Below are 288358 nucleotides of genomic sequence, written 5' to 3' on the forward strand. Positions count from 1 at the left end.
GCACCTTCCCGCACCTTCCCTTCCCTTCCCTTCCTGCACCTTCCCTTCCCACACCTCCTGCACCTTCCCTTCCCACACCTTCCCTTCCCTTCCCTTCCCTTCCCACACCTTCCCGCACCTTCCCTTCCCGTACCTTCTCTTCCCACATCTTCCCTTCCATTCCTACACCTTCCCTTCCCTTCCCGTACCTTACCTTCCCTTCCCGCACCTTCCCTTCCCGCACCTTCCCTTTCCTTCCTTTCCCTTCCCTTCCCTTCCCATCCCTTCCCTTCCCTTTCCTTCCCTTCCCTTCCCTTCCCTTCCCTTCCCTTCCCTTCCCTTCCCTTCCCTTCCCGCACCTTCCCTTCCCTTCCCTTCCCTTCCCTTCCCTTCCCTTCTCTTCCCTTCCCGCACCTTCCCGCACCTTCCCTTCCCTTCCTTTCCCTTCCTTTCCCGCACCTTCCCTTCCCGCACCTTCCCTTCCCTTCCCTTCCCGCACCTTCCCTTACCTTCCTTTCCCTTCCCTTCCCGCACCTTTGCTTCCCTTCTCGCACCTTTCCTTCCCGCACATTCTCTTCCCTTCCTGCACCTTTTCTTCCTGCACCTTCCCTTCCCTTCCATTCCTTTCCCTTCCCTTCCCGCACCTTCCCTTTCCGCAACTTCCCTACCCGCACCTTCCCTTCCCGCACCTTCCCTTCCCGCACCTTCCCTTCCCTTCCCTTCCCGCACTTTCTCGCACCTTCCCGCACCTTCCGTTCCCTTCCTGAACCTTCCCGCAACTTCTCGTACCTTCCCGAACCTTCCCGCACCTTCTCGCACCTTTCCGCACCTTCCCTTCCCTTCCCGCACCTTCCCTTCCTTTCGCGCACCTTCCCTTCCTTCCCGCAACTTCTATTCCCTTCCCTCCCCTTCCCGCACCTTCCCTTCCCTCCTCTTCCCTTTCCTTCCCTTTCCTTCCGTTCCCGCACCTTCTATTTCCTTCTCTTCCCTTCCCGCACCTTCACTTTCCTCCCCTTCCCTTCCCTTCCCATCCCTTCCCTTCCCTTCCCGCACTTTCCCTTCCCTTCCCTTCCCTTCCCGCACCTTTCCGCACCTTCCCGCACATTCCCTTCCCTTCCTGCACCTTCTCTTCCCGCACCTTCCCTTCTCGCACCTTCTCTTCCCGCACCTTTCCGCACCTTCCCGCACCTTCCCTTCCCTTCCCGCACCTTCCCTTCCCTTCCCTTCCCAAACCTTCCCTTCCCTTCCCGCACCTTCCCTTCCCACAACTTCCCTTCCCTTCCCTTCCCTTCCCTTCCCTTCCCTTCCCTTCCCTTCCCGCACCTTCCCGCACCTTCCCGCACCTTCCCGCACCTTCCCGCACCTTCCCTTCCCAAACCTTCCCTTCCCTTCCCGCACCTTCCCTTCCCACAACTTCCCTTCCCTTCCCTTCCTTTCCCTTCCCTTCCCTTCCCTTCCCTTCCCTTCCCTTCCCTTCCCTTCCCTTCCCTTCCCTTCCCTTCCCTTCCCTTCCCTTCCCTTCCCTTCCCTTCCCTTCCCTTCCCGCACCTTCCCTTCCCTTCCTTTCCCTTCCCTTCTCTTCCCTTCTCATACCTTCCTTTCCCTTCTTTTCCCGCATCTTCCCTTCCCGCACCTTCCCTTCCCTTTCCGCACCTTCCCTTCCCTTCCCTTCTCTTCCCGCACCTTCCCTTCCCTTCCCTTCTCTTCCCTTCCCGCACCTTCCCGCACCTTCCCTTTCCTTCCCTTCCCTTCCCGCACCTTCCATTGCCGGACCTTCCCGCACCTTCCCTTCCCTTCCTTTCCCTTCCTTTCCCGCACCTTCCCTTCCCGCACCTTCCCTTCCCGCACCTTCCCTTCACTTGCCGCACCTTCCCTTCCCGCACCTTCCCTTCCCGCACCTTCCCTTCCTGCACTTTCGCTTCCCGCACCTTCCCTTCCTGCACCTTCCCTTCCCGCACCTTCCCTTCCCTTCCCTTCCCGCACCTTCCCTTTCCTTCCCTTCCCTTCCCTTCCCGCACCTTCCCTTCCCTTCCCTTCCCTTCCCTTCCCTTCCCTTCCCTTCCCTTCCCGCACCTTCCCGCACCTTCTCGCACCTTCTCGCACCTTCTCTTCCCGCACCTTCCCTTCCTATCCCTTTCCTTCCCTTCCCTTCCCTTCCCTTCCCTTCCCTTCCCTTCCCGCACCTTCCCTTCCCGCACCTTCCCTTCCCGCATCTTCCCTTCCCTTCCCGCACATTCCCTTCCCTTCCCTTCCCGCACCTTCCCTTCCCGCACCTTCCCTTCCCTTCCCTTCCCTTCCCTTCCCTTCCCTTCCCTTCCCTTCCCTTCCCTTCCCTTCCCTTCCCGCACCTTCCCTTCCCTTCCCTTCCCTTCCCTTCCCGCACCTTTCCTTCCCTTCCCGCACCTTCCCTTCCCTTCCCGCACCTTCCCTTCCCTTCCCTTCCCTTTCATTCCCTTCCCGCACCTTCCCTTCCCTTCCCTTCCCTTCCTTTCCCTTCCCTTCCCTTCCCTTACCGCACCTTCCCTTCCCTTCCCTTCCCTTCCCTTCCCTTCCCTTCCCTTCCCTTCCCTTCCCTTCCCTTCCCTTCCCTTCCCTTCCCTTCCCTTCCCTTCCCGCACCTTCCCTTCCCTTCCCTTCCCTTCCCTTCCCTTCCCTTCCTTTCCCACAACTTCTCTTCCCGCACCTTCCCTTCCCTTCCTGCACCTTCTCTTTCCTTCCCGCACCTTCACTTCCCGCAACTTCGCTTCCCTTCCCGCACCTTCTCTCACCTTCCCTTCCCGCACCTTCCCGCACCTTCCCGCACCTTCCCCCACCTTCCCTTCCCGCACCGTCCCGCACCTTCCTTTACTGCACATTCCATTCCCGCACCTTCCCTTCCCTTCCCTTCCCTTTCCTTCCCACACCTTCCATTCCCGCACCTTCCATTCCCTTCCCGCACCTTCCCTTTCCTTCCCTTCCGTTCCCTTCCCGCACCTTCCCTTCCTTTCCCTTCCTTTCCCTTCCCACACCTTCGCTTCCCTTCCCACACCTTCCCTTCCCTTCCCGCACCTTCCCGCACCTTCCCGCACCTTCTCGCACCTTCCCTTCCCGCACCTTCCCTTCCCGTACCTTCCATTCCCGGACCTTCCCTTCCCTTCCCTTCCCTTCCCTTCCCTTCCCTTCCCTTCCCTTCCCTTCCCTTCCCTTCCCTTCCCTTGCCTTCCCACAACTTCTCTTCCCTTCCCTTCCCGCACCTTCCCTTCCCGCACCTTTCCCTTCCCTTCCCTTCCTTTACCTTCCCTTCCCACACCTTCCCTTCCTTTCCCTTCCCTTTCATTCCCTTCCCGAACCTTCCCTTCTAATCCCTTCCCTTCCCTTCCCTTCCCTTCCCTTCCCACACCTTCCATTCCCGTATCTTCCCTTCCCACACCTTCCCTTCCCACACTTTCCCTTTCCACACCTTCCCTTCCCTTCTCACACCTTCCCGCACCTTCTCACACCTTCCATTCCCTTCCCTTCCCTTCCCTTCGCTTCCCTTCCCTTCCCTTCCCTTCCCTTCCCTTCCCTTCCCTTCCCTTCCCTTCCCTTCCCTTCCCTTCCCGCACCTTCCCTTCCCGCACCTTCCCTTCCCTTCCCTTCCCTTCCCTTCCATTCCCTTCCCTTCCCTTCCCTTCCCTTCCCGTACCTTCCCTTAACTTCCCTTCCCTTCCCTTCCTATCCCTTCCCTTCCCATCCTTCCCTTCACTTATCTTACCTTCCTTTCCCTTCCCTTCCCTTCTCTTACCTTCCCTTCCCTTCCCGCACCTTCCCTTCCCTTCCCTTCCCTTCTCGCACCTTCCCATCCCTTACCTTCCCGCAACTTCCCTTCCCGCACCTTCCCTTCCCTTCCCTTCCCTTCCTGCACCTTCCCTTCTCTTCCTTTCCCACACCTTCCCTTCCCTTCCCTTCCCTCACCTTCCCTTCCCGCACGTTCAATTCCCACACCTTCACTTCCCTTCCCTTCCCTTCCCTTCCCTTTCCTTCCCGCAGCTTTCCTTCAGTTTCCTCTCTTTCCCTTCCCTTCCCTTCCCTTCCCTTCCCGTACCTTCCCTTCCCTTCCCTTCCCGTACCTTCCTTTCCCTTCCCTTCCCTTCCTGCACCTTCCCTTCCCTTCTCGCAACTTCCCTTCCCTTCCCTTCCCGCACCTTCCCTTCTCGCACCTTCCCTCACCTTCCCTTCCTACACCTTCCCTTCCCTTCCCTTCCCGTATCTTCCCTTCCCGCATCTTCCCTTCCTTTCCCTTCCCGCACCTTCCCGCACCTTCCCGCACCTTCCCTTCCCTTCCCTTCCCTTCCTTTCCCTTCCCGCACCTTCCCTTCCCTTCCCTTCCCGCACCTTCCCTTCCCTTCCCTTCCCGCACATTCCCGCACCTTCCCGCACCTTCCGTTCCCTTCCCGCACCTTCTCGCACCTTCCCGCACCTTCCCGCACCTTCCCTTCCCTTCCCGCACATTCCCTTCCCTTCCCGCACCTTCTCTTCCCTTCCCTTCCCTTCCCACACCTTCCCACCCCCTTCCCTTCCCTTCTCTTCCCTTCCCTTCTCTTTCCGCACCTTCCCTTACCTTCCCTTCCCTTCTCTTCCCTTCCCTTCCCTTCCCTTCCCTTCCCTTCCCTTCCCTTCCCTTCCCTTCCCTTCCCTTCCCTTCTCTTCCCTTCCCGCACCTTCCCTTCCCTTCCCTTCCCTTCCCTTCCCTTCCCTTCCCTTCCCTTCCCTTCCCTTCCCTTCCCTTCCCTTCCCGCACCTTCCTTTCCCTTCCCTTCCCTTCCTTTTCCACACCTTCCCTTCCCTTCCCGTACCTTCCCTTCCCTTCTCGCACCTTCCCTTCCCGCACCTTCCCTTCCCTTCCCTTCCCGCATCTTCCCTTCCCGCACCTTCCCTTCCCACACCTTCCCTTCCCTTCCCTTTCCTTCCCTTCTCGAACCTTCCTTTCCCTTCCCTTCCCTTCCCTTCCCTTCCCTTCCCTTCCCTTCCCTTCCCTTCCCTTCCCTTCCCTTCACGCACCTTCCCTTCCCTTCCCTTCCCTTCCCTTCCCTTCCCTTCCCTTCCCTTCCCTTCCCTTCCCTTCCCTTCCCTTCCCTTCCCGCAACTTCGCGCACCTTCCCGCACCTTCCCGCACCTTCCCACACCTTCCTGCACCATCCCTTCCCTTCCTGGAATTTTCTTTTCCCTTCCCTTCCCTTCCTTTACCGCACCTTCCCTTTCCTTCCCGCACCTTCTCGCACCTTCCCTTCCCGCCCCTTGCCTTCTCGCACCTTCCCGCACCTTCCCTTCCCTTCCCACACCTTCTCTTCCCACATCTTCCCTTCCCTTCCCTTTCCACACCTTTCCTTCCCTTCCCGTACCTTCCTTTCCCTTCTCGCACCTTCCCTTCCCGCACCTTCCCTTCCCTTCCCTTCCCAAACCTTCCCTTCCCTTCCCGCACCTTCCCTTCCCACAACTTCCCTTCCCTTCCCTTCCCTTCCCTTCCCTTCCCGCACCTTCCCTTCACACACCTTCCTTTCCCTTCCTTTCCCTTCCTGCACCTTTCCTTCCCGCACCTTCCCTTCCCGCACCTTCTCACACCTTCCCGAACCTTCCCGCACCTTCCCGCACCTTCCCGCACCTTCCCTTCCCTTACCGCACCTTCCCTTCCAGCACCTTCCCTTCCCACACCTTCTCTTCCCGCACCTTTGCTTCCCTTCCCGCACCTTCCCTTCCCTTCCTGCACCTTTCCTTCCCTTCCCTTCCCTTCCCGCACCTTCCCTTCCCTTCCCTTCCCGCACCTTCCCTTCCCGCACCTTCCCGTCCCTTCCCTTCCCTTCCCTTCCCTTCCCTTCCCTTCCCTTCCCTTCCCTTCCCTTCCCTTCCCTTCCCTTCCCTTCCCTTCCCTTCCCTTCCCTTCCCTTCCCTTCCCGCACCTTCCCTTCCCTTCCCTTCCCTTCCCTTCCCTTCCCTTCCCTTCCCTTCCCTTCCCTTCCCTTATCTTCCCTTCCCTTCCCGCACCTTCCCTTCCCTTTCCTTCCCTTCCCGCACCTTCTCGAACCTTCCTTTCCCTTCCCTTCCCGCACCTTCCCTTCCCGCACCTTCCCTTCCCTTCCCTTCCCTTCCCTTCCCTTCCCTTCCCTTCCCTTCTCTTCCCGCAACTTCGCGCACCTTCCCGCACCTTCCCGCACCTTCCGACACCTTCCTGCACCATCCCTTCCCTTCCTGGAATTTTCTTTTCCCTTCCCTTCCCTTCCTTTCCCGCACCTTCCCTTCCCTTCCCGCACCTTCTCGCACCTTCCCTTCCCTTCCCTTCCCTTCCCGCACCTTCCCGCACCTTCCCTTCCCGCATCTTCCCTTCCCTTCTCGCACCTTCCCTTCCCTTCCCTTCCCTTCCCGCACCTTCCCTTCCCGCACCTTCCCGCACCTTCCCTTCCCTTCCCGCACCTTCCCTTACCACACCTTCCCGCACCTTCCCTTCCCTGCACCTTCCCTTCCTGCACTTTCGCTTCCCTTCCCTTCCCGCACCTTCCCTTCCCGCAACTTCGATTCCCTTCCCGCACCTTCTCTCTCCTTCCCTTCCCGCACCTTCCCGCACCTTCCCCCACCTTCCCCCACCTTCCCTTCCCGCACCGTCCCGCACCTTCCTTTCCTGCACATTCCATTCCCGCACCTTCCCTTCCCTTCCCTTCCCTTCCCTTCCCTTCCTGCACCTTCCCTTCCCTTTCCTTTTCTTCCCTTCCCTTCCCGCACCTTCCCACACCTTCCCTTCTCGCACCGCACCTTCCCTTCCCTTCTCGCACCTTCCCTTCCCTTCCCTTCCCTTCCCTTCCCTTCCATTCCCTTCCCTTCCCTTCCCTTCCCTTCCCTTCCCTTCCCGCACCTTCCCGCACCTTCCCTTCCCGCACCTTCCCTTCCCTTCCCGCACCTTCCCTTCCCTTCCCGCACCTTCCCTTCCCGCACCTTCCCTTCCCTTCCCGCACCTTCCCTTCCCTTCCATTCCCGCACCTTCCCGCACCTTCCCGCACATTCCGTTCCCTTCCCGCACCTTCCCGCACCTTCCCGCACCTTCCCGCACCTTCCCTTCCCTTCGTGCACCTTCCCTTCCCTTCCCGCACCTTCCCTTCCCTTCCCGCACCTTATCTTCCCTTCCCTTCCATTCCCACACCTTCCCACCCCCTTCCCTTCCCTTCTCTTCCCTTCCCTTCTCTTTCCTTCCCTTCCCTTCCCGCACCTTCCCTTCCCTTCCCTTCCCTTCCCTTCCCTTCCCTTCCCTTCCCTTCCCTTCCCTTCCCTTCTCTTCCCCTCCCTTCCCTTCCCTTCCCTTCCCTTCCCTTCCCTTCCCTTCCCTTTCCACACCTTCCCTTCCCTTCCCGTACCTTCCCTTCCCTTCTCGCACCTTCCCTTCCCGCACCTTCCCTTCCCTTCCCTTCTCGCATCTTCCCTTCCCGCACCTTCCCTTCCCACACCTTCCCTTCCCTTCCCTTCCCTTCCCTTCCCTTCCCTTCCCTTCCCTTCCCGCACCTTCCCTTCCCTTCCCTTCCCTTCCCTTCCCTTCCCTTCTCGAACCTTCCTTTCCCTTCCCTTCCCTTCCCTTCCCTTCCCGCACCTTCCCTTCCCTTCCCTTCCCTTCCCTTCCCTTCCCTTCCCTTCCCTTCCCTTCCCTTCCCTTCCCTTCTCTTCCCGCAACTTCGCGCACCTTCCCGCACCTTCCCGCACCTTCCGACACCTTCCTGCACCATCCCTTCCCTTCCTGGAATTTTCTTTTCCCTTCCCTTCCCTTCCTTTCCCGCACCTTCCCTTCCCTTCCCGCACCTTCTCGCACCTTCCCTTCCCGCACCTTGCCTTCCCGCACCTTCCCGCACCTTCCCTTCCCTTCCCGCACCTTCTCTTCCCACATCTTCCCTTCCCTTCCCTTTCCACACCTTCCCTTCCCTTCCCGTACCTTCCTTTCCCTTCTCGCACCTTCCCTTCCCGCACCTTCCCTTCCCTTCCCTTCCCAAACCTTCCCTTCCCTTCCCGCACCTTCCCTTCCCACAACTTCCCTTCCCTTCCCTTCACTTCCCTTCCCTTCCCGCACCTTCCCTTCACACACCTTCCTTTCCCTTCCCTTCCCTTCCCGCACCTTCCCGCACCTTCCCGAACCTTCCCGAACCTTCCCGCACCTTCCCGCACCTTCCCGCACCTTCCCTTCCCTTACCGCACCTTCCCTTCCCGCACCTTCCCTTCCCACACCTTCTCTTCCCCCACCTTTGCTTGCCTTCCCGCACCTTACCTTCCCTTCCCGCACCTTTCCTTCCCTTCCCTTCCCTTCCCGCACCTTCCCTTCCCTTCCCTTCTCGCACCTTCCCTTCTCGCACCTTCCCTTCCCGCACCATCCCTTCACGCACATTCCCTTCCCTTCCCGAACCTTCCCTTACCGCACCTTCCCTTCCTGCACCTTCCCTTCCCTTCCCATCCCTTCCCTTCCCTTCCCTTCCCTTCCCTTCCATTCCCTTCCCGCACCTTCCCGCACCATCCCTTTCCTTCCCGCACCTTCCCGCACCTTCCCTTCCCGCACCTTCCCGCACCTTCCCTTCCCTTCCTTTCCCTTCCTTTCCCGCACCTTCCCTTCCCGCACCTTCCCTTCCCGCACCTTCCCTTCCCTTCCCGCACCTTCCCTTCCCGCACCTTTCCTTCCCGCATCTTCCCTTCCCGCACCTTCACTTCCCTTCCCGCACCTTCCCTTCCCTTCCCGCACCTTCCCTTCCCTTTTCTTCCCGAATCTTTCCTTGTCTTCCCTTCCCGAACCTTCTTTTCCCTTGCCTTCCCTTCCCGCACCTTCCCTTCCCTTCCCGCACCTTCCCTTCGCTTCCCTTCCCTTCTCTTAACGCACCTTCCCGAACCTTCCCTTCCCGCACCTTCCCTTCGCTTCCCTTCCCTTCTCTTAACGCACCTTCCCGAACCTTCCCTTCCCGCACCTTCCCTTCCCGCACCTTCCCGCACCTTCCCTTCCCTTCCTAAACCTTCCCTTCCCTTCCCTTCCCTTCCCTTCCCTTCCCTTCCCTTCCCTTCCCTTCCCTTCCCTTCCCTTCCCTTTCCTTCCCTTCCCTTCCCTTCCCTTCCCTTCCCTTCCTTTCCCTTCCTGCACCTTCCCTTCCCTTCCCTTCCCTTCCCTTCCCTTCCCTTCCCGCAATTTCCCTTCCCTTCCCTTCCCTTCCCGCACCTTCCCGCACCTTTTCTTCCCTTCCCTTCCCTTCCCGCACCTTCCCGCACCTTCCTTTCCCTTCCCTTCCCTTCCCTTCCCGCACCTTCCCGCACCTTCCCTTCCCGCACCTTCCCTTCCCTTCCCTTCCCGCACCTTCCCTTCTCGCACCTTCCCTTCCCGCACCTTCCCTTCCCTTCCCTTCCCTTCCCTTCCCTTCCTTTCCTTTCCCACACCTTCCCTTCCCGCACCTTCCCTTCCCTTCCCGCACCTTCTCTTCCCTTCCCGCACCTTCCCTTCCCGCAACTTCGCTTCCCTTCCCGCACCTTCTCTCTCCTTCCCTTCCCGCACCTTCTCGCACCTTCCCCCACCTTCCCCCACCTTCCCTTCCCGCACCGTCCCGCACCTTCCTTTCCTGCACATTCCATTCCCGCACCTTCTCTTCCCTTCCCTTCCCTTTCCTTCCCACACCTTCCATTCCCGCATCTTCCCTTCCTTTCCCGCACCTTCCCTTCTCGCACCTTCCCGCACCTTCCCGTCCCTTCCCGCACCTTCCCTTTCCGCACCTTCCCTTCCTGCAACTTTCCTTCCCACACATTCTCGCACCTTCCCGCACATTCTCTTCCTTCCCGCACCTTCCCCCACCTTCCTGCACCTTCCCTTCCCACATCTTCCCGCACATTTCCATCCTGCACCTTCCCACACATTCTCTTCCCGCACTTTTTCTTCCTTTCCCTAACTTTCCCTTCCCTTCCCACAACTTCCCTTCCCGCACCTTCCTTTCCGTTCTCTTCCCTTTCCACACCTTCCCGCACCTTTCCTTCCCTTCTCGCACCTTCCCTTACCTTCCCGCATGTTCCCTTCTCTTCCCTTCCTGCACCTACCCTTCCCTTCTCACACCTTTCCTTCCCTTCCCTTCCCTTCCCTTCCCTTCCCTTCCCTTCCCTTCCCTTCCCTTCCCGCACCTTCCCGCACCTTCCCTTCCCTTGCCTTCCCTTCCCTTCTCGCACCTTCCCTTCCCTTCCCTTCCCTTCCCTTCCCTTCCCTTCCCTTCCCTTCCCTTCCCGCACCTTCCCTTCCCTTCCCTTCCCTTCCCTTCCCTTCCCGCACCTTCCCGCACCTTCCCGCACCTTCCCTTCCCTTCCTTTCCCTTCCCTTCCCTTCCCTTCCCTTCCCTTCCCTTCCCTTCCCTTCCCTTCCCTTCCCTTCCCTTCCCGCACCTTCCCTTCCCTTCCCTTCCCTTCCCTTCCCTTCCCGCACCTTCCCTTCCCGCACCTTCCCTTCCCGCACCTTCCCTTCCCTTCCCTTCCCCTCCCTTTCCTTCCCTTCCCGCACCTTCTCGCACCTTCCCGCACCTTTCGTTCCCTTCCCGTACCTTCTCGCACCTTCCCGAACCTTCTCGCACCTTCCCTTCCCTTCCCGCACCTTCCCGCACCTTCCCGCACCTTTCTTTCCCTTCCCGCACCTTCCCGCACCTTCCCTTCCCTTTTCACACCTTTCCACCACCTTCCCTTCCCTTCCCTTCCCTTCCCTTCCCGCACCTTCCCTTCCCGCACCTTCCCTTCCCTTCCCGCACCTTCCCTTCCCTTCCCTTCCCTTCCCTTCCCTTCCCTTCCCTTCCCTTCCCTTCCCTTCCCTTCCCTTCCCTTCTCTTCCCTTGCCTTCCCTTCCCTTCCCTTCCCTTCCCTTCCCTTCCCTTCCCGCACCTTCACTTCCCTTTCCGCACCTTCCCTTCCCTTCCCGCACCTTCCCTTCCCAGAACTTCCCGCACCTTCCCGCACCTTCCCTTCCCACAACTTCCCTTCCCTTCCCTTCCCTTCCCTTACCTTCCCGCACCTTCCCTTCCCTTCCCTTCCTTTCCCTTCCCTTCCCTTCCCGCACCTTCCCTTCCCGCACCTTCCCTTCCCGCACCTTCACGCACCTTCCCGCACCTTCCCGCAACTTCCCGCACCTTTCCTTCCCGCATCTTCCCTTCCCGAACCTTCCCTTCCAACATTTTCCCTTCCTGCACCTTCCCTTCCCACATCTTCCCGCAACTTCCTTTCCCGCACCTTCCCTTCCATTCCTTTCCCTTCCCTTCCCTTCCCGCACCTTCCTTTCCCTTCCCTTCCCTTCTCGCACCTTCCCTTCCCTTTCTTTGCATTCCCTTCCCGTACCTTCCCTTCCCTTCCCTTCCCTTCCCTTCCCTTCCCTTCCCTTCCCTTTCCTTCCGTTCCCTTCCCTTCCCTTCCCTTCCCTTCCCTTCCCTTCCATTCCCTTCCCTTCCCTTCCCTTCCCTTCCCTCACCCTTCCCTTCCCTTCCCGCACCTTCCCTTCCCTTCCTTTCCCTTCCCTTCTCTTCCCTTCTCATACCTTCCTTTCCCTTCTTTTCCCGCATCTTCCCTTCCCGCACCTTCCCTTCCCTTTCCGCACCTTCCCTTCCCTTCCCTTCTCTTCCCGCACCTTCCCTTCCCTTCACTTCTCTTCCCTTCCCGCACCTTCCCGCACCTTCCCTTTCCTTCCCTTCCCTTCCCGCACCTTCCATTGCCGGACCTTCCCGCACCTTCCCTTCCCTTCCTTTCCCTTCCTTTCCCGCACCTTCCCTTCCCGCACCTTCCCTTCCCGCACCTTCCCTTCACTTGCCGCACCTTCCCTTCCCGCACCTTCCCTTCCCGCACCTTCCCTTCCTGCACTTTCGCTTCCCGCACCTTCCCTTCCTGCACCTTCCCTTCCCGCACCTTCCCTTCCCTTCCCTTCCCGCACCTTCCCTTTCCTTCCCTTCCCTTCCCTTCCCGCACCTTCCCTTCCCTTCCCTTCCCTTCCCTTCCCTTCCCTTCCCTTCCCTTCCCGCACCTTCCCGCACCTTCTCGCACCTTCTCGCACCTTCTCTTCCCGCACCTTCCCTTCCTATCCCTTTCCTTCCCTTCCCTTCCCTTCCCTTCCCTTCCCTTCCCTTCCCGCACCTTCCCTTCCCGCACCTTCCCTTCCCGCATCTTCCCTTCCCTTTCCGCACATTCCCTTCCCTTCCCTTCCCGCCCTTCCCTTCCCGCACCTTCCCTTCCCGCACCTTCCCTTCCCTTCCCTTCCCTTCCCTTCCCTTCCCTTCCCTTCCCTTCCCTTCCCTTCCCTTCCCGCACCTTCCCTTCCCTTCCCTTCCCTTCCCTTCCCGCACCTTTCCTTCCCTTCCCGCACCTTCCCTTCCCTTCCCGCACCTTCCCTTCCCTTCCCTTCCCTTTCATTCCCTTCCCTTCCCTTCCCTTACCGCACCTTCCCTTCCTTTCCCTTCCCTTCCCTTCCCTTCCCTTCCCTTCCCTTCCCTTCCCGCACCTTCCCTTCCCGCACCTTCCCTTCCCTTCCCTTCCCTTCCCTTCCCTTCCCGCACCTTCCCTTCCCTTCCCTTCCCTTCCCTTCCCTTCCCTTCCCTTCCCTTCCTTTCCCACAACTTCTCTTCCCGCACCTTCCCTTCCCTTCCTGCACCTTCTCTTTCCTTCCCGCACCTTCACTTCCCGCAACTTCGCTTCCCTTCCCGCACCTTCTCTCACCTTCCCTTCCCGCACCTTCCCGCACCTTCCCGCACCTTCCCCCACCTTCCCTTCCCGCACCGTCCCGCACCTTCCTTTACTGCACATTCCATTCTCGCACCTTCCCTTCCCTTCCCTTCCCTTTCCTTCCCACACCTTCCATTCCCGCACCTTCCATTCCCTTCCCGCACCTTCCCTTTCCTTCCCTTCCCTTCCCTTCCCTTCGCTTCCCTTCCCTTCCCGCACCTTCCCGTCCCGCACCTTCCCTTCCCGCACCTTCCCTTCCCTTCCCGCACCTTCCCTTCCGGCACCTTCTCTTCCCTTCCCTTCCCTTCCCGCACCTTCCCGCACCTTCCCTTCCCGCACCTTCCCGCACCTTCCCGCACCTTCCCTTCCCTTCCTTTCCCTTCACTTCCCGCACCTTCCTTTCCCGCACCTTCCCTTTCCTTCCCTTCCCTTCCCGCACCTTCCCTTCCCGCACCTTGACTTCTCTTCCCGCACCTTATCTTCCCTTTTCGCACCTTCTCTTCCCTTCCTTTCCCTTCCCTTCCCTTCCCGCACCTTCCCGCACCTTCCCGAACCTTCCCGCACCCTAACGCACCTTCCCGCACGTTCCCTTCCCGCACCTTCCTGCACCTTCCCTTCCCACACCTCCTGCAACTTCCCTTCCCACACCTTCCCTTCCCTTCCCTTCCCTTCCCTTCCCTTCCCTTCCCTTCCCTTCCCTTCCCTTCCCTTCCCTTCCCTTCCCTTCCCTTCCCTTCCCTTCCCTTCCCTTCCCTTCCCTTCCCTTCTCGCACCTTCCCTTCCCTTCCCTTCCCTTCTCGCACCTTCCCTTCCCTTCTCGCACCTTCCCTTCCCTTCCCTTCCCTTCCCGCACCTTCCCGCACCTTCCCGCACATTCCCTTCCCTTCCCTTCCCTTCCCGCACCTTCCCTTCCCTTCCCTTCCCTTCTCTTCCCGCACCTTCCCTTCCCGCACCTTCCGTTCCCGCACCTTCCCTTCTCGCACCTTCCCTTCCCGCATCTTTCATTCTCGCACCTTCCCTTCCCTTCCCGCACCTTCCCTTCCCGCACCTTCCCTTCCCTTCCCGCATCTTCCCGCACCTTCACGCACCTTCCCTTCCCTTCCCACACCTTCCCGCACCTTCCTGCACCTTCCCGCACGTTCCCGCACCTTCCCGCACCTTCCCACACCTTCCCTTCCCGCACCTTTCCTTCCCTTCCCGCACCTTCTCTTCCCTTCCCTTCCCTTCCCGCACCTTCCCTTCCTGCACCTTCCTTTCCCTTTCCGCACCTTCCCTTCCCTTCTCGCACCTTCCCGCACCTTCCCAAACCTTCCCTTCCCTTCCCGCACCTTCCCTTCCCGCACCTTCTCTTCCCGCAACTTCTCTTCCCGCACCTTTCCTTCCCTTCTCGCACCTTCCCTTCCCTTCTCGCACCTTCCCTTCCCTTCCCTTCCCGCACCTTCCCTTCCCTTTCCGCACCTTCCTTTCCGGTACCTTCTCTTCCCTTCCCTTCGCTTCCCGCACCTTCCCTTCCCGCACCTTCCCTTCCCTTCCCTTCCCTTCCCTTCCCTTCCCTTCCCTTCCCTTCCCGCACCTTTCCTTCCCTTCCCGCACCTTCCCTTCCCTTCCCGCACCTTCCCTTCCCTTCCCGCACCTTCCCTTCCCGCACCTTCCCTTCCCTTCCCGCACCTTCCCTTCCCTTCCCTTCCCTTCCCTTCCCTTCCCTTCCCTTCCCTTCTTTTCCCTTCCCTTCCCTTCCCTTCCCTTACCTTCCTTTCCCTTCTTTTCCCGCACCTTCCCTTCCCGCACCTTCCCTTCCCTTCCCTTCCCGCACCTTCCCTTCCCTTCCCTTCCCTTCCCTTCCCTTCCCGCACCTTCCCTTCCCTTCCCGCACCTTCCATTCCCTTCCCGCACCTTCCCTTTCCTTCCCTTCCCTTCCCTTCCCTTCCCTTACCTTCCCTTCCCTTCCCTTCCCTTCCCTTCCCTTCCCTTCCCTTCCCTTCCCTTCCCTTCCCGCACCTTCCCTTCCCTTCCCTTCCCTTCCCGCACCTTCCCTTCCCTTCCCTTCCCGCACCTTCCCTTCCCTTCCCTTCCCTTCCCTTCCCTTCCCTTCCCTTCCCTTCCATTTCCTTCCCTTCCCGCACCTTCCCTTCCCGCACCTTCCCTTCCCTTCCCGCACCTTCCCTTCCGGCACCTTCTCTTCCCTTCCCGCACCTTCCCGCACCTTCCTTTCCCTTCCCTTCCCTTCCCTTCCCTTCCCGCACCTTCCCTTCCCTTCCCTTCCCTTCCCGCACCTTCCCTTCCCTTCCCTTCCCGCACCTTCCCTTCCCTTCCCTTCCCGCACCTTCCCTTCCCTTCCCTTCCCTTCCCGCACCTTCCCTTCCCTTCCCTTCCCGCACCTTCCCTTCCCTTCCCTTCCCTTCCCTTCCCTTCCCTTCCCTTCCCTTCCCTTCCCTTCCCTTCCCTTCCCTTCCCTTCCCTTCCCTTCCATTTCCTTCCCTTCCCGCACCTTCCCTTCCCGCACCTTCCCTTCCCTTCCCGCACCTTCCCTTCCGGCACCTTCTCTTCCCTTCCCGCACCTTCCCGCACCTTCCTTTCCCTTCCCTTCCCTTCCCTTCCCTTCCCTTCCCTTCCCTTCCCTTCCCTTCCCTTCCCTTCCCTTCCCTTCCCTTCCCTTCCCTTCCCTTCCCTTCCCGCACCTTCCTTTCCGTTCCCTTCCCACACCTTCCCTTTCCTTCCCTTCCCTTCCCTTCCCTTCCCGCACCTTCTCTTCCCACACCTTCCCTTCTCTTCCCGCACCTTATCTTCCCTTCTCGCACCTTCTCTTCCCTTCACTTCCCTTCCCTTCCCTTCCCTTCCCTTCCCTTCCCTTCCCTTCCCGCACCTTCCCGAACCTTGCCGCACCCTCCCGCACCTTCCCGCACCTTCCCTTCCCTTCCCTTCTCGCACCTTCCCTTCCCACACCTCCTGCACCTTCCCTTCCCACACTTTCCCTTCCCTTCCCTTCCCTTCCCACACCTTCCCGCACCTTCCCTTCCCGCACCTTCTCTTCCCACATCTTCCCTTCCATTCATACACCTTCCCTTCCCTTCCCGTACCTTACCTTCCCTTCCCGCACCTTCCCTTCCCGCACCTTCCCTTTCCTTCCTTTCCCTTCCCTTCCCTTCCCGCACCTTCCCTTCCCTTCCCTTCCCTTCCCTTCCCTTCCCTTCCCTTCCCTTCCCTTCCCTTCCCTTCCCTTCCCTTCCCTTCCCTTCCCTTCCCTTCCCTTCCCTTCCCTTCCCTTCTCGCACCTTCCCTTCCCTTCCCTTCCCGCACCTTCCCGCACCTTCCCGCACCTTCCCGCACATTCCCTTCCCTTCCCGCACCTTCCCGCACCTTCCCTTGCCTTCCCTTCCCTTCCCTTCCCGCACCTTCCCTTCCCGCACCTTCCGTTCCCGCACCTTCCCTTCTCGCACCTTCCCTTCCCGCATCTTTCATTCTCGCACCTTCCCTTCCCTTCCCGCACCTTCCCTTCCCTTCACTTCCCTTCCCTTCCATTTCCTTCCCTTCTCGCACCTTCCCTTCCCGCACCTTCCCTTCCCTTCCCGCACCTTCCCTTCCGGCACCTTCTCTTCCCTTCCCGCACCTTCCCGCACCTTCCTTTCCCTTCCCTTCCCTTCCCTTCCCTTCCCTTCCCTTCCCTTCCCTTCCCTTCCCTTCCCTTCCCTTCCCTTCCCTTCCCTTCCCTTCCCTTCCCTTCCCGCACCTTCCCTTCCCTTCCCTTCCCTTCCCTTCCCTTCCCTTCCCTTCCCGCACCTTCCTTTCCCTTCCCTTCCCGCACCTTCCCTTTCCTTCCCTTCCCTTCCCTTCCCTTCCCGCACCTTCTATTCCCACACCTTCCCTTCTCTTCCCGCACCTTATCTTCCCTTCCCGCACCTTCTCTTCCCTTCACTTCCCTTCCCTTCCCTTCAATTCCCTTCCCTTCCCTTCCCTTCCCTACACTTCCCTTCCCTTCCCTTCCCTTCCCTTCCCTTCCCTTCTCGAACCTTGCCGCACCCTCCCGCACCTTCCCGCACCTTCCCTTCCCTTCCCTTCCTGCACCTTCCCTTCCCACACCTCCTGCACCTTCCCTTCCCACACCTTCCCTTCCCTTCCCTTCCCTTCCCTTCCCACACCTTCCCGCACCTTCCCTTCCCGCACCTTCTCTTCCCACATCTTCCCTTCCATTCCTACACCTTCCCTTCCCTTCCCGTACCTTACCTTCCCTTCCCGCACCTTCCCTTCCCGCACCTTCCGTTTCCTTCCTTTCCCTTCCCTTCCCTTCCCATCCCTTCCCTTCCCTTCCCTTCCTTCCCTTCCCTTCCCTTCCCTTCCCGCACTTTCCCTTCCCTTCCCTTCCCTTCCCTTCCCTTCCCTTCCCTTCCCTTCCCACACCTTCCCGCAACTTCCCGCACCTTCCCGCACCTTCCCTTCCCGTACCTTCCCTTTCCTTCCCGCACCTTCCCTTCCCGCACTTTCCCGCACCTACCCTTCCCTTCCCGCACCTTCCTTTTCCGCACCTTCCCTTCCTGCACCTTCCCTTCCCGCACCTTCCAGCACCTTCCCGCACCTTCTCTTCCCTTTCCGCACCTTTCCCCACCTTCCTGCACCTTCTCTTCCCTTGTCGCACCTTCCCTTTCCTTCCTGCACCTTTTCTTCCCTTCCCGCACCTTCCCTTCCCTTCCCTTCCCTTCCCTTCCCTTCCCTTCCCTTCCCTTCCCTTCCCTTCCCTTCCCTTCCCTTCCCTTCCCTTCCCTTCCCTTCCCACACCTTCCCTTCCCACACCTTCCCTTCCCTTCCCTTCCCGCACCTTCCCGCACCTTCCCGCACCTTCCCACACCTTCCCGCACCTTCCCGCACCTTCCCGCACCTTCCCTTCCCGCACCTTCCCGCACCTTCCCGCACCTTCCCGCACCTTCCCGCACCTTCCCTTCCCGCACCTTCCCTTCCCGCACCTTCCCTTCCCGCACCTTTCCTTCCCGCATCTTCCATTCCCGGATCTTCCCTTCACTTCCCGCACCTTCACTTCCTGCACCTTCCTTTCCCTTCCCGCACCTTCCCTTCCCTTCTCGCACCTTCCGGCACCTTCCCGCACCTTCCATTCCCTTCCCGCACCTTCCCTTCCCGCACCTTCTCTTCCCGCAACTTCTCTTCCCGCACCTTTCCTTCCCTTCTCGCATCTTCCCTTCCCTTCTCGCACCTTCCCTTCCCTTCCCTTCCCGCACCTTCCATTCACTTTCCGCACATTCCCTTCCGGTACCTTCTCTTCCCGCACCTTCCCTTCCCGCACCTTCCCTTCCCTTCCCGTACCTTCCCTTCCCTTCCCTTCCCTTCCCTTCCCTTCCCTTCCCTTCCCTTCCCTTCCCTTCCCTTCCCTTCCCTTCCCTTCCCTTCCCTTCCCTTCCCTTCCCTTCCCGCACCTTCCCTTCCCTTCCCTTCCCGCACCTTCCCTTCCCTTCCCTTCCCTTCCTTTCCCTTGCCGCACCTTCCCGCACCTTCCCTCACCTTCCCTCTCTTCCCTTCCCGCACCTTCCCTTCTCGCACCTTCCCTTCCCTTCCTTTCCCTTCCCGCACCTTCCCTTCCCGCACCTTCTCTTCCCGCACCTTCTCACACCTTCCCGCACCTTCCCTTCCCTTCCCTTCCCTTCCCTTCCCTTCCCTTCCCTTCCCTTCCCGCACCTTCCCTTCCCGCACCTTCCCTTCCCACACCTTCCCTTCCCATCCCGCACCTTCCCTTCCCGCACCTTTCCTTCTCTTCCCTTCCCGCACCTTCCCGCACCTTCCCTTCCCGCACCTTCCCGCACCTTCCCTTCCCGCACCTTCCCTTCTCGCACCTTCCCTTCCCTTCCCTTCCCTTGCCGCACCTTCTCTTCCCACATCTTCCCTTCCTTTCCCTTCCCACACCTTCCCGCACCTTCCCGTACCTTCCCTTCCCTTCTCGCACCTTCCCTTCCCGCACCTTCCCTTTCCTTCCTTTCCCTTCCTTTCCCTTCCCTTTCCTTCCCGCACCTTCCCTTCCCTTCCCGCACCTTCCCTTCCCGCACCTTCCCGTACCTTCCCTTCCCTTCTCTTCCCGCACCTTTCCTTCCCGCACCTTCCCTTCCCTTAGCGCACCTTCCCGCACCTTCCCTTCCCTTCCTGCACCTTCCCACACCTTCCCGCACCTTCCAGCACCTTCCCTTAGCTTCCCTTCCCGCACTTTCCCTTCCCGCACCTTCTCGCACCTTCCCTTTCCGCAACTACCCTTTCCTTCCCTTCCCTTCCCTTACCTTCCCTTCCCTTCCCTTCACTTCCCGCACCTTCCCTTCTCTTCCCTTTCCTTCCCTTCCCTTACCTTCCCTTCCATTTCCTTCCCTTCCCTTCCATTGCCGCACCTTCCCTTCTCTTCCCTTCTCTTCCCTTCCCTTCCCTTCACTTCCCGCACCTTCCCTTCCCTTCCCTTTCCTTGACTTCCCTTACCTTCCCTTCCGTTTCCTTCCCTTCGCTTCCCTTCCCTTCCCTTCCCTTCCCTTCCCGCACCTTCCCTTCCCTTCCCGCACCTTCCCTTCCCGCACCTTCCCTTCCCGCACCTTCCCTTCACTTCCCTTCCCTTCACGCATCTTCCCTTCCCTTCCCGCACCTTCCCTTCCCTTCCCGCACCTTCCCTTCCCGCACCTTCCCTTCCCGCACCTTCCCTTCCCGCACCTTCTCCCACCTTCCCCCACCTCCCCACACCTTCCCTTCCCTTCCTGAACCTTCCCTTCCCTTCCCTTCTCGCACTTTCTCTTCCCTTCCCTTCCCTTCCCTTCCCTTCCCTTCCCTTCCCTTCCCTTCCCTTCCCGCACCTTCCCGTACCTTCCCTTCCCGCACCTTCCCTTCCCGCACCTTCCCGTACCTTCCCTTCCCTTCCCTTCCCGCACCTTCCCTTCCCGCACCTTCCCTTCCCTTAGCGCACCTTCCCGCACCTTCCCTTCCCTTCCTGCACCTTCCCACACCTTCCCGCACCTTCCAGCACCTTCCCTTACCTTCCTTTCCCGCACCTTCCCTTCCCGCACCTTCTCGCACCTTCCCTTTCCGCAATTACCCTTTCTTCCCTTCCCTTCCCTTACCTTCCCTTCCCTTCCCTTCACTTCCCGCACCTTCCCTTCTCTTCCCTTTCCTTCCCTTCCCGCACCTTCCCTTCCGTTTCGTTCCCTTCCCTTCCATTGCCGCACCTTCCCTTCTCTTCCCTTCCCTTCCCTTCCCTTCCCTTCCCTTCCCTTCCCTTCCCTTCCCTTCCCTTCCCTTCCCTTCCCTTCCCTTCCCTTCCCTTCCCTTCCCTTCCCTTCCCTTCCCTTCGCTTCCCTTCCCTTCCCTTCCCTTCCCTTCCCGCACCTTTCCGCACCTTCCCTTCCCTTCCCGCACCTTCCCTTCCCTTCCCGCACCTTCCCTTCCCGCACCTTACCTTCCCGCACCTTCCCTTCACTTCCCTTCCCTTCACGCATCTTCCCTTCCCTTCCCGCACCTTCACTTCCCTTCCCGCACCTTCCCTTCCCGCACCTTCCCTTCCCACACCTTCCCCCACCTTCCTCCACCTCCCCACACCTTCCCTTCCCTTCCTGAACCTTCCGCACCTTCCCTTCCCGCACTTTCTCTTCCCTTCCCTTCCCTTCCCTTCCCTTCTCTTCCCTTCCCTTCCCTTCCCTTCCCTTCCCGCACCTTCCCTTCCCTTCCCGCACCTTCCCTTCCCTTCTCTTCCCTTACCGCACCTTCCCGCACCTTCCCGCACCTTCCCTTCCCTTCCCGCACCTTCCATTCCCTCACCTTCCCTTCCCTGCCCGCACCTTCCCTTCCCTTCCCTTCCCTTCCCTTCCCTTCCCTTCCCTTCCCTTCCCTTCCCTTCCCTTCCCTTCCCTTCCCTTCCCTTCCCTTCCCTTCCCTTCCCTTCCCTTCCCTTCCCTTCCCTTCCATTCCCGCACCTTCCCGCACCTTCCCTTCCCTTCCTTTCCCTTCCTTTCCCGCACCTTCCCTTCCCGCACCTTCCCTTCCCGCACCTTCCCTTCCCTTGCCACACCTTCCCTTCCCTTCCCTTCCCTTCCCTTCCCTTCCCTTCCCTTCCCTTCCCTTCCCTTCCCTTCCCTTCCCGCACCTTCCCTTCCCTTCCCGCACCTTCCCTTCCCTTCCCTTCCCGCACCTTCCCTTCTCGCACCTTCCCTTCCCTTCCTTTCCCTTCCCGCACCTTCCCTTCCCGCACCTTCCCTTCCCGCACATTCTCACACCTTCCCTTCCCTTCCCTTCCCTTCCCTTCCCTTCCCTTCCCTTCCCTTCCCTTCCCGCACCTTCCCTTCCCTTCCTGCCCCTTCCCTTCCCTTCCCTTCCTTTTCCTTCCCGCACCTTCCCTTCCAGCACCTTTCCTTCTCTTCCCTTCCCGCACCTTCCCGCAACTTCCCTTCCCGCACCTTCCCGCACCTTCATTTCCCGCACCTTCCCTTCTCGCACCTTCCCTTCCCTTCCCTTCCCTTCCCGCACCTTCTCTTCCCACATCTTCCCTTCCCTTCCCTTCCCACACCTTCCCGCACCTTCCCGTATCTTCCCTTCCCTTCTGGCACCTTCGCTTCCCGCACCTTCCCTTTCCTTCCTTTCCCTTCCTTTCCCTTCCCTTTCCTTCCCGCACCTTCCCTTCCCTTCCCGCACCTTCCCTTCCCGCACCTTCCCGTACCTTCCCTTCCCTTCCCTTCCCGCACCTTCCCTTCCTGCACCTTCCCTTCCCTTAGCGCACCTTCCCGCACCTTCCCTTCCCTTCCTGCACCTTCCCGCAACTTCCCGCACCTTCCAGCACCTTCCCTTACCTTCCCTTCCCGCACCTTCCCTTCCCACACCTTCCTGCACCTTCCCTTCCCACACCTTCCCTTCTCTTCCCTTCCCTTCCCTTCCCTTCACTTCCCTTCCCTTCCCTTACCGCACCTTCTCTTCCCTTCCCGCACCTTCCCGTACCTTCCCGCACCTTACTTTCCCTTCCCTTCCCTTCCCGCACCTTCCCACACCTTCCCGCACCTTCCCTTCCCTTCCCGCACCTTCCCTTCCCGCACCTTCCCTTCCCTTCCCGCACCTTCCCGCACCTTCCCGCACCTTCCCGCACCTTCCCGCACCTTCCCGCACCTTCCCTTCCCGTACCTTCCCTTCGCACACCTTCCAGCACCTTCCCTTCCCACACCTTCCCTTCTCGCACCTTCCCTTCCCTTCCCGCACCTTCCCTTCCCTTTCCTTCCCTTCCCTTCACTTCCCGCACCTTCCCGCACCTTCCCTTCCCTTCCCTTCCCTTCCCTTCCCTTCCCTTCCCTTCCCTTCCCTTCCCTTCCCTTCCCTTCCCTTCCCTTCCCTTCCTGCACCTTCCCTTCCCTTCCCTTCCCTTCCCTTCCCGCATCTTCCCTTCCCGCACCTTCCCTTCCTTTCCCTTCCCTTCCCTTCCCGCACCTTCCCTTCCCTTCCCTTCCCGCACCTTCCCTTCCCGCACCTTCTCGTATCTTCCCTTTCCGCAACTTCCCTTCCCTTCCCTTCCCTTCCCTTCTCGCACCTTCCCGAACCTTCCCTTCCCTTCCCGCACCTTCCCTTCTCTTCCCTTTCCTTCCCTTCCCTTGCCTTCCCTTCTCTTCCCTTCCCTTCCCTTCCCTTCCCTTCCCGCACCTTCCCTGCCCACACCGTCCTGCACCTTCCCTTCCCACACCTTCCCTTCCCTTCCCTTCCCTTCCCTTCCCTTCCCTTCCCTTCCCTTTCCTTCCCTTCCTTTCCCTTCCCGCACCTTCCCTTCCCTTCCCTTCCCTTCCCTTCCCTTCCCTTCCCTTCCCTTCCCTTCCCTTCCCTTCCCTTCCCGCACCTTCCCTTCCCTTCCCTTTCCTTCCCGCACCTTCCCTTCCGCACCTTCCCGCACCTTCCCTTCCCTTCCCTTCCCGCACCTTCCCGCACTTGCCCGCACTTTCCCGCACCTTCCCGCACCTTACTTTCCCTTCCCTTCCCGCACCTTCCCTTCCCGCACCTTCCCTTCCCGCACCTTCCCTTCCCGCACCTTTCCTTCTCGCATCTTCCATTCCCGGATCTTCCCTTCCCTTCCCGCACCTTCCCTTCCCGCACCTTCCCTTCCCTTCCCTTCACTTCCCGCACCTTCCCGCACCTTCCCGCACCTTCCTGCACCTTCCCGCACATTCCCGCACATTCTCACACCTTCCCTTCCCGCACCTTTCCTTCCCTTCCCGCACCTTCTCTTCCCTTCCCTTCCCTTCTCGCACCTTCCCTTCCTGCACCTTCCCTTCCCTTCCCGCACCTTCCCTTCCCTTCTCGCACCTTCCCGCACCTTCCCGCACCTTCCCTTCCCTTCCCGCACCTTCCCTTCCCGCACTTTCCCTTTCCGCAACTTCTCTTCCCGCACCTTTCCTTCCCTTCCCGCACCTTCCCTTCCCTTCTCGCACCTTCCCTTCCCTTCCCTTCCCGCACCTTCCCTTCCCTTTCCGCACCTTCCCTTCCGGTACTTTCTCTTCCCTTCCCTTCCCTTCCCTTCCCTCCCCTTCCCTTCCCTTCCCTTCCCTTCCCTTCCCTTCCCTTCCCTTCCCTTCCCTTCCCGCACCTTCCCTTCCCGCACCTTCCCTTCCCTTCCCTTCCCTTCCCTTCCCTTCCCTTCCCTTCCCTTCCCTTCCCTTCCCTTCCCTTCCTTTCCTTTCCCTTCCCTTCCCGCACGTTCCCTTCCCGCACCTTCCCTTCCCTTCCTTTCCCTTCCCGCACCTTCCCTTCCCTTCTTTCACTTTCCCTTCCCTTCCCTTCCCGCATCTTCCCTTCCCTTCCTTTCCCTTCCCTTCTCTTCCCGTATCTTCCCTTACCACAACTTCCCTTCCCTTCCCGCACCTTCCCGCACCTTCCCGCACCTTCCTGCAGCTTCCCGCACCTTCCCTTCCCGCACCTTCCCTTCCCTTCCCGCACCTTCTCTTCCCACACCTTCCCTTCCCTTCCCACACCTTCTCTTCCCTTCCCACACCTTCCCTTCCCTTTCCTTCCCTCACCTTCCCTTCCCGCACCTTCCCTTCCCACACCTTCACTTCCCTTTCCTTCCCTTCACGCACCTTCCCTTCCCTTCCCGCACCTTCCCTTCCCATACCTTTCTGCACCTTCCCTACCCACACCTTACCTTCTCTTCCCTTCCCTTCCCTTCCCTTCCCTTCCCTTCCCTTCCCTTCCCTTCCCTTCCCTTCTCTTCCCTTCCCGCACCTTCTCTTCCCTTCCCGCACCTTCCCGCACCTTCCCGCACCTTCCCGCACCTTCCCGCACCTTCCCTTCCCTTCCTTTCCCGCACCTTCCCTTCCCTTCCCGCACCTTCCCTTCCCTTCCCTTCCCACACCTTCCAGCACCTTCCCTTCCCACACCTTCCCTTCTCTTCCCTTCCCTTCCCTTCCCGCACCTTCCCTTCCCTTTCCTTCCCTTCCCGCACCTTCCCTTCCCGCACCTTCCCTTCCCTTCCCTTCCCTTCCCTTCCCTTCCCTTCCCTTCCCTTCCCTTCCCTTCCCTTCCCTTCCCTTCCCTTCCCTTCCCTTCCCTTCCCTTCCCTTCCCTTCCCTTCCCTTCCCTTCCCTTCCCTTCCCTTCCCTTCCCTTCCCTTCCCTTCTCTTCCCTTCCCTTCCCTTCCCTTTCCTTCCCTTCCCTTCCCTTCCCGCACCTTCCCTTCCCTTCGCTTCCCGCACCTTACCTTCCCACACCTTCCCTTCCCTTCCCTTCCCGCACCTTCCCTTCCCGCACCTTCCCGTACCTTCCCTTCCCTTCCCGCACCTTCCCGCACCTTCCCTTCCCGCACCTTCCCTTCCCTTAGCGCACCTTCCCGCACCTTCCCTTCCCTTCCTGCACCTTCCCGCACCTTCCAGCACCTTCCAGCACCTTCCCTTACCTTCCCTTCCCGCACCTTCCCTTCCCGCACCTTCTCGCACCTTCCCTTTCCGCAATTACCCTTTCCTTCCCTTCCCTTCCCTTACCTTCCCTTCCCTTCCCTTCACTTCTCGCACCTTCCCTTCTCTTCCCTTTCCTTCCCTTCCCTTACCTTCCCTTCCGTTTCCTTCCCTTCCCTTCCATTGCCACACCTTCCCTTCTCTTCCCGCACCTTCCCTTCCCTTCCCTTCCCTTCCCTTCCCTTCCCGCACCTTCCCTTCCCGCACCTTCCCTTCCCGCACCTTTCCTTCCCTTCCCTTCCCTTCCCGCACCTTCCCTTCCCTTCCCGCACCTTCCCTTCCCGCACCTTCCCTTCTCGCACCTTCCCTTCACTTCCCTTCCCTTCACACATCTTCCCTTCCCTTCCCGCACCTTCCCTTCCCTTCCCGCACCTTCCCTTCCCGCACCTTCCCTTCCCTTCCCGCCCCTTCCCTTCCCTTCCCTTCCTTTTCCTTCTCGCACCTTCCCTTCTCGCACCTTTCCTTCTCTTCCCTTCCCGCACCTTCCCGCACCTTCCCTTCCCGCACCTTCCCGCACCTTCCCTTCCCGCACCTTCCCTTCTCGCACCTTCCCTTCCCTTTCCTTCCCTTCCCGCACCTTCTCTTCCCACATCTTCCCTTCCCTTCCCTTCCCACACCTTCCCGCACCTTCCCGTACCTTCCCTTCCCGCACCTTCCCTTCCCGCACCTTCCCTTCCCTTAGCGCACCTTCCCGCACCTTCCCTTCCCTTCCTGCACCTTCTCGCACCTTCCCGCACCTTCCAGCACCTTCCCTTACCTTCCCTTCCCGCACCTTCCCTTCCCGCACCTTCTCGCAACTTCCCTTTCCGCAACTACCCTTTCCTTCCCTTCCCTTTCCTTACCTTCCCTTCCCTTCCCTTCCCTTCCCTCACCTTCCCTTCCCTTCCCTTCCCTTCCCTTCCCTTCCCTTCCCTTCCCGCACCTTCCCTTCCCTTCTCTTCCCTTACCGCACTTTCCCGCACCTTCCCGCACCTTCCCTTCCCGCAACTTCCATTCCCTCACCTTCTCTTCCCTGCCCGCACCTTCCCTTCCCTTCCCTTCCCTTCCCTTCTCGCACCTTCCATTCCCGCACCTTCCCGCACCTTCCCTTCCCTTCCTTTCCCTTCCTTTCCCGCACCTTCCCTTCCCGCACCTTCCCTTCCCGCACCTTCCCTTCCCTTGCCACACCTTCCCTTCCCTTCCCGCACCTTCCCTTCTCTTCCCTTCCCTTCCCTTCCCGCAACTTCCCTTCCCTTCCCTTCCCTTCCCTTCCGTTCCCTTCCCTTCCCTTCCCTTCCCGCACCTTCCCTTCCCTTCCCTTCCCGCACCTTCCCTTCTCGCACCTTCCCTTCCCTTCCTTTCCCTTCTCGCAACTTCCCTTCCCGCACCTTCCCTTCCCGCACCTTCTCACACCTTCCCTTCCCTTCCCTTCCCTTCCCTTCCCGCACCTTCCCTTCCCTTCCCTTCCCTTCCCTTCCCTTCACGCACCTTCCCTTCCCTTCACGCACCTTCCCTTCCCTTCCCTTCCCTTCCCTTCCCTTCCCTTCCCTTCCCTTCCCTTCCCTTCCCTTCCCTTCCCTTCCCTTCCCTTCCCTTCCTTTCCCTTACCTTCCCTTCCCTTCCCGCACCTTCCCTTCCCTTACTTTTCCGCACCTTCCCTTCCCGCACCTTCCATTTCCGCACCTTCCCTTCCCTTCCCTTCCCTTTCCTTCCCATCCCTTCCCTTCCCATTTCTTCCCTTCCCGCACCTTCCCGCACCTTCCCTTTCCTTCCCTTCCCTTCCCGCACCTTCCCTTCCCGCACCTTCCCGCACCTTCCCTTCCCTTCCTTTCCCTTCCTTTCCCGCACCTTCCCTTCCCGCACCTTCCCTTCTCGCACCTTCCCTTCCCTTGCCGCACCTTCCCTTGCCGCACCTTCCCTTCCCGCACCTTCCCTTCTCGCACCTTCCCTTCCCTTCCCGCACCTTCCCTTCCCTTTCCGCACCTTCCCTTCCCTTTTCTTCCCGAACCTTCCCATCTCTTCCCTTCCCGAACCTTCTTTTCCCTTCCCTTCCCTTCCCGCACCTTACCTTCCCTTCCCTTCCCTTCCCGCACCTTCCCTTCCCTTCCCTTCCCTTCCCTTCCCTTCCCTTCCCGCACCTTCCCTTCCCTTCCCTTCCCTTCCCTTCCCTTCCCTTCCCTTCCCTTCCCTTCCCTTCCCTTCCCTTCCCTTCCCTTCCCTTCCCTTCCCTTCCCTCACCTTCCCTTCCCGCACCTTTCCTTCCGTTCCCGCACCTTCCCTTCCCTTCCCTTCCATTCCCGTACCTTCCCTTCCCGCACCTTCCCTTCCCTTCCCGCAACTTCCCTTCCCTTCCGGTACCTTCCCTTCCCGCACCTTCCCTTCCCTTCCCATACCTTCCCTTCCCTTCCCTTCCCGCACCTTCCCTTTCCTTCCTTTCCCTTCCCTTCCCTTCCCTTCCCTTCCCTCCCGGCATCTTCTCGCACCTTCCATTCCCTTCCCGCACCTTCCCGCACCTTCCTTTCCCTTCCCGCACCTTCCCGCACCTTCCCGCACCTTCTCGCACCTTCCCTTCCCGCACCTTCCCTTCCCGCACCTTCCCTTCCCGCACCTTCCCTTCCCGCACCTTCCCGCACCTTCCCGCACCTTCTCGCACCTTCCCTTCCCTTCCCGCACCTTCCCGCACCTTCCCTTCCCTTCCCGCACCTTCTCCCACCTTCCCTTCCCGGACCTTCCCGAACCTTCCCTTCACGCACCTTCCATTCCCGCACCTTCCCTTCCCGCACCTTCCCTTTCCTTCCCACACCTTCCCTTCCCGCACCCTCCCTTTCCTTCCCGCACCTTCCCTTCCCGCACTTTCCCGCACCTTCCCTTCCCTTCCCGCACCTTCCTTTTCCGCACCTTCCCTTCCTGCACCTTCCCTTCCCGCACCTTCCAGCACCTTCCCGCACCTTCTCTTCCCTTTCCGCACCTTTCCCCACCTTCCTGCACCTTCTCTTCCCTTGCCGCACCTTCCCTTTCCTTCCTGCACCTTCCCTTCCCTTCCCACACCTTCCCATACCTTCCCTTCCCACACCTTCCCTTCCCTTCCCACACCTTCCCTTCCCACACCTTCCCTTCCCTTCCCTTCCCTTCCCTTCCCTTCCCTTCTCGCACCTTTCCTTCCTGCACCTTCCCACACCTTCTCCTCCCGCACCCACCCTTCCCTTCCCTCACCTTCCCTTCTGTTCCCAAATCTTCCCTTCCCACACCTTCCCTTCCCGCACCTTCCCTTCCCGCAACTTCCCGCACCTCTCGCACCTTCTCTTCTCGCACCTTCCCTTCCCGCACCTTCCCGCACCTTCCCGCACCTTCCTGCAACTTACCGCACCTTCCCTTCCTGCATCTTCCCGCACCTTCCCGCACATTCCCCTCCCTCTCCTTCCCGCACCTTCTCTTCCCGCACCTCCTCTTCCCTTCCTTTCCTTTCCCTTCCCTTCCCTTCCCTTCCCTTCCCTTCCCTTCCCTTCCCTTCCCTTCCCTTCCCTTCCCTTCCCTTCCCTTCCCTTCCCTTCCCGCACCTTCACGCACCTTCACGCACCTTCCCTTCCCTTCCCTTCCCTTCCCTTCCCTTCCCTTCCCTTCCCTTCCCTTACCTTACCTTCCCTTCCCTTCCCTTCCCTTCCCTTCCCTTCCTTTCCCTTCCCTTCCCTTCCCACACCTTCCATTCCCGCACCTTCCCTTCCCTTCCCGCACCTTCCCTTCCTGCACCGTCCCTTCCCTTCCCTTCCCGCACCTTCCCGAACCTTCCCGCACCTTCCCGATCCTTCCCGCAACTTCTCTTCCCGCACCTTCCCTTCCCGCACCTTCCCTTCCCGCACCTTCCCTTCCCGCACCTTCCCGCACCTTCCCGCACCTTCTCGCACCTTCCCTTCCCTTCCCGCACCTTCCCCACACCTTCCCTTCCCTTCCCGCACCTTCTCCCACCTTCCCTTCCCGCACCTTCCCGCACCTTCCCTTCCCGCACCTTCCATTCCCGCACCTTCCCTTCCCGCACCTTCCCTTTCCTTCCCACACCTTCCCTTCCCGCACCTTCCCTTTCCTTCCCGCACCTTCCCTTCCCGCACTTTCCCGCACCTTCCCTTCCCTTCCCGCACCTTCCTTTTCCGCACCTTCCCTTCCTGCACCTTCCCTTCCCGCACCTTCCAGCACCTTCCCGCACCTTCTCTTCCCTTTTCGCACCTTTCCCCACCTTCCTGCACCTTCTCTTCCCTTGCCGCACCTTCCCTTTCCTTCCTGCACCTTCCCTTCCCTTCCCTTCCCTTCCCACACCTTCCCTTCCTTTCCCTTCTCGCACCTTCCCTTCCCTTCCCTTCCCTTCCCGTACCTTCCCGCACCTTCTCGTCCCTTCCCTTCCCTTCCCTTCCCTTTCCGCATCTTCCCTTCCCTTCCCTTCCCTTCCCTTCCCTTCCCGCACCTTCCCTTCCCTTCCCTTCCCGCACCTTCCCTTCCCTTTCCTTTCCTTCCCTTCCCTTCCCTTCCCTTCCCTTCCCTTCCCTTCCCTTCCCGCACCTTCCCTTCCCTTCCCTTCCCTTCTCTTCCCTTCCCTTCCCTTTCCTTCCCTTTCCTTCCCTTCTCTTCCCGCACCTTCTCTTCCCTTCCCACACCTTCCCTTCCCGCAACTTCACTTCCCTTCCTGCACCTTCCTGCACCTTCCCTTCCCGCAACTTCGCTTCCCTTCCCGCACCTTCCTGCACCTTCCCTTCCCGCACCTTGCCGCACCTTTCCGCACTTTCCCCCACCTTCCCTTCCCTCACCTTCCCGCACCTTCCTTTCCCGCACATTCCATTCCCGCATCTTCCCTTCTCGCATCTTCCCTTTCCTTCCCACACCTTCCATTCCCGCACCTTCCCTTCCTTTCCCACACCTTCCCATCCCGCACCTTCCCGCACCTTCCCTTGCCTTCTCGCACCTTCCCTTTCTGCACCTTCCCTTCCTGCACCTTCCCTTCCCACACCTTCTCGCACCTTCCTGCACCTTCTCTTCCCTTCCCACACCTTCCCGCACCTTCCCTTCCCACATTTTCCCTTCCCTTCCCTTCCCTTCCCTTCCCTTCCCTTCCCTTCCCTTCCCTTCCTTTCCCTTCCCTTCCCTTCCCTTCCCTTCCCGCACCTTCCCGCACCTTCCCTTCCCTTTCCTTCCCTTCCCTTCCTTTCCCGCACCTTCCCTTCCCTTCCTGCACCTTCCCTTGCAGCAAATTCCCTTCACGTACGTTCCCTTCCCACACCTTCCCGCACCTTCCCTTGCCTTCCCGCACCTTCTCTTCCCTTCCCGCACATTTCCTTCCCTTCCCTTCTCGCACCTTCCCTTCCCTTTCCGCACTTTCCCTTCCCTTCCCGCACCTTCCCGCACCTTCCCGCACCTTCCCGCACCTTCTCTTCCCTTCTCTTTCCTTCCCTTCACTTCCCGCACCTTCCCTTCCCTTCCCGCACTTTCCCTTCCCTTCCCGCACCTTCCCGCATCTTCCCGCACCTTCCCGCACTTTCCCGCGCCTTCCCGCACCTTTCCTTCCCTTCACGCACCTTCCCTTCCCTTCCCTTTCCGCAACTTCCCTTCCCTTCGCTTCCCGCACCTTCCCTTCCCACACCTTCCCTTCCCACACCTTCCCTTCCCTTCCCTTCCCGCACCTTCCCTTCCCTTCCCTTCCCTTCCCACACCTTCTCGCAACTTCCCGCACCTTCCCGCACCTTCCCTTCCCGCACCTTCCCTTTCCTTCCCGCACCTTCCCTTCCCGCACTTTCCCGCACCTTCCCTTCCCTTCCCGCACCTTCCTTTTCCGCACCTTCCCTTCCTGCACCTTCCCTTCCCGCACCTTCCAGCACCTTCCCGCACCTTCTCTTCCCTTTCCGCACCTTTCTCCACCTTCCTGCACCTTCTCTTCCCTTGCCGCACCTTCCCTTTCCTTCCTGCACCTTTCCTTCCCTTCCCGCACCTTCCCTTCCCTTCCCTTCCCTTCCCTTCCCTTCACTTCCCTTCCCTTCCTTTCCCTTCCCGCATCTTCCCTTCCCTTCCCTTCCCTTCCCTTCCCTTCCCGTACCTTCCCCGCACCTTCTCGTCCCTTCCCTTCCCTTCCCTTCCCTTCCCGCATCTTCCCTTCCCTTCCCTTCCCTTCCCTTCCCTTCACGCACCTTCCCTTCCCTTCCCTTCCCTTCCCTTCCCTTCCCTTCCCTTCCCTTCCCTTCCCTTCCCTTCCCTTCCCTTCCCTTCCCTTCCCTTCCCTTCCCTTTCCTTCGCTTCCCTTCCCTTCCCTTCCCTTCCCTTCCCTTCCCGCACCTTCCCTTCTCTTCCCTTCCCTTCCCTTTCCTTCCCTTCTCTTCCCGCACCTTCTCTTCCCTTCCCGCACCTTCTCTTCCCGCAACTTCGCTTCCCTTCCCGCACCTTCCTGCACCTTCCCTTCCCGCACCTTGCCGCACCTTCCCGCACTTTCCCCCACCTTCCCTTCCCTCACCTTCCCACACCTTCCTTTCCCGCACATTCCATTCCCGCATCTTCCCTTCCCGCATCTTCCCTTTCCTTCCCACACCTTCCATTCCCGCACCTTCCCTTCCTTTCCCGCACCTTCCCTTCCCGCACCTTCCCGCACCTTCCCTTGCCTTCTCACACCTTCCCTTTCCGCACCTTCACTTCCTGCACCTTCCCTTCCCACACCTTCTCGCACCTTCCTGCACCTTCTCTTCCCTTCCCGCACCTTCCCGCACCTTCCCTTCCCACATTTTCCCTTCCCTTCCCTTCCCTTCCCTTCCCTTCCCTTCCCTTCCCTTCCCTTCCCTTCCCTTCCCTTCCCTTCCCTTCCTTTCCCTTCCCGCACCTTCCCTTCCCTTCCCGCACCTTCCCGCACCTTCCCTTCCCTTTCCTTCCCTTCCCTTCCTTTCCCACACCTTCCCTTCCCTTCCTGCACCTTCATTTGCAGCAAATTCCCTTCACATACGTTCCCTTCCCACACCTTCCCGCACCTTCCCTTGCCTTCCCGCACCTTCTCTTCCCTTCCCGCACCTTTCCTTCCCTTCCCTTCCCGCACCTTCCCTTCCCTTTCCGCACTTTCCATTCCCTTCCCGCACCTTCCCTTCCCTTCCCGCACCTTCCCGCACCTTCTCTACCCTTCTCTTCCCTTCCCTTCACTTCCCGCACCTTCCCTTCCCTTCCCGCACTTTCCCGTCCCTTCCCGCACCTTCCCGCATCTTCCCGCACCTTCCCGCACTTTCCCGCACCTTCCCGCACCTTTTCTTCCCTTCACGCACCTTCCCTTCCCTTGCCTTTCCGCAACTTCCCTTCCCTTCGCTTCCCGCACCTTCCCTTCCCACACCTTCCCTTCCCTTCCCTTCCCTTCCCTTCCCGCACCTTCCCTTACCACACCTTCCCGCACCTTCCCTTCCCGCACCTTCTCTTCCCGCACCTTCCCTTCCCTTTCCTTCTCTTCCATTTCCGCACCTTCCCTTCCCGCACCTTCCCTTCTCTTCCCTTCTCGCACCTTCCTTTCCCTTCCCTTCCCTTCCTTTCCCTTCTCACATCTTTCCTTCCCTTCCCTTCCCTTCCCTTCTCGCACCTTCCCTTCCCGCACCTTCCCTTCCCTTCCCTTCCCGCACCTTCCCTTCCCACACCTTCCCTTCCCACACCTTCCCTTCCCTTCCCTTCCCTTCTCTTCCCTTCCCTTCCCTTCCCTTCTCTTCCCTTCCCTTCCCTTCCCTTCCCTTACCTTCCCTTCCCTTCTGTTCCCTTCGCGCACCTTCCCTTCCCGCACCTTCCCGCACCTTCCCGCACCTTCTCGCACCTTCCTGCACCTTCCCGCACCTTCCCGCACCTTCCCTTCCCGCACCTTCACTTCCATTCTCGCACCTTCCCTTCCCGCACCTTCCCTTCCCGCACCTTCCCTTCCTTTCCCTTCCCTTACCTTCCCTTCCCTTCCCTTCCCTTCCCTTCCCTTCCCTTCCCTTCCCTTCCCTTCCCTTCCCGCACCTTCCCTTCCCGCACCTTCCCTTCCCGCACCTTCTGGCACCTTCCCTTCCCTTCCCGCACCTTCCCTTCCCTTCCCGCACCTTCCCTTCCCTTCCCGCACCTTCCCTTCCCTTCCCGCACCTTCCCGCACCTTCTCTTCCCGCACCTTCCCGCATCTTCCCTTCTCGCACCTTCCCTTCCCTTCCCGCACCTTCCCTTCCCGCACCTTCCCTTCCCTTCCCTTCCCTTCCCTTCCCTTCCCTTCCCTTCCCTTCCCGCACCTTCCCTTCCCTTCCCTTCCCTTCTCGCACCTTCCCTTCCCTTCCCGCAACTTCCCGCACCTTCCCGCACCTTCCCGCATCTTTCCGCACCTTCAAGCACCGTCCCTTCCCACACCTTCCCTTCTCTTCCCTTCTCTTCCCTTCTGATCCCTTCTCTTCCCTTCCCGCACCTGCCCGCACCTGCCCGCACTTGCCCGCACCTGCCCGCACCTGCCCGAACCTGCCCGCACCTTCCCTTCTTGCACCTTCCCTTCCCTCCCCTTCCCGCACCTTCCCTTCCCGCACCTTCCCTTCCCTTCCCGCACCTTCCCGTCCCTTCCCGCACGTTCCCTTACCTTCACTTCCCGCACCTTCCCTTCCCTGCCCGCACCTTCGCTTCCCTTACCACACCTTTCCTTCCATTCCCTTCCCGCACCTTCCATTCCCTTCCCGCACCTTCCATTCCCTTCCCGCACCTTCCTTTCCCTTCCCGCACCTTCCCTTCTCTTCCCTTCCCTTTCCTTCCCGCACCTTCCCTTCCCTTCCCGCACCTTCCCGCACCTTCCCGCACCTTCCCGCACCTTCCCGCACCTTCCCTACCCTTCTCTTTCCTTCCCTTCACTTCCCGCACCTTCCCGCACCTTCCCGCACTTTCCCTTCCCTTCCCACACCTTCCCGCATCTTCCCGCACCTTCCCGCACCTTCCCGCACCTTCCCTACCCTTCTCTTTCCTTCCCTTCACTTCCCGCACCTTTCCTTCCCTTCACGCACCTTCCCTTCCCTTCCCTTTCCGCAACTTCCCTTCCCTTCGCTTCCTGCACCTTCCCTTCCCACACCTTCCCTTCCCTTCCCTTCCCTTCCCTTCCCTTCCCTTCCCGCACTTTCCCTTCCCTTCCCTTCCCTTCCCTTCCCTTCCCTTCCCACACCTTCCCGCATCTTCCCGCACCTTCCCGCACCTTCCCTTCCCGCACCTTCCCTTTCCTTCCCGCACCTTCCCTTCCCGCACTTTCCCGCACCTTCCCTTCCCTTCCCGCACCTTCCTTTTCCGCACCTTCCCTTCCTGCACCTTCCCTTCCAGCACCTTCCAGCACCTTCCCGCACCTTCTCTTCCCTTTCCGCACCTTTCTCCACCTTCCTGCACCTTCTCTTCCCTTGTCGCACCTTCCCTTTCCTTCCTGCACCTTTCCTTCCCTTCCCGCACCTTCCCTTCCCTTCCCTTCCCTTCCCTTCCTTTCTCTTCCCGCATCTTCCCTTCCCTTCCCTTCCCTTCCCTTCCCGTACCTTCCCGCACCTTCTCGTCCCTTCCCTTCCCTTCCCTTCCCGCATCTTCCCTTCCCTTCCCTTCCCTTCCCTTCCCTTCCCTTCCCTTCCCGCACCTTCCCTTTCCTTCCCGCACCTTCCCTTCCCTTCCCTTCCCTTCCCTTCCCTTCTCTTTACTTCCATTCTCTTCCCGCACCTTCTCTTCCCTTCCCGCACCTTCTCTTCCCGCAACTTCGCTTCCCTTCCCGCACCTTCCTGCACCTTCCCTTCCCGCACCTTGCCGCACCTTCCCGCACTTTCCCCCACCTTCCCTTCCCTCACCTTCCCACACCTTCCTTTCCCGCACATTCCATTCCCGCATCTTCCCTTCCCGCATCTTCCCTTTCCTTCCCACACCTTCCATTCCCGCACCTTCCCTTCCTTTCCCGCACCTTCCCTTCCCGCACCTTCCCGCACATTCCCTTGCCTTCTCGCACCTTCCCTTTCCGCACCTTCCCTTCCTGCACCTTCCCTTCCCACACCTTCTCGCACCTTCCTGCACCTTCTCGCACCTTCCCGCACCTTCCCGCACCTTCCCTTCCCACATTTTCCCTTCCCTTCCCTTCCCTTCCCTTCCCTTCCCTTCCCTTCCCTTCCCTTCCCTTCCTTTCCCTTCCCGCACCTTCCCTTCCCTTCCCGCACATTCCCGCACCTTCCCTTCCCTTTCCTTCCCTTCCCTTCCTTTCCCACACCTTCCCTTCCCTTCCTGCACCTTCCCTTGCAGCAAATTCCCTTCACGTACGTTCCCTTCCCACACCTTCCCGCACCTTCCCTTGCCTTCCCGCACCTTCTCTTCCCTTCCTGCACCTTTCCTTCCCTTCCCTTCTCGCACCTTCCCTTCCCTTTCCGCACTTTCCCTTCCCTTCCCGCACCTTCCCTTCCCTTCCCGCACCTTCCCGCACCTTCTCTACCCTTCTCTTCCCTTCCCTTCACTTCCCGCACCTTCCCTTCCCTTCCCGCACTTTCCCTTCCCTTCCCGCACCTTCCCGCATCTTCCCGCACCTTCCCGCACTTTCCCGCACCTTCCCGCACCTTTCCTTCCCTTCACGCACCTTCCCTTCCCTTCCCTTTCCGCAACTTCCCTTCCCTTTGCTTCCCGCACCTTCCCTTCCCACACCTTCCCTTCCCTTCCCTTCCCTTCCCTTCCCTTCCCTTCCCTTACCACACCTTCCCTTCCCTTCCCTTACCACACCTTCCCGCACCTTCCCGCAACTTCCCGCACCTTCCCTTCCCGCACCTTCTCTTCCCGCACCTTCCCTTCCCTTTCCTTCTCTTCCATTTCCGCACCTTCCCTTCCCGCACCTTCCCTTCTCTTCCATTCTCGCACCTTCCTTTCCCTTCCCTTCCCTTCCCTTCCCACATCTTTCCTTCCCTTCCCTTCCCTTCCCTTCCCGCACCTTCCCTTCCCACACCTTCCCTTCCCACACCTTCCCTTCCCTTCCCTTCTCTTCCCTTCCCTTCCCTTCCCTTCTCTTCCCTTCCCTTCCCTTCCCTTACCTTCCCTTCCCTTCTGTTCCCTTCCCGCACCTTCCCTTCCCGCACCTTCCCGCACCTTCCCGCACCTTCTGGCACCTTCCTGCACCTTCCCGCACCTTCCCGCACCTTCCCTTCCCGCACCTTCACTTCCATTCCCGCACCTTCCCTTCCCTTCCCTTCCCGCACCTTACCTTCCCTTCCCTTCCTGCACCTTCCCTTCCCTTCCCTTCCCTTCCCTTCCCTTCCCTTCCCTTCCCACACCTTCCCTTCCCTTCCCTTCCCTTCCCGCACCTTCTCGCACCTTCCCTTACCTTCCCGCACCTTCCCTTCCCTTCCCGCACCTTCCCTTCCCTTCTCGCACCTTCCCTTCCCTTCCCGCACCTTCCCGCACCTTCTCTTCCCGCACCTTCCCGCATCTTCCCTTCTCGCACCTTCCCGCACCTTCCCTTCCCTTCCCTTCCCTTCCCTTCCCTTCCCTTCCCTTCCCTTCCCTTCCCTTCCCTTCCCTTCCCTTCCCTTCCCGCACCTTCCCTTCCCTTCCCTTCCCTTCCCTTCCCGCACCTTCCCTTCCCGCACCTTCCCTTCCCGCACCTTCCCTTCTCGCACCTTCCCTTCCCTTCCCGCACCTTCCCGCACCTTCCCGCACCTTCCCGCATCTTTCCGCACCTTCAAGCACCGTCCCTTCCCACACCTTCCCTTCTCTTCCCTTCTCTTCCCTTCCGATCCCTTCTCTTCCCTTCCCGCACCTGCCCGCACCTGCCCGCACCTGCCCGCACCTGCCCGCACCTGCCCGCACCTTCCCTTCTTGCACCTTCCCTTCCCTTCCCTTCCCGCACCTTCCCTTCCCTTCCCTTCCCTTCCCTTCCCTTCCCTTCCCTTCCCTTCCCGCACCTTCCCTTCCCTTCCCTTCCCTTCTCGCACCTTCCCTTCCCTTCCCGCACCTTCCCGCACCTTCCCGCACCTTCCCGCATCTTTCCGCACCTTCAAGCACCGTCCCTTCCCACACCTTCCCTTCTCTTCCCTTCTCTTCCCTTCCGATCCCTTCTCTTCCCTTCCCGCACCTGCCCGCACCTGCCCGCACCTGCCCGCACCTGCCCGAACCTGCCCGAACCTGCCCGCACCTTCCCTTCTTGCACCTTCCCTTCCCTTCCTGCACCTTCCCTTCCCGCACCTTCCCTTCCCTTCCGGCACCTTCCTGTCCCTTCCCGCACCTTCCCTTACCTTCACTTCCCGCACCTTCCCTTCCCTGCCCGCACCTTCGCTTCCCTTACCACACCTTTCCTTCCATTCCCTTCCCGCACCTTCCATTCCCTTCCAGCACCTTCCCTTCCCTTCCCGCACCTTCCCTTCCCTTCCAGCACCTTCCCTTCCCGCACCTTCCCTTCCCTTCCCTTCCCTTCCCTTCCCTTCCCTTCCCTTCCTTTCCCTTCCCTTCCCTTCCCTTCCCTTCCTTTCCCTTCCCTTCCCTTCTCTTCCCTTCCCTTCCCTTCTCTTCCCTTCCCTTCCCTTCCCTTCCCTTCCCTTCCCGCACCTTTCCTTCCTGCACCTTCCCTTCCCGCAACTTTCCTTCCTGCACCTTCCCGCACCTTCTCTTCCCGCACCCTCCCTTCCCTTCCCTCACCTTCCCTTCCCTTCCCACACCTTCCCTTCCCACACCTTCACTTCACACACCTTCCCTTCCCGCACCTTCCGGCACCTCCCGCACCTTCTCTTCCCGCATCTTCCCTTCCCGCACCTTCCCGCACCTTCCCGCACCTTCCTGCACCTTCCTGAACCTTCCCTTCCTGCACCTTCGCTTCCCTTCCCTTCCCTTCCCGCACCTTCCCTTCCTGCACCTTCACTTCCCTTCCCGCACCTTACCTTCTCTCACCTTCCCGCACCTTCTCTTCCCGCACCTCCTCTTCCTGCACCTTCCCTTCCCTTCCTTTCCATTCCCTTCCCTTCCGGCACCTTCCCTTCCCTTCCCTTCCCTTCCCTTCCCTTCCCTTCCCTTCCCTTCCTTTCCCTTCCCGCACCTTCTCCCACCTTCCCCCACCTTCCTCCACCTTCTCTTCCTGCACCTTCTCTTCCCACACCTTCTCTTGCCGCATCTTCCCTTCCCGCACTTTCCCGCACCTTCCCGCACCTTCCCTTCCCGCACCTTCCCGCACCTTCCCGCACCTTCCCGCACCTTCCCACACCTTCCCGCACCTTCCCATACCTTCCCTTCCCTTACCGCACCTTCCCTTCCCGCACCTTCCCTTCCCGCATCTTCCCTTCCCGCATCTTCCCTTCCCTTCCCTTCCCGCACCATCCCTTCCCTTCCCTTCCTTTCCCGCACCTTCCCTTCCCTTCTCGCACCTTCCCTTCCCTTCCCTTCCCGCACTTTCCCTTCCCTTCCCTTCCTGCACCTTCTCTTCCCTTCCTTTCCTTCCCTTCCCTTCCCTTCCCTTCCCTTTCCTTCTCTTCTCTTCCTGCTCCTTCTCTTCCCTTCCCGCACCTTCCCTTCCGGCAACTTCGCTTCCCTTCCCGTACCTTCCCACACCTTCCCTTCCCGCACCTTCCCGCACCTTCCCGCACCTTCCCGCACCTTCCCCCAACTTCCCTTCCCGCACATTCCCGCACCTTCCTTTCCCGCACATTCCATTCCCGCATCTTCCCTTCCCGCACCTTCCCTTTCCTTCCCACACCTTCCATTCCCGCACCTTCACTTCCTTTCCCGCACCTTCCCTTCCCGCACCTTTCCGCACCTTCTCGCACCTTCCCGCACCTTCTCGCACCATCTCTTCCCGCACCTTCCCTTCCCTTCCCGCACCTTCCCTTCCCTTCCCTTCCCTTCCCGCACTTTCCCTTCCCTTCACGCACCTTCCCTTCCCGCACCTTCCCGCACCTTCCCTTCCCTTTCCTTCCCTTCCCTTTCCTTCCCATTCCTTCCCTTCCCTTCCTTTCCCACACCTTCCCTTCCCGCACCTTCCCTTCCCTTCCCGCACCTTCTCACACCTTCCCGCACCTTCCCTTCCCGCAACTTCGCTTCCATTCCCGCACCTTCCCCCACCTTCCCTTCCCGCACCTTCCCGCACCTTCCTTTCCTGCACATTCCATTCCCGCACCTTCTCTTCCCGCACCTTCTCTTTCCTTCCCACACCTTCCATTCCCGCACCTTCCCTTCCTTTCCCGCACCTTCCCTTCCCGCACCTTCCCGCACTTTCCCGTCCCTTCCCGCACCTTCCCTTTCTGCACCTTCCCTTCCTGCAACTTCCCTTCCCACACCTTCTCGCACCTTCCCGCACCTTCTCTTCCTTCCCGCACCTTCCCCCACCTTCCTGCACCTTCCCTTCCCACACCTTCCCGCACATTTCCATCCTGCACCTTCCCACACATTCTCTTCCCGCACTTTTCCTTCCTTTCCCTCACTTTCCCTTCCCTTCCCACAACTTCCCTTCCCGCATCTTCCTTTCCCTTCTCTTCCCTTTCCACACCTTCCCGCACCTTCCCTTCCCTTCTCGCACCTTCCCTTCCCTTCCCACATGTTCCCTTCTCTTCCCTTCCTGCACCTACCCTTCCCTTCCTGCACCTTTCCTTCCCTTCCCGCACCTTCCTGCACCTTCCCGCACCTTCCCTTCCCTTCGCTTCCCGCACCTTCTCGCACCTTCCCGCACCTTCCCTTCCCTTCCCGCACCTTCCCGCACCTTCCCTTCCCTTCCCGCACCTTCTCCCACCTTCCCTTCCCGCACCTTCCCGCACCTTCCCTTCCCGCACCTTCCATTCCCGCACCTTCCCTTCCCGCACCTTCCCTTCCCTTCCCGCACCTTCCCTTCCCTTCCAGCACCTTCCCTTTCCTTCCCGCACCTTCCCTTCCCGCACTTTCCCGCACCTTCCCTTCCCTTCCCGCACCTTCCTTTTCCGCACCTTCCCTTCCTGCACCTTCCCTTCCCGCACCTTCCAGCACCTTCCCGCACCTTCTCTTCCCTTTCCGCACCTTTCCCCACCTTCCTGCACCTTCTCTTCCCTTGCCGCACCTTCCCTTTCCTTCCTGCACCTTCCCTTCCCGTACCTTCCCTTCCCTTCCCTTCCCTTCCCTTCCCTTCCCTTCCCTTCCCTTCCTTCCCTTCCCTTCCCTTCCCTTCCCTTCCCTTCCCTTCCCTTCCCGCACCTTCCCGTCCCTTCCCTTCCCGCACCTTCCCGCATCTTCCCTTCCCTTCCCTTCCCTTCCCTTCCCGCACCTTCCCGCACCTTCCCGCACTTTCCCGCACCTTCCCGCACCTTCCCTCCCTTCCCACACCTTTCCTTCCCTTCCCTTCCCGCACCTTCCCTTCCCACACCTTCCCTTCCCTTGCCTTTCAGCACTTTTCCTTCCCGCACCTTCCCTTTTCTTCCCGCACCTTTCCTTCCCTTCCATTCCCACACCTTCCCTTCCCTTCCCTTCCCTTCCCTTCCCTTCCCTTCCCTTCCCGCACCTTCCCTTCCCGCACCTTCCCTTACCGCACCTTCCCTTCGCTTCCCTTCCCTTCCCTTCCCTTCCCTTCCCTTCCCTTCCCTTCCCTTCCCTTCCCTTCCCTTCCCTTCCCTTCCCTTCCCTTCCCTTCCCGCACCTTCCCTTCCCTTCCCTTCCCGCACCTTCCCTTACCGCACCTTCCCTTCCCTTCCCTTCCCTTCCCTTCCCTTCCCTTCCATTCCCTTCCCTTCCCTTCCCTTCCCTTCCCTTCCCTTCCCTTCCCTTCCCTTCCCTTCCCTTCCCTTCCCTTCCCTTCCCTTCCCTTCCCGCACCTTCCCGCACCTTCCCTTCCCTCCCCTTCCCTTCCCTTCCCTTCCTTTCCCGCACCTTCCCGCACCTTCCCGCACCTTCCCGCACCTTCCCACACCTTCCCTTCCCGCACCTTCCTGCACCTTCCCGCACCTTCCCGCACCTTCCCGCACCTTCCCTTCCCGCACCTTCCCGCACCTTCCCACACCTTCCCTTCCCTTCCCTTCCCGTACCTTCCCTTCCCTTCCCGCACCTTCCCTTCCCTTGCCTCCCCTTTCCTTCCTTTTCCTTCCCTTCCCGCACCTTCCCTTTCCTTCTCTTCTCTTCCTCTTCTCTTCTCTTCTCTTCTCTTCTCTTCTCTTCTCTTCTCTTCTCTTCTCTTCTCTTCTCTTCTCTTCTCTTCTCTTCTTCTCTTCTCCTTTCTCTGCCACATTCTTCTGTAAACTAACATCTGAAATGACATAAGCACACGGAGCCTCTGGCTGTTCTCTTAGGCCTTATTATAAAAAGTCATGCAACCAGCATGAAAATTCTGTCCAAAATTGGTGCAGTGTGCCACTCCAGTGTCATTTAGTGCTGGAATTTGCATGAGCCAAGCATATCTAATTTACTTCTTATTGCCTGTTTAGTGGCTTAAAATGAAGGGCTTAGACACTTGGAAACGCAGGGAGAAAAAAACATTGGATTTATTTATTCATTTTCTCACAATTTTGTAATTTTGCTTACTGTTTCAAACTATTTTTACTGCTATTTAGAAACTGATTCATAGAATCATGGAGTCATACAACATCCTGAGTTTGAAGATTGTTAGACTCTAGATTTATATTACATAAAAAAACAAAAGCCACCTGAAAATATTCCATCAATAGAAAGAGGTGTTGGTTAGCAGTGTAACTGCCTAATGAATGTTAGCACTATTATCACTAGAACTCGTAGACCCATTTCTGTTTTTTCCCAGAAAATTTAAATGATCCTTCAGGGAACACACAGTTAATAACATTACAGAAATAAATGGCTCAATTGCTTCTACCTGACATCCTTATTAACCATATGAGTCTAATCAAATATGGAAGATTCTTGTAAATGAACTGGCACAGACTAACCTAAGGTCTTGTTTCAATATTGCAAACATAATGACTAGCAGCTGCCCAGAAACTCTAGAAAGAAAATTGTAAGAAACTGAAACCTTTTTCTAATTCTACATTTTTGTTGTGAAAATTCAGGCAACGTGCTTTTGTCTTTCTGTACTTAATCAAAAACAGATACAGAGGAGCCAAAGGCGGGGTGGGGGGGGAAGCAAAAGTGATACTATGGTTATAGTGTTTACAGGGGAATTAAGTAAGTTTCCTAAAACAAGAGACACTAAGTTACTGTGTTTTCATAAAATCATCTCATTATCATATTAAAAACTATTGAAGTGTAGGGCAAAAAAGATGATTAAGGGAGTGGAACATCTCCCTTATGAGGAAAGGCTGAGGGAGCTGGGTCTCTTTAGTTTGGAGAAGAGGAGACTGAGGGGTGATCTCATTAATGTTTATAAATATATAAAGGGTGAGTGCCACAAGGATGGAGTCAGGCTCTTCTTGGTGGCAAACAATGATAGGACAAGGGGTAATGGGATCAAGCTGGAACACAAGAGGTTCCACTTAAATTTGAGAAAAAACTTCTTCTCAGTAAGGGTGACAGAACACTGGAACAGGCTGCCCAGGGAGGTTGTGGAGTCTCCTTCTCTGGAGACATTCAAAACCTGCCTGGACATGTTCCTGCGCGACCTCACCTAGGCGTTTCTGCTCCAGCAGGGGGATTGGACTAGATGACCTTTTGAGGTCCCTTCCAATCCCAAACATACTGTGATACTGTGATACTGTGATACTTTTAGATTGGATTTATTCTTTATAGAAACATGGAATCAAAGATTCATTTTGGTTGGAAAAGACCAACTCAGTCCAAACATAACCTAACACTGTCACTAAATCATGTCCCTAAGAACCTTGTCTATATGCCTTTTAAACACCCCCAGGGATGGTGACTCAACTAGTTCCCTGAGCACCCTATTCCAATGCCTGACAACCCTTTCCATCAAGAAATTTTTTCCTACTATTGTGTCTAAATGACCCCTGGCACAACTTGAGGACGTTTCCTCTCATCCTATCGCTTGCTACTTCGGAGAAGAGACCAACAGCCTCCATGCTACAACCTCCTTTCAGGTAGTTGTAAAGAGTGACAAAGTCTGCCCTCAGTCTTTATTTCATCAGGTTAAACAGCCCCAGTAACTCCTCATAAGACTTATGCTCCAGACCCTTCACCAGCTTTGTTGCCCTTCTCTGATCTTGGTCCAACACCTCAATTCTTTCTTGTAGTGAGAGGCCCCAAACTGAACATAGTATTTGAGGTGGAGCCTCAACAATGCCAAGTACAAGGGGGACGATCACTCCCTTAGTCCTGCTGGTCAGACTATTTCTGATAATAATACAAGGTCAGGGCCATACTATTCCTGATACAAGCCAGGATTGGTTCACCCTCAAAAGTTAAGACAGTCTAGTGCTGGAAAACCTTCTAGAGAATTTCAGCAATATTAAGATGAAAACAGAACAAAACTAACCCCTGTAGTTACAGAACAGATTGGCTTAGCACTTAATAAATAAATAAGAAAGAGGAATACTATTTTGCAAAGCACATTCATGGTACAATTTCTGAGTTGAATTTAGAAGGCCTGTTTGCCCAGATCAAAAACTGCAACAGCATCATTTGGCAAACAGTTCTGCAACCTCCAAATAGGTGCTACTGTCACAAGTGTGTGGGACCTGGCATATTCAATATCACCCAAGAATACCTGACCTTTAGCTTCAATTCCAGATGCCATGCTTTTCCAATAAGTCCCTCCAGCCCCAACACCCAAGTGTAAAGGCACAGATAGAAGTGCAAAAGATCTGGAAGACGTGAGCCAACTCAAGCATTTGTATGAAGCATTTCACTCTGCTTCAGCAGGAGTCTAAAAGTTTCTGCAATGTACACCAAGCCACAGAAATGTCACTGTTGTTTCAAAATGTGAACAGATCAGGATAATGGCCATGCTACATAAGATTTTTGCTAGATAACCTCGCAGGCCACCTGGGACCCTCAGAGCAGTAGCCCACACAGCAGAGAACCAGACCCAGAAGGACCACAGGAAACATCTCCCCCAACCCTTGCCTGATCATACCAAACATCTGGTCCAAAAAATCAATCCCAGACTACTTAATGCAGAATTTGCACTGACATTGCATACACTAAAGTGTAGGACCACTGGGTCTCCCTGACAGATCTCACCACATTGCCAGTGAGAGACAACTGAGCATTTCATGCTCTTTTTTATGCTGCTGGGCCAATTACAAGGACCACCAGGAATGGTTTTATATGCCTGATGAACAGCCTTCCTTTACAAGCAAGATGCTGTCCCAGCTGCATTTGACTTCGAGGTTTGCAAGCTCATTGATAGGGCAATGGTAACTATAGGTCACCACAGTCACTGAAGTATGCCTCAGTTTTATTAAGAAAGGTATCTGGGACCAATCCAGTTATTCCATCAATGAAAGTAATTTTTCTTCTTGAAATACACCTTCTCTGATGCAAGACAGCCATTAGCTCTCCCCTTACACTCCCATTCAGTATGACCTCTCCTAGTGTACCCCTGGATTAGGGGTATTGGTTTAGGTATTCAGATATCTCAACTTTATTTGCTATTGCCATTACCAAACAATTTTTCCTGATTGATTTCTAGCTTATTAGAGAAATATAATAATTCCTCTTTCATTAGCTGCAAGGTGAGAACTTAGAAGTCTTTGTAGCAGTTAGACCCTGGCCAGTAGCTAAGTACCATGCAGCCACTTACTCACTTGTCCACTGTCCAACAAGACAGATAAGAATAGGAAGAGCAAAAGTGGGAAAACTTGAGGGTCAAGATAAAGAAAGCTTAATAAATGAAGGAAAGAGGAAGTTTTAAAAATTAAAAAAAAAAAAAAAAAAAAGGTTATGCAATCACTCAGCACCTCCTGCGAACAGACCAAAGGCCAGCCTGTCTCTGAGCAGGGACTACCTCCTGAAACTCCCTTCCTCTCAATTTTCATTTCTGAACACAATGTTATGTGGCAGGAAATATCTATTTCCTCAACCCGGGTCAATTGTGCAGGTCATATCTACTCCCAATGTTTTTCCCTCTCCCAGTTAAGTCCTGGGGGAGTGCAGAGGGGGAAAAAGTGAAACCCTTGGCACTATGCAAGCATTGTTCATCAACAAACAGAATTTCGCTGTGTCAACAACACAGTATTGTCACAAGTCCAAAACATAACACCAACAGGGCACTATGAAGATAATTAACTTAGTCCAAGCCAAACTCAATGCAGTTGTAAATGTTACCAGGAGCAGTTGGGCTTATGCAGTACTTCAGTAGGCAGCCAGTCTTACTCATGTGTTATTTATTGCTCTGCCTCTTGACCATGAGGACAGCAGAGTTTTAAAACAATAGTTCTCCAAATAACACCAAGTAGAAGAAACCACAAGGCATAACCTCAGTGAAGCCAAAATTCCTTTCTCTTCCACTGTCTCAAATATATCTCAAATACAAATAACATTGTGTCTAATTTCTGTGTTCAGTGATACCAAGAATAAGGACATTTTTACCTAATCAAACACCGTTGTCATCAGGGATACTCTCTGTAGCATTGCCATTCCTATGGAGTGTCTAATGACTTTTTGCACAGTCCTCAGTCAACAAGTCTCTCTTTCTTGGCTGAAAATTTGGGATCCACAAATTCTCTCCCTCACGTTACAGTATTTTTATATGGACAGGAATAGCAAAGAACTTTCCTGGTCATGAAATAGAGTGCAAGCTGACTTTCAGACAGAAAACGTATGACTACACCATGTTAAAAGAGCTCAATATTTTTGAGCAGCCAAAAATACCCTTACAACATGTAGTTGGAAGTTCCAAATGTGTGACTAATGAAATTATTTTTATTAATATTTAGTTTCTACAAAATTGTGTAGACCAGTCCAGCCACATCAGTCTGAGGCTCAGCTGTTACAAAACAAAGCTGCCAGAATATGTCTTAGCACTAGAATGAATACAGACACTTCAGAGAAAGGAAAGTATTGTGGGTGGAAAAAAAAAAAAAAAAAAAAAAAAAAAAAAAAAATCACAAAAATATCTAAGACTTAAAGCTTTCCGAAAGGGTCACTCTCTATATATGTGACTGTAATCTGGAAAAGAGAATTCTGGGAATGCATCAATCAATCTGCTCTCACAGGCTGTATAAACAAATACACAGCTACCATTTACATATAGCTATTCACACACATATGTGTACTCAGTGTATATATAAGTTGTATATTATTATCTTACACAAAGGTGACATCCACCTTTATTAGAATATAAAATATATTAGAGATCTGCAACCATTTTTCATCATGATTAAAGCTTCAGTGGGACCATACACATGACAAAATGAAGAAGAGTTTTAAAATTTACTCCAAAGTAATTATACCAAACGGTGTAACCAAAACTGAGGTTGGAAAAGAGTCTCCCATATTCTGAAAAGATTTCATGAAACTTTTTCAAGCTTCTTCAGATGTTGAACACCCTCAACAACAACCTGGATCCAGTTCCTGGATGACAACAAGAAGGAATGGTCAAAGTCCTGGAGGGAAAGGCTGCCAGTTCAGAAAACTTCAGTAAATTGGAAGAAAGGTCTGACAGAAACGGCATGAAACAAAGCCAGATAGAAGTCCCACACCTGGAATGGACCAGCTCCACACAGCTGGTCCAAGTAACTAGGGCAATTCTTTACAAGAACAGACCTGGTAGAGTGTTAGCTCAATTCCAGTTTGCAGTGCTACCGTAGAACAAGGAAGACTAGACAGATCCTACACTGCATTAGCAAAAGCACAGACAAGAACTTAAGGACAGTGATAACTTCCCTCTAATCAACACTGATGAGGCCATTTTTGACATACAGTTGTGGGTTCCCCTCTGCAACAAATGAGAGCTCAGTAGCTGGCTGCTAGGATTATTAGACAGCTGGAGCACAGTAGACATGAGAAGAGAAAGGGGAAACACTTCTGTCTGTTCATCCTGGAAAAGAAGTAGAAGGAAATTCTATTGCTGCCTTCAGGTACTTAGGGTTTGTTATAGAGAAGACAGTCAGATGCTTCTCAGGCATGCACAGAGAGAGGGTGAATGGCAATATTAACAAGCCACAACATGTGAAATTCCAATTAGATGGAAGGAAGACAACATTTCATAATGCTAACAGTCAAGCACGTATCTCCCAAAAAAAATTTTACAATATCTATCTTTAGAGATCTTTAAAAATAGCTAGACTATGTGCTAAGCAACCTGATCAATCTCTGAAGCCACTTCTCCTTGAAGTAGAACTAGGAATTAGATGTTCTCCAGAGGTCTCTTCCGTAATGATTTATTCTATGATTTTCTGTTTTGTCTGGAAGGAAAATTGCATTATTAGGGAGGAAAATCCACAGAAATTCAGCTCAACATAACCACAAACTGTATAGTGAAGAGCTTTATAGTCCTTAATAGGCAGTCTTATATTCCTCAATTTCTTGGGTTTATTTGTTTTTAAATAAATTATTCTGATACCAAGAATGCACTGCCTAGAAGCATTTTTCATCCAAATCAAAGAGAATAAAGAAATAATGTGATAATATTATGAAAGGATAGAGGTATTGCTCAATTAGCCTAACATAGGATACATACTAATACATACTCAAAATAAGCTTCGGGATCAATGGTAACCCATAGCCTTTCCAATGCTTCCCCTTCTGAGGGTGATCAGGATTTTCTGACAGGGTATTGCCCTTCTTTTTTTTTTTTTTTTTTGTTTTTGTTTTTGTTTTTGTTTTTCCAGAAATGTCACTTTCTGTATCTTGAAGAATGGAAGGAGGGGTTCTCATCATTGCCTCATGAGGTAGAATGTTACCAGCCAGTCCTTTTCTGCCCAACATATGAAAAAGCTGGGATATCTAAACCCAGGTCTCCTGGGAAGGTAAATGCAGCTGCATATGGATGAAATGCTCCATAACACCATTTATATAGCAAAAATATAACGTACTTAGCAGTTAAAGAATTGATTCATTATCCCAAACTAATGGCAATGTTTAAAGCAGCTTGATAACACATAAGATAGGATAATCATGGTATGAAGAATTTTCACATACTGTTATTGAACATTACTTAGTACATTCCACCTGAAACACATTCCAGTGAAAGCTCATTAGAGAAACTCTGACAAGATAGAACTCTGGAATGTGTATGTGTACATGACCTCAAAATCAGAACTTTATATTCAAAAGTGCAAGGACAAATGAACAAAATATATAGCATTGCATTTCATCAGTAACATTCTTATGGAAATTAGAACTTCAGAATTGAGCGAAAATCAGGAATTTACAAATATTTTCATATTTTATTATTTCAATATTTCAATATTTTAATAAATATACTGGCACAATAAAAGCCTAAAAGCAACTGGGTTTTACCACTTGTGAATTTTTCTTCTGTCTTTTATTTTTTCTTCCCCTATTTCTTCTTTTCTTTTTTTCCCATTCTGTCTTTTTAATCTCCCAAAAACATTTTGCCTGAAAGAATTATTACAAGAAGTTAATGAAAAACAAAACACTTACGCAGAAAGCTAACCACAATATAAAGACGCAACATGTAGTTTAATCCACTGCAGAATGAGATATTTATGTCTAAATTTTACCTTTCTTACTTTAACATTTAAATATACCTAACATAAACATCTCTTCTCCTTTCATACAGACTTCGTTTTGGATGCTAACAGAAATTTACTGAGTCAAAGAAAAAAAATGTTATATTCAAGGTGTTCATCACATACTTAGAGACTGATTACTACTGTGGTTTTCTCTCCAAGGAGGATAACTATTACTGTGACAGAAAAATTTTATTGGATGCAATTTGCCAAATGATTAGTCATCATTTGGTGAGTTTTCTGTACTTGAAATACTTCATATTTAACAAGACTAAAACCTTTCGCATGATGAAAGCAGAGGTATTTACTGAGCTAACATAAAAAACTTCATAACTAAAGGCAATGATAAAGAACACTTTTTTCAGAATTCTAAAGAAAGATAGGAAACAAAAACATAAATTTGGTAAGATTTGTAGGACAATTATAGAAGTGCTAACTGTAGAAAGTCAAGATCTGTATTTCATGTCCTTTTTTTCATTTGGATTGTTCAAAGTTGAGATGGTTCAATGAAATTATCTCCTGGTTTTTTTTATCTTTACAAATTGAAAGACTGGAACTAAATCCATAACTCATCTGTATTTAAGAAAAAGAAAGCAGTATTTTTTTCAGCAAGTGTCAACTGACAAAGGTTCTGTGAACTATAGCAACTTAGACCAAATGAAGGTCTGATCTGAGCAGTAAACTTAGAAACTGTTTCAAACCTGCCTATGTGAAATGACATGAAAGGCAATTTTGTCTTCTAGTAGGAAAACATGGTACAATGTTTGGGCAGATTACTAGCCACATATATTGATAAACAATTACCCTATTTCATGCAAGAAAATTACAATGAAAGCCAAAGCGGGGGAAAAAAAAAAAAAAAAAAAAAAAAAAGAATGTTTGCTAACTGCATCTGAAGAATACTTTCAATACTACTGCATAGAAAGTTAAAACATAAGTAATAAAATCACAGAACTCTACAGAAATTTAGTGAGTCACTGCATTATTGATGGTAGCCTTCTAAATTGGATAATAAATTGACTTAGTGGTGTTGCTGATGGCCAGGGCAAAGTGGTAAATTGATACAGATAGACCACGAAGGTGACAAGTGGATTGTCAGTGGGATATGTGCTATGCCTCATCTTGTTCATACAGTACTGTATATCACTGACCTTCAAAGGAATTTTTCACCAGGTTAGGGCTTGCTAGGTAGTTGGAATCCATTTTTATTTTTTTTTTTAAACTCAGGGGAAGTATCTATTAAAATCTGAAACTTGACCTATTTAATAAGACAATTTATAATTTTTTTTTTTTTTTCTGCCACCCTGGATCTATAGAAATATTATGGAAATAAACTGTCAAGAGAATTTTTACATTGAAAGTTTGCAATTTATGCAAAATTATTTAATAATTTAAAGATTATGTGATAACATTATTACAAAAAATATTTTCTCTATGTATTTTCTCAAATTTAAAAATTATTGGAAATGAAGAAGCTAAATTTGGCATCTGTACCACACTTCTCACCTGATGATAGTGTTGAAATAAACTGCTACATTATGTTATGCCTCACTTCGCTACTTAAACCAGATCCTGAGATGGTATTAAGTTGGTCAGTCAATGATTAGAGATTTGCCAAATAATAATCAAGCAGAAGAGAGTTCTATCATCACTAAAGTACAGTAAGAAGGGAGTAATATGTTCAGCCTTGGCAAAAAATTAGTAAGTACACTGGAGCATGGATAGTAGCCCAGGAACTGTGTTACAGGGAGCAACAGGAGGATATCTGGTAATGAGCGTTCAAGAAGGCTACAGGATGTGCACCTATGGCCAGAGGAGGCAGGACAGCTGTCCGAGGGAACAAGTACCACAATAAAATCTTTGTCATGCCATCCTTGTACTAAATCTATTTAGACAGATGGGGTTATCTGGAAGCAATGAGACCGATGTTTGATAGGATTATTTAATCCATATCTCTTGTGGTTGAAACTTCAGGAACAACAGGCTACTTAAAACACATTACTTATTTTTGGAGAATCAATGCACCTGGAATTTGTAATGTTCAGCAATCAGAGTATCTATGTCATTCGCATTGCCATAATTATTCATTTACTACCAACTGATACCAGTTTGGTTGTACTGTCTGGTACCTAATAGAATCATAGAATCACAGAATCTTTTCAGTTGGAAAAGACCCTCAAGGTCATCAAGTCCAACCATTAACAAACACTGTCAGGTCCATCGCTAAACCATGTCCCTAAGAACTTAATCTACACATCTTTTAAACACCTTCTGGGATGATGAATCCACCACTTCCCTGGTCAGCCTCTTCCAATACCCGACAATCCTCTCCATTAAGGAGTTTTTCCTGCTATCCAACCTAAACCCGGACACATTCCTGTGTAACCTCATTTAAGTGTCTGTGCTCCGGCAGGGGGATTGGACTAGATGATCTTTTGACCTCCCTTCCAATCCCTAACATTCTGTGATTCTGTAAACATCCCCTGGTGCAACCTGAGGCCATTTCCTGTTCTCCTGTTGCTTGCTACTTAGAAGAAACTAATTCCTCTTCACTACAACCTCCTTCGAGAAAGTTGTAGAGAGCAATAAGGTCTCCCCTCAACCTCCTTTTCTCCAGGCTGAACAGCCCCAGTTCCCTCAGCCAGTTCTCATAAGAACTGTGCTCCAGACCTTTCACCAGCTTTGTTGCCCTTCTCTGAACTTGCTCCAGCACCTCAATGTCTTTCTTGCAGTGAGGGGTCCAAAACTGAACACAGCATTCAAGGTGGGGTCTCACCACTGCCAAGTACGATGGCACAATCAATTCTCTAGTCTTTCTGGCCAGAATGAGAAGATAAGAAGTATCTCATTACTGCATTTCATCTTTTCTCCATGTATTCAAATCAGTAGTAACAATGTATATATAAGGAGACTCACAGAAGTCTTGTTCTAGCCAAAAATGGCTTTCATTGCCTTCATGTTTTTCCTTACCATGGAAACTACAATCCATTCCAAATATACAGCATGTTCCTTTGCATTTCTTAGGAAAACCACTGCAAGCTGTTTTGACATCTCTCAGTGTTCAGCTTCATATCTAAAATATGGAAGCACATATTTGAAAGTGCTACATATTACAGAAGAATTCTAGATATGTTTGTAAAACCCAGTTTTATTACCCACTTAGCATGAAATTGTGTCATTGACTAAAAACTAGTGCTAATTCTGCATCTACAAGTTATCTGATGGTAAATACAGTTTTAATTATTGCAGTCATCTCTCAGAACAGATATTTCCTCTACAGTTTTATATTTGTTTTTCTAGGGCTAGACCTCTTAAATAAGTTGACAATAATTTGTTCAGTTATAAAAGAGAGTCAGTCACTGGTGCCCATTTTGTATTCACATAAAACTTTAGTCTATTTGACCCTTAGTTTCCCCTATGTGGAAGTAGTTTTTCTTACAGCTTTTGTTGTTTTATTCACCCATAATTTATGTGCAGACGGAAGTTTCATTCCTTGACTCGGTCATTCTATATTAATAAATAGCTAACATTAGTACACCCCTAGAGTTGCATAGCCCTTTAGGCTTTATTTCAGAGGCAAAATAGCTCAGTTCCCAAGCAATTCTGCAGAAAAGATAACTGCTGTGGATAATTTGTGTGGTTATAAAAGCTGGTCAGACACGCATCATTTGCACAGATATTGCTACTGTGAATCTTACAACAATGTTGCAAAAATGGGAATAGTATCTATTCCTGCTTAATTTTATAAATGCAGAACAAAAATGGTAAATAATGAGAAACACAGAAATATTCATTTGTTGATCAAGTTCCTGTGACAGAGTCTGAAAGTGAATTTCTCTTAACAGGAATCCTGACTGAAATCAAAGTTCTGATTAAAAAATAAAATCTTTCAACTGTTCCAGACTATGCCTGTACCTTTGTAAGGCTGATAACGTTTGACAATGTTTTCTGCGTGACCAAAATTCTTCATTTTATTAGAGGAGATTCTGAAAGCCACAGCTAAACTGAATCTCATAATTAACCATTTTTTTAATGAGAAACTAGTGGAAATTTTACAAAATATGTATGCTCCAAATTCCATTCTACTTCCCAAATCCTTTCAGGATCTAAGCTGCAGACAAAAAACTAATATTTAGTATTCTGTCAGTACTAAATGTAATCACATACAAAAACCAGGACACATGCGCCCCTCATTAAAGAATTTGTATTTAAATTGAAAGGAAAATCAAATAAGATGTTTCTACAACTATGTATATTTTTACATGTTCATTTTGTATCAGTTTTCTTTTCAAACAGAAGGGCTGGTAGAACCCATAATCTCGTACAGTTTAGGGTTTCCAATAGACTGTGTAAGTTTACTATTAAATGTGTAACTTGGTATTGCTTTCCTAGGTTAACACATCAAAACCATTAAATTCTTGCTTTCCTTTCCTTTCTGGAGTTTCCCTAGGATGTTTTGGTTTTGGTTTGGTTTGTATTTTTTGTTGCTGTTGGGGCTTGGGGATGGTTTTTGTTTTGTTTCTTTTTTGCTTTGTTTTGGTTTTGTTTTGTTTGTTGGGGTTTTTGGTTTTTTGGGTTTTTTGAGGGGATTGGGGTAGGGCGGAGTATAGGGAGAAGGGAGGAGAGAAGGGAGTTGGTTCCTGTATCTGTCTGGACAAGTATCTGAAAAATATTTTTAAAAAAAAAGGCCGAAAATAAACTTTATGCCTTAAGTATTTTCATACAATGTAGGAACATATAATATCTGCTTAAAAACCAATAATTAAAAATCATCGTATCTCAGACGTACAGGTCTAGAAGGAACTTCAATAGATCACCTCAAACATTGGCTGAAACTGATTTGGAATAAAGTGCACAAAGACCACCCCCTGCAATTTGTCTAATCTGTTCTTTAAAGATGCTAGACAAGAGGATTCCATAAACTAGTCTTCAAGGACAGACTGTTCCAGGGATTTATCACAATTACTATTTTTTGTGGGTGTGTGTGTTTTTTTCCTAATAACCGAGGTAAATCTCCTTTCATTTAAATTAAGCCCATTTGTTCTTATCTTTCCAAGATAAGGAGAAAGATAAGGTTGCTGATACACATGTTCATTAGCCTGTCAAAGCACAGTAATGTCCTTCTTAAGTCTTGATTTTCTGACTTTAAAAAAAAAAAAAAAAAAAAGAAAAAAAAGTTCTTTCAGTCTTTCCATGTAAGCCATATTTTCAAAATCTCTGTCAATTTTTTTAATTTCATCTTACTTGTTGCTCTCAAATTTATGATAAAAGGTATTTCTAGAGAGCCAGAGTACAGAAAGCCAAAATCTCAGAAAAGGTCACATGTATGGAATAATCACCTCCAGGCCTTTCATTCAGCTTTGCTGTTAATACATTCCAGAATCACATTTACATTGTTGTAAAAATCAGTGTTAGAGTTCAGGCTTCCTCAGATCTTTTTTTTACTGACATTCTGCTGCACTCACGATTTTTTCCCTTTCCTAAAACGTGCTTTTGTGTGCTACTTTTCATTTGCCTTTACTGATTTCCTGTTGATTTTAGATGGTTTCTTCAAATTATGAAGATCATTTTAATTTTAATATTATCATCTGAGCTTGGCATCCCAGTTAGGTTTTATAAACATGCCCTACACTCCATCGAAAAAATCATTAATGAAAATAATTATTTTCATTTTCTATTGAGTACATATTTTCTTCCTATCTGAAACCTTGTGACATGATCCTTTCCACAGCAATCTTTTTTGATGTCAGAAGCAAAATTATGGCCTCACAGAGGTACAGCTGGAATAAATGAGCTCTTAGGAGGCAGATTTTATGCATATGTACATAGTTAAGCAGTGAAGTGTCAGGGAAAAATATGGCATTTACACAATATATAAAAAGCAGCCAATAATTTTTACTCAGCCTGAATTCTTGCTTAAACAACAGCAGCATAATTAGCCCATAGACTTAAAAAGCCCATTTCAGAAAGTCTTTTTAAAATTGAACTTCTTCATGTGTTAAAACTCACAGTAATTAGGAGTTGTAAAAGTCTACCATGTGGGATCAAAAGCAAAAAATTTAGATTTGCACCAATGTGAAAGTACTGCAGTGTATTTTATGCACCAGTAACCTTTCAATGAAACTTCATCTGAAGGTGTGTAAAACACATGCTAATCTCTTGGCATAACATTTATCTCTAGAAGACAGGAAGCAAAAGGGTATCCAGTCAAACGAAGAACACTTTCATGAGCATAGGTGGGAGAAGCTTTCCTTATGTATCTCCAACAATTTTAACATGGTGCACAGAGCCAAAGAAATTAATACTCACCAAAAATATTTCAGTCAAACCTGTTCCACCAAAAACCACAGATTTAAAAGCATGTAAATATTGCACATTCAAACTAGAAGCAGAAAGGGAAAAAAAAAAAAAAAAAGAAAAGGTATGTAGCTCTTAGAATTGAAGCTATGTCTAATTGTGCTTCCCAACTCTCCAGCACACCATCTGCTTGGAAAGTGAGTGTCCTGAGGAATCAGAGAGTCAGGAAGAGACCAGAAAAAAACAAATAAACAAACAAACAAACAACAAAAATCCAAATAAACAAACAAAACGCCTTACCTTTCTTTCAACCCCTCTGTTTGAAGCACTTTCTTCCCACTCAAAAGGTGGCATTTCCTTAATATTAGAAAGGAGTATAGTTTTATGGACGTATCAAAATGCCTTGTTAACTGTTGCTCTGTTTTGCTGACTGTATAAACTTGATTTGAAGTATGCAGGCACTTCTTTATCTGTGCTTTTCTGTCAAAACAAATGCCTGGATCATACCCCTTTTACCTATATAATACTGTTAAAGAAGCAAAAAATAGGCAGTGACCTTAATAGGTCAACTGGTGTTCCCAAGGAACTCCCCTGAGTTATAAGGCTGTTGTAATCTGCACTTCTCTGTTGAAAAGAATATTACCTGAAGTTTAAGGAAGAAACAATTAATGATGATCTACACTTTCCTGCAATAGTATATCTCTTATGACTAAAGACTCATTACCCTTCATAATTTGAGTCTTCTTATTCAATATTGCAAAATGTATGGTATGATTGCTTTTATCATTCTGACCATTTATTAAATCTCTCAATAAATGAGACAAATGTTGCGTTTGCTGAGAGGTATTTTAATAAAGTTTTGTGGAGTTGACAGCAGTTCTTTGAATGTTCTTGCATCTATTTTTTTATTCTTTCTTCTCTGTTTGCTTTTTCTTACCTATCTTTTAAGTTTTAATAAATAGACTTAGGGTCATATGTTACCATGGATTTTCCTTCCTTGCTGGATAAATACAACTCTTGACAACTCCCTAAAGTAGCTTCTCCTTCCTTATCTGCATATACTTTTGAAACTATAAGAAGATAAATAAATTGTACAGGATGAACCAGTGTGACTTTATATGCCCGCTTGTTATTAGGCACACTATTTGCTGACAAAATAAAGAGAATTCTTTGTTGTTTTGTTGTTTTCCTTTCTTGCCCTTTAGCTAAATTTTTACTATCAATATCTCATTAATATGAAGCAAGAATTCTATAACAAACCTTAAACTTTGCACAACTATATGTTAATAAACAAAATTCTTATGCACAAATACTGCAGATACCTCTGACATGCTTAAGGGTTTGCCAGTAAATCAGGAATAGAAAGAAATCAGGAATATCTCCAAATGAAGTGACTAGGGTTCTGAAACTCGATTAAGCATTGCAGTCTACAACTACCTGAAAGGAGGCTGTATCATGGAAGATGTTGGCCTGTTCTGCCAAGTAGTAAGTGATATGACAAGAGGAAGTGGCCACCAATGGAGGTTTAGATTGGATATTAGGAAAAAAACATTCACAGAAGGGGTTGTGAAGCACTGTAACAGGCTGTCTGAGGAAGTTGTGGAGGTGTTTAGATGAGGTTCTTGGGGACATGCTTTAGTACAAGCATTACATTAGGTAAGTCTGGACTCGATGATCCTGATGGTCTTTTCCAGCTGTAATGATTCTATGATTCTATGATTATAAGAAAATCTAGTAAATATTAATACAGTAAATACTTCCCATGAGTATTTCCCTTTACACATGTAAGCAGTTCCATGGAAATGAAAAAGCTTGCTTACTAATGACATTATTTAACCTGTTTTGGGGTATATATGATGAAAAATATTATTTACTTATTTTGAAATATTTACATTCATATCTGTAACAGATTATTATCTTAAGGAAATTTAGTTATAGGAACAGAATTTCATAAACATCCTCAAATAGATACCTAGAAATTCTATATTGCATGTCCCAATTATTTAATTAAAGTTAGTACTGTACATTAAGTCAAATAAGTAGAACATGTGCTTAAGTAAAAGTTATAATTTTTAATTAACTAAGAGAATGCACAGTAAGTATGTTTTATTTACAAGATATGTGAAGGTTGATTATGTATTGCACTGCCACTGTGGATCAGATTTTAAATGATGCCTGGTCATTTCAAAGAACATCTTTCTCAAACTGTCAGATAACTGGCTTCTGGTTTATTGTGGTTCATTTGTTTTGTTTTGTTTTGTTTTGTTTTTCTTGTTTTGTTTTGTTTTTTTCAAATCTCAGATATCTACCTTAGATATTTTCAAATCAGCGCAGAGCTGCTTCTACATTTCCTAGGTGTGGATCAGAACAAATCAGGTAAGCAGCCTTTTAGATCAAATTTTGTTTCCGAAAGAGATCATTAACCCATAAAGTAATAAACTCCTAAGTAAGGGCAAGTTTATTAAATCCTGTTGAGCAAATACTCTAGGTAATACATCAAACATCCATGTAACAAAGCTATCATCATGCACCACTAGGTTAGCCCCCTGTACATTGCCTGGCCAGTATTGTAACTTATCTGTAATTTGAAAAATTTACTGGTGGCTAATTCTCCATCAGACATCTCGTTCTTTACAAATTTATTAATCTCAAAGATAATCTGACCATATAATTTATGGATGTCTTCTCTGTTCACTTCAATACCAAAAGTTTACTATGTTGGTACTCCCAGATTCAAGAAAACCTTCAAAGAAAAGTGTATGAGGGATATCTTCTATCATCTTCTTCCTATTTCTCAACACAAGGCAAAAAGGTATTAAAAATATATTTGTTCACATGACAGAATTTTTTGTTCTTTACTACAATATAATTTCACATCCAGCTGATATTTCACCATATTTTAAACCTCTTTCTAATTAGCTAACTTTCTGCAGTTTTTATGAAATATTTCTTCTAATTTAAGAGTTTGGAATATTTGGAAGTTAGAAAAATATAGAAGAAGCTACATTCACCTTGGAGACAAATAGATTGGGTTTTCTTTGTCAGCAGCACTAATTTTGAGTATTTTTTTCTCCATTAACATTTATTAACTAACAGTTATTGCTAACTTTATGTTCATTTTTATTCCTATGATAACTATTCCACAAAGAACTGTGTAAATTACTAATGCAAAGAGTTCTTTGTAGAAAATTGGGATCCAGATTTTCTATGTTAAAAATGTTTAATTGAACTTTTATTTCTAACTATTGATATTATTAACTCAGTGGGCAAGGAGCACAACAGCATCAACAGTTCCATGGTTAAGCACATGTTTAGGAGGAAAGAGGGAGCTCCCGGAGCCAGGGAGCCAGAGAAAGGTCTTGGAGAAGAGGATAGGTGCCTGGGGACTGGAAGAAAGCCAGTATTACCCTAGTCTTCAAAATGGCAAGAAGAATGACCCAGGAAACTACAGACCAGTCAGAATCACCTCCTGTTGGAGTGAATAAAAGACCCTGCACTACGATTAAATGTGAATCACACTAGAGCCGTTTATTGCAGAAATAAGCCTCCTTATATATGCAACTATTCTTTGATCACGCATCCACACTCCAGTCTTGCATTCACTAACTGGATATCATCTATGTTCATGAACTGTCCATGTGCTGGAGTCTCACTGCTGATAGGTCCATTGACTTATGTCATGTTGAGGCCCTGTTATTGTGGAACTGCCTCCCTCCCACGGCAGGTCCTATTTTCAGCTTTCTGAGGTGGCCTTGAAATTCCTTTGGGGCTGGCTAGTTCAGTAACAAATCTCCATCTAATAGAAACCCATCCACAACCTCCATCCTTGGAAAGGTGATGGACCAACTCATTCTGGACATCATCTCCAAGCATGTGGAGGAAAATAAGGGTATCAGGTGTAGTCAGCATGGATTCACCAAGGGGAAATCATGTTTGACCAACCTGATAGCTTTCCACAACGGTGGGACTGGCTGTGTAGACAAGGAAAGAGCACTGGACATTGTCTACCTTGACTTCAGCAAAGCAATTTTCTCTAGTAGTGTAGTCAGACCTAACAGGGACGAATCAGCCTAGAAATTCACAAATTTTTAATTAAAAAGCTCTTTTTATTTAACTCTTACTTTAAGAATCATTATAACTGGCAGTCAATGTACACCAAATTTACCTGTCAACTCACGGCTAGCTATATTTTTTTCTCATTATGAATATATATTTTTAAATTATTGAAGTATTTATGCAAGCAAAATCTAGACTGTCTTGAAAGTGTTATGAGTTGCATGGCCTTTCATTCCTCCATAGTGATTAATAGTAATTAATAAGTATCTTGTTTAGGAAAGGTATTTACAAGGACAATGAACTGTAAAGGCCAAGAAAAGTTAATCAATACCAAGTTAATAATAGGTTGTTTGATTTCATTTGGAGCTTTCTCAGAGACAGGATTTGGTTTGGGTTTTAGTTTTCCAGTTGTCATCTAAGCCTAGATTACCCATATCTGCTCTGTTCTGTATTACTTTGCATTCTCAGAACCAGTGTTTGGCTAACAAGTTTGGGTATTCAAGCATGATACTGTCAATATTCATACAAGAGTGCCCACCTGTACGTACAAAGCTGTTTTGGAGTTCATTGATATACCAGGGATATTAACCTGAACTCAAATACTCTTTTATAGTACATCTCAATTTCTGAAATATTAGCCTTCACTACAAAGCCACAAGGAGTCTGCTTCACTTTTTCAGAGCTGACCTAATGTGCTACCCTGCTTCAGAGGTAGGAAACATATTGTGCCCTCGCTAAATCAAATAAACATTCCTCCTTCTTCGTCGAGGCAACTGAGACAGCAATATGGGGTTTTTTGCACATATGTACTCAGAAAAGATCAGTTCTCCATCCTAGCATGCATTTATGGTTAATTTAAAAGTCAGATAGGGTTACGCTGTCTGATCCTGGGAGAGTGCAAGTATGGCACACAGGAATCTTTATGCCCCCAACTTTAGCCTCCAAACCATTTCACGTGCACTCCTGAGCATGGGGCTAATGGCTAGGAATATTTTTTTTTTACTTTCTATCAATCAATTAATCTGTCATCTCGATGCAAAATATTCAGATGCAAATGTTGTTTTTGGTCAGACTGGTATTGAAGTCCTTTTAAAATCCATCATGTATGTGAAGTGATATTTATTTGTGTTAGTGAAGGTTTGGTCTGTCTAAATACTGTGGGGAAAAAAAGCAGAATTTCTACTAAATGTACCACACTTCATTATCACCTACTTATTTCTTACCTATTGAAAGGGTAGAGTTAATTTTAGATTAAGTATAGCACATTTGAACCATGAATAAAATGCTCTTTAAATAGCATTTGTTTTTTTCAGCCTTATCTGGGAGATAATTTAATACTGTGTGCCTATAGAAAAAAAAAAAATAAATAAAAACATCACAGAAGGATACTTCCTGCTGCAAAAGTAAATGAAAACATTTACCTTTTCATCATATGCAAAGGCAGAAAATTATTTAAACACTGTGGCTTTGAAAGCTCAGCTATGTCACTTCAAGGCACCTCTGCCAAAATCTTATTTTTTATCATATTTGTTTTCCAAGGTTTTGAACCCACCTAAAACTTTTCACTTCAAGGTTTGGTGAATTGCCTTAGACCCAGTCTCAGTCCATGTGGACTAATATTCTTAAAACAGCTGCAAGATAAAAGTATATCTTATATGCTATAAATAACGGGGGTTTTCCACACTGCAGGAACCTTTGGATGCTGCCTCAGTGACTATTTCAATGCATGTTACATTATTATTTCACCAGCAGGTACTGAACACATCCTTGTTTGGAGACATATACTGTCTTAATTATATCACACACTCAAGTGTTTCATTCTCCTTTGCAGACACTGTTACTCAGGCTGTAATTGGATTGCTGGCATACAGCTACAAACCCAATAAAGAACCCTCTTTTGGTACTGCCTAAATTGTTCTGCTGTTTCATATGGCCTGTTTTTTCTGAATAAGTAAGTAGAGAGAAAAGGCTTATTTGGAATAGATTTTTATCTCAGCTGAACTCCGTAAATTTTCATTAATGTGACTAAATTGGATCATTAAAGACTTTTGCTGTCTTTTGTATTTTGTCAAAATTTAATCAGGTGAAATATGCATGCATTGAAAGTTTCAGGAACATGCTGTCTCACATATATATAAGTGCAGGATCCTAACTGTGTTATCGACACTTCTGAATTTCTGAGTTGTGTTGTGTGTTGTGTGCCTTGTCTTTTTTTTTCCTTTTTTTTTTTTTTTTTTTTTTTTTAGTACTGGAGTTCATCCTTTCAGTTTCTTTAGCATTATATAATATGTACCATATTCTGCTACATTTGCTTTAGGAACTGAATAGAAGACAATATCTGGTAAACAGGATATAAAATAACACAAATTGTCACTCTTCTTAGCTAGGCTTTGGATATATTTGGACTTTTATGAAGTAGACTTTGTGAAAAATAAACCTAATCCTTTTTTTTTCCAATATGGAAAAAGCTTATCTGTCTTTTTTGTTCACAAACTCCCTTTCTGACGACTATATAGCATTGTCCACTAGAAAAGTTAATGAATCAAATGAAAATGTATGTTACTTGGAAGTATACTACACAGGACATTCCTAGAAGTGGATTAACAATGGGGGAAGAAAATCACCACTTGTGAGTATATTTATAAATACAGCTCAGGAGGCATGGGGTAAAATTGAAACAACTTTCTCTCTTTCTCCATCTCTCAATTAAGACATACTATCTCATCCTTATCTTTTCCCTAGCCTTCTTTAAAGAAAATATAAATTCCCAAGATCAGTTATAACAAGCTACATGCATTTAATTTGTAAAACTGGCAGGACTACATTACAGATAGCATGAATCTTATCCATGAATTTTCCTACATAGGGGAAAAACACCTTTAATAACCACCTCAATACACTCAAGCCATTAGATTCAATGTAGCTTTTGTAATATGTGTTCTTGACTAAATAATATAGAATAAAACACTGGAGTCAGCAATACCTACAGTAGTATCAGTGCATTACATTCCATACCTAATTACTAGTCAATGTGATACATGACAAATAGGGAATAATTTTGCTTAAAAACTAAGCAAGTGTTAAAAATACAACTTAGGTCATTTACCAGGCTACAGTTGCTAGCATGAAGCACTGCTAGTTCTGTATCTAGCACTGTGAATTCAAAACATTTGACAGTAAGAAGTCTTGTGCTTGTAATGTGAGTTACCAGTTTCACCCCTGTTGCTTCTCTGACCTCTGTTCTTTCACCTTTTCTCCAATCTTGTCATCACCTTGGCCCACTACAGTCAAACATAATATTGTTACGCCTGTAATTCCTGCTGATGTGGTATGAAGTGGCTCTAATTCAAAAGGGGCAAGAATATTTCTACATTGGTCACCAAAGGAAAAAGGTTTACCGGTGGAAGAGGAACAGAGCTTAATGTATTTTCTGTTAATTCAGGGCAGCCTTGAACCCCTAAGCTTAGAGACACCCCAAGGCTATGGCAGCTTGTATGAAATATGGGAAAGCTTCCAGGTACTTCTTACTGTGGAAATGCAAACTCTTCCATAAGTTGGATGACCTAGGGACATGATTTAGTACTAGGTTAATGGTTGGACTGAATGGTCTTAAAAGTCTTTTCTAACCAAAATTATTCTATGATTCTATGAAATATAAGTCAGCCTGAAACAGGGTATACTCTACCACATTTCTTTTTGCATCCTAAAGTAGAAGAGAGGAACTGAGAAGGGGTTTTGCTAAGGAGTGTAGGTATCTTACTTCTATACTTCCTCTTGTTCTCCTGAAAGTATAAGTACAATATGGTAATTGATTCTTGGTATTTTTTTGTCATTAAAAAAAATGTTATTTGATATAAACCGAAACTACACCACACACACTTGAGCTGAATATGTGACACAATATCTTCAGGTATGAGAATTCATTGAGTCTTTAATCTCTCTCCCATATCTTCCTGTCTTTTTCTGATACCACAAATAAACTCCTTATCTATCCTTTTCAATGAATGAAGGACAAAGTGACTCATCAAAATGCCACTTTTTGTGATTTTTACTGTTATCAATTGGTAAGTTTATATTCCATTTTCTTTGATTTAGATATACAGCCTTTGTTATGAAGATACATTATCATTCTTTGTCAGGCCTAAATGTTCTTTTTACCTACGGTTAGTCAAGAGCTTGATTTTCTTTTTCACATCTCACATATTCTTATGTTCCAGGCTGTTATGTATCTTTCTATTTTTCTCTTTTCTTTTGTGAAAATATGGTTGTGAAGGTGTAATAGAGCATAAAATGACTGAAGACTGTGAAAATTAAGTTCTCCATTTAAAGTGGTGCTTTTTAAATGGGAGTATTAACCTCTAATTTGTTGTCTTCACAGCAGAATAATTTTGTGATGAAACCCTGGTGTCCAGATTCAAAATAAGAGGGTCGAAAGAGGAAAAGGAAGAAAAGAGTGTATGAAGAGTGCTGATAGTAAGAAGCTGACGCTTTCCAGCATTCAAATACACAAGCTATTATGTTTAAATAGCAAGGCTACAAAAACACCCCTACACAACTTTCGAACAACATGCAAAGAAACAGTAACAAGTTAGGAAACAAATGTTTCTTAACATGGTACACCTGTCTTTGAAACATTGCCATGTATCTATTGTGACTGTCAAATAGAACACCTGAAACGACTTGTTGAAATCTGAAACTCTGAAAGTTTCTAATTAGAAATTGTAAGCTCAAGTCATTGCACATTTGGTCCACTTCTCATGCAGAAATTCAGGTCTAATCAGTTGTCAATGTGCTTCTCAGTTGCTTCTGGTTTACATGGTCATTTCATGACGTACACAATTTATCTATCTTTGCAGTTCTCACTGCTTAAGCAAGCAGTTACATTACTACTTAATGCTTCCAGATTCTCAAATCTCCCTTTTAAGCTCATCTCAACATGCCTCTATGTCTTCTTTGCTCTTCTAATTAAAAAAAAAAAAAAATCTTTTTCTGTGCATTGTAACTTTATGTGAGAACCATCATCAATTATTTTACTTCGATTATTTTCTAATTTGATTGAAGTTGACATCTAATCTGATGCTACATGCCAATAACTTTTAAAAGTACCCTCCATTAATATACAACTTAATTGATAAGAGACAAGTACAGACAGAATGTCCAAAGTTCTTTTATCACACAAAAACATTGATTAAGCAGGTTAAATTTGAATGCACTTAAGTGAAAATTAATCTATCATAATAACAGCAAAATTTTCAACATCAGGAAGCAGGGGTAGGAGTGAATTGAGTGAATTAAGTGAGAACCTGGATGGCTTCAGTTAGAAAATGACCTGTTCACATTTGCCAGGAGTTATTTACAACTTGGGTCATCCCTGTATTTTTCCATTGAAAGCACACCCAGGAATATCATCAATAGATTCATTTAGAAGAAAGAGAGGCAAAATGCCCACATTGTGCTGTCAACAAACTGTTAAAATAGAGTTCGACTGTCAAAAGAGTAGTATTTTAGTCTGTGCCTTGAAAGTGGGTATCTGACCTGCCACTGGAGAACTACAGATTTTTTTTTAGTATATCTTTGCTTACCACTTAATACAAATTCCTGCACAATCTATTATTATTCAAAGGAGTGATAAAGATGAAAGCAGGACCAAGGTATCTTTATCTTCCTGAAAACAAATGGTCAGCAGATTTAGTTTGGACATGTTCAGTTATTCAGTTGATACTCCAATTTACACAACACCTTTTTCAGCACTGTTTTTCACAGTTCATTTCTAGTATTCCTAATTTGTTTTTTATCTCCCTACTGCAATAACTTGGATGACAATTCACAATGGGATTACATAGGTATATATACTATAGATATACTAGTAGATTAATATATTAGCATCTTAGTGAATATATATATTAATTGTACAATAATTAAATATTAGATATATATACAATATCTACTATTAGATACATATACATTGGATAAATTAGATATATACCACAATTAGATATATGTTGCTATTTTAACTAGGATGACTGTCTTCTTCCATTTTTTTTTTCTGTTGTGTTTTTTGGTTTTGTTTGTTTCTGTTTTGGTTTGGTTTGTTTTTTCTGTTTGCTCTAAACGGAAGTCAAAATAAAGTGAGGAAGGAGAAGCATTACAATGTAATCTCAAACATTTTTTACCACCTAAAACCACAGAATCATAGAATCACAGAATATCTCAAGCTGAAAGAGACCCATAAGGATCCTCCTCACAGGACTGCTTCAAACTAATCCATATGACTAAAAGCATCATCCAGATGCTCCTTGAACTCTGACAAGCCCGGTGCCATAACCTTTTCCCTGGGGACCCTGTTTCAGTGAAGAACCTTTTCAAAATGTCCAATCTGAACTTTCTCTGATGCAGCTACACTCCATTTTCTCATGTCCTATTGCAGGTCACCAGAGAGAGATCAGCACCTCCCCTTCTACTTCCCCCTTGAGGAAGTTGTAGACTACTTTTTTTACATGAGTTATTATCTGAATGCATTTAAAAACCTCAAGCTGTTCTGAATTTTCTTCTATTGTTTTAGAAAACATGCTTGATGTTATAGCATAGCTTCAATTCTAATACATACATTACAAAGCCTTAGCAGGGTAACCACAGCTTTATATCACAACACCGGTACCAGTCCTGTGTACAGTAAAGGTTATCTAATCAAATTTATACAACAGATAAATATGGAGGGCTTTCCAGAAAACGCACTTCCTGTTTCTTTCCCTGAGAGTCATCCTAGCACAAAAATTCCATACCAAAAGAAAAAAAAAAAAAAAAAAGTTTTTTCTTTTTTAATTTCAGTATCTTAGCCAAGTAAGGTGAATTCAGAGATTATACTCTTATTACTTCACCCTTAAATGAAGACTGAACAAAAATGGATCAACACCTTAGGGAACAGATGAGGTCTTCAAGCATAACCAATGGAAGGTGAGAGATAGGCAAGCAAGCTGGTGAAACAGACATTCTCTTGGGTAATCACACAAAAGGTTAATCTTGGGACTCCAAAAAGAAAACCACAAGCTGCTGCTGCCCAAGATGAATAATCAGTACTATCTAGCTGAAGTCAATAACAACTCGTATCCTGTGTGGATCATCTCAGAAGGTGACCTGTAAAATATTCTTAGCCAAAATCCAGAAGACAGGCCAAAAAGGGCGGTATTTATATTAGTGCAGTGATTGTTGTATACTATTCATATAGCACAAAGGAGCTGGAAGTCCCTCAGCTGACAGTGACGTCTTACAAAAGGCCTTGAGCAGTCTAACCTGTCACATTAAGGTCAGAATTTTACCTTCTCAGAGCCTCAGTTGTGTAACGCTGAGGTTTACTGAGCTTACATATTGTGGATTGTATCCTAAGGACATAAGATGAAGCTTTGTGTAACTCTCCCTCCACTCACTCTCTACAAAAAAAACCAAACCAAAACAAAACAAAACAAAACAAACAAACAAAACAAACAAAAACAAAACAAAACAAAAAAACCCCACCAAAGATAAATACAATTCAGCCTTGGTTCACTGAGCAAACATGTAGATATACATACCTTAAACAGAAACACCCTTTGATGCACAACATCATCCACTGCAGCATGAATGAATGCTATGAATGCTATTACAGTTCTCATGCAGTGGATCCCTTACTGAAATAAGCACTCACTTCAAAGCCTGCTGGGAAAAATATTATTCCATGGAATTACAGGTTCTAACGCAAACACTACTTGAACGAAAAAGAAAGCAGGATCTTTCTTGACATCATTTTATATATCATAGCATCATGCTTCTTCATATTCACTAGAACTCACTACAAAGAAGAGGATAATGCCTTGAAATCCCTGCCTTCCACAAAACCCAATTTAGACCCCTTTAAAACAGTGAATATAGATTCACCCTCATAGCAGCAGTGACAGTTTTAGGATCTCTGCACAGTGTAATTTGAACCCTCTCCAAGCAGAATGTATATCACTGTTAGTAACAGCTCCACTGCGCTGAAACTTCTCAGACAATGTCTACTTTAATTGTATTTCAAAAGGGCAAACATCTATATACATCAGTTGACCATGTGTCCTTTTCAATGTTACATTACAAGTCATTGAGAAACTCTGAGCTATCTTAAAAGGAAGATTAATTTCTTATCTTATTTTCCAAATCTCAAGGGACGATTTGGCCCTGAAGTTTAAGGATTAAAGTAATTCAACTTGTGAACAAAAGCAGGAAATAAAACATAAATCTGCATCAGGTTATTGTTTGCTAATGTTTATATGTGCCTATACTTTGTCACCTTTGTCATCTATACTGACTGCAATTACAAAGAGGGAGATGGATGTCTCTTTAGCCCTTGTTTAAACAGAGTGCTTATGCAGGGCAGGACAACATAGTCAGCTGCAGACCCTGCGTAGAAACACTTTAGGTATGCAAATAAAACATTACATCAGACACTGTTCCAACATCCCTTATATAGTTTCTAAACTGGTGTTACTCCCTTGGCTCCGGAGAAAATATTCTTAATTTAATTGACTATAAGTGAAATTAAAATAAGGTCTATTCTGTTTCTTCAGATAGAAATACCCTTTAGTCACAAAATAATAAAGGAAGACTGCTATGAGCATTCTGTGAAAATCTATCTTCTGCTTCCTCAGGAATCTTGAGTTAAAGACCTAGAAATTGTACCTGTATTATTTTTAAATTTTCTTACTTTCAAAGGAATACATTTACTTGGAAATAATTTACATATTTGTCTCCATTCCTGTGAATGTACTATCTATTTGCCTATTACTTTTATGACGATTATCTAACACACTATCGGAAGTAAAGCCCACATAAAACATAATTGACATTTACCCGACCCCATGATGAAAGCTGTAATAACATCTGTTCATTTTGTGTCTTTCATTTTACCTCTTTCTCATAAGCTGGTAAAATTAAGATAGGCTTTGTACAACTCTCTGCAGCAACCAAGTCCCAAATCACTTACGAATGAGACCCTTATGTTAATTCTAGATATATTACACCAGCAGCAGCAAATGTAGCCCTAGAGTTTTATAGGTTAAAACCAAGCTCCAACTAGAAACTAACAAGCTGCTAGCACACTGCACACACTCACTGGTTACAATTATCATGAAACTGCACTGGAAAAGTGGATATCCCCATTCTGAAATGGCTTTAATTTCCAGATGGTCTTATTAAGATATAGCCTTGAGTATTGCAAATTATATGACTGCAGTCTTTGGAACCAATCCTCAGTTGGCAGTGAGTCTCATAGCTAGGATGTTGCACTTTATATGTAAATAATATTTAAATGAGGCCAAATCCTACATTTTTTCTTCCTACTTAAAGGAATATTAACCTTTGAAAGCATTTCTGCTTTCTACTCTCTCATGTGGGAAAATATATGCTGGCAGAATCTCCCAGACAATTCTTCCTGTAATGTCTGTGTGTCTACAGAGACACAGAGAGATAACATAGTTCATGTGCTATGTACTTAAATTAGCCACCTATAATATCATGCTTAGTTCCTATACAGTTTCAGAAAAAGCAGCACCAGATTTACCACTGAGAGGATTCTGTATTTCTTATGTCTCACAATATAAAGTTTCACATTTTTGTATTCTGGCAGTTTTGTCCTGTTATTGCCTCATAGCCCACAAACTTCATAGAAATGTTGTTTAAAGGAATTTCAAGAGGGAGGGTGGTGGGCAGAAAGAGTGTAATAACCATATTTCTGGGGGACATCACATCATCCAGACACATAGGTATAGGGAATCTTACAGTGAAAACAGGGAAAGAACTCTGCAGAGATCTATGGGAGGACCAGGTCAACCACAGCTGTTACAGGTGGCTCTGGCAGTCATCTTTAGCAATGGGTACAATGAAGATGTACCTGTAAGGACTCACCAGTGATCATTAGATACTCCAAAGCCAACTAAAACAGAAATACAACTCAGAAAAATTCTCATGGGTAAGTACAGTCTTACTGAAGGATCATGTAGCTCAGTCTTCTTGCTAATCACTGCCGTGTTATCTACAACTTCAAGTAGATCTAACAGGCCTCCCATTCTTTTGTGGTCACTGGGGTGTCCAGCTGCTCTGGCAAATACTCTGCACAACAGTTCCATTTTCTAGGAAATGCATGAAGCTTTTTGGAACTTAGTAGTGAGAAGTTTGGGGAAAAGCATCTTACACTGACAAGCTTGTAAGTAAAGTAAGATTCCTGGGATACTGTAGTGCTGTGGGAAATTGCTTAAACCCTCAGGGTTTATGCAGGGGATTTCTAACAAGTACTCACAGTAAACTTAAGGTACTTGAAAACACACTGGTCATGTCCACATATTGAATTCTGTGGTTTCCTACGCAGAGCAATGGCTCCACATATAATCAGCACTTATGCTTTTGAAAATCTAATTTCAGCAGTCTTGAATATTTGTTTCCCCTTTTAAATGGAATGATAAGGCTTAGAGCCATACCAGAGAATCCATAGCCAAATGTGATATAAACACCAGGAGCCTAGCCTGGCAGTTTGCTTCATCCCTGAAGGACTGCATTTTCTGTATTACCATTTTTACAGAGGGTTCAAGTTTTAATGAGCAGTATAATTTATCCAATGTTTAAACTATTACAGTAACAAATTTTAGGAGAGAGAAGCAAGACTTCATTTCTAACTTGTCCACTCTTAAGATAATTTTCTATCATAGATAGATGGCATTTCTTTCACTTTTTATGGTAGCTGTGCAAACCCATAGGGGAGAGGAGTGGCCTCAAAAAGATCACAGGCAGTATGAGAGCTCCACTCGGTAATACATGTAACTAATTTTTATCTTTGTTACTGTAAACAAACTACTTAGTACTGCCTGTAATACATAAAATTAAAAGCTATATATAAAAAGAGGATATGAAAAAGCCACCCACTACTGCAATAAAGGAAATGAGATCAATCACTGCATACACTGCCAAAGAAATATTTGCTTGTGGTAATTATAGCAAAATATAACTTATAGAAAAATATAATTTCTCTTGGCAGAGAATAAAAATATGAGAATAAAAATATGTAGCAGAGCACAGCAGATACAGGAATACAATTTCAAAGCCTTTAATAAGTTATCGAGCTACTCTCCCAGACTGATTACTCAAATCCTTCCTCAATCAATTTATTTATTTCATGGAATCATAGAATAATTTTAGTTGGAAGAGACCCTCAGGATCATTGAGTCCAGCCATAACCTAACTCTAGCATGAAGCCGTCTCTCTAAGAACTTAGTCTAAACACCTTTTAAACACCTTCAGAGATGGTGACTACACCACTTCCCTGGGCAGCCTGTTTCAATGACTGTCAACCTTCTCCATGAAAATTTTTTCCTGATATCCAATCTGAACCTTCCCTTGCACAAGTCCAGGTCATTTCCTGTTCTCCTGTCACTTGTTCCTCGGAAGAAGAGACTAAATTCCTCCTCACTACCACCTCCCTGAAGGTAGTTGTGAAGAGTGATAAGGCCTCCCCTCAGCCTCCTTTTCTCCAGGTTAAACAGCCCCAGTTGCCTCAACCTCTTCTCAAAAGACTTACGCTCCAGGCCCCTCAAAAGGTTCATCGCCCTCCTCTGAACCATCTCCAGCACCATCTCAAAGCCTGTCCTATAATGAAGGGCCCAAAACTGAACACGGTATTCAAGGTTGGGCCTCACCAGTGCTAAGTACAACGGAAAGATTACTTCTTGAGTTCTGCTGGTGACACTATTCCTGATACAAGCCAGGAGGCTGTTGGCCTTTTTGGCCACCAAGGCACACTGATGGCTCATGTTCAACTGCTTGTTGTTCAACATCCTCAGATCCTTTTCCTCCAGGTAGCTTTCCAGCCATTCTTCCCTGACCCTGTAGCATTGTATGTGGCTGTTGTGACCTAGTTGCAGGACCCGGCACTTGGCCTTGTTACGTCTCATACACTTGACCTCAACCCAATGATCCAGCCAGTCCAGATCCCTCTGCAGACCCTTCCTACCCTTCAGCAGATTAACACTCCTACCCAGTTTGGTGTCATCTGCGAACTTACTAAGGGTGCACTCAACCCCCTCATCCAGATTATTGACAAAGAGATTAAACAGAACTGGCCCCAATACTGAACCCTGGGGAACACCACTCATGACCATCCGCCAGCTGGATTTGACTCCATTCACCACAACTATTTGGGCCCGACCATCCAGCCAGTTCTTTATCCATGGAAAACTATACCCATCCAAGACATGAACTGCCAGTCTCTCCAAGACAATTACTATTCTATTTGGCCAAAACAAACAAACAAACAAACAAAGAGTAGATCATACTATATAGCAAATGCAAACTGAAGGAGGATTTTAGCAGTAAAGATGCTATACCACTTCAGAAAGTCTATGTTATTACACTAGTTCTCTGCAAACTAAATAATGATAGCTTATATGAATATGTTACTATGTTACCTGTTAATTTCCAGTTGTTTGATTTTTTGTATTTTAAAACTGCTTCCTTGAAGGGCTTCACAAAAACAGTACATCAATAAATGTCAACAGCTCATACGATATGGAGGTGATTTATTTCTCTACTTGGTCTAAAAAGATAATTGCATGGAAATTTGGTGAGTACAAATAATATCTGAAGGTAACCAGCTGAACCAGTGACATTATATACAATTCAAAGAGTAAAGAAAAGAGCCAAAGGCACAAATTTTATAGCTGGTCCTTGATAAAAAGTTGGTTTATATTTATGATTTGGATTTGTTGATATGGTCCTGGAGGTACAGTTAATAATTCCTCATAAAGCAAAAATAATTTTGGAAACATAAGTGGATGGAAAATCTGCTTACCTTTTTTCTTATTATTATTTTTATTTTTATCTTGTAACTGCCTAAAGTTTGTCCTAAGATTTTACAGCTCTGTATGCAGTCCATAGCATGTATGTCCTGTAACTTAATGTTGTGATTTGAAAGTGTGCAGAGCCTAATTCATAGTATTAATTACTGCTATTCTGAATGCTCTACAGAAATGATAGAAAGCCAAGTGTATGCTGAGAATAGACACAGTTTGTGTCTTTATCCTTTTTTCTTTCAGAACTGTTTGTAGGAAACTGTCTACATCTTTTTTTTTTTTTTTCTCTTCACTTTGCCTTTGCATCTATCATCACTTAGTTACTGTTGCTTGAAGTAACAATTAGTGTAGAAAGACTACTATGTAGAGGTAATGTTTACATTTCTTCTTGAACATTTTTCTCATCCATAAAGAGAGGGTGTGGGAGTGTCTCTTCCTAAAAGAACATTTGTGACATTCTTTCCCCTGTTGTCGATTGCGAAGATTTACCTCCCCAATGAATCTTGACAGTTAAGAAATTAAATATTGAGACAACTTGCTTTAAAGTCTAATGAAATCCCTGAAGATCAAGGTCAGGAACTTGAATGTGTTCACTGCCAGAACATCAAGGTAATAGGCTGTATAAGCAGGTTTAATTCTGAGTGTGAACCTGAAATTACTAAGAGTTGTTGCACCTGAGGGCATTGACTTTCCAAGATCATCAAATGCTGTGCCCCATTTGCCGATAGTCCAAAGTGCAAACTTACAAGTGAAGTGTTACAGGATTCAAAGAAAAAATATGGGGTTTAGCCTTAGAAACACAAAATATTTTTTCTTTCCATATAAGAATCTCAGAATTTGATTCCATGAATACAGGTCTGCTAAGGCTGGTGAGATTTTACTTGCACTTTTTACATACTTTTTACTATACAGGTTTGGGCTCCAAGGATAGAAAATATATTTTTACTTAAGGGAAAAAAAAAAAAAAAAAAAAAAAAAAGGTATTTTTACAGTGTTGTTTCTTTTGACAAATAATTCCTATGTTTCCATACAGTATGAAAGCAATACAATCGAAGTCTATAAACAAAAAATAAAATAAAGTTAGGGATTCAGCATTAAATAATGGAATTCCTTTCCATGCAGTCCTAAAAAAAGGAAATAGCAAAGTTCAACAAATGAACCATCACTAATATGGATTTGGCACTTACAGTAGGTGTTACAAGCACAACAAACCAAAAGACTTTGGAGTATTAAATCACGCAGATCACAGAATCATAGAATCATAGAATAGTTTGTGTTGGAAGGGACCTTCAAAAGTCATCTAGTCCAACCCCCCTGCAATGGGAAGGGACATCTTCAACTAGATCAGGTTGCTCAAAGCCACATCCAGTCTGGCCTCAAATGTTTTCAGGAATAGGGTATCTACCACCTCTTTGGGCAACTTGTTCCAGTATTTTGTCACCCTCATCACAAAAATTTTCTTCCTCATGTCTAGCCTCAGTCTCCCTCCTTTTAATTTAAAATCATTACTCTTTGTCCTGCTACAACAGGCCCTGCTAAAAAGTTCATCCCCATCCTTCTTACAGTCACCTTTTAAGCACTGAAAGGTTGCATTAAGGTCTCCACAAAGCCTCCTTTTCTCCAGGGTGAACAACCCTAACTATCTCAGCCTTTCCTCATAGAAGAGGTATTCCAGCCCTCTGATCATTTTTGTGGTCCTCCTCTAAACCCTCTCTAGCAGGTCCAAGTATTTCCCCTACTGAGGGCTCCAGAGCTGGACACCGTTCTCCAAGTAGGTCTCAACAACATGGAGTAGAGGGGCAGGATCACTTTCCTTGACCTGCTGGCCATACTTCTTTTGATGCAGCCCAAGATATAATTGGCATTCTGGGCTGCAAGTGTACGTTGCTGGGTCATGTCAAATTTTCATCCACCAGTACCTCCACATCCTTCTCTACAGGGCTGCTCTCAATCCCTTCGTTGCCCAGCATGTATTGACATTGGGGGTTGCCCCGATTCAGGTGCAGAACCTTACACCTGGCCTTGTTGAACCTCATGAAGTTTGCATGGGCCCACTTCTAGAGCTTGTCCAGGTCCCTCTGAATGGCATCCCATTTCTCAGGTGTGTCAACTGCACCACTTGGCTTGATGTCATCTGCAAATTTAGTGAAAGTGTACACCATCCCAAAGTGTATGTCATTGAAGAAGGTATTAATAATGGTCCCAGTATGGACCCCTGAATGAAACCATTAGTCACTGATGTCCATCCAGACATTGTGCCAGAGACCATTACTCTCTGGGTACACCCAGCCAGTTCCTCATCCACTGAACAGTCCACCCATCAAATCCATACCTCTCTAATTCAAAGAGAAGGATGTTGTGAGGGACTGTATCAAAGACTTTACAGAATTCCAGATAGATGACATTCATAGCCCTTCCTTTGACCACTGCTGTAGTTAATCCATTGTAGAATGCCACTTGGTTGGTCACTTAGGCCTTGCCCATGATGAAACCCTGGTGGCTGTCTCAAATCACCTCCTTGTCCTCCATGTGCCTTAGCATATTTTCTAGGAGGATCTGTTTCATAATCTTTCTATACACAGACGTGAGTCTGACAGATTGGTAGTTCCTAGAGTCCTCCTTCCTTTTTTTAAAAAAAAATGGGTGTGATGTTTTCCTTTTTCTAGTGATCGGGAACTTCGCCTGAATGCCATGACTTCTCAAATGTCATGGATATTATTAAAAGCTTTCAACACTGCTCTCATTTACTACAACCTCCAGATGGAATGTTAAGGAGGAAGAAGGCAAAAGTTGTCTAACTAAAAAAGATTGTGATTTACCTTTTGAGCACTGAAATTGTACAGCTATCCTACCTTATGTTCTTCCTATGGCAATGTTATATCAGCCTTTGTCTTCAGAATATTTTCATTCTATGGTCCTAATGCATATTTTGGTAGGGCATTATTCAGAGAAACTCTTAACTGAATTCAGTAGGACTAGGCTATTTATGAAGAAGAACCTTGTGTTTTATCCAAGCTGTTCCAAACCACTTTCTCTGTAGGAAAATTCTCTTATTTCCCCAATATTGTGCTTCTGGTTTCTTTTTCCTTGAATAATTTTTAATGTTCCAGCTAACCCTTTTACCCATGCGGTTCTCTCAAAACCTTCCACAAGATCTTAACTTTGTAGTCTTTCAGGGCTACTGCTGTATGATCATTCTTTGGAGTCTTTGGACTCCCTTCGTGAGTTACCAGGAAAGTTAAATATCCAAGAAATTTAAGACTGTAAACTGCTAACATACAGAGACATCAAGATAACTGAGGGAATATGAAACACTTCTGCAGGTCATAGTGGAATACAAAGCAGGGGTCCTGGGCTAATGCTGACTGAAGCAAGCAAGCTAGGACATCCACGTGGATGCAACATAGCAACATGCAGCCAGATGTACCAATTCACATCTGGAAATAATATAGCTACAACATATAGACCATTCAAGACTTTCTGCTACACTGAAATGGTCTTAGACACATAGCTGACACATTAGGTGTTTGAGTACAAAATCAGATAAAAAATGTCTGTGTTTGAAAAACTCTAAGTCCCAGATCCTCAGTATAGACACGTACAGCATGGAAATGCTTGACTTGCTCAAGTTGAAACTCCAGAGGCATTTCACAGCTTCCATACTTTGTGTAATTCCAGATACCTACCAAAATCCTTTTTGATATGGTGGATCTGCCAAATAGATATCTTCAGAACTTGTTTGATTCAGGCTTTTGAAAAGTAAATGGGACACCTAGTTACAGCACAAAGGAGGGAAATACAGGTAAACTGTGATGGATGTCAGAGATGAGCAAGAGATAAGCTGTGCAGGAAGAAAGAAGACAGATTAGAAAACAGAGGATGGCAGTGTAGCTCAGCATTGATTAAGTTTGCTAGAGGTGTTAGAAATGCACATGAAGTTTGGGGAAGACAGATAAAGCCTTTGAAATCATTTAACAGGAGTCTGGAAAGCAGAAAGAAAGAAGGTCTCAATGAAATGAAAGCAGTAAAGAGAAACAGGAGAATGTCTTTGCCCATCAATACACTAAAGAATTAATACAAATAGGAGAGGAAGTCTATCAATTTATATCTTTGTAATTTCAAGGAATCTCTGAAGTGATATTAGAGATCACTTTTACCCTTTATCCAGCAAAATGCAAACCTCTTCAGTAACCTCTACCTATCTGACAAGAGTGTGAAATTCCTTATTAAGTGCCAGAAACTTCCATAAATTATACTTGTATGGCACAACAACACAAGTCAGAAAATCTCTCCCTGAAGACTGGTAAAGAGAAAGACTAAAATTAAAATCAAAAACATAAAAGTAGGAAGAAAATGAATATATGCCAGTAACGGTAAGAATTTTCAGTACTCTGAGAGGATTTGTTCCCAGTGGGAGCTACCAGAGGAAAATGAAGACCATTTCTCGCACAGCTTGCCTAATCCTAAGGAAAGGTGTCCTAAACCTGTTTTTCTGTGCAGAAGTGTAACAAAAAATGGTTTGGTCTTGACCATTAACAACTTGGTAAAGTACAGCAGAATTTTTCCTATTCAGGTCAGTAAAGTTACCAACTCAAATCCACACCTACTCTGTTTTATTAATGTACTACTGAAAGAAAAGTCTGTATGTGGAGAATAATCTATGATTGTGTGGCAGCCTATTTAATATAATTTTGGATTCCTCCTACATACTTTTGAATATATTTTGCTGAAGTATTTAAAGTGCAGCATTAAAATATCTACATCAAAGTCATGTTGCATGGCTTTCTGTGTAGTTCCTAAAAGAAAAGGATGCCTAGATGGTGAACGTTTTTGTCATAAGTATACAACATAGTTCAGCGCAACCCTTCCAAAGGCAAAAAATTTACAAAATTGTGGGTCATATTTTTTGTATAGCACTATTTAATAGGAATTTCAGCTAATATTTAGGAGCTCTATTTTAAACTTTTCTTTAAATCTTTGTTAGACTGGAAGCAGACAAAGATAGTCTGCTGCTTATCAGCCTGACAGTCATCTGCATTGGTGAAAAATAAATTGCTGCAGTCATGGTGTTCAGCCTTACTGGAATCACCTTTGTACTAAGAACCAAAGAGCTTGAGCCCCTGCAGCTTCCTTTGTGTCCTTAATTTGAAGCACTGAGAACACAAGAAATAATGACTAGCTTTTTCAGAGTTGTAAGGAATGGGAGTACTAACAAGTAGAGACATATGTACTATCTAATTTCTAGAAATTAAGGTATTTCAGTCCTTCATTAGGGTGAAGTCTGTCATCTTTGCAGTGTGTTCAGCAGGAGACTGACTCCTAGGTGTTGTCCTATTTCCATATTTGATGAGAACACCAAGGATTTTGACTGCCATATTCAAAGTTTCAAGTATTTTCTGTGTTTGCATAGGTCTCTCCCTACTGTTGCTATGGTGCCAACAAAAGCCTGAATGCCACACACTATACATACTCATTCAACTCCACAAAGGGTCGGCGGGAAAAACACAATATATACTTGTAAGTACTCAAGATCACAATAAGACCAAAATCTGAAAAGCAGCTGCAGTGTTGTTTTGTTGACACACAGTGAAGCTGAAAGTGAAAAATAAACTTAATGGTCATAAAACCAAATTGATTTTCTTGCCACTGTTGATTTGAATAGGTTTAAATTATTTCTGCTTAAGACAATTATATGAAAAAGTTAGCTTAAGAAGTTCTTTGTCCAATTTTCTTGATGCAACAGATTTGTTGAGACCCCTGTTGTACTAAAATGAACAAAAAAAAAAAAAACAAAAAACAAAAAAAAAAAAACAAAAAAAAACAAAAAAAAACAACAAAAAAAAAGCCTTTGTATAGTGGCACAAATCTGAGAGAAAGTGGACACAAGGTCATAACATAATTACATGTTATTTATCATTATAAGGCAAATTGGATTTAAACAGATCTAGGTTGCTTACCCAAAATAGTTTTACACAATGGCATAATAGTTTGACATTTGTACAGAAAGCAAATATTTGTGCTCACAGAGAATGTGAGTGTTGTTTGTAGAACATTCATTAAAAAAAAAGAAAAGTAAAAAATCATGTCAACAAACATTTAACTTATTTAGCTGCACTTTCTTGCCAATCAGACAACTTTTAAAAATTTTTCTAATGTATCCCTTTTTTCCTCCCACATTGCTTCTCTGCCCTGTCCTGCTCCATGTGCATCTTTTAAATAGCATAGAGGAGTGACTAGTGATGATTTTGCACTGAAACAATCCATTTTGTCCCCCGAAAACATTCACTAGGATATGATTACCTACAATTCTTGGTACAGACCATGTGCAGAGAGGTGGAAGAACAGGGGAAAAGACCAGAATGCCCTTGAAACAGGTTCCTCCTATTGCCTCTAGAAGCAATTGAACTGAAACAGGTGTTTCTGTTGCTGTAAACGTTCCCAACTGCACACCTCATTGTACTGCAAAGCATGAGATAAGGAAGGAAAGACAGCATTGGTCTGCCACATTTCCATACACAAGATGAGGACATGACAGCTTCTTTCTAATGAACATAAGTAGTCTATGTTTCCTTCTTTTCTCCTGTGCTTTATGAAAGATGGGGCAGAATCTAGGATTAAATAAATAAATAATGAACTATCTCTTTTTTCTTTTTTTTTTTAATCTTGTAATTGACAAAAGCTGGGGAAAGCTATTGTGTCTATGTTACATGTTCTTAAGAGTATTTTATAGGTAAAGGGTGATTCTGCAAATTAGAAAATTACTAAATTGTTATTTTCTTTGTGACTGGCATATGCCTAAACTGTGATTCTTTTGCTTTGACAGGTTCTGTAGGGACATTTCAGGACACTTCCTCCAATAATACTCCTGTTTCAGTAGCTGGCTTTCTGCCTGCTACACACCCAGCAGGCTCTAGCTACAAACTCATAAACAAGAGGTTGAGTCAGACAGCTGCTATCTAGGACTATCTAGCCCTAGCAAAGGATTTAGGTTGGCAGTCCTGCCATAGGAAGTCCAGCTATGAAAGCTTCCATTCTGCTGATGCCAGAGTTCACTTCTCTTTGTATACACAACAATTCATATGTGCATCTTGGAAGTGCTGCTTTGTGCATTTCTCTTGAGAACTTATTCTGTGGAATTTTGGATTAAATTAGAATCTATGCTGGATCTCTTTGTGGCCAGTATTCCTGATATAGCTGAACAAGTGGAATTATCCAGCAACTTTTATTCAAGGAACATCCCATTTTAACACATATTCTTCAAACAGAAGCACTGAACAGACAGAGCAAGCATTTTTCTTTTCATTAGATGAAAATTTTAGACCTAATTGAATGCCTTAACTTTGAACACTGTAAAATACCAAAAAAGAAAACCAAAAACAAACAAACAAACAAACAAAAAACACCAGACAACAGAAATTTTGCAATCATTTAATCAGAGCACCAGTTATAGCATCTTTGATCTTGGTGTTGATTCTGGGAATTGACAATTAGCTAATTAACACTTTAAAACTAACACGTGACACTTAAAGAACTAACCCTACCCCACATCACTAAAGACACTTACGGAGCTAACCCTTTAACCCACGTCATTATTGCCTAGCCTTGCTTAACTCTGTGTAACTTATTGTACCAAAACCAGGACTTCACTGAAGCCTTGGAAGGATAATAATCCTTGGGTGCATCCTTGATGCATCCTTGGGTGAACTAGATTATAGAAACTTGGGCACAGAACAGGAGATATGCCACATTTAACCAACTCAGCAGTCTGACACCTAACCAGCTCATCACACTGGACCAAAGGTGACCGTGTACAGAGAAAGAGGACCTGGGTTCATGATCACTGCACAGCTGCAACCAGGAGGAGCCAGAGGTGTAGAATATGGAAATGGTCTCCCGGAACTCATTGTAATATGAACCGCCTTCTTGGGGACAGGTTATTAATATGTATAGGTGTTCCTAAAGCTTTCATGAATATGTAACACTTTACTGCATTTAACTAAGCTCACAGCTACTGTAATTTTACACACGTATTAGGTGAAATGATTCCCTGTGTGTCCGGCGTCGTAAATAAATACATACCTTCCTTATAACCTCAAGGGCTGTTAGGTCATTCCGCGCCTCAGTGTCATGCAAAAACAGCTTGAAAAAAAACACTTTCAAGGAGAGTAACGGACACAATAAATCTCACCTCCTTCCAACCACAGTCTTTTCTTTGATGGGGAAAGAGATGCCTCTGCCAGATTTAGTATTTCCTCCTCTCCTTCACAGCTCATTGTAAGAAATATAAAGATGATCATTCATACTATTTCCTGTAAGATTCTGAGAGTTCATCGTAGAGACAGAAACTCAAAGGATAAGGACACAGACCATATTAGTGTGCTTAGAGATTCATACAATATAAACTTTTCATGTAATCTTAAAATAAAAGTTAACCCTGCTTTACAGATAAATATTTTGACAAAATATATTGTGGTGAAAAAAAATTGCTATGCACAAGGGATGTTGTCATAATCCAGAAATGACTGCGACTGAAGATAATCGATTGCTAAGGTTGGAATTAAAGCAGAACTGGGGCCAAACACCAGGAAAATACCAAAACTTTATTAAAACACTTAATTCAATGTATGGGAGAGAGAGAGCACAAACAAGAGAGGAAAGAGAGAGAGCATCACCACCATAGATCTAACAGTGTCTCATAGTGTAGAACCAGTCATGTAAACATCGTCTTGTCTGGAAGACTGGGGTGAGGCAGGGAGGAGCAGGGTTGCAGCTCTAGCTGCAAAGCACCCGTCATGAGTTTCTGTAGTCTTCACCTCTGTAAGGACTTCTATCTGTTGCTACCCTTGCATCATTTGTGATATGTTGTTACACTGTGCATGCACAGAGCAGCCAGTCAGCACGTCTGCACTGGTCCCACCACAACTGCCTGGTACATGCAGCTCCGTGTGTGTGTGTGTTGACCAGCCTGCAGGGGCCTCAGTTGCTGAGAGCTCCCATCTCTGCTTCTGGGCAGACATGCTCCAGTCCTTCTTGTGGTGTATCAGAAAGTGGGGACTGCTGCAGTTTCCCGTGAGTCCAACATCCATCAGCTTAATGCTTGAGACATAAAGTCCATCTGTATGTTACAGATGTACAGGTATGAAAATTTGGATCCCAAAAAAACTTATTTACACTGTTTTATCAACATACATTTCCAATTATTCTAATAAAGTTCCAGATTTATGCTATCAGACATAGGAATATTATCCACCCTGAAATGACTGCATTTGAACAGAAGGTATACTGATTGATTATGTGATAGCATTTTCTTCTAATAGCAGTACTTTGTGTAGTTTAGAGAGAAGGATTCCCATGGAATCTGGGGTTTTGTAAAGCTAAATCACTGGTTTTGCCATCTCCAAATCCATCCTAAAATCTCATTTATGCTTCATTGCTCATAAGAACAGAAAAAAAAAATAATTAGTTCTGTTGATAAATAAGCACATTTACAGTGTGCATATTCCTCAGCTAGCAGGCAGATAGTACTGCTGTCATCATTTTCCTCTATATCGTTTTCCTCTTTCTCTGTCAGTGAGGTGATAAATAACAAATTGAGTTTTGCAGTGAACAGTCTTTCAGGGTTTTGGGGGTTTGATTTTGATATCTGAAATACTTGGTTGTACTGAATATAAAACTGGATTACTTAAATTCCATCTAAGCTGTCTCAAGAGAGGTTAGCATTTAGTTGGCCTGAACTTACAACATCTTTTGCTGATGAATAGACTCAGAAAATTCATCTTTTTCAGACTACCATGGCCACAACCTTCCTTAGCTGCATTCTTTCTTCTCATCACATGGAATGACTTGGGTAGATAATTGGTGTTACAGTCAAACAAGCTATCATAGGACAGAAGCAGGTCTGTAAGACCTGTTTTTAAACAGCTTATTTATCTATTTAGGTCAGCTTATTTTAAACAGCTTATTTTATCTATTTCATTACTTAACGACAGATCCATAATTTATATTATTTGTATTGTAGGTTAATTTTTCTTCTCTGTGATAGAACATTTTAAGCTTACAGATATTTATGAATTATGATAATAGATTGAGCAGTACAAGAAAAATCAAAGTGCACCTCACAGAGTGTATTGCTAATGATGGATTCGATATCATAAAGGAACTCACTCAACTCAAACTAGCAGCAGGTACACTGTCACATTGTTACCACAATGGTATTTTTTTATTCCATATATTGTCATTAATCAAGTACTTCTAAAAATTTCTTTTGTTATTATTTCTGCTTTTACAGTGGATTCAGGCTGATCCAAAGGTGCAGGAAATATCAAACCCCAGTTACAGAAGGTGTCGTTATAAGAACTGATTAAATTCAAGAAAAAATGCACATCTCCCTTTGTTTAACAAATATCGCTTGGTTGTTCAAAATAAAGCTGAAAATCTGAAAATGTGAGTATCATAAAAACTCCTTTTTCAGAGTGACTCTTCGATTTACTAAAAACTAAAGAAAATAGCAACATTAGTGTTTAATCTGATGTAATAAGACACTGTTGCTTAATCCAGCCTATAAAATTATAATTGAGTGAAACATACTAAATTGAGCATAAAATAGGGCAAAGATGAAAGAGAAGGCATGAGTTTCTAGTTGTTTCCATACAGTGGAATATACCTTGGTCACCCTCTGATTTATAAGCCAGCAATAAAGCCATTTCAGAACTATATGCATATTTCTAGTTAATTCTTGGCAAGTTCACTTTCATGTGCCAGATGCTCTGCATTTTGCAGTAACAATCTGTATCTCTTGTCTGTTTTATTTCCTGCCGCACTAAACATATCTATTCATGCTAAATATCTAAATGCTTGTTGATGTGCAAGTAAGTAATCCGACAAGCTAAACTGACAAGATCAGACCAGTGGAAAGTTTTCGTTACACATTTTCAGATGGACAACTTCTGATCTATCAAGCAGTTCATTAAGGTGGAAATGCACCACTGCAGCCAGCAGTTTTGCCTTTAGTTGAATTGGTGCAATAGCATTTTGCCCCAGATTTTTCCAAAGGTTCATACTTTTGAAAGCTTGAGTCACAGTTCTTCTGCCATTGCTGCTGCTTCTGGGAAAAGCTAAGCAAAACAAGAAGTGTAAGTTGTTGGAGCAGCTGCCACCTGTGCTATACATGGTTGAATGGAAGCTACTGTCATGCTAAATTTCTCTGCTTTTGTATGCCAGGAGACCCACGCTAACCTGGACCACCACATATTTTCTTCAAGGTTGCACAGGACCTGTGGCCTCTGGGCCTTTGTTCATGTTCCTCATCACAGTGTGATAAGCTCTTTATATCCCAACAAAAATTTACTGTGGTGGTAGCTTTCGCTGTAGTTTTCTGAGACAGAAGAAAAATAAGCTGGAAAACAGAAAAGTTAGAAAAAATTACTGAGACAGGTTTTTTAGCGTTAAGATCACATCCTCAGCTGAAGTAATTTAGGAAGGCTTAGCAGTGTCCATTCATGAATAGTGACAAGTCTTTTGACATATATTAAGAATCTTTCTAAAGATTATGTCTTATGCAGGCCATCTGTCATTACACCCAAATTCTTCAAATATTACAAAATATATTATTTTGAAAAGTATTAAAAGAATGGCTCACAGATAGATTGTGTTTAGAAATTTTATCATGTTATTTAACTATTAGCTTAGATTTCTAACTTAAAGTAATCCCGCTTGAAAATAATGACTTCACGAAGGCTTATTTTGTGCTGCAGTGAACCACAAGAGGAATTTTCCACTTCCTCATTCATATATAGCTATTATTTATATAACAATTTGAAAAGAGCCAGGAAACCCCCTGATGAACATTTATATGTTCTTCCTGAAAACTTCTTAGTTTCGAGATTTCTGCTAAATGTAAGCAACAATTTACTAAATACCTGCCCATAGCAATGTCTGACTAAATAATGATCACTATGCTTTCTTCATTATCATTTTGAGAAAGGGCGCAAACTAACTTCTGAATGGAGAACAAACAAAGGCAGGAATAGAGTAGAACTTAAATGGGGATGACCCCCCTTTCTCCCCCTCCCTCCTTCATCATGGAAGGAGTAGACACATCTCCCTCTCTCTCTGCTACGTGAGGCTAACAGCTTCTTCTGTTTGGCCCCAGAGCACCCTGGCCAGGGCCGTTAGGAGAAGGGAGTGCTGGGTGCCCGCGGCCAGTGTGGGGGATGTTTGGAAGCTTCAGAGGCACTTCACAGCCAGGCTGGGTTGCAGAGAAGCTTCTGGAATGCCTACAGTCAGATCTGATCAGCCTATAAAAAACGGGACTCTCGTCGAGACTTCGCCCATTGTCCCGGGTCTCTCGGAGCACGAGTGAGATGCTGCCACTGAGAGCCCCCCACAGGATGGAGGCTCCGCTTGCCTTGCCACCACGTGTGTGAGGAAAATTTCTCCTCACAGGATTGTGAGTGTATTTACTTTCCACTCACATATGCACATGCAACTTTCCATGCTCAATATGAGCACGTGTAAAATTAATCCTTGCACAATTGCGAGTGTATTTTCCTCCCATGCTTCCACATAAGCACGTGTAATATTCTGTGCACATTTGCACATGTATTAGCCCTCACAGGATTGTGAGTATATTATAAATTTACCCTTGCAGAATCATGAGTGTACACTTTCCGTACTCAATACGAGTACGTGTATCTCTTTAAAATAATCCCACACCATGTTTAGGCAAGTGTGTACTCTTCCCAGAATTAGGGGTGTCTCCAGCATTGTTTTGGTGATGCCACGTGTATGCACTCTGTGGACCGCCTGGATTATTAGTTGCTGCCCCTTAATAATTTTCCTTGACTGATATCTGAACCTGTATTTAAGTCACTTTTGGAGTGCTAAAACCCTGTTTCTCACCGGTTTAATAAAAGTTGTTTTGGACCCTTAAACTAAACTTGGGGTGCCTCTGTGACATGGGGTCAGGAAGGTCAAGGCACAGCTGTAGCTGGACTTGGCAAGGGATGCAAAGAATAACAAGAAGGGCTTCTACAGGTATGTCAACCAAAACAAGAAGATCAAAGAACGCGTGCCCCCCTAATTAACAAGACTGGTAAACTGGTAACAATGGATGAGGAGAAGGTTCAGGTTCTCAACAGCTTCTTTGCCTCAGTACTCACTTGCAAGCTTCCCAAGCAGAAAATCAATTGCAAGACAGGAACTGGGGCAGCAAAGTGAGGATCTGGTTTGTGACCACCTAAGGAATCTGAACATACATGAATCTATGGGACCTGATGAGACGCATCCCAGAGTCCTGAGGGAATTGGCTAATGGAGTTTCCAAGCCACTCTCAATTATATTTGAGAAGTCATGGCAGTCAGGTGAAGTCCCTGGACACTGGAAAAACATAGCATCGCACCCACTTTGAAAAAGGATAGAAAGGAGGACCCTGGGAATTACCAACCTGTCATTCTCACATCTTTGTCTGAGAAGAGCATGGAACAGTTTCTCCTAGAAACTATGCTAAAGAACATGGAGGACAGGGAGGTGATTTGAGGCAGCCAGCAGGGTTTCATCAAGGGGAAGTCCTGACTGACCAACCAAGTGGCATTCTATAATGGAATAACTTCATCTGTGGACAAAGGAAGGCTACAGATGTCATCCATTTGTAATTCTGTAAAGACTTTGGTATGGTCCCCCACATCATCCTTCTCTCTAAATTAGAGAAATATGTATTTGATGGGTCGACTCTTTGGTGGACGACAAAATGGTTGGGTGCTTGCATCCAGAGGGTAGCGCTCAACAGCACAATGTCTGGATGAACACCGGCAACAGCTGGTGTCCCTCAGGGTTCTATACTAGGACCTGTATTGTTTAATACCTTCATCAATTACATGGACAGTGGGATGGAGTGCACCCTTAGCAAATCTGCAGATGACACTAAGTTGAGTGGTGCAGCTGACAAACCTGAGAGACAGTATGCCATCCAGGGGGACCTGGAGTATCTCAAGAGGTGACCCATGCAAACTTCATGAGGTTCAACAAGGTCAGGTGTAAGGCCCTCCAGTGTCAACACAGACTGGGGATAAAGAGATTGAGCAGCCCTGTGTAGATGGTGGGGGTACTGGTGGATGAAAATTTGACATGACCCAGCAATGTATCATTGCAGCCCGGAAGGGCAATCATATCTTGGGCTGCTTCAAAAAGAGCACAGCCAGCAGGTCGAGAGAGGTGATTCTGCCCCTCTACTCCATGCTGTTGAGATCTACCTGGAGAACTGTGTCCAGCTCTCGAGCCCTCGGTACAGGAAAGACATGGGCCTATTGGAGAAGGTTTAGAGGAGGAACACAAAAAATGATCAGAGGGCTGGAACATCTCTGCTGTGAGGAAAGACTGAGAGAGTTGGAGTTTTTCACCCTGTAAGAAGGATGAGGACAGACATTTTAGCAGAGTGTGATATGACAAAGAGTAATGGTTTAAGGAAGAGATATTCAGGCTAGACACGAAGAAGAATTTCTTTACAGCGAGGATGTTAATGGAACAGGTTGCCCAAAGAGGTGGTAGATACACCATCCCTGAAAATATTCAAGGCCAGGTAGGACAGGACTTTGAGCAACCTGTTCTAGTTGAAGATGTCCCTGCTAATGGTAATGGGGTTGGACTAGATAACCTTTGAAGGTCCCTTCCAAACCAAACTATTCTATGATTCTATTAATCTATGATTAATAACAGAAAGGAAATAATGAAATCATATTGCTGTCACCAATTTGCAAGAAGAAAGCAATATTGTGACAATCATCAAATCAAGATTTCTTCATCAGTGTATTCCATTTTAATACTATACCTCTTGTTATTGATAGAGAATACACTTTTAGGATGATACCATTCTATACCCACAACAACAAATATCATGCATGTGCCATGCTGGGATATGGCCATTTCTCAGCAGGTTGAAACAGTATCTCAGCAAGGCACTCAGAATATCTTATTCTTTAGTATTATAAGTATTTTCCATTTGCTGTTAGGAGACAATTCCACATTTTGTTAATATGAATATTAATGACTAACACTAGCTTTTGTGCCAGAACACTTGCATGAATGCCAGCTTTTTTTACAAGTGATTTATTTTTCCTACTCACAGATTATTGCAATTTTCTTTTCTTCTTACTCAGACGTTTAATTCATTTGGAACCCACAGAATTTTTACACCAAGAGAAATTAATTTTGTAAACATGCAAAAGCTGAAATTTTGGGGAACTTCATCAGGGTGCTGACACTGACTTTTGGTGTATCTTTGAAGCAGTTTTCCTTATGTTTCCTATGACCTATTGGCAAACCTTGTCCAGCACGTAAAGCTGAGTTTAAAACCTGTCAGAAGAAGATCACGTTCTCCAGTTCCCTCAAGGAAAAGCCAAGATATAGCAACTCAGAGAATACAGACTGTATATGTGTCATATCTTTTGGCATTTCCTCAAGGCATCTTAGTAAATATTGTGCTTATACGTTTCCAGCATTGCAGGCGTGCAATTTCATTTTTCCTAGTAATATATGTAAATAATCTTGTAGAAAAAATGTTCTTCTAGTACAAGAATAAGGAAATAATTCCTAACTTTTTGGACCTTCAAGACAATCTACATGCTCTTTATCTTTCATATAATCTGCTTTGCTTGGGTGGTTGGAGGACATTCCTAAGATGCTGAAACATATTGTCTGTCAGACAGGCTCATGCTCTCATGTTGCAGTATCTGAAATGTCCTGGTTAGACACTATGCACAGTTTTATGAAATACTTGTAATGTTACTAAACATCTTTTCTACTTTCTTTTATTGACATTGAGTAGGTACCTTCCTCTTAGTACTCAATGTCAATTCTATTTTCCTGCCTTAACTGTGTTGTTGATAACATTATTCAGCAAAACAAAAACATCTTACAGAACACTCGAGCACTGCAGCTCGGCAAGTGGTAAATGATTTGTAGGAATTAAAATCTTACAACATCATTTCAAAGGCTGAACAGTTAGATGAACATTACCACAAATTAAAAAATAAATTAAAAAAAAAAAAAAGAGAAAGGTTATATGATAACACTAATACTTTTTAAAATTCTCTCATGAAGGCCTCTATTTAAGTTTTATTTTCAAAAAAAAAAAAAAAACAAAACAAAACAGAACAGTCCACTTCCATGGAACTCAAAACTTTTCAGCCCTTTCAGGCAGTAAATAACAGTTTTATTGTGTTATCTGGAGAAATAAAGTATTATGCTTTCAGATTTTTGTATTCAGCTGCAGATTTGCACTGGGTTTAATACCTCTTTATTTTCCATGTAAATGGATTTTCAAAATTGTTTCTGTGGAAAAGTGAAGGCATTTTTTTTCTATTTTTCCACTTAATGTCATTGAGATGGCATTTGAGTGAATTATGAAAAATCAGGGACCTGAAAGCAGCAGCCCTGCTGAAGTTCATTGTATAGTCAGAAGCAATTTCTGCAGAACAATGAAAGAAAATCTGATAGATCCGGAAATGTGCATAGGGAAAGCAAGAGTACTTTGTTATACTAATAATTTAGTTCTCATTTTCATCTTAATTCTTCATATTTTGTTGTGTTTTGCCCTCTTACAAAAGCAGAAGTATGAAAATTACCCACTAGCACAGACATTTTCAGATAGTTTCCACCATACTTATATTTCAGTTTCCTGCAGTTTGTTACAGCAGAAGGTTAAATCCATTTCACCAGTTTTCAGAATGGCAGTGAGTAAGCATGTCTTTTGCTATTAAGAGAAGACAAGTGAAACAACAGGTCCAGTTCAGCCAAAGCATTCTGTTTCTAATTCTTACAAAACTAATTCCCACTGAAATCAAGTATATCTGGACGTGGAAACAGCTTTGTGATCTGGAGCCTTTGGTGTCTTATTTACATAAGCAGACACAACTACCATAGACTTTGTAGCAAGTCGTGGCTATCGAAATCTGCCTCTTGAAAGACCTAAGTGTTTACTGATTTTGTGTCACAGATATTATAATATAATAAAGGTCTGAAAAAAAAACATGAGCAATTTAAACTGTAAATAATAACCAAAATCTCAATCATTTGATTTTTGCTGAAGGAAAAGGACTGTTTTCTTAATTGTCAGTATATAAAGTAAGTCATACATATTAATTATTTTTGGATTTGTTATTTTTAAAAAGGAAAGTAAAATTTTATTTCTGGATTGCAAGCATGATGAATTAAATATATGGCTATGGAAAAGAGTTTCTATATGAACCAAAATCACCTATACTCACATGACAGAAAAAGAGGAAAACTTAGCAGATTCATCAGCCACATGAATATTTGCAATTTCTGAAAACAGGCTGTCTTCTCCCGTTGGAATGCTTCAAAAGTATCTGAGTCCAGGCAATGCCAGAGATGGTTGTGTGGTGTCAGAATGAGACTGCTGGAGGCTAGCAGAGAAAGACACAACACAGAAAACACTCAAGTTTCAAGATTTCTAACTTGTGTTCCCATGAAATCTGTGACTGCCAGCTTAGCAGTGTCTGCTTATACACTTCGTTTCACTTCAGAATTTACAACCAAGTCCCAGAGGCTGCTTAGCTTGTATTGTGGACCTATGTCTAGTGGAGTAAGGAGGAGAGAATATTAGTCACACATAAGTTAGCAGTCTTCTTTTGGATATGTCTTTTCTGTGTGAAAACTCAAAGTATGTTTATAGTTTCATTCTGAAGGTATTAGTAGGACCACAGTATTTTGACACCTTCAGGGAGGCTGCAATTCTCAGTCACCAGAAACTCATTACAAAATTTATTTTTGCTCCTCTCTGTGGATTTTCTTCTACAACTTTGAAAGTTTGCAGTCATCTGAAAGTCATGTGTTAAAATAATTTCAGTGTCTTCAGCATATATTTCTTTTCCCGGTGTCAATGAGTGTGGCTGAAGAAAAGAAAGAATTTGCAAATACTGCAAATGTAAAGGTAGGCACTGAATGTACCACTATGGAAATCAAGCAGACTAGTTGAGAAAGGTTCTGGCAAGCTGGAAGTAATCATCAAAATCTTGTAAAATTGTTCTAAAGTATCATATTGGGAAACCAAAGAGGAAAAAAAAAATAATTTTAACCTATGAAAAGCCTGAGTATCCTCTTGGTGTTTCAAGACTTCTAGCATTATGCCATCTCAGCACTGTGCTAATTAAAACTTTCTGAGATTTTGCAAACAACCAGACATTGGTTTGCCACATTTTCTTAAAAATTCTTTGAGACTGACAATTTTAATATCCCAGGAACAAATGAGGAACTTACAGAGCTCTTAGAGGAAAAGCTTCACCAGTTTTACTCTTTTGGCTTGAGGCACAGTCTGAGAACAGCTTATTTTAGGAAGTGTGTTGAGTGTCCCTACCTCAGTAGCCAACAATTGGAGCAGTAATAAAATTCCTTTCATAGCTAGAAACTTTATATTAATCTCTCAAAAAGCTGAGCACAAAGAACTTGAGAAAAGTGTTTCTTGTTGCTGTCCATCTGGATTTCAGATCAACAAATGGATGTCTCTAGGTAGTAGCTATGATCTCATCAGAATACAACATGACAAATGGCTTCATAAATAGTTAACTCTAGAAATTATTAGCCTTTGTCATGCAGATAAAATATTATACATCACATAAGAGTCATGACACTCGTTTCACAAACATTCCCAGCTTTTAGGGATGTTTTCTTGTGAAGAAAAAGGGCATAGAAGATTCCTATCTCTTTTTGAATAAGGAAGACCGAAAAGAACAGAGAAAGAGTGTCATGTTTGTAAACTCTGTCAGAAAACAACCATTTGTTATCTATGTAAACTTAGAAACTGTGATCTGTGCCACTTCAAGACACAATTATTAAAATACATTACTGTGATACTGCCTTCTGTTCCCAGTTCAGAAACACAGGCCAGCACAGAAAGCAGAATCTGTCCCTGGCTACTTTCAGTTACACTAGCTGCAGCCTAAAGATCTCTACAATTCATAAAAGCCAGCCATTACTCTTCTGTGTGAATTTCAGATGCTGCTATCTGAGATGCTGTGCACAAACCCTCTTATATGTTGCAGTGACTAAGGTAAGTCATGGTCATGTACCTTCAGGTAATATAAATAAATGAATATTTTGGTTTTAATTATTCAAGTTTTGCTTTCTAAAATTTCTCTACTGCTGTGTTATTTAGAAGAAAGAGAGTAGGAATATGGTTCAATGAAATGAAATGAAGTGAAATGAAATAAAATAAATAAAATAAAATAAAAATTATAAAAAAAAAAAAAAAAAACACCACAACTTCCAAATAGGTCATCATCATCTCACATTCTGTTTAGATCTATGGTGCATTACAGCTAACACTGAAGGTTTTGTACAAACACATATACACTATATTCATTTGTTGTGTAAAAAGTGACAAGCTGTGACAAAAAGTGACAAATTAGGTGATTTATAGTGGTTGGCTATGCAAGAAACTGGCAGATACCTATCCTAAATTCTTCTCTGTTAATTGCATTTTGAACTAGAAAGTGAGCCCCATGCCACATTTTTATTTTTCTTTTAATAAAGTCTTGGCTGTCCAGGACTGTTTTTTGTTTTGTTTTGTCTGTTTTGTTTTATGTTCTGCTGAAAGACTATTAATCTTGTCTTTAATGCAAAGCAACCAACTAACACTCCCCTGAAACTTGGTTTTGGTTCTTATCAGAACTCCTAACAGAAGGTTTATGGGCTGAAAAATTAAATGCCTTTTGCAGACAACATAAAGGCTACACTAGCTCATAAATCTCATTAAGGTAAGCACTACTAGAGTAATGTTGTGCACAGCTATCGGGCATCCATCACAAGCAACTATGGAGCACAGCAATCAGAAAATGAATCCAAAAAGCCTGCTGTTTATACAGCTGTTTGGACATTCCTGGCATTTTCTCTAGGGAAAGAGTTCATGATACTTCTGCATGTGTCTCAGTCAGTAAGATAGAAGTCAGACCATAACTTTAAAGTTAGACTAAATTCACAGTCACTATGACATCCACTGTTTTTCACTGAGTTGTCTGAATTTTGTGAAATAAAATATTCACAGTATACTTCAACAGTCTGATAGTAGGAATGTAAATGCCTCAAGAAGATCAAAGGTCTTGATATTTTGTCATTTAAATAGCTCTGTAAGATATACATTTAATGTGGGAAAATCTCTGCAATTTATTGTTAGAACTCTACATGCTTCTAAAGCATAAGCACTTTTCCTCCTGTTGATATACACTGGCGATCATATTTTTTAATGTGTTTATCTTGCAAACAAGTTGAGACCCAAATCTCATTTTCTTTTGCTGACACACACTTAATGGATTCTATTAGATTTAAGAAAACATGTACTTAGAGGTTTAGGCAAAAATCTGCAAAAGTTTATTGTTGGTGTTACTAGTTCTTTTTCATATGGCATATTCTTGATACATACATACAGGGCAAGAAAGTTCACTTAATAGTCTTCAGTTACCATATTGGCACTATAAAATGCTGAAGTATATTCTCCATGAAAATCTAAATCCTTTAAATGAGCTGAATAATCTGCTGCCTCACAATGCAACCCTTGGAGTGCCTGATTTCCTGGATAAATTGTGGTTTCTGGCCAAGCAGCTGAAGAAAAGCCTTCCTAGCCAGAAAGAGATATCAAAACAAACAAACAAACAAAACAAAACCAAACCACAGAGATCCATGGCATAGTTCTACTGGATTAAAAAAGTACCATTTATTTTAAAGGTATTTATTAATATATTCTTATACTATATTCTAGAAATATTTTAATAATATAATTAAATAACTGTATTTCTCATGGAAAATAGTGTTCTAGCCATATGACTCTTGAAACGGTTTGAGGGTATTCTATCCTGAGGACAAAAGGACGTCAGGGAGTAATATGGCTATCTCCTTCCCTCCCAACCATTCATATAAACAGCTATATGGCCCAGATTCAGACACTAGGAAAGTCAGGAGGAGCCCTTCCACAGACTAAAACCAGCTTTGAATCCTAGGAGATCAAAGAAAGTGTATGAATCACCTACTAGATAGGCGTTGAAAGGTTTTCACCCATTAGATTTTATGCTAATTTCTAAGAAGTAAAAATAAAGCCCTGAAACATTAATTTCCTTGTCCTTAATTAAACAAAACAATAATCTTGTTGCAATAATCCCAAGTATACTTGTTACCAGCATAAATGTAATTCTCTTCCTAAATTCTGAGATCTAACAAATCTCTGAAATCTAACCATAGTCTTGTCCTTTCATAGTCCTTTCATCGTTTTCAAATTTGAAAACTGTTGTTTTGAACAAAACTACTCACCTAATTAGTCATCTATTTATGTTTGCGGCTGCGTTCTACCCATTCCAAGTTCTGTCATTGTATCAGCAAATTCTATATATTCATAGAATCATTCCAGCTGGAAGAGACCCTCAGGATCATCAAGTCCATCCATACCCTAAATCTAGCACTAAACCATGTCCCTAAAAACCTCGTCTAAATGCCTTTTAAACACTTCCAGGGATGGTGACTCCCTGGGCAGCCTGTTTCACTGCTTCACAACCCTAATATGCAATCTAAATCTCCACTGGCACAACTTGAGGCCATTTCCTCTTGTTCTGTCACTTGCTACTTGTGACAAGAGATCAACACCCTCCATGCTACAACTTTCTTTCAGGTAGTTGTAGACAACAATAAGGTCTCTGCTCAGCCTACTTTTCTCAAGGTTAAACAGCCCCAGTTCCCTCAGGGCAAAGGCTGAACTATTTAATATTTTGTTCAGTAACTAAAGAGAATATTTATTTGTATTCACAGGGAGTCTACTCTGGGGAATTTTTTTTGTTTGGTTTGGTTTGGCTTTGGTTTGGGTTTTGTTTGGGTTTCATTTGGGTTTTTGTTTTTTGTTTTATTTTGGCTTTTTGTTTTGGTTTGGTTTTGGTTTTGTTTTCCAGTTTGGTCACAGTCAAAAACTATTGCATCAGAAAGCTGGTCTTCACACACAGGAAAATGCCCAGATCCTTGAAGGTGACTAAACAAAAACCTGAAAACAATGGTTATTAGATTAATACAATCAGTCAGGTCATAATGCATAGTAATTTGGTGTCTTATTGTAGATTACAACCTAGGGGGGGTTTTATGTTTACACTTTTGTTCTGTTTTGCATGTTGCCATCAGCTAATAAGACTTTAAAATATTTCCTAATTACTGTACCCCAAGTTATTGCTTCTGCTGCATTATCAGACTTAGTAAGCCCCTTTTCAATTTTTCCTCCTTCTGGCAACTGTGAATATTGCATTAAACTGTGACACCAAAAATCCATTTTCAAGTCTACCATATCTCACACTATCCAGCAGTTATAAGAGAATACAGGAAATGGTGACGACAGCTCTTCCAGCTCCAGTAACTGGAAATATAGGCAGTTCTAGCCCAAGGATTACACCCAGGGCTGTCATATTAGAAGTCACTAGTGAAGCTAACTCTTTTGTCAACCAGTTGGGTCACAACAGTATATTGAGGTAAGAAATAATTATACATTACATGAAATAATTATACATTACATCCCAAGACTGGTGCACCCAACAGACTACTACCCGCTGCTGATCTTCCAGACAGATGGGGAGGAAGCTGCTTCCCGTAGTCTGAGGGCAATGAAGAATGATTTCAAGGTCTTGGGAAGGATGGTGAAAGACTCAGGGGCTCAAGTGATCTTTTCTTCACTCCTTCCATCTTGAAGTGACGATGTGGGATGGAATAGGAAAATTCATTCTCTAAATGGTTGGCTCCAAGAGTGGTGCTACAGGCAGGGCTTTGGATTTTTTGATAATGATTGGTTCTATAAGACACCAGTCCGGACAGTGTCACGTGGGAAAGGTTTATCTCGGAGGGGCAAAAGAATGCTGGGGCAGGAATTAGCTGGGCTAATTTGGAGAGCTTTAAACTAGGCTCGAAGGGGGATGGGGTTGTAGCTGGGCTTGTCCCAGTGGGGCAGCATTCTAAAACTGATGAGGACCGGGTGGCCTCCTATGCCCCTAGGGAGAAACTGGTGTGCTCTGCTCGCTCCCTGAAATGCCTCTACACCAATGCGCGCAGCATGGGGAATAAGCAGGAGGAGTTAGAATTCTATGTTCGGTCGGGAGATTATGATCTGGTGGCAATTACAGAAACATGGTGTGACAGTTCACATGACTGGAATGTGGTCATGGATGGCTATACCCTTTTCAGAAAAGACAGGCCAGCCAGGCGTGGTGGTGGAGTTGCTCTCTATGTGAGAGAGCAACTACAATGTACTAAATTCTGCCCATGAGTGGATGAGGAGCGAGTTGAGAGTGTATGGGTCAGGATCAAAGGGCAGGCTGGCAGGGGTGACACTGTTGTGGGCGTCCGTTACAGGCCACCAGATCAGGCTGAGGAAGTTGATGAGGCCTTCTATGGGCAGCTGAGAGTGGCCTCACAGTCACAGGCCCTGGTTGTTGTGGGTGATTTTAACTTCCCTGATGTTTGCTGGAAGGACCCTTCAGCCAGCCAGCCACAGTCCAGGAGGTTCCTCCAGTGCATTGATGATAACTTCCTCATGCAGATGGTGGAGGAGCCGACTAGGAGAGGTGCACTACTGGATCTCATCCTCACTAACAAGGAGGGTCTGGTCGAAGCAGTAACGGTTGAGGGCTGCCTGGGTTGCAGTGACCACGAGATGGTGGAGTTCAGCATCGTGTGTGGCAGGAACAGAATAGCAAGTAGAATTGCAACCCTGGACTTTAGCGGGGCTAACTTTGGCCTTTTCAAGCAATTGCTGGGGGAAATCCCATGGGCAAGGCTGCTTGAAGGAAAAGGTGCCCAAGAGAGCTGGATTGCATTCAGAGATTGCTTCTTCCACGCTCAGGATCAGAGCATCCCCACACGTAGGAAGTCAAGGAAGGGAGCCAGGAGGCCTGCGTGGTTGAATAGGGATCTATTGGGTATGCTCAAGGAGAAGAGGAGAGTTTACCGGTCATGGAAGCAGGGGCTGGCCACTTGGGAAGAATATAAGGCTGCTGTTAGAGGATGTAGGAAGGCAGCTAGGATAGCCAAGGCCTCCTTAGAATTACAGCTGGCGAGAGGGATCAAGGAAAGCAAAAAGAATTTTTTCAAATACATAGCAGATAAAACTAATAGCAGAGGCAATGTAGGCCCACTGAGGAATGGGGTGGGTGCCCTGGTGGCAGAAGATACAGAGAAGGCAGAATTACTGAATGCCTTCTTTGTCTCTGTCTACTCTGCCGGAGGCTGTCCTGGGGAGCTCTGTACCCCTGAGACCCTGGATGAAGCCAGGTCAATGGAGGAGTTTGCTTTAGTTGATGAGGACTGGGTTAAGGAGCAATTAAGTAGACTGGACATCCATAAATCCATGGGTCCAGATGGGGTGCATCCACGGGTGCTGAGGGAGCTGGCTGATGTCATTGCTGGACCGCTCTTCATCATCTTTGCCAAGTCTTGGGAAACGGGAGAGGTGCCCGAGGATTGGAGGAAAGCAAATGTCACTCCAGTCTTTAAAAAGGGCAAGAAGGAGGACCCGGGTAATTATAGACCGGTCAGCCTCACCTCCATCCCTGGGAAAGTAATGGAACAGCCTATCCTTGGTGCCATCTCAAGGCATATCAAGGATAAGAGGGTTATTAGGGGCAGTCAGCATGGCTTTACCAAGGGTAGGTCATGCTTGACCAACCTCATAGCCTCTTATGATAATGTAACAAGGTGGATGGATGATGGCAGAGCTGTGGATGTGGTCTACCTTGACTTCAGCAAAGCGTTTGACACAGTCTCCCACAGCATCCTAGTTGCTAAGTTGCGGAGGTGTGGTCTAGACAATAGAGTAGTGAGGTGGGTTGCAAACTGGCTTAAGGAGAGAAGCCAGAGAGTGGTAGTCAATGGTGTGGAGTCTAGTTGGAGGCCAGTATCTAGTGGAGTACCTCAGGGGTCTGTACTGGGGCCAATATTATTCAACATATTCATTAACGATTTAGACGAGGGACTTGAGTGTACTATCAGCAAGTTTGCTGATGACACTAAGCTGGGAGGAGTGGCTGACATACCAGAAGGCTGTGCTGCCATCCAGTGAGACCTGGACAGGCTGGAGAGTTGGGCAGGGAATAACCTAATGAAATTTAACAAGGAAAAGTGTAGAGTCCTGCATCTGGGCAGGAACAACCCCAGGTTCCAGTATAGGTTGGGAAATTACATATTAGAGAGCAGTGTAGGGGAATGGGACCTGGGGGTCCTGGTGGACAACAGGATGACCATGAGCCAGCACTGTGCCCTTGTGGCCAGGAAGGCCAATGGCATCCTGGGGTGTATTAGAAGGGGGGTGGTTAGTAGATCAAGAGAGGTCCTCCTTCCCCTCTACTCTGCCCTGGTGAGACCACATCTGGAATATTGTGTCCAGTTCTGGGCCCCTCAGTTCAAGAAGGACAGGGAACTGCTGGAGAGGGTCCAGCGTAGGGCAACAAAGATGATTAAGGGAGTGGAGCACCTCCCTTATGAGGAAAGGCTGAGGGAGCTGGGTCTCTTTAGTTTGGAGAAGAGGAGACTGAGGAGTGACCTTATTAATGTTTATAAATATATAAAGGGTGATTGCCATGAGGATGGAGCCAGGCTCTTCTCGGTGGCAAACAATGATAGGACAAGGGGTAATGGGATCAAGCTGGAACACAAGAGGTTCCACTTAAATTTGAGAAAAAACTTCTTCTCAGTAAGGGTGACAGAGCACTGGAACAGGCTGCCCAGGGGGGTTGTGGAGTCTCCTTCTCTGGAGACATTCAAGACCCACCTGGACATGTTCCTGTGCGACCTCACCTAGGCGTTCCTGCTTCAGCAGGGGGATTGGACCAGATGATCTTTTGAGGTCCCTTCCAATCCCAAACATACTGTGATACTGTGATACTGTGATTACTGTGAAAAATAATTTCTTTCTGTCTCATAAATGGCTGTTAGTTGATCATAACTCTTTTACTGTTATGCATCATCAAATTGTACCCTATATACTTTTAAATAGATTTTCTCTTTCTTATTCATGTAGCTTCTGTTATTCACATATCTCTTGAACTGCCAGAAGCCCCAGTCAATGTATTGTGGTTCTCACTTAACACTAACTCAAAAAAGTTCAAAACTTCTAGCTTGCATCACTTGCAGTATCCAGAATTTCCTGCTCTCCACACATCTAATCTCTCCTATCTGGAATCAATTCCAAGGAAGAATTAAAAAAAGGAAAGAAATTACAGGTCTATGAGGTAACAAATTCATGCCAGCAAGATATGAATGATAATAAAAGACAAAGGAAAATATGTCTTGTGAGAAGATAGTTTAAGTAACTTACTGATTCAGTAGCATTCAAGTGAAACAAAAACCAGCCACACACACTAAAAATGAAGGGTATTTCCAAGTGAAACTATACAAAAAGCAGTGTCATGGATATGCGATATTGCATCATACCACCTCTTTTCATGTTTTTTACAGCATGATTGAAAGTAAGTTTACATACAGCCATCAGTTTGAGACTCTAGATCAATTTTCAATTGCATAAATAGGCTCCAAGTAACCAAGGGCTAAATGAAAACAGTAGTATTTTCTGCAGTTTGTTCTGTGACAAATAGGAGAAACATGGCTTAATAGTAAAAGCCATAATTATCCCCAGCTCTTAGTTTACAATTAGTTTTCTTTGACAGTTAAAGTCATAAATGCCAGCCTTAATCATGTGTTCAGATTGAATTAGGTGCCGCTAATGCTGCAAGAGATCTAATCCTATTTCTTTCCCCCTCGTAATGAAATAATAATGCAAATTCATTGCACTGATGGGACGACCCATGCAAATTTATTATAAGCTTGAAGAAGTCTCTTGAAAGGGATAAATTCTTTCTGGATATAGACTTGAGGTAATCCAAACCAGACAAGAAAAAAAAAAATGGAGCTGTCATCACAGGCCAGCATATAGAATGGATTTAATTTTTATGAATAGGCTTTTTAATAACTATAACAGGGCTAAGCTCCAGCTCTACTAAGGGAATATTACTGCTGTCATTTTCCAAATCTGAATGTACTAACTTTATTTGTGGGATAAAGTTCAGCTCCAAATCTCATTTCTGGTTACACTGCAGCTTGCAGTAGACAAAAAGATGCTGCAGAGTAGGCAGACCTAGTGACCAGATCTTCTTATTATTTGAGTTAAGACGGATGGAACAATTAGCTCTTCATAAAACCTTTGTGGTACTCAGTGACACATACCAACTTTTCCTGTAAAACATACTCTACCTTTTACTTAATGCTCAGATCTTTATCAGGTAAGGCTTGTTGTCAATATGATAAAATAGTTAATTATTTTAACTTCCAAGGCCCACTTCAGCTAGTGAGAATATATAATCTATCTAAAAGGGTAATTGTTCTTGGTAAATAAAGAGATTAAGAACATGGAGATTAAAACTAAAAATGACACAACACAGGTGTAAGTTTTACAATATATTACAACACCATATAATAAAGTATAATTAGTGAAATAAAACATTTCCAAGAAAAAAAAAAAAAAGTCCTAATTTCATTAAACAACTGACAGAAGTTTAAAGCAATGGGGTTCACAGATATCATTACCAATACCCAGATTTATGAAACTACTATTCTGACCACAGCAGGCTGCGTGTATTACTAACACTAGGTTTCCAGTGAAAAGACAGGATGACAGCAAGAGATTTAGAGAGACATGATAAAATGAACCCTTTTTTTTTTTTTTTTTACTTACTCATCTTTATGAATTATCCAAAGCATGTTTTCATGATTCTTGAACAAAGAACAAACTTTCTCTGCAAAAATAATGAAACCACTCTTTCTCATCTGTCTTGCATGCACACGAATCTTCAATACAAAAACTAAATGAGTCCTGTGAAAAGGTTTAGTTATCTGGTTTAACAGCTATAAACATGGCCTTGTTGGATAATCAGAATGAATCTAATACCCATGCTGTTACCTTTCTGTTCAAAGGAATATAAAATTTTATTTCATATCTTCTTTTTAAAATAATCCTCTAATCAGTCTAGAGTGCCTAAATGTTTCCTCTTGATTTTGATAGAATAGGAATGTATAGCACTTCTGTTGTATGACGTCCCAAAATTGTTTTGCTACATAAGGATTTGCAGAAGATTGAGTATAATAATGGTAAAGTAATAAAGCCTGTTAAAGGCTGACTGGTGCTGTTTCAAGATCTATATTCTTAGTTGGCACTGCTGCACCAGACTTAATGTATGTATGATGTCACATTGATAGAACATATCTTTCAATGAGAAAAAAATGTTTTTGGCAATGTTATTTTTTTTAAATAAACAAACCAACCAAACAAAAACAATAAAAAAAAACAAATAAACAAAACTCAAACCAACCAAACAAACAAAACATAAAAAAAAAACCCCACAAATGTTGCATGATTATCTGAAAACAGCATGTTTTGTCATAACAGGAGCTGGTAATTCACAACATAAATGAATTGGGTCTCTGAATTCCATCATTTTGTACATTACTAACACCATACATGACCACTAAGTTCAGCCAGAGTGAATATTATGATCATACAGATGATACTCTAATAGATTAAATGAGCAGCAAGAGGAGAAAATGACCTGACTGAATGATCACCTTGTAAATAACATGAAGTATGTCAAGTAAAATTAATTACATTTATTCATGCTTCATACTAGTATTTACAAGCAGGTCACTCACTTTTTCAGGAAAAATATCTTTGAGTGTTACAAGATTTTTTCCTACAGAAAGGTGTGCATCATGTTATGGTGAATCAATCTATGTTTTCTGGCATCTACTGTACTGCATTTTGTAAAACATAAGTTTTAAAGAGCTTTCTACAATAACATAATTTTACTCTAAAATTTATTACACTTAGGCTTTGATATATAATTTGATTTCCTACTATTAATCTGATAAAAAACTTTTTTAAAGTTCTATATGTTATTTTCTTTAAAAATCTCCATTGTCCTTTATATTCTCACTCCCTTGATTTTGATCTTCTGTTGATAACATTTAAATGCACTTCAACCTGTTAAGTCTCACCAGTACCGTCCTCTGATCCAGCAGTGTTTCTCTGACTCATCTGGAAGGCATTGTATTATTTTACAGGCTATGTGGTTTCCTCATCTTTTACCAGAGGGGTCCACATTAATATCACTTGGAGGTGAGGGGTTGCAGCATCTGTGTAACAGAGACAGGGAAACAAAAAGTATATATTTTCTAAAATGGAGATTGAAAGATAACCTTGTAACTCGTCCAAACATCTGCCAATTTTCTCATACTATATTTGAGTTTCCAGCACCGCACTGTACATGGAGAGCTCTGAAAAGTGAAGTCTGTCTACTAGGAGCTTGACATCAGGAAAACCCAAAAGCTTCTCATCATTTTTTCTGATCCAGGCTAGGAAAGATTTTGGTTAGTTCTGGAATAATTGGTGCATTTGTTATTCTAGCAATAATTATTACAGCTCTAATGTTTCCTAGAGAGAATATTAAAATGAAAACACAGTGTAGTTGATACCTAAAATCAGCAGTTAGTAATAAAATTAGTCTATACAAGTACGGGTCATAGATTTTAGGCATTTACAAAGTCAATAAGAACGAAGTTCACAGCTGTTTAGGTGTTAGGCACTTGTTAGGAGTTAAGTCACAAAAATGGTATTTGTTAAGATAAGCAGAAGAAGTCTCGATACAATGTCCTTGGTCTCAGAAGATAAGGTGGCAACACCAGCACAAGCAGGTTACAAGCCAAATGACAAAGGCTTGTAATGCATACCCAAAGGATTTCTTGGAAATGTAATGAATACGTATGATCTGTGTGGATATAACCTCTGTCTGGGAATTGCTCAAGGCCTCCACTAGGTGAAAATTGTTCCCCTGGTGAGCCGACATATCCATAAATGGTGCTTGCTTCTAAAATTGTAAATGGATTTGATTTTAGAAGTTATTGTTATTGTTATTGTTATTATTATTATTATCATCATTATTATTGTTATCATCATCATCATCATCAACATCATTACTATTACTATTACTATTATTATTACTATTACTATTACTATTACCATTACCATTACTATTACTATTACTATTATTTTTAATTAGCCAGTTTACAGTCTTCGTTTATTTCTGGCTTTTATATTCACTTCTTTTTCTTTCGACATTTTCATTGTTTTCTATATGTGACCTTACCATGTTTGGATATTTTAATATCCATATCTGAATATTTGTCTACTTTTGTTTATGTTTCCATTAAATTATCCAGCTATCGGTCACTATTTCACTTTTTTTTCAATTCTTTTTTACCAAAAAGACTGAAGTTCTTTCATTTTTTATTATTATCTCTCAATTAATTTATTTTCTTAGTTTGTTTCATCTTCATACTTTCTAAACTTTCTTCAAACTTTCTCCCCAAATCTCTCACCTGTTTTCCAATTTATTTCTGTAAATGTAACCTTCCATTTAACTAGTGCATGAACAATGGCAAGACCAAATATAATCCTTTTCTAAGATTAAAAGACAGCCTTCAGAAATCAGCCACTACATGTGATTATTTATCAGAGTGAAATATGTTTTTGTTTCCCAGAACAATATAATGTGAGCATTGTACAAATAGGCACTTTTCTGTTGTTTTAGAAATTACAGCTCTTTTTGAACTATTAAAGGTCAAAAAAGTATGACTGGAGGGAAACTTCTTGATTTCCTCTCAATGCTTCCAGTTTCCTTGACCTCACTCTCACTCTTTTAGTCAATATGTCACTATATTTAATTTTAGTTGTGAACAACAAATGCTGTCTTGAAAACAAATTTTATTTAATGGCTGTTAGAAACCTTCTAAAACGAGAAAATGCTAACACAACATTTAAGTGCATGTTGCAATACTGTTACTGCAACATTCGTCCAGGTAAACGAAACTACAATATGAAAAGGTGTTTCCAGTTAGGAGAGACATCAATAGTCTTCATATCTTGAACTGAGCCTCAGCCTATGTAAAATTTCCAACAACATGAAATTTTCAAAGAATATTCCTTTCTACAGCTCTTAAAGAGGCCATCAAAGGGTGAAGTCCTACCAAATATAATAAGAAAAGGCTGTTGGTACACTTGATTCTGATTTTTTACCTCTATATATGAAGATGGATTAGACTTTGGAAAAACTGAAATTATTAATATGCCACACAAAACAGCAAAGGGCATAAAAGGTGGAGCTGTCATATATTTACAAAAATGGTACCGTTCATGCATAGTCAATGCAACTTTTCCTCCTATTCAGAGGAAAAGGGGGTAATATCGGAAGAACATCTATATAGGCATATTTCTAGTGTTGTCAGAATGAAAGCTAGAAAGTTTTAAATATTAAAGTGTTGTTTGCTGATAGATTTCTTAATAATTGCATATTTTATACCTACATAGTATTTCAAAGACTGCAAGGGCTTTATGCACGCTAACACTTCTTCCTGTCTTTGAAATCACTAATAGAACAAAGGTGATTGCTCTTCTGATGTGAAGCTGGATCTGTAAATGAGACTCCAACAAAGGAATAATGCAGAACATAGCCCTTTGAGGAAAACAGCTGAGGTTGAGGCATGAAAGGTGCCAGACTAGATTCCATTCCACTTTTCAGTATTTTCCTAGTATCACAGAAGATTCAGTTCCACCCTGTGCAAACTTCTTTGCTAGACTTCATCAGAAACCTATGTATCTTCTGTCATCACCACATGCAAAGAAAGGTGAACAACCGACAAAGGAAAAACACACTATGAAGAGCAAAGCTTGCAGTAAATTACTTTCCTGATCAGGGAAATATTTTAATTGCTTAAGCAGGTTTTCCTGTACATTACTGGAATCTTCAAATACTTCAATACTCATACAGCATTTGGGTCAGTAGAAGAAAGATCATACATGCATCACATGGCATGTGGAATAGCAGCACCAGCAAGATCCATAAATAAACTGTATTCCATCCCCCTACCTCACACAATAGAGTTGCTTTGTACCACTGCAAAGAGGTTCTCCATGGTGATCAAAGAAGAGGGTGAATTTGTGTTTGTGAAAGACAGTTGCACACTGTAAATTTACAGGAGTCATTACAGGAACATTTTTCTGAGAAAAAAAAAAAACTTTTTTCTGTTATGAAGAGCATAAATTCATTAGCTAATTTGACTTCTGTGTGTGTCCCATTTATGCTTTAAAGGTAATCTCTCACTTTTCATGTGACACTGTTGGTGAAAAAGACAGCTGTGTTCCTCTCAATGTTGAATTATCCATTTCTCCTCTACAAAGGAGCAAAATTGCTTTATTGTTCTGTATGCTACTTTTTCCTTTTCAGGTAAAATGCCAGAGCTGAATCATTACTCCCTTAGTGGAAGCTATTTTTGTCAAAGTAAATGCATAATCAACAGTTGAAACAATTGAGTTGTTTTGCTAATCTCTTATTTCATAGATGTAAGATTAACTCCACAAGCCATCTTTCACTATAAATCAGATAATAAGTACTGCTGCATTGTTTCTCAGCCTACGGTTATACAGCATTGAATAGCCATCAGATTTTCTCTAGTATTACTACCTTTTTATACTAACATTTTTTTTTGAATTTTCAAATAATAATTACATAAAAAAAGATTTAACCAATCAAATCCCGTACTGCTGCTGAGTAACAATCAAATGCTTAATTGCTAACGAATAACACACTTATCAAGCAGCTTTCTGACAGTTATTCATAACAACTAAAATGGCCTCATTTATATGAGGAAGAAGGAAAATAAAAATGCAATGCACATGCAAGTGTAGACAATCACAAATAAGACAAAAATACTAACCAACCATGGAGAAATCTCAAGTATAGCATTTTTTGTTGTTGTAGTGTGTGCATGTGAAAATATCTGACAACGAAAGTATAAAAATTCCTGCTGTTTTCAAAATGAATAAGATTTAGATGAAAAAAGCATATCCCCTCTGCCAATCTACATCCCTTCTGTGTGCAAGGAGTTCCCTATCTGCCTGAGAACATTTCAAATACTGGATTCAGTATCATCTTAACCAAGCTTCTTGAAATATATGGCAGATAAAACTAACACTAAAGGTAACATAGGCTCACTGATGAATGAGTTAGTTGCCCTGGTGACAGAAGATACAGAGAAGGTAGAGTTACTGAATGCCTTCTTTGTCTCTATCTACTCTGCCTGAGGCAGAGAAGGGTCATTAGGGGCAGTCAACATGGCCTCACCAAGAGGAAGTCATCCTTAGTCAACCTCATAGACTTTATGAGGACATAACCAGGTGGGTAGATGGTGGCAAAGCAGTGGATGTGGTCTATCTTGATTTCAGGAAAGCATTTGACAGAGTCTCCCACAGGATCCTCCCTGCTAAAACAAGGAAGTGTGGTCTGAATGATCAGGTAGTGAGGTGGACTGTGAACCGGCTGAAGGAAAGAAGCCAGAGTTGTAGTCAATTGGGCAGAGTCTAGTTGGAGGCCTGTATCTAGTGGAGTCCCTCAAGGGTCAATACTGGGACCAGTACTATTCAATATATTCATCAGCAGCTTCGATGAGGGAATAGAGTGCACTGTCAGCAAATTTGCTGATTGCACCAAACTGGGAGGAGTGGCTGACACATCAGAAGGCTGTGCCACCATCCAGCAGAACCTGGATAGGACGGAGAGTCGGGCAGGGAAAAATTTAATGAAATATAACAAGTGCAAGTGTAGAGTCTTGCATCTGGGCAGGAGCAAGCCCAGATTCCAGTATAAGTTGAGGAACGGCCTGTTAGAGAGCAGTGTAGAGGAAAGGGACCTGTGGGTCCCTGTGGACAGAAGGATGACCACTGTGCCCTTGTGGCCAAGAAGGCCAATGGCATCCAGGGGTGTATTAGAAGAGCGATGGTTAGTAGGTCAAGAGAGGTTCTCCTTCCCCTCTACTCTGCCCTGGTGAGACCACACCTGGAATATTGTGTCCAGTTCTGGGCCCCTCAGTTCAAGAAGGACAGGGAACTGCTGGAGAGAGTCCAGCGCAGAGCCACAAAGGTGGTTAAGGGAGTGGAGCATCTGCCTTGTGAGGAAGGCTGAGGGAGCTGTGTCTCTTTAGCTTGGAGGAGACTGAGGAGTGACCTCATTAATGTTGATAAATATGTAAAGGGTGAGAGTGACGAGGATTGAGCCAAGCTCTTCTCAGTGAAAAACAGTGATAGGACAAGCGACAATGAATACAAACTGGAACACAGGAGGTTCCACTTAAATAAATATGAGAAGGAATATCAATTTTTCCACTTAACTGATTAGTTGAAATACATGGGATAGTTGGTAATGTCTAATCTGGATCAACCACTACGGAAAGATTGCTATCTACACCTCTTGCAAGGGCAGAGTGGACCTTACAAAGTAATTGCCAGAAATATTGTGAGTGGAATCTCTACCAGAGAGCCAGTGCAGATTGCATTCAAATTGCATTCTATCCATCCTATAATGAGACCTTAAGCTGAGGGGGGAGGGTTGTTAGGAAGGAAACTGGATAGGAAATGGAGAAAGAAGCATGTTGCCAAGAGATTTTGTTCTACAACAGAATATTCCAATACAGGCTTCTTTGTAAACAATGGCACAGAAGTTAATAACATTGTTGTCATAATTACTATTAGAGGGTATCTCCTGAATCATGGAATACTAGGTTGGAAGGTAGCACAAGGTTCATCTGATCTAGCCTTTCTTGGTAAAAGCAGAGTCTAGACAAGATGGCCCAGTACACTGTCCACCTGAATCTTAAAAGTGTCCAGTGTTGAGAAATCTACCACTTGAAGTTCCAAAAAATCTTTTTATAGACTTACACACTTTGTCAATACTACAGAAAACACGTACATGTTTCTGTCAATACTATAGAAAACTCAGCTGCAGGAATACTGTAAATTTTCCACAATATGTATGGAAATTTTTTTCCTGAAGCAACTATGATTTCTGAAGAGCAGACATGTCTATCAGCCCAAACTAAGGTGCAGGACTGTGAAGTTTTCTGCTAATGCACATGGTGACTAATAGTCTTCTTAACATTGCCATTATATCCTGCCTGCCTTTGATCTCCATTTTAGGCCCATTCTGCATGCAATTTTGATCTTTGGATCCTCCACTGAATTGCTACCTGAAGTCTTTAGGAATATAAATTTCCTCAAAATGTTCCCTAAAATAGTTTGCTTCTATGCCTAGAGTGTTAGAATCATTTCAGTGTTGAATAACTGTCTAGCTCATGACCAAATATATTACATCGTATGTATTAAGTATTTCTCCATCAAAATCTTTACCAACAGCAAAGCATTCCCAGAGAGCATTCAGGAAACTGGAGGGCATTCAAAACACAGTAGAGGACAAATCATTCATAATTACCGTATGTTATATAGCAGAGTAATTGCTATACCACCTACATTGAATATGAAAGGCATACTCTTGGAATATGTCAAGCTAGTACTAACTTGATTTTATGATTTCTCTTCTGATTATTATAAACTTTGTACAGAACAAATACAATTGTTGAAACCTTTAGGAAAATAATACCCAGTTATAAATCAATTAAAAATATATAAACTCTATGAGAGTAAAAGAGGGGGGAAACACTAGCTTTGTCAAATAGAATCAATAAATTTATCAAAATAAACACATTTATCTATTATCTAGCTATTATCAAAATAGATGCAATGTGATTATTCATCTAGTTTGTACTTTCAGCCTTCCTACTTCAAAACTCAAAAGGTCGCCCAAAAGAACATAAATGTATGTTTTGTTTAATCATCTTTTTATTGTGTAGAAAACGTGTTTGTATATATTATGAAACAAACACGTTGTTCAAATTCATTTGACCATGGTAAACTTACTCAAGATTGAGTTTTTACTGTTCTTGTTTTCCTCAAAAGCGTGGACTCTTTTCCTATGAGCTGCTGCTTTCATCACATCTGGATGAACTAATATTCTACTGTCCTGAAACAGTACCACTTTTCTGTCTTATCAAATACAAACTGCAGAAAACAAATTTTCTCAGAAGAGACAGTAGTAAGAAATAGTATCCTGTACTGAGAATGAAGGACATTCAGCAGAATAATCGGTACACAATAGCCTGTCAGAAAGGATTCAGATAAATGTTTTCCTAATTTCCATGGTTTCATCATATTCTTATTCTGATCAGGATTTTAAATCTAGAGATTTTCCTCACAAGAATAACATGCGTTTTTTATTGCACTGCTCTTAGGAAACCAATCTATAAAATTTACGATATATTCTGAATAGTGACTGACATTTTAAAACTCTTTTTTAGTAATAATTTTTACACTGCATGTGTCACAATTAGCCCAGATCCTGGCTAGGGTATCAGCAGTTCCCTCATCATGAAATCAATTGGTAGTAAAAGCAAAGAGATTATCACCTTTTGCTCATCCTAAATAATTTGCTTTAAAAATAAATCCAATAAAATATTTTTAAAATGAATAAATTAATGTTGTCAGGGTGTCTTCAATGCAAACAGAAGACATATTTTTCTCTCATCTTTCTAAGGTTCTGTTTCTTTCTCAAGCTCACAAAAATTCTTCAAGTGACCATTCTACTACTATGTCCTTAATTTCTGGTAGACATATAAGTATGCCAAAATTTCAGCTGTCTCAGGAGAATTGCTGGAGGTGAAGTTCTTTTTTAGGATAGACCCCTAACCACAAACTATAAACACAAACATGACAAAATCACAAACGTAGAAAGTATCTAATTGACAAATGCAATAATGCTATATTCACTATGTATCTATACAGTTAAAAATTCTTCCATGCACACATGTATCATACAGGGAGCAGAACTGCTCTCCATCAAGCCTTCTCTGAACGCTCTTGCAGCCATGTCTCTTATCAAAGGGGAATCCCAACCTTAATATCATTGACCACACTATAAAGTGTGATATTAATTCCTTTGGTCTCAGGGTGTATCAGTGATATAAATAACTTAGATATTATGCCACATTTATTTTCTTTAGAGTGCAGTAGAAAAATATTATTTTCTTTCAGTTTTTTATAAAAATTGTCTTCTCTAAAAGCAAATTCTAGTAAGAACAGATTTTTGTACACCATACCCCCGAAAAATCAGAAAGCATCTACACAAAAACTGTAACAAAGTATACCGTGCACAGCTGGTTGCAGTGCAAGGTCTAATATATCCTGCCACAGGAGGCATCGCTTGTCAGGGCTGCCCCATAACAAATGACATAGGGCAAAACCAAAAGACTACTAAAAGGTACAAGAAACTGGTTTTAAAAGTGTGGCACAAAAGTGTTTTCTAGATAATCATACCTCTTGCAAGTATAAATGTATAGTAGAATAGGGCTTATTGGATAAGGTAACCAGTAGGCCTACAACTTTTTAAGGTGCAATAGCTATAAACATGAGAGAATCAAAAAAACTCCATAGTGGGAACAGTCTAGTAAACTGAGTTATTTCATATTCTGACAAGAAGCTTATAGCTAAATTTTGGTCTTACCTAAGTGCTGAACACACACACATACACTGTGATACCCCTGAGATTCTTTAAGTATTGCTCAAGTGACATCTAAATCTGGAGATGCATACGGTCCAACAGAATGTGAATTTGCATAACACTTAAGTTTCTGAATGGCATCACTGACAGAAAGCTCCTAAGTCTGCAGTCCTGTCTTCCATTTCTGTCCCTGAAGGATACTTAATTCACATTTCGCTTGGATTTTCAGTGTCACAGCACACTTGCTTGAACTGGTTTTGTATACATCCCCTCCTGTACATGATTTACGAACTTGGTCAGTTCTGATGAATGCTCTGATGGTCACATTATTCAGTCTGGGATGGAAGATACATTGTTCAGACTTGGACCAAGAGATGAACCTCATTTTCCCACCTACCAGGAAAACTGTCAAACTCTGTTTCAAACCAAAGCAGAATTTGTCACATAAAGCCAATCTAATTGCACTCCTAGGTAAAAAAAGTGATGCATCTTCTTTGCTACTGTGTTTCACTGAAGTTTCTGACAGGGCTTGGTGTATGGAATACGCTGAAATTTCCATTGTTCAGCAGTACATGTCAGCTGACATGTCAGCGGACATGTTACATGTCAGCAGTAGAAATTTTATTTCTGGCATTGAAACATAAGCATTCAGTTTGCTTTCAGTTTGCAGTATCTTTGCTGGTTCCTCAATAGGGGGATTAAGTACCTCTCTTTCAGCTCTCTCACAGGTTTGGCCCTCTCAGCTTTCTACCTACAAAATGGGTATAACAGTTCATCCTGACCCACAAAGCTTTCTCTGAATATAAAAAATTGAACAATTATGAAGATGCTAGGTATTACAGAATTTCATGTTCTACATTTACTGGAGCCGGGGAGGTTGCTTAGTAAAGGTCTGCTTTCTCAATCTAACAACAACAACAACAACAACAACAACAACAACAACAACCACAGCAGTAACTGATTTTTCACTTTTCTCTTCATTTTCAACTTATTTTGAGTAAACAAGAAACCATAGAGGGGCTTTACAGAAGTCACAGTTCGCAGAAAGAAAAGCCTCAAGAATGTCAGGATTCATAACCACACTAATTTATAGTAAATAACTGGACTGAACTTTGATATTACTGGAACATGACCTTATACTGAAGCAACCATAAAGCAACAGTGAAAAGCTCAGAGCTCACTGACAGCAGATATCATAACTGGGTGCTGCTGCAGCTTTCTAACAATCATCCTGAGTAATCAATAAAATATAAAGTAGGGGAGTTTCCTCCAAAATAAAAGACCAGTCTCATCAGAACGGGAAGTATGAAGAAGCAATATTGTGTTCTGCTGCTCTTAAGGTCAATAAGGCCAGCAACAATGTGTCTGTGGATATGGAAGGCTTTTAAGGTTTCCTCTCTTTCTGCTCAGTGGAATATAAAAATCTAAAAAACATAAGTAATTTAATGTAAATGTTGTGTAAAAAAATAAACCCACAGTGCTGTTGCCAAGGTTGTCAATTTGTTAACAACAGAAATTTAGGAATAAAAAAACCTCACGATTAAATACAAAGGATTATGCCAGCAGTCATACTTGCACATTAATTCTCCAGAGACGAGAATTACTTGCATGAGCATCATTACCCATGATATTCTGCTGTCATTGACATATGTTTGAGTTAGCAGGAACTGAAAATTAAATCTGCTATTGTGCAGTTCTGCGTATTTAACTTCAAACCTGATCTAAAGCTGATTGCAGATAGCGGAAAACAGAATATGTACCAAACAAGGGATTTTTTTAATCAGTCCGGAGACTAGACTAATTCAACATTTTCATTCCCTGAAACATCAAAAAAACCAAACCAAACCAAAACAAAACAAAACCAAAAAAAAAAAAAAAAAAAAAAAAACAAACACCAAAAAAAAAACCCCAAGTCTGAAGAGGTTTAAGCAACAGGAAAAGCAAGAACATAACTCTTTTTTTTTTTTTTAAATATCACAGCCAAGAAAAGAGCTAGAGTAAATATCACATAATAAGAGGAATATAAAACAAGAAACCTGCAACAGTTAGCTTTATTTTTACAAGTAAAATTCAAGTAATAAATCGTTGCGTTATGTTAGATTTAGTGAACATTCGGACTCCCCGTAAAACCAGTTCATGTTCATAAGCATAACATTTTTTGACAATGTAAAGGGTTAAATTGCAGGGTGACAATAAAACCCTGGCAAATGTATTGTTAACCTCCTCTCCCCCCCACTTCCCGCTTTTGCCCCTCCGTCTCCCCCATTCCCACTAAGGACAGGCAATCGAGAGGGAAAGAAGGACAGAGAGAAGAGAGTTGGAAAAAATTAAAGATGTTTTACTAATGCTACTAATAAGAATAGAGAAAATAATACAAAATATACAAAACCAATCTTGAAAGTCTCAGCAACTGCAGAGCCGGCACCCAAAGTCCTGGATTAGACTCTGCAGCCAACCAGAGCTGGATTCAGTCTGTCACTAGGCCTCAGTTCACAGGGACGACTAGCAAGGTCCTCTCCTAATGTTGGCCATAAGCAGAAGGGAAAAGGCAAAAAAGGGATGAGATCCTCGTGATCTCCCACTTTTGTATGAAGTATTCACATGAATGGAGTGTTATACACAGTTGGTCATTTTCTTGGTCACTTGTTTCTCGTCGCCCCTCTCGCGAGATGTCCATCCATGCTTATCAATAAGTTTGCATTCCATTGCTACGTCTACCAAACATGTGTCTGGTTCTCCAGGAAAATGCAGTTAATATGAAGGCTTTAGCTGACAGGCAAAATCACTAAAAGAGAAACTTGTTTTTAACAAAACCAGGACAGACAGGGATACACACACACATACACATGCACAAGTTATTCCCATCCTTGAAACATACATTGTATTCATAAAGCAGTTATGAAATAAAGTCAAATCCACTGATTTGCGTAGTCTCCAGGCTGAATAAGACATGAGAGAAGATTTATATCCCTGAAAGTATTTCAGTTTTCTTCAAAAGTAGAATTAAAAATGGAGCGCGTAGACTCATCTAAGTGGTTCCTGTTTGGTTGTTTTGCAGATTCTACACTTCAGAAGAGATTTCATTCTGTTGACCTTCCTACACTCACTGGATAGACTTTTCCTCAATGTCTTCACAGAGAAGCTATTGTACTGAATTATTGCAGTCCAAAGTCCATTTTATTTAAAAATTTAAAAACATTCACTCCAATTAACAAAGTTAACAGCCAGAGGTTCAGACTCTTCATTGTATAAATGTGTCAGAGATAGTTGTTTCCAGAGATATAAGAAAGAAAATATCAGCTGTGGGGATACTGTCTGAAGAAAAAGAAAAAATAGGCAAAAGTGTTACAGATTTCTCTTAATTTTACATGGCAAAACTTGCTCAGGAAAACACTCTTAAACTTCAGAGGTAGTAAAATATTTATAATTCAGATATTAAAATATTTACTATATGATCAAAAATGTGTTGTAGTGTTACCCCCCTGAGACTTAATTCAGCATAATACCACCTTATAATTTTCATTTAGAAATATGTATGTGTTCAATTTGGACCACATCTTCCATTTTCCTTCCAAGAGTTTTTCACTTTGAATGGTGAATACCAATTCACCACATTCTTTTCAAATATGGTATTTGCAAACAAAAATATTTGAGCATGTAAAGGATTCCTCTTGTTCACACATAAAGGCTACTTAGACAAGGGGTGGATTTAATGGGAAAGTGTTTTGAGAATTTGCTCAAAAGAAAGCTAGAGGAGATCAGGTTTCTTCTCTCAATGCACAAAGCAAAACTGAAAGGCCAGCTTGTCAGCAAATGTTTAACTACAAAGAAATTCATGCCTGCGTACAAAACACTAATTGGATATTTCAACATAATGTAAGTCTGGGAAATTCCATACGGTAATTCTATAGCAGTCTTACATTAAATACTAGTCTGAACACAATTAATAATCTCTGGATATTCAGTGTCAAGCTCCTAGGAAGACTTTCCTGTGATTGAGGAAAAAAAAGAAGTTCGGAAACAGATCAGAAAATATGATACTGATAAAAAAACACTTGTTAGGCCTGTAAAGCAGAGGGGGGAAACTATTACTACAAAGCAGAACACAACACAAATTACCTTCATAAAATTTAATGCAAATGACATTGAAGTGAAGTTTTATGTGGTGTTGTTCAAAGGAAGCTGGTAAAATGACAGTTTACAGAGCTTTTTCTATTTCATGCTTGCCATAGGATATAACAATAAAATGAAGAAAAGGGCTTTTTGCATTCCTTCTTTTGCAGAATATTTATGTGTTTACCACTGAAGTATTGTTATTCAGAGTTTTCTTGTTGTTAAGACTGTACCTATCTTCTTCCTTACATCCTTATTTTCTTCTTCAGGTGCTCTATACAGACATTCAATATTCCCCTACTATACTCCAATATCTGTAACCACTTCTTAGAGTCTAATCTCCATTGATTAAATATAGTTGGTAATTAAGACCCTCAGTCAAAATTTTTCTCTAAAGGGAGCAATAATACCTAACTTTTCTTTAGCTTGGAGATGTTGAAGTTGATGAAGATCCCACAGGGCAATAAAACTGCTGTGCTGTACTGTAGAGGGACAGGATTCGAACAAGCACCTGCTACTGAAATGTAGTGTGAAAGACTTAGTTGATGAGGAACTGTCTTGGGAAGCTTCAAAGCTGTGTTTAACATGATGACCCAGTTGCTACATCCACTGTCATCCCATCACAGGCAGACTTGTATTAAATGGCCATCTATAGATGTGGTGGGTTTACCTTGTCTAGCCATGAGGTATCCACCAAGCTGTTCTATGTCTTCCCCTCCTCTATCAGAAAGGGGAGAGAAAATGTGATTAAAAGCTCAGGGATCATGATAAGGACAGGGAGAGATTACTCACTAATTCACATCATGGGCAAAATAAACTCAATTAAGGGAAACTTATTTAGTCTATTGACAATCAAAAGTCAAAGTAGGATAACGAGAAATAAAAAAAAATCTTAAAACACCTTCCTCTCCACCCCCACCCCTCTCTTCCTCCTGGGGTCAATTTCACTCCCAGTTCTTCTACACCTCCCCATCAAGGGGCATAGCAAGGAATGGGTATTTCAGCCAGGTCATCACACATCTCTGCTGCCCCTTCCTCCTCACAATCTTCCGCAGCTCAAAGGGGTCCCTCCCACAGGAGACACTCTTCCATGAACTTCTCAAATGCGAGTCCTTTTTACAGGCACCAGTTCTTCACAAACTGCACCAGTATGGGTCCTTTCCATGAGGTCATGAGTTCTGCCAGAAAACCTTCAGCATGGTCTCCTCTCCATGGGTCTACAGGTTCTGTCCAGAGTCTGTTCCAGCATGGACTGTACATGGGGTCACAGCCTCCTTTAGGCTTTCACCTCTTCTGGCATTGGGTCCTCCATGGGCTGCAGGTTTTCTGTCTGCTCCAACATGGAACTGCATGGGCTGCAGGGGGACAGCTTACCTCACCGTAGTCTCCCCCACAGACTGCCGGGGAATCTCTGCACTGGAGCATGGTACACCTCCTCCCACTCCTTCTTCACTGACCTTGGTATCTGTAAAGTTGTTTCTCTCATACATTCTCACCCTTCTCCCAGCTGCTGTTGTGCAGCAGTTTTTATCCCTTCTTAAACATGTTCTCAGAGACACTACCACCATTGTTAATGGGCTCAGCCTTGAACAGCGCTGGGTTCATCTTGGAGATGGCTGGCATTGGCTCTGTCGGACATGGGGGAAGCTTCTGGCATCATGTCACAGAAGCCATCCCTCAATACCAAAACCTTTCCATGTAATACCAACATAATATAGTATATCACCTGAACCCCATGAAGCTGCCTACTTCATACTTTGCTCCTACCATGACAGAAAACACGTGGGGTGAATATCATGTCTTAGGAGGCCTTGCATGTGCTTGTAAATTAACTCATTCACTGTTTCCAAATGCTTCAATGGAGAGAATAGTTTCTCATCTGTAACAAAGACTGGAAAATGTGCACTTAATAAACTGGGGAACTGAAGGAAGAGAAAGAACTTCTCATGGTTAAAATCAGTGGGAAGTGGTTCTTCACTCCTCCCACCTTCTCACCCCGAAAACTTCTTCCAGTCTCTGTAACAACTTCAACGGAGATAGCAAAGAGCCTAAGAAACAAGAAGACAGTTCAGAAAGAAATAAAGAAAAATGTGGACATGACTGATCTTTAATTTTCAATTATAAGGACTTTATCAGAATGAAATACTCTATATGTCATTCTGTAGAACCCAAACTTCAGTGCTTCAGTACTCTGATAGCCTAAATATTTCTTCCTCTTTTCAGCGTGAAAATCTATCTGCTTTTCTGTGTAGTATCCCCTAAGGGACCTTTATAACTGGTTCTATGGCTCATTTTGAGAGATGCTTCCACATATTGAGAAGCACCTTAGAAAAATAACCGCTGAAATATAGCAAAAGTGTAGAAATTGAGACAGTAGATATGCAAAATTTATGCTTTTATTATTAATCTTTTATTATTAATTTTATTATTAATCTTTTATTATTAATTATTTTCTATTAATAAGGAGATGGCTTCAGATGGCTGTGTAGTGTGGAACAAGTTTATTTACATTCAACTTTTGTGTGAATCACGATGCTTGGTTTTCTTTATTCTGAATGTATGAAGACATAGTTTTACTTCTTCATTTATTAAACACTACAGCTCCCTTGCTGCCTAGACTTTCATCTCTTTAATACAGCCTCCAAAGTCTCTTTACTGAAATTATATTTGAGGAATCATTCTCCTTACAATGAACTGTGTTGAAAAGTATTATCAGGAATTTTGCACGGAAAGAAATCAATTGATAGTAAATGGTTTGTGGTCCTAAAGGGATAGTTTCATTTGTTAAAAATTTCAAGCCATAAAAATGAAATACCCTTTCATTTTGATAACTGAATCATAGAATCAAAAAATCATAGAATAATTTGGGTTGGAAAGGACCTTCAAAGGTCATCTAGTCCAACCCCCCTGCCATGAACAGGTACATCTTCAGCTAGATCAGGTTGCTCAGAGCTCTGTCCAAGCTGGCCTTGAAGGCTTCCAGAGATGGCATATCGACCACCTCTCTGGGTTCCACCAACGTGTTCCAGTATTTTATTACCCTCATGATAAATAATTTCTTCCTCATGTCTAGCCTGAATCTCTCCTCCTTTAGTTTAAAACCGTTACTCCTTGTCCTGTTGTAACAAGGTCTGTCCCCATCTCTCTTACAGGCCCCTTTTAAATACTGAAAGACTGCAATAAGGTCTCCCTGAAGCCTGCTCTTCTCCAGGATGAACAACTCCAATAATCTCACCATGTTCTCATAGAAGAGGTGTTCCAGCCCTCTGATCATTTTTGTGGCCGTCCTCTGGCCCCTCTCCAACAGGCCCATGTTTTTCCTGTACTGAGGGTTCCAGAGTCAGACTCAGTACTCCAGGTAGACTCTCAGGAGAGCAGAGTAGAAGGGCAGAATCAATTTCCTTGATTGGCTGGCCATACTCCTCTTGATGCATCCCAAGATACAATTTGCTTTCTGGGCTGCTAGAGCACATTGCTGGCTCATGTCCAATGTTTCACCCACCACTACCCCTAGATCCTGCTATACGGCACTGCTCTCAATCCCTTCATCCCCAGCCTGGATTGATAGCAGGGGTTGCCCTGATCCATGGTCATGACCTTGCACTTGACCTTGTTGAACCTCATAAGATTCACATGGGCCTCGTTCTCAAGCTTGTACAGGTCTCTCATGTAGAATTAATTTGTAGGACACCTAGAATAGTATTATTTTCTAGGATGTCAGCTATTTGAACAATTAAATACAGAGAACACTATTAAGTGTATACTAGCTAAATAACTAACATATATATTTTAGAAGAAAATGAATAGTGCCTCTTAATGGTTTAATCAATATTTATGTCTTCTTTTTCTGCAGACAAATACCTATCGATATCCGTGGGAATTATCACAGTCCCTATGGCTTACCTAGTTACCTAAAACTTTCTGATAAATTTTTTTCCAGGGCTTTGTTTTCCCCAGTTTTCTTCTTGTCTGTTATGTTATCACACAATGCTTGTTCACAACCTCTTGGTTTTATTCTAAACTCCAAATTTACAGTCTCAGCTGTTAATTAGATTTTCATATGAGGAGGTTAGCTTTGAACTTCCTAAAGAATACGTGGCATTAGAAAACAAAAACAAAAATAAAATCTGAGGCATCTTTCTGAGAAAAAGATTAATTCATTAATAGAATTTAGTTCCAGCAAGTACAACATAACAGCTGATACAGTAATTATTCTATGAAATACACACACACACACAAAAAAAATAATAATCTATAAAAGATTTCAACTTTGTTGAACCCTTAATGGGAAGGTGAAGTCTATTCTACTATCAACAGGGTTTCTAATTAACCTTCAGCTGCAGCTATCCTCAGTTAAATTTACATAACTTCTATGAAATTTAAGGGCACGTTTAGCTATGCAAGGCTTTGTAGTTCAGAGAAATGCAAGACTTAACTGTGGAAGATCAGTTATAAGAAGTAGTCTAGCCATTTGACATTGAGCTTCTCCACGAGTGATTTGGCCCACTAGATGATTAACTGTATCACTGGATTTAATTAGCTCATTGTCTTTACAAAACTTTAAAGCATACAATTATACTGACTTAGAGGCAGTCAGAGACAGGTTACTAGTGACTATGATCAAAGATAGTACCTTCACTGGTGTCAAAGAAAAGTCAAAGAAAGTGTACCCTCGTGATAAGCAAGAGTGGTAAACTGGAAACAGTGTAAAAGGAGAAGGTTGAGATACTAAAAAAACTCTTTGCTTCAGGCTTCACTGGCAAGCTCTCTTCCCGCACCCGCAGATGAACTGCAAGATGGGGCCTGAGGAAGCAAAGTCCCACCCACTGTAAGTGAAGAGAAGGTTTGTGACCACTTGAGGAACCTGAATATACATGAATCTATGGGACCTGATAAGATGCATCCCAGAGTCCTGAGGAAATTGGCTGATGCAGTTGCCAAGCCATTCTCAATTATATTTGAGAAGCCATGGCAATCAGGTGAAGTCCCTGGACACTGGAAAAAGTAAAGGAGGACACTGGGAAATACCAATCCATCAATCTCACCTCTGTGTCTGAGATCATGGAGCAGATCCTCCTAGAAACTATGGTAAGGCATATGGAGGACAGGAAGGTGATTTGAAACAGCAAGCAGAGTTTCATCAATGGCAAGTCCTAAGTGATCAACCAAGTGGTATTCCACAAGGGAGTAACTACATCAGTGAACAAAGGAAGGCTACGTATGTCACCTATTTGTAATTCTATAAAGCCTTTGACATGGTCCCCCACTTCATCCTTCTCTTTAAACAAGAGAAATATGGATTTGGTGGGTGGACTCTTTGGTGGATGAGGAACTGGCTGGATGGTTTCATCCAGAGAGAAATGGTCAATGGCACAATGTCTGGATGGGCATCTGTAACAAGTGGGGTCCCTCAGGGGTCTATACTGGGAGAAGTACAGTTTAATATGTTCATCAATGACATAGACATGCACCCTCAGCAAGTTCAAGGATGAGACCAAGCAGAGTGGTGCAATTGACACACTTGAGGGACAGGATGCCATTCAGAGAGACCTGGACAAGCTCAAGAAGTGGACCCATGTGATTCATGAGGATCAACAAAGTCAAGTGTAAGGTCATCCACCTGGATTGGGGCAACCAACAGACTGTACAAACTGGGGGATGACTGACTGAAAGCAGCCCTGCAGAGGAGGATGTGGGGGTGCTGGTAGATGAAACACTGGACATAAGCCAACAATGTATACTTGCAGCGCAGAAGGTAAACTCTATCTTGGGCTGCATCAAAAGAAGCATGGCCAGCCAGTCAAGGGAGGTGATTCTGCCCCTCTGCCCCACTCTAGTGAGAACCCACCTGGAGCACTCAGCTCTGGAACCCTCAATACAGGAAAGACATGGGCCTGTTGGAGAGGGGCCAGAGGATGGCCACAGAAATGATCAGAGGGCTGGAACACCTCTTCTATGAGAACATGGTGAGATTATTGGAGTTGTTCATCCTGGAGAAGAGCAGGCTTCAGGGAGACCTTATTGCAGTCTTTCGGTATTTAAAAGGGGCCTGTAAGAGAGATGGGGACAGACCTTGTTACAACAGGACAAGGAGTAATGGTTTTAAACTAAAGGAGGAGAGATTCAGGCTAGACATGAGGAAGAAATTATTTATCATGAGGGTAGTAGATGTTCCATCTCTGGAAGCCTTCAAGGCCAGCTTGGACAAAGCTCTGAGCAATCTGATCTAGTTAAAGATGTCCCTGTTCATTGCAGAGGATTTGGGCTGGATGACCTTTGAAGGTCTCTTCCAAACCAAATTATTCTATGATTCACTGTTTATCACAAAGAGTCAAGTACTTCTTTACCTCCTTCTTTTCTTCTTTCATGTGAAAGGAGCCAAGGGTAGAACGGACAGGATCCCATCTGCCTAAACACAGGTATCTACTAGCATTTGAGATACTCGTAAGTTACCGAGACATCTGACCAGAATGGGCAGAGATGACAGGAGCAAGTACATCTGGAGCAGGATTGGAGCTTGCTGGAATGCCCCAGTGCCTCAAAGGACATTCCTGACATATGTGCAGTCAACAAACCCTCTTCCCTGCTCCCAAGAAAAATCATCAATTCAGGGGTGTGGAAATCCTTTTTTCTGGGTGATTTTTCTTGCTTCGGCACCTTCTTAGGCTTAAATCCTCACTCTTATTTCTGATTTCAGTCTCCTCAGCATTAATTCAGAGTTCCTATTTCAGCTTCTATTCCTACTGCACTACTGTCCCTGCTCTAGCGCATTAGGCTACGCTATACAGTTATGCTGTACAGCTGAGCCATTACTTTTAGACCATGGGCTAGATTCATGTCAGTGAGCACTGAATTTAGGATTTTTTAGCACATTTTATGCAGAATGACTGTCTAAATGTGATTAATAAATAAATTTCTTGTGATTCATTAATTAATGTCAGTCATTGAAGAAATTATCATTTTTTGCCAAGTTACTTTTGGGATTAGTCCCCTGCTATAATCATGTCTATAATAAACAGGCACCTTACCCTACATCCCAACATGGAAAAAAATTACTGAGTTGATTCCATAGCTAAATGAAAAAGTCAATTTTTATTCAGATATTCTGTATAATAACCTCACACAAATACTCATGTGAAGAAGTCTAATCCTTGCCTCTTTTTTCAGGTATTTTTTTCTAGTTTTAGTGCCCTGGTTAGATCTGAAATGGGCACAGGAAAAATACAATTATTACCCAATAAGACAAAAACAAAATAGACAAAATGCCAATATAACTTATTATTTGATTCAAAATTAGGAATCTCATTCAGCTAAGATCTTTGCTGGGCATCCTGAAAACAAACTGGCCCCAGAATCTGAGGGTTGCAGTCATCAAACAAGATTTGTGCATTTGCCATGTCAGCTTAGGTGTTTGAATACAACATATCTACTATGGAAATCAGCCACAATCTTCCACAATGAATAACAGGATTATCTGATGAAGTCCCCAAACTCATTGAAATCAAGATGGTGTTAGAAGGAAAATTAAGGATTTTCGTAATTTGCAGAGATGGACATTAATGTGGGTGTAATGTATTACCAACTGTCTAACATAATAGGAGAAAAACTTAGGAGTCTCAAATTTCCCAAAACATCAGCACATGATAAAGTCACTTTCTTAGTTTATCTCATGAAAGCAAAAGGGTAAGTTGCAACACTAAGTCAGGCAAGGGCTTGAAGTGGATTTTTTTTCCTGTGAGCAATGACTTCATTGTGTAGAGAGAAATCTATCAATAAAAATTGGAAACAGGAGGTAAAACGAAAACAAAAGAAGAGGGGAACTATTTCAAATGTTGAAGCAAGAAGTTAACTTCTTTGTCAATTATATGTAACTTAGTATGTTTTTCATTATCTAGGCAGTAAAAAGACTTAGAATAGGGGAGTGGTTGCCGTGAATTGGCATATTTTGAGTCCATGGCATTCAGGACTGTGACTATTTAATGATAACCGCATATCCTAGAATAACCTTTTTTGATATTGCAATGAAATAAGGAATCTTTATAGTATGAGCCCAGTATGAATTTTCCATGTTTGTAAAATTTAAACTGGCAGTTCATAATGTTTAACAGAAGTTCCATCTGTGACTTAAGGTTCATGTGGATTAAACTGCCCACTCACTATGACAATGAGGCAACCAATCAAGACTAGAGTTCTACATTTATTTTTTTTTTAATCTGCTGTAATGAACTCCAGACAGATGTTCATATGTCTGTCTTCAAACTGAAAATGACACTAGTTCATTACTCCTTTGTGTATGCAAATATATATATGTATATATGTATATCCATACATGCATAGTTACATTTGCTTACCAGCCCAGCAAGCACATTAAAATGATGGACTCGTTCCTTCCTTCCTGATAATATTTCTAAATAGTTCACATCCAAAGAAATAATAGTAGCATAAAATTAAACTGGAAAAAAGATTGAAATTATGTTCTATAAACCTATGAAGTTCCCCAGCCATGCAAATGAAAACTGAATCTCAGCTGCTTAAAATAAAATAATTTGTCTTTAAGAGCAAAGATTTCCGGAATGTGGGTTTTGTGCTAAACCACAGTAAAAGCTCTAACTATTGAGCATTAAAAATCTTACTGTCTGTAACTGTACTAGGTTATGGTTTAACAGTTCCAAAATATTAGTTATGAACAATACTTTTTAATGGTACACAAAAGTCGTAATTTTTACGGGAAACAGAAGTATAATTATAAGATACCAAGAACCAGGCAAAATGTGATACAAGAATCAGCGGTATTGACAGACCATTAATAATTCAATGTTTAAAATCTTGACTTAATATATTTTTCTGGCAGAAAGAGGTTTCACTAAACTTTCCACCAAACTACCCCCTAAACTCCACCATGTTTTAAGAGGCTATGATTTACATGCAAACCCCCCATGTTTCCAAGAGATCAAGCCATGGAAAAAAACCAAACAAACAAATACACAAACACACAAACAAAAAACAAACACAAACAAACAAACAAAACCAAAACCACTTGTTTTCCTAATTGAGACTTGCCTGATTTACCTAATTTTGGCTGCCTTGTCTCAAGAAGCGGTGGGGATTACTGCATTTACCTTTGAAAATTTCTAGCTAAGACTTGGAATACTTCAAACATAAAGGCAGATTCAAAAATTGTGCAGCCTCCCTGTAGGTGAAGCAGAATTCTAAACTAAGAAAATATAAATTTATATTTGAACATTATTAAATTTCATGTAATTCTCAAGATCACTAGTGGATCCTTCCAGAGAGACTGAGAAGATCAGAAACTTTTTTTTTTTTTAAAAAAAAGAACATTATGTAGAGGTTAGTCTCCTTGTTAAAAGTTGCTTACTTGAATAAGTTTCAATTTTCTATATTTCGTTTTGAAGTTGCAAACTGGTATTTTTATATAAGTGCTAACTCAATTGGTGGGTACTTGGGACTCCAGCCAAGAGATGTAAAAGACACACATAAGAGAAAAATTATGAGGAATTTTGATAATTTATGAATTTTCATGATTTATTAAAATATTGATACATAAACATCAAAATAGAAAATGTTTTGCAAATGTGTTCAACATCAACTATCAAGATAGTTGGAAAAATGGATAGTTTTCTTCCCACATTATTGCTAAAAAAATCCACTGGAACTTTAGAGTTAACAGTTCTCATCATGTGTATTTTAGAATAGAGAAACCTGGTAAGAATATGGGAAGATATCAATAAAGTTTGAAGTATTTCATTCTATAATACTTATAGTTGCTGTCAAGGCCATGCAGAGCCTTAATTAATTAATATTGCATGCAACAAAATGTAAGATTTCCCATGGAAATCCTTTTGCTGGTAATCAGTCTGGGGATAACAAACTGTTGAAAGCTTCGTTGTTTTTAAATACTCATCTACTTGGTACAACAGAAACTCTGTTTTAAAATCAAGGCACATTTAATCTATCTGTCAAACCTTTTCATAGCAGCAACTGACAGCATGAACACATCATCAATCCAGCATTGCATTACAGTTTGTATTTAGTCTATACCAGCTCGTTTAGGCACCCCTCATGTTTTTTTGTGCATGCCACATACTTCTGACATCTGAGAAGATAGATATTCTTGTAAACAGTGTAATTAGTGCTTAGAACTGGAGGAAACTTCCATTCTCTGCAAAACAGTGTAGACCTCAGTTAAGTACTGGGAATGGGCATGAAGTTTCATAGAAATTAGATTGCAAAGAAATCACACTGAAAAAAGCCTTTCTGGTCTGGTTCTGAGAGAGAAAGTGGTTGACTAACAAAACTTTAGGGTTCCAAGAGTAATACATTAATGTTTACCAGAAGCGTAACAGGAAGAGAATCTGAAGAAAGTACAATGAACTCACAGCAATAGCACCTAAAACCACAATAGTTGTGAAAGAAGTCCATGAAGCCTAGTTACTGATTATATGTGAACAGAATTACAACAAGCTAAGAAGTTCATGTTGAAAGACATGTCCACACTTCCCCCTTGTTTCAACAGTATCACAGGGTTTTGAAAGGTAAATTTCTGCAGCAGTACAGTGAAGGATGATGCTTCTCAATTTTTCTTTGTAATATTAGAGGCACCATGTGACACACAAAGGTGCCACACGTGTCTCCTATTTAGTCAAAAAAGAAAATTTAATCTCAGTTGTTGTGATCTGGCAGTTGCTCATGAATATTGAATTGTTGCTTGTAAGCAATAGCATTCTAACCGTAAATACAAAGCAAAAATCCTGAAGGAAACAGTTAAAATATATTATTGTGGATGTGCATTCTATGACAGATCATCTCATAATCCATTACAGAAATAAAAACTTCTCAGTGACATTGTGGTCAAAACCATTGCTGTCTTCTAAGATTATGATTTTTATCTTTTCTTTACATTTTTTTAATTTTCTTTTCACCCTTTATTCAGTAAGAGAGGATTCCAGAAGAAACTTGTGAAAAGCTCATAATGGCAGGTGTTAAAGGCAATTGCTTTCTCTATGTAAAATAAAACTGATTGTCCATCCCTAAATAAAATGACAGAGATTCATGAAAAGTCATGCAGATAGCAAATGGACTCTAGAAGATGGAAACTAATTATTATGGAAACAAGCTTACTTATCACTATGCAATAGTTCAGAGTAGGTATGCTAAAGTAATAATTGAAATTTCTTAAAAGTTAGTTATATTCTCAAGCAAAGTGATTTCTATCGAGTTCTGTTGAGCAAAATATTATTGGTTAATTTTTTATTTCTACTGTAGGGACAAAGAAACACAAGCTACTGAATATGTCATATAGCTTGAAGAATAATCCTGTTTATGAGGTTTCGGGTGAGTATATTGATTCTCATATATGTTCAAATACCTTTTTTTGTGTCCAATTTCTTGAAACGTTTCTCCCATTCTCTTTCGCTCATTTAAAAAAAAAAAAAAAAGAAATAATAATAATAATAATAATAATAATAATAATAATAATAATAAAAGCACCGTTCTGTAATACTATTAATGTAAAAGGAAAGTGTTGGTGACAGGCTCTCTTATGAGTTAGTGCATCCTTTGCAATAAAATGTACTGTGAGCCTGCTCTAATTTAAGAGAACAATGCAGTAGCCTTCTGTAATGGTTCAGACTGTGTCTAACAGCTTTTTAATGAGCTTTTCAATAACATAATAAGCTGCAATGCATTGGCTTATGGCAATATTTCACTAAATGCATGAAGCAGAAAGTGAACTTACAGTATTGTGTTGAAACAGGAAAAGGATTAGTTTTACCAGGTTTGCTTTATTAGTAACAATTTCATCTGTGTTCACTGGCCACATGGTGATCCATATGCTGAAGTTGGTCTTTGAAGGATAAAGACACAGCCCAGTCTGTTTAGCTATGTTAAGGTAACAGACTACAAAAAGAGCTGGAGCAAGAAATTTCCACTTCAGGTCTGGTGAACAGTAAAAGAATGCATATGATGCTGGTAGTACGAATCCTTCATCTCTTGACATATCATTTAAATTCTGTATAGTAAAAGGAATATCTTACTGTAGCATAGCACTACTGGTTTAGCACAGTGAAGTGCTGTGATGTATTCTGCAGGTACTGGTATTCAGGAAACTAATTCCTCCAGGATCACTGGTTGCATACTCTGCTTGTCAGTGCATAACAACACCTTGCTGATTCTTCTTCAGTTGGATTGGTATTCCTGCTACCTAGAGAAAGTTGGAATAAGCACAATCCTCACACCTTCCTACTGCTAGCAAGGAAGTTCCCTGGAAAATTTGGCCCAGTACCTTAGAGGGGTTTAGCTTTGTGTAAATGTTTACTTAATCCTACTCATACTTCACCCTGAGGCCTCAGAAGAGGGAAGGCCTCAAATCTGTGCCTTAGATTGTCAACTATGTAAAACCTAAAATGCCTTAAGACTTTAAATACCAGTAAATTATTTATTTGCACGGTATTTCCATTTTCTTTCACAACACAGGGGGCAGGTCTCACTGTAACAATCTCATTAATATCAAGTATTTGTGCAACATGTCCTGTAAGTATATCTCCTGAAAATACTATAAGCCTTTATCTAGTGTCACTACATTTATTATGAACTTAAAAGTTACCTTAATGTTAGAGGAAGTACTGATGAGATATTGCTTGCAGAAGCACTAGTGTGGCAGCAGTATTGTCTGTAGACCTCCAGCAAAATACAAAGGAAAGAGAAACATTCCTAAAATAAACAAACAAACAAAAACCCAAACAAATGAAAAACAAAGCAAAACTAATGAAAGCTAACCAAGAAGACACCATCTAAATAAAGGCCTGTGTTTAGAAAATAAATACGTTGCATTCTAAGACTTGCACATCTAAGCCGAGTTGGAAAATGCAGACAGGACTTGTGAGCCAAATTCACCACGTCAGTGAAGCTGTTATGAATTCTTGCCAGGTTTCACATCAGTCTGTAAAGAGCCCTAAAGTAAGAAAAATTAAATATATATAGATGTAAGAATTCATCCACTGCCACATGAGTTCATCCTTAATAATCCACTGAAACTCATAAAACATAAACCACATCAGTTCCCCTCAGTACATAGCTAATTATTAAATGCAAAGTCCAATATACTATAAAAGTTGAAAGAAAATGGGAGAATGACTCTAACAATGTACTGTGAATACGACTGTTGTAACACATGGAGGACAAGTTTATAAAACAGTAAGGCATGCAGATCTAAAATTAACATGCTTCAAGCTCCTGTGGAAATTGTCCTGGACTTCAGAAAATGGATACTAATTATGTTTAAGAGACTGTTATGAATCATGGGGACATAAAAAAATAAACAATGTGTTTTTTCAGTGCACATAAAGGTCCTGACTACATTGAAAGTGTAGTTTAAATTCAGTGTAAAACATCTCACATCCCTGCTCTTCCTTTTTTTTTGTTGCTTTTGCTGCTTTGGGAGAAGCTCTCTAGCCTATGTTGAGAGGTTGACTCCTTGGGCACATGTTCCCCAGAACGAGAGGTCTATTCCAATAAAGTCTCCTACCCTGTGTCAACTTATCAGATATATGAAAACAATAAGATTAATATGTTTGTTTACAGATGTTTTTAATCCTTCTTGGTTGACAGATGTTACTGCTCCCTTACAGTAGTGAATGGAAAGAACACTTTGTAACCATGGCATATAATCTCTAACATATATGATGTTACAACTCACACCATGTCCAAATTTAAATGGCTACTCAAAAGAAAAAAAGAAAATTTAAAAAATAGAACAGGCCATCCTGATTGATACTTGTTCAGGGAATCTGCAACTTCATCTGAAACTTTGAATGGCCTCTTGCCACAGTTGGCAGAAAGCTTCATTCTAATCAAGAGTTTAGAGCAGGAAGTTCAGACAGTTTGGAGACTTCTTCTAAAGTCTGAACTAAACTATCCTGGAATATTCTTTGGCAGTTCTCATCCAATTTCTGTTGCAGTTGGCAGAGATGTACCTACAACATTCCTGAAATTGTGTGACCAGCTTCATAAAAGTACACTTAACTTCCATGGCTGCGTGGGGTGTTACTCTTAAGTTTCACAAAAATGAAAACAGCCACACTGAAACCTTTTATGAATTTGAATGAAGCAACCACTTTAAGTCTTACGGATACTGCAAATAACCCCACTTGTAATGGAGCTCAATTATGTAGCTGTTAGACTGTGCACACTTTTTCTTAGCTTTATAATGAAGGTCAGTAGAGGAACTAACCCAAACAATACACTTCAGCCACACTTGTTTTGTCCTTCTGCCATGCTCCTGTTCCTCTCATTATCTTTTTGAGCTGCACGAGTGAGCTGCTTGGAGCAACATCCAAACACTCTGAACACCACATGATCAAAGGAGGTAACCAGAGGGGCACATTTTATTCTCTCGTGTTTGAAGAGCAAGCAAACAGCAAGAGCATGACACCTTACCACATCTCCTTCTTCACAACAGGATGTGTTTGTAGGTGTTGAAACAACAGTGGTGTTAGCACAGTTTTCTTCTTGCTGCATACTTAGTTTTCCCATTGTACTCCAAGATGGTGTTCACAGGGGTGCTCCCATGCTGTTTCATGTCTCAGGGCTGCTTAGTCTAACTTCTAGCTAGTTTTTCATGTTGCCAAGCAGCTGCTGTCCACCTTTTGTACTGAAAATTATGCCTTCAGTACATTTTTTGCTAAGGTCAACCAGGATTTCATTTTTAGGCAACTATAATTTTTAAAAAATCAGAAATTTTAAATTTAAAAAATTCAACATTTTCAGAAATTTCAATAATTAAAAGAGCATGAGTTTTTCTAATGAATTTCTCTGGGTTACAATTTACTGAGGTATGGAAAGAAACATTTTTTACACGTGTTTTCATGTCCAAAAAAATTAAGTTCCTTGTTGACCTGACATTTGGGGATTATAAATAAGGGTTCAAGTCAGTTATATTTTAGTCCAGGAAAAAATTACTTGCTTAAATCATTCATATACTGCTTTTAAAATTATTTTTATAGGAGAAGGTTTAATATAATCTCAAGGAGACTGAGCCTCCCTTGAAAAGATCACAGTGTTTCCATTAATTTGCTTTGATGAAGGTTAAGTTGGTGTCCGTGAACTGACTACACAGTCACTGATTTTAAGAGTGGTGCTTCATTTTCTTATATTTAGAAATGCTCTCAGAGAAAAATAAATGTTTATTTCAATGACAACAGATTATTTCATTCAGCTAAAATTTCTCAAGAAATTATTTTTTTAAATAAAAATCTATTTTATTTCTTTAGCCATCTGGAAATCTAATGATTCAAGCAGGATCTCTGTAGTTTAGCAGAAGGGAAAAGAATAGCATTCATTCACCAAAAATGTGAATTACATATTTTGAATACCCTAAATTGTTACTAATGTGCTGTCCTTCATTGTTTAAAATAAAAGCCAGTTTCCTTGATTTGCCAGTGTTAAAAAATTCTACTATATACATTGTCACTTTCTTTTTTTTTTTCCTACTAGTAAAAATGAAGTAAAATACACAAGAGGAAAATCTGAACAGTACTGGTATTTTCACTATTATATCTGTGAATTTCTGGAACAGCTAATGTTGTAGTACAAGTCTGTGATTAATCTACAATAATCTATTGATAGAGTTACCTTGCCTGATACTAACTTTGTCTGCAGCTAAAGTGATCTGTCAAAATGACAATTTGAAAACTTAAAATGAAGATGAAGGGAAAACCCAAACCAAATATAAGTACATGGAGAAAAAATACTTCCCCTCTTCCAACTCCATAGGCAGCAGACCAGTAAAAGGATTGAATAAGGAACATAGTTTTGCCACCTGCATGTGATAGTGTCACTATTTTGCCTTTGAATTCCTGTTAACCAACCAGAACTGGCTTGTGATTATCTGGCAAGGGTTGGTGATAATCTGATACTAGTACAGTCTGTTTGTTCCTGAGTTGCAATACCTCTCTGAGCTCGTCCTGAGGAGAAGCAATTAAGGTCCATTACTTTCTCAGACATGTACCCTAGTTGTCTACAGAAAGAAATTAAGTGGTCTTTATAATGCTTCATACTCCTATCAGTTTGTAAATGTTTTATCAGACAATCAAAATACAGCTCAAAAGTACTACCTCTTTATAAGCCAAGATATTTTCATCCTACTTCACTTCCAATAACACAGCCTAGCAGAACCCAGTCCCAGATAAGGGCTTGCATTCCAAATGAATTTTCAGGCTTCTTTTACAGATGTTAAAAATCTCTTCATATTACACACAATTATTTGAAATGTCTGGGATTGTTACTTTACTGAGTCAAGCTTATTGTTATGGAGACCAAGTCATCCATCTGACATACGTGCAAGAAAGGAACTTCAATACCTAGTGGAGTGCTATAACAATCATAACCAAGGACATCTCACTTACTCCAGAATCATTTGCATCTGGCAACAGACCAAGGACAAATAATGAATTCCTGAATCTTTCAAGTAAAGCAAATGTAACAAATGAGCCAAAGCAACTGCTGTTAAAAATCAGGGAACTGATTAACTCATAATGGGTCTGATTCCCCTGACGTAGGTTCTCAGCATTAATGGCTTCAAAACTATATACATATAAAATACACTTGCTAGTATATAACCATGTAGTTAGAAATTATGCACTAGCATATATGATGCCAATGGAATGCACTTCATTACTCAGCTCATATGGAAGTAGTTGCTCTTTAATAAGGAAAAGCTAAAACTGTATGTATAGGATGGTATATATTGGAACACCCCACATGCTATCAAATTCTGGAATATTCCGTGTTTCTGTTGTTACATTTCTCTGAGGCAGGAGGACATCACTAGCTCCATTTTACTTTAATAGAGGCATATTTCCTATTTAGGTTTATCTGACTATAGTTCAGCCAGCTGCCCTAAAATGTCTGTAGGATATGTTGTGAGTTCTGTCATTTTTTGTCCTACTGTATCTGTCTTTTTCTGAAAACCCCAACTTTCTGCCTGGATCTAACCTCTTGTTAGATCTGGACCTGTGGAGCTAGAATACACCTAATAGCAGTAAACAGGGAATATTAAGGTAGTGATGCCTAAGACATAGGCTAAAACCTGAGCTATCAGGACCGAACAGATGCCTAGAGATATAATGTCCAGAAAGAGATACAGATATAGAAATCTTCCAGATCACAATGTGTTACTTTTAGATAGCTGACTTTTGGTCCAAACATAAGTTTCAGAAATGGGAGAGAAAGACATCTCAACAATGCATCACATAGAAAGCAGCTGTTTGAATTTTTTTTTTTTTTTTAATAAGATTTTAACTTAGATCTTTAGGAAGGAAATATCATAACCTGTATTGATTTGGTGAATTTGGGTTCATGCTTTGTAATTCCAAGTGAACTTATCTTTCTGATGTCTCCTTCAAACAACACTGGTAAAAATAGTGCTGTGTTCATTTTTGTGGAACAGTTTGATTTATATGAAAGATCCTATCTCCTGTCTTCTTTAGAATGTGTGTGGGAAAACCACTAGGATTTGCATATGGCTGCCAGGGAAGCTAATCTTTTCCATGGCAGCCCTCTTAGATTGTACATGTAAGGCAGAAAAAGGCTTATTTTAAAATTCAATGAAACTTAGGTGCTTATTGGGTGCTGTCAAGAAGAGTGGGTGCAGCCATGAAAAGACTTTGAGTTAGGAAAGAATGAGTTATTCTGGTATTTTCTTCAGAAACCTCAGCTGGTTTAATTGTTACATGGAAGTATTCAGATCATTGTCTTACACTGATTCCAGAATTCATTTCTAGACATACCCAAATGCTTTTACTCAAAGTCATGTTGGAGTTTATACTGTGGATTTATATTTACAATGTTTAAAGTTTTTACTCTAAATGTTTTCATTGACCATTTTTAAAGATAAAATGTCCAATTGCTCATTCACAATTGAGCCAAAAACCACAGAATGGAAGAAGCCCTTCAGGCAGACTAAACAGGTGTGTCCTGTTGACTTATCGGTTCTTTCACAACGCACTCTTGCAAAGAACATACATATTCATATTTTTTTTTAATTACAGCTATTTCATCCACATTAAGAGACTGCTTCTGACAAGCTGTGCTTGGTAACAAGAAGAAATGCTGAGAGAAGAAAGAGGGCACCAGGGATTCATTTCCCTTTGTGTACAACTCTTCTGCAATGACAGAACACAAGAACAGTCATGGAGTCCTGCAAGTCAAGGGCGGATTGTCAGCTAATGCTACTCCAGTCATGCTTTGAGGAGCCATGGCACCACTCATAACTCACACCATCAGAGAAGTGGGTAGCCTACCTAACACCTTGTGGAAAGGGAGCACAAGATCCCTCATCCTTTTTTCTTCATTTGTCAAAAAGCTCTGCTCAACTTTCTGTTGACCTGTGGGTTCTGGGTGCACATGTAAAATTTCCTTTCCTGCACATGGTAATGGAAAGTGATCATACAGCAGGAGAATCTGATGTGGTCATGCATGCAGAGAAGCTTGACATGGCGATGTGCACTTGCAGCCCAGAAAACCAACTGTATCTTGGGCTGCATCAAAAGAAATGTGACCAGTAGGTCGAGTGACGTGATCCTTACCCTCTACTCCACTCTTATGAGACCCCACCTGCAGGCCCCAGCTCTGGTGCCCCCAACATAAGAAGGACATAAACCCACTGGAGAGGGCCCAGAAGAGGGCCATGAAGATGATTGGAGAGCCACAAAGATGATCAGAGAGCTGGCACACCTCTTCTATGAATATGGGCTGAGAGAGTTGAGGTTATTCAACCTGGGGAAGAGTAGGCTCTGGGATGGTCTCATAGTAGCCTTCCAGTACCTAAAGAGGATCTACAAAAAAGCTGAAGAGGGACTTTTTGCAAAGGGAGGTAGTGATAGGACAAGGGTTAATATCTTCCAACTGAAAGAGGTAAGATTTAGATTAGATATAATGAAGAAATTCTTCACCATGACAGTGGCACTGGAACAGGTTGTCCAGAGAAGCTGAGGATGCCCCACATCCCTGGAAGTGTTCAAAGCCAGGGTGGATGGGGCTTTGAGCAACTGGGTTTAGTAGAAGGTGTCCCTACACATGGCAGTGGGGTTGGAACTAAATGATCTTTGAGGTGTCTCGTAGCCCAAACCATTTTTTTATTTTATGATTCTACGATTCTATGATAAGGTCAGGTATGTGTTTTTATGTGATTTTAGCAGTTCAGCAAAGACTGACAGCTGTAGTAAGAGGCAAACACAGGAGGTATAATGTGCATTTCTGGAAGATGTTTTCTTTAGGGATGTACTTCAGCGTCTGTGGCATTCTGTAATATGACTAAAGGATTTCTAGCTGAGATCTGAAAACAACACTATATATAATGCATTGTCAGGATTAGAGCCTTAGTATTTTCTTCACGACCAAGCAGTCTCTAGGAAGTTACATAAATTCAAAAGCAAACACTTTTCAAAGTAATCTACTAGTAATTTCAAAATATATACCACCACAGAGCAATTTAAGCTCTTATGGCACCCCAAATATTATTTAATATTATTTGAATGTTTATGGAATCTGAAAAATCTGAGGTGATTTTAGGTGATTATGGCATCAAAGGAGTTAATGTGCCTTAAAACCATATGCTACTCTGAGGATTTTAGGCAATTTAAGCACTTATGCCATCATAAAATAGTTTAAGTGCTTAGACTATCTTTAATGTTTAAGGTGGTCTAAAAGTTCATACTACATCATCTAGGATGGATTGAACAGCCAATTCCTTGTCAGAATGTTGTTCGAGTATAATTTGTAAATTATCTAAAAATTTTCTAAGTGGAACATTACTTAATAACTAGAATAAACTCCACAGCAATTACAAAAATACTTTTGTATTATTATTGTTGTTGTTGTTGTTATCATTATCATCATAATCATTATGATTATCATTATCATTATTACAGTTAGTTCAAGCCAATATTTGATATTACCACCATGGATCAGCACTGTTCTCTAAAAATACAATACAGACTTTAATTTGTAAACACAGCAAGATTTCTGAAATCAGGCACTCAGCTGCTAGCAGATATATTTTGATAGAAACTCACCTAAAGTTTTCAGCATTGATTATAAAAGTCATCAAATAAAACATGCTACCTACTTTTCTATACATTAAAATGACACAGTCTGTCATATCTAGTTCTTCTAGAACATTTCAATTTCTGATTAGAATGAAGATTTAAAAATTTTAGCGCACAAATAACATTTTTTTTTTAATGAAAACAATATGTACTCCAAAAATCATGCAAGTTTCCAGTGGAGTGGTGCAAAAAAAATAAAAAAAGAGGTTATTTAATAACATAGACTAACATCATTTATAGATGGTGCAGATTAAAAAATGCTATAATTAATAATTTTGTCTGAGTGTTACTTCTGGATATTCAATGCTATGTCATGTTTTTCTGCTGCAGATGTACAGAGAATACTGTAGAATTTGAACTGTTTTCTACTCAGCCCCTACTAGACAAGCAACAGCTTCCAATAAAACATGAAACTTTGACACTGTTTGTCAGCCTTATTGGCCACATCATGATGGGATACAAAACTTAACTTGATGGAGACAGCATCTTCTCTCAGATGTGCTAGTGCCTCTGTGTAGTAGGAATGGCAAATACTAAAACAGTACAGCAAGCTTGAAGCATTTCAGCAGATGACTGAAATCAACAAAGAGGATTTGGGGGGTGGGGGGTGATTTGGTTAGAATTTGCATATATATGGTATTTAAGTGTCATATCTTACTCACCTACTTCCAAAGTCTCTGAAGTAGTCCTTTACTTTCTCCTTTATATGTACAAATCGTGTGTATGTGTGTTGACAGCATCTAAATAAAAATATGAATTATATCTGATACTTGTTCAGTCACTAGCCTTTCTTTGAAGACTAGTACATAAAAAGCCTCCTTAGATCTAGAATGCAAAGTATTAAGCCATGCTGGGAAAATGGTCTTCACTGAAGCTCCATCACTAAAAGGAATCTGATTCTGCTTCTACACAGCTCCCATTCACTGATCTCTTTTCACCATCTCCCACCAACTGTCAGATGCCTATAACAGTATTTCTGTACACACATGTTAAGCAACATTGTAGTATTAAGTTGTTGTTTTGTGGGGTTTTTTTTAATTTATGCTAGTGAAATGAAACCATTCTATCAAAGAACAGAACATTTAGTATTCTCATGGCTAAACAACATCTGTGGAAATCTTAGTCAGATGCCAAAAAAGCCTCCAAGTCTTATTAGCAAAAGTACATTCATACACACAGAAAAAATACCTGACCAGAACAAAAATTCTGTCCCTATTGAAATTATATGGGCTGTATTCCCAGGAGAATAAATTGGTATTGATATGGAAGATGAAGTATCAGTATTATACTCCACAATTAGTTGTACAGATCTGTTTAGTCTCCTTTACAAGTTCAGCTCTGTGAATAACTTCAGCAAGTTAAACCTTAAAAAGCCATTCATATGGGATTCAGTCCTTATTCTTTAATTATTATTAAAACTGAAGTCTATAGTGGGAGAAAAAAGCAATGCTGAGCTAATCACACTCTTATTCTATTCTCATAGGGAGACTTCATTTGTGAGTTTCCCAAAAAGCTGTCACGGGTTCATGATTCCCAGAATGTATTTCTCTTCCTCTTCATTAATGTGTCACTAATTCAATCTGTGAAGTCTATGTCGTAATCATAACTTTTATATTTCTCCCCATTACTGTGGAACAAATTACAGCATTTTTCATTTCAGAAAGACTCCATTATTATTTCTTCTGTTGATAAGAAGGTCAAAAGGTAGAGCTCTCAGTCCTTCCAGCTCCTGCCCCTAACTTAAAGCCATTTCTTGAAAACACAGAAAATGTTTACACAAAAAATAATAAAGACATTATATCTTGCCTCATCACACCCATTAGAAGGATGCTAGTTCTTGAATTTAGGAAAATAATCTATTCTTTTTCATGGTACTGTTTCTTTCATAGTTGTACCCCAACCTGTTTTCAACGACAAAACAAAACAAAACAAAAATCCACAACAACAACAACAAAACAAAAACAAACAAGTAAAAAACCTCACATTCACTATAAAACCTGAAAACGCTGAAAATGCATATGATTTAAGATAACAAAAATACCGATCTCTAGTATGGTGCCAAACTATTATTATTACAGCTAAAATGAAGCCATTTCTGAGACTGGGTTGCTCAAAAGATTAATAATATCAGACAGTTTAACACAGAGAAATCTTTTCATACTCATTGTCAGTTGTCAACATTATTATCATCTGATGACTGCTTCCCGTTTGAAATAAAGTGGATTTGGTCGTTTCAGTCCACTATTCAGGAGATCCTCATCCACTTAACAAAACATAACAGTATTTAACACTGGATGAGAAAAGGGTGAACATTTGAATAGCCAAATCAACTTCTCATTCCTAAAAGTATAACATTTAGACGTATGCTGCCTATTGGAATCTTGCAGAATCACTTACTAAACTGAGGTGACAAAAACAGTCTTTTATTCTCCAGAACCATTACTCTAAAACTGAAATACTACCTAAAATGTGATAGTGAATTAATCACAAAGCAAGGAAGTTTGTGTCATCTATGAAGTAATGATGTTAACATTTTAAGTATATTCTCCAGACACTTAGTGAGACTTGATTTTACTCATATACTTCTGATCTGTGGTCTTCAAATGTATTTTGCAATTACAAGGAGCAAATGTACTGATCCTATACATATAGTCCCAAATACCAGAATGCTTTAGATGTTATGAACGCAGAAATCTTAACTATGCCTCAATCTACAGTTAATTTCCTGATTTATTTGATGGCCTAGAACTGATCTGGGTAATCCTGCTATATGTCAATGTTATGTCTACATTAAGTCAGTGAAACAGGAGCTAATCAGTAGGTTGAAGCAGCTGGTGTTTGGACCCCCACAACTACATTATTTGCAGCCCAGGGCCTTTTCTTTAGACACATTTAGTCTGATCTCCTGGCATCACACACCATATAAGTGTAACAACGTTGTCTAAAAAAACAGCCAAACCATCAAATTCCATTTAAAAGTTGGACCACATCTGGTGCATGCCTGGAGTGAAGCTTGCTTTCTTTTTTCTTTTTTTTTTTTTTTTTTAAGAAAACCACTTCACACATACCAAAGTTCTGTGAATTGAACCAGCTCTCAGTAACTGGAGAAGTAAAAAGCAAAGTAGCTTCGTGCATTCCAAAGTTGTAGTACAAAAGTTGTTTTCACCTTCTGCTTTAACAGTCAGCTATCACAAGAAAAATGCCATACATCTGTTCACTATTAGCTTGGGTAACTGCTTTATCCTCAAACACTTCCTCACAGGATATACAACCAATCACTAATGTAATAGTTTCCTGTTGAAAAGGACGTAGATGTTCTGAAGAACTGTGTTTTTTCTATTACTCTAATATCTCACACAGTAACAGTGCCTCTAGGGTAAATGTCTCCTTTCCTGTGTTGCTTTTGTTTTCAGTGTGCAAATCTACGAAGGAAGCTGTACCTTCAGCTTATTTTTAAAAAGTTATACACAAACAGAACTTGCCTTTATTTGGCATTGCAGCCAGGTGAAGGTTCGTTTTTGAAAATGAAGCCCTAGAGCTGTAATTCACTTTTGGCATGTCATGCTGTCCAGAATATCTTTGTTCTGAAAAAATAATTAAACAAACATGAAATAGTCTTATTCAAGATAGTTTCTCAACTTGATATGATTTCTACCTTGGATAACATAAATATGATTTTTAAATTCTGATTTAGTCATTGCATTTATTTATTATCATTTGATAAATAAAGTCATGTCTTCCACAGTAGAATATTATAATAGCTAAGTCATATATCCACTGTGCATCATCAATAGATACTTTGTAATAAACAATTTCATTGCTATCACTGTGATTTCATGGTAGTCTGTTTCTGGCCTGTAAGTTTAGATAGGTAGCCCTGATGGATCATATTTTGTAACACTGTGTCTTATCTATTTATACAAGGCATAAGTGAATACACATCTTTTAGACTTCTTGACATATTTGTAGCTGTCTGTTGATGTTTTATTAAAGACAGAAATATTGGTACATAAACTGTAAGCACATAACAAACCTCCATGTAGCCATCCATACCCTTAGATCCACAGTCACAGATACTACAATAAGCCTTCACAATGAAGAGCTGAAAGATAATAGGATAAACAGGGCTTCTCCAGGCAACAAATTCATTAGGGACCATAGATGAATGATGATAGCATCAGCAGCAGAAAGAAGTTCCAGAACTTCACCTGCTTGCCACTTCTGGAGCTCCAGCATGGAAGGGGAACAGATTAAACACAAAAAAAAGGGCAGAAGCATGCTGTGATTATTGCTGAATTCTGCTTTCTTACCTGACATTATCTCAGAGATGCACCTCAAGTTAATGTGCCTCCTGTCTCGCCCTTCCTATTTCATAGATGACCACCATGACCTTCTAAAGAACCAAAAAAGAAAAACCAAACCTAGCTCTGCATTTAAGGTTACTGTTGTGTACCAAAGACATGGCTGTCGATATCCAACAGAACTTTAACTTTTGTTGACATGCGTCCTTCCCATTAAATTAAAAAATAAAAAAAAAAAAAAAAGTTTTGTTCTTTCTAACCCTTCTTACTCTATTTCTCTGTTTTGAGAATACGTTTTTCCAGTTTCCTATTGTTTTATGTGCTGTAACTATCCTGCTACTGACAGCTTCTGTTATGGATAAATTAACAACTGGAGTTGTGAAAAAACTGCACAAATAAAAGACCATTTGGACCTTTAATTAAACAAATTCTTATGTATTTGATTTTTCGTTGAATTTAACAAAAGTAAGCACTCCAAGTAAGACCACCATCCTGCAAGTCTGCCTGTATTTATGTAAGCATCCTGTCCATTGAAGTTAGCGTATGCACTTAAACTGAAATCTTGACATAAAACACATCAGCGTTCTTAAGACCAAGATCCCTGTTTTCCATTCTCTTCTTCTCTGACTCTTTTCAATGACCTAACAACTGTTGCTGAAGTAGAACAGTGTAAGTGCCTTCACTTCCAGATGTGAAGGCCCCCAGCAGAGATTTTGTGAAGACCAAAACCCAAACTATTCTAACTGAACACTTTGGTATTGCATTGACAAGTGGAAACACTCCATTGATACAGACACAATATGACAGGCACAACATCTTGCTGTTGCTCTTCACTAGATCACTTATCCTGTTTCTGGTGAGTCACAACTGCATGACCGTCCTCCCAGGTGTACTGACTACTTGCTTCAAACTTGCATCCACACATTACACTGACAGGTCTTTCAAAGGATGAAAAAGGATGAAAATACATGAGGATGTTAGGCAAACCTCAGTTCGAATTTCTCTACAAAAATTAATGAAAATTATGATATACAACTATGACAAGCAGAGGATCTAGGATAGCAACATGAACTGTGCATTTTCTGTAGTCTTTGTTTATGCACTGTTATTTGCGATATAGTATTATCACAGAAATTAATTATGCCATGTATTTTATGTGTAGAATCTAGCTGTATTGGCCATCTCTTGTTCTTTGTTGAAACTACTACTGCAGATGTATTCTCATTTAGAAACTCTTTGCAAGAAGAACTTGCAAACTGAGCCCAAGAATAGGAACAGTAAACTGTTAATTGCTTTTCTAAATGAACTACAATGGGGAGGAAAATTTTCTTCTGTTCTGCTAAAAAGAAATGAAGAGACTCCTTTCAACTGAAGACTTGTTAACCCAGCATTAAAGTAGTACTTGTTTAATGGAAGTATTCTTTGTTCATCATCTTCTTCTTCTTCTTCCATACAGCATTGTAAAAATTTGTGTTTCAGTACAGGTCTGACAGACCTCTTTGTATTGTACACTATCTGTCATTCCAGCTATCTTTAAAAGACACGAAATGATACAGAAGATTAATTTATTAGCCTGTAGATGAAAAAAAGATATACCTTTTAAATGAGGTCTAGGTAATTCTCTTTTTCAAAAGTTGAAATATACTGTATGAACACTATTTGATATTGGAAATAAATTTTCTTAATTTTTCCTGTTTTTAATATTATTTACAAAATTTAATAAAGCAATCCAATACAAACAAAGTAATGAGAAAATGAGACTCATTAACCTGAATTACTTGCATTATACACAACTGTAGTATTGTTGAACTAGTTCTTTTTATGGTCTGGTGATAATTTACAAGTAATCAAAATTCCTGTGGAAAGCGTGAGTAAAAAATGCCATAGGAATTAAAGCTAAATATATAGCACACTGTGTGGGTAGAGACTTCACAAAGCAATCCTTTGTACATTGAACTGTAAAGATAGAAGTTAGTTTCCAAGTATTTGCCATTGAAATTACACTATCAGATGTTTTTAGAGAACATACCATGGCTAAGTGTGCAAAATGCAATTGGTCATAGGCAGCAAATTAAGTAGGTATCTGGCTTTTCAATCACAAAGGAAGTCTTGTTCTTCATGCTATCTTTTATGACACATTAACCTTGTGTTTCTAGTATCTCTTTGGGCCATGTTATTGCAAGTATCAGGACAGACACACAAGATGACAACTTGATAACTCACCTTGATATCTCCCTTCTTTGATCACAAGAAGTCTGAATCCAGTCTATAAAAAGACAAAAATATCAGCATGCAGATTCACCAAGATCAGACTAATTGCAGACTGAATTCCGAGAATGTACGTCCAGAATTTTTTTTACCTGCTTTTTCACCCTCCCACCTTGAGTATCCTATTTTGTTTTTTTCTTGGGCATTGTTTCGTGCACTTAATATTTAAAACACTTTTTAGTTGATGTTGAATAATTTGTAAGTTATTGACTTTTGGAAACAAGGGTGAAGTTTCTACCAGGAGGCTGGCACTAAGATGCTAGTTCAAGCAGGATTTATTATGATCCTCAAGTCTTGAACATTAAATATCATTCAAAGACTTTTTGGTCTGAAACCTAGAGTGCCAGTCTCGAGTAACATGATGTCCTGGTTCTGTTAAAAACAAGACCGGTTCTCTTTTAGTGATTTTTCTTTCAGCTAAGCTCTTCTAGGTGTCTGTACTTTTCTGAGTTTTGGCCTGCATGTTTTTTCCTCGGATGCTGTGCTCAGTGGTAGTGGGAGGACCAGCAGAATGCTGAAGAGGCTCGTGTTTGGGTTTATTGCTGTGGTAGTCAAGAAAGACTGATAAGTTTTCCCACATTCCATTGTGAGAGGGATGTGTTTGAGGAGGGGTGGATGGAACAGGTGACTAGAACTGACCAACGGAAGTATTCCATCCCATAATCATCATACCCCCTATATAAGAGGGTGATCATGAGGGTCACTCTCTCTTTGACCATAGCCAGCATTTAGAGAGGACCCTATCTGTCTGCCTGTGATCTACAGGCCTCAGGCCCCACATCCTGCAACCAGTTTCTGGTTTGCTGTGAAGTCCCGCCCATGACTTCTGGAGGCCTGGCCTTCACCTGCTGGAGCCAACAGCTCCGCACACCCAGCTCTGCCACTGCTGGAGTGAAGTCAACTCCACATCGAGCACTCAAGATTGGTTTGGTATATTTTGTATATATTCTCTATTTATTAGTAGCATTAGTAAAACCCTTTAAAACTCTCCAACTTGAAGTCTAAGTCTCTCTTCCTTTCATCTTATCCTTCCTATCATCTTTCTAATCTAAAGGAAAGGGGTGGCAGGAAGTAAGGGGATAACAGGGAGCATCTGCCATGGTTTTTTACCACCTTGCCTTAAACCTTGACACATGAAGGAAAAACTTTTCTGGTTGCATAATAATTATTTCAACAGATCCCAGTAAACAGTGGAGATATGAAAACGTAGGGGAACAATTTCATAGAGAAGCCTTAGTGACAGATTGGTAAAATGGCATAAAAGATCCATCACTGAAGGGGCAGGATCAGTCTGAAGTGGGATATGTCTGTAGTAGCAAGGAAATAAAATGTTGCATGGAGTTTCTCTAGGATAGTCATGCTGAGCCCACTTTAGATACTTTAGATAACAGATATCTGAGACTCACTACTCTTCCTTCTAGGTCAGTCAACCACTCTAGAGGACAGGTTGCAGAGGCTGTTATCTGGTAGTGAATCTTTCCTCTCTCTTCACCATTGAACCTCTAGAACAAAAAATATTACCATAACATCCTCAGCTAGAACTTGCTAAAATTTTCTCTACTTGCTGGACTGACCTAATGGCATAGGTACAAAATAAACACTTACTTCCTTGCCTCTGTTTCACACATGTCATAGGCTGAAAATATTTTCAGCTTGTTTTCCCAGTACAAGTCAAGACACACTTACCAGGTGAGTCAAGATGGCTGGAATCATCTTCCAAAGGTGCTTATTTTTTCTGATGTTTTGCAATATGAATATTCCCTTACGTGTGCCTATGGCATAGGGACACAGAATCAAATTAGAGATGACATGGTTAAATCCAAGGGAGAAGATTTACATACCTAGAAAAATGCACTGCCCATTACCAGTGCTAGATCAGGCGTTGGAGGCAGTTTAACTTCAATGTGACAACACTGTACGTGAAGGTACCTCTCCCAGTTCTGGCGTGCATTGTCATTTCTCTCTGTTTTCCAGTGTGTTATCACTTCAGTCAGTAACAGGCCACCTGTTACACTGAATATGCCATACAGTGTGCTATTAGCACTGGTAAATAGCGTGTAGTCCTTCTGCATGAATATCAGTGCTGTTCTTTTGAAGATTAAGTTCTCTTTAGATGCTGAGAAGATGTAGGGGATCAGAAGCAACCTATTCTGCGACTTTGTCATCTAACTATTGCTTATCCTGCATTAAGGGTTTACAAAAAAAAAGTTCATGTAGTTGAATCACCTCAAAATTTTATCCTATTCTAGACTAATCAAAGTGCATTCATGCTAATAGTAACCTCATCAAACTACAAGGTAAGCGTTTTCCTTCTACTCCTGTCATTACAAAAGCCAGCCTTTCTGCATTTGAAAAAAGCTCTATGACATTACTGACACTTTATACATGCAGCACAAAGACAGCCAGACCATGACTTCTAAGCTGTCTTTCTCATTAAGTGGGTGAATGAACAGTTCTATCTTTGCTTAGGCAATGCACAAATTTCATTTCTTAGTTAACAGTTATACCTTTATGTATCCAGTTCCTTCAGATGACAGTTCCTGTGCAAATGACATAGGAGAGAAACAATAAACTAATAAAAACATTAGCTCATTTCAAGCAGAAAATACTTTAAAAAGAAAAAAACAAAAAAAAAAAACAACAAAAAAAAAAAGAGTAAGAAGAGAAAAGGTAGAATCATGACATCATGACATCAACAGGAATGTTTACCATGGAATAAACTAATCTAAGAGTTTATCACATATACATGTCCTTTTCAAGCATTCATGTTTACAAGATCTCTGCTAAAAGAGGAAGAATAAACTGATTGGATAATTAGTTGTGATTTTGCTTCTAGTAGTCATTCTGGTGAGCTTAGTGTTTTCTGAGTGTATGCAAAACCAAGAAAAGAAAAAAAAGTTTCTCAAATCTTATTTGTAAGCTATAGTGATTTTATTTTCAGCTGTACATTTTAATAAACTTTAAATTAATCCTTTTTTTGGAGACTAAACACTGAACACTGAATTTCTTTTTTGCTTTAAGACATGTTGCATTCCCAAAAAAAAGCAAGACAGTCAGAATCACTGACTGATTTTGAAAACCCATTTCATTGTTACACCAGAGAACCGATATACCAAGGAGTGGAAGTGATCTGACACAAAGGCTGTAAAACAAAATAAATGACCTAGATAAATAGTGATTACAGTTATTACAATATAACAAATTTTAATGAAGACCTAACATCAGTGGTCACATTCGAATTGTTTTACTTTCACAAAACTTACAGTATGTAATTTCCCAAATGGGTTTTTGATGAAAACAAAATCTAGGATAAGCTCTAAAACCCTGTATTTTTAAACTGAATTACAATATATAAAACCTAGACTGACATCTTTGATACTGAATATTTCAACTTAATTACTTTTTTCTTATTCCGTTTTTCTTGCATTATGAATACCTCTGCAATAGTAGTAATACTAGAAAATTGTCACATAGAAAACATTTCTCTTAGCTGGCATGTTCTATAGAGATGTACATTTGTCATTCAGTTCTATTACTATTTGTAAATTGCTCTAATTGGAACAAAGCCACAAGGATCTGAGTCCTAGATTTTTTAATGAAATGTTCCTTGTCTTATGTCCTTAAAAGGCTCAAGGAGAAAATAAGCCACCAACAGGGTCATTAGAAAAATAAAATAGCCAGGACTGCTTCTATGTAAACTGCATTACTATCTTTAAAAGGTTTAATCTTGAATGTTACAGAAAAGTCATGAATAATGAGCACTTTGAACATATGCCTTCTTCTGGAGCAATTATGTATCTATAAACTTTAGTACAAGCAATGAAGAGAAACTGATTCTGAGTGAAGAGCAGAAACTCAAGAAAATAAATGCAAGGGGACACCTTCTGAAAACTTTTTACCTCCAAGCAACATTTTCTCTTTTGGCTAGAATTCAAGTGGTCTGCTAACTAGATGGTATTTTCCCACATATCAGACTAGAGCCTCAGAAATTACATTTTCTCCTTGTTATATGAGAAAGCAGTTAGATTTATGCAGAAAATCTTTCCCATGCCGTCTCACTATGCTCAGTTTCACTTACGTGGTTTTACATCTTCAGTACTTCATAACCACACTGAAGTTCAAGCAAGTGCAAAAGTCTTGCAGAAGTCTTGATTGTAGGACTAAGAAATTTCTACTAAAGCATATTTTATTGTAACTTTCATTGGGAATCCGATGTTTTGTATTTGGGAAATGCTGGTTCATCCCTTCAGCTACTGTAGCTTAAGGCAACACTTGAATGCTTTACAGACAGTAATGAACATCTGTTTGTACTCTCTCCCTTTCACAAGATTATTTCACATTACATTTCTACTAGAATCAGCTCTTCTGCTGAGGGCATTAGCACTTTTCAGAGTCCTATTTGGCAAGTTATTTTTGAATCTTTCTCTCCTTTACTTTTGCCTGCAGCTAGACATAATAAAGGCATCCTGGATGCTAAAGTCAGAGGTGCCTCCTGTCTTCCTTTCTCGTACATACAAAGAAAGAAACACAGTGCTGTAATATTGTGTTGCACATACGTTGCTGGTAAAAGGTGGATCAGAAGACAACAACATAGCATCCTGGAAAATATAGTTTTTCAGGCAGTTATAAGTCTCCAGCTTTTAAGCCATTAGATACTGAAAGTGTCATACAGATGGCATATTCAGTCACTGTGGAATAATCTTGTTGTCAAATACACTGTAGCAGATGTACAACTAAGGAACACCAACACTCATGACTGGAATGAAAATTCTGGGAGGCAGAGAGAACTGGGAAAACACAGAAATGGATCAAACCTAATGTTAATTGTGACAGTCCTTCTATAATTATGGTAAAAAGACATAATGAAAATCAGTCTCTACCATCTAAAATCATAAATATAAATTCATCAAATGTATGAAAGTCTACATATTAAACAAAGAGGTTTTACCACAATATTTTTAAATCTGTGTCAATCGGTCTGTCCTTTGATAAATTAAACATTGGAATATAGAAGCTTGATGCTACTGTCTTTGGAAAATTTAACATAGGGGTGACTTTCTGAAACTTCCAATGATATATCTATAAATATCATTTCAGTTTACCACAAATAAATCAAAATTATATTTTCCCCATTGTGAGCAACAGATTAGTTCTCCATCAGTATAATTTATAATGCCCGCTAAAGAGCTTGGTAGCAATCAGTATCTGTAAATGCTGTTACTTATCAGTACAATAAGTTTTTCATACAACCCTCTCACAAAAGATTCTACAAGCTTGACAGAGCTATCCATTTCCAACCACTCAAGAGTTTATTTATTCCCAGTAAACACTTTTTTACTTATCTTCTTATTCGTGACTTTAATTGCACCGGGAGAGGCCCTCTATTACAATGCTAATTCACGTTTCCTTTACCTGATATTTTAAAAGAGATTAAATTCTGCTTCAACACAACTTTTTTTTTTTTTTGCTAGTCTTCTGTGTTTTCTCTCTCTTCCTTTTCCTGCCTTCCAAGTTATACTTGGTGGAAAATCTTAACTGAAAAAGATGTTCATTTAGTACTGAAATCACTGCATTGAGGGATGTTTACGGTTTCTCTGACATGTATCTTTAGGGTGCCAGTTTTCCAGTGAGGACTTTTTTTCTGTAATTTGAAGGCTACAGACTAAATCAAATGAAGATATACTGATCACAGATGTGTTCACTGGGAAGGATGATTTAGGCAAAATAAATCATACTATCTGAATGACATCAGGAAAGAAAATAATGAAAAATAATATGCTAATATTAGCACTATATGTAGTGTTTATTTTATTTCAGAATTTTTATTTCAATATATCCACAAAGCTTGGCATAGCATGGGAATACACTTAAGTTTGCTGTGGAAATACTAGACCCAACTATCAGGCCTAATTAACACAACATTTTTGTAGGGCAAATACGGCCTTTCTCCCACTTGTTAAGACCTGGTTGTAAAGGCAACTCCCTGATGAGAGTTACATTAGTTTAAAACATAAAAAATCTTAAAAGTCACACAGGTTAGAACTACTTCCCAATCAACTCTCTTTGCTTCAATTGTACAACTGTACTGATACCACATTGTGGAAAAATTTCCTCATTCACTGTAAAACTGTTTTTATTACAATAATACATCTATTTATTAAAAAAATGTACGACTCAAACATTATTTTTAATTTATCAATTAACTATTCTTATCTGATCTGGAACTAAGCAGGTTGTGCCCTAGTTTCATTTTTAAAAAATCTGAACAATTTCTTCTCTGGTTTCGAACATTTTTTTTTTTTTTTTTTTCCCCTCACTTCCTTTTCCCCTCAAAATCCTGGAGCCTGAAGAAGAAATCAGTTGGCCAGTCAAGATAATGAAGATTCATCACAATGTTGTGAAAACAGGCAACATTTTAACACAGACCAAAAAAGTACATTTCTGAGTGGTCCTTCTTGAACTTCCACAGTAAAGATAAAATTCCCAGGCTCTCATGTTTATGTTTGGACTGGAAATAGGGCAAGATTACATTTCCTCACATCTGTGCCAGCAGCTTGACTGAGACAGTATATAAACAAACAAACAAAAAGAAACCTAAAAAGGACAAAAAATTGTGGAGCTTTTAAATTTCAAAAAGAATTCAGAAGAAAGTAAGTGTTGGTTACAATTTTGTGAGAAAATATTTTTTATTTCTAGTTTATATGGCATTTTTCATCTGTAATTCCCCATATTAAATATTTCTATTCATTCAACAGAACAGTTTAATTGCAGATGCTCTGGAGATTTCATAATTTATAAAATGTAACAATCATAGCAAATATGAATTTCTTTTTTATGTATTATATGTACCTCAGAGACTCAAAAGAATTACATATATGCTAACCAACATCATAGGTAAGGTTTTCCCTACCAGAATTCTAGTCAAGCATTTTTTGCTATTTTTCCTCTAGTTTCCTACTCCCAAATCTCAAAAGTCACACTTCAGCTAATTTTCCTAATTCTTGTGTGAAAAAGCGTTTGAGGAGGAGATCACTTCAAAGGAGTGAAGGTGTAGATTACGTACGCTGAGATATACTTGACATCATGCAGTGTGTCCTTCCCTTTTGTGTTTCATTTTGGTCTTACTGTCAGTAACTAACTTCCAGTCTTTATCCACTGCTGACTTTCATTTCCTGCAACAAAATTCAGCTAAGGTAAGAAAACTGAAAAAAACACTTATTTCTTTCATTCAGCTTATATTATGCAGGGGCAGGAAGACTGCTTGTGAATGGATTGGCTAGCTTTAATTTATAAGTTGTCCATTTTACTTACGCAACAAAAGTAACAAACCATCAACATGCCCCTAAATCCAGAAAGATAATTTTCTTCTTTCTTATGGTGTTGTAATTAAATGGAAAAGGAACAAAAAGAAATTATATAGCTTTACAAAGATGCTGAAGAATAGGGATACTAGAAATGAAAAAATGTCGATTCAGAATTGTGTGACATTTTACAACTGTCTCTGTGAAAATAAGGCCTATCTGCAGGCTACAGCTGAATGGATATTCCTAATTGAATCTCTTAATTGACAAAACAGTTCCCAGTTCCTGTCATCTAGAATAACTAATATTTTACCAAGTAATCAAACTGAGTTGTTTAAACTGGACTGAAAGAGCAGAGTCCAAATAGTCTTTCTTTGCACATGGATTTCTGTGCAGATTCTTCATTCCTGCACTTTTAATAGTCAATTGGATGTGCTTTGGGAGCAAGAAATCTAAATTTTAGCATAGATCTTAAATGATCTGTGTAAATAATTATTGCTACTTTATGATAATAGACACCCCAAGCCAAAAAAGACTCTTTGTTATACCATTTGCACTACAGATGTTAGGAAGGGTTTATTATTTGTGTACTAGAGACTGTTCTTCTGGTTTTAGAAAGAGTTCTGATCAGCATGATTACTACATTTTGCTATTAATATCAGGGACTTCCAGACCATTTGAATGTTTAATAGGTAAAATGATACTGCAAAAGAAGAATTATTATCTGTAAAATAGATTAATATTGTAGAAAGTTATACTGTATCCCTTTGTATTTATAAACATGAAAAACTGACTTACATGTAATTCACATGCCAAATAAGAAATTTACATGATTTGTAAAAACTTAATGCTATTATGGAAATATAATTAGTCTTTGATAATATATATTTTTTTTATCACTCATGTAGTTCAAATCCTACTCTTTAGATTGACCCTTTCTACTCATTCTAGAAGGTAGAATAATCTTACTGCCAATGAAAGTGTCAGCCAGAAAAAAAGACATTTGTGAATGCACTTGATATCTTAACCCTACAGGTCACAGGTCCATTTGAAAAATATGTTACCAACCTGATCTTCAATAGCCAAGAAACATAAAGTAACTTGTATCTAAACAGGAAAGATAATATAACAGATTTTTTGGGATATGTCAGGATTTTAACCAATAGGAAACCAAAGAAAGAAACTATGGTCATACACAAAAAATCAATGCTCTCATCTTCATCAAGATGACCATCCTCACTAAATCTGCTTTTATTGGTACAGACCAATCTAATTCTATCATATTTCTGAACATCTAGCAGATCATCTGAATTCAGTAGCCTCGAAAACCACGTGACTGAATTCAATTTTTCTGTTGGGACGTGTCACTGCCTCACACTACTTCCTGAATCATGCCCGCAAATTGTTTTAAAAAGTGCTATTTGTAAACCATGCCAATGACTATGCTAACAGTGTCTCAGTACCCCAGAACATTCTATGACACTTTTTAGTTTAATAGTATAAGTATAGCCAAAGACACTAAAATAATGGACTCATATAACTAAAATTGTCTCCCAAATTAAGTAACCAGAAGGAAAATTATAGAATACAAGATTCAAATGTTTACCATGAAAAGCAATTATTAACTGTAAACATATGTTAAGTTATCTAGAAGAAAGGTGCTCTGGAACTTCCCTGGCTTTACTGCATAGGTGAAGAAGAACATCCCATGAAGAGTGGAAGCCAGAGACTTGAGGCCTAGTCTCCATATAGTGCAACTCTTCAAGGGTAAATGAAGTTTAACCCATGCCTAGCATTCCAACATGTCTGTTTGAGATATGCAACATAAATAAGTCTGAAGGTTGTTGTAAATCACATCAGCCAGATTAGTGTCTCCAATTTTAATTTATAATTGCATACTCCTATTTTGATTTATTGTTTTTTAACCAAACACTACTCTATTCTACCATGAAGAAAGAAGCAGAAAACATTCTATTTCAATAGTTACTTAGGAATCTCTCAATCAATGAACATTTGGTAGCTGTCAAAATTTGTGGTGACAGCTGTTTCTAGCAGTGTTAACTAGTTTTCAGAGCTCACCAATTGACAAGTCCAAGAAATTCTTAAATCATTAACATTGTGCTAGGGAGGAAAAAAAAAATAAAACAACCCATGAAACAAAAACCACAACACCAAACAAACGAAAACATATTACACAATCTTCACAATCTTTAAGGAAGAAAATGCATCTAAATAATTTAAATTTTTCATTTTTTTTAAGTATCCATGTTTTGTTGACCTTCAAAATGAAGCACAGGTCTGGTTTAATTCAGCACCAGTTGACATGCCCAATTCTTGTCAGACTGCCACGAATTCATCAGCCTTCTACATACGAGATATAGAGAATGTAAATTATTATAAGAACTAATATTTTCATAAGCAAGCAAACAGATAAAGGATAAAGACACAGAATAAACCACTTAGAAACAGGTAGAATGTCCGTTGCCAAGAGTGAAGGATATTCTGAGATTCCATGTGTTAAGTATTACCTGGACTTATGGTGTTGCTCGTAAAGTTACATTATATAAACATTAGGAGGCTGCATATATACATAGCAATGAGGATTCATTGTGGAAATAATGTAAATATTGAAGGAAACTCACTTTCATCTTTGCTGAGATGAGACTCCCAATTATGTTAGTAGGAAAGAGCATGAGGGTTTATTTAAGGACTAAGGATAAAGATTAGCAGTCCAGATAGCTGGGAAACTTTCTGTCAGCAGAGCTAATGTTCAAAAAGAAAGCAATGAAGATGAAAAGATCTGATTAGAACAGAAAACTTCATCAAGTCACAACAAAAAGTAACACTTCGGGTAAAACAAGAGTTGGTTAAAGTGCCATCCAACACCACAAAAAAAAAAAAAAAAAAAAAAAGAAAAAGGGTGGAAAAGTGACAAATCTGCAAGTCAAACAGAATCTGTTAACTGCAAGAATGCTTTCAGGCTGTATACTTTAACTTTAGAAAATAAAGTTAACATAGGTTCTGCTATGTCAACTTATTCTCTGTTTAGATTTAACTGGGAAACAGATATTCAGGAAGGAGTAAAACTAGCGGAAAACAAAGCTGCCAACTGAAATGTCAGCAGGCAGAGTATAGCTCAGTTGGAAACCAATAACCCAACAGATCAGTTAATAAGACTCTGTTAGGACAAAAGATGGTCCATGATTGACATAAAGTGTACTTAGTTAATTCATATTGTCCTTCAGTTTGCTGTGAAATATTCACTAAAAGTACATACTGAGAAATAAAAAACTTCTTCTGATAAGTGACAGCTTGGAGAAGCTAAAAATCAAACTGTCCAGAACTGAGAGTTCTTGTCATCAGAGTTATAATTTACAAAGTCCATTTGATAGGTGAAAAGAAAATGCAAGTTCTCAATTGTCTACTTGATTCACAACCCTTTACCATAATATACTTGACTACTCTACTGCAGTGCTTCATGCAGTCCTGTCCTGGAATCTACAAAGACTGGCAGAGAAGCCCTGATTTTTGTTAGAAGCTTGTTTAAAATCTTATTTTTAATGCACATATGTTTGATTTTTTTTTCCTTCAACTGTAACAGCTCACTTACTTAGGGAACAAAACATCTCTATTTATTGAAAAATACTCACAGAATGCCTCATGAATGCAGAGACTGAATTGATTGGTTGTTCTTAGGTGCAGCATAATTAGATATAATTATCATTGCACACTGTAGGGAAAAATCCTTTATGGACCCTCTGAGGGACAGACTAGATGACCTAACTGGTCTTTTCCACTTCTTTTATCTGTGTTTTAATGTAGCTCTGTGAAACTACAAAATCTAATGAAAAGTATTCAAAATAAAGAGATTAATTTGTTTTCTACAGCCTTTTAATAGATCACACCTGTTTATTAAAGGAATATTTCCATCTTTGATACACACAAAAGTGTATAATTTTTCTTATGTAAGACATAAAATTTAAGACTACATATATATATATATGTTCAAACAGTTCAGAAATTCAAAGCCCTTCAGAATCTCTTCACTTTACTCTGCAAAAGACAAATCACAGCACTGTATCTCAGAATCTGTTGATGATGTTTATGCATACTTTATCCTCTCAACTGGATGTGGAGAAGTCGGGGTAATAATACAACAAATGGTAAGTTGAAGATTTAAATTAAATAAAAAATAGTACAGTTTTTTCCAATAACAAGATCCCTGCTCAGATGTGGTCAGTTTCTTCAGTCTTACAATAATACAGTGGTTTTCAAGACAGAGTAATCATTAAACATGTTTTGGCAAGGCAGATATAAATATCCTGGACTGAAGAAAAGGAAGAAAAAAAAAAAAAAGAAAAGTGAAAACTGCCCCAAATTAAAGCTTTTCTGCATTTTGCTATATGATCCCAAACAAGTAAATTTCCTCAGAAAAAGTCAAAGTTTAATTGTTATTTATTACACATTGCCAAGTTTCAGTAAAAATCAATTAGTGTGAAAAGAGATGTTAAGATCTTGGAACAGATCTTCCTAGAAGCTATGCTAGGGTACATGGAGGACAGTGAGGTGATTCAAGACAGCCAGCAGTACTTCACCAGGGACAAGTCCTGACTGACCAAACTAGTAGCCTCCTACAGTGGAGTAACTACATCAGCAGATGTCCTCCATCTGGACTTCTACAAATGGTTTGATATGGAAGCAAAACTGGCCAGGGATGTCAAGGACAAAAAGAAGGGCTTCTTCAAGTATATCAGCAGTGAAAGGAATGGCAGGGAAAATGTAAGTCCACTGCTGAATGAGAGAGTGCCCTTGTGATGGATGACACAGAGAAGGCAGAGTTACTGAATGCCTTCTTCGCTTGCAGCTTTACTGCTAAAACTGGCCTGCAGGTATCCCAGACCCTAGAGACAGGAAAATATGGCAAAATGAAGACTTTCCCTTGGTTGAGGAAGAACGGATTAGAGATCACCTACACAAACTGAACATCCACAAATTCGTGGGCCCCAATGCAATGCACCCACGAGTGCTGACGGAGTTGGCAGATGTTATTGCTAAGCAGCTCTCCATCATCTTTGAAAGGTCTTGGAGAACAGGAGAGGTGCCTGAGGACTGGAGGAAGGCCAGAATCACTCCAGTCTTCAAAAAGGGCAAGAAGGAAGACCCAGAAAACTACAGGCCAGTCAGCCTCACCTCCATCACTGTAAGGAAAGTGACACAGCTCATTCTGGACATCATCTCCAAGCACGTGGAGGAAAAGAAGGTTATCAGGAGTAGTCAGCATAGGTTCACCAAAAGGTAATCATGTTTGACCAGACTGATAGCCTTCTATGGTATGACTAGCTGGGTAGATGAGGGAAGAGCAGTGGATGTGTCCTTGTGGTCAAGAAGGTCAACATTATTCTGGAGTGCACTAGGAAAAGTGTGACCAGTAGGTCAAGGGAAGTTATCCTCCCCCTCTGCCCTAGTGAGGCCACATCTGGAGGACTCTGTCCAGTTCTGGGCTCCCCAGTTTAAGAAGGATAAGGAATTAGTGGAGGGACTGGGTTAGGGAGCAATTAGGCATTCTGGACATCCATAAATGCATGGGTCCGGATGGATTGTAACTGCAGGTGCTGAGGGAGCTGGCTGAGGTCATTGCTAGACCACTCTCCGTCACCTTTGCCAAGTCTTGGGAAACAGGAGAGGTGCCTGAGGACTGGAGGAAAGCAAATGTCACTCCAGTCTTCAAAAAGGGCAAGAAGGAGAACCCGGTTAACTATAGGCCGGTCAGCCTCACCTCCATCCCTGGCAAAGTGATAGAAAAACTTATCCTTGATGCCATCTCAAGGCATATCAAGGATAAGAGGGTCATTAGGGGCAGTCAACATGGCTTCACCAAAGGGAAGTCATGCTTGACCAACCTCATCGCCTTTTATGAAGACATAACGAGGTGGATGGATGATGGCAGAGCAGGGGATGTGGTCTATCTTGACTTGAGTAAGGCATTTGACACAGTCTCCCACAGCATCCTTACAGCTAAACCGAGGGAGTGCAGTTTGGACAATCGGGTAGTAAGGTGCACTGAGAACTGGCTAAAGGAGAGAAGCCAGAGAGTCGTGGTCAAAGGGGCAGAGTCTAGTTGGAGGCCTGTATCTGGTGGAGTGCCTCAAGGGTCAGTACTGAGGCCAGTATTATTCAATATGTTCATAAATTATTTGGATGAGGGAATAGAGTGTACTAACAGCAAGTTTGCTGATGACACCAAGCTGAGAGGAGTGGCTGACATGTCAGAAGGCTGTGCTGCCATCCAGCGAGACCTGGACAGGCTGGAGAGTTAGGCAGGGAAAAATTTAATTAAATATAACAAGGAAAAGTGTAGAGTATTGCATCTGGGTAGGAAAACCCCAAGTTCCAGTATAGGTTGGGGAATGGCCTATTAGAGAGCAGCGTAGGGGAAAGGGACCTGGGGGTCCTGGTGGACAGCAGGATGACCATGAGCCAGCACTGTACCCTTGTGGCCAGGAAGGCCAATGGCATCCTGGGGTGTATTAGAAGGGGTATGGTCAGTAGGTCCAGAAGGGTTCTCCTTCCCCTCTACTCTGCCATGGTGATACCACATCTGTGTCCAGTTTTGGGCTCCTCAGTTCAAGAAGGACAGGGAACTGCTGGAGAGAATCCAACACAGGGCAACAAAATGATTAAGGAAGTAGAACATCTCTCTTATGAGGAAAGGCTGAGGGAGCTGGGTCTCTTTATTTTGGAGGAGACTGAAGGGTGACCTTATTAATGTTTAGAAATATATGAAGGGTGAGTGTCACAAGGATGAAGCCAGGCTCTTCTCGGTGACAACCAATGGTAGGACAAGAGGTAATAGGTTCAAACCAGAACACAAGAAGTTCCACTTAAATCTGAGAAGAAACTTCTTTTCAGTGAGGGTAAGAGAACAGGCTGCCCGGGGAGGTTGTGGAGTCTCCTACTCTGGAGACATTTAAAACCGACCTGGACACATTCCTGTGTAACCTCATTGAGATGTTCCTGCTCCAGCAGGGGGATTGGACTAGATGATCTTTTGAGGTCCATTCCAATCCCTAACATTCTGTGATTCTGTGAGGGAGTCCAGCCAGGGGTTATGAAAATCATTAGGGACCTAGAACACGTTTCTTATGAGGAGAAACTGAGAGCACGGGGTCTGTTTAGCCTGGAGAAGAGAAGGCTGAGAGGGGATTTCATCAACGTTTATAAATATCTCAAGGGTGGATGTCAAGAGGACAGGACCAGACTCCTTTCAATGGTGCCCAACAATAGGAAGAGAGGCAACGGTCAGATTGATTCATAGGAGTTTCTGCCTGAATATGAGGAGAAACTTCTTTACCTTGAGGGTCACAACGCATTTGAACATTCCTGAGCAATCTACTCTGGGTGAACCTGCTTTAGGAGGTGGGTTGGATTAGATGATCTCCAGAGGTCCCTTTCAACTCTAACCATTCTGTGATTTTGTGATCCTGTACAACATCCTTCTCTCTAAACTTGCGAAATATGGATTTTATGTGTGGACTGTTCAGTGGATGAGGAACTGGTGGAATGGTCACATCCAGAGGGTAGTTGCCAGTGGCTCAATATCGGGATGTACACTGGTGACAAATGCTGTCCCTCAGAGGTTCTTACTGGAACAATGACATAGACAGTGGGATCAAGCACATCCTCAACAAATTTGCAGATGACACTAAGCTGAATGGTACAATTGACACACCTAAGGGATGGGATTCCATCCAGCAGGACCTGGAGAGTTTCAAGAAGTGGGAAAAATTCAAGGCCAAGTGAGACAATACTCTGAGCAACCTGATATAGTTGAAGACGTCCCTTCTCATTACAGAGGTGTTGGACTAGATGAAATTTGAAGGTCCCTTCCAATCCAAACTATCCTGCGATTCTATGATCTTACAGTTACATAAAGAAGACATCAGGTTCATGTAAAAAAATAAATAAATAAATGTTGCTCAAATATATATGATTTTTTTCTTTTTTTTAATGTGAAAAATGATTTTTCAGAAAAATTTTCAGTCAGTATTCATTCAGATAATAGGCCACAGATGGATACATGGGCTTGCCCTACCACAGAAAAAATTATAAAAGAGATTCCTTTCTTGTTATTTGTGTATTGGTTTTTATTGCTTGTCTCACCCTGAAGCACATTAAACTGATTAGCTATGTTTATTGACATAATAGTTGCAGATCAGGATACACATTGAGAAATATTACATGTCTTATTAATAGGAATTATTATTTGTGGACTGCCACAAGCACTCATAAAGCAAAAGCTTCACAACTTGCTTTTCCATTATTTCAGCACTACAAGAAATGTCACATTTGTAAACTGATATCTGCTTCCTCAGAAGTTTTTAGAACATTTTAACAGTACTAATAGTACCTGATTTTTCCCCCCTTTTTGGTAACACCAGAATAAAGAAAACTGTAACTGCTGCAAGGCAAACACATCCTGTTTCAAATTAACCTTTGAGCTTAACTAAAAAAAACCAGATGTTTGGGTTTAGCTTTGATTTATATAGCAAACAAAGAGGAAGATGAGCACTTACCTGTCTAGGAAACTTTGTATTATTGACTATTCCTGTAAGCTCTTGCTGCTACTAAGTTACTAATTTGTCGTTTATAATGCAATTACACAAAAATAAAGAACTTTACTAGAGATATAAAGTAAGTAAACTCCTTCTTCTTCTCAGGTTATCTTATCCTGATACTTGTGGTACATATAGATACAAAACCTGTTTAAATGCCTAACTTTCCCTCTATCTCCTCCCAGGAAAGAAGGAAAGAAGGAGAGAAGGAGAGAAAGAGAGAGAGAAGGAGAGAAAGAAAGAGAGAAAGAGAGAAAGAGAGAAAGAAAGAGAGAGAGAAAGAGAGAGAGAAAGAGAGAGAAAGAGAGAGAGAAAGAGAGAAAGAAAGAGAAAAAGAGAGAAAGAGAGAAAGAGAGAAAGAGAGAAAGAGAGAAAGAGAGAAAAAGAAAGAAAGAAAGAAAGAAAGAAAGAAAGAAAGAAAGAAAAGAAAGAAGGAAAGAAAGACAGACCTCATTTTGCGCTTCTATTTTAAAGTCTTTTTTCCAAAAAGCTTTGCAGCAATTTTATCTTGACTGTCATCTTTCCAAGAAATATACCTGAACCAAGCATGCCATTATCTTCATTAAAAAAAAAAAAAAAAGTGTACTTCACAAAATTCTTTGTGTCTCAGAGAAAAACCTGATTTCTTAGAACACAGACTCATTTGTGCAAGATCCAAGAAATCAAATATTTTTCATTCTGAAATAGGCCCTTCATCCCCTTCTCAGTATAGCCTTTTTGGTTGATGCCAGCTTTATCCATCTAAGACAGAAACCCCTGAATTTGTATAACTCACGTGATTACAGCAAAATTCTGAAGGTTGGTTTAGCCAGAAGAAACTGACCTGTAGAAAAAAGATGGTGAAAGACAAGACTAGAGACATTATTGTGATAATAATCTTCACAGTGTGACTCAAAGTCTACTTTTTGTATGTTTCTCTATTTAGCCAAATTTAATCAAGCTGTTTCCAAATACCCTTCTTCATACATTCTGGGATAATTTGTTTTCCTTAGCATTGTTTCTTTATAAGAAAATAACCTTTTCCTTAACTCCTTTTTACCTTATTATTTTTTTCTACTTGTAAAAGGTTATCTACTTATTTTTTGAACTTACTTATAGTTGCCTTCCTGAATGCACAATTTTATCTTTCTTTTCCTCCTCTTTTCTTTCCTGTGCATTGTGAATGGTTACCTGAATTGTCTTGCACTCTCGCAGTCTCAGGCAGTTTTCCTGTGAAGACCAGAAACAAATCCAGAATAGTTTTCCCTCCAGCTCCATCCTTCAAATTCTCCTTCTTTTGTACCAAAACCTCTTCTCTACTCTTATTAAATTAGCAGAAACAACAGGATAGAAGGACTGCAAGTAAGTAGTAAGATGTGATCAGAATTCAAAACTGTCCTATCAAACTGGAAAACTGATAAATCAGAAATTATTTAATTTAGTGGGAATAATTGTAACTAAGACAAACTCCTAGGTAGCTATTTTAAAATAAAAGGGATTCAGGAAGATAGTGAATCACAAGCACAATACCTCAGTAATTTCTTTGCAAAAAGGCAAATAAGTAAGCTCTATATTTAAACTTGCAGAATTTACAAAGTGTTCTCTGATGCATAATTCTGTGCCCTGGGTGAAGGTAAGCCTTTAAAGAAAGACATGAGTTCAGTGGACACTAAAAAGAATGTTCAGGCTTTCTTGTCTTCTCATGAAAAACCGAGAATTAGATTTGTTTATTCTCAAGAAGAAAATATTGACAGTTCCAAAGGAGCAGACTGACAAAAGGAAAAAAGGAACAGGCTTGTACTTTATGTTCATGACGGTACTGGTGGTAATTTCACATCAAAATTTCAGGCTGGCCCTTATCAAAAACTTCCTGTCAGCAAGAGCTTTCTAATATTGCCTGAAAGAGGGCAGTCATCACTTTTGGATCTCTTTATCAAAAAGTTAAAGAAAACATGTCTTGTATACCTAGCTGGCAATGTATGTCTTGCCTCAGGAAAGAAGGACAGATTAGACTGCTCTTGAGAACCCTGACAGCCATTTTTATTTATCTTCATCATCCCTGGTGCAGGGGTGATCAGCAAACAGCCAGCTACACACAGAGCTCCAAACCAGTTGATTAGCTTTCTTCCCCTAGATTTTTTCCAGTCATCTTAATAGCATGTCCACTCTCATTTGCATTATTTTCAGAAAAATTGTCACAACACACCTTTCTTTACATAATGTGTGCATGTGCAGTCGTATGAAGCGGGACTAATTAAGGGAAGACATCAACCTTTTTCGTTCATGGGTTTGAGGAGATTATACTGGCCTTTGTGAATTTCTGTCAAGCTGGCAATGCTCTTTCCCCTACACTTTTTCCCAGACACTCCTCAAGCACAGACAGGGGACAGAATGAGGGCAAAAACAAAGCTATGTGCTGCTGCTTCCCCATGTCAACTGGAAAGCATGTCGAATCCAGCTCATGATGGGGGAGAGCAGAGTGCTCTGCCTTCTCCCAGCCCGGAGCCTGCTTTCTCTCCCCAGAAAGCAGCCTGCCCATCAGGAAAGTTCTGGTCCTGTGAACAAACATGTCATCAAGAAGTACACTGGTTGCAGTTTGGAATGTACCACAGAATAACTTCTCCTTTGGCATTAAGAATATGAGGCCACATCCACAGCTGTAGTAGCTCAGTAGTCCCATTGAAAAGTTGCAGAAAGGTGACATCTTTCCACGTATTTAATTTTGACTGATATAAATGTGAAGATAAGAGAAAAATGTACTTCTGACTACTGCTCACATTAAAAAAAAAAAAAAATGCAAGCAATATGCTTTAGCAAGATTGTTTTTGGAAGCAATGAGCTAGAAACTAAATGTGCACCAGTGCCTGTGAACTCTGGCAAGTTGAAATGTATTAAAATTACTTATAAATACTAACCACAGACTTTCCTAGATCAGAAATATTCCTTGGTAAATGGCAGATGATATAACCTTATTAAAGAACATGGATGTTGTGAAAATCACCACAGAAGCTAAAAGGAGTAAAAACAGCTTTACATGCATACATTCCCAGTCATTAGGATTACACAGAAGAAGGAAAACCACAGTTCTCTAAAGAGTTCATTAATTTCAGTGCATTCTTCTTGCTGCAACAAGTCCTGATTTAGGATCTCCTGCTAGCGGACTCTTTGGCATAACTATTTTCAACTCACCATTAGTATCACTTTTATAGTTATCCCACAGACAGAAACAGTGGTTGTATCAGTGTTATGGCATGTAAGTTTTCAGAGACTGTTAGAAGTTCACTCACATTCTGAAACAATGGATGAGCAAGAAACCAATAAATAAAAGCCTTTATGAAGCAATTTTCAGGAAGCCTGAAGTTTTCACAGAGCTGAATCCTTCTAATTTTCCAAATGTTGCACGTGACCTCAGTGTTGAGGAAGAGCATCAGTTGTATGCCAAAGACAGCCACACAAACGCAGGCAGGCTAGGGCATGAGCCACAGCATTGGAAGCAACAGAGTATTCTGTTGACAGCAGAAAACAAGTGTGCTTTTGGGATTTTTCAGAATATTTGAAAAATACAGCATTTTTTCCTCTTATTGTTTGGATAAAAATAGAAAAACGGTTGGCTGGAGTTACAAAACAGAAATCTGGTCTGATGCACTGGCACAGTCGCTTTGCTACAATAGCTCCCTCTCTATTAGCAACTGTTATTTGTGCAGTCTTATACCTCACAACCCGTCAATACTCCACATTAATTCTCAAATCTTAGGTGGTCTCCATTTTTCCATGCATCTGGTGGTTTAAGAAGAGCACAAATTCACACAGCTTGGATGACATGAAACTTCTTTCCATGTCTAACTGAGGACAGCAGAAAACTATGATCTTTCTTGTTTAATTTTTCATCATCATCTATGGCATCAAGAAGCAAGTTAACACCAAATACTAGTTTGCTTTGGGTTGTGGGCCTTTTTTCCCCTCTGTTAAACTTTCCCAAGTATTTAAGGATCATGAATACCATGTACCTACATTCATTAATGTGTTGAGGTAATTTCTAATGTTGTTATAATTATTCAAATTAGCTTAAAAGGAGTATAATGGTATGTATGATTTCCATCTAAAATGATGTCTTTTCCAAAAAGATTGCAGGTAATTGATAGATCTATCTTCTAAACAGTACTTGACATTCCCAAGAGGTATGTGGATTTTCCTGTAAGTGACCGGGTTTTTGATGCCAATAGCATAGTTATTTTTGGAACAGTAGGTGTGGTGTGCCCCACCTTTCAGATATGATTCAGGAATACAACTCTTTTAAAATCGTTCATTCCTTTGGTCGTGTGCAAAACATATGCCCAGCTTGACTTCAACAATGACAAATTATGCACCAGCAGTTCCTGGCCCATGACAGCAGGTATTAGGACTACACACTAGAAACTGGTTTACTTCTCTGACCAAAGTGAAATATTACTTATCCCTGGCTGTTTAGCTCTTGCAACATACACAGGACCTATTTCAGTAACTGCTGAAGACACTGAGTGTGTGAGAAGAACAATAATACCTGTGATATCTTGTTCTATGGTGGTCAAAGAGAATTCAGCTGCAAAGTAACCTGAGTCTTTTGAAGCTTTTGAAAATAGCAGATATACAAATTTGCCTTCTATACTTAGAAGTCCACTGCAGTATGGATACACTGCAAGAAAAAGCAGTAAGGAAAAGTGACTAATACTGCAGAAACATTGACAGGTTATTCTATTGAATGATTCAGAGGAATGTTCAGAGGGGTATCAAAATGGGACAAATTCAAATGACCATTACAAGATGTGTATGAATTAAAGGACAGATTGTGCATTACACAGACTCACCCTTGGACTCAAGTGTTCTTAGGGAGGTGTGTCCTAAGCATACAAGACACATAAACATTGTATTTTCCTATGTGCTGGCTATTCCTTAGGGCAGTGATGAAAAGCAGAAAACAATTCCTAAACCATTTTCTTTTTAAGTCATTTTTGCATTACAAAGCACTTCCTAGAAGAATAAGAAGTATGGTATTTTCTACCCAAAGGAGGAACAAAATAAGGTGCTTCAAACAAACCTGGCACTTGAAAATGTAAGAAATAACACAGTGGGTTGGTAAAGCTGGGCTGTTATGTTGTAGCTGGGGTACTATGAAATAGAGACAGCAGAGTCCACAGAATAGCAGTAAGAGGACTATTTTAGAAACATGCAACATCCAGACATTGCAAAAATAGAGGTATATTCCTGTATTCCACATCCACTCAGCTAATTTCTTTACTGTTTTATGAGGCTGCACTGTGTTATCTTTTATTCATCTGTACAGCCTTAACTTTCTAAGCATACTGCTGGTGACAGAAGTGATTTGTCAAAATTGGAGTTTCTACAGGTCAACACTAGCGAAGTAATTTCTAGTTACTGCTGTGTTTAACAGATGTTAATATATCACATTTAAACGGAAGAAGGATAGTAACGCAATAGCTCATTCTGCACTGTGCAGCATCTGCTTGCTCCTAAGAGCAAGCAATACTGCATAGCTTGTGCTCTCGTACGCAGCTCTTCAAATGAACACCACCTGCAATGTCACAATTAACTTCCATTACTATCACAAATATTATTTATAAATAATCTTATAAACATGAAAATTATAGAAGATATGTAAGTATATAATAACATCAGCAAAAGGTTGACCATCTTAAGTATTTCTTTATATCTCTGCATAGTCATTGTGTTTTTAATGGCAACAAAAAGATTCTCACTCTAAAAGCTATTCTATTTAAGGACTTGCACCAAAAATGTAACCACTACAACAGAATATAATCAGCCATGTAGGATCCTTTTGTGTAACTAGTCACTCAGCCCAGCAAAGAAACCACAGAATTAGAAGAGTAAATCTGTTCATAGCTATGAAGTTCCCACCAATAACTGGTGTGAATGCTGGATTCACATAATCACCGCATGTTAAATTTGCCCTTGTCTTTCAGGCCAGCAGGAGTCCTATATACAATTTATAATGTTGATTTAAATCTTCACAGTTGGGCTTACATGGAAAAGAAGCAGTACAGACCAAAAGTTCATTGGAGCTAATTTCACCTTAAGGTCTTGGTTCTGCAAAGAGATAAATTAATACTTACTTTTAAGTCTCACTGATTTCTCCAAATCTCAGCTGATTAACAGAGCTAAGTATCTTCTATGTGTTTTATCATCTAGCTCTTCTATAATTTTTTATAGCTGTTTAAAAAACAAACAGAAAACACTTCTCACTAAAGCTCCAGTTCTCATCTGAATATTTTGAATAATTATTCTGAATATCATTGAGCAGCAAGTTTTGCTTGTGTACAGAATACTACTCTTAATTAAAAGCAGTCCTGTTTCCACTTGGCAAATTAAGAAGCTAAATTACTGGTGGATATGTGACCAAACTTCTATTTTTAAGTCAGCTTTATATTTTTGACCCTTAATTTATGGGTATAATTTTTCACCAAGTCTTTAAACACCTGAAAACAATTAGTGGAACAAAATTACAGGACAAACTGAAAATCTGTTGCTAAATTATTTCCCCATGGTCAGAAAGCCATTGAGAGAGTCAGGAAGAGGGTTTGTTCCTAAATCTATGATTTTTGTTCTGAATGGGAGGCTGTGTTACTAAATTATAGAAGCAAAGCTATATAACATTCTTGGCTGCCTGACTTTTTACACTTCTCCTTTTCACCTTGATACACTTCAGGACAGAGTGCTGGCTTTATGATGCATTTTCAGTTAATGAGTGTGTTTGGTTGTTTACTGTGTACTGTTTCTATTCTTTCCTTCTCATTCTTCTCGTCACACAATTTATGTTGCTATTTTCCTGCATATCTTAGCTTGTGGATTAATCTACTCCATTTCAAATCCATTTCTAGTATAATATTAAAGTTTAAGATGCCTATTAACCATCTATTTTACTGCCATTGGTAAATTTAATCAATAAAGAATGTAAAAGAAAAGGATTGGGGAAAAGCTGGGGGGGGGAGGCAGGGGATGAGAGTGGGGCTGGAAATCCATAACCATAGTGTTATATTTGAGCCAACAAGTTTTTATTTATTAAAAAAAAAAAAAAAAGGACAGAAAAAAAAAGTCCGGTTTCTTAAACTGCCTTTCCTGACGTAGTTAAGTCACAGCTCTTATTCTTACTAATAAAGAAGAACAGTCTATATTTTCTATTTTCAGCTTTGCTACCACTACCACTATTTCAACACTATATACATATGACAGCACTCTAGTTCTCCTATTATTCTGTTTCACCAGGGCAGCATATATGGGCTACCAGAACACCAAAGACCTTTTGGATAGTCTCCCTGGTCTGTGGGATAGTTCTCATATCAATAATAGAGTCTCTTCTGTCCTCTTCTGTTAAACTAAAGCATTATTATCCACCAGAGTCCATTAATTACATCATCACAGTGACCCAAGACCTACAGCATATCTTGCATACTTCTTATGCCTTTTTTAAGCAAATCACAATAATACATTTTCATTTCACATGGAGTATACAACGTCAGAAGTGAAATGAAGGATAAACATTACAGTTAATTTAAGTAATGTAGACTACATCTGTCTTTTCTTCCTCATTCCAACAGAAGATGAGCTGGTTTTCGTAGCTTTACCATCTTAGACCTTACAACTATATAAACATGAGTACTCTCACATCAGCTTCATTAATGTCAGGGGAACATGTAAATGTCTAAGGTACAATGAACAACTACAGTGTTTTGTCTACAATGTAAAAAGAGTCTAAAGCACTGGCAGATTTTCCTCTTTCTCTACATAGACTCAGAGTTCTTATTAATCAATCCAAAATAATCATTCAATTTCATTCGAAGTGTAGATGTAACAAAAGCCACTGTTAAGTCACACAGACTAGTTCGAATATCCCCACTGTAAGGGTTTAAAAAAAAGTGCAAGCACTTAAGTTGTGTTCCTCATAGAAAAAAAATCTTGGAACAGCTAAAATCAAATGAGACTCAACTGTAAGAGATATTTTAGTGTGATGTTTACCCTCGGGCAAGCAAACATGACCCTTCATCCAGCATCAGTCAGACCAAGAACACTGGATGGTATATCCCTGCCTTTGCCATGTCTATAGCAAAAAAAGAGTAGAGACTCCATGTATTTCAAGCTTTTGAATTACATTTAGAAGAGATATATTGTCCACGCAAGCAGAGAGGTAACACTTGTTACACACTTGTAGAAGAAATAAAAAACCTTGTATGTTTTCTGTGTTAGGGCCTAAGGCATCAATTGGAAAGCACAAGTAAAAGAGAGAAAAATCCTGAATGACTGACACAATGAGTGACCTGGAGCTTGAACATGTAGGAGTAACAAGAGAGCAAGACAGTGTTAACCACTTACTTTCATATCTGAATATCTCTAACTTTTGCTTCCATTGTCTTTTAAATTTCCTTTATATTTTAAATGATATTAACTCCTCTAAACTGTTCCCCTTTTCCATCCCATAGCTACAATGTCGGACTATGCTTTCATCCTATTGAATTAATTGTTTGTTTATGGATCTATAATGAATTTTTCCTGCTATTCCAAAGTGGTACGGTCTTGAGGTCTTATTCCACTTTACCTGCAGTTTTAGGGAGTTTTTATATACGCTGAGAACCATAGCCTTGTGAGCTAGATGGTATTTGTACATGTGTTCAGTGAATAATTGAGGCCAGCTCTGCAGTTTTTCCCTACAAAAGCAACTCAACAGTCCTGTGAACTCAGATTCCCCTCAAATAATCTGAGTCCTCATACACACACAAGTGAAAAAGAGAATTCATATGTGTGTCAAGTAAGTAGCAAAGGCTTGCACAGAGCTGTTGGTGGTGTCATAGTATGCTTTAGTATACTTTGAAGCATATGAAACAACAAGAAATTAAAATGTAAAAGTGGGTTTAGAGAACTGTTCTCCATTTTTTGTTTCTAAGACAACTCTTTGCCACTTAAAATGCCCTACATGTCCATATTTTCAACCACTGAAAAGGGAAACTGTTACAAATTATGAATTGTAAATACAAGGTGGGGGAATGAGGTGGGGAAGTAATAATTTTTAAAAGGCTTGGAAATTTACTGGTACGTATTGTATTCATACAGAATATGTTTTGCAGAAAAGGAATATAATAAAATATATATTTTAACTGGAAATAGATTGAATATAGAGAAATCTGTGTGGTACTTCAGAGTACCTTTGGTTGGCTAATGCTGCCGTTAAGCACAGATTTGCTAAAGATAACAGCTCCAGATATACTCTTTCATCTATAATTATTCCAGAAAACAACTGCGTTTTTCAATAGAGAGCAAAAAAGTTATATTTCCATCTGGTTGAATGAGAAAAGAAGGGAATTGCATGAAGTCACAGCTGGACTGTTGCTCTAGACTAAGATTCCTTCAGAAGATGATTCCATCAGAAGATGATTCCAACTTAATAAAGAAAACCAGATTAGATCATACAGACCAACTATACTGGACAAAAAAGCAGTTTCTGATTCGCCAGTGAACATCCTGTCACTTGGCCATGGTGAAAGCCTGTCACTCAGAATATACTTGAAGCCTTCATTATGCTAACTTGTACAAACAGATGAAGGGATATACCTCTAATGCATTTCCTTTGCAGACAGGTGTGACAATAGGAAACCTGATCAGGTGAGTGGTACAGTTTTAGAAGACAGTTTTCTGAAGGGACAAGAAAGTATTAAGATTGGCAAAAGGGTAATTTGAGAGGTAATTTGATTTTGTGGACTCCTTATGACTTCATAGGATCTACATGAAATGTTGCTGAGTGACAACAAGAAGATTGAAGGGATGGGAGGTCAGAGTGAAGCCCCCTGCCTATTTCTTTTTGTCTTTGTCTTTATTCTTGCAAACTCGAAATGCACACAGTCAGGGCCACAAGTACATTGGAATGTAATGTAATACCTGAACTAATGTTCTACTGCTGTCTATGTGTTAACGTCGTCAACCTTAATATGTCATTCTTTTGTATGTAGTAGTCCAATGAATCTTCGTAGTTAGAATCAAACTTCCTTATTCTTTCTGAAGTATCATAGAATTTTCATGAAGTAGAGGAATGGGTCATTTTAAAAGAGAAATGCATGGGATAATGCAAGGGAATTACAGTTGAGGAGACCATCAGTCCACCAAACTAATCAGGTCCTGCTGTTACCAGCCTTGTCATAAGATAATACTGAGCTTAAACATGGTTGTGATTCTCAAAGCAGGCACTGTACCTCCTGCTTGTGTTGACTGTAGTATCAAGTGGGCTCAGCTCGACCCCCCAACCTCCCTCTTCAGACTTTTGGGTTTTTTTTCCAGTTCCCTGAACTCTATAAATCCTGTTTTCAGGGGCCAAACTGCATTGCATAATTCTGTGTTAAGGGTCTGCCCTGGCACATCTTCCTGCCATTCCCTTGAGTTCTGTCATTGGTCACCAAAGACAAGAGATTGCCACCTGCCCTTCCTCCTCCCCTTGTGAGAAAGCTGTAGACTGCGATGAGGTCTCCTCTCAGTCTCCTCCAGGCTGAACAAACCAAGTGACTTTAGCTATTCCTCATGCACCTTCCTCTCCAAACTCTTCACTAACTTTGTAACCCTCTTCTGGACACCCTCCAGTAACTTTATTCCTTTTTATACTGTGGCACTCAAAACTGGACACAGTGCAGCAGAGACTGCACCAGTGCAGAGTAGAGTGGATCAATCACCTCTCTCGCCAGGTGGGCAATGCTGTGCTTGATGGCCCCCAGGACATGGTTGATCCTTTTGGCTGTCAGGGCACACTTGTAGCTCATATTCAGCTGGCCACCAACCAGAACCCCCAGATCCCTCTCTGCAGAGCTGCTTTCCAGCATCTTGTACCCCAGTCTGTAGGTACAGCCAGGGTTGCCATGTCCCAGGTGCAAAATCCTACACTTGCCATTGTTGAACTTCACATGATTGGTGATTGCCTCGTTCTCCAATTCATCCATATCCCTCTGCAGGGACACTCTGCCCTCGAGAGTGTTAACAGCTCTTCCCAAATTTGTGTTGTTGGTAAACTTACTAAGTATTCCCTCAAAGTACTGTGAGAGACAGTATCATAGGCTTTACTGAAATCCAAAAAGATCACATTGACAGGCTTCCCTCAGTCAAGTAGGTGGGTCACCTTGTCACAGGAAGAAATTAATTTTGTTAAACAAGACTTTCCCCTCATGAACCCATGCTGGCTGGGAACAGTGTCTTGCGTTATCATTCAGATGTTTTTCAATAACTCCCAGAATCATCTTCTTCATGATTTTGCCAGGAACAGAAGTGAGGTTGATGGGTCTATAGTTGCCAGGGCCATCCCTGTTACCCTTCTTGTAGATTGGGACAATGCTTCCTAGCGTCCAGTCATCTGGGACCTCTCCGGATTCCTAGAAGCACTGAAAAATCATGGAACGAGGTCTGTCTATGACATCAGCCAGCTCTTTAAGTATCATTGGATGAATCCCATCAGGTCCCATTGACTTGTAGGGATCTAGCTGGAGTAGCAAATCCTGTAGAAGTTCCAGATTGACTGGGAATTTATCATTCACACAGACATGGTCTTCTAACTCAGGGCTATGGGGGCCCCCCAAGTTCATCTTCAGTGTTGAAGACTGAGGTAAAGAAAGCATTAAACATCTCAGCTTTGTCTATGTCCCTGTTAGTAAGGTGACCATGCTCATTTAGGAATTGGCTGATGTTATTTCTAGTTTGCCTTTTGTCATTAATGTATTTTTAAAAGCCTTTTTTACTGTCCCTCACAGTACTGGCCAGCTGCAAGTCTAATTTATCTTTGGTAGTGTGAATTTCCTCCCTACAGTGGTGAGCAGCATTGCTGTAGTCCTCCCATGATGCCCGACCTATCTTCCACTGACCATGTAATTTATTTTTTCATTCTATTTCAAGAAGATCCCTGTTCAACCAACTGGATTTTTGCCTCACCTGCTAGATTTCAGGCATTTTGGAATTGCCTGGTCCATTGCTTTTATGTACTTAAAAAAATTACCAACACTGATGGAACCCAACACTTTCAAAAGCTTCTTCCCAGGGAATCTTACCAAGTAGTTCTCTGAGCAGCCTGAAATCTGCTCTCCTCATATCTAGTGTTAAGGCCTTGCTGGCAGTTTTCCTCCCATTAGCAAAGCTTTTGAACCTGACTGCTTCATCATCACTGTGTCCAAGGGAGTTACCAGTTGCCACTTCCCCTATGAGACCCTTTCTGTTGGTGAATAGCAAATATAGAAAGACACCTTTTCTAGTCTGTTCCCTTATTACCTGTAGCAAGAAGTTACAGAACCTTGTAAGTTGGAAGTGGCCTCCAGAGGTTATCTAGTTTGACTCTTTCTCAAAACAGGTCATGTTCCATCAAGTTTTGACAATCTGCAGGGATGGAGACCCAATGATATGTCCCAGCTTTTAACCATGTTCATGGTTATGCAAATAAGCAGAACAATAAGTGTTCTTATTTAAAAGTTTTTTAGCTTCTATTTATAAAAGAATCAAGTTCACTGCATTTGAACTGAGTGTGTACTAATACTTATTTGGACATATGATTGTGTTTATTTTTTACAGTCCTCAACTTAGCATCCTATCAGGATGAACTCTTCTACTTACCTCTGTGCTTTTTCCAGTACTGGATTGCAACAATGTAACAGCCTGTTAAAACAATGATGAATTGTCCTGGGTTAGTTTGTTTGAAGTTGAACATTTCTGTATACTACCGTATTGTGTTTCAGCTCATGTGACCATGTATGACTGTATTCTATACTGTCTTTCCATGTAGGTGACCATTATACTAGAGAGGAAAAAGACTATGCATACTGCTCAGACAGTTCAGTTCTGTTTTCTGCTTTTTGATACTTATCTTCATACTTCTGCTTCACACTTTTCCTGCTTGTCTTGTTTGAGAGGAATTGATGGGGAAATAAGAGCTACCACAGTTCTTCATTTCAGCACCCATGACACATGCCATACCACACCAATAAGCAAAAAAAGCTAGTCACAGGAGTCTTCTCTAGCTTTGTCTTGACCCACTTCTTCCTGCTCTTTGTAACAGAAGACATCCTAAACTGGAGCATCCTTAATTTTTCAGCAACAATTGAATAGGACTTACTGTTTTGAGGAAGAGTTTCATTGTGGAGTTGTTTCCAGTGATGGGTGGGTGGGAATCAGTGTGCAGACACAGTTTTGCTCTGTACATTTAGATGTTTTAGATCCATTTGTCATCTTCTTTTCAGGCTACCTCTCCTATTGTACCATAGCAATATGCTTCATTTCTTAATATGCACAGCAGAGAAACCCTCTCTCATTCAGACACTAGACATTATCTGTAGATAATGTATTTATTGACTGCAAGGCACAGAAGATATTGTATTAGTTCCTATAGCCTCCTCATTATTTTCATCCATACCTGGCATTTTCCATTCTTTGCTGGAAGTTTAATTCTTTTAAGTTTTTATGAAATACATTTCAAAGCATGTAATACTGTACAAATTTCAGACATGTTAAAGGGAAAACCAGAGATATTTCAACTGCATTATTTTCTATGGTACTTTTTAAATTAATTCAGCTTAAGAAATACGTAGAAATTCTTGGCCATTATCAAGGTCAAGGAGGTGCAAGTTGTATTTAACCCCAGATGGCCCAAATAGTGATCAGAAAATTCTGTTTACTTTGCTACACACTTTGAGAATATCTAAGACATGGAGACCATGCATTTTTATGGCCGAGACACTGGAAGGATGAAGTGGCCTGTTGCTCGTGCAAAGATCAGTGATGATACCCTGTCAGGCCTGCAGAATGCCAGATGGGAGCATACAGCTGAGTAATATCAGTGGACATCTTCCAGAATTCCCTTTAGCTTTTCTGAACATGCATATTATCTGCTTTTAGCAGGGTCAGGCAACTTTGAGAAAAAGGCAGGAAAATGATTTAAACAAAAAAAAAAAAGAAAAGGTCATGAAATATTAGAAATATTAGACAAATGTGTCTATGCCATTCATACAGCAACTACACCTGCCCTCACACTGAACCAGCTGGAGAAATATTAGCTCAGGTACCAGAAACAGTCCAGATTCACAAGCACAGAATGCTACCTGGGTTAATCTCTTGAGTTTATTTCATACACTCCATGAAGTACATACATAAGCTATACACAGTATAGCATATCCCTATTTAGACACATGAGTATTCTCTAAAGTCAGGGCTGGACTCCCATTGATGAATGAAATTTCTCAGGTCAGAGATACCAACAGGAATAGAAACATCGAAGGTAAGAAAAGTTTCATCACAGCCATGGACCTCCCAAATCTGTGAGGATCAAGATCATAAAAAAGTCCAAAAAGCAGTTTATAGAGACCCTAAGATCCCAGAAAACCTTCTTTTCCTGCTTAAGAATACATAGTCAAACATCTCTGACTACAAACTTCAATTATTTTATCTACCAAAGATAGATGCTTTAATAAGGACTCGTAGGAAAAAAAAAAAAAAAAAAAAATTCAGAAGGTAGAACTAGAATCAGTGTATCACACACTAGCATTTATCATTGGTGGCTGAATCTCTTTGCCATAGTGGACTTCTCTGATGGAGTAACTACATCAGTGTTCAAAGTAAGGGCTGTGGATGTCATCTATCTGAATTTCTGTAAAGTCCTGGACATGGTCCCCCAAAACATCCTTCTCTCTAAACTGGAGAAATACACATTTGATAGATGGACTACTGGGTGCTTGGGGAACTGATTGGATGGCTCAATATCTGGATGGACACTGGTGACAAGTGGTGTCCCACAGGGGTCTGTACTGGGACCACTATTTAATATCTTCATCAATGTCACAGAGGGACACCAAAGTTAGTTTTAGGTGGACAATGAGGTACAAAACAGGCTTTTATTCTGTCCAGGAAAGTCTGGGAAAACAACCAATTAGAAACAAGGTTTATAAAATCAGTTTAATACTCCAGTAACGTAAAATACAGATTCAGATATCAACTTGAGGAGATTATTTGGGGTACAGCAAAATAAGAATAATGGAGATCCCCAGTGTGCATACACACACCCACAACAAACAATGCCAGAGCCATCTCTGACTCCAGAAAAATACACCCATGTGTCTAGTGAGGAATTGTATTAAGGATATACACTTGCCTGAATCTGGCAAGGAATTATTAAAGAAAATACACGTGCTTATATTTAAGCATGGAATACACTCGCTGGTCCATTGAGGAAAATACAAAGTTATCACTCACCCACACGTGGAGATGAGGCAGTCCCATTTTTCAGGAGGTTACCTTAGGCAGTGATCCTGCCTTAAGGGGAAACTCTTTGCATAAAGACCCGCAGCTCTGAGAAGACCACAAATGGTCATCGGTGGGAAGTCATGTTTTATAGTCTGGTCAGATCTGGCTGCGGGCAATTTAGAAGGTTTGCAGCTTCTCTGCACGCCCCTTACTGTGGCTATGTGCACCTTTGCACCCCACTACTCTGCCTAGGTGTGCCCCCTCCTCTCTCCTCTCTCCTAACTACTCTGGCTTGGGTCTCACAATAAGAGCCATTAACTTGCCCCATGTCAGGAGAGGGAGGAGGTGTTGGGGAAGAGGGGGAGTGTGCACACATGCAGCTGCCACATCAGTTCTCAGCGGAGGGGTGGGGGTGGTGGGGAGAGAGCGTACTGCCACAATCAATGGCATAGGAGCATCAAGTGCACCCTCAGCAAGTCTGTGAATTACACCAAACTGAGTGGTGCAGTTGACATGTCTGAGAGATGGGATGCCATCCAGAGGGACCTGGACTAGCTCAAAAAGTGGGCCCATGAAAACCTCATGAGATTCAAAAATACAAAATGTAAAGTCCTGCACCTGGGTCAGGGCAATCCCCACTATCAGTCCAGGCTGGGGATGAAGGGGTTGAGAGCAGCCCTATGGAGAAGGAATTGGGGGTACTGGTGGATGAAAGATTGGACATGAGCCAGCAATGTGCACTTTCAGACCAGAAAGCCAATCATCAGCTGGCTGCATCAAAAGTTGCCAGTAGAGTGCGGCATTTCAGTACTTAAAAGGAGCCTATAAGAACGATGAGAACAGAATTTTTAGCAGGGTGTGTTACAATTGGACAAGGGGCAATTGTTTTAAACTAAATGTGGGGACATTCAGGGTAGACGCAAGGAAGGTGTTTTTCACAATGACAGTGGTAAAATAGTGGAAAAGGGTGCCCAGAGAGGTGGTAGATGCTCCATCCCTCGAAAAATTCAGGGCCAAGCTGGAGGATAAGGCTCTGAGCAACCTGATCTAGTGAAAGGTGTCCCTGCTTACCGCAAGGGTCGTTAGAGTAGGTGACCTTTAAAGGTCCCAGCCAATCCAAACTATTCTATGGAATTATTTAATCATTTTGGTTGGAAAAGACCTTTAAGATCATCAGCTCCAACCATTCACCTGACACTTTCAAGTCAACCTCTAAGCCATGTCCCTAAAAACTCATCTACACATCTCTTAAAGAACCCAATTGATGTTGTCTCAACCACCTCTCTGGATAGCCTATTCCAACGCTTGACAACCCTTTTCATGAAGAAATTTTCCTAATATACAAACTAAAACTCCCCTGGCGCAACTTGAGGCCATTTCCATTCAACCTATCACTTGCTACTTAGGAGAAGTGACCAGTACCCTCCTTGCTACAACCTTCTTTCAGGTAGTTGCAGAGAGCAAGAAGTTCTCCCCTCAGCCTCCTTTTCTCCAGGCTAAACAACTCCATTTCTCTCAGCCACTCCTCATAAGTCTTGCTCTCCAGACCTTTCACCAGTTTTGTTGCCCTTCTCTGAACTCATTCCAGCACCTTAATGTCTTTCTTGTAGTGAGGAGCCAAAACTGAACCCATTATTCAAGGTGCAGCCTCACCACTGCAGAGAACAGAGCGATGATCTATGATTTTATATACTTCCCATCACCACCCCAGCTGCACCTCCTTTGAGAAATCTGAAAACAGCTCCTTCCCACAAGAAAAAACTTTTGACATTTTGACAGAGCTAATACTGCTGTATCAACCACCTTCTTGTTCTCAATAATATTAACAGGTTGCACTATTTTGAGATAGTCAAAACAGCTGATTTTGAATGTTGCTTTTCATATTGCTGTTTTCACTGCTTTTAAAACTGTCTCATTACCACCACTCATATTTAGGGTTACTTTTACTTCAAACACTAAGACTTTTCTGGGTTATCTTATTTGCATTTTAATGAAAAGAGTGATTATAATCAACTGTGGTGGACAGTAGCCATAGTTTACAATTTTCATTATGATTGCCAGCAATAACATAACCATATTCTATGTGGTCTAAGTATGAAATTTTACTCCCTAGAAAGAGCATTTGCAATAACAACAGCAACAAGAAGTTACAGAAATCATGCCTATATCTTATTGCATTGAGAGGAATTACACTGTTAGTATTTACACCATTTCATGGAGTAATCTGTTATATTTCTGGGAGGTGTACAAAAATATTACATTCAGTACAAGGAAAATTATATGTCCACTGAATTGTGGCTGGGAAATTTAAAGAAAAAAAAAACCCACAAATAAATAAACTAAAAAACCTCACTTCTATCTTCCTTACAAGAACATAAAACGTCCTACACGATGCTTACCCCAACACTGTAATTTTGAATAAAATGCCTCAGCTGGGTATGATACCTCTACAATGCACAGAGTACAAGGTTCTGGTGTATAGGTCCTTAGATCTTCTAATTTCACATCTCCAAACCTTCTAATCTTTGACAAGAATCCCCCTTTGTCTCATATAAACTGCATAGCAGACAACCCACAGCTTTCATGCAAGGAAGGTATTGTCAAGGCTGTAGCCATGGCACAGCTCTCCCTTTGACTCCGCCTATATCCCCAGGCCACCCTGTCTAGGCAAAGTAAAATAATAACTTTCTGTGGCACATGACTTATTAGGCAGGGTGACAGCTAACAGGTGTCCCAGGAGAGAGAGAGGCTGTCACTATTAAGTTCTCTTGCCATGGTAGTCAGGCAAAACTTTTATTATTGTATTACCTTATGTTTCATGAATATGTATATATACTCAAGTTCTCATGACTTCTGTCACATGAACCTCCACAGGTATTAGTAATCCAGTCACGGCATCTGAAACACAACAGAGAAATATCTCATTCTGATTTCAAAACCAAAATCTTGGCACAGAGCAAAGAAGAAGAATATGGATTTTATCAATTAACCCATTCAGGTGGTGTCCTTAATAATATCAAAAATCTAGGAAGCTTTGAAATACACAGTAACAACTTTTTCTTAGTCAGTTATGCAATAGCCTCCATTATAACCACTCTAATCATTTAACTGCCCACAACAAATGAGCTATTGAGTGGCTGTAGTGGAAGATGACAGGTTTCACAAGACAACACTTGTAACATTAAGAGTTTCAGGCCAATGTGCTCACATGCACCAGAATGCTATGGGAGAATCAACACAAAATCCTCAAAAATTGTTCTTTTAGCCATTCTGCAATGTTGTGCATATGATTTATAGCATAACCTTTTGTCCTGTTCAATACATGTTTCATGAGTCCATAAACATTGCTACACCAAGAGAACCCAACCAAAGAAACTCATCTAAGCAGCTGGTCAGTGTCCTTCTTGTCCACCTCATTGTTATGCAACTGCAGCTATAAGCAGTTATCTACTGGTGGTGTTACCAAAACCTCTGACAAAGATGCCTGGTGGTTTGTCATATCAACTTGCGAAACTGAGGCTGATTGTCACCAAAATGTCAAATACAACTCAACAAGCTGCAGCTCATTTGAAATGACCACTATCACAGCACCGACCTTGAAAATTATGAAGGCTAACTCATAAGAGAGAGATCACAGGGATTTGTGTGCCCCAGGACTTTCAGACTGATATCTGCTTCTGCCCATTTTCTAGGTTAAAGTAGCACAGAAGAGTTAGTGAAAGCATTACATGAGAGAACCATGTCAGGTGAAAAAAAAGCTACCTGTAAGGCACAGATCCAGCAACATTGTAGCAGCATATTATGAAGCAATTTCCACTCAGCATCAACTAGATATGCCAGATATAAGCAGTCACTTAAATGTTGAAGTGTCACAAGCAAATGTGACCTGAAATGAAAAACACTTCCTTGCATCATCTTTTGGCTCTTAGATTCATATTTCCAATCCTCTTCAAACTTCTACCAGCCTACCTATTCCTGCTGTAGCTCCTGTACCATTATAGCTAACTGACAACCTAATAACCCTTATGTCTTACGCACATAACAAAGCAGATCTGACCCAGGCTTGACTAAGAAATAATGAGTTTCTTTTCAAATCTATATACTACTCATAACTATTCCTTATACCAATCCTGGTCAACTCTGAGAAAAGCCAATATCCTAGCTAAGTTTAACACTGCTCCATGAGGCAATAATACCATCCTAAATGAAAATCTCTTAAAAGAATATGTCTGCTAGAGGGAATTACCATTCTCTGTCAATAAGACTTTGCATTTAACAGGTTGCTACTTTATCTTTAGTCTAAATATCTAGAGGCTCTTCCCTTGAATTTAACGTATAAACTGATTCTACTCTGTCTCACCACACCTAATGAGAATACTTGGTCCTTTGTCAATAAAAGCTAATGATAAAATGAAGAAAGTTAATCAGATTGAAATAAAGATAAGAGATATTTCTTTTCTACCAGACTGGAATACACTTTTATCACTGCCTTTATTTATGGAAGAAAATTTAGATCCAGTCTCATGTATCTTCTTTGATACCACAGGCAAGTTCTTCAGGAAATAATTATTTCAAAGGCAATGCAAAGGTATTCACTGACGTACTACTCAATTTGGAAGACAAGGCAGTGATTCTACTTTGTGTACAAACCCTCGTTATACATCAAAGAAAAAAATCACATCCTGCCATTCTTCCTACAAATGGTAACTACAGTTTAACAGTTTAACTCTTAAGACAGTGGTTGTAAAATGTGCCTGTACTGCTTATCAGTGAATCTCAAGTGGTAATTTTTCAAAAACTCAGTCCAGTTTGTTTGTTTGTTGGTTAGGGATCTTTTTTGTTAAAATAAATAAATAAATAAAAGAGTATATGTAACTTGGAGACACAAAATTTGCACCTCCCTTGCTGATCTCCACTTACAGTTTGGGTTGAATCTGAGTCTGTAACCACACAACTGCAATGTAAGCCTTAGAATTATCTTGGAAATGCCTTCAGGCTGGAAATCACTATCACCTTGTGGATCCATTTACTCTGTACCTGGTCCTATAAACTGATCTGTCTCATGGCTAGCCTTCATGTATTGCAATATCTCAAAATTAATCACATAACTTTTCTTGACTCCCTAGTAATGTACCAACTTACCTATCTTAACTAGACCTCATTCTCAAGTCTAGGCAAAATCATAAATTTTCAGTCTAGATGTACAGCATAATATTTTTTTCTCAGAGGGAATGCTGAAACTACTAATAGGAGTTATGAACCATGCCTGCAAGTTACAGGCATTTTGTCAGCAACATGTTATATTTTCTCCAGTGAGCATTGTCTCTGCTGGTAGCCCAGATGATGACAGTCATGACAATGAATAATGTGCATCTTAACTTACCTGGTTCTGCTCAGCTCTTTTGCAGCCAACTATTCTCTTACTCTATTGCTTGCATGAGCCTCTTGAAAGTGGAAGAATGACTACAAGTTTGAATGATTTTACCATTCCAGTGGAAAGCAATCACATTCACAGATCATGTGCTCCAAGCTATGTATTTTCACACCCTCTTTTCCCATCCAATACGATAAAGCATCAATATACCCTCTCATCTCATTATTAACTCTGATTATCCCAATATGGAAATCTTAACTTTACTTTTGACCTAATGATCAAAAAGTCCTAGATCTCATCTCTTTCTGTGACATCAAAGGGTGTACTTCATGGTGACATGGAAAACCATCACTGATCCTACAGTTTAACAAGGGTCCACAGGTTTGCTGGGGGTCATGTCAACTTCTTTCAGCTGCCAACTAAACTTTCATTCATATCTGGAGTGAAACTACAACAGAAACCAGTTAATGTTTAATTCCTGACTAACAAAATTACAATGCTCTAAGTACTGAGTAGTAACTTCTTAATGGGCCCTGTCCTCAAAAAGAATTAATTTAGTGTTTACTCTAATAACACAGATCAGAATTAATCAATTGGTTTTCCATATTTCCATAAAGTTTCCTAGTATTTTGTTGTTAGTTCATAGACATTCAAAGTGAAGAATATCATGTGCTTCTATCCTTATTTACATAATTCTTTATTTCATGAGTTTGGTACATGGATGGCTGCTCATGTCTTGAACAGGCATACTCATCACTGGGTAAAAAACTGTCTGGATGGTCAAGCCCAAAGAGTTATAACAAATTGAGCTAAATCCAGTTGGCTGCAGGTCACAAGAGGTGTTCCCAGGGCTCAGTATTGAGGCCAGTTCTGTTTAATAATTTTATCAATGATCTGGACAAGGGGATCGAGTGCACCCTCAGTCAGTTTGCGGATGACACCATGTCAGGCAGGAGTGTTAATCTGGTTGAGGGTAGGAAGTTTCCAAAGAGACATCTGGACTGGTTGGATCAATGAGTTGAGGCAAATTGTATGAGGTTCACCAAGGCCAAGTGTTGTATTCTGCAGCTGGCTTACAATGCCATGCAATGTTACAGGTTTGGGGAAGAGTGGATGGGAAGCTTTCTTGCAGAAAAGGATCGGGGGGGGTGTTGATTGGTAGCCACGTGAACGTGAGCCAGTAGTGCGCCCGAATGGCCAAAAGGGCCAACAGCATCTTGGCTTGTATCAGGAATCGTGTGGCTAGCAGGACTAAGGAGCTGATTGTTGCTCTCTGCAAGTACCTGAAAGGAGGTTGTAGCAAGGAGGGTGTTGGTCTCTTTTCCCAAGTAGCAAGTGAAAGGATGAAAGGAAATGGCTTCAAGTTGCTCCAGGGGAGGTTTAGATTGTGTATTAGGAAAAATTTCTTCATGGAACAGGTTATCAAGCACTGGAATAGGCTGCCCAGGGAAGTGGTTGAGTCATCATCCATGAAGGTATTTAATAGACGTGTAGACATGGGGCTTAGATACATGATTCAGTGGTAGACTTGGCAGCATTAGGCTGCCAGTTGCACTCAATGATCGTAAGAGTCTTTTCCAACCTAAATAATTGTATGATTCTATGATTCTGATAAATATTAGTTACTGAAAATAGCATTCTAAAACACATTTTATAAAACATATAAACTGGGTTACAATTAAGATCTCCATTAACCGACATGACTCCAATGCAGCAGAATGGCAGTTACCCATAATAAAAGTTCTTTTGCATTGGCTAGTGTAAGAGACTAAGGAAGGTTACTGAGCTTCTTAAATATCTCTTCCTAGATAAAAGCAGTTTTTCCACACATCAGAAATAAAGACATTTGAAATACATAAAGTATGAATCCTGCAAAAACACTTGCAAGGCTGCAAACTCTTACCTATTACATAGGCCAGTAAAGACAGAAAAACATATGGGAATGTATTGAAACAAACAAAGAAAAAAAAAAAAGGAAAACTATAAGCATATGTTTAATATATTTGAAACACCTACTTAGATGTTTTAAATATATGAACAAAACATACAGATGGATTGGCCATATGGTTTTGTTAGGGCCGACATACACAAACTGTCCAAGTGAAAGTCTTATTCTTAGACATGGCTTTCTGAGGACAACAGTTTAACACAGATTAAAACTGCCTAAGGGTTAAACAGCACTGCAGGTATAGAGACAAGAGTATACTAGCTGTAAAACCAGTGATCTCAGTGGTGTAGCAGCAGACAAGGATTTGTCCTCCATGTTCACAAACTCTGATAGCATCATAGCACACATAATCTGGAAAAAGTAAATTATTGTTTTTCCATGACTAAATATCAGCTTGAAACCAAGAGAGCAGATACAGCATAAAATGATCCAAAAATGTAACTGCAGACAGAGTTCAACTGAGTATGATTGGCAAATCTATGAAATAATAATGACTTCAGTAAATTCCATCATCCAAAATAAACATTTGCATATGGCACCATTTGAGACCAACAGATAACTCGTTTTGCATTTCATCCAATCTGATCTCCAAACCCATCAAAAAAAAAAAAAAAACTAAACTAACCAAACAAACAAAAAAAACCTCTCAAGACCAGCAGAAGTGAGTGAGAAATGTTCGGTGAGATAAGATAAGAACCAATTAAGACAAATATCTGTTACCTAGAAGGTAGGCTCCATCAGAAGCACCATGAGTTGTAGATATATTATTAGATAAGAGAATTCTTCTCAATGTATAAAATTATTTGCTGCAGCTAGAGCTCTAGTAGCATACTTCAATTTATAAGATTTTTTTTTATAAAATAAAACCTGATAGTTCTGTACAAAGACCAACCTGACAAATTATATTTTACAGTGGAAGGTCTAGAGAGGGTATAAAGATGTGGGAGATCTTAAAGGTCAATGCTTCAAACAACTTCCATTGAAAAATAACTTATTTTGGCTTTAATAGTTTCTGTAATTTTTTTTACTTTTTTCAGCATTTTGTGCAAGATCTCAGTGATAGCAGCAGTATAGTTTTGTCTTATTTATCAGTCAGGACACCTGCTCAATTACTCTGGCATCATGTTTAAATAAGCTCACCTTTGATGGGCAGAGCAATGTTGCTGCTGACATATGAGAGGAAAAAATGAACATTGATTTTTGTAAATAACTCCTCTAACAGGCATTTCATAGCATCTGTAACCTTTTCATTTAGCCAGTGTTTAGCATGCCAGTAATTCAGTCCCGATTCAGTAGATAACAGCTGCAATTTCTGAATTTTTATAATGGGTTTAAACCTTCATTATTTGTGAAATCATTTGTTTATGTTTCCTTAAAGGAACAGAATTAAGAGAGTTTACGGTAACTTTTGAAGACATACAAATACTCGACACAGCATGTTGATCAAATCTGTGTGTGCAAGTGTAGATGTATATCCATAGCTGTCAACATAAGCCAGAAATGTTCTGATGTGCTTTATCATCACTGGATTAAGTAACTTTATATTACAATAATCTATTTCAAGAATAAACTCTCTTGGGAATAAAACTTTCCTGAAGAGTTTTTATTTGATCCTCTAGTTTCTAACTAATTCCCTGAAAAGATATTCTAATCTTTGCAGCTTTTCGCCACAGAGGAGAGTTAATATGTGCAATAATAAGTGAGTGTACATGTCTTTCCAAAGCCTTGGAACAGTGAAGATCATAAATCTTTGGAAAAGATTTACACCTATTATGGCTTTTCTCCTGAAAATTCTGTCAGACTGGTCAAAAGTGGGTGACACACAAAATCATAAAGTTGAGCTGATGCCGTAAGCAAAATTTCCTCAGAATGATAAAAAATAAGAAATCTGTTTATTCAGTTATGCTCATAAAATCCAAGCAAATAGGGTGTGAGGTAGTGATACAATATTTCAGGGTCCAAAATTGCTAAATAATATTTATACTTGCCCTAAAAATCTTGAAATAATCTCTTGCCTGATGCTACAACAACCAGAATAGCCATCATATTGCATAGTCAGCTTGATTGGTTTTATAATAGTACTTGCTATTTGCATAATGGTTTTGGAACAAAATCAATCCTGATGTAAAGAGTTGCCAATTTCTTTACTCCAATATTCAGGTATGTTCAGAATGTAATTTTCTAATAATTTTCAAAGCATTTTATAAAAGTTAAACTTCACAGTATTATAATAAATAAGTCAGAGAATTATTTGTATATTTCATGCAAAAATCACCTTGCATATGACCTTCCCTGTTCTTGTGTCTACTCTTTTAGCAAATGCAAATATCAGAAAATGAATCAGTGTTTCCACCAAGAGAATAACTTACTTCTTATTCTATATACCTAAATTGGTTTTAATCATCAGCACTTCATATATAACAGATCCCTTATCCCTCCCTACTGCACACATGCTCTAAATTTAATTAAAGTAACTGAAATGAAACTACAGATAATTTGTTTTTAAATAGACTGCCACATGCTCCATTTGCATTTAAGCAATAAGTTTGCATTAAATACAAATTAGCTCCTGATATGAATTAAACCACATATAGTTGAGAATAGCCTCAAAACTATACACATTTTAATTAATATGCCAGATTTATCTGTTTGAGAATCAACACTCTCATTCATTCATTTTTCACTACAGTAGGCCAGACAACAAAAAGCAGTCCTGTAACACAGTTATTTTAAAAGTTAAATAAAGGCACAAATAATGGAGAAGCAATGCTTGGATTCAGGCATTTATAACAAATTATATTGTTTTAAAATGATTCTACAACTGACAAACCAGAGACAATGTGAACAAGAGCTATATTATGGGGAGGGAATGAAGGTGCTGTCTAGCTGTTGCAGAAAATTAGGAGTCTCATAAAGGACCTGTGAAGCTACTCTTTTTTCCTAGTCATTCTAAACATAAAAGTAAAATAAAATATTTTTTTAAAAAAAGAAGTTTTTAAAATGCTTCTTAAGTAATTGTCATATTATGAAATCATTCATTCGAAACTCAGGACTCCAAATATCTCCATCCTAGAGATACAAATAGCAGCAAAATATTGCCATTCCTAGCTAATTGTTTCCTCGTCTTCAAAAATGGTTACAATAATACTTTAAGTGGGGGTTCTGCACTTACTGAAACTATTGAGAGCAAAACACTGCCAAAAATTCATCTTATAACTCTTTGTTAGGAAAAGTTTTATAAGTTTGTACCTATGCAGGATCACAAATCACACATTTTGGCATACATTTTGGAGAACATTTGAATGAAGACTGCCTCCAAATTGCAACATATTTTGGGAGAGTTTGTGTTTAACAGCAACAGAAGTGGTATCCCTGAGCTCCTTATGGTAATTAAAAATTCAGAAGGTTAGAGGGATCTTTAAACTGTAATGTGTAACAAAACAAAGAAACTTCATCCTATGGAAACCAATACATGACAAACTTTCACTGTAGCAAAAGGAGAAACTGGAAACACACATACAAAAACAATGGAAGTAAAGCAGTCAGGCTATATAAATTTTTCGTCAGAATAGAGAGCAATTGAAGTGCCACTAATGTAGAAATTGTACTGTCATTACAGGTTTTGAACAAGTTAGACTGTCAGTGTTCTGGATGTTGCAAATGATTCACACAATTGTGCTGATGATGATGTTGTGCCTTTGGGATGTAATAGAATTAGACTGCCTACACAGTGACAGTGACAATATTGAAAAATGTGGATACAGTTTAACATCACCTATAGGAAGCTGAGCCACCTCATCACCATATGAATAAGCTAGGTCTGAGTGACTCACCAGCTTGCAAAATCAAGCCATATTTGAGCAACTGTTGGGCTGGAATTGGTCTTGCATCCAACCAGTAGAAAAGATACTCCTGAATGGATGTGATAACACTAAACTGCTCTTTGGGCTGTTCAATGTTTGCAGGATATCACAGAATCACACAGAATCACAGAATGTTAGGGATTGGAAGGGGCCTCGAAAGATCAAGGTCCTTAACTTACATATTTTAAAAGGTAAAGATACATTTTTCTTCATTTTGCTTTCAGCTGAAAGTGTATCCAGTACACTGGAGTTTGAGTTAAACATCAAAACTAATGTACCTCAACTGATGGCAGAATTCAACCCAGAACGCACTTTTATTTAATAGAAGGAGAATCTGATCTGATGCCTCTACAATACAGATTCAATCTCTAGGACAAATTCTGCATGCATATATACTCAAAGTAATTTTATTCTGCTCAGTCAGGAAGAACAGAGCATAATTAGCAATGAATTAGTCATCCTAAATTCATCAATTCATCTTAGCTGTGTTTTACATACAACATTAATATACAGTTCATAATATGCTATGTGTCTTAATTTTTAAATTATTTAGGAATATTAAATGCACCGTAATGTTCTCTAATATAGCATGATTGACATGAATATTCCAAGGAAATGTGCAAACAGTAAATAAAAAAATATTTTTACACTTTTAAACAAAAAACAAAGGAAATATGCTATATGATGGCATCTTTGAAAAGAAAGAAGAAAATTCTTTATTCATAGTAAAACAAAAATATTTTTAGCACCACATCTGCTTGACATGGATGGTCATTCATATACTTTGCTACCCATAGCAATGGAACAGATCTAATCCGATTTGCATTACTCCAGAGAGGTAACTATCATATTGTATTATGATCTGTTCCAAGACATGACAGGAAGACTAAAAGAGATATGATGTGTCACAACAAAAACCAAAGCATGAACAGACCCCAAGATAGCCAAACATTTTTAACTCAATAAATGAAAACTAAATGAAGCAAACTCTAACCTTTGTTTTGTTTTGTTTTCCAAAATGAAATTACTAACTAAAGATCCAAGCCTTGAGAACCTAGAACCTAAAACAACAATTCGCAACAAATCACAAAAGATTTTGTGATTTCTTCCTAGTCCTTTCTCAGGACTAGGACCAAGTTAATTGAAAACCATGCTTTCAAATGTTTTGCTGTATTTGGAAATAATTATGTTCTCAAACTCAAGAAGCCCAAGAAAGACTTGGATAAGCATGCTGTGTCAGGACTTGTTACATAGAATTGTCCCAAATCAATTATTCTATAATCTAAGGTTATATGTTCTGGGAAAATCCCTGAAAGCACATGTTTCCTGTAAGTCTGCACTGTCCTGAATCAAACAATAACTGTACCAATTTCTTTAAAAAATATGGATTCAGACTAAAGTCTTAACATTCCAAATTGACTTCTCTAAGTAGAAGATTTTGACAATATGGAACTCGTAACAGTTACTGCTTTTCCTCTCCCACCTTCAGAATTGTCTTACATCACTTACCTGATTTTGTAAAATACGCCAAGACAGGGACTTACTGAAGACAATGGAAAGAAATACGTAAGTTACTTTAAATTGGCAATAATTCAAGGCCCTAACAGTTATACAGGCAGATTCAAAGTTATCTTTTAGGCAAATCTAGTTACATTAAATTACATGCAGATATAACTTTCTTTGGTTTGAACAGCAGTCACGGTGTTATTAGTGCCACTTAATGGAAAAATGTAACTGAGGGGCATATTGTTATTAATCAAATTCCAATAGAAAGCTGCCTGCTGTAATAATGAGAGTAATTATTGACTGACAAGCTGTTCAGCTTAGAAAATGACCCTAACTAAACCCTGTCTTTTCAGAAAGGAGTGCACAGACATCTCAAAATATCTTTTCTTCTAGTACTCCAATGACTTAGGTCCAGTCCATGTAGTATAAAATGTAAGTCATTATGGTTTCAAATAAAGAGGAAAGAATACAAGAACATGAGGATCTGAAAATAATAAGTCAATAAAACAGTCCGCTTTCAAACGAAGTTGCAAGATTTACCCTTTCCTACTCACAGAACCTTGTGACAAACAATGAGAACTTATCAAAGATGTGTGGGTGACTCCTACCAATGTAAAAATTTTTAGGTCTTCTGCCTAGGGTCTAAAGAGATCTTTGTGAATTATAACTTTGTACCAGTAATTATGGAGGAGTTAAAGTCAAAAGTCGTAGGGATTCTCACAATTCTCAGGTGATTATCTGCCCAGCATTTGATGACCTTTGAGCCACATACCTAGTACTGGACAAACTATGAGCATCTGTGAATTCTGGAAACAACCAACCAACCAAATCAAACCAAACAAGTATTTTCTCACCTGGATTTCCTGAAAAAAAAAAAAAAATAATAAACAAACAAACAAACACATAAATAAATAAATGCAAGCGTGACATTCTGGTTGGCTTTGAGTAACTTCCCCTCCTGAGATTTTCATTCTGAACTGGTAGTTTCCTGTATCACTTCTGACTTGATAAGGGGAGGAACTAAAAACTGTATACAGCAGAAATTCAGTTTGTCCAAGTCTCATGGCTTTTGCAGCAGACTAGAAAAGTCACAGGAGCCTCAGCTACCCTCACAAGTACCTAGAGTATATGCAGGATGTTAGAAGGAAAGACAAATACAGAAGAACTTTGTAGTAGTAAGTGCTGTAACAGGAACAATGAACATCAATAAGCACAACAAGATTATGTTGTGAAACATATTGTGATTATTAAACCAGCTGATAAAGAAAACTATCTTTGGCTTTCTATAACTGTGAAGAAGAAGCTTAAAGCCAAGTATAACTTGGGAATAGAATATCCCGTTTTATCTTGATCATTCAGATTATTGTATAAGCAAATTTGAATACTCAAACTGATAATATCTGCAGTGAGATTATTAACAATATCAGGGTTTGGACTACAATTATTAAATTTCTGCTTTGACTTCCCACTAAACTACATTGCTTAAGTCATATGTTCCTAGCATATGTGTTGATTTGAATAGACATGAAGTAACAGTTCGTATTTTGAAAATTGATAATTTCTATTCCTCTTCTTCAAGCAGGAATCTAATTGCTTGAAAACTAAAGAATGTATCCTAGCATAAAATTATTTAGGAGACTAACAAACTCATTTTCTAAGCTTGTGGTTTCATGATCAGCTGAAATCTGTCTGAATTCAGGCTCTCTATTCACCCTTGCCCACAGCTGAGCAGAGGTTTCGAGATGCTCTTCAGATCATTATGTAGAATTTGTGATGTTGACTGGTTCCTGCGTTTGAAGGTAGAGGGAAGAATTTTTTTTAACAAATAAGGAATTATTAGGGTTGACAAACAGATTATCTGTAAAGGTTTCTATGGAAATAGGAAAACAAACCCTGGACTATTACAAAAAAACTAAAAGAATATTTCAGGCAGTGAACTTTCTGGCTAAGTAGTGCCTCAGTCACAAATATGAGATCCTATGACATTTAGATACACTATCTACTGAATTATGCTTTCATCTGATTGTGTATTCTGTATCCCAATTACAGTTAGACTCTCTAGGCTGGATTTGAAGACCTTGCAAGTATTCACATCCATGCATTAGACTTGCAATGAAAAATGAACTTTCAAGTTGACAATAAGGCTATTTATATTTTCAGATTTAGTTATTTCACTTGACACACAACCAGTAGAAGAGAATGAGATCACAAAGGAGACAATATCCAAGAGATCTTTAGGATTTCACAGCACAAAAAGAGTTTGTGTAGATTTGTGTTTCATTATATTTCCTTTAAAGCTATGAAGACTTTTTTTGTTTGAGTTTTTAAAAAGAGCTGTATTTACTCCACAGTATTTAAAGAAAGGCCTGATTTTTTCCTTGGGCCTTTTTACAATCCACTTTTACATTCTTCTATAATAAAAAACTGGAATGGAAAGGGGTGCTTGAATATTAATTTACAATCGCACGTGTTTCAGACATTTCAAATCTGAATTTAATAGCATTTATTGGCCTGGAAAATATGAATATTTCCCTTACTAAAGACTATGAATGAATGACTTCTCCCTTCACAGCAATCTTGGGGATTATGTTAGTGACTTTTGTTTGCCAGGAATTCACCCTGAATCTCCATATATTCATATAAAAATGTTACACACTAACATTCCTATAAATACTAAACATGCAAACCAAGCAAACTATGGTCTAGAAGAAATGCAGCGCTATTCTGTGCATCCAGACTCCCAGGGCACTTTGCCCAGGACGCTGAGCACTGAGCCCAGCTGGGGCAACCTGCATTAAAAGCTAAGCTAAACAGTTTGAAAAATTATCATGAGATTTGGGACAAAGCTAAAGCCCTCACCCTGCAATAACTTTAGCCAATTATAGTCCTGGCTGTCACTTGACAAATGGAAAAGTGAAACCTTTCTCTGTTTAAATGAGTAACAACATTCTTACTACCTGGTTGCTATAATTTTTATCCAAAACTGTTCAGGAGAATACAACTATCTCCTTGATGTTCCTCCTTTCAGATACCCATAAATTCAGCTCGTTCATCTTATGTAACTCATGCATCATTTAGCTCATTCAGGCAAGTCCATGTTCTTTTTTCCACTGTGCTATGCTGCTATGTGGACCAGATGAGTACAGGAATAAAGGTTTAGGTTAAAGAGGCTACTAGGACCAACTGAAAATTAGAAGAAAAATTCAAGATAATAAGCTAACAAATTAGCTTTAAAAATCAAGACCAAGGTCTTTTTAATGGGCTCACCAGATAATGTGGAATGCTTTGCTCACATTATCTGTAAAATACAGTAGATAACTAATATATCACATGAATCAAATAAAGGATTTGTGCTCTCAGAATGGCAGAAACTCTTCTGTGAATTTCTCAGTGAAGACAGATGAACATATCCTTTAACTGACCCTACATTTGAACAGTATCCCTCAGTACAAATCCTTCACAGGTTATATAAATATTATACATTAATTATTTTTCAACTTCATTCTACTGCTGTTTAGTAACTGATACACTGGAAAACTAAATTTACAGACTTGTGACTAGAATACTACAGTGCAGTCCCTCAAAATCGATATTCAGATTGTTCCTTGACTGCAGTTTTAGTCACAAATGCACATTTATATATGACCTCTGTCATGAGAGATGTCAGAAGAAAGGAATCTAGGTAGAAGTTAATTAGATATATACCTCCTTAATTATAACAATATTTCCATTCTTAATGCAGTCTCTAGACTTGCTATAGGCGTTTATATTTAACTGAAGATACTTTTAAAGGCTTTTGCCCTTTTTTGAACATATTGTTGCAGAAGTGACTTGGAGTTCATGACTGTAACAAATAGTTGCCCACTACATTTTAAAGTTGTGTCTCGCATTTCAGCTAAAGCTTTTTTTTAAATCTGTGTTTCTCATCCAGTTTTCTAGTGAAACATAAAACTATATATTACATAAAACATACAACTTGTAAAGGGATGCTGACTTTAGCTAATTCATCATTTTTACCTTTTATTTTCCCTTTTAAGACGGAACCAACAAAACAAGTACATAGGTCTCATATGACGTGTTACACAAAAGTAAATGTGATTTGGTTTAGTCTTTGAGATTATGACATAGAATTTTGTGAAGAAAAAATATGTCATTCAAATTAAGGCACATGTGGTCTGATTTTTATTTCACACTACTGCAAATGAGAAATAATGTTAACGAACATAATACGAACAGCCCTGCAGACGTATTTTGATAGAACAGAATTTACTATTTTTGTCCATTCTGTTGTATAACTATAAATATTCACATATTTAACTTGGTAGACACATTTTGCTCTTGTCAGCCTCCATCATAGTATCACAATATTGAGTTATATGAAAGACCTTCTTTGCCACAATATCAAAACTTAAAAATTCAACCATAAATTCAGGAGATAGATACATGTGTTCCACAAAATTATTAATGGCTGAATAGAATTATTTCCCTACAAAACTATTTCAGCATTTTCTTACACAGATAATGAAAGAAAGGCTTAAAAATTTGAATGTCTATAATACAGTAAATATCTGTTCAAGTCAGAGCAATTCTGTGTGATTTAGAATTAATGTTTTCTTCAGTTCTTTAAACTATAATTTTTTATCTGCTGAGGCATAGTTCAAAAATATTTGTAAAGCCAAAATCTTTAAGCTATAGCCATGGAGAATCATCTAGCTTATTCATCTCTAATTGTCCAAGTTGTCCAACTAAAGCAAGATAGAAAATCTTTACTGAAATTTCACCTACACAACAAGAATAGAATTTTTTTCACTGGGTATCTTCTTATTCATCCGGGACTTAATTCTCTTACTTCCAATGTGAATTTGGGTGCAGCAGCTAAGTCATAGAATCATAGAACTGTTTGGGTTGGAATGGACCTTCAGAGGTCAACTAGTTCAACTCCCCTGCCATGAGGAGGGACATCATCAACTACATCAGGTTCCTCAGACCCCTGCCCAGCCTGGCCTGTTCCCAGGAGTGGGGCAACAACCACCTCTCAGAACAATCTGTTCTAGTATTTCACCAGCCTCACTGTAAAAAATTTCTTCCTCATATCCAGACTGAATATCCCCTCCTTTAGTTTAAAACCCGTATCCCTTGTGCTATTGTAACAGGCCCTGCTAAAAAGTCTGTCTCCATCTTTCTTAGAGGGTCCTTTAAAGTACTGAAAGGCCACAATAAGGTCTCCCTGGAGCCTAGATGTTCTCTACTTGTCCAATAAGCGAGCAAGCCTAAAGCATAAAATATTATGTACTTTATTATTTTTTTTTAAATCCATACATTTAAATGTTACATTATCCTTACCTCCATGCTTAGGCTTTGATTCAATAGCTCAATTTTTTTTTTTTAGCTCACTGAACAGTATAAATATGCAAGTTGCAGAGCTTAAATCATTCCTAGGCACTGTTTAGAAGTGTATGCACAGTCACAATGCCTAAAGATGGTCCATCCATAAATTGTAAAAATTTCTGTGATCTGGAATCAGGTATTACAGATATCTCTTCTCTAGTTCAAGCACAATTGCTTTTTGCATTTGGTCATATGCTACTAAGGAGGAAGTTTAATACACTTCACCACAACTTTTCTGCATAAACACAGTTAAAAATATTTTGCTGAATAAAATATATTTTGTTTGAAAAAAAATGCTTAGGTATTCTCATTTCTATTTTGCTGAACACTTGTATGGGATATTATATATTTTTTATTGTTTAATTTTACAGATTCCCCTTGGTTGATACAAGACTGCTGAAAATGTGTTTTCTATCTGATTCACATATTGACATCAATGAGGCTGACATCTGATTCAAATGCATTGATGAAAAATTTTCGTAAGTATTGCAATCACATAAATATTTTGAAATATGTTTGACATGGCCAAGTATCAACAAAAGAAATGTCCCATCTTTCTCATGCTCAAGAATAACAGGAGGCTTGAACAAGCAATTACAACTTCAAGAGTCAGTCGTGTATATCTCAGGGCATCAGAGCAGTAACCACTACTGAAGAGGCTGGCCCTTCAGGGCCAGGCAATTTGCATGCTCATTTTTGAAAAGCAAAAGGAACTGAAGTCTTGCTCTGTGGTTCCTTCCCTGGCTTTCTCACCTGCTCCATCCATTTCCCCATCATATGTGCCAGATCTTTGTTTCTCATTGCAGAAGCCTCAGTGCAAGCCTGATTTGCATGATTCCTTTTGTTGACATGTGACTTGCAACACCCTTCAAAATTTTTATCAGTTATTCCTTCTTCTATCAACAAAAAATATGAATCCCATTTCTTTCTCAAAATACACTGATTTTTTTTTCCACCAAATGACCTGTGTAACTATAGCCCAGCGTTCTGTAAGATGGACCTTCTAAGTGTAGATGGAGTGATACAACAATCATACCTCCTGTCAGGATGTTTCAAAGAACCTGCCCTAGCTGTAATACTAAGCTTAAAAACTTCCAACACATTTCAGAATATTTCAGCAGGAACTGGTTCCTTTTTATTCAATACTGACAAAGTTTTAACAGAAAGTGCAGTACTAAGTTTTTGTATGAGCTGTAAAATCAGGCTCTTAGTTAATACTGGTGTTGCATTTGTTTTATCCCTGATGGTCTAGCCTAAATTTCAATTGCACAACATTAATCCAGATTTAATTTTGCTGTCAGTTTAGCACCTTAAATGTAGTGTGAAGTATTTAACCACGTCTTCTTTAAACAGGTATGAAATCCCCTGCATTTTTTTGACAATCTTTATTTGCTGCCTACAACTAGTTATTATGTCACGTTTTTGTACTTTCCTCATTACAATCAACAAAGTCATCTTTGACAGTGGAACCACCTACATAACACTTACAGAAAATTATATTTTAACATAGAACCATTGAAGCATAGAATGGGGGCGGGGGGGGAATAGACCTTAAAAGGTCATCTAGTCCAATGCCCCTGCAATGATCAGAGACATCTTCACTGGATCAGGCTGCTCAAAGCCTTATCCTGCCTGGCTTTGAATTTTTCCAGGAGGGGCATCTACCACCTCTCTGAGCAACTTGTTCCAATGTTGAAGCACCAGATGAAGAAAATTAGGTGTTAACATGGCAATTAGAGCACTTTCCTGGGAAAAGTTGAGAGAGGTGCCTGGGAGAGGTGCCCAAGGACCGGAGGAAAGCAAATGTCACTCCAGTCTTCAAAAAGGGCAAGAAGGAGGACCCAGGTAATTATAGACCGGTCAGCCTCACCTCTGTCCCTGGGAAAGTAATGGAACAGCTTATCCTTGGTGCCATCTCAAGGCATATCAAGACTAAGAGGGTTATTAGGGGCAGTCAGCATGGCTTTACCAAGGGTAAGTCATGCTTGACCAACCTCATAGCCTTTTATGAGAATGTAACAAGGTGGATGGATGATGGCAGAGCAGTGGATGTGGTCTACCTTGACTTCAGTAAAGTCATTGACACAGTCTCCCACAGCATCCTCACAGCTAAGCTAAGGAGGTGTGGTCTAGACAATAGAGTAGTGAGGTGGATTGCAAACTGGCTTAAGGAGAGAAGCCAGAGAGTGGTAGTCAATGGTGCGGAGTCTAGTTGGAGGCTTGTATCTAGTGGAGTGCCTCAGGGGTCAGTACGGGGGCCAATATTATTCAATATATTCATTAACGATTTAGACAAGGGACTTGAGTGTACTATCAGCAAGTTAGCTGATGACACTAAGCTGGGAGGAGTGGCTGACACGCCAGAAGGCTATGCTGCCATCCAGCGGGACCTGGAGAGGCTGGAGAGTTGGGCAGGGAATAACCTGATGAAATTTAACAAGGGAAAGTGTAGAGTCCTACATCTGGCCAGGAACAACCCCAGATTCCAGTATAGGCTGGGGAATGACTGATTAGAAAGCAGTGTAGGGGAAAGGAACCTGAGGGTCCTGGTGGACAACAGGATGACCATGAGCCAGCACTGTGCCCTTGTGGCCAGGAAAGCCAATGGCATCCTGGGGTGTATTAGAAGGGGGGTGGTTACTAGATTGAGAGAGGTCCTCCTTCCCCTCTACTCTGCCCTGGTGACACCACATCTAGAATATTGTGACCTGTTCTGGGCCCCTCAGTTCAAGAAGGACAGGGAACTGCTGGAAAGGGTTCAGTGTAGGGCAACAAAGATGATTAAGGGAGTGGAGCACCTCCCTTATGAAGAAAGGTTGAGGGAGCTGGGTCTCTTTAGCTTGGAGAAGAGGAGACTGAAGGGTGACCTTATTAATGTTTATAAATATATAAAGGGTGAGTGCCATGAGGATGGAGCCAGGCTCTTCTCAGTGGCAAACAATGATAAAACAAGGGGTAATGGGATCAAGCTGGAACACAAGAGGCTCCACTTAAATTTGAGAAAAAACTTCTTCTCAGTAAGGGTGACAGAGCACTGGAACAGGCTGCCCAGGGAGGTTGTGGAGTCTCCTTCTCTGGAGACATTCAAAACCCGCCTGGACATGTTCCTGTGCAACCTCACCTAGGTGTTTCTGCCCCAGCAGGGGGATTGGACTAGATAATCTTTTGAGGTCCCTTCCAATCCCAAACATACTGTGGTAGTGTGAAGCTGGACTATCAACACAACCTTGAGCATGAGTGTATGCAAACAGACTCCTGCCCTCCCTGTCAGATCCACAACACATGGAAAAATTTTGCAGGGTTTTTTGGGGGCTGCTGTACAGAAAGGAAAATTCAAAGAGCCCAAAAGAAAGCAGAAGATGATACGCAATTGTATAGCAAGGATTAGGAAAAAAAAAAAAAAAAAAAAACCACCAAAAAAAACCAAAAAACAAGAAACAAATCTGGAAATAAGGAACAAATTTCACTGCCTGTTCATTTCAGTTGGGTAGCTTCACACACAAAGTAACATGTAAGGCACACCACAGCCACCACTGAATGCCTAAATAGAAAAAATCCTGTTTGGGCAGCTTTCCACACACACACAATGAGCTAGTCAGCATGCTTCTGGAGTACACACCAGCCTTTCTACACCAACCAATAACAAAACCAGAGAAATAGAAATAAATTAGAAATAAAATTAGAAAATTAGAAATAAATTCTCCTGCCACCTAGCTGTAGTGCTTTTGGTCACTGGAGTTGGGAAGGGTGATGAGATGTTGTTGTTTTGTTTCTAAACAAAGGCTCTGAGGAATTTTGTTTCCTCCTTACATGGGAAACAGAGTGGATTCCATCAAGGAACCAGTCTTGAATAGCCAGGCATTGACACATGCCTGTTGCTGTGAGCCTTCCCTTCCTCCTTAGGATTTGAAGTGCCATCAAAGAAGACATTGTCTCTAAGAGCTGAGAAATATTTGACATAACTCTATACCTATCTACGTTAAAATCTTTGAGAAGGACCACACTTACATCTGCACAGTCACATTTACTGACATCGCACTACCACTGCAACCAGTTTCTTATTTCTGACTTATGCAGATTAGTAAGCACCATTCAGCTTTTTCTGTTTACATATCTGTCTGGGTTTTACATATCTCTGCTATATATCCATCAGACATCTTTTCTACAAGTTGTACTTGGTTATTAATGTCCTGTGGAAACCATTCCACACCTCTTATTATGCTTACTCACGTTCTCCTCTTGCATTACACTCACATTTTATCCAAAATGACCCCAGGATCTGCTTCCAGAGTAATAACCATTTTAAGTGAATGATAGAGGCCTGCATTTTGTATATATGGATACCTCCTCACTCCATTGTTTATGTTGGTTTACATTTAAAAATATTGATTAGAGATGCACTTTTGTCACCTACTCACCCATTGTCACAAGAATTCACCTACAGTTAAGTTTGTGGTTATATTCATTAGTATTTTGGTATTATTTATAAACGTTTCATTTGTGATTTTGTAGCATTAAGTTACTTTGTTGTTCACCACATATGCACCTTCAAGGTTTTATCCGGCTATATCTATCCACAATGGTTCAAGCACCTATTATTCCACAACCTAGTCATACTTTTCTTCCACTGTCAATCCTCACTATGTACCAACATGTCCTAATTTTTAGCTAGATAATTAAAGTAGAAGAGCATTGTCCTTTTTTTTTAATTCCTTTTCAGTAGAGTTTTTGTCATGGGACCATTTAGAATACTTTTTAGAAACTAAATGTATCAGTCAGATCACTTTTTCTATATGTCTGTTGACTCCTCTAAAGACTGGGCATGATTTCCCTGTCAACTAGCTACACTGATTTGTCCCCATTGCTTTTTCCATTATATTACATTTACATTACATTACATTATTTCCACTATGGTATTTCTCTGGTACAACATGTAGACTTGATAATCTGGGGTTTTTAACTAGATATTGCAGGAACTGGGTTTGAGGGGTTTGTGATGTTTTTTAGACACAATCAAGTTGTCATCTTTTCTGGTGCTGGTAGCTCTGATAGACTATACTCTGATTTAGATTTCAGAGGAGTCATATCTGGTTCCATTACAAGTTACAGATAAGCACCATAAGACACTAGTTCCTTGCTCTTCATTCTGGTATTTTGTTCTATCTCCTCTTCTACTGACACTTTGCACAAAAACCTTTCTGACTGACTCCCTATAATAAAATGCTTCAGCATGGGAATCCCCTAAATCTCCTTCACACTAATCAGTGAAGCAATAAATTCTCTTAACTATATGGTAATAAATTACATTGGCCATACAGGGTTTCCATATTCTTTGGTGTGCTTCTTGCTTCCAATCTGTTAGAAAAGATTTCATCACTAGTCTTCATGGTTAACAAAATTGTTCCCCAACTTTTTAAGCTATCATTTTGTCTAATAATAGTTTAAGATTTAACTTGCTCTTTTTCCTGTTTTGAAATTATTACCAATTTTTGAAGATTTATTTTAATTCTTAATACTAGTTTTTGCTAAATTGCTTAATCACAATTCCTTTCAGGGGGAGTCTTTTATTGATAATTATAATGCCTATGGTCTGTAACCTCTAACGTGACATCTTCAACAGTTGCAAGTAATTAAGTCTTTTGGCTTCACCTTTTCTTTTAACAAGTTTTTGTATTTTTTTTAATGGAATTCTCTTTTTCACAGCTCAACATTATGCCCACGGGTCTTTTCAGAGAGAATTTTTTCACTGATGTATCTCGCATTTGGCTATACAGTGGGCACAGTGCTAGAACAGCTCTTCAGCTGTAACATTTTGAGGTGAACCATGTATACCATTCACAAATGATGGACTAAGTCAATAAAAGCTTCTTCTCTTTTGGGATTTCTGCCTATTTACTCCAATATGTTAAAATACATGCATTATATTTTACTACTAGGTTCTGTTTATTTTTCTGCTTGTGGTAATTGAATCATTCTACTGCTTCTATGGAGTTTTCTGCCTTTACAGCCTTTTTCATCTCACCCTGATTTGTTTCTGAAAATCATTTGCTGCCTTTGACATACGCATATATACATATAACCTGCCCATCCTACTCTGTGCAGTAAACTACAAAGTGTTAGTCCTCTGCTTCAGTCTGCCTATATTTTTAATTGTTTTACTTACATCTCTTTGTCTCTCCCAATTATTACTTTTTATTTTTTTAATTGAAAACAAGTTGGATAAAAGGAGAGACAGTTTTATTTGTGCTTCTTTTGTCTCATCTAAGGAGTAAAACATAATATTTTTGCCTGGAATTTCCTTCATTTGAGGACAAATCATTAAAACTGAAAGAGTAAAAGATGAAAAAAAAATAATCATCTAAATATTTCAAATATAAGCTAATGTCTTTGAATTATTCAATTACATTCTCCTACAACTATTAACAAAGGACCTTTTGCTGACAGTTGACATATCATAGAACATCGCCAAGGCCACCTTATTCAGAATAACATCTGAACTTTTTCATTATTGGCTGAGAGACGAATTTCAGAGAGACTGTTGACTCAGAGACAGAGTGCATTATTCTTTAATCCCTCTGTATTTAGGATGAGAAAAGCTCTTTGAGAATACAATGAAGTGGCCTCTTGTTCCGTTAAACAGAGATTCTCATCCTTATTCAAAAGATCTGTTCTTAATTCTGTAATTTAATTTTTCCTAATCTTTTCAAAGTGCCAACACTGAATAAAGCATTTGGCATCATTTTTTCCCCATTATTTTCTTGTATAAATATCTCTGACAATACATGACATGGGAAATCAATTTACCTTCTTCTAGTGAAACAGTGGCAGTGTAAAAAATCTACTATGAATAGAAACATGTTAACATAAAAACAAAAAGTCATAATATTGTTGTTTGAAAAAAAAAAAAGTAAAAGAACAAAGAATGCAAAATTGAAATATCCTGAATTTAAGACTTTATACCCTAGACTTATAATAATATACACTGTTTCCATTGTATGTTTCACCCTTATTACTGCCGTTCTTCCATTGTAATACCAAAATTAGGAAAGAATTAAAAGAGAGTTCCACAATGTCTTGGTCATTTTTCCAATTATTTTTGTATATTTCCAATTAAAGCCATTCTGAATATCCACATCAACCTTGACTTGCTGTGATAAATAAAGTAACTTAACTAAAGAGAAGATGATCTGTGTTGTCAGTAGATTTTTCACATACTTGTATAAATAAGGTTAGATGCAGCATGTAGAGCAGTCTGTAAGTACATGACATTTTCCCAATTAGTGTTTTTCACTATTTTGAAGTGTGCATAAAACTTCTGCCACATCAAATCTTCTAACTCTCTTCCATATGTCATTTAGGATTTGAATTCTGCCAGTACCTGACCTAGCTGACAAGAACAAAACTTCTGTTACAAATTACTTCAAGTTTGTATACTGATCCATTTAACCATACAAAATATCCAAGTTTAAACCCACCATATAGTAATAAACCTTTTGAAACTTATGTATATCCAAAAAAAAAAGAAAAAAGAAAAAAAAAAAACAAAAAACAAGGAAAAAAAAAAAACTACTACGTTTTGTGTCCTTGAACAAGAACAGGCTGATTGAGTCAGATATATCAGGTACTTGGATTCACATCTGTATACAACTGCACAAATAACATTTCAGATCACACTTAAGGTTTTTCAAATACAGTAGGAAATGTTTGCTGCTCTGAAGACCCACAGCGTACTCTATGCTGGGTTAAGAACTGGCTGGAGGGCCGGGCCCAGAGAGTGCTGGTGAACGGGGCTGCATCTAGCTGGTGGCCAGTCACTAGTGGTGTTCCCCAGGGGTCAGTGTTGGGTCCAGTCCTGTTTAACATATTTATTGACAATTTAGATGAGGGGATTGAGACCATCATCAGCAAATTTGCTGATGACACCAAGTTGGGAGGAAGTGTCGACCTGCTGGAAGGCAGGAGGGCTCTGCAGAGGGATCTGGATAGACGGAAAAATGGGCTGATTCCAATGGGATGAAATTCAATAAGGCCAAGTGCTGGGTGCTGCACTTTGGTCACAACAACCCCTTGCAGCACTACAGGCTGGGCGCAGAGTGGCTGGAGAGCAGTCAGACAGAAAGGGACCTGGGGATACTAATTGACAGGAAGCTCAACATGAGCCATCAGTGTGCCCATGTGGCCAAGAAGGCCAATGGTATCCTGTCCTGTATCAAAAATAGCGTGGTCAGCAGGACAAGGGATGTGATCCTTCCCCCGTACTCTGCATTGGTGAGGCCACACCTGGAGTATTGTGTTCGGTTCTGGGCCCCTCAGTTCAGGAAAGACATTGAAGTGCTGGAGCGGGTCCAGAGAAGAGCAACAAGACTGGGGAAGGGACTTGAACATAAGACCTATGGGGAGAGGCTGAGGGAGCTAGGGTTGTTTAGTCTAGAGAAGAGGAGGCTTAGAGGTGACCTCATCACTCTCTCTAACTACCTGAAGGGAAGTTAAGGCAGGTGGGGATTGGTCTCTTCTCCCAGGCAGTCAACAATAGGACAAGGGGGCATGGGCTTAAACTCTGCCAAGGGAAATTTAGGCTGGAAATTAGAAAGAAATTCTTTACAGAGGGAGTGGTCAGGCATTGGAATGGCCTGCCCAGGGAGGTGGTGGACTCGCCATCCCTGGAGGTTTTTAAACTGAGATTGGACATGGCACTTAGTGCCATGATCTAGTAAACGGACTAGAATTGGACCAAGGGTTGGACTCGATGATCTCTGAGGTCTTTTCCAACCCAGTCGATTCTGTGATTCTGTGATTCTGTAAAAGACTTAAAATTATGTAACTGGAATCACATTGGAAACAATTGCAATCTTGCCATTAACATCAATAATGATGTATTAGCCCAGCATACATGTACAACTATGTCCAGGTGGGAAGCACCCATTCCTTAACTGGAAAAAGGTACTTTTATTTCAAAATAAGAATACCTTGATGAGAAAGTGCTTCAGGATAACTGCCACAGTATAATTATACTCATATGATCACAGTGTATTTCCATGTGCAAACAGTTCCTAAGGCATCCCCTTATTATGAATAAACTTGCTTGTTTTCTCTCCTTTTCTTTTTTTTTTTTTAATTTTCTAAAAATATACAAAATATTGCTTAATGTGACATATGTAAAACCTTATTAGTTGAAAAAGTATATTAGTATGGTTGAAAAAGTCTAGGCTGCCCTATTTTATGTGTGTACCACTCCCAATAAAATATATCCCTTTGGTAGGTAAGGAGCTCAGTAGGATTCAGAAGATTGAACTCCTGTACATTGATCAAAAATAATCTGACACATTGATCTGTATAATTTTTACATGATATAAAAGTATCATGTTAGATTTTTTATCCCTTCTGAACCATTGAAGACTTTCACTCTGTGATGTGAAAAAAGTAGAAAGTTAACTGCCAAATAGTTTAGCAACAGATATGAAATCCCCAAAAAATAATAAATTTGTCCTGTTATCCATCTGTGTGCCATTAATTGCATAGAAGTTGAACAGTTTTATGATGAAAATTAACAATGGATTCTGAAGTTGACAATGTAATTTTAGGTGTTTGTGACAGATAAATAACAGTAAATGCAGTTTTTCTGCATCTGCTATTCACACAATGTTGCAAAACTTAAAACTCACTCCATTTTCCATGATGAGAGAACATGCTCATTCATTTGGAGAAACAGTAAGCCTTTTCAAAACAATTTATTTTGCATTTGCAATTAAACAGGAGCTGAAAAACCCTTTCTGTTTTGGTGCATTCTTTCTTTCATTGGCAACAAACTATAATGATATCACAATTTTATTTTATGATGGACCCAGTGGTTTCTCTCCCTAAGAGCCTTCTTAGACTTTCAGTATCATTGTAATGATTGCAAGACGTGAATGCCTCCTGCAGTGTTGAAAGTGGCTTCAGTGTATAACATAACACATTTTTATAAGCAAGTGACACTTCCTTGTGTTTTCAGTCTCCAAAATAATCTAGAATGTACATTGTGACATCAAATAAATATGAATTAACTAATAAGACTGCAGTACTGAAACAAGATATTTTTTTTTTTTCTTCTATGAGATTCTTTGTTAAACTTCTATTGCATCTCATTGCAGTGTCCAAAGAAACAGATAAAATGTAATAAGGTATAAAAAAGAGTAAGAGAAATGGTTTCAGATATTGGGGCTTCTAAACTGAAAAAATATATTTAAAAAAAAAAAAAAAGAAATATTGCTTTTTCACTTAAAGAGAGCTTAATGTATTTAATATTGAGATTCTGTACCAAAATGCAAACCTTTTCCTACTAATTTCTGAATTTTGTTTCATTTCTGAATTATAGCTCTGCCTAATCATGATTATAGAGGGAACAATTGTTTTCCCAGGTTGATAGCTACTCAGTTCTTTCAAACCGAGGAAAAAATAATGTGGTGTGACCTGCCACTTTCACTAGGGAACTGCTGTCTTCTGTTTAGAGAAGCATATATTGCCCATCTCAGTTCCTGTGACCCAACATATCCGTATTTTATAGATTCCAACGAAAAATAAGAGAGAAAATATCCACCTTTGACAATCAGGCATGTTAAATAAGTACAGATTTAGAGGATTTTCTACTGCAAAGGGCAATTGAGTTTGCAAGTCTGGCTCCAAATGGTTTATGTAGGGCCTAATAAAAAATGAAGACTAGTCTTCTGTATATCTCCAAATTCAGAATGTAAGCAAGTTTCTTCCTGAGAATCTTTCTGAGATATTAAAAAAAAAAAAAAAAAAAAAAGTAGGGGAAGAGAAGGGGAAGGAATACAAGAGAAGGGAAGGCAAGAGAAGAGATTTGCTGAATGTTATAATAAACCCTGAGGTTTTTTTCATTTTCCTGTGTGTGAGAAAGTTCAGTCAAGTTTACCATAGAGTTACAAGATTACACCCACTAATAACCTGTTCTAAAGTCAAACTTAGTTCTTGAGCTGTGATTGATTGCCATTCTATATCCCAAACCAACGGCTTGGAATTTTCAGATGTTTCAGTAATGTGTTGTCAGAGATATTAAACTTCAGATATTTCATTCAGAATTATACTTTTATTCCAAAAGGAATTATTACCCGAAGTAAAAGCAAAAAAAGATCCAAAAGTTAAATCATGTGATAGCAAGGAAAACAACCATATTGTTATGGGCATGTTATGTATGAACTCTTTTAGAGACTGAAAGCAATTAGAGAAGAGTGAAGTGCAATAATTTAGGTAAACAAAAAGATGACAAGGGTATGCGTTCATCTGTAGTCATCATCTACCAGATTTACATTTATTCCTATTGTCTGAGATACAGTACCACTGTAAGATAATTTGTTAACACAAGTGAAAAAGAACATGGACCTGAATATGTTCCGTCTATAAGGATATAGCCATTAAGTGTGTAATGACTTTCAATTGTGCATACTTAACAGCTGTCTCCTTAGGTGTTTATAAGTGTGGGATGGAGGACTAAATGTTCAGAAAGTATGGGAAGAGCAGTTCCAAGTCCAAACTGCAGTAGACAATAAATATTAAGAGCCTCTATGTGATGGTGAAAGTGAATAACAGAGGCACTTCAGGAGGATAATATCTGCTGCAGACCACTGAATGAGGAAAAGTTAATTATTATTTCTTTTTAAAAATGAAAGCCTGGTAACTATGAAAGATATCAAAAGTATAGTGACTTGTGTAAAAAATAAACCTTATTTAAACATCTATTTGCAAACACAGATGTGGATATGCAAGCAAGACTTTTGTAGGACTTCTTTGGAGAAAAAGATAGAGAAAAAGACTGTGGGAAGAATTCCACCAGGTGTAATTGTTTCCAGCAGTTATAAATTCAAAAGCAAGAAGTGAGACTAGATTAACTCATTAAATAATACACTTTAAAACAGTATAATGTGTAGGAAAAACTTCAGAAGTTAATCCAAAGGGGAAAAAAGGACATGAATTCCCAAAAGAGGTTGGCAGGTCTCTAAAAAAAAAAGTCTCACATCCTCAGTGTTAAAAGCAAATTTTCCCAAGGCAAAAGAAGACAGAAAGTGTAGCAAATGTTCCTCATAAACTGTTCAATGTCCTGAAACTCAAGAAGAAAACAACAAGAGTGTAAATAAAAAAACAAAGGTTTAAGAACAAGCAGGGGAAAAAAAAAAAAAAAAAAAGAAAAAAAAACCCACAAAAAAAAAAACAAAAAAAAAAAAACCAGAAGCCCATAGGCCCAAAGCTAGAAAGGTCAACCCTCCAAATGAGATACAACTAGCAGGGCACAAAAATGGCAACAACAAAACATTCTACAATTAGATTAGGAGGAAAACCAAGTAAAGTAACAGTCCATGCCACTATAGGAACTGGATGCTAATGTCAAGAAGTCCAACATGGTTAATGCCATATTTTGTTTCCATTTTCACCGGGAAGGTTGACTTTAATCAGACAATTAAATGACAATGGCAGAAGGCAGGAAGAAAGCAAAGAGATCCAGAAAGAGTTTTGTTGTTCACCCCGAACTATGTGGAATACTGCCTGTGGCAACTTCTGATTACCATTAAGAACTCCTGGTGGTTGGTTAAGAATCTGGGAGCTGGGAAAAGGCTGGGAAAGGAAAGTGTAACAAGTTGTAGGAAAATAAGGAGAAAAAGAATGTTTACTCATAAATTAACTGCAGTTACCTTATTTAGGTGGTCCAAGTCTTCTGCAGAATAGAATGTTTCTCTCCACTGATAAGGGAACACAGGTAGTTCATTCTCAAAATACTTAGCTTACACAGTAGATGGAATGAATAGTGTCTGCCTTAAAAAACACTGAAGTAGATCATGAATTATAGACCACTCACCTTAATTATATTTTTGAAAAATTCTGGAGCAAATATCTAGAAAATGAGAATATGTCTGGCAGGTTGTTTGTAGTCTCATATGATTTTCTGTAGGTGGAAAAAAACATGTTTTACAGAAAAGTACAAAACTGAGTAACAGTTGCCTGCGTAACTGTAACCAAAATTTCAATATGAACAAGGAAGGACTAATAACCTAACAACCATTTCTTCACAGAAAAGGTTGTTAGGCATTAGAACAGGCCACTCAGGGAAGTGGTTGAGTTACTATCTATGGAGGTGTTTAAAAGACAGATAAACGAGGTTCTTAGGCACATGGTCTAGTGACAGTGTTGGGTTAAGAACCAAAATAATTCTGTGATTCTATAATAAGCTTTCTGCAACACACAATGCAATGTCTAGCTCTGTTCAAGGGTTTCATAAGAAACTATAGCATAAGTGCAAAAATACATTTTGAAAAATATCATGTTTTTATCTTTTAGATTTTTTTTATTACACTGGAAAGATAAAGACAATAAGGATTCTTCAGGGGTCTTTTCTCAGTCCAAGTTTATTTAATTTTTTTGTTTACAAAATGTCTGATAAGCTACACCATTCCAATATTACATTTGCAGACATACTGAAACTATGCTGGATGCAGCTACTTAGAGAATGAACTAATTTGAAAATTTGAAAAATTGGTCTGAAATAACTACAAGTACGTAATGGCATTAGCAATTATGAAATTAATGGATCAGCAAACATCTAACATGATTTGGACACAGTTCTACAAAAAATGGAGAGGCCAAGGGTATCACAGCCTGAACATGAACCAAAGTCATCCTACAGTTTAAGGAAAAAAAAATAACTTGATACTGCAATATGAAAACAACAAAAACATACATGAAACATATGAAGTAATGTTCACATTCTAACTGTGTATAGTAAGGGCTCATCTGATACACACATCTTGATTTTGACATTACATTTCAGGTTAGATGTAACCCAGTCATGAGATGGGTAAGAATGAGAAGTGCAAACACCATCACCAATGGGCAAATTACATACCTAATAGTTTGACTGGAGGGTCACCAGGACATCTTGAGAAACAGTAAAGAAAGAGAAGGCTGAAAGATTACTTGGCATTCCTCCACTTGTATTTTTCAGATTAAGGCTGTACAAATCTCAACAGTTCACAGCCATCTGTGTTTTGGTTTCTACTCTCTGTTATCCTTATACTTCTAAACACATGAAGGACCCTTCAGGTGAAAAACCTTTGACTAAGCAAATTTACTGCAATAGTTAAAAGACAACAAATTTGAAAGCAATAAAAAAATAGGATTCAATATGTCTTTCTAAATTGTTGGTTGAGATAAGAATGTTCCATGTCATTTTTCCCTAGATCAAAGTGGTCTATCCTGTTACCAGCTTACTGCCAGGTACAATTTCCTATCTTGTATATGATATCCAACATAGCAAAAACTGATGTTAATTATGGCATGGTAAGAGCAAGAGGCAGATTTTTTCACCTGCATTATACTAGGGCTTCTGGAGTGGTTTTTTTTCACTTTTGTCACTTGCAATACTTCAGGCTATTAGAGCATAGAGGTAGAAACTTCTGGTTAGACACCTCCTTCAGAAATCTATATTTATATCTATATTTTTATATATTTGTAAAGTGTTTATATGGGTAATTCCTTGACTTCCAGAGAAAATGTGAGGTTTGTGAGCCACAGTAAAAGAGAGGGGTTATGCAAGGCAACTTCAAGGTGAGCTCCTCTTGAAGTAGAGAGATACCAAAATTTTCTAACTTCTTTTTTAAAAAAAAAAATCTGCATTAAAATGATTTAGGAATTGTTAAATTGACACTAGAAAGTCTGAGCAAAGACATTTCATTAATTTGCAAAGATAATTAATGTTTAATGCAAAAATGTATTTTGCCTTGCCAGTGAGCAAGAAATTATCTTATTGAAGTTGCTATGATTTAATTACATAATGGAGAATTAGAATTGGTTTTGGAAAGCTTCAGTTCCACTCTTCTGAAAATACTAGATATATTCCCTGATTTGTAGTAATATATCATAATCCAAAATGAAATATACTGCAAAAAGTAATAATTTGTTTTGTCCTATTATCTGAGTCATTTCACATTTATTTTTCTTTCTTTTTGACAGCTGCATACAGGAAGACAGTGCAGACTATGCCTCTGCGTATAGTACAAAATCAGACCGTGAGAACTCTCTTACGTACACTAATTTGCAGATCTGTGCTGTTTAAAAGTGCCTCCAGTAAAGAGAATGATCCCTCTATCAGACAGATATATGATCCATACTATTCTTCTGAAAGTGGTAGTAGATGAGAATTCAGTACAAATTTTGTGTTGTTCCACAGGAAATACCATGCCTGCTGTGACACCAGGAAAAGTATAATGATGGTATAATTTAAAGACAAAAATGGATCAAACAATTTTCCATATAGTGCCTCCCCCAGTAGAATTCATTTTAATATACCTAATGTTCAAGATATATGTATACAAACTACAGAAATAAGTTTGTTCATAATTTATAAAAGTAAAAGAGAACAAAGACTAAATAAGTAGGCTTATTTGCCTTCATGCATATTTTGTCCATATTTCACTCTGAATTCTTTATTAACATAAAATAAACTTTAATTATTTTGATTGGTAGGCTTCTGCAGTCAAATGATACCAAATCATTAGTGAACCTAAAGACTGTGTTTCAAAGCTTTATGAGAATGTTGGCCACTAGAGAACTTAATGTCTGGCAGATCCTCAAGACTAATGATATGCTCCCCACTACAATTAAATTCTAACATCCTCAAAACTGAATATGGGCACAAAATATATTCTAAGGGGTGCCAGACACAAAAACTAGCTCAAACAACTTAACAGATGAAAAATACTTTGTGTTTTAGCTCATTATTTTAAATCATTGTATAGACTATTTGATTCCAGGCTGCAACTTCTATCTCCTGATTCAGGAACATACAGGTATTGGTGACTTTGTCCAATTTAAATGGTTGTTTTTAAGACCATATGAACTTCTAGTTGTATAGTTCTTTAGAGTAGTGAAGAGAATGTAAACAGAATTATTCTAGGAAAAAAAAAAAAAATCCAGTATAAGAAAGGTAAAGTAAGAACTTCTATATATCTCTTTAACTGAATTTAACTGAATTCTGTAGTGAGATTTTTGAAATCACAAGCCGTACCTAATGAATACAAATACATCATCCACTACCTCATCCTGGAATATGTCTATTGCTACCAGTGAGACTGCGTTAAAGGTAGTAAGGAATGAAAACAGAAGATTGGACAGAACAGAAACGGAAGTCATTTTCTAATACATTTTGCATATATTATGTATTTCATATAGATAACAAGTAAAAAATAACAATAATTTGCACAGTCCATTTGGACTCAGGTTCACTCTTAAGGCATTCCTCCTTCACAGCTGCTATGCAAACAAATAAAGTCTCATTTGTGCTTATCCCCAGCCCAACAGCCCTAATTTTTTAACAAGTATGACATATTTTTAAACTTTTGACAGGCACAGCAAAATGACTGTGTTAAGTTGGGCAAAAATTAGAATTGGTAATTCTGACATTTTCCATGTATCAGGCAGGGAAAATGCAGACCTGGCTTTCCTGTGCCCACTTTAGCCTATCATCTTTTAGAACCTGACCTGTGATCTCAGTCAGATACAAACTTGTAATAAATGACTAGACTTAAAAGCTGAGTCCTTCTTCATTTGAAAAAGGAACAATTTCAGGCTATGCAGTTTTGAAACAACTTATAAACTTCATACCACTACAATTTGTCAGTGTATATGTCTGATTGGGTTGTTTTCAACTGTTCTCAGCTCACAAATTGCTGAAACACTTGATGTATAGGAATGGATGTCAAAGTTTTTGCAAGTGTTTTTTTTAGACTTATTTGGTAATAGACTGCATCTAGAGACTTAATACTTAGCTAACATGATCTTCCTACATCTGATTCTTAATCATAAGCCATAAAAGTTTTGTCTGAGTTTACACTTCTCCCATATACACATAGTTATATAGATAGGACATTTAAAGTAAATCAGTTTATGTATGTGAAGCTGTTTTTATAGAGAAAGAAACACACATTGGAACTTGGTTTTACTTCTTGTATAACTATTTTTATACTAAAAATAAGAGAAGATGCAATTAATGAAGAATTTAGTATCTAGAGTAGTAATTTGCTGACAAATCTATGCATACTGATATCAATTAGAGTACTAAAAGGTAAACTACTAAAGGCAATGCATGCAGCAATCAGATATTTGAAGAAAAATCATAAGTATTTCCTTCCACCCTAACAACATAAATTGATAAAAGGCTATACGAAATGCCAGATGAATATCTCTAAGATACATAACCCTAACATATACACATAGAGCAGATTTTGGAGTTTGATGTGTCTTACTTGTCTGTGGTAGCAGATTCATAGTCTTATGAGTGTTGGAAACAAATAAGATTGTCCATACTCACTAGCATACTCCAGCCACATGTCAACTACACTGGCAAACTGTGAAAATACAAGTTAATCCCTTTATTCTGCTTCAGGGGAAGTATCAGAAAAGTGAAGAAGGGGGGAGGAAAGAAAAAAAAAAAAAAAAAAAGACGACCCTTGAACGTCTCTTCACTCTCTCACCAAACTAGAGAAAGATGCCCAAGAACAAATCTATGCCATCCTATGAATGAAAAATATATATATTTTTGAGAAGATCTAGTAGGCACTGTACAACTTCCATGACAAAACTTTTCCTAGTGGTCCTAATGAGCAGAGTGATAAAACAACTTTCTGATCAGCTATGCATGCAGACTACACAATTCTATTCACAGTATATGACGACTACATGTATCACATACAGTTTGAGAAACCTACACTCAAATAATTACCAACTAGCATATTATGAGGTTTTGCAAAGTTTCCTGAGTGAAAATAGCGAAAATGATGTTGATAAATAGTAAAATTAACATTCATGCAAGTGTCACAGATGTTCTGATAAATCATTTATAAAGTATTAAATGAATGCTTGCAGGAAAAACTTACTGGATACACCAGAACATTGTGTATTTGAATTAGTTAGTTTATTTGAATCACAGTAGAGATGGTATTAGATCATTAAAGGAATCCAGTACTGTGTACTGAAATGCATATTGCAGCAGTATGCATTATAGAGACTGATATTTTGACACTGTAATTCAGAGCAAGGCTTGACCTCTTAACACATCAGTACCTTTGATTATTTTAAGACAACAAAAATATAAAACTAAGCTATTTTAAAATATATAAAAGCACAAAGAATTTACTTAGAATATCTAGGTCAAGAAAGTTGAGAATGTACAGTAATAAAGTTAGGTTTGTGATTAACAGTTCCACCAGGATTTGAAGAGAGATTACCTACACAGTCTGTAAAAAGGGAGCCTCACTTTTAATCTTCTGATTCTTTCTGTCATCCCATCAGGGCAGAAGTGAGCAAGCTTAATTACTGGCTGTGTTTAAACCATGACACAGCTGGACAGTAATCTCTGCCATAAAAAACTGACATCATGTCGTATTGCTCCTCTTGGAAAGCTTTTCCAAAAGCTCTACTTTATCATGACTAGACTGAAAAGTAAGTCTTGTAGGCCATATCTACTTATGGAGGAGGTCCTTAAGAGCCCGTCAAAGCTTTGCACAACTTTGAGTAAAAGGTTGGCAGATAATTTTAAAGGATACAGCAAAAGATGGTGGTAATTATGCCCCATGCAAGAGCTAAGAGGATAAGACTAGCTCGTTCAGTGGAGATGCAACCACATCCTACAACTTCATGTTCCCTCTGTTGTCTCTCACATGGTGAACTTTGTATTCCTTTCTTTACAGTTTCACATGGCTGAAATAAAGGAACCTGAGAACGATTTTAAGGTACTAGTCAGGTGGGTCCTGCCCTACACTAACATGTTTCCCTATGCCCAAGGGCTCATTCTTTGATCTTATTATACAGTTAGGCCAACAGACAAAACCTGAGAAGAGCAGGGACAGAAGTCATGATGGAATTCCAAAAGATTACTATTTCATGGAATGGGATGTAGTGGGGCTGCCAACAATGAAAAAACTAAGAAATGTTAACTTGAAGTCCAACATTAGAAGTAAAATGAGGTGAAGTTTTCCACTTGAGACAACTATCTCATCTTGCTGTTTTGAAAACAGATACTTATTGTACTGATTCAGCTATAAGCCACTGTAGACCACACAAGGCATGCAAACTATAAGCAGGACCCACAAGACTCAGGAGAGATGCCTCATAAGAAGCCACACTGAACTGATGATGAGAAAAGCGTTTATAGAAGAGCTGAAAAGGCCTCAAAGGGCAAACTTAGACTGATTAATCAGCTTTGAAAACATTCTGGGAAAGAAACAGTGTGGACAGAGTTGAAGAAAGTTCTTTGAAAAACTAACACAGAGACTAACGCAAAACAAAACACAAAAGTAGTCCAGGGACACATGTGCTCCCTTCTTCTGTGACTGCCTTGCACTAGAACTCAGAACAAGTAGTGGGGAAAAAAAAAAAAAAAAAAAAAAAAAAAAACCACTTGTCCTGGTTTTGTTAAAAAACAAGACCAGTTCTCTTTTAGTGACTTTTTCTTTCAGCTAATTTCTTCTAAGTAACTGCACTTTCCTGATGTTAGTTGCATATTTTTTTGAGACGCTGCTAGCTCCAGGACAGATAAAACAACCAATGGAATGCAGAAGAAGCTCATGTTTAGATATATTGCTATAACAACCAAGAAGACTGACAAGATTTCACACATTCCATAATTGAGAATGCTGTATTTACAAGGAGGGGCAGACAGAATAGGTGACTAAAACTGACCAACTGAGTATTCCATCCCATATGCGTCATGCACCCTATAAAAGAGGGAGATCACGAGGGTCTCACTCTCTTCGACCATGGCCAGCATCTGAAGAGAACCCTGCCACCTGTGTCTGTGATCCGAGGCCTGAGACCCTGCATCCCTGAATTCAGTTCCGGTTTGCTGTGAAGTCTCGCCCAGAATTTCCGGGTGTCTGCCCTGCAGCTGCTGGAGCCACGCCAGTTCCCAGCTCTGTCACCCTTGGAGGCACACAAAATCCATGTGGGATGAGTTAAACGCTGCTCTACCCTGGCACATTCAAGATTGGTTTTGTATATTTTGTATCATTTTCTCTGTTTATTAGTGGCATTAGTAAAGCTTTTAAAACATTTCCAACTTGAAGTCTCTCTTCCTTCTTCCTTATCACTTTTTCCTATATAAGGGGAGGGTGAGTGAGGGAGTAACAGAGAGCATCTGCTATGGTTTATTGTCTCGTTGCAGCTAAATCTTGACAGATTACTTGGTGGCCTATACGGGGACCGAAGAGAAACAGTACAGGGAAAAGGAAACCATATGGGGAAATATAGGAGAAACAATGACAAACTGTCCTTCCTCAAGATTTCTGAACTCAAGGCGAAGTCACTGGGAATAATACTTTAAATATCTGGAGTGCTGGAAAATACTGAACATGACAATACTGAGGAAGGAACAACAACAAACACTCTCATTACCTTTAAAATTCTCTAAAATCAGCAGATCATATTTTTGTTCATGTGTTTGTTCCTTCACTTCCTGTACACAAGCAGAAATAACTTTCAAAATAAACATCAGTTTGAGTTCACAAACATATCTGTGGAGTCTTCAGCTACTATACTAATGAGCACAGTAGAAATGAGGGAAGTAAAAACTGTGTCTTCGAAGCAGAATTTGTAGAACTTGTAGTAAGTTTTACTTAACAAATGTAGATAAAAAGTTGAATAGCTGACCATTGAGTGATATCACTTACTATTTGCACAAAACAAACCTAGAATCAGATGGAACATAACAAATGTGCAATTGTGTTACAGAGCAATGTTATTTTCACACCTTTCCTGATTTTTCAGCATTTTACTTTGTAACCTTAACAATGTCCTTTTAAAGTGATTTTCTCATTGAGAAATGCATTTATGTCTGGTTATTTAACTGAAGTACATACAAGCAAAGAAATACATCTCAACCTCCCTATGTGTTTTATCTACATAGACTTTGCTTAATCTCCCTGAGAGCTCAGTTTCAAATATATATTACAAACTTGCCTTCATGAATGATGTGTTAATGATAACACAGCCATTTGTATTTGAACTCCAACTATTTCACCTTTAGGGACTCTTTGTCTCAGAGACTTGAGTCATTATTAGTATAGCTAACAAGGTTCCAGTTTCTCAATATCAGTCTCCTGTCTAGTTCTAATTTGTAGTATCACAACCTTTGCTTAACCTCAGCTGCAGAGAAGTCTTTCTGATTCTATTTTAGACAGCAAGGCCACATTAATTCCTCAATGCAGGTTTAGATCAATGAAAATATGATGTTAAAGAGTCTTTCTCGTCAAAATAATTTGATACGTTCTTAGTACCAGCATCTCAATATGTCCCCAAGATACAGAAAAATCCCAGTTCATCTTTTTTCTCCAAGTTAAAGGATGCTTGTACTTGAAAGATTTCATAAGCAAAACTGTACCATGAACATTTTCAGCTTTTCCCAACAGCTCAGTCTTCAGCAAATGTCTGAGAAGTAAAGGAGACTATGTGAAGCTCAGGATGTACTCTATAGTTTTAATAACATAAAATGCTGCTTTTCCAACCATGTTTATCCTATCGTATCATTATAGCTCACCAACTCGTTTTGTTAGAATAATTTATGAAGACATGTAAGACTGAAACAATCACAGAATTATAGAATCATTTGGTTGGAAGAGACCTGTAAGATCATTGAGTCCAACCATAACCTAAATCTCACACTAAACCATGTCCCTAAGAGCCTCATCTATATGTCTTTCAAAGACCACAGAGGATGGTGATTCCACCTCTTCCCTGGTGTCAAAGTTTAAAGCAAGGTGACAATAATCCATGGCAGACGCTTTCTGTTACCCCTCACCTTCCCTCCACCTTCTCCTTTAAATCAGAAAGATTATAAGGAAGATAAGAAGGAAGGAAGAGAGACTCGGACTTCAAGTTGGAAGGTTTTAAAGGGTTTTACTAATGTAACTAATAAACAGAGAATATATACAAAACCAATCTTCAATGCTCGATATGGAGCTGGTGTCACTCCAGCGGTGGCAGAGCTGGGTGGGCAGAGTCGGCCTTACTCCAGCAGCTGCAGGGCAGGCTCCTGTAAGTCATGGGTGGGACTTCACTGCAAACCAGAAACTGGATGCAGGGATTGCAGGGCCTCGGGCCTAGCATCACAGGCATGGGTGAACAAGGTGTTCTTCAGATTCCAGCCATGGTCGAAGAGACCTAGACCCTCATGATCACCCCCTCATATGGCATGGAATACTCAGCTGGTCAGTTTTAGTCACCTGTTCCATCTGCCCCTCCTCAAACATGGCCCTCTCAATCATGGGATGTGTGGAATTCTTGGCTGTCATAACAATGAATCTAAACAGGCTTCTTCAACATTCTGTTGGTCTTGACCTTGGCAATATCAGCACAAAGCACGGTGTCCAAGAAAAACATGCAGGCAAAAAAATTCAGAAAAGTACAGTTACTTAGAAGACACTTAGCTGAAATGAAATTTCACTGAAAGAGAAACTGGTCCTGTTTTTAACAAAACCAGGACACCTAGCCAGCTTGTTCCCATGATTCACAACCCTTTCCATAAAGAAATGTTTTCTAAAATCCAACTTGATCTTTCCTGGTTTAACTTGAGGCCATTTCCTCTCATCCTATCACTTGCTACTCAGGAGAAGAGACCAGCACCCTCCATGCTACAGTCTGTCATTTCTAAGAGTCACTCAGGGGGTAATCCAGGTACTGAATTATTTCATTAGAGAGCACTGTAATCATAAATGTAGCTTTTTTATTCAGATGTTATTAGAATCATAGGATCATTGAATGATTTTGGCTGGAAGACACCCTCAAGACTGAGTCCAACCATTAGCCTAACACTGGGACTAAACCATGTCCCTAGGAACCTGGTCTATATGTCTTTTAAACTCCTCCCAGGATGGTGCCTCAACCACTGGGCAGCCTGTTCCAGTGTGTGACAACCCTTTCCATGAACAAATTTTTCCTAATATCCAAATTAAACCTCCCCTGGCACAACTTGATGATGTTGCCTCTTGTCCTGTTGCTTGCTACTCAGAAGAAGAGACCAACACCCTTCATGCCACAACCTCCTTTCAGGTAGTTGTAGACAGCATTAAGGTCTCCCCTCAGCCTCCTTTTCTCCAGGCTAAACAGCCCTAGCTCCCTCAGCTGGTCCTCACAGGACCTGTGCTCCAGCCCTTCATCAGATTTGTTGCCTTCTCTAAACTTGCTCCAGTACCTCAATGCCTTTCTTGTAGTGAGGGGTCTGAAACTGAACCCTGTATTTGAGGTGCAGCCTCACCAGTGCCATGTACAGGGGGACAATTGCCTTCCTAGTCTTGCTGGTTACACTACTTCTGATACAAGCCAGGATACTGTTGGCCTTTTTGGCCAGCTGGGTGCAAAACTGGCTTATATTCAGCTGCCTGTCAACCAACAACCCCAGGTCCTTTTCTGTCAGGCAGCTTTCCAGCCACTCCTCCCCAAGTCTGTAGCATTGCAAGGGGCTGTTGTGACCCAAGTGCTGCACCCAGCACTTGGCCTTCGTGAATCTCATACAACTGGCCTCAGCCCATTGATCCAGTCTATCCAGATCCCTCTGTTCAGCATTCCTACCCATGAGGAGGTCAACACTCCTACCCAACTTGGTGTCATCTGCAAAATCCCCTTTTCCAGATGATTGATAAAAATTTAAGAAATTTTTTCATTTAGAAAAATTGAATAGTCTAGGTGTACAGGAAAATTTACACTTTTCCTATGTTTGACATTAATATAATTAATGAGGAATTTTTAGAGTGTGTATGCAGCCTTCACACATTAATCATCACCACTACTCAACACTGGAGAGGTATTTGGAATTTTTTTTGCCTGAACTACATGTAAATTCCTAGTCTCACTAATAATAAATATTCCAGCAGACCCTCTCTCTTTAGATAGTGTAGACTCATATTAACTTGCAGAAACATACAAAAGCTTTTGCTCATTTATGAAAGTTCAATAACTTAGGCTCATACCAAGTTTAAAAAAGACTATTTACAGAATACTCTACAATACATTCCCCAGCAAACATCCAGGACCACTTTTTGATTGCTTTAATGGTTCAAGAGAAATTATAGAATAACTGTATCTTTCTTTCCTACATTTGCCCCAGCTGATTCCAAACACACCATCCTGGAGCTAGAGTGAAAAATTTTTACACATTTGGTTGATATAGAAGGGATAATTATAAAAACGCAGTCAATGACTTCCATTGCTTCTCTTGCAAAAGAAGCTCCACTAAAAAGGGGATTTCATTCTTTGGTGCTGAAACTCCAGGTTCATAGGCTGAACAGACACCCTGAGCCCAAACATCTCTACTGTAGGAAAGTGAAAAATGACCAGCTTGAAGGTTTATAGATCATTCAGACAAAATGCCAGAGAGAATCCTCCAGTTATACAACTTTGGAAACAGTCATTGTCAAAAGATGAAGCTATCAGACACATCCCCCTGCTTCTTTATGTGGTACCAAATGTTTAGTTTCAGGAAGAAATGCATTTCTAGTAGTAGAGGGTTCTGGGCAGAGGGACTTTTACCTACAACAGAGCCAGAGCATGGAGGTAGGCATTAACATTGAGATGAAAGGTCTTTAGGAGTATGAATTTTGTTTCAGCGCTGACACATATGAAAACTAATGGAGTATTTAAGACATAGTTATACAAATACCGTCACTGAATTATGTAAAAAGACAGTAATTCTGATCAATGAGACTGTAGAAATTTTCCTACCTCACTTTCACACACTATCACAGTATCACAGTATGTTTGGGATTGGAAGGGACCTCAAAAGATCATCTAGTCCAATCCCCCTGCTGGAGCAGGAACGCCTAGGTGAGGTCGCACAGGAACATGTCCAGGCAGGTTTTGAATGTCTCCAGAGAAGGAAACACCACAGCCCCCCTGGGCAGCCTGTTCCAGTGCTCTGTCACCCTTACTGAGAAGAAGTTTTTTCTCAAATTTAAGTGGAGCCTCTTGTGTTCCAGCTTGATCCCATTACCCCTTGTCCTATCATTGTTTGCCACCGAGAAGAGCCTGGCTCCATCCTCATGGCACTCACCCTTTATATATTTATAAACATTAATAAGGTCACCCTTCAGTCTCCTCTTCTCCAAACTAAAGAGACCCAGCTCCCTCAGCCTTTCTTCATAAGGGAGGTGCTCCATTCCCTTTATCATCTTTGTTGCCCTACGCTGGACCCTCTCCAGCAGTTCCCTGTCCTTCTTGAACTGAGGGGCCCAGAACTGCAGACAATATTCCAGATGTGGTCTCACCAGGGTGGAGTAGAGGGGAAGGAGAACCTCTCTCGATCTAGTAACCACCCCCCTTCTAATACACCCCAGGATGCCATTAGCCTTCCTGGCCACAAGGGCACAGTGCTGGCTCATGGTCATCCTGTTGTCCACAAGGACCCCCAGGTCCCTTTCCCCTACACTCCTCTCTAATATGTAATTTCCCAACCTATACTGGAACCTGGGGTTGTTCCTGCCCAGATGCAGGACTCTACACTTTCCCTTGTTAAATTTCATTAGGTTATTCCCCGCCCAACTCTCCAGCCTCTCCAGGTCCCGCTGGATGGCAGCACAGCCTTCTGGCGTGTCAGCCACTCATCCCAGCTTAGTGTCATCAGCAAACTTGCTGATAGTACACTCAAGTCCCTTGTCTAAATCGTTAATGAATATATTGAATAATATTGGCCCCCGTACTGACCCCTGAGGCACTCCACTAGATACTGACCTCCAACTAGACTCCGAACCATTGACTACCACTCTCTGACTTCTCTCCTTAAGCCAGTTTGCAACCCACCTCACTACTCTATTGTCTTTACCCTTGGTAAAGTCATGCTGACTGCCCCTAATAACCCTCTTAGTCTTGATATGCCTTGAGATGGCACCAAGGATAAGCTGTTCCATTACTTTCCCAGGGACAGAAGTGAGGCTGACCGGTCTATAATTACCTGAGTCCTCCTTCTTGCCCTTTTTGAAGACTGGAGTGACATTTGCTTTCCTCCAATCCTTGGGCAGCTCTCCCAGGCACCTCTCTCAGCTTTTCCCAGTAAAGTGCTCTAATTGCCATGTTAACACCTAATTTTCTTCATCTGGTGCTTCAACATTGGAACAAGTTGCTCAGAGAGGTGGTAGATGCCCTTCCTGGAAAAATTCAAAGCCAGGCAGGATAAGGCTTTGAGCAGCCTGATCCAGTGAAGATGTCTCTGATCATTGCAGGGACATTGGACTAGATGACCTTTTAAGGTCTCTTTCGCTCCCTCATTCTATGATTCAATGCCATTTTAAGTTGTAAATGCATGTGTTTATACCCCTATCATGTTTGCTGCTTTGGCAAGTTGAGATAAAGTACTATTCTAACTTCTATGAATGCCTGAGAGCACATACTATATCATATTTAAGAAATTAAGGATATTTTTTCACAATAATGATGCAGTTTTTAGTGTTGTTTCCTCCCTCCTGTTCTTAACGTCCATACCATAACAAAACCATAAACATAGACCCAGAACTGCATTATTTAGAAAACCAATTCTTTTTGAGTGGCTGAGACTAAAACATAAAGTAGAAAAGGTAAAGCAAAGGTGAATACGCAAAGTGACTGAAAGTAGAATTACCTGAATTCACAAAGCAGATAAAACTAGCTGATGCAGAAGAGCTCTTGTAGTGTTTTCTTATTTCAAGGTAGGTTTATAAATAATATTATACAATAGTTCTCATTTATGTACATTTTCACATTATACTAAAAAAAAAAAATGAATCTTTCAGCTCAGAAAAATACAATGATATTAACTTGAAACAGGAAAAAAATGCCAGTCACATAAAGAAAACCTGAAGTAAAGTTTCTAAGGTCTTAAGACCTCAGTGGAGATTCAGAGAATTTTATTTTTTCAGACCTGGTGCCTACATCTGAAGCCTATATGACTTTCAGTAGATCTAGAGGTTGTGCTATAACAGCAAATGTAATGCTATCAGCCACATTTTTCCAGCAACATCTTTCTGTTTTGTTTCTTTGCCATTTGTGTGCAACCATTTTGTGGATAATTTACAATTTCATCCTGTATCTTCACAAGTTTCATTAACAAATCCATTAAGCAAGAGTCACTTTCAGTGCTTAAAAGACATATCAGATCTATTTCAATTGCTCATATTAAGTTATAAAATAATTTAAACGTAAAAAGAAAGTGTTTCTGAGACTACCATTGAACACTTTTCACATTCTTTTTTAATGATATAGATATTAGAAATACATGGGGAAAAAAGAGCTCTAATGTTTTGACGAATCAAACAGTCATTTAGCCATATATAATCCTCCTTATATAAAATGAAAAGAACACAACTAGACTCTGAGCAATTTTGCATAAATATAAATGTGGTTTTTCTTCTTCACTAATCCCTCCTCCCCATAGATTTTCAACTTCTTTCTTATGGTATGGACACTTAAATTTTTTAGGTTTCCTGCTTTCAAAGATTAACTATCACCCATGTCACAATCATCAATAGAAACTAATTATTTCTATTTATCTGCCCCCATGCCCTTAGGTAGCTAACAGGGCTGAATGTAATGTCCAAGTGCTAGAAATAAATAAGAAGCCAGGGGGGGAAAAAAAAAAAAAAAAAAAAAAAAAAAAAGTATCTAAGAAAAGGCACACTACACAATCTGTTATTTTTTTTGAATAATGAATATAACCTCTGCTCTAGAATAACCACCGGCTCACAGAATATTACATTGTTAACACGACCTTACTACTGCTAAACCAACAGAGTATCTCCATGTTCTTTAGTACTTGTCTCAATAGTAAAATGTGGAAAGGCAATGCTATGAAAGAAAAATCAGACAAGTTAATGGATTTTATCCCAGGATGTGAAGCAGGTAGTATCACTTACATATTGGAAAACTTCCAGCACTTCTTGGAGCTTTCCTCCTTTCTCTTTACTCCATCAACAAAATTCACTGCTCAATTCTAAAAAATGCAGAAATAATTTTTTCAAAATGTCTTTTAAATAGCATAGAAGTAAGTATTTATATCATTAATTTCTGTAAAATGTTTCTGTTGTTATACAAAGGTCTCAGTTTTTAGGGAAGACATAGTGAAAGTTGCAATTAAAGTGACTTCATTGAATGTATTCAGCCCATTAAGTTGTTCAATTTTGAAAAAAAAAAAAATCATTAGTAACTCAAATGTAGCAAGAAAGATATTTGGCAAGTGGTGACAGTTCTAAACATAAAATAGACATATGTTTTTATTCACTGAAAACAGATATGCACTTGCTCATGTTGAATTTGTAAATTTGTATGTGTAAAGCTATTCCTTTTCCTTATACATTTTACTTTTATGAAACATTTGCCCAAGTTTCCAACTTTCTTCCTCAAAAGTTACAGCAGCAGATTATATTTAGTAGTTGCATCTTTTCCCTGTAAAGCTATCACAGATTGAGGTTTGGCCTAGATCTAGTAGCTTGCCTTCCAAAGTTACTCAAAATTAGTACATTAAAATTAAGCTAATGCTGTTTTGACACCAATGTGATTCTGCTTACACTTGAGAATTGCTAGAGGTGATTATGACAGGATCTAAATATCATTGCCAACTCTGGAAGGAGTGTGCTTTCTCTACTGCTGTTACTTAGTAGCCAAACAGCCTCCACTGTAAACCCAAAATCTGACTGCGTTGTATTTTTCTCAAGCACATAATAAAATCTGGCCTCAAACTTACTTACATGATCAACTGAAATATACTACTTGCCTTTGAAAACAAAATATGATCTCAAAAAATTTTGTTTTACAATGAAAAACTATAGCAATTCTGTGAAGAATGAAGTGGCTATAAACAGGATTGTGTTCTCCTGTGATCGCCCTGGCCAATCAAACACTATACAGTTAACTGGCGAGCAACTTCTTTTTATATTAATTTGGTTAACCAATACTTATGGAGAATTATAAAGAAAAAAATATAAGGTAAATTCTCTGTATTCTCATTGAGCAGGAGACCAGCAAAGTAGAAGTTGAACACTGCTGTTTTGACCAAGGAAAAATGTCATTCCAAAAAAAAAAAAAAACCTGCTTAAAGATGTACAAATGAAGGATCTGTACAAATACTTTTAAAACAGAATTAATACCATCTGGGATGTCTACATAGTCAGAAGCCTATGTATACGCCGTTCACCTGTGAAAGCAGGGTCAAAGGTTGTACCTAGAAATGAAATTATTGTGTTTGAAAGATGTCAACATGTCATGCAAACAGAAGGAACTTTAGGAGGTCATTTGTTCCACCACTTTGCCTTCAGGCACTATACCTATATGACCCTGACAGACTCTCATCTATCATACCATCACATTTTCTTCAACAAAGAGGAATATACATTATTCACTACGCAGTAATGTAAAAGGTATCATATTCCAGCCAGTGAGTTCTCATCAAATCTTGTTTCTCTACTTTTAGGATTTCTTCAAGGCAAACCATTGGTAGTCCGCCTTTCTTGGTACAGTTGATTTTTTTTGTGCTGATGGATTACTCTAATGACCTACTTTTTATTTCAGAAGTTCACTTTGCTCCCTTTATGTATGTTAGGTACAAGTACTAAAATTTGGTTTTAATTGGATTCATTTTTAACTAAGGTCCAAATACAAAACTCCCTGTAGTCGGTCAACTGAAGTCCTTCAGACTTGACATTAGTAGTCTTTCTTCTTTGCCAAGTTACCATGTAACCTCAAGTCCTTTTTAAGCACAGACACCAATGACCTTTCTTTCTGAAGATCAACATGGGTAGACTTTGTCAAGAAATTTCAGCAAACTATGAAAAGTATCTCAAAAATGAGTGCACATCAAAACAGCATTGAAATAAATAATAAAATATTTTAAGGGATGCAATATTTTTGTCACTAAAAGAAATATATACAGATCCACATGGAAAAAAAAAAACACAACAGACACAACAGAGTACTGCTATCAACATTGTCTAGGGGTATAGCATATCTCATTCTGTGGGACACTGTAGCCTGTATCTCTGCTGTCAGATGGTACAAAAAGCGAGTTCTTTGGATGCAGATATTATTAGTCAAGTGCAAACAGTGAAAAGATTAAGCACAGTCTGGAGTGTGCCAGTTTCTCTATATAAAGTATAGCTGGACATGTCAGGGGAATATTTAAATGTATATATCCTCATCTAGTAGTGTTTATCAGCTTGGTTACATTAACTTAACCTTAAATGATTTTGATTGTCACCTCTAAGGGATTATTCAACCACAGGAGATGAGAATACTCAAAGATAAGATGTTTTCATTTATTGGAATATTTTTGACAAAGCAGTTTTATTTTGCCTGAAGGCAAACATGAGGAAAAATGGATTCCTAGCCTAGTCCAAGACTGTTTATCCTGTAAAATAAAGCAGTCATGAGTTAGTGGCTCTGTAGACTATTGTCTTGTTTATACAAAGCAAATCAATGTCAGTTGGGTATTTCCTCCAACAGCCTGTTGCCTGGTGGTTGAGGAAATATATCTGAGGTGGAAATATAAGATCAAAATCCCTCAAAAAAGGAAAATAATTAAACACAGATTTCTGAGATCTTTGGTGAGTGCCAACTACATCACACAGAACCACATCACTGTTAATTTTGAGTATCTTAGACTACAATTATATGAATCAATGGCACTTGTATCACACTAAATAGAATTTCTTGTGTTGGAAAAAAAGTGTTTTTAGCTTACAACATGTTGAGGAGAAGGGAGAAAAAGAAGGGAAGAGGGAAAGGAGATTTGGTATATCTTTACAGTGTATGTTTTCAGTGTATGTTTACACTGAAAACTTTAAAAAATTTTTAAAAAGAACTTTCTAAAATACATACTTACAAAAATGGAACATAGGAACTTTATATTTTTTTTTTTTCAGACAAACAACAAGGACATATAATATAAAAATACATACTGGGAATAGTATAAATGACAGGATACAAACAGAACAACAGCATGCATTAAATTGGAAATTGGTTAAACCACCCAGGGGAGTCCTGATTTCATCACCTCAATATGTTCATTTCTCAAAAGATGCGGCTGCAAAGTTACCTGCTAGAACAGATCTTCAGAAAAAAATATCCAAGCGTGTCACTAAAGGTTCCTGAATGCTTTTCAGTTCCACAATTGCCCTTACTGGGAATACCTAGCCTTCCTGCATTTTGTTGCCACTAAAGAAACAAGTTTATTACTTATTTTTCACTGACAGAAAGATTAGTATGTTGAAAATTTTAAAAAAAATAATAATAATAATTTAAAAAAAAAACAAAATCCCATTGAGATCTCTACTATAAGAACATCTACTCTTATAGTAGATGTTCTCACACCTGTGAGATGAGTCAAATTACAAATCAGAGATTTAGTACCAAAATGTCACGAGGCAAAGGAGAAAATACATGAGATTGTTTTCATACTTTAAAAAAGTCTGATGTCAGTTTATAAAGTGAGGGATGGGGATAAAATATTCTGAACTTTCGCCTGCTTGAATTTAGTAAACTGTTTACCAGCTTTATGAAAGTTGGCACTTTATTAGCTTTAAAGTTATGAATTCACATGTGGAAGGTGTTTTGTATGTGGAAGGTGTTTTGTATGTGAAATGGTTTTAAATTATTTTCTTCCCAATATTTTTCAACATACAAAGCACAGATCTCATAGTGGCTTATTATAAAATTACTTAACACCTTCATGTCCACACTGTTACTACTTGTTACAGCACTTTACAGGCCCTACAGGAACAATCAGTTCAATCATTTTGAAGTGAAATTACTTCTGATGAGAATACCTTATTGGCTCTTGTTCTGCTCACAGAGCAGAAGATGTGTAGGGAAAACACAGATCAAAAAAAAGGCATATTGGAACCTGATGAAGATAGCTATGCTGACATTTCACATTGCCTTGGAAACCCAAGTAGTGAGAGAGCATGTGTGGCTTCTACTTTGAAAAATGACAAACTGAAATTAGTATTTTCATACCAAACATAGTATTTACATGCCTTCAGAGCACTACTTTTCTCACTTTATTGAATGAAAACCAAGCCAAACCCAACATTTCTCTACTGTTTACTTCTTCCACCCCTGAGAAGCAGTCAGGTGGTGTATATTCTGACTACTCCTCTTTCCACAGACCAGCTGAGGATATAACTTCCTCTGAGTGACCTTATACAAGGGAAGAACCGACCATGACTTTCAGCTGGCAGGTGGGCTGTTAGACTGAAAATACATAAATCCATTGTTACTGTTACTATCTCATAGGTTTCCTGGAAAGATTCACACCCCAGAACAATACTTGAAATAAATAGTACTGAAACACAGACCAGACTTTGTTAAATTGACATAGGCTTCAATAAAACTAAAAGCCAGTTCACACATTCTGAGTCTGACTTGAATACAACACTAAATGTAACAAATTTTTTGTTACATATAGAAGCAGATATCTTTGGATGATCCCTGAGTTCTCTTCCTTTTCTTCCCTCGTGCTTTGCTACCATGTTTTGTGTCAAACTTTCACTTTAAAGCTGCCTCTACAAATGAGTATTCTGAATCAAAGAGTAGTACCTCAATACAGGAAGCATTTCTTCCTGCAATTGTCTCTTTCTGGGAAAAAAAAAAAAAAAATAATAATAATAATAATAAAATAAAATAAAAAAGGGCTTTTTAATGATCCATATCTGAGAATGCAGTGTTTTGAAATGCTATCATATTTTGCTGTCATTTTCCACAATTACTGTCAAGAAGCTTTAATCATATATAATCACAATCATGTTACTCTTCCAACCCTCTTTATCTTGCTATGTGGTTCTGATGTCTCCTTTGTCCTGTGGGTGTGAAATGTGCACTATTATTAGCTCATTAGGTCTTCTAGCCTCTGGTTCAGTGAAGAATGATTCACTATGTTCCTTAGCCACTGACAGCTCCAGTTCCTTAACCTCTAATTTTCATGTGATATATAACTACATCTTGAGCCTTCTTATTTCAGCTTTCCAGAATATCCCTTGGTACCACAAAGTCAGCCCCATCATCCCATACATAGCAAAACTATGTATAATTTTCTCTGTCAGTCAAGCTTTTAGTTCCAGAAACCTGTTCTTAATTCCTTACAAATTCAACTAAGTGACTGACTTGGTTGTTTGATATTTCCTCATGCAAAGAATAAGATATCTTCCTACAGTTCTGCTTCTGATTTTCAGTTTGGATTTTTGAATTTGGATACAGTGCTCCTGTTAAAAAAGTTCATAAACAGTTTTAAAAACAAATGTAAGAAAATATTGACTCTCACACCAAAGTAAATGTTTTCTAATTTGCCAATGACTGCTTAAGATCTCACAAGTTGAAATTTCCCAATGAACTTTGAGCATGAGGTTTTAAAAACAGATGTAAGAAAATATTGACTCTCACACCAAAGTAAATGCTTTCTAATTTGCCAATGACTGCTTAAGATCTCACGATCTCAACGAACTTTGAGCATTTTTTTTTGATTATGCTTAAAATCTGTGCAGTAGAAAATTAAAAGCCCAACCTAATTTCCCCTAATTCAATTGAAAGACACATTTAACTCTAGTTATATGGAAACCACAATCACTGGCTCCTTCCTTCTACAGCTGATAATATTATTCACTCCATACCTATAACGTTTATCTCTCTAGTTACTGTAGCAATAGACTGTTATATGAGAGATCATTCTTTCCTTGCCCTTTCCTATAACCTGTCTGTAATACTGTCTCCATCAGTATTACACTGGAGACCTTTTACTAAAAACAATGTGCCTCTTTCTCTGAAAAACAGCATGTACGGAAAGTCAGCAGGAAGAATTGTTTGGTTTTTTTTTATACACCCTTGAGAAGGTTTATATAGAAAAAGAGTAATTATAATCTACATTGCAGATAATTAAAGCAACTAATGTAGCACTTAGTTTGCTGTGTATCTCAACAACGCATTGTTACAGAAGGAATGAATAGGTTTTGATACCAGTTACAAGCAGTTTTTTAGTCCTTCTTTCATTTCTTGTCAGAAAGTATTTTATTTTGAAGGGGAGAAGGTGCAAAATGAGGTCTCCTCTTGGAGAATTTTAGTGCTTCTCAAGCCTTCCAATAACTTCATTTGAAAATGTAAATGGGAGATCCTGTTGTTTTATCAAAAACTTGTTTTATGAGAGGAAATTACTTGTCTGTGTTTAGGTCAATACATTTTTAGGCTACAAGAAAATCTTAAAATAAAACTATTTGATGTCCTTTACAGCACAAGATACAGAATTCAGTAATATTGCTATCAAATCTTAACTTCTTGTTATGGTTGACCATATTTTCTACAGAGACATTAACTTGTACTGGTAGGGACTACTGTATTTCCAGATAAGTTATTCCACTGGTTGAATACCCCAGCTGCTTTTTTTGGCAAGGTTAAACAGCTTTCTATTATCAGATATATATTCTCCATGAGCCAGCAGGCTAGTGTTTTCTTAAGTTAATAGGCTGACCTTCCATAGCTTATGACTGACAGCATATCCTCACACATTTTATAATAAACCTTCTGGAATCTGGCATCAGGAATGGACACAGAATTTTATTCTTATTCTTACCAATGTCACATTCAGAGGTATTACTCTTTCTTGCTCAATATTCTGCTTTTACAGTTCAAGTTTTTGCTCCGACTTGTGTAATAAGACTTCAGTTAGTGAAGCTGTCTTTACCGCTAAATCCTTTGCACAGTTACAATAGTCCAGGACAATGTTGCCCACTTTGTAACAGAAGTCTGTTTTTCTCAGGACAAAGAACCCAGGTCTGTGTTTGACTTCACATTTAGGTGTAATAAAATGAATTTTGTCTTAGAAAACTTCTGCTGTCAAATGATTCTATCCTTCTTCTTTATTTTTCAAAATATTTTCATCTTTCTCCACTTCCCTAGAACTTTCTCAGCATTGCCTAAACTGCCTGTAATCTCATTGCCACAACTCTGAATATTCAGGGTTCCTCATCTAACTCTTTCCCTTTTTCGGTTTAAATTGCACAGTTTTGCTGATGCAGAGTGTTTAATAAGTCATTGCAACCTTTAATTTGGAAAAAATTCTTATAACGGACAGACCATGTAACATGATACTCCACAAACAAAACACAGTAACTTTAAAGTGAATCTACATCCAGTGAAACCAATTTTTGCAGTATCTGGTCTGTGCTGGTAATAGGATAAGAGAGAGGAAGAGGGGAAAGAGGTATGAAGCAATTTCTATGGAGCTTGGTGCCATTAGATGTCCCAGAGAATCTTTCCACCACTAATTCTGCTATTCCTAGGCACAAGTCCAGCATTCTGTTTGCTTTTATCCTCTTTGGACCCAACCAGCCACTTCCCTAGGATTTCCATATTAACCATTGCTCAGGGCTGGGAAAAAGACAAACTAGGAAAAACAGAATGTCTTGATTCTCCAGTGCCCAAAACATCTCTCCATGGCACTGAGATACATAAAAAGAGATACACTTCTGTGTACTCTCTTCTTTTTTTAAACCTACAGAATCTATAAACTACCTTGGATTAGCAGTCCAAAAGCCATCAGTCTCCTATGTCCAACAGCTTAAGGCATCATAGTACATTTTTTAAATGTTCATTAAATAAATATATATAAAGTGCTAAATATGATAGGACTCCTTCAAGCATGTACAAGAAAAAAGGAAGCAGATTTTTGTTCTGCTATACATAATTTGTGGTTTATGATATAGTTCAACATATGCTAACACCTAACAGTTTATTATAGCTCAGTAAATCCCATACTTCCCTAAAAAGCTATCATAAAAGCTACTCCTCCACAAATCTTTTGCCAGTCCACCTAGAGCATCTAGAAACAGAAAAGTTATATTTGGTGAGAGATTTGACTAGTGTCAGTTTATCTACAGTCTTTGAAGAGAGCCACAAGGTGGCTTATATATTCATCTCATAGACTACATCACTGAATAGATCTCTTCAAATCTTTTGGTGAGAGGAAGTTGTTACTGAGCTTATTCTGAAGCTTCTTCTCAAACATTTATCTTGTACTTTTTAGCTTGCATATTATTATAAACTGTTTCTAATATTAGCTTGTGAGAGTAATTCAGTCACAAAAGATAATTTACAAACTTCTCATTCTTATTCCCACTGTTATTAGGGGAATCTTAGTGTGCTGAACTGTATTTTTTCCTAAGATATCAACTTGCTGGTCACAGCAGATGAAGTAGGATTCATGACTTTCTGGATTTAGTCACTTATCCTTCTCATGCTGTCAATGTATTACTAATTTCAAATAAATAAAGAAATTCACATGGCCTGGGAGTTATAATTTGTGGCTGCTTAACTAATTAAAATTCAATTGGAAAATACTATCCCTCTTAATACATCAGATAACTACACCTGCAGAGCTGATGCACTTCTTATAATGCAGAATTATTATGGAAATATCAGGCATTGTATCATATTAAACTATTTCATATACAGAGTTAATTCCAGAGCCAGAAGAATTTTCCTTGGATTTCTGTTAACATCCATACAATCAAGTTTGCAACAGAGAAACAGGCATCTATCCCAGATGAGAAGCATTCAAGTGTGGCAGAGCTGAGTGAATACTAGACAACTGTTTAACTATATTGTATTGTGAAATCAGTCTTTGCTCATTGCATCAGTCAGAAACTTTAAAACTTAGAAACTTGCTTCTTCCAGGGAACAAGATGGTCAGAAAAAAATAAATTCCCTGGAGTTTGTCAAGTGAATGCTTTTGCTAAATTCAAATTTCTCTCTGTGGTGAAAGTCTTTTTTATGACTCAGTCTTGCCCTATTCTTACATCTTATTACATCAGTATGGAATGGATTTCATATGTGCAAAAATAGATGGCCTCCCTCTGAGGTATTTGCCAATGTAGTATCACTGCAATGTGTGCTATATTAGTGATCAGGATGTTAGCAGGGGAGAGATAGTAAAATTTAGAAAAATACAGTTGGAAAAAGGTTATCTGATTTTGCTGTTTTATGTTACATGCAATTTTACTATTCTCATTTCTGAGTTCACAATGTGAAATGTGCACATTCATACACACAGAGTCTTTATTGTCTACTAAGAGTGCAGTAGAGCATTTTTGGAAATTATAATATTAAAAATCCTTCCAGTTAATTCATGTTAAGGCAGAACTAGTAAGTAAAAAATATTGTACAAAGAGATAAATGCAAACATTCTAGAGAAAGCCTGAGTTACCTCACATATTAATATTCATTACTGTGGCAACCTAGTCAAAACCAAACATACACAACAATATCTAAAGGAGAAGCTAGGAATGAAGATAGCTTGACAGAGAGCTCTGGTGACAAAGTCTTCTGGACCCATTGAAAGATTTATAGATTTACTGCTCATGTTATTAAAATGCAGTAGGCTATTAATATCACAAAACAAACTTCATTAACATAGATGAACAGAAGAATTTTTTAGCCCATTTCCTGAGGCCTAAACAAAGACAAACATATACAGCTACTAAAGGAAATGTAAAGAGTACTGTATAATCTTTATCGCATTATTCAGAAGCCTCAACAGAAGCTAACCTTCAGAGGTTGTATAAATAAAAAATAACAACTTCTATAGGAAAACAATCAACACCCAAAGTGAATGTCTTTGTTCCCTAAGGTTGCACAGTTAGATTTAGACATATTTGGTAGACCGTTGATGCAGCCCATATTAAATAACTATAAAAATCTCACATGAAAAACACTCTGGAAATCTTTGCTGAGGAACTGATTGAATCCTATTCTTGTAGTGCTTTAGACCAGTCAGTAACAGTGTTATTTCTGTCTTTTACTCTGCCTGCATCCTGTTGATAGGTGAAGACTGCAGCATTACAAGATAGATTGTGCATCTGAAGATACCATGATGAACCATTAATCTTTTCTACTTTAAAATAAAAGTTAAAGACTTCCAATTGGTCTATCACTCTCCAAAACAGGTTGCAATTTTGTTAAATAGAGTACTTGCTGAATTTGTCCTTCGGAGTCGAGAGTTTTGTTACACAGACAGCTCTAAAGAGAAATTTTAAGAAAATATTTACATTATAAATATAATAAACCTCTTTTGCAGTATATTTGTATATGTTTGTTCTCAAATTATTTCAGCACACTGCATGAAAAACCAATGCCAAAGTAGTTGTACAAAGGGGTTACATCTTCAGCAATTATTTGTAATGCTAGAAACTATTTAACACAAAAATAAAACACAGTTATTCTATACATTTTAAGGTGGCTGTACAGGAGATAAAAATTCTTCTTATCCTTTATCTTAAGAGTATTGTAAAGCTTAATTAAATAAGGCTTGCAAAATACTTAAGCCACTACAAAATACTTTAAGTTGAATATATAAAAGATTACACTATTTTTTAAGACAAAAATAATCTACCTATATTTAGTACTATATAAGTAAATTAAATAAGAAATTTAGTCTATGTGACTAAATTATTATACCTCATTTGATGCTTGTAACCTGAGAGTTCAACTATACTTTATACTGGTAAGGATCTATCACTGTCACTTTATTTAGACTGAAGATGTGGAAATTAAAACTCTCAGTCTTCACAGAACTCCTCAGTGGATTGCCTGAGGGCGGTGCGTGGCCTCTAACCTTCTCCTCACCTGTTACTACCAGCTGCCATAGCTCATGCATCTTCATTATGCAATGTGATCACAGCAGTGTTCCTGCCTAAGTGGCTCCTTGGTCAGTTCATGGTTTCATCTACCTTTTTGCTAAACCCTGTGCTTCGAGACATCAGGATATCTTACAGCAACACACTCTGTGAGCAAGTGCCTACATATGGAACAAAGCATTTCCTGAAATCAGGGTCTTCAGCTGTTAAAAGCAAACCTGCTTACAGAAAATATGAAGCTACCCTTCCCAAAGTTGTGCTCTCCACAGCCTTTCTTGTAGCATGGTCACTGGCAAATCTGGTACACCTCCTCTAGCACAGGAGCAAATAACTGAAAATGAAGGATGCCTCCTCATCATCAGCCAAATATTTCAGTTTAGCTGTGGGATTATCCTTCTAAGGGGCAGGACAAGGTAACATTCAAGGTATGCAAATGTTGTGATTATGCCCGGGTCAGAAGTGAGAACAGACAAGAGGAGCCTCATCTATGAGAAACTATTGTGGCTTCTATTTGATACCTAGTAAATCTCACTAAAAAGATAATATCTTTATATCAGGGAAGTTTTTTTAATTATTGTTAGGAATTTCTGTACTTTGTTTCTTTATCGATCACAACCATACTATTTGGAGAAGGCTGTAATAATAAAATACATACTTGAAAAAAAATGTTAGTCATTACCTATAAAAACTGTTGTGTCTCTAGAAAACCAAACAAACCAAGAAACAAAATATCTGTGTAGTCTGAATAGGTTTAGTTATCTCATACTACCCCTCTTCCTCCCTTTCTTTGATTCATTTACTAATTCCCTGATTAAAACTCCAATAATAGATCTTAATTCATATTGACTTCTCCAGAACATTTATCCCACCAGCTTTACACAAGAGAGCAGTCAGACTAATAGCTCCATGAGACAGGGATTCTTTTCTGGTCTGGCTAGTGAGACGGTTTCCAACAAAGCCTATAGTGTTGTACTAAAAATAATGTTGTCATGTAAATATAATGGAAACAAACAGGAGAGCTGCTTGTTAGTAAGACTAGGAATTCAGTCTGCCTAAATGCCCTGCAGTTTACAAGCAGCACAAACAGAAAGCACAAGGACCTGTTGAGACAGGATTCACTGGTGTGTCAGAAAGTTTCCCTTGGCTTGGATGACTGGACCAAAATTTAGAAATACTTTTCTATCAGGAGATTTCATCACTCCTCTTTGGAATCTCAAAAGAATTCCAAGAGAAATAAAATGAGTTGTAAGAAGCTGACTGTGATTCTATATCATATTCCCACACAGTAATCACACACAACACACACAACAATCACTTTCAGGATTTTTCTTAGATGTGATGTTTCTCATGGACTCTCTTCAGTGTAATTTGGTACCTATCTGCACATTTTGCCAAAAATATGACTAAGACACTCTCATTAACTTACACCAATAGAATTTTATTTTCATTTAAGCAATGCATTCTTAGAACAAAGGTCCATTCACTATCATAAAAGTTCATATCATCTTACTTCTTTAAGCAATGTCATCTAATTAGCCATACCATATTCCATGGGAGACCACAATTCCATCAACTGGGAAGAAGATAAATACCAGTTTCCAGAACTGCAGCCTTGCCTCAGAACCCAGCCTGAAAATCCATTCAGAAAAAGAGAACAAGAAGCACTGCTGAATACCTCAAGTACCTACAGATTTGATGACTGATCATCCATTTTGACATAAAGCCAATCATATTACATAAACGGCTGTCTCAGCAGAGCACACAGTCTCCCCTCTACCATACACTGTTGGAATACTTATGCCAGTGAAGTGTATATTTGCCTCTCATAAAGCTTCTACCTACTTACATCTGAGGGTACTCATCTTCCCCTAGAAGTACAGCTGTGAAGGGAAAGTCTGGGACTTGGCTTTATAGTAATTTGTTTCAAGAATCTCTGTTGTCATTATATTCAAGAGGTTGTTACTGGAAATTTTCAGCACACTTTATTTTTTTTTCTTTTTTTAGTATATATTCTGTCTCTGAGGTCTTGATCTCAATTTAATTCAGACAATGAAGTATGACTAACAAGAAAACAACCGATGTCCTTGCTAGGTGTGCTGTTCCTTTACTATATAATTTGCAGAACTGGCATCAATGTGGCAGAAACTGCACTGCTGACTTCCAAAAACTCACGGAACAGCTAGAGTTACGTAATAGATTCCACTGCAACTACGGTCCCTGGAGAACAAGTCATCCTAGTTCTGCTGTAAAAATCCTGATTCTGCGCTTTCATTCATCCATCGTGCCTGGAACTGCACTCATGGGACTATAAGAATTACTCAAAACAATTTCTGCCTATACACCTTGTCTTCTGTAGCTCCTTTAGTGGGAAAACTAAGCAAGTGAGCTCAGAAAGTATCAGCAAAAAAACAGTATCCTTCTCAACTATAGGCAGTAAGAGTCAATGCAAAGTCAAAGGGAGGTCAAGAAAAGCCTTGTGGAGTACTTAGGAGCAGCAACAAGCAGGAGATTGGGCAAAGTAAGTACAAGGACTAGAGGAAAATGCACTGATCATTTAAATGAAAGTGCTGCTAATGCACAAGACCTGTTCTCTTTTAGTGATTTTTCTTTCAGCTAAGCTCTTCTAGGTGGCTGTATTTTCTGAGTATATCCTGCATATTTTTTCCTAGGATGCTGTACTTGGTACTGATAAGAAGACCAATGGAATGCTGAAGAAGCTTGTGTTTAGGTTTATTGCTATGGTAGCCAAGAAAGACTGATAAGTTTTCCCACGTTCCGTTGTGAGAGCGGCCTGTTTGAGGAGGGGTGGGTGGAACAGGTGACTAAAACTGACCAATCGAAGTATTCCATCCCATAGTCGTCATACCCCCTATATAAGAGAGTGATCAAGAGGGTCACTCTCTCTTCGACCATGGCCAGTATCTAGAGAGGACCTTGCCTCTCTGCCTGTGATCTACAGGCCTCAGGCCCTGCACCCCTGCAACCAGTTTCCGGTTTGCTGTGAAGTCCTGCCCATGACTTCTGGGGGCCTGGCCTGCACCCACTGGGGCCGCCAGCTCCACACACCCAGCTCTGCCACTGCTGGAGTGACGCCAGCTCCACATCGAGCACTCAAGATTGGTTTGGTATATTTTGTATATATTCTCTATTTATTAGTAGCATTAGTAAAACCCTTTAAAACTCTCCAGCTTGAAGTCTAAGTCTCTCTTCCTTTCTCCTTGTCTTTCCTATTATCTTTCTAATCTAAAGGAAAGGCGTGGCAGGAAGTGAGGGGATAACAGGGAACATCTGCCATGGTTTATTGCCACCTTGCCTTAAACCTTGACAGCCATCATCAGTGGATGACAAGATACTGATCTCATTTGCACAACTGGGAAAGACTGGGGATTGTTTTGATCCTGTAATGAGGCTCAGACTTTGGGAACTACACTGTATGCTGTGATTGCTTGAAGAAACTGAAGGGCTTCCTGCTGCCCCAAAGGTCATTTTAACACTGTGCAAAGTAAGATAGCTACCCATGAAACAGATCAACATGTCATTTGGGACAACAGCTTTAAGCTTTTATGCTGGTATTCTGACTAGACGATACTCAGCAATCATCTGTTTTACTAACAAGAAATGCACATGTTACGGGTTGTAAGATTCCAATAAGTATGCAGATTTAAAGAATTCAGCAATTGTGTCACTTAAAATTCAAAGCTTCTGTCATCTCTGGGTTTATTTGAGTTATATTGTTTACTGATGAGAGTGCTTTTTAAAATCAATATCTGCATTGAGAAAATATAGTTTTTTCTGAACATCTGTCTCATCCTGCATACAGAAATACGTGAAGAAAAACACTGCATGATGTCTTTCTCACCAGCATATCTCTTTAAGATATATTTTAATTGTAGCAACACCTAAACCTACAGTACTTACTGTAACCAATTCTTTAAGACCCTTTGTATATAATTGTCATATTCACAGTGAGGTGTACAACAACATCAACAGCTCTATAAAATGCAGCAAATTTACCTTTGAAAATGTTATCTGCTGTAGCTTTTGATGTCCAAGTTTCAAATTACTCCACACTTCGTTACTTCAACTTGTTTAAAAATTGTGGGGTTTACTGTCAATTGGACACTCCAGAACAGAACACTCTTTTTAAACCCAGTCAGAAAATAGATTTTCACTTCAAGTGCTTTTTAATTGTTGAATATGAGATTTAAAATTGAATAGAACTGTAAGACTCATATCTAAAAGCATGGCTGTGATGGTATGCAAAACAGCTTAGAAATTAGCCTTAAAACAATGCTCTGACCCTGTTAAAAGGTCAAGTAAAACTTGAAGAGGAAAGGAGTGAAAAGAGAGGAGGAAATCTGTTAACAGAAAATCCAGAGAGCATTTTTCAAAAGAGTTTGAACACAAAAATCCTATGTGCTATTGTAATATGAAACTTTAGTGATTCAATACAATAACTGGAGATGCAGGACTCTCTTCTTACTATTATGTCTATGCGAAGAGCAAAATAGACAAGAGAAAGCAAGAGCTGAAGAATACTTGATGGGCACTTTAATCTTCTATTGATATGCAAATTTGGTTCTTTTGGATCCTAGAAAGACTTTTTTTTTTTTTTTCCATAAGCTATTTGAAAAGTGTCTTACCCTCCCAGAGGCCATTCTTGTAGGAATCCAAGTGAAACACTGTATTTATGCTAATTCCCCAGATACTCCTGTATGCAGCATTTTCATTTTGAAATTGTATGGAATTTATTGAACCACATTTGTAAAACATTCCACAGCTGATTTCATTCTAAAGATCTCCTTTAACAGAGTTGAATCCCCTCTTGATCTGTGTCATGTGAGGATGTTAAGAAAATTATTTTCAGCCACAAGGGAAGTAATGAAAAATGTTTGTATGAAAAACTGAACAGGAGCTTCTGACTAAAAATGAATAATTTTATCTTCATAAACAGCCTTAGTCACATATGTGCCACTGGAAATGCACAAAAATAGTTGAAATAGTAATGTTTTCTTTAGTAAATGCCACACTTAAGATCAAAAGCAGCTTTAATGCAGAAATAACATCTTTATTGGTACATATTCAAAAATGCATTTCTTGATTTCCTTTATAGTCATAAGCACTACTTTCATAGTGAGAATCGGGGGGGTTGGGGACGACACACCACTGCCCACTGCAAAATCTTACTTTCTTACTTTCAAATAGTTTAGTTGGTTCTCATTTTGTAAAACAACTTAATGCAGAGAAGATTTAAATATAAAGCACAGAAGTGGTGGATAAGAGGGGATGTGGTTAGACTAAGTGATCACAACCAGTAACTGCACTGACAATACTTTTCCCACCATCAGCTCCACTCATTCATGAACCCACTTTGGTGAGCATCTGGATGTCATACCAGAAAGGCTTCAATGACTTTCACCTTCCCACTGTCATGTGACAATTTTTTCACCAGTCAGACCTTGCAACCAACACTCAAGCTGGCAAGAATGCTACCATGTTTCTCCTGGTTTTTGAAACTCTTGCAAGTGTATAATATGCCCCAGGGGCAGAACGTTTACGTGGCTTTTACATCCTGTGTGACAGTAACCTTCCTTCGGCTAGAAAAAAAAGTCTAAAAAAAAAGTCTTCTGGTCCATTATCACTATTTCTTCATGTGTAATTAATTGACTTATGCACACATGCAACTTTAATGGTCACATTCAGCCACATCGTCTGTCATTTTTCACCCAAGAGTTTCCTGTCCCCAAAGCAGGAGGAATTAAACTCTACATGGTCTGCACCCTCAGCTGTCACTCTCTGGATTTGGTATATTTAACTAACCTGGGCTCAGTTGCTGACTGAAACCACGTTTCATAGACTGTCCCACTCAGGAACTGCTTAGAGATGGCAAACTTTGGGGAAATCAGCAGGACAGTCTGTTAGGTTATGTGATAAAAGCTAGTCAGTATGCCCACAAAGGAGCACAGAAACAATAGCAGAAGAGCTCATGTACCACCCTGAGAGCTTAACCCCAGGCCCATCTGCACAAGCCCAGAGACACAAAGGCAGGTGTGAATCTAGGGTTCTCAGAAGGAAGGAGACGCTCTCTGGGTCCCTCCCAGGACTGTTCCTGGAGACTAACTCACTGATGGAGGGATGGGGGAAGTCCTGGCCAGCTTGGAGCAAGGCAGTGGGGCAGTAAAATGTTCTGCACCAGGAGTGGGCCTGCAGCCTCAAAAGCTCATATGCCTGGGGGCCAGCAACCAGGAAGACTGGGATCCAGATAGTGAAAGGATTCACACTGTATTCGTATATATATATATTCTCACCAAGGCATATCTGTCCTACTCAGCCAGAGAAGGGAGCAGGATGTGGCCATTGGAGCTGTTTGAGTTCATGCAAATGCTCAGTGTCTATGCCTCTGTAGTATGTGTGGCAAGAAGTACATATCTCTGTATGTGCTGTGTATACATCCATTCTGTGTGCATGTGCCAAGTGGGAAGACATTTTCAGCTTCACTCCTGGTTGGGCCTGGGGACATGGAGTTGCAGCAGACTCACCTCTTTTGGGCTGTTGGATGAGGCACAATATAATTTCACCTAATATAGACAAATCAGAACATTTCTCTGTACCTCAAAGTGCTAAATAATGCCTATCATTGCACCACTAGCCAAACCCAGAATAAAACAAACAAAAAACCACCCAACAAACAAACCATCCCACCCATTTTTCTTTTAAAGCAGAGTTAGAGATAGCAGAGGGTAATTTAATTTCACAGGTGCTGCAAACAGGTTATGCTAGCATGTCTTGCAGAGAATTGTGCTAATACAGTCAGGTTGGTTATACTCTCCAAATGGCCAGTCCTATCTGGGTTGACTCCAGGCACAGGGAAGGCCATGACTGACCTCTGTTCCTCAGCAACCTCCACAATGCATGTCATGTGAGATGGCAAGGCTTGTAGGGGCACAAACTTTAGCACAGAGAGATGCTTGTGCATCCCACAAGACTTTCTGAGCTTGCTACCTGCAACTAGCAGGGGAGCAGCAGAGGAAAACTAGTCAAAAGTGCTCCAAATCCCTCTATAACTCTGCAACATCTTCTAAATAAGAATAATAAGAATAATAAGAATAATAATAATAAGAATAATAATAAGAATAATAATAATAATAATATTTATACTTTATATTATATTATATTATATTATATTATATTATACATATATAATAAATATAATTAATTTATATAATAAATGTATAATATATTTATAAATTATATAATAAATATATAATTATAGTAGTAGTAGTAGTATTACAGTTCATTCATAGACAGCTCAGGTAAGTCAGCGTCCTGAAATACAAAAACAGTAGCATACACTGACACACAGAACATGGTAGTAAATCAAGTTTTATAAATAAGAGCTTTCAAAAAACCCTGAAGAAATCAGCAGAATGTCAAGGAAGACTATAAATTCTGAAGATTTTTTTTTTGTTAAATTGTCAGGATCTGAATCAATCAACAAGTTTTAAAGCAATGTTATACAGAGACATTCTCTGCTCTATCTAAAGCTAGTGGTGTACAAGACAGTGCATGTGTTTTAAAATTAAAAGCAAAATAAATTATCTTTATGGCACAAACTGAGCTGTGGCAAAGACTCAACAGCCTTCAAGTTCTTAAAAAGGCAGCCTTACAAAGTCAGCTCTTCAAAGTGACACAAATATTAGCCCATAAACAGCTGACAGAAACATTTAACAAGAAAATCTGAATTGTACAAATTCTCAGTCAAGCAGATTCTTCTGGATTTTTCTCTACATTAATGTAAACAAATCAGCAATTTCTGACAAAAGGAAATTACTTTTAACTCCATTATTTCCCACCTCCTCCATTTGTGCATGTGCATGTATGAATAGATTTGTTTGGAAAACAAAAAAAAAAAAAAAGTTTGTTGACAAAAACTATTTTAGTTATTTAGATATGCACCAACTCAGTTACAAAGTATTCATCTTGTGGATTGTAAGCATTTTAAAAAGTCTTTTCATTCAACCCTACCCACTGGCTTCCCTGTCCAACAGTCACAATAAAAATGTATGGAGTAAAAAAAATTCCATACACCACTACAAATCTTGTGTGTGTGTGCCTAACTTCCAATAGTTGTTTTTCAGTTAACAGCAAATCTACTGAGAAGTAGATCAGCATATAATGAAATTATAAAACAGTGCAACACAGGATTCCTATCTTAGACTGTTCAAAAAATAGGTAACCATAGCATAAAAACATGTAGGCAGAAGATAAGGATGATTTTACATAATGCGTCTTGTGATCTTGTGTATGCTTATGCATGTCCTTGATACTGAATTGACTAAGTATCCCACTAAAACAGGAATGTTATTTGCTTGTATATTATAGCCTGTGCTACACATCTCTTCAGCTTCCAGTCAGGCATAAATGTGTCACTGCTCCAGCCACATGGTCTTTGGTATTAGATTAAATTTAAAAAAAACAAAACAAAACAAAACAAAACAAAACAAAACAAAAAAAAAAAAAAACACACGCAAAACAAACAAACCAACCAGTTTGTGCAAACAGACTCCCCACTGTGGAGATAAGTGTAATGAAAGGATTACATTTTGGTTTTACTAAATAAAGAACCATATTTGACCAAGACTCTGCTATGAGGAGTCATAAGAATGAAGATGGGGAAATGGACTGATGTAATCTTGGCAAGACGGAAGGAATAAAAAATTAAATAACAAATTGACAAGTCTAAGTTTCTCTAGCATTCCTGACATTCGCAACTAACACCACAATTTATTAAATTTAAACATTTTTTACTCATTTAAAACATTGTGTGGAGAAATATTTGCTTATTTCCTAAGTAGAGAAAACAACTTCAGACACAGGGAGCATTGCTTCTTGAAAAGATGCAGGAGCAAGCTTCTGTGTTTTACAATGAATGTGGTATCCCACATCAAAGACAAAATAACATTACCAGGGAATGTTGGTCTCATGCTTGCTGACATGAAACAGTCTATTATTGTTCAAAATGATGCCACAGTTACAAGAAATAAATCAATAAATAAATGTATTTTCCAGCTGATAGGATTACTTTTTTCAGAGCACCTTACTGAGGTCTGCACATGTACCTCATTCCCCCATGTATGTGCAAAACTAGTGCTCAAAACTGCTCTTCCAATTTATTTATGCTTTCCTTCCCTCTGCTAAATCTCTAGGGAGTGTAAAAGATCTGATTAATCAAGATCACATTTTATCATTTTAGTATTTTACTAATGTCTCAAAAAGCTGTGGTATAAGACAGTCTCCATTCTCATTGTTTCAGGTCTCTCAGTCTGCTGTGACTGATCTGATAACAACTCACAGTTTTTGTTATATTAATAAAGTAAATTAGATGAGTAGATATTGTCAAATATTACAACATACAACAGAAAATCTGTCAAATTATTTCTTTGTTCTGCAGTGCCTGAGAAAGTTGTACTTTCTACATGCTCTGAACCTCAGGATACTGTGGAAGGCTGATGTAAAACACCAAAACAAACCCAAACCTTGATATGTATATCTCAGTGTTACATAATTGAAAGATCCGACACAGCACCAAACTGGCTGCTTTTAAGTATGAACAGCTGCTTGAACAATTTTCATATTGCATTTTAATTTCCTATTTTAAAGAAAAAGCTAATATCACTTAACTGATTCTTCAGGTATCTTTTATTTTCAGGTAATGTAAGTGATAATGATAAGACCTTCAAAACTGTAAATTCCAGAGGTTTTTGAGGAGACAGACAAAATACAGGAGTGTAGGACATACAATGAGTCTGTTCTGCAGAACTTGTGCGTTACTGCTGATGGGTAAAGGACAGAGAAAACAGTTGATACTTCTAGCTAGACACTGACTTATGGACTTATTTAGGTTTTTCGCATGTGTAATAATAGAATGTGTCAGATAACCAGTGACTTAGTCTATCATAACAAGACTAAGTACTGTAATCTCATGTTGAAACAACCAAAAATTTACATTGTTCACCTTTATTTGGTGTTCCAGGCATGAAAGTTTAGCTTGCAACTGAGTATTCTAAAACCTCCAGCCACAGCATGTGTCATATGTGTATAAATGTGTATATAATGTTTCTACTCCTAGGGAAATTTTCTTCTAATGGTAAATAAGTTCCATTTTGGTGAGGATAACCTATTTTTTTAGCATGAGAACATAAAAGTATTAGAGTCAGATACTAATTTCCATGTGAATTATTTGTTATTTGTAATACATGGTACCTTGTACCCTGCCCAGTGAAACAGTTGAGACACAAGTCCTAAAAGACTAGAATAATAATTATTTCTGAGCATCACAAAATAAATGTGCATGTTTATATGGAGAAGGGTTATTTTACTAACCTCTAAGTGCTCTGTCACTTTCTCATTTAATTTTTAAGAGAACATTTTATTTACATTTGTTCTTAATTTATACAAAATCCAAAAAAGAACAGAACACAGAAAGGTGGACCAAGATCTTCTCATTATTTATACTGTAAATACACTGAGATCTTCTTCTTTTAAACCATCCATCCAGTTCATTCGGTATTACACTTTCTTCAGTTCCTGATGGTATTAAAAAATTTGAGCATTTATCACACTGCAGTGCTAAGAATGGGAAGATATCAACAGACAGAAGAACTAGGGACAGTGTTACATGTGTGGTTGAAATGTTTCTCCTTTAACTCCAGGGTGCTGCCCAAGGTGAAATTCCCCAGTGTTGATGTCACAGAAAACAAAACCTGACTACTTTCTGTTAAAAGAATGACAAGCCGGATGGGTTCTTTGCATTCTGAATCTCGTGAATTGACATTCCAAAATGCAACAAAAATGTTGTAGTGCAGTGTTAAATGTATAGAGACATTGTCTGTTGTTTGCAGAGCTGCTTAAAAGTTCTGCACCAAGAAACCACACAAGTCCATCAGGACATATAACCTGTTCTGCTCGTCATATAGCATGTGTCTTCCTGCCTCTCAAAAATGCAGCCCATGCACAATCCCAGAATTGCAGCCAGGTACGCTTCTTCAATACAGGTTTTCAGTCAAATTAATCTGTTTAGCTGGCAGCTCCCTGGGAAATCCATGTACCTGTCACAACCTTTCCTTCCTCAAAGGACCCAGCATTCTTTGTATAACAACTTCTTTTCCTTATATACGTAAATAAATATCATAGGAGTGTCTGCTATACTCAGCCATCACAAGCAGCACCTGAACATCTTTGAATAACACTTGAATCACTCACACTGCGAAAGTTAAAAAGTGTAAATAAAATAAATACGAGTTCCTGCTTCCTCAACAGAAATATTAGGTAATTACACCACAAACACTCTAAAAGCCTAAGGCTGATAAATATTTCCATACTGTGTCAGTCTTGGGAGTTTACATTGTTGCATTCCCCAACTTTATCAGAGAGTCTATGTGCTGGTTTGACTGAAAGAGAGTTAATTTTCTTCAAGCAGTTAGAAACTTTTATTTTTCATAGCTAGTGTGGTTGTTGTGTGGATTTAGGTTGAGAACAAGAAGATAACACCCCAGAACAGAGTTAGTATTTTCTTCAAATAACTTTCCAGTGTCTGAGTTGGATCAAAGAGAATGTAAGAGTTTACTGTTAGCTGTTGTTTAGGAGCCAAGGCCTTTCTGAGCTCTCTATCTGCAGGGCAGACCTGGACTGACATCCAGACTGATCAATAAGAATATTCCATGCCATTAGCATCATGCTTTGTATTTAGGAAGAGTCAGATTTTTCCAGCTAGAGAGACAGTGGGAGATGCATTCCAGCACTGCTTCATTTCAGTTGAGTTCCATTCAGGAGTTCCTTAGTTCAGCCTTTTGGTGTCTTGCCATTTTGCAGTGGGCATCTGGGCCTTTTTGCCTTTTTCTCTCTTTCCCCAGGATCAGCTATTGGGGACCAGGGTGCCCTCTTCCTGGGACTCACTGCTTAGCAGGGACAGAGTTCATGAGGAATTGCACTGAATATCTTTTACTTTATATTATATTTCCATTCTATATGTATCATTAATAGTAATGGTATATTACTGTCATTTTATTAAACTGTTTATCTCAATCCACAGGTTTTGGCCATCCCTGTCTATTCTCTCCTCTATTTGGGGTTTGGGGCAAGGAGGAGTGAGCAAGTATCTACTGCGGTTGTGATTACTAGCTTGGGTTAGGCAACTACAGTCTAGCATTTGATCCAATTTTCAATAAGTCAAACTTCACCATTTTCTGACTGCAGCAGAGGCTGTACTACTTTGTTTCTATGCAATACAAGATGAGAAAAATTGAGACGTTAGTGGTCTATGAGAAACAGAATAATGACATTATTAAGGTTAGGAATCATCCTTGTGTAATTTCCTTCTTGATAACATTCTAGCCTAGAGAAAACATTCCTTTGGAAAAATTCAATTATAGCACTTCTATTTACAACTTTCTTACTATCTAAAATAAAAGTAATTTGGTAGAATATAGTGGGAAATTTAACTATGACATTGTTAGTAAACAAACTTCATCAATACCAGAAGGTGAAGTTTTCACGTATGTAAACATTTTAACTTGTATAATGTTAATCTATAAAGCATTTGAATATTTTGTATAGAGAGGAGAAAAAGAGAAGCATATATAAAGACCCAGTAAAAGACAAGACAAATTCAAGATCCAAAGCATCCTCCAGAAGGCATCCACCAAATGGAGTAATCAAAATTTAATGTCACTTGTGGGGAAAACAAACAAACAAACACACACACACACACACACACAAAATTGTAAGTTGTTACTAGAGCGTAGCAATACCAACACAAATTCTTGTTACAGAGGTAATAGTGTGTTCTGTTTGCTACGCATGATAAGAAAGAGCCAACAACAGAGAAAAGAAACAATAAAAGCAAAAAAAATACACACGACATAACACAAATTGAGCAAAGTCCAGTCACATATTTTTATGTATATATAAGTCATTAATTTAATGTATTAACGTATTTTTGACATGTTCCCATGGATAAATGAACAGCTATATGCAAAGATCTAGCATATCTCTAACAAGCGGTGAAAGTACTGATACACTCACAGGTGCTATAGCTAGCAGTTTCTTCTCTTGTATGCCTCCAAGAATTAATACACATGCAATCATAAAAGGTTTATCTCCATCCAGTTGAGAATAAGGTAAAGGTTAGAGGTAATTCAGAAGTGCTTAATTAAAACAGTTACCCTGACGACATCAAGCAACAGTAAACACTGCAGTACAATACAATAACTAGCTGCTTATAGTTATGTATTTGTCTAGACATGCTCCACTTCTATGAACTCATGCTCTTTTTCAAGAATACAATTAAAAACCTTCCTGACATACAGTCCAAGATCCTTGCATAATTCCTTTTATTTCAGTGGAATTAATATCAGGTGGAGATCTGGATCAAAGATGCTGGACCAAACTTTGAAAAGCATCTGGGCACTAAATAGAGATTTCTCATAGCTTTGTCCTTTACCATGTTCAGCCTAAGTACCTAGCCCCTCAAGATCTCCTGGATTTTGCTGAAAATCTATACCTGGGGAGTTAAAGTTTCCCTCATTAGGTTCTGTCTCACTCCTTCATTTGCTATCTTTGGCCCTTGCCTTCAAACTCCTCATTTCATGCTTGCTTTTTTGGACTCTCACAATCATTGATCTTGTCTTCAAAATGGGGGGCTGCATCTGACCTACCTCAAAAAAACTGGCAAAAAAAATTTTATGCCCACCAAAGTAGCTGAGAGAGAGTGAAAGCTGGATTCAGGGCTGTTCTGATATTTAATTTTTCTTACCACTTCCACACACACACGCAAAATAAACCCCAAACATTTCATCCTTTCAAAGGACAGAAACCTACTTTACACAGATAAAGGAATCCTTCCGTGACAGATCATCTGCCTAGTAAGTTGATGTTTTATGCAAGTACTGCTCCAACTATTGACTGTGAGCCAGTACTCATAACAAGGAATTCTGTTGTTTTTAAACTTACCAATGATATTATTCTCTAGTCCAGCTCAGCTGTCCCCTTCAGACCTATTACAGAAGTAGAACAATTGTGATAAAGTTTCATACCCAGGAAACACTTCAAGGAGGTCCTTGTCAAGAGTACATATGAAAAATTACTGAAAGCCCTTCTTCACATAGGGAATAAGCTTTGTAGGCTTTCCAAACAAGAAGCAGACTTGAGCGTCTTCTAGAGTGCTGAAAGCTCTACAGTGGTTTTTAGGTACCTTTCCAAATTAGCATCTCATATTTTAATACTCCTCCATATCTTTTACTGAGTAGTAAGAGCCAGTAATTTACCAAGCATTTTTATAGTAGTTTTTGTCTCTACAGTTAGATCTTGGATGGCTGTTCTATTGTCATGTGGCACAACGTTCAAAGGAGCTGAACATTTTAATTAAAACAAACAGGATGCTTGCTTAACTACGCTATATACAATAGGTTATTAGAATAAAATATTTTTTTTAAAAATCTTATGCTCTACATAGTGCAGGAAATATTAACTCAATACTACTTCTCCCATGTTTTTAAATTAGTTATGCAGTGACAAATACAAGTTCTCAGGTAAAAAGATCTATCAAGCTACAAAAAAGTTAGGTTTTACCTTCCAGCTTTGTTCTTTACAGTTCTAATAGATTTTAACATACTATTTTTGCTAAAGTTTCTTTGAATCTTTGTTTTTCATCATATAGCTACAGGTGCCAGCAGAGCAAAAGTATCACCCGTATATTAGGCTAGACAGGCTGTAACGTTTTCATTAGCCACTTCTCTTTATAACTGTCACGCAAAGGAAACACAGAAAGGGACAGAAGTCCTGATGCTTATATTTTCTCTAAAGTAATAGCATCTAGGTTTTTAAACAACTACTTCTAACCAAAAAAAAAAAAAAAAAAAAAAAAAAGGGTCCACTGTCCTTCTAACGACATCTGTCATAGCAAGAGTTCACACTTTGAAATGTTAGCCTAGGGAAATCAGTAAAGTACAAAGTTTTGTACAGACTTAATAACTCCAGAGAGCAAAGGAATTCAGGAGTTCTGGGTTCCAGCCATGTCATCTTGTTATAAGGCTATGACTAATATTGTCTTTTGTTTATAGTTCAGAAATACAGCACTCAAAATTTCTGCAATAGAATAAGAAAAAATTGAGAATGTTGAAGCTGTCACATCTAATCATTTTCACAAGTGTGTGGTCTACCTGCAGGTGTACAAATGTCTTAGTCGTTGTATAAGCAAGAATACATCCCACAAATACTACCAGAGTTTGCTTTCATTCATATATGTTCTCCTAAGCTTTACCCTACCTCTCATGCTGTAATGACTTTGTTCCTCCAACCAAGAGGAGTACAAAACTTTTGGATGGAAAGGGCATTTTAAAAACATAATTTTTCCTTCTACAGTGGAATCAAGTTGTCTATCAAAAATTTCTCATGCCAGAAGGCAAAAATGCTTAAAACCAATTTGCACTGCCTGAAACTTTTTATGAACACATCAAATTCAAGCTGCACAGCTGCACTAAAAACAAAAACAACAACAAAAACAAAAGAAGTATTTTGATATTTTGACTGTTTCTAAAGTTAGTTTAAGTTATTTCTTAAGGAAAAAAAAAAAAAAAAAGAAAAGAAGGAAACCACTTAGTCTAAGATCATTAAAAATTGCTAAGTTAAGAACCAGGTCTTCAAAGTGAGAATGAGGTAGATCCAAGGAACAGATGCCACATGCCACACACAAACACAGACTTCTAACAGTTCTGTTCTCCAATTACTTTTTACTTAGAAAACAGCCCTCCCCACTGTCTTCATCAACATCGCCTTGCACCACGCTCCTGCCTTGTCATCACTCTACATTTCTCCCCTTTGGTACCTGAATTGACTATTTCACTTCAATGAAAGAAGGAAGGACGGGTTGGAAGTGGGGAATCTATAAAAACTGGTCAGGCCTGCGACTCTGTCTCTTCCCACAGCATGGTCAATCTGTCTTGCTACTCCATGTTAGACCTACTCTGTAGTATACACTTTCTTATTACAGACAATGAACAGCACCAAACATTGACATAAGTCCTGAGTCTTATCTATCTGATGCCCAAAAGCTAAGCCCATCATTCCTCTTTACTGCCTTGTCCAGCTGATGAACTCACTTTCAAGGGAGTGGGCTAACTCTGCAACCGGTTATACCTTGCTTCAAACTTCATCCTACATAACAATTACTTCTTTGATCATTTTCAGAAAACACAGGGCCCGGGATTAACCTTATCATGCAGTTCCTAAGACAATTCAAGTACAGAATTTTGTGACTATACTATGTCATCACAGATCTTTGAACTTCAGAGAATATAATTGTTAAGTAACTGAAGTTACTGAAGAGTTTCAGTATACCTGTCTACTTTTCTAAATTAACTTTGTGTCTTGTACTCATGTCTTGCTGGCTTTCCTCCACCCCATGTTCCGGCCTATTTCATCCTGTTGTGATAGAAGAAAGGAAGAGTCTTTGTACGTTCTCCCAGTTCAAGAAATTTAAACATATTCATGGAATTCCCTTCCTAAACTGCCTCATCTCAGCCTTATTCCTGAAAGAATGTTAGCAAAAAAAATTGGACAACTAGAGAATCTATTTAATCAATAGAGGGGTTTTTTTTAGAAAAAAAGCCATGAGAAAAAGCTTTCTCATATTATACCACAAACCTTGCCATGGATGATGTAAACATTACCTGTGTATTACACTACCAGCTTCATCTTGTCTAGTTTAGCGTGTAGGTTTCTTCACACAAAACTCAAGTTCTGTTTTTTCCTTTGGCATATGCCTCACATATTCTTTGGCAACATCAAATCTTCTTGTACATATTACATTTAAAGTCCAGTAAAGCTGTGGGTTTGGTGGTTACAACATTGGTGTGAGTCAGGTTTGGTACAATGGACTCAAAAGAGTTTTGGTTCTAAAAATCTACACAATCTCACTGGGCATAAATAGCCATGATTCTCCAACATAAGCATCTTCTACTTTATTACTTGTAATCTCACAGGTCAGATCCTGCATTTTAGTTCCAAGCTAGAAGCCTTAGGCCTCATTTAAAAATAATTTAGAGATCATTTAGATAGCTCACCTATCTGCTGATTTCATTTCAATCGCCTGCTTTTCAAGGGTTTATTTCAGATAATTAATGGTTTCATAACTCTTTCAGGTCATCTCATCCCCTCTTCTATTCTGAGTGATTTACTCCTCATTTCAAAACTTAGTTGCTCTGGGTCTTCCTAGAAGAGATTTAAGGAGAGAAGAAGGATTTCCTGCTTTCATCTTTCTTGTCTATTATTCTTACTCATTCTGAATTCGGCACTGATGAGGTTCCTGCCTTGATCTTTTCCCCCCAGTTTTTCCAGCTTTCACTTCTTCCAGACACTCTGCCTCTACTGTTGCAACCAGCTACAGAAGTTTCCACAGCCCGATTGGCAGAATCAAACTTTGGGCAAATTTTCTGACATGTTTGCAGGCAGGGGATTGTGTTTCTTTCTCCCTACATGAATTACAATAGGAAGTTTTATTACTGTGAAGTTCTTTTAAAAGTCAAACTTTTGACCAAACTCTTGGTCAGTTATTTGTTTCTTCTGAAAACCTGTTTAGTTTACTGATCCAGCTTCTTGGTTTCTACAGGTTGTCAGTTGTAATGAGTACAACAGTTAAAATGCTTGTCTCCAGCTAAAAAACTTTCTGTGTTCTTAAAAATGGGAAACTTTATCACTAGTTTCACCACAATAAAAATAGAAAAACATTTTCTAGGAAGTATTAAACTACGTGTCTTCCTCTCTGAGCAAAATCAATAATGGCATCAGATCATTTTCTGTCCGGAAATAACAGGTTGGTATCTATCTGCATTAAACCACACTTCAGCCAGATTTCATTTTCATGTCAGTCTCTAGGTCTATATCTGCAGTAGCTTAATACAGATATTTGTGAGAAAGTTCACTGCCCCGGGGGAAAAAAAAAAAAAATTGCCACTGTTAAGAATTCTAACATCCTTTTGTGCATGGTAGGAGGCCTAATTCCTACTACAAAGCCATTTCCCTATTTGTATTAACTTTGTACAATGTCTTCTGGACTTCATCAAAATAATATGTCAACAACTCAACTTCTTCTCAGGTTGTTACCACTCTCACTTTTTGAATGGAAATATTAGACGAAAATCAGAAATAATCTGAAACACATAATATAGACTACATTTGGATGAAATAGACTGTGAAACTGAACTTGCTTGCTTTCCTTAAGCAGAAAGAATCCTAAGAGCAGAAAGACAAAAGAGACATACAAGCAATATCTTTGGGAAAAGGCAAAAATATGCTTTGAATAGAAGGGAATACCTAGAATCAAGACAATGCATGAGAAATGAGTGACAAGGTCACAGAATATTATACACTAACATGAGAAAATTAACAAGTACTCTGTAGCTTCTTATACAGCTGTTTTTAGTCGATGCTATAGATAAGTATTAATCATCCTAATAAAAATAAAGAGAAAGAACAACTTCTATTTTATATATTTTTCAAACTTGTTACTTCCTAGTGGATTAAATTGCTTTAGAGGAAAGTAGTGGAGAGAATAACAGTTCTATAAAGTATACCTGTAGGCACTCTGATGCATTTAACTAAATGTGGGAGATTGTGAATGGACCTTATGTACTGACTGGAAGTAATTTCTCCCTGAAGATTGTAAAAATGGAGTTTTCTCCTTGAAGAGCAGAAGAGAAAGGAAAAGAGGAATGAGAAAGTGAATGAAAATGGAAAGGAGCAAAAGGTTATCATAGAGAAGAAAGATCCTTTTCAAAATATTCTTAGGATCATGAAATTGCTCATCATTGGTAAAGCTGTGGAAGTCAGCTCAATGTAGGAAACAAAAAGTAGCCATGTTCCACTTAAAGGTTCCATCAGCGAAATATTCATTGCTTGCTTGTGAAGGGAAAAGATTCAACAGAATTTGGGAGGTGGGGGGTCTTCCTCCAGTGAGCCAAATACTTGCCCTTGTATCATTTCTCTCATTATATGTAAGAAATAGCATAAAATGCAAAATATGTGCCACAGATAATCAAAATTTACCTGGATTTAACAGGAGAATTAAAGCCAATTGTAATCCTTTATCAGGTAACTGAGTTACACTTAAGAGTCAGTTTAACTTTAATGAAAGCACATGCCCTGAAGTGTCTGAAAATTACTGTACCAACAGGAAAACACAGCATCTTTGTCATTTCTTCTTATACTACCCAGAGTTCTGGCATGCTTCCTGCTCTGTAGTCATGTAAAAATCTGAGAACGTAAGTTCATACCATGAACTGTTCTGTCTCAGAGAAAGAAGTGAGCAGTGGAACTAGCGTCCTGAAGAAAAAGCACTACTGCCACTACTACCTCATTGGCAAGGTAACTCAGTAGTTTAGACTTAGCCTGTGAGGCACTACCAAATTCATTCTCTTCTTTGATCTTGAATAACCTGACAGAAGCTTCCTACTGTGTTGAACAGTGCCTGAGCTGCCAAGGTAATGTTTTGTTCTCCTCTCTGCTGAAGTGTGACCCTCCTTAGAATATAATTTACTGCTGAGAAAACATCGCTTTCAGTCCCACTCCCCCTAATACTTTTTCACTGGGGAACTTATCCCTTCAGAGAGGACTGCTGCAATCCCATGGATTTATTGTTTATGCCATGGAGAAAATCATCAACAGAAAAGATGGAGACTACCCTTGGCACAGACTATACGATGAGCATTCTGTTAGGGCATTCTTTGGGGAATTTAAGTTTGCTCAGGGAGAGAAAATTTGGCTATCCAGAAACCTGGCTATGAGCCCCAAAGACAGGGCTCTCAGAAGAAATGATCCTGCTTTTTCTAACATCATTTTAAAACCACTCTTTCATCTCCTTTTCTTTTCAAATTTCTGCAAATGAAATGTTTACTTGCATATTGAACAGAACATTTTGACAAGACAAGACCAAATTATTTTGTTTTAATTCTTGGTTTGGTTGCCAAAAAGCCAAAATTATTAATTATTTACACAGCCTTACAAGGCAGAAAATACTACTTTAAAATATTTCACAATATGAACTTGAGTGTCTCCTTCTTTTTAGATGTATATTGTTGTTACTGGAAGCAACAGTTTTACAGTCTCACAGAAGGGTTAGTGAACCTTTTCCCTAGCTGTTGGAATTAACCATAGCAACAGACTGGAAGGTTCAACATGCTCCATCAATAAACAGATGACTCTCTAAAGAAGATTATAAGCAGGAATCCGGCATGTTTCAGTAGATTTCTCCATGCAGAAATGTCAGTATATCCAGTTCGGTTATGCTGTCACCTTTTAAAAACTATAGTGAAATGGTGCTTTTCAAAAAAGTGGTAACTTGCACAGCCTTGTCTCCTATTGTGTGGCTGTCTGTACTGTTTCCTTTCATTTATTTCTGTTAAATCCGAATAATTGTTATTTCTATTTCCTACTCTCTTTTACTATGTTAGCAGAAAGAAAAAAAAAAATTAAGAGTCCACATTGGCTTATTGGTGCTAATGTGGGTTTGAGAATTGGCACAGCCATTTGATGCATGCCAGAGCATGGATCTTTGATTACCTCAACTTCCCCATGCCTAATGACATCTCTTTCCCATATTCTTTCATCAGCTTTGGAGAAATACTAAGTTCTGGTAGGTAATGCTACCATTTTAGTAATTAGCAGTGAATATCCGGTGCCTGAGATGGGAAAGTCACAAGAGGAGCATGCATCCACTAGATTTTTCACCAAATGCTAACATCTGACATAATTTTACTTTGCCTTTAGCCAAACCCCATTCCAAGAGAAAAACAAGAAGAAAATTATTATGTAGCAAAGTATGATCCATGTTATTCATGGTGTGAGAACTTCTCATGTGATCTGACTTGATATAATTATACATCGTGTGTAGCACTCATGCTTTCCTGCATATTTATGTCAATTGGCAACGACTCATCTGTCCAAGAAATTACTAGCCATTATTAGTTACCTTCACAGAGGAGTAAATAATACAGGAAGCAGGACATAGTCTCATCTGTCCTAAGGTAACCAGCTGAAGTCAAGGTAAAATTTAGCAGCTCTATTAACACAAACCTGCACAACCCATGTTTTTACCTGTTTCATGACTCTCTGTGCAACAAATTACGCTGTACTGCATAGCTACTTCAAAGTAATCTGAGGCTTTAAAATGCTATAAAATTAATAACTACAGCAGGTACTAGTTTCTTTGACACTGTTCACAAAGGCAAAAATATGTCCAAAGGCATACAGCTGAATATTTTAAAATGTGCATATGGGTATAACCTGCAGAGTTATATACCTCAAAAAGTCAAATAGGCATATTTTCCGTATGTCCAGCAGTGAAAACTATTCATGCAAGTATTGTAATTGAAAAGAGAAATTGATTCAGCTGTCCATAAGTTCTGAAATGGAAATTATCTTTTACAGTAAGTAGGTAGTTCAGGGTATTTACCATGTCTGTGAACTCACTCAGCACTCACTCTCTGGTATCTACAAGGTTATCAAAAAAAAAAAAAAAAAATCAGTTTTTACATTAAAATACTCCATTTCTTTCCCAAATTAATACTCCTTCTGGAAGATAATGCTCAATAGTTATCAATGTAATACTTTCATTCTAACAGAATGGAGAATAACTGCATTAGGTGTGAAAGAGGTATGAACTGTAAAGGTCACTTTCCAGATAATGCGATTCATCAAGGAGACTGAGAAGATACCAGGCAAGATTCACAAAGAACATGAATTTCTTTCCTTCACTTCAACAATTTTGGGGGAGAAAAGAAAGTCAGATTCACAAATTCAAAAGAGGTTTTCAGCTGACAAAGTGATTTTAGTCAATCACTGTAGCTGTTGAATAGGCTTTTGGTATGGTTATGAACAGGAGATTGTAACCAGCAAGGCCTGAATGATGAAAGAAAACCCCCAGATTCTTTCAATTTCTGCTAATTTATATGCAATTCATTATTTTTACAAGGAAAATTGAGTTCCCCACTTCTTTACACAAGGTTCTTTTCAATTTAAACCACGGCTTTGGTATTTCTCCTGTATTTCCATTTATACAGCATATTTCATCTTAGAACACTTTAAACAAGTATTATTTGCATTTTATACATGATAAATGCAAACAGGCTAAGGGCCAGTTTCTATGTCATGTACAAGCTTGAACCATCTCAGAGAAGCAAAAATATTTCAGTTGAAAGAAGATTCTTCACAGGTCACCCATGGTGCTTTCTTTGCTGGCCAATGAAGTTAAGAGAATAGGAGGACACATTAATTTTACCATTTATTTTTTGATTAGAATGAACCTGCATGAGAATGTCCTCTTTTGACACCAGGAAATCCAGGCACAGTAGTCAACTATCACTTGAGTCATATCCACATAATCTTTTCTCCTCCACACTCCCCCTGCCAATATGAAGTCCAGTCTAACATTCCTCAAAATAAATCAGATTGTCCTCTGCAATAGAGATTTCTGCTGAGAACTAAGTAGAAAATCTCAGTGTCTGTATTTCTTTGAGTTGTCTACCTTACCAGTTAAACTAAGAAGTCTGGGACACACTTACAGTATCTCTGCAGTCCCAGCTGGCCTGTTTTTCCGCTTCTGCTCTGTATCTGAATAGATCTGAATAGATCTTTGTAGTAGAGTAGTTGACATCATCATCTTGCTTAGTCCTTCCTACTGTGTAGTGATTTCTGCCACCACATTTTTATTTTATTTCATGATTAAAACTTTAAAATACATTTTTCCATAAGAACTTCATATCTTTCATGCACCTGAGCAAAGGATCTTGTTGATGCTCCAATTCTGATGGGAAACTGTGTAGTCCATTTCCAGATACACCTGAGCCTTACAGCAGTTGGAAGGGTAGACCAGAATTATTAATAGCACTAATCAAGTTCACAGACTTTGACTACACACTGAAAGCAAAGCCTTTAGGCCACAAGAGCAATGTATGCTATAAAATGCCATCACTACATACTAATCCCTACCCACTCCATCTCAGCAGAACAAGCTTTCCCAGTGGTTTCATGTATGTTGCATTGTGATGCTGATGATTTACTATCTTGATAAAAATGCAAAAATATATGAAAAGAGATACTGAATGTTTCTAAGCACAGAAATGATCCACACTAGCAAACACTGCAAAAAAAAAAAAAAAGTCACAGACTTCACAAACACTAACAAGCTGTCACAGACTTCACAAACACTAACAAGCTGTCATTCCTCCTTAAATTGTGTATTTTCTCAACTGATTATATTTAACCTTGGAGAAGGTCATTTTCAGATAACTAGAAACTTGACGTAGCCACAAAATCATCAGAATATGGTAACATTAGTTTTTCAGGGGTAGGGGCTGATTTTTGGAGGTTTTTTTGTTGTTTTTCCTTTGTTTCTTTGTGGTTTTATTTGTTTTTGTTTGGGTGGGCAGTTGGTTAGTTTGGTTTGGTTTGATTTGGTTTGGTTTGGTTTGGTTTGGTTTGGTTTGATTTGGTTTGGTTTGGTTTGGTTTGGTTTTGCTTTTGTGTGCTGTTGTGGTGGGTTTTTTTTTCATTTTGTTTGTGTTTTATGCATGGCTAAATATCACAAGGCAAATAAAATGTCTTGGAGACACCTAAAACCCAACGTTGAACAATTTTATGGTCACATTCTGTTAAAACATCCTTGGCTTACATGCCAAGCATGCAATTTCTCTAAGTTCTGAAGCAGAACAGACCAAGATTCTGGCTTGAATTTTTGTTTTTGCACAAAGTGCATTGCAACATACCACAACAGGTGCTATTGGCACTTCATCTTAATGCTAATCAACAGTTAACAGTCTTCTAAGGACCTCATGGAGAAGAGAGTTGTTGTGGAATTACTAACTGGAATTACTAACCCCTTGCACTTCAGTTATGGTCTTGTAGCTTACACTAATCATGTGGACTCTGAAGAAGGGTTTTGCACATGTCAAATTTACTATATTTTTCAGGAATCTTCAGTGTATCAGATATTCATATATTCCTGAAACACTACTCATGGCCAACTCAGCAGAGCTAGTGATGTAGTCAAATATTTTGAATTAGTATGTGTATGGAGATATAGTGGAAGATTTGGTGAGTAGATTTGTTAAACATAAATACGTTCAAGTGACTTGCACCTATCTGTAGAAAAAGCACATATATCACACATCGTTACATTGTTTTACTGACCTTGTGTGTTTGATGAGTATAACCTCTGTGTTAGATAACATAGGCCTGTGAGAAATTCTAGGCACCTTATCACTATGTCTGAGATTCCTGCTTTGTTGTGAGAAAGAGCTGGAGGGTTTGCCTGCCTGAAGCCTTGAAATACAAGCGAGCTCAGCAGGCCCAGTGATCTTCCAGCAGGGCTGAACTTACTAGTGCCCGTGTCCCCGCTGGTGTCACCTCTGCCTGGGAGCTTAGATGTGGCTTCGGAGATCCCCCAGTAGAGAGGTAACTAAAATAAAACTTGCAATGCGTTCATGTCCTCTGGCTCTTCTTGCGACGTGCCTGTGTATGTCTACACAGTATGAAAAGAGTTAAACTCTTCTAAACCCCACAACTGAAACAAAACCCCTGAAAGCTTTTGTTTTTTGTACTGTATTGGTGCAGGATTTTCACTAATTCAATCAATTTTAGGTGTTGGACTTAGAGGACTCTCTTTAATTTTAATTTCTTTCCAGGCATTAGCTGATACAGTTTTTGAATGCTTTGGTATGTTCAGAATCACTTTGTTATGGACACAAATCCACCTGGATTTTGCTTGAAATGGACAGCCAACTTAGTGGATTAGCTGAGAAGGTAATGAAAATCTTTATAAATAAATAGTCAGTAGACTATCTAAGAGATCAGAGAGGGCTTTTTGATCCATCCCTAACTCATTAAAGCTATAGTAAATTCCATTGAACTCTGCTACAGTTCACTCTGTGTAAACTCCAGTAAATTACAGAAAATTAGCAAAAAGTTTCCAGAAATAGATACCTACTAAACGCTAATGCATCTTGTTCCCCAATTTTCCCAGAACTGACAAGAGACAGAGGAAAAGTGTCCTTTCATCTACCTGTGTGTCCAAGCACATGCAACTGTTCGGAAGACTAATTTTTGAAAATAAGCCAGTAAACAAACTCGGCTGAGCATTTATTCTTATATAAAACATGTATGACTATTTCTAAATACAGCCCAGACCCTAATAGAACCAAAATCCATGATCCACAACCCATTAAAATCAAAGGAATGGCTCCCATTAATATCAGTGGCTATTAGCTAAGGCCGCAAGCAGGGAAAATCCTCACTGAAAGCAGTGGGAGTTCTGCCTGCAAAACATCCCCTTGGAAGCTGCTATTATTTTTTTCTTCTTTCCTTTCTTCATAAATATTTTATAAACAAAACTCACTGAACATAGAATTTGTGCACATTACATTATGCAACACTTTTTTAAAGGATCTTGTTGGTCTTAGCAGAGCTTTCTTGTGCATATCTCTGTGTCACTTCAAGAGCAATCTGAAGATAGAATCTCCTTTGGGAAGCAAATGTCATGGTTTATCTTGACGCTGTCACTATATGGAAGGTATGCTATACTAGAAACAGCTGCTAAATTATAAGTGTAACCTATGTGTTAGAATGTCAAACTAAGTACATTTTTACCTTGTTTCTGACAGAAGAAAGTCTTTCTTTCAGAGTTTGGTAAAATGAAACTATTTTCCTTGTTTTCATCCACAAAACCATAATACACTAAGTGTACTATTTAGCTTAATAAATGCACTGGAAGATTCTATTAAATGTCATTTGAAATGTCTCTGAATGAGAATGTCTACATTGCTTCCCAGGGCTAATGTTGCAGCTTTCCACTAGCCATTGTGCAATAAAATAAAAAAAATTAAACTGATAAACATGCTTTCATCATGAATGTAATTTTTCACATCACAGACAGCCAAATGTTAATTAGGGGCAAAAGGATTTTTTTAATCTGTTTATAAATTGTGGATTTATAAAATATGAAAGGGAAGCATAAAGCTACCTCAAATTCATTTATTAGAATATACACCTGGGCATGTTTATGCTTTATCTGAAGACAGTTAACAAATAAAAGACATTCTACACATTAATTAGTTAATTGTCATTGGTTCCTTTAAGTATAGCATTACAGATTTCTGCAAACAGTTTGAAATGTGAGTTTCACTGTTACAAGATTCCACTGAGGGTTTTTATATATTTTTTCCATCTTTTTTTAATAAGTACAGTCTTTAACAAATGTGAGAAAGAATGTCATAAAAAGAAAAAGTAGAAAAAAAATAGAAAGTACATGAAAATGCTAGAAAATGTGTTAACTCAGCAGTAACAAAAGTACAACACAATGCTACACAATGACAAGGAAAAACAAACCAATCACATCCAGACCTTTAGTAGGTTTTTCCCCCACCTCCCAGTTCTGTAGATCCTGGCATTGGATGGCTTGTTGTGGGCAGAAGGAAGTGGAAGGGGAAGAATATTTAGTATGTGATGCAATTCTACTTGTGCTATAAGCTTCTGCCCACCTTCAGATTTATAGATGAAAACTGTAGCAAAGCTATTTACTATCCCCACAGATCAGAGTAGAGAAAGCACAATAATCACTTTTGGATAACACTTTTAACAAAACACCCTAAAAACTTCAGTGTGTTTAAAATAGAAGAGCAACAGAGTAGAAGAAAATAAGAAAAATAAATGGCACATGAATGACAGAGGAAATCAGGCGGGAAAAAAACATACGGACCTCATTCCATCCCTTGGGCAAATATTTGTATTTCTGCATTTCAACTGCATTACAGGCCTAAGATGATCTATAGGTGAGCTGTGATTAACTTCTCTAGATTGGTCGGGCATAAGCAAAAATAACACTCAATTCCTCAATATGAAAAATCAGCTTGCAAATTGACAGTATTGATCTGTGGAGAAGAAAGCCTATCAGATTTTGTCAGCTGTGCAAATATATAAATATAATACAATTATGCATGTTTACAGTTTGGTTTTTTTAATAGCAGGATGGTTGCTGCTTTAAAGAAGAGCTTGTAAAAATAAATATGATCTCCTCACATTGTTTTAAACCAAAGATGAACATTCCATGACAATATGACCATGTTCTAAACTCTTTATACCACCCTGTTTCAGCCCAACCAAGCATAAGGATCCTACACACAAGTGTCTTTGATATCTCTCACTCAGGATAAGATGGGTTTTGCCCAAAGCCTGATGGTAACAGTCATGTAAGGTACAGACTGCTAGATTTATCCAGGTTTCAAGAACATTTTTTTTTTTCTTTTTTTTTCTTGTTGTAGTATTTTAACCAAATAAAATTTCTGGAAGGAAAACGAGGCATGCCTAGGGTAAATCTGGATACACAGTAGATTTAATTACATCAGCAAAATTTGGTTGCACTGGAGAATGCAACCTTCAATCATACTTTTGCCCATCCCTATTCTATTGATTTAATGGATGAATGTTGCTGGTATCATAGTGAGGGCCTAACTTTTAACATAGGCTATGTAAACTCATGTCTCAATCTTCAGATTCATCCCAAGTGTAACTGCTCTGAATTGTCTTACACTTATAAAATTGAAAGAGAATATATTAAAAATAATAATTCCAGCTAAGTTAATGCCAGCTGCTTTGAGAGAAAGTGAGGAAATGCCGACTGATAAGACAAAGAACTAAATTTATAAGCAACCATACTCACTCAGATAGGTCATACACAAACCTGATCAAAGTTCATTGACAAATCCTATCAATATTGCTACTGCTAACATCTTTCGGAACTTGTTACTGTTACTAATTTATAGAGAAAGTATTAATATTCACTGCAAACTCTGAATATTCCTGATTGTTCACATTGTGTTTGACAACATACATCTTCACACATATGAACATAGAATCTACACAGAAAGAAAAACAACCATGTTGATTGTCAGGAGAATAAACCCTATACTGCAGCTTTTGGGTTATTAGAAAAAGTGTCAGAAAGGTTAATCCAATTCTATACTATAGGATTCCCTCAAGACACAAAAGCAAGACTCTCCCGTGTCTGTTAATCCTATGCACCAATGATTAGTTCCTGTTTAGGTTAGCAAAACAAACAAACAAACAACAACAACAAAAAGGTTAGAAGTTCTCTAATCCAGTTTTTGTTGTGTGGGCTTTTTTTTTTTAATAAATCATTATGCTAATGAAACCTAAGTAGGGTTTTAGAGTAGCAACTGGAAATCTTCTTCTTATGAAGAAATAATGTGTTTCTTGGATACATAAAATGCATTAGGCACAGTCTCAAATAAAATCAAAGCTGGTGGGTTGCAAGGGTCAAACAAATTAAGCTTTCTTTGAGATTTGCATCAGCATCTGAGCCCAATAACACGCTTCTTAATTGAATAGCAAACACTGTCAGTCAAACCCAGCCAAAGTAGCTCTGATTATGCAATGCCTTCCAATTGTGATTATTTCAGTCTAGCATATGGAATGTTTCACATGACACTTCACTAGCTTTGCTACTGCTGACATCTTAATCTGAAGTGGAAGCTGTTTAAAGTCCTGTGATCTCTCAAATGTTCTAAAATATGAACTATTTAAATATGTATTTCCCAGTAATTAGCGCCTATCAGTAATAACGGCCAAATATTTTGTGTACCATCTGTAAATCTATGGAAAGCAGTCCTGCTGAAGAGTTAAAGGGAAAGTCTGAAACTCCACTCTTCTTTTTTTCAGTCTTTCAGGGGTGGTATACTAAATTTGTGGTTCAATAGGAAAACTACTTTTGTTTTGAGCATTTGTGGAGTAACCTATCTAAGCCATTCATCTCTCAAGGCTCAAAAAGAGCTAAGATACCTAGAACAGTATTTTTGTTGCATGTATTGATCTGCCTGTCTGTCCTTCTGCATATAAATTCAAAGTTACATGAAAACATATATACAAACTGACAAGATGTAAAATAATGGTCTTATTACTGGGACATTACCCTTTTAATTATGTGCTTCCTTGTCCATGATAAAACGTAAGAAATATGAGAAAATACAAGGTAAGAGAGGTTACAGCAGTAATTCCACTAGAAAGAAAACAGCTTGCCAGATCTGCTGCATCAGTACATTACAATTTTCAGCAGGAGGAAGAGGATAATTTTGCACCCAAGAAAAAAGAAAAATACTGGCACAAGCAACAAGTCAATACAAGATCATAGAATATATATGTTTTACTGCTTTGATATTTGCATGTCATTTGACCAACACCTAATGTATGTCAGATCCTATAAATCATTTGTGAAGTGAGATACATTAAAGTGTATTTTAAATTATACAAGCTGTATCTTTCTGTTCATGCATTGTTCTTGATTTTAGCAATATCACTTCAGTGCAGTGTTCGGTTTTTGGTGGTTGCTTGGTTGTTTTGGTTTTGTTCTTTTTGCTTTATTTTGGTTTTGTTTTGTTTTGTTTCTTGGTTTTTTTCTTGTTTTTTTTTTTTCTTTTTTTTATGTTGATAGATGATGTACCTGACAGAAAATGAAGTGCTTGCCAGTCCCCATGAAGGATTACTGAAATGATAAGTATATCTCTTTCTTAGAGATCTTTATAGAATCTAAATACTCCTGCACTTGTGTTTTCTATGCTCTATTGTTAAACTGTACTATCTCTCACATGGTAGCAGCGAAGCAGTCTAAAGGCTCAGCTGCACTGGAATGCTTTTGATCTCAAATCTACAGTCAAAATGCATGAACTCACATAGACCCATGAGCTGATGAAAATGTGATCCCCAGTATATGAATGGTTTAGTTTACCTATGTAGTCTGTGGAGCTGGAAGCTGGCCTACTGCTCTTTCTAAAAGCGAAAAACAATACTGCTCTCCCCGCAATTTCCTCCCTTTAACTCATTCCAGCAGAGACTTTTAAGAAAAGCAATCTGTAAAGGCATGATGTTCACAAATCAATCAAAAAAATCAGATACTGCTCTCATTTCATTTAACAAATGTTTTGCCAATGGCAGCAGCTGAAGCAGAGTAAGAGCCGAAGATTGCAAAATGCTACTCTGCCATGCAGTCTACTCCATCTTCTTGTGAAAAAAACTTCTGTGTCCAAAAGAGATAAAACTACGGCTGGAAGGAATACAAAAAGCATATGACCACCATCTCCGTTTGCAAAGAATACTTCTTTGTGTATGTCATGGAAAACAGTGCAACTACTTACCCTCTTACATATGCAGAGGAGCAAGACAAAACCAAAAATCTAAAGCAAAATGCTGATTTAACTTGTAAATTTCCTGCTTTTATTACCAACAACATTTTTCCTAAGTTGCTGATTAAAAAGAAAATCTCTGATTTGCTGGCAAGAATTAATATGCAACATAACTTATTTCTTCCTGATCCACTGCTGAATATGTTTAGTCCTCATTTAGTTTTTTACCTTAGCTCTAATGGTACCTAAGCATTGCAAGTGAGCATGCAATTCCAATCTATCAATCACTTTTCACTGAGAATACTATTTTTCAAAAAGTGCGTTTTCTCTCCAAAAAATTGAAACAGAACACCAGTTCTCTGTTCTTCCAGTGTCAAATCTGCAAAGTACTTCATCCTTTGCAGCTGAGATTTTTCTTTGAGATACTTCATGCTTCCCAGTATTTCAGCAAAATCTGTCTCTCTCCTATGTGGACGAACACTTGTAGTTGTGCAGAGCTGTCTATATAGGACTTTAAACAGTCTCATCTGTTTACCCCCCAGAAAGCAATTTTCTTTATCAATGAGTAAGCATATTCAGTCAATATGGAGGTTTGGATTATTATAATTAATTCATAGTAAATATCAAGAAGGGATACTTATGATCCTGGGCTGATGCATTTCAATGCAAAACTGATCTGTATTAATTGTATTGAGTGCAGGTGCCCAGGTGCTGGCAACAGGTTGGCTGTGAGGTGGCTGCAGGGTAGCCTCTGTGAGGAGAGGTTGGGGCTACCCTGTGACAGACACAGCGAACTCCACCTGGCTCTGACAGACCCACCACAGAGCACAACTGAGCCCCTCAGCCAAGGTGATGCTGCCTCTGGCTGTATTTAAGAAAGGGGAAAAAATGCTGCCTGGCAGCATGTGAGAGGGGTGATGGGAAAAAGTATGAGATATAGCCCTGCAGACACCAAGATCTGAGAAGAAAGAAGATATGAGGTGCTCCAGGCAGAGATTCACCTACAGTCCATGGAGAGGATCCACACTGGAGCAAAGAAAAATGTGAGGAGGAAGCAGCAGAAAGCAAAGGAGCTGTTGTGGACTGACTCCAGCCCACATTCCCTATCCCCATGTGCTGCTAGGGATGGGAAAAGTGAAGGAGTCAGGAATGAAGTAGTGAAGATGAGCCTGGGAAGAACAAGGTGTGGAAAGAGGTGTGTTTTGTTATTTGACTTTGTTTCTTACCATCCAAATTTCCTTTAATTGGTGATAAATTAAAATAATATTCTCCAAGTTGAGTCTGTTTTGCCTGCAACAATAAATGGTGAGGAATTTCCCTGTTTTTATCTAAACCAACGAGCCTTTTAAATCTTATTTTCTTTCCTTCTTCTATTGAGGAGGAAGAGTGAAAGAGCACCTGGGTTGGGACATCTGGTAGCTAGCCAAGGTCAGCCCACAACTATTACGTATAAAAAAAATCAGGTGTAACACAAATAGAGGCACCCAACTGAATCTTCAACTTTATTTTAATTTTCTCTGAGTTCAGAAAAACACTCTCTGAGTATCTACCACTTAACAAGAATTACAGAATGGAAAGGAAATTTCAACATCTTCATTCTTTTTCCTCCAAGAAACCTTTATAAAAACTAAAATTAGACAATCATCAATTTTTCATATTATTTTCATCTTTTCCAGAGCTATATGAAGACACCCACCCATCTACATGTCCTGATATTGAACCCAGACTATTTCAGAGCAGGAATGGAGGGCATTAGGAAGTCCTGTGACACATACAGAGCCCTGTCTGCCACCCCTTGTGACTCGTAATAGTGAAAAATCAGCATTGCCCTCTCTGGTTATGACAGATGTTGCAACAAAGGTACTTTACACACAGGCCCTCCCAGCTATCTGGTAATCAATGCAAGCCTCACAGCACAGGTATTTTGTATTCTCTGTGGATTTCCTTGATTAGCAGGGTCTGTAGTCACCATTCATTTCCCAAACTAATTAAAGATTGAGGTCACACAGAGCTGAGAGACAATCTAGTGACTACTACTGTCAGGGTTTTTGTGAGATTAACTAACACCAGCTCAATGTAGAAACTCTAAGTTTAGAGTTTCAGCTGCAAGGCAGTTAAGGTAAATGTTTCTGCATTTGAAACTATTGCTGAATTCTACATACCGCCTGTACATTGACACTTTTGAAAATATATATGCCTAACTATAACATGCATGTTAACAATAGCACCTTTTACATTGGATCACACAAATTTTGTAGCCCACAGAACATTAATGGACAGTTTTACCTTTGCATCTGAACTGATTGCAAGTATTGTTATTGTATATACTTGAATTTCAGGCACAGAAATACTTTCACATTTTTGCAATCCATCATTGTGCAAACAAGATTTTGTTAACAACTAGCAGCCAATTGCTTATGTGGGACTAAACAATAATAAATATCTTCCTAACCATGCAACAGAGGGGAGCCCACATTAACAAACCCTGCTCTGCATGGAGCACACTGATATTCAATCAGATGGATTAGCAGTTCAAAAATGTTCCCAAGAAAGACAGATGGTAGTCAGCTAAGATTGCCTTGTCACAGTTCAGCTTCACAGACCTATCTGTTGCACTCTGCTGATGCAATGCTAGCAGCACAATTTTGAATGAAATTCTCTTTGGAACAAAAAGTTCTTTCTAAATCTTTCCTAGCAGATCTTCAGCCAAATGTGAAAATATATAACGGAACCTGCCTTTGTTTCTCCCTCCTTGAGGAGGTTAGGTTTTGGGGAGATTTATTATTATTTTTGTACTTTATATTTCTGTCTGTATCCCTTCAAGGAATAAAACCATCAGCAGAAAACAGAATGTTGCCCAAAAGGACCAAAAGGGCCATCTTGTAAGCAGTTGTGTTGTAAAGCAGATTTAAAGGAAGACAGAGAAAGACAGAAAAAAAAAGAAAAAGAAAAAGAAAAAGAAAAAGAAAAAGAAAAAGAAAAAGAATATATGAGGAAGAACAAGAGAGAGGCTGGTGCCCTTCTTTGTTCGTACAAGGCTAAGTAAGAAAGCACTGCTCCTTCACTAAGCATTTATGACAAGCACGTGAGTAGATATGCTGAAATGTTTGGTGTACTTACTCTCAAGCTTATTATCTGGGAGCATCTCAATGAAATGATCAGATAGACTGAGTTAAAGCAGAAGGTACACAATACATCCTCTTCTGATTTTTGAAAGAATTAAATGTGTTCCTCACTTTGCTTCCTTGTTTTTCTCTACATGTAAATTTATATCCTTTTTCATTGTTCAAATACACACATTTCCTTATTATTATAGAGAATAGCCTGCACTTATATAAAAATGTAATGTATGGAGACAACTATTTACATTTAACTGTATACACACATGCACATACACTCAAAAACACAGAGGTAATACAGCGGTATCAGTACTGAGAGAGATCCAAACACACAGACAGCTAGGGATTCACTGTTATCTTGACACATCATGATTATAATGCTCAATGACACTGCAGCTCAACAACTGAAAATCTCATTAATGTGAATTTACATCTAAACTATAATTTATGGAACCTATGATTAGAGGAAAGGGGCTCATATCTATGCAACAAGGACAGTATGGGAAGCATGAGGTCTGCAGCAAGTATATAATCACAATTTCAAGGAAAATAAATCCACACTATTCTAAAGGTTAGTTCATTGTCTGGAGGTTTTGTTTGCTAGCTTTTTGATGTGGTGTTTAGTTATTGCTGGGGTGGGGGGTGGAGGGAGTAGTTGTTTGGGGGTTGTGTTTGTCTGTTTTTCATAAGGAGCAAATGCATTGCAGATACAGAGACTTTGTCCAATATTGTCACATCATTGTTTTTGATGGTGCAGGAGCAATGGCATAGAAATTTATGACTTCATGAACTACATGTTCCTGTATTACTTGCCACCTTGTAATTTATTGTTCATTGTATTCGTGTGAAATATTTTGCAATATATGTATATATGTACTTTCTCCACATTTCTGTATTTTTATATAAACATACACACATATACAAAAACCTGGATGAGTTGAAAAGCAATATGTCATTATTAAGAAAGATAGTAGCAACCCCTCTTTACTTACAAAACCACCATACTATTGCAGTAACTGTAGAGTCCTTCTCTGATTTATATATTTCAGAATAAGCTGGCTCTGCAGAGAAACAGGAGGACCTTGCAGAAATATATTTCTCTTTTTTCCTCACAGATATAGTGTCATGCAATTTATAGACTCATATATCTGTATTTTTTCCTGAAAACAACACTCCGAATATCTTTACTAGATGCAGATTTTATAGAATAATTGTCTTTATACTGTACTGAAAATATCTGGTACTCGACAAAACATTTTTTTCTACAATAGTATTAATTCCCATTAAAACAAACAAACAAACAGCCACCATAATCAGTTATCATATTCCCTGTATATTCCAGGCTGTTACTAACCCACTAACATACTGTTCCTTCAGGAGAGAAGCTTCCTCTGTAAATTTTTCATCCTACAGTGTAAACATTTCCCTGGTATACCGGATCTTCTACTGTCCATTAACAAAATAAGATGATCCCAGAACTGTGAGAATTTAATCAATACAGTAAGTAGAAAGTCCTAAAATAAGTCCCATTTTGCTGAAAAAATTAATGTTGATAAGTTATAAATTTTATGATGTTACCAGCAGTGCATCTCATATGGGAAAGTGCTGATTTCTTGATTAGAAATTCCAGTCTGTTGGTTTTAACTTGCTTATCTGTCATACACAAAAAAACTATGGGCTTTCATTTCACTAACATGTGAGGTTGTATTTGCAATGTGCTGCCTGCCCCCAGACAGTAGTCAGAAAAAGCCTGTATCTCCATGTCTATCACAGACTGTAGCTCCCTGGCTCCTGTAGAAGCAGGAGAGGGAAATGAGGAATAGGATTTATAGGTAGGCAACTCTCCGGTGAGGCTAATAAATCTACACAGAGCAAGGATTATCTAGCCATAAAATTCATGGCTCTAATTCCCTCACCCGCCCTCACTTCTGCACCTTCTTCCCCCTCATGCACTCACACCTGTAGTATGTCACAGCTCTGCTATGTCACAGCCTCATGGTTTTCAAAGGACAGTGATGAGAATTCCCTTTTCAAACTGCTTTTGCTAGGTGGGTAAGTATGTGTGCCTCTTGGAGGTGTGTAGTATAGCTCCAAGGAGAACGTCAGACAACTACAGTTATGAGGTCTTCAAAGACCTTTTTCTGCATTGTCAAATTATCCACAGAAGACAGCTCAGTGCTATCACTGGTAAAAAAAAAAAAAAAAAAAAAAAAAAGGTAACAAAAATCAGAGTCACCACCTATGTGTGCAAAATGTAAAACTCAGCAAGAAAAAAAGACAGTATGTATAATATAGATATGAATCAATTATCTCTCCATACATCCTCCTTTTAACACAGCAATGCTGCATGTGCATTCAAATGATGTCACATCAAAAAACACTACTGTACTTTATTATACAGCTGGGTTTACACTTGTGTGCTGCTTCTGCAATTTCCCTGGTTGAAAGAAGAAGATACACCAAAGATGTGACAGATAGCCTGAAGCAATGGATATCTGAGAGTAACAAGTAACATGCAAAAGCCAACAAAGTATTTTTAAATATTCTAATTCTGAGATTGTAATATTTAATTTCTACTGCCAAAGCCACATAGTAGGTGTCTTAAGTGAGAAATTACATTCTACCTACAGTCCAGTAACACTCTAGTAACAACAATGACCAGTACAGCTTTGCAGTAGTACTCTAAAAGGGATTAAAATAATAAGAATCTCAATATACAGTTCTTCTTCACTGTTTTTCATCCCCACAATTGTGGTTGCTCCTTGTAAAAATTCTAGAGCTAGAGTCAAATGTCTTTACGTGACATTAATATTTTACACCAAATAGATGAGTTTTCCATTAACAAAAAAATGAAGCCTAAAATAAGATAAAAATAGGTCCATTTTTAAATTCTGATTTTTTTTTTCCTTCTGTTTCTAGGCCAGATTACCTTCTCTCACAGATCTCCTTTCAGGCAAAAGGAGCATATTTTCTTTTACCAAAAGGGTGAAATTCACATTTATGAAGAAACTAACCTAACTATGAACCACATTTTAAAACTATGTTATTTAAACTGCAGTCAAGGCTAGTTCCCAAGAGCATACAACTGAATCCCAGCAACAAAAATCTTACAAGTTTTGTTCATGCTGTTCGCTGAACTAAATGAATTCTTATAAATATTTGGTTCCATCTGAATATGAGGAGAAACTTCCTTACTTTGAGGATGCCAGAGCACTGGAACAGGCTGCCCAGAGAGACTGTGGAGTCTCTTTCTCTGGAGACATTCAAAACCAGCCTGAACACACTCCTGTGTGATCTGCTCTGGGTGAACCTGCTTTAGCAGGTGGGTTGGACTGGATGATCTGCAGAGGTCCCTTCCAACCCCAAATGTTCTGTGATTCTGTGATTTAACATATTTATAACTATTTAAAAATGGAGAATTTTTCTGTACTGGTGTTACACACCACTTAAAAGAACTATCTGTATGACTAGTAAAGGTTGTTAAAATCAGGGATGCAGATACTAATGAAGGTTAGGAAACTGTAGTTTATACACCATATTTACACTAAAATACAGCAGATCTTGATCAGAAAAAATCATCCAGCAGCGAGGAAACCCCTATGTTTCAAAATATCCTAGCACTAAGGAAATTAAACTATTTCAAGAACTGTCTTGGTTGGAAATTTTAAGCTGGGTAGGAAAATAAGTTCATACTTTACGCAGTAATTTCTGCATAGGAAATCACTAGAAAACAAAGAAACAAATAAAATTATTTCAACCTCTAACTGTGAAGAGTTTTATAATTGTCCTGTAGGTAAAGAGGGGATTTACTGTTACAGTGCTAGCACTGTTAGGAAGTATACAAACAAAGCAAATTGATTTGTTTTAACTGACTTGAAGAAGGAACCATACTGCAAAATGCACATAGCCAGTGTCTCAGCTTCCAGCCTGAGCCAAGAATCTACTTTAGGTGTAGACATGTCATTTTCAGAGTCCATATTTCCCAAAGCCTTAGATGAGAGAATTCAGAGGGAATTTCTGAGGCTACATTCCCCTAGTTGTAAAGTAGCAGAAGAAACCTCTAAGTTCTTCTGTTTCTGGAACCAGCTTGGGACAGGAAAAAAAAAAAGAAAAAAAAAAAAAAAGAGTCTTTCTGACTTATTTAAATATCAGCACTGGTAAAAACTCTGGGAGGGAAAGTCTTCTGAGAGTACCCTTTCTTTGTTTGAAAACATTGAGTCATCAGCATTGAGACATGTGCTCTCACGACCCTTTTGCATGGATCAGGCAATCTGGCTGAGGCAGAGCTGCTCAGCCCTCATGCACAGAGCTCCCTAGCTCCCAGCCCACTAGCCATGTGCCCAGCCTGCCTGCCAACCTGGCTGCTCAGGTGCCTGTCCCATGTACCCATTGCCCACAGCCTTCTTCCAAAGATGATTGTCCCATGACACTGAGAAATTCTCCATCTTTGTGTTTCCTTCTGATGGAGAATGAAGTGCAACACTGGCAGGCCAGAGTTTCCTACACGTCTGAAATTCCCTTCCTTATCAACTGTGCTTAAAATCTCCACTACAGCTTTAGTGGGAAATGTGAGAAGGGATGACTTTTTTTCCTGCTGTGTTATCAGCAAACTTTCATTATTTTCACATTTCTTGGCCATCTTTTACACCAAGTAAGATAAGGTAAAGTAGAAAATCACAGAAGGAGCTCCTCAGGAATCTATTTTGAAGTAATAGATTAATAATACAAATGTTGAAAAAACCAGACCCTTAACGTATCATCCTAATCTGTCTTAAACACAAAATCAAAACTATTCAAATGAAACATAATAATAATTTTTCACAAAGGAATTTGAAGGTTTAGTAGATCAGTAATACTGATATTAAAGGTATTTCTAGATAATGCTATATACATAGTGTGACAATTATACATTTAATAGCATTCCAGCTGTTTTCTGGAGAAGGCTATTGACAATATTTATTCTTATTAAAAAGTCTGCACAACCAGAAATCTACTTGATATACAAGGGGTTTTTTTTTAGAATTTGGACCCATTCTTACTGAAACTGTGTATTGGTGGGCACTACAACCTATAATTACAGAGGCTTGCAGGGGGCAGTTGACAGCACAATCATTAAAAAAAAAAAAAGCTATCTCCCATCAGGCTTCCTCAAATGCAGAAGGGAAATCTATTTCTGTGTTCTCAGGAGAGGACTCCAAAGGGCTCACAGTGAGAAACTCTCCTGCTGGGGTTTTGTTTTGTTGTTGCAAGAAACAGGGGATTATTAAATGGTCAGAGTCACTCTATGGACTTCACTTTGATTCAGCTAGTGGATGTGGCTTCTGATCATCAGGCAAAACAAACAAACAAACAAACAAACAAACAAAATAACAAAAAACCAAACAAAAACAAAACCACACACACAAACAAAAACACAAACAAATGAAAGAAAACAAACAAAAAACCTGACTCAGATTTTTACTTTTTCCAAATAAACTTTGTTATCCACTTGAGTGAGACAACAGTAGTTTTCGAACACTCAACGGAGGCAGCAGAGTCTGGTGAGTGAACCCTTGTGCAGATGTCTATATGAAACATGTTCTTTTTTCTGTTGAGCTTCTGTATGTATATAGTTTCAGTCTTACTAGTATAAACTAAAAAAACAAAAAGTGATATCATCTACAGAGTTTCAAAACTGTCTTACTGTTGTTGCATACATTCACAAATTTCCTGTCAGCATAAATTCTGAGCAACCACGTAAAGGGCTGGATGCCTACTGATTAAATATGCAGTACCTAGTGAAGACTTTAAAAATTTTCCTCTATTCATATGACTATTATATTTTTAACCCTAATAATGGTTAGAGTCACTCCATTTACAACTAATAATATATAATATATATATACATAGACATATATAAATAGATATCTCCTCAGAATCATATAATTCTTAATTCCCCTGTACCTTACCACTGTTCATTTTTTCCCCTAAAGACAGACCTTCTTCAATGGCAATCATACATAAAATACTGCCCACCATGAATTCCTCTAGCTTTAGAAGGGCAGTATAACAATGTTTCACTAAATTTGTCTGGGCATCAAGCTCTTACTGTTTTTCAGATCCTCAAAGTTATTCCAAAACCACATTGGTGAACTTTGAACTGTGTAATTTATTTTAATAGGAGTCTGAAGAAGTAAGAATTGAATCAAGGTGAAATTGTAAAGAAGAAAAGCACTGTACCTTAGAAATAGGATTTCTCTTTTTTTTTTTAAGGTAATGTAAAAAGCCAAAGAAATAGAGGCACACTCAAAATTGAAATTTCCAACTTGGATTCCAGGCCCCACCACAAGTCTTCTTATCCCTGATGTTTTAGCCTATCCAACTTCGCACAGTACAACACAAAATCTGGAGTGCACAGGCAAACACAAAATTTTACCTACTTTTTGATGAGCTCTACTCTGCTGGAACAGATTGTCTTTAAATGAATGAATCATGACATGAGCCTGGGTACTTAGCTATGACATCTGTTATGAAGTAAATTGCATTGCATGGCACATACATAATAAAGAGGAAAGAGGGATTTTAGTTCCTAAAACATGCCTCATTATGTGATGGTGCACGAATGCATGTAGTGTCACTCAAAACAGATGGAAAGGCTACAGTGTCATAAAATGTATAAATAATGTTGTTGATTTTATCATTTGGAAAACGAAGATGTTAACTCTCAGGACGATATTAAAAAAAAAAAAAAAAAAAGGCAATTCTTCACTAAATAAAACAGTACACAGTGGCAGAAACACTGATAAGATGTCTCTTAAAAGATGCTTACATTAATCCACTTGCAAGAAGCTTGACTATTCTTCATAAGGAATACATTCTGTTTCTTTAATTCTCTCATTCCTTTCTTTGTGGCTTGCATTTCAAAAACAGACTGCATATGTTACAGATAATCATAATTCATTCAAACATTGAAAAATTCACTGCAAGGTGATTTAGAAGACCAAAGCTCATTTTCTCGACATGCAGATATTTTCCTACCATTATACAGTCAATTAAATTCATCAAACACAAAGTGAACTATAAGCACATATACACAGAAAAAAATGCAAGTGAAATTTTAGAACTTCAATCCACCTCCATGGCTAAGAGAAATATGATGCATATGTAATGTTAGCATAGCCCACCTAATTAATATTGACTTCTGAATTACTTACAGTGACAAGTCCCTAGAAGTGTCATTTCTGAACTTAAAATTAAAATGCAGCTGCTTATTTTTAGACCTTTGGGTTGAGGCTCAATACTTAACCAACTGCTTTGGGGACATAGACCTATATGCCTAATGTCAGATTCACAAGCTTGAAAAATGTGACCTAAGCCATGTGAGGAAAGAGTTATAGCAGTTATCGAAAACACTAGTGATAAAGTGGGAGAGTCTGTTAAGAAAATATTTGGATAAGGTCAGGAATGTCTAACTAAGCTGGTTTTTATTGTTCAGGGATGATGCTGGATAGAATAGGACTAGAATATTTATGGTATTCTAAGAATGGAAACAAGCAAAAATAAATTCTTAATTTAACACAGCAGTACAGCAATTTCCAGGTTAGACTCAAGTAGAAAACACAAAATAGGTATAAGGAAGTCATTATAATGCAGACTAATGTAGATAATAATAACTAGAAAATCAAGGTATAGAAAGTTCTTCTAATAAACCATCAATATCGTAAGAACAGAGAATGGAAAAAAATTGTATTCCTTAAGATAGTTTTAAAAAAATAAATTTTAGTCATGACAACAGAAGAAAAAGATTTCCTTCTTTCTTATCCATTAATGGGGTTCCTGTATTGAGAGATACTGCTTTAAATGATGTGAGAACATTATTATTCAGGACAGAAAAAAGGAATTTCAATTAAAGCAGGTAACATTGTTATTTAGCTGGAAATATTTAACAAGTAGTAATTTCCAGACATGAAAAAATTAAGATGTTAAAATATTTCTAAATTAAAATATTCTACTTTGCTTAACTATTTCTCTTCTCATTGTAGGAAGAACAGCAAAGAATGGACAGATTTAAAAGTGATTGCACAGATGCTTTTTAAAATTTTATTTTCATAATTTATACAATCAAGAAAGCATAGTCTAAACAAGGTATTTTAGCAACTAAGAGGCAGAATGATCCTACTTTCTGGCTGAGTATTATACTGACAGACATTTATTTCTGCTAAGTTAATTGTATTCGTAAATCATTTAAGGAAGCCACACTGCTATAGTCTGTTTTCCCTATATTTGTGCGGCAATTCAGAAGAAATTTTGTGAGATCTGGCATGAAAGACAGCAGATTCAGGCATTGCACAGGTTTGAAAATCAGAAGTTGCTTCCAGCCCATTCCCCAACATTGCAAAGTTTTGGAAGTATGACTGGAAAGAGAGCAAATAAAATTGAGTTTCTTGCACTGTTCTTCATTGCCAGATTGGTTCTTAGAGACTGGACATAAGGGAGGTAACCCAGCAGACTATAAACAACATGACAGGAACAAAACTTAAAAATATCTCTTACTTTACTTTCCCCACACTGATTATTTACTTTAAATACAATCAGAACTATGGTGTTGCAAGAAAATTGCCCTTTTTCTTTATTCAAGGAGAACTTTTTTTTAACATTATAACAAATTAATTGTCCCAAACACCTCTCACCTCTCAATACGTTTATTTTTTAGAAAAAACGTGTGCTATATATATTTTGTTGGCTCTCTATAAGCATTGACAGAAAAATATTAATAGGAATATTAATCAGTTCTGTACCATTTTAATCCATTTGCTTTTCCAGGAAGTCCAGGTAGTATGCGAAGTGTCAGCTGTTGCCTCACATGCCTGGATTTACACCAGATGCTTGATTTACCTGACAAATGCAGAGCAGTGATCTGCACACTGGCTGCAGTGATCTGCACACTGGCTGCATCTGGTCATGTGCCCTGCATACACCCCAGTTCCCATGCCCTGGTATCCTCCTCCCCACCCAGGAAGGGCAGGTGGACCTGACCGCAACCTCTTAGGAAAGCATTGGGCAGTCAGGAGCTGCCACATCCATCCTTCAGCCCAGGAAAGCCAGGTTGCCAAGAACCAGGGTTAAATTAATACAATTATTCTGTTTTGGAGACAATTGCATAATAACTAGCACGGCAGATAGAAAGCAGAAAGATGGCAGGTAAAGAGGTAGCACTTCTATGGTCAAATATCTTGACCAGCTGCTACAGTGGCTGAATATTTCTATAATATCTGCTTGTTCAAGAGCTGATCTGAATTTGCAGACACAAGATTCCCTCACAGCACCAAACAGCACAGACCATGAATGTAACAGTAAGTGTTTAATGATCGCATGTGTGAACTGAATGTGATTAAGATCAAACAACACCTAAAAAGAAGGAAATTTGATTTATTATTAGATTCGTACTACCAGAAGACTGCATTTGCTGATTAAAATGATCATGAGAGTACAGACAGAGCAAGTGTACAAACTGATTTTGCTTCTAAGTCTCATGATGGAAAAAGAATCCAAAAGGAAAGACAAAGATTTTAAGAACTCTATGGGAAACCATTATGAGAACAGAGTAAGAAGTAGCTTCAAGGTATAATGTAAAAACAGGTGGTAAAGCTATTTCATAACTCAGAATGAGCCTGTAGGAAAATATAAGCATTCTTTCCTGCCTGCAAACAAGAAACACAATGGAAATGTAGGAAATGTATATACCTGTGCATAAGCTTAAAAAAATTTACTATTCATATATAATTTCTCCTTCCTAAACAGCTGATCATTACCTTCTAGATTGAGTTGTTGAGATAAACACAACTAAACCAAAAATAATGTTTCCAAATGGCAACATCAGCTGAACATTTCACAGGAAGTGTAGAAACAGAAGGCAAGAAAAGATAATGCATTTTCTGCAACTTGTACTTTTCTTATAATGTCATCTCTTAAATCTGCAGGACTCTGGAAAAAAAATCTTGTCTGAAACTGCTATTCTTCACTACCTGAAAACTGGGGATACCTCCAGCAACTCTTGTGTTCGCAGACCTGACAGCCATCAATAGCTCATGATTTTATTCTCTGTAGCACCCAAGCCTAGGTGGTTCTCTGGAAATGTCTCCAGTGATGATAAGCACGTAACCTGCATGCTAACGTTAGAAAGACAGTTAAGTTTTATGTTATTGCCTAGCATGCAGAATGATAAATATATGATATTAACTCTTTATCATTACTGCAAATTGAAAAATGCAATGTTTCTGGGTCAGGAAAGGAATGCAGTTCTTGGAGCGGGGGAAATCTCCAAATGAAATACCTAGTCAGAAAAGGGGTCTTATGCTCTTCTCTGCCACTTGTATCTTTAAAGAAGTGAAATATACCAGCAATAAGACCGCTAGAGGTTTCTAGATGGAGAAGATTCGAGGTTGACAATCAGCATTTCATTTTTGTGGGAGTTTTTATAATTGTCCTCCATCTACTTACTTTTCTCTTTCATTTAAAATAGAATAATCTAAACTGAAATCACATATTTTTCTGGTGGTGTACAGAAAACATAATGAGAAGCTTCATTGTGTCACTTCACTAACTCCTGAGCAAAAAGCCAGACTGCATTATGTTGTCTTACATTAAATATGGACCTTTTACACCTTTAAGAAAGCAACTTTACGGTAAACTGTCATTTTTAACACATGAACTAATCAATCTATGCCAAAACTGTATAAACTCTTGTGAGGTTTCCTCATCACTTTTATATATATCATTTTCATTTATTTCTCCCCAGTCCTTTTTATATGCTGAATGTGTATGACATCAGCATCACCCAGCACTGCACAAGTTAAAGCACTACAAAGAAAATGTTACACAAACTTTACAAAATCCATCTTTTCTCTTGGATAAATACAGTACTGAGCGAATTTCAGAGAGATTTTATGAAAATAAACACTATGGTCCTGTAGTGGTCTGCTGAATACATCAGTGTCATCCTTCTCAAACAGGGGAACACATATTTATGAATCGTTTGTTCAAAAGACATTCGCAGCCACATAGCACCTGTAACACAACTGTGTCTTTAGGTGTGTGCTAAAAATTCTTATGATTTTTTTAAAAAGAAAGGAATTGGTCACTTTTTAAATTTTTCATCGTATTTGACTTCAGATGTAAAAATGTATTATATCAAAAGCAAATGTGTGTACAAACTGAAGCATTAATCTTAATGCCAAATGCTACTACATTAATCAATGTGTAAGAAGTCTGTGTGGAACAATTTTCAACTTTATGCAAATCAAAAGACCCATAGCTCTTTTCTCTCAGGAAATCAATGAAATTGTAGGAATGATAAATCATGGCTTTGAGATTACTAGTAAAACCAACAACAGCTGCAGCATTTTCACACATGAGGAACTGAATTGATGGTAAGCAAACAGACACAGATAAAGAAATGGACAATTAGACCTATTGCACAGTGTTGGACTGCGTTTCAAGGATGTTGCTTGTGTACTCAAGACCACCAGACATTCCTCAAAAAAAAAAAGATAATATGGTTAATTAACACCACTGAGTGATTTTTAAAGAAAGTATGGCACTTCTGCTGCTGCAAAGTAGATTTGTGTATCTCATGGTGGCCATAGTGCTGCTGCCTTGCTTAAATATTTTTAAAATATTTAAGTCCGCAAATGTTGTGTTTACAGTGCTGGAGTCTAGCTTCAAACATTCTGTTAAGCATGTTTTGAGGCACTTATTACTTGTTCATGTATTTCCTATTTGTCTGGTCTAGACAAAACTGTGTGAATATTTTATTTTTTGCACAATCCCAAAGCAGGGGAAAGAATAATCAGCAGGAAAGTATCCATAACCATATAAACACATCCAGGCCAGGAAAATAGGGAGAGAAAGCAAACAAGAAAAAAAAAGGAGGAAAGGACAAAAAAGAAAAAAATTAAAAAGAAGAAGTAAAAGAAAAATGCTGAGTCATAGAAAACAAAGACTGGAACAACCAAATTGTTTTACAGGTGTTAAAGAGTACATAACTATTTCCAGATGATTGTTTCTGTTTCCAGCCTAAACTAAAAAGATGGCATGTCTTGAGTGCTCATTTCCTTCAAAGCCTTCACATGAAGAATCAGTCTCTATCAGAATTCTTTCCATTGAGGTTTCCTTTTCTTTATTAAAAAAAAAAAAAAAAAAAAAAAAATTCCGTGCTTTAACAAAAAGAGTCCAGTTCAGAATAAATAATTTCTCTGCATAGTAGTTTCCCTGTTGCTCCATTAATGAACTTATTTAGCTATTCAGGATATCTGTGAACAGGGAGTGGCTCTCCCTGAAGAACAATCATTCACCTGAAAACTAACAAAGTGGTGAGTGACAGAAACTCAACAAAAATTGAGAATCCTCACAAAGTACCATTCCTTTCTTGAAAAGCAAGAAGAGAGTGAAGAAAACAATAAAAAACTCTTCAAGACCAGTTCACCCTTGTGAAAATCTGAAGCAGGAAATATTGCTAAAGGCAGTGTCTGCATTCTGTTGTATAAGTAGCAGTTAGGAATGTACAGCTGCCTATAAGCATCTTCAAGTTTCTCACTTGATTTTATGGGGGAGAAGAAGTTTCATTCATAAACACAACCTTTTATGTTTCTCTTGATTTTTCTTATTTTCTCTACCAACTATCCTCCCACCAAACCCAACCCCACTTCTCCCCACGTCCCCCAGCAAAAGAAGGGAAAATTGAACAGAACAAAACAACAACAGCAACAAAGTAGGTTGAATGTTTGTTCTAAACTAAGTATTACATGAACAAAGTTGTTCAAAAACTACTTATGACATGTTTCATTAATGTGATCTTCAAAGTTCCAAAAATTATGCACACAGCAGGTGTGCAGGAATAATTTGCATCTGACAAATGTACATATAAAGCATAAATAGGATTTTTATTACATTTTTTTCAATCTCATAGAGTCAGAATCTATGTGCAGTAGGTAATAGTAATTCATCTCAGTAAACCACCAGATGCAGTTTTGCATAAAATATTGTTATAGATCAAAAAACATTCTATATCAAAACTAGTAAAAGTCTGAAGTGATAATGTATTTCTGTTTATCTATTTAAAGTGAGTTAAACTCTTGTAGAGAAAATCAATTCAGATGTGCTGCAACAATCACTTGCTCAGTACAATAATCCAGTTTGAAGTAATTGATCCAGGAAGATTAGATCAGATTTGCTATCAAAGAATTTTAGTTTAGATTTAGCACCAAAATATCTTTACTGAAGTTTTGTCAGAACTCAATATTAACCTGCTAAAAATATGTAAAATCTTCAAAGAGAAAGGTTTCTGCTGTAAACAATGTTGAATTATCCAAATATTTCATAGACTTTCTCAGGCCACTCTCATTAGTGGGAAGATTAAACTGAAATTGTTAAAAATTCTTAATCTGTAAGATATGTAGAGAACTTCCTCGAGACACATGAAAATCTGTCAGAAAACTAGATCTTGGTTAAAATTACGTTAGTAACCTACCTGCATGCTACTCATTGTGAATTCATTTCACACTAGGTATTGTGAGGTTTGTCCACTGTCAGTACTTTTGAGATGGCAGTTTCTTTGAGCCATATCTACAAGGTCTTTGAAACTTTTTTATTCCCCAGTGGGTGAAAAAAAAAATAGTTGTTTATGATGACAAATATGGACTAGACCACCTCTGAGAGGGTCACTCCAAATCTCAGCTTTGTATTTCACTAGCAAATTCAGATTCGTTTAAATCTACAGCTATTTTTAGCTTCCAGAGCAAAAAAATATTCTACTTCATCTGTAATGGAAAGGAATGAAAAATTAAATTGAATCAAGGTTTCATTGAGAACAGAACTAAAATTTTGTGCTAGGATTTGGTCCTTATATGTATGTATGTATGCATATTATACATACATATGGTTGCTTAAAACAAAACATGCTACTTTCAGTATATCTCTTATTTTAACTCAAAGCCTGCCTACATCCTGCTCATCACTTTAATCATATTCTAGACAGGAAGTAATGAATATTGACTAAAGAGTTTGAAATATATACCAGACTAGCTCATTGTTCTTTCAAGCCTGGCATCCCTCCTCCAGCAGTGACTGTATTCGAGGACTAAGAGGGAGGCAGGACAGTTCAACTGAGGTTGTCAAGTTTGCCCCAGAAGTGTGAAAATCTTTCTCAATAAGTTACAGAGCTATATAATTATTAGTGATCATAAAATTATTCAACCATTTTGTAAATCCAAACACTACCCTATTTGCTTTGTTAAGGCCCTGAAAAGGAGAAAAAAAAAAAAAATTGTTTGACTAAACAATGCATATACAAATCATTTGTTTTATTTGTTCTGTTATCTTGGAAAAGCAATAAAGTAACTCAGAAAAGTGGAACTCTAGGAGTTGTTTACTAACCTGTACTACTCTTTAACCGTTGGCATTTAGATTAACTTTCACAGTGAAGAAAATTGGATTTACATTCCAATCACAGTGAGAAGGTGTTGATGTAAGGATAGGAATCTGTGTTTCTCTGAAGGAACATCTAAACAAAACTGGAATTAAATAAAAATCAATGACATTCATTCTTTGATTTACCTAGATGGTTCTAGAGTAGGAGCCTTGAGGGCTGAGCTCCTCCAGCAGCCCTGGTGTCACCTTGAACAGCTGAGCTCCTCCAGCAGCCCTGGTGTCACCTGGTGTCACCTTGGGCACAGCTGGGGTAGCCTAGGTGGACCATGTTAGAGTGTTAGTCCCAGCCTCCATCCCAGTCCATGTCCTGGGGCACAGCCCTGACACAGCAGCGCTGTGAAAGGACAAGCTCTTACCAGGAATGCTAGGAGAGGGGCAAGTCCAAAGTCATGGCATTTTGCAAAATGTGAAGGAGCACTGAAAGATGTTCAGCCTCACAAAAAGTGCCTTCTGTGCTTCAGTCACTCTTTACTGACAAGAAGAAAGTCAGTGAAGAGTATATTCTAAAGAAGGGCATTAAAAGAGGAGAACAAGGCAAACTAAATGTTTACAGAAAGCTTTTCCTAATCATGAGGGATATTTAAACAAGAAGAAGTAGAAAATGGATGCTGACATCTCTGCCAGGATGGAATCTAGAGTCAATATTTTGACAATGAATTGATGTATGGTAAGGATAGGTTAGGAAAGCCTTTGAATGTTAAGACAGACAGCTTTGGTTGGATACAGTATAATAGATAACAAGGAGTCAGATGGTATGCAAGAAATTTTGCGTATACAGAGAGTATTATGGTCAAAACAACAGACTGCAGTGATTATTGAAAAATAAACCTTTTATAAGCGTTCAGGATGGATAAACTTGGGAGAGTGTTGTGTTTCTCAAGTCTAGAGACAAGCATTTTGCAGGGATGAGACTGTGGATGAGACTTCAAGGTTTGTGGGTAGCTAAGGAGCTGTTTCTTCATGCCATTAGGCAGAAAGAATCAATAAAATGTAGAAATAGCTCAGAGAGTATGCTTTAGACACTATTCTGAATATAAAATATTCAGAATATAAAATATAAAATAGGTGGCTGATTTAACCACAGAAACTGCAGATTACCAAATTTCTAGATTAGATTCAAGATTTCTAAAATGGAAGGGACTACAGCAGTGATTTCAAATGGAACAAAAGTTCATCTCAGCAAAACATACAATATTAACATTAACATTTCTTAAAAAATAATATAATAGAAATCTTGATACATCATTTACTGCTCTTTATTATTAAAGATGGTTCTTTATTTCCAGACAATATTAGTATCAATCTCTTCTGATATGTTAAGAAAAGTTCTATAATCAAGTTTCCATTCTCCAGCAGGTACTTAAAAATTGATCCAGTCAGGGTTCTTCTGTTAAAGTGAAAAAATGGTGATTTTTTTAACCTTTAAATTGTTTATACACAAGATAATTTTTCCAGTCCTTTAGCTCTTAGAAGCACAGTGTAATTAATTGTAAGAGTTGTCTTTGACCTGAGAAAATTGGAATCAATTGACAGCATCAGTGGCCAATAGGCAGGTATTATACTTCAAGACTGAGAAACCTTTGACAGAACAGTTTACTTATTTGAAAACTTCAAATGCTGAGAGAAACCTATTTGAAATTTCCTGAGATTAGATGGATAGTTAAGAAATCATAAACTGTTTTGAATTTTGTAGACATTTTTTTTAATTATCTGAAATGCAATTTCAAACTAGTAGGCAACCTCTCAGTTTTCTAAGTAGACAATCTCTCAGTTCGTCACTCCTGAAAAACTGCCAGTGATGATCTACTAAAGGATATTTCCTGCATCTTTACTTGTCTTCTACTTTTTTGCACGTACCAGAATATTAATGTCTTCCACAGAGCAGATTAGCAAAATTTCGGTAATTTTCCCAGTCATTGACTGGGGTACTTAGTACCTTTATATTAGCAATAGGTCTCTAAATCACATTCAGAGCTACTTTCCAGTTGCCATATATAACGTATTGGTTTTTACAATTCTTATTTCTCAATTAAAACATATTGTATCAAATCACATGGGAGTTTATTATATCAACAATATGACCTTATCAAGGAAATTAATAATCTCAGACATATGTAAAATTATCAAACTCACCTGACAGATTCTGTTTCCATGAAACTATATTGATTTTCTTTAATTGAATTACACTTCTGAAGTCCTTTGTCAATCAAGTCTATAGCAATTCTTTCTTTGTTTTACTTGGTGTTACATTGATTAAGAAAGGAGGGTTGAGGTTGAAGGGGAAAATAAGTGTACTGTTCTAGAAATAATGACTTGAGGAAAAAAAAGAGGGGGAAAAAATGGTGGCTATGAGAGAACACAAAATTAAAAGATGAAGTGACAGTAGGAAAAAGCCTTTTCTTTAACGCATGAATAACTGAGTCTTAAACACGTTTAGAGTAGAAGAGCCTGGAAGATCAAAGTAGGTGTCTGTGAGACAAGGAACTTTCTCCACTGCAGAAATTAGGCATGTAAGAGAAAAGAAACTAAAGAGAGGATTTCAATCTAATTCCCTAAAAATCCTTTACATCCTTGAACACTGGCTGTACCTCAATGGTGAAAGTTGGAGAGGGAGAGGGAGAAGGAGAGGGAGAGGGAGAAGGAGAGGGAGAGGGAGAGGGAGAGGGAGAGGGAGAAGGAGAGGGACAGGGACAGGGACAGGGACAGGGAGAAGGCGAGGCGAGGCGAGGCGAGGAGAGGAGAGGAGAGAAGAGGAGAGGAGAGGAGAGGAGAGGAAGAAATTTTCTTTCAGTATAAAATAGCAATATCATTTTCTGGTGAGATAAGTTTAACAAATGCCATATTTGCAGTTACCTCGATCTTTAAAGGTTACATCCATAATTACCAGCCTGTTATTCTTTAGGATTTATTTTTCTCTTTATTAAAAAAAAAAAAAAAAAAAAAGAAAAAAAATCCAACTTCTGTAGACATCTGAGGGATAATATCAACTTCTGTTTTTAAGACCTTGTAGTAGAAACTGCTTGGAAAATGTTACTGAGGTACATCCAAGACCGAGAAGCCAGTGGCCAAATAATACCTTCCCAAAAGTTCTTTATCATTTTAACATAGTAAAAAAATTTTCAGTGAGTCTCACAAGTAGAGTATTAATCTGAACATTTTGATGTTTGAAATGAACTAATCTGTCCCATGAACTCCTACAATTAACTCTACTCAGGAGTATTTTACTGCTATAAATGAGAAAGTTGTGGGTATGGGAACATAATTTTCTTTGGGTGGCTATAGCATCTTCATTTTCCAAATACTCATATGATTTTAACAACAATATTCACTCATGTGTTTTGGACTCCGTTCAGGAGCCTGTGGAGCAGGGGGGCCTCACCAGCCTGCTGATCTCTCTCATAGCGCTCAGTCAGGCCACTCAGCTGAGGCTGGTGCCATGAGCATCACACCCACCATGGTCCTTGCACCCACCATAGGCAACCCTCTTCTCCTGCATTTTCACTGCTGTGTTGACTTTTTCCCCTCATATACTTTGGGGTCCAATTGCACTCTCACCTCCGTATCTGCAGAACTTTTAGCCCCACAATGTTCCACAGGCTCTTAACAACTGAAAAAGTAATGCAGCTTACTAGAAACTTCTTCTAGAAGTGCAGATAAATCATGTTGCCTTGCAACTGGATTGAGCTCAAAACATCTGCGCAGGCAGTTAATAGCAGTTACCATGGCTCTGTTGATGCACAGAAATGTGCTAATCCTCTGCAGCTCAGTTGTGTACTGTAGATCTCCACTGCAAGTAAATTGACACACTTTACAGCTAATGATGCCAACATCACAAAGAAATACAAATGCAGCGATCAGGCATAATAACACAGTTTTTGAATTTTTCAATGAGAACTGTGGGCTATTAGTTCTCTGAATAGCAGTGTATCAGAGTGAAATCAGAATTTATTCAGAGCTAGAGCAAGGTACTATTTCACTTTTGCTGTATTACCTGAGTAGAATTCACTCTCTGTCCATTGCAAGCATAGCCCCTTCACTTTATTCTATGATTGACACTGCTATATAAAAAAGAGGAAAATGACTGCCATATTCTGATAATTTTGGTAAAAATCATCGATAGCTTTAGATGGATGTTTAATATCCATAACTTTAATATTGTATTCTCCTGTTCTCCACAGAGATTAAATTGACCTGAAAGAATACTTAGCTGCTTACTGCTTTGAGACTGCCACAGAACAGTTCATAAAGGACTAAGATGCAGGCTACAAAATAGAGAGGAAACACAGGAAAATAAAGAACAGAGCACAAAGCTTTCTGTTGGCCATAAAATTTACTCTATTCAGATAAAATCAGGTCAAGAAACCTCAAAACAAATGCTAGGTGAATTTATGTCCCATACTTGTTTGTGTTCTTTTTGACCATTTCAGACAGTTCTGTATCATTCCTTGATAACAGAGTTATTTCTTGAAGATAATGTCATGAAGAAGATATATCTTGCACTTATATTTTCTTTAATGTACATGCAGAGTACAAAATATAAAGTAATCCAAAATTATCATACATCCTTTAAAATCAAGCAGCATGGCACAAATAACAATTACAAAGCAGATTATGATCTTAAGTCAGGACTTCATTAGACAGTCTAAAATTGTAGTCTTGTGACATCCCATGTTATTTCTACACGACATCTTAGGCATATTGCTGGCAAATTATAACTGTAATATCTCTTGATCTGTAATACCAGAACTAAATATCTTTCAATTGATTAAATATCTTTTAATAATTATGATTGGGACCTATACAACATTTCTTACTAATCAAAGTTTTACCTGCAGTCAGCATTAACATATTCAAAACATTCACATTCATAATCCAAAATGATTACATCAATTGCTTTAAAGAATGTGTGCAACAAAAATTCTTCCTATGATGTTTAGCTCACCCATAACACTAGCATACTTTATTTGCCTGAAGTTGGACTGGTATGGTTTGCTGTGCAACTCACGCAATCCAAACATACATAATGGAGTATTTTCATGTATATGAACATTAGGAGGACATTTTCCCAATCGTACTTTCAGTTAAATCTAAGTTTTATTAATGGCAAATAATCTAATGCAACCTCACTAAAAAGGCACGGAAGCTATGGGACCCCACAGGACTAAGAGATGACTAGTTAATAACAGAAAAGCTACCAGTTACTGAGATGAGCAATAATTAGAATTATAGTGAAGTATGATAATAGTATCCAAGTGAGTGGCTGGAATGATATTGAGAATCAATGATGGCAGGACCTCAGGTCATCTGGCAAGAATACAAAGTACGCTCATGCTCTGAAGCCAGCTTCATAAAGCACATTACAACCTTGTCATTATTACTTTCTGCCAACACCTCTTTCTCCAGAAGGCCTGTATGAAGCCAGTAGTTTCCAGCCCTCTTTATTTTCTTTGCTATATGTCCTTGAAGGGGAGGTGACAGAGAACCACTTTTCTGCTACTGTGCTTCTTTTTGAACTTAAGTTTTCATGTAAAAATTGTTTTCTCAAGGTGGTTAATTTCCCTGTATTTGCTATGGGTTCAGCAGAAACCAGTAACTGTGACTTGCATGTGAACTTTAGAGAGTCCTTAACAGTTTTAGAAGGCAAAAGAACAGAATGTGTTGGAAGTCACAGCGGCTTTCTCGATCACTCATAAAAGCCGTTCTCCACTGATGGTTAAAGAGCAGGGACTGCATCAGAAAATGAGGGAAGCCAGTAGATGTAGTTAACCTGATTTCTGTATCCTTTACTCAGTCAGAATTTATATATATGTAGATGGTGTGTTTTTTTCATCTATTAAGTTAAAAATAGAAAGATATATCTGATTAAAACAAAAATATTCACCAACTGTATTGGGTTTTTGTGACAACGTTTTGGTAGTACACGGGCTACAGGGGTGGCTTCTGTGAGAAAAACTGCTAGAAGCCTCTCTGATAACATATTTAAGGGAAAAAAAACCTGCTGGGCAACAGGAGTGAGAATATGTGAGAAAAACAACTCTGTAGATGCCAAGATCAGTGAAGAAGAAGGGGAGGAGGCACTCAAGGTACTGGTGCAAAGATTCCCCTGAAGCCTGGGATGAAGTCCTTGGAGGAGGCAAGCTGTTCTTCTGCAGCCCATGGAGGTGCACAGTGGAGCAGACATTCATGGAGGACATCATGCCAAAGCAGGTGGCTGCTTGAAGGAGGCTGTGACCCCATGGAAAGCCTGCACTGCAGCAGGCTTCAGGCAGGACCTGTGTCCCTGTGGAGAGAGGAGCCCATGCTGGAGCAGGTTTGCTAGCAGGACTTCTGCCTTGTCAGAGACACAGGCTGGAGCAGGCTGTTCCCGAAGGACTGTAGCTTGTGGAAAAGACCCACACTGGACAAGTTCATGAACTGCAGCCCATGGGAAGGACATGGAAGACTGTCTCACATGGGAGGGACCCCACTTGGATCCAGGAAAGAGTGTGAGGAGTAAGGAGTGGCAGAGACAAGATGTGATGAACTCACCACAACCCCCATCCTTCTGTGCCACTCAGGGGTAGGAGGTAGAGAAAACTGGGAATTAATTTGATCCCAGAAAGAAGGGAGGGGTGGGGGGGGAGGTGTTTTAAGACTTGGCTTTACTTGTCATTACCCTACTCTTACCTTTGGTTGGCAATAAATTAAATTAGTTTCCCTGAGTTGATTCTATTTTGCCCATGATGGTAATTACTGAGTGATCTCTCCTTGTTTTTATCTTGGCCCATGAGCTTTTTGTTATATTTTCTGTACCCTGTACAGCTGAGTAGGGGGAGTGATAGAGTGGCATTGGTGGGCACCTGGTATCTAGTCAACATCAACCCATCACACCAATTGAAAATGAAATGCCACATATTGAGGGACTACACAATTCTAGCTCCTTTTACCACATAAAAACAGACCAAGCAAAAGTTTATTGATATGCATAGGAGAATTCAAAGGATATTTGTTTCCAAATCACAACTGTGTTTGCTGAGCAAAACTCATTTCACATCCTAATCCTGAGGTGCATTGAGAATAATTAATATTAGTTACTGTCATGCACTGGCTCATCATATATATGACTCATCAACTATCCACATCCATCAGCTCTGGCAATGCGTTTGAGCAGATAATACTGCTCCTTTCTAGATATCGGAAAATGAATATGGCTAAAGAATCACAGATACATCACTTGAGCTCATGCCCCTGTCACATCATAATTCTGAACAGGATTAACTGTAAAGGCAAACAGTAATAAAATTTTAGGCCAGCATCACCATTGGTATGTCCAAAGACAATCAATTTGGGGTTCCAGAACTATACAGTTGGTATAAAATTTCAGTGGGGTAGGTCTGATGTTTAACCGTGAGTGTTACTGAGCTCTTCCTGGCTTCTTTTCTCTGAGAACTGCCAGGGTCAGGTGCTTAAGTCTCATCCTCTATGGTTTCCATCAGGATTTTGAGAAACTCCTGGATGAGCCAGAAAAGCAGACCTGGAAAGAGCTCTCTTATATGCATGCTCTCCAGAAAGACAGATAACAAAATAAGTACAAAAAAAAAAAAAAAAAAAAAAGGGTCTAATTTATGGGAAACTATTCATGCATTAATGCATTGGAGGATGTGGGGTGCTTACAGATCATGGATTTAGAAAATGGTGCACCTTTTTATGGGCTTGAAATATAATTCAGCTCAAATTCTGCATTTAAACACAGACTGTACTGGACCACATTCATAGACAAATACAAGGATGTTGAAAATCATCTGGGAGAAAAGACTGAAGTTAAACCAAGTCTGAATTACGCTCCATAAGGTTTGATTCTGGACAATGGGCTCCAACAAGTCCATAAATCTCATTGATTTTCATTGATCCAGTGGTGTTTCTTTGGCTTATCAACAAGAAACGTCCATGCAGAAAGATGTGCACTACCTTTATTTCTAGAAGCATGTGGCCTCCATGTACACAGTGCCTAATGGCCTAAAGCCCAATCCATATTCCATCAGGAGCCAATGCGCAAATGACATATTTCCAGTTTTACAGTCTAAAAAATGTCACAAAAAGCTTTTGGCATTTACATGACTCAGACAATCACACTTATATCCTCTAATTCTCCCTGCAGACAATTTCTAATGTTCAGTATATAACCACAGCAGGAAATCAGGAATAACTATTAACGTAAAAAGTGAAGTTCTGCAGCATAGCCATTAAGGTACACCAGATGACAAGAAGAGAGTATTTGAAATGACACTATTGATAGTTATTGCCTTAAAAGTGAAAGTTAAAATGTAATGCACTTAAACAACAAATCATCTTTATACACATAGGTACTAATTTATTAAAGTTCAGCTGTGCAACTGAATTATTGTATCTTTGTGAGACTTTCACCTGTGTTTTTATAAAAAATAAACCTAACAGAAGCCTCTCTTCGTCCTTTTTTATGCAGCATTTCTTTAACTATGATATTCAGAAGGGTATGATAGTCTGTGTTTTCTTCCTTTAGTACCTTAAAAGAAATGAATTAGCAATACACCAGTTTCATATCTGGACCTGACATGAAGACAGCATAGTACCCATGCCTATTGCATAAGTCATGTTTCAAAATGGGAGCCACAACAGACAGCTGTGCGAACTCACAGTGATAATGGAATATGAGAGCGAACAGCCTGAAATCTGTCCTGATGACAGAGAATAACCATAAAGGAGAGTTGTCATTTGCAGAAAAAAAAAAATAAAAAAAAAAAAAAAAGGAACTGCCAGCCATCGGAGTGCTAGTAGGAAACATTTACTTCTTACATGGGTGTGTCTCCAGAATGAGATAGGAAAATAACAAATGAAACAAAGTCATTCAGTTTGGGATGAGTTTGTAGGTACCAGTGTTCTCATGAATTCTTCCTATGAAAAGAAGTAGAAAGACAGGGAAGCAGCTGAATTGGGATTGCAAAACAAGTAAGGGTGGGGTGAGTCATTTGGTGTGTGGTTGTATGTGCACATGCAGAAGGGGGGAACGTAGCAGAAGTATGAGCACAAATTCACAGCTGTGTTGTCACAACCACCACTCACCAAGCGAAACACAAGAGGCATACTTCAGAGAAAGCGGAGTTCAGGTTTCCATTTCTCGTGGTTTACCTCAGCTAGCAACTAAACCCCACCCCGCCCACTCACACCATCTCACCCCACACAGTGGGATGGGAAGTAGGATTGGAAGGGTAAAAGTAAGAAATTTCCTGGGTTGAGATAAAGTCCATTTAACAGCTAAAGAAAAAGCCACATGTACAATCAAAGCAAGACAAGGGATTTATTCACCACTTCTCATGGGCAGGCAGGTATTCAGCTATCTCCAGCTCTATCACACATAACAGTTACTTAGGAAGACAAGTGCTGTCACTCTGAATGTCCACCTCTTCCTTCTTCTTCTCCCAGCTTTATATATTGAGCATGACATCATAGGGTGTGGAATATCCTTTTGCTTAGTTGCAGTCAGCTGTTCCAGCAGTGTCTCCTCCCAATCTTTTGTGCACTCCCTGGCTTCTCTTTAGCAAGCTAGTATGAGAAGATAAAAAGTCCTTGACTTCTAAGCAACAGCTGAAACAACAGTATGTTAGCAACATTATTCTCATACTAAATCTAAAATACGTCACTCTACCAGCTACTGGAAAGAAAATTAACTCTGTCCTAGACAAAACCAGTGCACCATTCGTCAACCTACCTCATGTATCTTCTGCGATCACCTGATGTATTTCTGTCACATATTTTCCTGATAAAAACATGATAAGCTCTATAAATCATAAGTCTCACATTATTGTTCTGCAGTTTTAAGGGAAGAATTAATGAATATGTTTTTACTTGAAGACAGAAAAGGGCTTGAGAGAATTTTGAAAAGCTGAAGTTCAGTTTAGATACCTGTCAAGCAGAGAAAATGAACAGCCCAGATTTTTAGGTGAAGTGTATTTTAGGCAGTTAAGCGACACAAGACATCAATTAACTTTATAAAAATTGAGCAGTGTGGAAGAAGCAATGAAAACATCAGGAAAGTAATTGCTTTAGTGCTTATTCAGATTATTTTCTTCTCAGATTATACATTGGCTAGTAGCATAACTACTGTTAACTACTGGCAACAGAATCTACGTTCAAAATAGAAAAGTAATTTGGCTGCTCAATTAATGTGGGAATGACCATTATCATCTAGGTATATGACTAAAGTTTCCAAATGTCAAAATAGTAAATGAACATCACTGATTTATTTGGCAGCCACTCTTTAGCACTCCCCAATTGCATCAGCTTATTAGTACTATCACAGAATCACAGAATGTTAAGGATTGGAAGGGACCTCAAAAGATCATCTAGTCCAATCCCCCTGTTGGAGCAGGAACACTTAGATGAGGTTACACAGGAATGTGTCCAGGCGGGTTTTGAATGTCTCCAGAGTAGAAGACTCCACAATCTCCCTGGGCAGCCTGTTCCAGTGTTCTGTCATCCTTACTGAGAAGAGATTTCTTGTCAAATGTAAGTGGAGCCTCTTGTGTTCCAGTTTGAACCCATTACCCCTTGTCCTATCATTGATTGTCACCGAGAAGAGCCTGGCTCCATCCTTGTGACACTCACCCTTTATATATTAGTAAACATTAATGAGGTCACCCCTCAGTCTCCTCTTCTCCAAACTAAAGAGACCCAGCTCCCTCAGCCTTTCCTCATAAGGGAGATGCATCTTTGTTGCCCTATGCTGGACTGTCTCCAGCAGTTCCCTGTCCTTCTTGAACTGAGGGGCCCAGAACTGGACACAATATTCCAGATGTGGTCTCACCAGGGCAGAGTAGAGGGGAAGGAGAAGCTCTCTGGACCAACTGACCACTGCCCTTCTAATACACCCCAGGATGCCATGGCCTTCCTGGTCACATGGGCACAGTGCTGGCTCATGGTCATCCTGCTGTCCACCAGGACCCCCAGGTCCCCTTTCCTCTACAATGCTCTCTAATAGGTCATTCCCCAACTTATACTGGAACCTGGGGTTGTTCCTACCCAACTGCAATACTCTACACTTTCCCTTGTTATATTGAAACAGTAACACTGTGTAATTCCCTGTTCTCTGTGAAGGACATCCAAGTCGGACTTGCTCCAAATTTCTTAACAGTATTAATGAAATTTGGAACTTAATTTTGAGTGTTCTTATGGAATTTTGCAGTTATATGTCTATTTTTTTTCCACAACTTAATGACATGAGTCTTTTCAACTCCTGCTTTCAATGGAAAAACAGGGAAAAGCATTGGAAACAAGGAAAAATGAGAAAGGAAGAAAGAAAGGAAGGAAGGAAGAAAGAAGGAAAGAAGGAAAGAAGGAAAGAAGGAAAGAAGGAAAGAAGGAAGAAGGAAAGAAAGAAAGAAAGGAAAGAGAGAAAGAAAGAAAGAAAGAAAGGAAGGAAGAAAGGGAAAATAAAGAAGAGAAAGTAAATGAAAGAAGAGAGAGAAGAGAGAGAGAGAGAGAGAGAAGAGAGAGAGAAAGAGAGAGAGAAAGAGAGAGAAAGAGAGACAAAGAAGAGAGAAAGAGAGAAAGAGAGAGAAAGAGAGGGAAAGAAAGAGAGAAAGAGAGAGAAGAGAGAAAGAAAGAGAGAGAAAGAGAGAAAGAGAGAAAGAGAGAGAGAAAGAGAGAGAGGAAAGAGAGAAAGAAAGAGAGAAAGAGAGAAAGAAAGAGAGAAAGAAAGAGAGAAAGAGAGAGAAGAGAGAGAAAGAGAGAAAGATAGAGGAAAGAGAGAAAGAGAGAAAGAAAGAAAGAAAGAAAGAAGGAAGGAAGGAAGGAAGGAAGGAAGGAAGGAAGGAAGGAAGAAAGAAAGAAAGAAAGAAAGAAAGAAAGAAAGAAAGAAAGAAAGAAAGAAAGAAAGGAAGGAAGGAAGAAGGAAAGAAAGAAAGAAAGAAAGAAAGAAAGAAAGAAAGAAAGAAGGAAAGAAAGAAAGAAAGAAAGAAAGAAAGAAAGAAAGAAAGAAAGAAGGAAGAAGGGAAGAAAGAAAGGAAGAAAGAAAGAAAGAAAGAAAGAAAGGAAAGAAAGAAAGAAAGAAAGAAAGAAAGAAAGAAAGAAAGGAAAGAAAGAAAGAAAGAAAGAAAGAAAGAAAGAAAGAAAGAAAGAAAGAAAGAAAAAGAAAGGAAGAAAGATCAGCAACATACATTAGTTAGCAATTGTAGCACATAGGAAATGTAAAAGAAATGTTTCACAAGCATGGAAAAATGGAAAAGACAGACACACGATAGATGGATCTGAGTATTGCAGACACTGTAAGTAAGGCTTCACATTTTGATAATCAATGCAAAATCAGTTGCCACGATGATGCTAAGCTTCATTCTGAAAGTATCTAAAATAAAGCCTTGTCCAAAGCATTATGATTTTGGTTTAAACCAGAGAGAATGAATTTCTAATAACCTTTTGCATCTGGAGGACTCATATCACAGTTAAAAAAAAAAAAACAAACCCAAACAAAAAAAAAAAAAAAAACAAAAACCAAAAACAAAAACAAACAAAAAAAAAAAAAGGCTATTGCGGTGATTTACATGATAGCTATCTTATGATAACATCGATCATTCAAAGAGAAGCAAGAAAGTTGAAAGACTTTTGAAATCTGGTTAATAATGCCAGGTTCCGGAGTACCATCTTATTCTTGCAAAAATGTGCTACATTGCCTGTGTTGTGACTTTCTGTCCTGGACATCTACCACCTAAAGCATACTTGTTCTTATTCCCAGGAAACCAAAAATGAATAAAGCAAGAGGTATTTTGTAGCACAAAGTGAAAATAATGAATTCAGTAATAAGCCTGCGAAGCAGCTAAATAATTGTGATTTCTTGAGTGTCAAAAGAGCTATGTATAAAAATAGGTCAGTTTCCAAGACAGCATAAAATCACGAGTTAGTAAATGTCGAGGGGTGGAAAAATATACAGAAATTTACACTAGCCCGCAAACCATAGAAAATGTGCAAGCGTGCAACATCAAGCATAAAGGGTGTCAGAGGATATGTATTCATAAGAAGATTACTTTAGAGAAGAAAATACT

Source organism: Nesoenas mayeri (genome assembly GCF_963082525.1).
Source record: "Nesoenas mayeri genome assembly, chromosome: Z".
NCBI classification, from domain to species: domain Eukaryota; kingdom Metazoa; phylum Chordata; class Aves; order Columbiformes; family Columbidae; genus Nesoenas; species Nesoenas mayeri.